This window comes from Bos javanicus, chromosome 3, assembly GCF_032452875.1.
Source record: "Bos javanicus breed banteng chromosome 3, ARS-OSU_banteng_1.0, whole genome shotgun sequence".
In the NCBI taxonomy this organism is placed as follows: Eukaryota; Metazoa; Chordata; class Mammalia; order Artiodactyla; family Bovidae; genus Bos; species Bos javanicus.
Genome location: NC_083870.1, coordinates 58,760,832 through 59,049,189, shown reverse-complemented (window position 1 = coordinate 59,049,189; position 288,358 = coordinate 58,760,832). Strand labels below are relative to the sequence as shown.

Below are 288,358 nucleotides of genomic sequence, written 5' to 3'. Positions count from 1 at the left end.
TACGTCAAGGCTGTATATTGTCACCCTGCTTATTTAACTTAAATGCAGAGTACATCATGAGAAACTCTGGGCTGGAAGAAGCACAAGCTGGAATCAAGATTGCCAGGAGAAATATCAATAACCTCAGATATGCAGATGACACCACCCTTATGGCAGAAAGTGAAGAGGAACTAAAAAGCCTCTTGATGAAAGTCAAAGAGGAGAGTGAAAAAGCTCGTTTAAAACTCAACATTCAGAAAACTAAGATCATGGCATCTGGTCCCATCACTTCATGGGAAATAGATGGGGAAACAGTGGAAACAGTGTCAGACTTTATTTTTGGGGGCTCCAAAATCACTGCAGATGTTGACTGCAGCCATGAAATTAAAGCTTACTCCTTGGAAGGAAAGTTATGACCAACCTAGATAGCATATTCAAAAGCAGAGACATTACTTTGCCAACAACTGTCCGTCTAGTCAAGGCTATGGTTTTTCCTGTAGTCATGTATGGATGTGAGAGTTGGACTGTGAAGAAGGCTGAGCGCCAAAGAATTGATGCTTTTGAACTGTGGTGTTGGAGAAGACTCTTGAGAGTCCCTTGGACTGCAAGGAGATCCAACCAGTACATTCTGAAGGAGATCAGCCCTGGGATGTCTTTGGAAGGAATGATACTAAAGCTGAAACTCCAGTACTTTGGCCACCTCATGCAAAGAGTTGACTCATTGGAAAAGACTCTGATGCTGGGAGGGATTGGGGGCAGGAGAAGAAGGGGATGACAGAGGATGAGATGGCTGGATGGTATCACTGACTCGATGGACGTGAGTCTGGGTGATGGACAGGGAGGCCTGGCATGCTGCGATTCATGGGGTCGCAAAGAGTCAGACACAGCTGAGCGACTGAGCTGAACTGAACTGAATATTCCATTGTTTGGTGAATATATATTTTTATCCTTTCCTTTCTTACACAAAAAGTAAAAAGTAGTATAGTATATATACCTTATACAACTTCCTTTTCTCAAAATTTATAGTATATCCTGGATATCTTTCCATGTCTATACAAACAGCTTCTTTACCTTACTTATTTTTCCCCACTGCATACTATTCCACTGAGTGGGTAAACCACAGTTATTTAACCAGTTCCATGTGATATTGATTTACTTCAATATTTTGCTATATTAAACAATGTTTCAATAAATATCATGTATATCCTCAGTCGTGTCCAATTCTTTGTGACCCTGTAGCCTGCCAGGTTCCTCTGTCCATGGACTTCTCCAGGCAAGAAGACTGGAGTGGGTTGCCATTTCCTTCTCCAGTACATATTATACATTATATACATATGTATATCATATTGCATATGTATTGGTATATCCACAGGATCATTTCCAGAAGTGCAATTGTAGGGTTAATCTGTAATATATTTGTAATTTCTATAGAGTTTTGCAAATTTTCTCTTCATGGATTTTGTATTACTTTACCCTATTACCTGTGTTGTATGAGCATGCTGTGCCTCTGCAGCCTTACTAACAGAGAGTGTTGTCAAGTGGAATTTTTCTAATCCAGTTGGTGAGAAAGGGCAGACACACTGAAACCATATTCACAGAAAACTAGTCAATATAATCACACTAGGACCACAGCCTTGTCTAACTCAATGAAACTAAGCCATGCCCAGGGGACAACCCAAGATGGGCAGGTCATGGTGGAGAGATCTGACAGAATGTGGTCCACTGGAGAAGGGAATGGCAAACCACTTCAGTATTCTTGCCTTGAGAACCCCATGAACAGTATGAAAAGGCAAAATGATAGGATACTGAAAGAGGAACTCCCCAGGTCAGTAGGTGCCCAATATGCTACTGGAGATCAGTGGAGAAATAACTCCAGAAAGAATGAAGGGATGGAGCCAAAGCAAAAACAATACCCAGCTGTGGATGTGACTGGTGACAGAAGCAAGGTCCGATGCTGTAAAGAGCAATATTGCATAGGAACCTGGAATGTCAGGTCCATGAATCAAGGCAAATTGGAAGTGGTCAAACAAGAGATGGCAAGAGTGAATGTCGACATTCTAGGAATCAGCGAACTCAAATGGACTGGAATGGGTGAATTTAACTCAGATGACCATTATATCTACTACTGTGGGCAGGAATCCCTCAGAAGAAATGGAGTGGCCATCATGGTCAACAAAAGAGTCTGAAATGCAGTACTTGGATGCAATCTCAAAAATGACAGAATGATCTTTGTCCAAGGCAAACCATTCAATATCACAGTAATCTAAGTCTATGCCCCAACCAGTAACGCTGAAGAAGCTGAAGTTCAACGGTTCTATGAAGACGTACAAGACCTTTTAGAACTAACACCCAAAAAAGATGTCCTTTTCATTATAAGGGACTGGAATGCAAAAGTAGGAAGTCAAGAAACACCTGGAGTAACAGGCAAATTTGGCCTTGGAATACGGAATGAAGCAGGGCAAAGACTAATAGAGTTTTGCCAAGAAAATGCACTGGTCATAGCAAACACCCTCTTCCAACAACACAAGAGAAGACTCTACACATGGACATCACCAGATGGTCAACACCGAAATCAGATTGATTATATTCTTTGCAGCCAAAGATGGAGAAGCTCTATACAGTCAACAAAAACAAGACCAGGATTTTGTAAAGTTTAAAAATAAAATAAAATTGTAGTTTGGAAAAAAAAAAATTAAAAAAAAAAAAAAAAAACAAGACCAGGAGCTGACTGTGGCTCAGATCATGAACTCCTTACTGCCAAATTCAGACTTAAATTGAAGAAAGTAGGGAAAACCACTAGACCATTCAGGTATGACCTAAATCAAATCCCTTATGATTATACAGTGGAAGTGAGAAATAGATTTAAGGGCCTAGATCTGATAGATAGAGTGCCTGCTACTACTGCTGCTAAGTCACTTCAGTCGTGTCCAACTCTGTGTGACCCCATAGATGGCAGCCCACCAGGCTTCCCCGACTGGGATTCTCCAGGCAAGAACACTGGAGTGGGTTGCCATTTCCTTCTCCAAAGCATGAAAGTGAAAAGTGAAAGTGAAGTCTCTCAGTTGTGTTTGACTCTTGGCGACCCCATGGACTGCAGCCTACCAGGCCCCTCCATCCATGGGATTTTCCAGGCAAAAGTACTGGAGTGGGGTGCCATTGCCTTCTCCGAGAGTGCCTGATGAACTATGGAATGAGGTTCGTGACATTGTACAGGAGACAGGGATCAAGACCATCCCCATGGAAAAGAAATGCAAAAAAGCAAAATGGCTGTCTGGGGAGGCCTTACAAATAGCTGTGAAAAGAAGAGAAGCTAAAAGCAAAGGAGAAAAGGAAAGATATAAGCATCTGAATGCAGAATTCCAGAGAATAGCAAGAAGAGATAAGAAAGCCTTCCTCAGTGATAAATGCAAAGAAATAGAGGAAAACACCAGGATGTGAAAGACTAGAGATCTCTTCAAGAAAATTAGAGATACCAAGGGAACATTTCATGCAAAGATGGGTTCGATAAAGGACAGAAATGGTATGGACCTAACAGAAGCAGAAGATATCAATATCAAGAAGAGGTGGCAAGAATACACAGAAGAACTGTACAAAAAAGATCTTCACGACCAAGATAATCACGATGGTGTGATCACTCACCTAGAGCCAGACATCCTGGAATGTGAAGTCAAGTGGGCCTTAGGAAGCATCACTACGAACAAAGCTAGTGGAGGTGATGAAATTCCAGTTGAGCTCTTTCAAATCCTGAAAGATGATGCTGTGAAAGTGCTGCACTCAATATGCCAGCAAATTTGGGAAACTCAGCAGTGGCCACAGGACTGGAAAAGGTCAGTTTTCATTCCGACCCCAAAGAAAGGCAATGCCAAAGAATGCTCAAACTACTGCACAATTGCACTCATCTCACATGCTAGTAAAGTAACGCTCAAAATTCTCCAAGCCAGGCTTCAGCAATATGTGAACCGTGAACTTCCTGATGTTCAAGCTGGTTTTAGAAAAGGCAGAGGAACCAGAGATCAAATTGCCAACATCCAATGGATCATGGAAAAAGCAAGAGAGTTCCAGAAAAACATCTATTTCTGCTCTATTGACTATTCCAAGGCCTTTGACTGTGTGGATCACAATAATCTGTGGAAAATTCTGAAAGAGATGGGAATACCAGACCACCTGACCTGTCTCTTGAGAAACCTGTATGCAGGTCAGGAAGCAACAGTTAGAACTGGACATGGAACAACAGACTGGTTCCAAATAGGAAAAGGAGTATGTCAAGGCTGTATATTGTCACCCTGCTTATTTAACTTCTATGCAGAGTACATCATGAGAAACATTGGGCTGGAAGAAACACAAGCTGGAATCAAGATTGCTGGGAGAAACATCAGTAACCTCAGGTATGCACATGACACCACCCTTATGGCAGAAAGTGAAGAGGAACTAAAAAGCCTCTTGATGAAAGTGAAAGTGGAGAGTGAAAAAGTTGGCTTAAAGCTCAACATTCAGAAAACGAAGATCATGGCATCCAGTCCCATCACTTCATGGGAAATAGATGGGGAAACAGTGGAAACAGTGTCAGACTTTATGTTTTCTGGGCTCCAAAATCACTACGGATGGTGACTGAAGCCATGAAATTAAAAGACGCTTACTCCTTGGAAGGAAAGGTATGACCAACCTAGATAGCATATTCAAAAGCAGAGACATTACTTTGCCAACAAAGTTTCGTCTAGTCAAGGCTATGGTTTGTCCTGTGGTCATGTATGGATGTGAGAGTTGGACTGTGAAGAAGGCTGAGTGCCGAAGAATTGATGCTTTTGAACTGTGGTGTTGGAGAAGACTCTTGAGAGTCCCTTGGACTGCAAGGAGATCCAACCAGTCCATTCTGAAGGAGATCAGCCCTGGGATTTCTTTGGAAGGAATGATGCTAAAGCTGAAACTCCAGTACTTTGGCCACCTCATGCGAAGAGTTGACTCATTGGAAAAGACTCTGATGCTGGGAGGGACTGGGGGCAGGAGGAGAAGGCGACAACAGAGGATGAGATGGCTGGATGGCATCACTGACTCGATGGACGTGAGTCTGAGTGAACTCCGGGAGTTGGTGATGGACAGGGAGGCCTGGTCTGCTGCGATTCATGGGGTCAAAAAGAGTAGGACACGACTGAGCGACTGAACTGAACTGAACAGTATTAATTTGCATTTATCTTAAAACTATCCTTTTGACTCAACAAATGTTTGAAAATTAATTTAGAAATAGACTCTATTGAAGCAGCTGACCCCATGAATAATCAATGATCAACCCTCCTTCCCCCAGCCCGTTGGACCCCGTCACCAGTGTAAACCCAAAAGAGTATTGTCATTCCACACGGTGGAGAGCAGCACCTCTTCAAGTCCAGTCCGCAAGGTTTACCAACTGTCCTCAAAAGAGATCTGTGCTCAGGTAAGTCTGAGACACTCAGACCAAGAAGGTGAAGAGCCTGCCTCACTTGCTGGCTCCTCAGAGGCTTTGTAACTGAGGTTCAGTGTCAGTCTCAATGGAGATCCTTTTTTTTTTTCAGAGCACAGGCAAGTACTTTTCTCGGAATACATTTCTTTTTTTTTTTTTTTGGAATACATTTCTTGAATGGAGAAGGTTTAGGAGGTTGGGTTATATTTATTATACCCTGTTAATGGCCAACTCTGAAAAGCAGTTTTAGTCATTTTTTAAAATAAAAAGTTTCTATTGTTTTCTTACCATCTTTTATTCTAAAAATTGAGGAAGTGAGGGTGAGGATCTCTGTTAATTTAAAGTTGCTAATACTTGGATTAACTGAGGTACAGGAATCAGAATGCGGACTTGGCGAACTTCCTTCAGGGCCAGCCCAAGGAAATGAGGACCTTAGTAAACTGCTCCTTACCAGTCCTCTCTTCCCTGGGCTGCTTTGCTCAGTCCCCCAAAGAAAATAGGCTGGCAGGAAAAGCCCTGAAAACTTATTTGCGCTGACATGCTGAGATGCTAAGAGTTACCACGGCCCAGGTGGCTCAAGGGTAAAGAATTCGTTGGAGACAATTCAGGAGACAGGAGTTCGATCCTTAGGTGGGGAAGATCCCCTGCAGGTGGGAATGGCAACCCACTCCAGTATTCTTGCCTGGAGAATCCTATGGACAGAGAAGCCTATCGGGCTATAGTCCAAGGGGTCACAGAGAGTCTGACATGCCTGAATGACTGAGCACGAATATGCACACTAAGAATTAGCTTTTCATTCAATTATTGAACAATTTATAACTTTATTGCCTTTTGCTGGGTCTCTGAATTTATCCCACAAGAAATTTAAGGCCCTTCTGGCTCTGCCTCCATCCTTAGTTGCTCAGTGCTGTGTGACTCTTGCAACCCCATGGACTGCAGCCCATGGGGCTCCTCTGTCCAGGGCTCTGCAGCAGCCCCTAATCCAGTTAGGTAGATAAACTGCCCAGCAGTGAGGGAACAATGTAAAGGTGATTAAGTGACAAGGTGAGGGTAGTATAATGTTACTTCTCCCAGGGAGCTGCTCTCTAGGGAGGCTGCTGTTTAACCCTCTGGTAAAGCTGTACTGGGAGTTCCCATTGTGGAATTTCCCCAATTCCACAAGTCACGATAAGAAGGCATTTTCTTTCTGTCCTGTTTTTGGGAGAAGGTGGTCCTTGGCACTCTGTCTTAGTTGGCTGCCTGCTGCAGTGGTGCAACCCTGCTGCTGCGGGGAATCCAACCAGCTTGGCCTGCCTGAAAGCAGAGGGTAGTTCTGTAGCTTTTGGCTCCACCTAAGGTTTTCTCTGTTAATTGCATTCAGTTCAGTTCATTTCAGTTCCGCCGTTCAGTTGTATCTGACTCTTTGCGACCCCAAGAACCGCGGCACACCAGGCCTCCCTGTCCATCACCAACTCCCAGAGTTTACCCAAACCCATGTCCATTGAGTCGGTGATGCCATCTAACCATCTCATCCTCTGTCGTTCCCTTCGCCTTCTGCCTTCAATCTTTCCCAACAGCAGGGTCTTTTCAAATGAGTCAGGTCTTTGCATCAGGTGGCCAAAGTACTGGAGTTTCAGCTTCAACATCAGTCCTTCCAATGAACACCCAGGACTGATTTCCTTTAGGATGGACTGGTTGGATCTCCTTGCAGTCCAAGGGACTCTCAAGAGTCTTCTCCAACACCACAGTTCAAAAGCATCAGCTTTCTTTATAGTCCAACTCTCATATCCATACATAACCACTGGAAAAACCATAGCCTTGACTAGATGAAACTTTGTTGACAAAGTAATGTCTCTGCTTTTTAATATGCTGTCTAGGTTGGTCATAACTTTCCTTCGAAGGAGTAAGCATCTTTTAATTTCATGGTTGCAATCACCATCTGCAGTGATTTTGGAGCCCCAGAAAATAAAGTTAGCCACTGTTTCCACTGTTTCCCCATCTATTTCCCATGAAGTGATGGGACCAGATGTCATGATTTGTTTTCTGAATGTTGAGCTTTAAGCCAACTTTTTCACTCTCCTCTTTCACTTTCATCAAGAGGCCCTTTAGTTCTTCTTCACTTTCTGCCATGAGGGTAGTGTCATCTGCATATCTGAGATTATTGATATTTCTCCCGACAATCTTGATACCACCTTGTGCTTCTTCCAGCCCAGCGTTTCTCATGATGTACTCTGCATAGAAGTTAAAAAAGCAGGGTGACAATATACAGCCTTGACATACTCCTTTTCCTATTTGGAACCAGTCTGTTCCATGTCCAGTTCTAACTGTTGCTTCCTGACCTGCATTAATATTGTCAATAATCTAGAAGTGGGGGAAAATAGCTGAATCTGCTTTATCTTTTCCCCTCAGTCCTCTTTTCACCTCCAAATTTGTCTTTAGTTCATGTGGCCACAGATTCCTTTTGCTGGAGGCAAAATAACCAGGTTCTCAGTCTGAGCACTGGTGAGTAGCTTTTTGGGACAGTCTAAAAGGAAACATGGTTTTTCAGTGCACCTAAAAAGAGGATATATTAGAAATGCCAAATTGCTACTATAAAAAGCTGGTTTCTCACAAGGGATTTAACATCCAGGACTTTCAAGGAGTTGTACAAAAGTTTGTGAAATACTTATTTAAATATGATCTCAAGAGGTTAGGAGCATTAATTCAAACTGAACTTACATATGACTCTGTATTGAGTTCTTACTCGCAAAAGTAATTCTGTAATCAAATACTACAACCAAATACTTAATTACAAAGATCTTCATCTTATGGTTATTTATAGTGGTGAAAAATATGGAAATATTTATAACAAAATAAATAAAAATAAATAACATTTAAAAAATTAGGTCTTTGAAGAATTCTTAATAGAATTGATAATGTTTAATGTTAAGTAAAATATGGGATATCCATATTATTAAGATCATGTACACATATGGATAGGAAAAAAACTCTAAGAAAATACTGTATATTAAAATGTTAACAGTGTATTTCTCTGCCAAAAGTGATTTCTATTTTATCTTTGTTTTTTCCAGATCTTCTATAATACGTATGTACCATTTTCACAATCAGAAAAAATTTTAATAAATATTACTGTTATAAAAAATTGTATCTAACATGAATGTTATGACAATGAATTAAAACAATATGACAATTATTGCTATATTTTTGGTGTAAATATTGTTCCTGCCCTTTAAAAGATTGAAAAAAAACTACTATTCCTTCATAGTAAAAAAAAAGTTTAAAAGTTTTGTTTTCTGTTCTTCTGAAACACATGGACTTTTTCTCTTACTTTTGGCACCTAAGTGAGGAAATTGAAAATCTATTCTCCAATTTACTGTTTTACATGGACAACACATTCTCAAAAGTTAGTGCAATAAAGTTGTAATTTCTCTTAGAACACTAACAGCAACAACAACAAAAATCTGTTCTCCATTATTGTTTATCACATTTTCACAAATCCCAGTTGGAAAAATTAGTTGAAATCATGGCAAATGCTAAGAAAATCTAGTCCTCCTTCAACAAATTCTCCTGGGCTTAAAAAGAAAAAAAGTTAACATTAGGCTATGTGATTTTAAAAAACCTCCAGGGCAAAAGACTAAATTAGGAACTCTAACTGGCAATCCTATTTCTTTAAAAAAACTCCAGAATCTTTTTTGTACAGTTGAAGCAGCCAGGTTTGGGGGAACCTCCTTCATGCTGTAGTGGTGACTTCCAAGTGCTTCAGTTCACAATTAAATCACTTACATCCAGACAGTCTGCAATCCCAAGTAAACTCTTCTCCCAGGTGGCAGCTTGGTGTTAGAGAAAAAAGACCTTGACAATTCACAATCACCCTACAAATGTAATGGCTTATTATCTTTCTTCACCAACTATGGAGCAGTCTAGAGAAATTAACCCTCTCATTTGTTAGCCTCAATAACAGGCTTTAACAGATCTGCAGCCTTGGATGGCTCAGATAATTGTTCTAATTAGTTTGGTATGGAGGGAGGCAGGGCCTCAAATAATTAAGCCTAAATTAAAAGAAAAAAAAAGCAAAAAGTTTATGCTTTGATGGATTTGACATATGGATTCCAGATGTTATGGAAGAAATTTTACTGTTCAGAATTTTAGGCTACTTTTTGTAGTTAAAAGAGGACTGGAGGGGAAGGCCTGAAGGCAGAATATGGGGAAAACAGAACATGTACGTATGAAATCTAGAAAAATGGTACAGATGAACCTATTTGCAGAGCAGAAATAGAGACACAGATGTAGAGAATGGACGTGTGGACATAGAAGGGGGAAGAGGGGACGAATTGGGAGAGCAGCATTGACATATATATGCACCACCATGTGTAAAATAGATGACTAGTGGGAAGCTGCTGTATAGCACAGCAGGCTCAGCCTGGTGCTCTGTGATGACCTCGAGGGCTGGCATGGGCGGGGAGAGGGGATGACAGGGAGGCTTAAGAGGAAGGGGATATATGTATACATACAGCTGATTCACTTTGTTGTAAAGCAGAAACTAATACAACATTGTAAGGCAATCATATTCCAATTAAAAAAAGAGAGAGGTTTCATTGATTCTGTGTGTGTGCGTGTGGCTGTTTCTCCAGATTGAAAACTAGCAAAAACCAGCAACAGGGTCTTAAAGTCTTCCTGGTGCGTGCGCGAGTAATTTCTGAGTTGGCTTGCCTATAGCTTTCCTGGCAGACAAGTCACCTCCTTAGTGGAAGTGAGTGTTATTTCAATGCAGTTTTTCTCAGGAATTCTAAATTTAAACTCCACAGTCAGCTGGCAAAGGTTGCTAGAATTTTGGTCCTATTTAGAAATGGAGACAGGTAATTATGCCAGGAATAGAGGTGTACTTTTACTTCAATGATATGCACCAAATCCTCCATTTCTTCTCCTTTTCCAGAAAATGGTAAACACAGGGAAAGGAACAGGAGTTCCAGATCCTGGGTACCAAAATATTACAGACGCACAGGAAATGACTTTTCAAATCCAGCCTATAACCCTCTCATTTCGTGGGCTTGCTTGTAAGCCGAGAAAAGAGTGGTAAGATCGCAGAGGAGACATTCCTAGGTTCTGAGAAGGCTGTACCGGGGGGGGCCTTCCCATGCCCTGGTGCTTTGACTCTAAACTCAAGCCATAATTTGAAATGCTAGAGAAAGGCCAATGAAATTTGAAGCAAAATTTGTGGTTTAAAGCTATCTATCTGGCTTTGCTAAAAAAAAAAAGAAAAAAGAAAAAAAGTAGACTTTGAAAAACAAGTGAAAAGCTAAAATATATTTTTGGAGCAAGAGGTGTTTATTCTCAGACCTATTACTTTAAGACTGTCAATTAAAAATACCCCAACTATGTGATAAGTGAGTGACTGTAGCTCAGATGGTAAAGAATCTGCCTGCAATGCAGGAGACCAGGTTTGATCCCAGGGTCAGGAAGATCCCCTGGAGAAGGGAATGGCAACCCACTCCAGTATTCATGTCTGGAGAATTCCATGGAGAGACCATGGGGTTGCAAAGAGTCAAACATGGCTGAGCAACTTTTATTCATTCATGTGATAAGCTACCAAATTATTGAATTATGCATCAATCCGCCTAAAACATTCATGCATTGACTTTCCTTTTACATTTATCTGATCCATCTGAAAGATGTTTCTGGTGTATTAAACAAATGCTGGGCTTCTGGTTAGTGAACTAGTTTCATTAATTTTCCAAGACTTGTATTCTGAATGCCTTCTAGGGCTAAGACATTCTTTGACTCAAATACTCACCAATCAATCTATTGACTCCAGTGCAGTGAGGAAAGGGCCTGGAGCCGGACTGCCTGCCTTCCGCAGCTCTCCCACCTTCAGCAGATCACCTAAACTCTCTGTATGTCAGTTCTCTCCCCTGAAAAGTAGGGCTAGTAATAGCACCTACCTCATCAAATTCAATGAGTTACTAATACATGGAAAACACCGGGAACAAAACCTGGCACATAATAAATACTCAGTAAATGTTGGCTATTTGTTTAGTACTGAGCATGGGGAAAAACAACATACAGGTCCAGATACAGGGATAAATAGAACAAGCTGAATAAAGGAGGGGATAATTGAACTGCTTCTTGGAGGGAAAGAGGGGGGTTTGCTAAGTAGATAGCGAAGGGCCAGGCCAAGCAGATGGTACAAGTGAAGATACAGAATGATGAAACTGAAGAGGGTATCTGGGGGACTATAAATGATTTAGTAGAGCTGGATTAAGAGAATGAGGGGAAAGAACCCTCAGTATTTGCTGACCAAACTCATGTGATGGGAAGTAAGGCAGAGGACAGATTTCTGGGTTGATGGTGATGCCATTAAGCAGAAATCAATTATAGGAGGTGGTGTGGGTTTTGACTCAGTGTATTGGGTTTTGGACATACAGTGTATGAGGGGCCTTTGAGACCCAAGCAGAAGTGTACAATTGCATGCATGAAACTGTGCAGGAAATCATTAGAGTGTTACTCATTTGGGGTAGCTATGAACTTGGCTGACATTGTCAAGAACCAGTGTAAAGAAGAGAACAATGTAGGGTACACTGGCATCTGAGAGCAGCTGGAAGAGAGGGAGCCAGAGAGAAGAAAAAAAGAGAACCAGGAGAACATGGGCCCTTAGAAGAAATCAGAGGAGTAAAAAGAGTTTCACATCAGTTAGGACGTTTTTGATTGAAAATGACACCAAACTTAAACTGGTTTAAATTCTCAAGATTTTTTGGCTCATATGACCGAAAACACAAGCCTCAAGAGGATCACCCCTAAAATTTGCTGTGTGATGCAGGGAGCTCAAGCATGGTGCTATGTGACAACCTAGATGGGTGGGATGGAGTGGGATGAGGGAGGAAGATTCAGAAGGGAGGGGACATATGTAGACCTATGGGTGATTTATGTTGGTGTATGGCAGAAACCAACACAATACTGTAAAGCAATTGTCCTCCAATTAAAAATAAATTTAAAAAAGAAAGGGTGCAGTTTCATCAAAAAAAAAAAAAAAAAGGATCATCCTTAAGCCTGGGTGAGGAATTCCTCTTACCTTCTTATCATCAACACTCTGAAGTTATATTGATATATTGAGTGCCTACTATGTGCTGGTACAGTTCTAGTTAATGAACAAAACAGACAGAATTCCTCCTCTGCACATACACATGCTTCTTGGTATCTTTTTTTTTCCTCTCATTAAAATGAAAATCAGATCAGATCAGTTAAGTCGCTCAGTCATGTCCGACTCTTTGCGACCCCATGAACTGCAGCACGCCAGGCCTCCCTGTCCATCACCATCTCCCGGAGTTCACTCAGACTCACGTCCATCGAGTCGGAGATGCCATCCAGCCATCTCATCCTCTGTCGTCCCCTTTTCTTCCTGCCCCCAATCCCTCCCAGCATCAGAGTCTTTTCCAATGAGTCAACTCTTCGCATGAGGCGGCCAAAGTACTGGAGTTTCAGCTTTAGCATCAATCTTTCCAAAGAACACTCAGGGCTGATCTCCTTTAGAATGGACTGGTGCCTTAAATTGGGAAAACTATCTGTGTGGAGGGAGATGAAGAGAAAAAATTTTAGAATATAATGCAAAGTTCAAAACACTTGCTGGAAACGTAACACCTTTTTGTAGGAATGTCTGAACTTCTATACTAAGTGATAATGGAGGGGTGAATGCAGTTCACTATGGACATAAAACTCTAAAATCCAAAATATCACAAATGATACATTTTAAAGCCCAGTGTGGATTTAAATTAGTCAAAGCTCTTATCATAGTTGCTGAGTTAAATTCAGGTACCTATGAAAATAATTACATTTTTCAAATATCTCAGTGGGTCTTTGTTTCTAACTGAATTGTATGGCAATATGTTTTATATATAGGTCATGTCTAAACCTGTATTGCTACATTTAAATTAAAAGTATATAGTTTACAATAAAAGGAGACCTCAGTCTTTATATCCAATTAAGCACTGTAAATTTCTCAAATTTCTCCAGTGCCTTAGTTCATTCAGACACTTGTCACTATTTGGACTACAGCAACCAGCCTTTCTGACTTGACTTGCATCCTACGTATCTGTCCTCTCCATGGCCGAGAGGAGCTTTCATCCAAAATGAAGATGAGTCCTTTATTCTTATAATGCCTTGCACTATAGTTACTCCATAAATTTTGCATGAAATGGGATGCAGCTTCTAGCCTGAGCTCTGAAGCTAAGTTCTGGTGCATTTATGGGTATATTGTTTCATCTTGCTGGGTCTTTCATTCTCTAATTTAGAATTTATAAAACCTACTCCATTAGGTTTTTGGCAAATAAAATACTACTATATGATTGAACTTTGTGAATTCAAAAGCACTACACAGCATTAGGGTTAAGATTAGAAGCAAGTCCAAGTTAGTATTTTAATGGCTAAAAAGAAGGGTCATTTTCCTCAGTAATGATCTTTGATTCCAGTTAGAATGTTTTTCATAAAAATCTATAAAGTTATTTATACTTTGAGTTTTAAAATACGGCCCCAAAAAGCTTAGTTCTTTTCTCAAAATTCCTTCTTTGCCCAAATGAAGTCCATGCCTGATGTAACTTAACGTACTCATCTTAAAGATGAGGAAACAATCAGAAACATTAAGTGACTTGATTTCTAAAACAGAAGCAACTTGAATAAAGGGTTTTTCTAATCTTCATGGATTTTTAGATCCTTCTCCACTGGGTGTTTGAACCAAATAGCTCCTTATCTACATTACCCACATGGACTCTTAAACATGTTCCCAGGGCATTTCTGAAGGGGAGAAAAAAGGAAAAAAAAAAAATCTACTCTCTGATGTGGTGGTAGATTTAGAGGGAAGTGAAAAGTCAATTTTCCAACCAGGAATATTTCTACAGGTGAAGCAACCCATAAGCAACCTCCTTTCCCCTTCAGTTACTTGACCGTATTTTGAAAAGAAACCTGAGATACCATAAATGGCTGAGTCAGACTGCTCTAAAATCTCAATATTTAGCCTCCTTCTTCCTAAATTCTTTCCCCTTCCTAAAACTGGTTTGTTTTTATGGTTGATATTCCATTATATATACGTACTACTTCTTTATCCATTCATTCGTTGAAGGACATCTAGGTTGCTTCCATGTCCTGGCTATTGTAAATAGTGCTGTGATGAACAGAGGTTCATGTCTTTTTGAACTATGGTTTTCTCAAGATATATGCCCAGTAGTGGGATTTCTAGGTCATATGGTAGTTTAATTCCTAGCTTTTTTTTAAAGGTATCTCCATAATATGTACATTACCATGTGTAAAATAACGTGGGAAGCTGCTGAATAACACAAGGAGCTCAGCCTTGGTGCTCTATGACACCTAGAGGATGAGATGGGGGTGGGGTGGGAGGGAGGCTAGAGAGGGAGGAGATATATGCATACTTACAGCTGATTCATGTACCGCAGAAACCAACAGAACATTGCAAAGCAATTATCCTCCAATTTAAAAAATACTAAAAAAACCTTTTTATTACAAAAACAAAACCAAAAACTGGTTTGACCTGTACTCACATAGGTCACCCTCATGGCTCAAATGGTCAAGAATCAGCCTACACTGCAGGAGACCCAGATTCTATCTCTGGGTTGGGAAGATGCCCTGGAGAAGGGAATGGGTAACCCACTCCAGTATTCTTGCCTGGAGAATTCTATGGACAGAGGAGCCTGGTGGGTTACAGTCTGTGGGGTTGCAAACAGTCAGACTCGACAGAGCAACTAACACTTTCATTTTTTTCACTTTCACATAGGTGCACATCTGCCATCAGTTGCTTAATAATCTCACAAGTGTAATAACTACTTGTCCTATAGATAAAATATTAGAACATTGGCCTCCTCCAAGAAAAGGCTGTGTTTGTTTCTCACCTCCCCCATTCTGCTACCTTCTAGATAGGAAGCTCAAGGAACCACTAAAGACTGATCTAGTGATCCTTTGTTCTCCATCACAAACTGAATAACGGAAGTTAGGAGTTGAAACAGTAAATGATAAAAAGAGGTTAAAAAGATTTTCAGACACTGGCTTGGTGGGCATTTTTCTGTAGTTTGTTTTCATGATAGTTCTTTAAACCTTTTATTTCAGTATCTTCTGAGATATCTGTTCCATCGATGCATGAATTCTGACCATAGACTTTTCCAGACTTGGGAATCACAACCTTATAATTCCCATTTGTCACATGGGACTTATGTTTTGCCAGGTGATGTCACTCCCTGGTACATGATACCATTGCCCTCCTAGTTATTCAGGCACAAAGACTTCAAGCAAAAGGACTCATGCTGTATCATTCAACTTTGGAATTCAGACAGTTATCAACCTAGAGAATGAGCAGCTGTAGAATTGGATTTTTAAGTTTAAGATACTGTGGAAGCTATCACACTCATGTCCCTTCCTCAATTCACAAAACACTGTGACTAGCATCCTTTTAACGACTTTTACAAACTTTAATCTACTTCATCTATGCTCTCAACAAATTTTATAGTTTTTTGAATGTTGGTTTTCAGTATAGAGGAAAATATTCAGACTGGGGATTTTTAAAAACTCAATAAAGTCCTATAACTCCTATCTTTTAAAAGGCATAAGAATCATGGAAAGACTGATGGAGTACATAACCTTTCCTTTTTATGTTTCAAAATGTTATAAACAACTGCACTGCATTTTGGACTGTGTAAGTCAAATCTAAGGTTATCATCTCCCTAAATACCCCTCGTTGATTTTATTATCATATGCAGAGCATTAAAATAGGAGCTGCATAAAGAAAACACATAGAAGTAGGGTTACCAGATAAAATAGAAGAGGCTGTTATATTTGAATTTCAGATAAACAAACTTATAGTATAATTATGTCCTAAATATCACATATACTAGAACATCAATTGCTTATTTAAAATTCAAATTTAACTGGTTGTGCTATAATTTCATTTGCTACATCTAGCAACTTGTAGAAGATCCTTATCTCTGGCAAGCTTACTATTTAAGAGGCAAATTAACAAAAGATCATAACATAAGGTGTATGTGATAAGTGCAGTAATATAACCAGGAGAGGAGATCTCCCCTGATTACCACAGAAGAGTACCTGGAAAATATGGCAACTGCAGTTCCTAAAAGATGACTAAATGCAGATTGCCAGATATGTGGTTTAGTGTGATTTCCAGAGTTCAAGTGTCTTGAGCTAAATCCCAAATCCACTGCTCACTAGCTGTGTAACCTTGGATAAATTAATCTCTATTATAAAATGAGGCTACTAATACCTGCTTTATTAGGCTACAGATCAGAGATAATACATGCACAAAGCACCTAGAACACGGGAGGCACTTCCAAAATGGAAACAGCCACTATGAGAAGGTCACATGGCAAAAAGGGTACTTGTCACAGATATTCAAATGTTAATGTTATGCAGTAATATCGATAAATTTATTTCCATGATCTATTTACACTGTACAAACACTGTTGAAAAGCACCCTACAAGATCACAGTACATTACAATATATTTACTTTAAAAATATACTCCTTTATAAAAGGTTCATAGAACACTGGCATGTCAACTTGGGATGAAACTCAAAGCATGTCACCAATTCTGCGGTAGCAAGAATGCTTCCAAGCATTGTCAATTACACAATCACAAGTCACCATTTCAGTTTTAAATACATATTTTTAAATAAAAAATGAATTCTACAGTGGAAAGTTCCGGCAAGAATACTCATTAGTTAATTAACATATATTTTCATGGAGATGTTGTCTCATAGTAATTTACAGTATCAACTTAATTTGCCAAAAAGACCCATTTCAACAAGTTTTGCAGTCCAAAGATTCTTGTCATTCTTGTCTATTTTTTCTTCTTTGTTGGTTCTCCCAGTTCTATTTTGCGCTTCTTAGAAGTATGCTCATCTTTTTCATCATCTTTAAATAGGAAAGGAAGAGTTTCAATCAGTAACTTTAAAAAAATATTAAACATTAAAATTTCATTGACTATAACAAAATCATCATCCTCAACTAATGTTTCTTTCAAAGTTTTCCAATAAAAAATAAAAACTTAAAGGTAGCTGACAGTAAGAAAATCAAATTTGTTCTGATAAAGCTATTCTCAATATTCTACAGTATATACATGGTGAATATTTAATACATAATCTACATGTTAAAAATGGGATATTTTCTGTTGTTTTTTACAAAAGAAGATGTCAATTTTACCATGACATTATTTAAGTGACTATCTGGTAGTCTTTCCCTTCTAATCTGCCTTCTCTCTCCCACAAACAACTCCCCTCCCTATTTCATCTCCCCATCCCCACCCCCACACTTACTTTTTGAAGTTAAAAAAGCACTCACAGGTAGATGTTTCACTGAAACTGTATTTTCAATTTTGTCCTATGTAGGTAGTTCTACTTTCTCCCCCATTCCCAGGAGAGTCAGAATATTCCAATGGCAAGACAAAAACAGGCTTCTTCCCCCCCTTCATATTATGGAGAATTGGGAGAGGGGAGGGGAGAAGAACCTCAAATTAAAACCATGTTCTCTACACTTTTCGAAAATGTTACTAGTATCTGTAGTCACAGAAGATTTCTAATAAATAAAAATATTGTAAAATCTGAAACAGTGGACCCTTTTATTCAATTAAAACAATCCAGCTACACATTTCAACAAAATACAGGGTAGCACAGAGCAGCTGTTAGTTTCCATCCTTGAACAAATGTGTGGCATTATTTTAAGAACTCCACACAGATGGAATAAAGTACACGTAGGAGATGTTATGATTTATAAAGTACAAATTTATTTTAAGCACATTACTGAATTCTTTGTACTTTATTTCTCAATCAAGAGATACTCAAAGTTCAATAACTACCCATGTGGTAGCCTATAAAAAAATGTTTTGATGCTGAAAGGGGACTTCCTATTAAAAAATCTGGGAAGCCAACTGATATAGAACACAGACTCTTTTTTTCCAACTTCCCTTTTATTATTAACAGTCAAGAGAACAATGCCAATGTCACTGTTATTACTCAACACTTCACATTTACAAAATGACTTTACAGTCATTTTTACATGTTATTTTTTGATATTCTTCTGATAAAGACTGAGGAGTTCTGTCACTACTCTTTTTTTTAATTGGATTATAGTTGACACATTAGTTTCAGGTGTACAACATAGTGATTTGATATTTTTATACATTATGAAATGATCACCACAATAAGTCTAGTTATCACCTGTCACCGTACAGAGTTATTACAGTATTATTGACTATATTGCCTATGCTGTACATTACATCCCTGTGCTTTAACTTATTTTATAGCTGGAAGTTTGTACCTCTTAATCCCACTCACATATTTCACCTGTCCCCTTAACTCCTTCCCTTCTGGCAACCACCAGTTTGTTCTCTTTATCAAGGAGTCTGCTTCTGTTTTGTTTGTTCATTTGTTTTTCGGATCACAAACTCATTATGGGAAAAATAAACTTAAAATTTTAAGCCGGGACTTTCCTGGTGGTCTAGTGGTTAAGAATCTGCCTTGCAATGCAAGGGATGTGGATCAGGGAACTAAGATCCCACCTGCCTTTGAGCAACTAAGCGCTCACATGGCAACTACTGAGCCCATGTGCCACAACTAGAGTCCAAGCGCCACAAAAAAAAGATTTTGCATGAGGCAACTAAGACCCAACTCAGCCAAACATAAATAAATTAAAACAAACAAACAACCCCCCCCCAAGCCTTCAATTCCCTTCCGATAACTACCAAATTCAGAATATTTCCTTTGTTGATATGGACAATAATTAGTATCAAAGCAGGTAATGCATCTTCAAAACCAGCCAAGGTCTTTGTTTTTTAATTGGATTTTAATTATCACCATGCCTGACTTTTGAGATTCTTTTCACTAGTAATATAAAAATTGAAATTACTTTTAAACTCTACTAGAAAATGCACTGCTAACATATTCTAAAAAGATGATCCTGAGACACTTCTGCTTTTAGTCTGTCACTGCAAATACACTTACTGAATAACAAGAAAAACAAACTACTGAGGCTAGAAAAATAACTTCCTACCAGTTGCTGAACAGAAGAGCTAATGCCATCTAGTGATATAACAAGGCAATGCCTTAGGGAAAAAAAAAGAAACTTGAAGTGTCTAATCAACTTTACTGAGTTTCTTACTCTGTGCTATATACTACAGATGCACTAGTAAGGAAGCAGTTGTTTTATATGGAATTCACATCACTTGAAGCAAACAAGTTTAAATTATTGACAGAAACTAACTTTATAAATTCTTTAAACAAATGCTGGTAAGTAGTAAGGCTCTAACGAGTTCTGAATTTTTCCCAGCTTCTTCTATCTAGAAGGAGTTAACTGGTAAAAAGACGCCAAAGGGCAGAAAATGAGAAGAAAAGTAAAATCAAAGTTATCTGATAATCTAAAAAATGAGATAATTTAAGAGTGTGGAACTTCTAATACAAGATATTTTATGAATTTTAAAAAAAGCTAAAAAAAGATGATGGGAAGTTGACTTGTTAACATGGCACAGGAGACTAAAATGGCAAAAATCACTTCTAAGAAGGAAGGTATTTATTACAAAAAAAGGATAGTTATACTCAACAACCAACATCGAAGTCAGAATTGAAGATTTCAGTATTATCTTTCAATCTCATAATCCAGCTTTAAGCTGGCTGAGCAGTGGGATCCTTTTGTGTTTTGACATTGCCAACATCCACTTCCTAGTGGAGGGCCATCCTGTGATCAAAAGGTCAGAAATTATCATGGGACTAGCAGCATTATCTGACACATATTTTCTTCTATCTGAATTTAAAAGGCAAGCTGGAAAAAAAGATAATTCTTTCTACTTGTTTGTCCTGGTATATAAGCCTAGGCTTTTCCACACAGGAACAAAGATAGACGAACACCAGCCTATTGACACCCCGGATTGAATATCAACTCTAATGGCCTTACTGCCAATTCTTCCCACAGGAGAACTACTCCTCAAGCACTCTGGCTTGGAAAACATCAAGAGACTAAACCCCAATTTAATAAAGCATCATTTCCATTTAAAAATCTGATTCCTATTCTGTCTCTTCCTACTTGTGTGAAGCTAGGCAAATTCTTTAAGCTGCAACTGTTTTCTTGTCTACAAACAGTAATAACAAATGTACTAACTCTGTACTAGGTTGCTATGAGTAATAAACTAGAAAACTTATGTAAAAGTAGTATTTTAGAGCTTGGCATTGTCTAGTTTTGTGACCTTGGACAAGTCACATAAGCTTTCGTTTTGACATTTCCCTAATGGTTTCACAGGGGTTGTAAGGATTAAACGTAATTTATGCAAAAGTGCTTTTTATTAACTATATAAAACTATTATAAAATATGAGGCTTTTTAAATGTCCACTTCATTTGGCATCTCCAAAGAGATGCCATTTACTGAAAATATGCCTTCACTAGTGATTTCTAATTCACACCAGAAGTCATGAAAGAAATGGAAAAACCAGGTAGAATCATAACTGGAGAGTAATATCTTTTATAGTAAAAAAAAAAAAAATGAAAGAGAATATACACTGCAGAGTGTATACTGCATTTAACTGTTCATCTCTTTAGGGTTAGTTAAAACTGTTTCTTTAATCTTTCTTTGACTTTCATGATCTTGATACTTTTGAAGACTCAGCTCATTCTTTTGTGGAATATCCTTCAATTTGGATATGTTTGCGTTTGACAGGAATGTCACTAACGTGATGCTGTGTTCAAGTGACACTCAGTTTTGATTTGTCCTATTACTTACGATGTTCAATCACTTGATTAAAATTGTGTCTTCCAGGCTTCTCTACAATGAAGTAACTCCAAAATAAAGTTACTGTTTTTTTCCATTTGGAATTGACAAGTATTAATTTTGTGAAAAGATACTTTAGATCTGAATAAATATCCTATTCCTTAAAAAACGCAAACAAACAAAAACTGGAGTAAGACCTTCTACCAGTTTGTTACCCTTTCTCTCACAAGAAAATTCTCTACAGTTATAAAGGAGCTAAGTAAAGTAGCACTTGTATTATGGGAAGATCAGAAATTTGTTTAAGAAAACGGCACACTCTTCCATAAAAATGACAGTCAAAAATATTTAGTCCAATAATCCATTAAATACTTAAAATGTACTACAAATGGAAATACAAACATAAATAACCCCTGGATCCTGGTATTTAAGAAACTCATTTTTATAAAGGAGACAGACTTATGAACAAACAGCACATAAAAAAAGTGGTAAGTGCCATCCATGGGAAGCCCAGGTGGCTCAGTGGGTAAAGACTCCACCTGCCAATGCAGGAGACACAGGAGACTCAGGTGGGCAAGATGCCCTGGAGAAGGGAATGGCAACTCACTCCAGGATTCCTGCCTGGGAAATCCCGTGGACAGAGCAGCCTGGCAGGCTACAGTCCATAAGGTTGCCAAGAGTTGGACATGAAAAAGAGTGGAACATGACTGAGTGACTGAGCATGCACATGCATGTAAGACAGGGTACAGAGGAACAGACATTTAACCACAGACTAAGGTGAAACATGTATGGAACATTAAAGGTATGGAACCATTACACAGCTTGGTCTATTCAGTGCTGAATTTTAAGATCTTAGGAGCAACCCCCTCTAGTACTTTCGCCTGGAAAATGCCATAGACAGAGGGGCCTGGCAGGCTACAGTGCATGGGGCTGCAAAGAGTCGGATGCAACTGAGCACATAAACTACTACAAGGGGGCCATGTGAAATGAGGGAGAGAAAAAGGCAGTCTATCACAGAGGACTGCTGCTGTGATGGGTTTTAAGCAAGTGAGGCCAGAAGGTGGAGTGGGTAAAAGTATGGAAGCAGAGATTACTGAGATTACTTATGACTCCTTTTTCCTATTCTAACTACCTAACACTTAAAATCCAAGCAAGAGATGGAATTACAATATTAGAACTAAGGCAAGACAACTAAGTCATTATCTTACTACTATTTTTAATCATTATGTATTAACGGTAAGAAATTCATTTTGTGACACTAATTTTAGCTCTAAAGCACAACTGCTTTGATATAAAGTAAAACCATCACCACTTCACAACTGTGATTACAACAAAGAGTTTATGAAGCAACTCACGTTGCTCTAACAATAAGACATCATATATCACACATAATACTGGTTGAGATATCAAAGATTTCACTTTAAATCCTGAATATTTTATGACCTTTCTCAAAAACAGAGCAAAAGATATCCAAAGACCATCATAATCAGTTTAACTCAATAGATTTAAATTTCATTCATTAAATATCTCGTTCTTTTAAAATTCATCACAGGGATCAAAAGGTATTACCACTGGAATCTGACATTCCTTACCTGATTCCACTGTCTCTTCCCCTTCTGGTAGAAGCCTAGCTTTCTTAGCATTCTGTGGGGCATCATCACCATTGTCCTCATATATGTTAGACCATTTTATTGCCATATCCAGCTCTGGAGGGGGAGGTTTCTTCTCTGTAGAGTAGGTCTCCGGAGGTGGTACATAGTGTGACTTCCATATTTTGAATTCCTTTGGAGGCTGTTAAGCAAACACATTAAGAAGCACTGTGACGAACCGAGGTTTCTATAATCGATGTGGGCACATGCAACTCCCTGCCGTTCGCTTACTATTCAGGTTGACTTTTTTTTTTTAAGGTTTAAAGACACATTTTTCCATCAAAATCACAATACTGTTAAGTGAAAAGCCAAAGGGTTCCCTGTACGAATAAAGCTAATAACTTTTAGTTACCAAAGAAGAATCCAGTCTCAGATACTACGCCAAGGCTGACCCCTTCAGGAGGCTGCAGCAGACACTGTCTTGGAGGCAGCACCGCAGGCACTTCGGCGTCAAAGGGAAGGGGTCTCGGGGAGAAGCTGCAGCAGGGGGCGGGGGAGTCACCACCGTTAGTCCTCGCCGCGCGGGGTCAGGGCACCGAGTGTGGAGGTTTGGGTCTCCTCACAAGGGGGTGGGGGCTGCGGGTCCAGTATGACACCCACCAGGCTGGGGGAAAGGGGCCCGGGCTCCCCAGGGCTGGAAGTGGGAGAGGGTGGTGCGGCATCCCGCAGGGCGTGACTGCGTGTGAGGGGCGGACAGCTGGTCCCCAAGACGGGGCTCAGGAGGAAGGGGGCGGAGGCTGGGACCAAGATCGAGAAACGGGGTCGGGGACCTCACCTCCTCTGGAGCTTTGACGACATGCCTCTCCCAGTCTATCTGTTTGTTGAGCGGATTGTAAAGAAAGGCCGGGCGAGTCACGCTCCGGAACAGCTCGTCTGGTCCAGGCAGCCGCTTCTCCGCCTTGTTCCCATAGCCGCCGGCAGACTTCGCTGTATCTTGACCCTTACGACTTGTTTCCTCCGGCTCGCTGTTATCCTCCTCGTCCGAGGAGCCTGAGCTGCTGCTGCCGTATGCGGCGAAATAGCTCAGAGGATCCTTCTCTTCCGCTGCCATGACTGCGGCACCGGTCCGCCCACGGCTCCGCCGGAAACCGGAAGTCACTCCAGGGCCCGCCCCGCAGCTGACCCCGCCCCAAGTCTCGCTGACGGGCCCGAGGTCTGCGCCCCCTGGCGGTTGCGTCGCGTTTTTGCGCCCGGCTTCGGGGACTGAGGCTGAAGGCTGGCCGCAGGTCCCTAAACAGGGAGTTCTAATGCTCATTAATGAGAGGCCTTGAAAAGGGACAGATCCTGAGACGGTAGTCTCAACCAAACTTTCAAATACAGTAAGACTTTATTAAAGGCAGAAAAGAGCTGAAAAAATTTCTTTTCACTGCCACCTTAAAGCCCTTGCCCAGTGACACCGGGATTTCTTCCTGTTTGTACAGCATCTCTTCTTCAAAATAAAATTACTCGTCCCCTCTGTCGTCATGGAAGACTTCTGTGGGTAAGTGGTCAAGCAGAATTCTCTCCTGCTTCACCTCATTCCAGCGCACTCTGAACAACTTTCTTTGTTGGAACTTCTCTTGTATTGCATCACACCACTCTGAGGGATCCTCCAAACGCTATGGCTTCTTACTGTCAGCCTCCTCCGTGCTGGCTTTGCTCTGTATGGCCCTTAAGTGTTGATGGTTCCCAACGTACTATACCATCGTTCAGCAACACCTACTAACCAGGTGTTACAGAGTTGCAAGTCAGATCAGATCAGATCAGTCGCTCAGTCGTGTCCGACTCTTTTCGACCCCATGAATCACAGCACGCCAGGCCTCCCTGTCCATCACCAACTCCAGAGTTCACTCAGACTCACGTCCATCGAGTCAGTGATGCCATCCAGCCATCTCATCCTCTGTCGTCCCCTTCTCCTCCTGCCCCCAATCCCTCCCAGCATCAGAGTCTTTTCCAATGAGTCAACTCTTCGCATGAGGTGGCCAAAGTACTGGAGTTTCAGCTTTACCATCATTCTTTCCAAAGAAATCCCAGGGCTGGAATGCTTGTGACTTCAACAGCAGGGTCTCCAAATCCAGTCTCTGCAAGGCAAGCTCTGAACCACAGCTCTCTACTTATCTCTTAAACTTTCCCTAAGGCCAGGTCTCAAACACCCATTTAAAGATCAGTAAATTGTTTTTCCATATAATTTGCTTCTACATTTGTGTCCCTCCCTTTTAGTAAATGACATAACCACCTGCTTAGCCACCAGGGAAACTAGAAATCTTTGACTTTTGGGGAACTTAGAATGATACACACATGAAGGCAATAAAGTTGGTATCAGTGTAAAGTTGGTATCAGTGGTATGCATTCACAGACCTCACATAAGGATGCCTATGTCAGACATTATTTAGCAACTATACAACAATGGTTTTTGTAGCCAAAGAATACAGATTAAAATTAACCAAGGGAAGAGATGTAAGGGATAGAATGCTGGAGCCTTCCACATGCAGAGCTTCTGGTTGTCTTCTCCCAGTGGAGGTTGTAGACAATGCTCACTTCTGCAGCAAAGATATGTGACAACCTGCACGGAGCCATCAGGGGAGCCTCACCAGAGCCTGAGTCTCCAGAGGTTTTATTGGGGATTGGTCATTCGGACATAGCCTCCAGCCCCTCCAGAAAAGTGAAAAGTGAAAGACGCTTAGTGTCCGACTCTTTGCAACCCCATGGACTATACAGTCCATGGAATTCTCTACTCCAGAATACTGAAGTGGGTAGCCTTTACTTTCTCCAGGGGATCTTTCCCAACCCAGGAATCGAACCCAAGTCTCCTGCATTGCAGGCAGATTCTTTACTAGCTGAGCCACAAAGGAAGCCCAAGAATACTGGAATGGGTTGCCATGCCCTCCTTCAGGGCATCTTCCCAACCCAGGGATCGAACCCAAAGCTCCCACATTGCAGGCGGACCCTTTACCAGCTGAGCCACCAGGGAAACCCAAGGATACTGGAGTGGGTAGCCTATCCCTTCTCCAGGGGATCTTCCTGCAGGGTAAGGGAGTTAGAGAAGGTGAGGTTCAGAAAAAGAATGAGACCTGCACTTTACAGGTACAGATCACCTTTAATGAGGCGAGAAGGGGCAGCAGTCAGATTAGTGAGCTGCAGCACTAACCCAAGAAAAGAGTAAGTGTATATAGAGGCATATATGTGGAAATCTACTGTCTTAAGGGGGCCTGTTCTTCTCCAAGGTTGTTCGGAGTAGTTATCTCTTAAAAGACTGGGGCAAGGAATTCTGGAGATCGGCCAGAGGCTGGGACCAGCTGGGAGCTGGGTGTAATCAGCCTTAAGGTCCATTTTTTTCCTTCGGGTGAGAGAGTTCTTTATTTGGCATAGGATGGTGGGGAGGACCCAGAGAAGAGTTTTAACTCCGGGCTATTTTGAGCCGTGTAACTTTCCTTCACTTCCCAACCCAGGAATCGAACAGGGGTTTCCTGCATTGCAGGCAGATTCTTTACCAGTTAAGTAAGCTACCTGGGAAGCCTATACTAGTCTCTAATACACCTTTTATTTCAGTATAGTAAAAAGAAAGAAGAAAATTCAAACTTCTCACAATGGTTTATAAATCCTTCCATATCTGCTCCTCACTATCTTACTTGATAGTGAAATCTTACTTTTCAATCCAGGCTTCTGAATTCCCTACTCATCCCTCTTACAATCCTGCCTGTACTGTCCTCACTAGCTTATTCTTGCCTCAGGCCTTCTGCACTCGATGTTCAGTCCAGTTCAGTTGCTCAGCCGTGTCCGACTCAGCGACCCCATGAACTGCAGCACACCATGCCTCCCTGTCCATCACCAACTCCTGGACTTCACCCAAGCCCATGTCCACTGAGTCGGTGATGCCATCCAACCATCTCATCCTCTGTTGTCCCCTTCTCTTCCTGCCCTCAATCTTTCCCAGCATCAGGGTCTTTTCAAATGAGTCAGCTCTTGACATCAGGTGGCCAAAGTATTAGAGTTTCAGCTTCATCATCAGTCCTTCCAAGGAACACCCGGGACTGATCTCCTTTAGGAGGGACTGGTTGGATCTCCTTGCAGTCCAAGGGACTCTCAAGAGTCTTCTCCAACACCACAGTTCAAAAGCATCAATTCTTCAGCACTCAGTTTTCTTTATAGTCCAACTCTCAGATCCATACATGACCGCTGGAAAAACCATAGCCTTGACCTTTGTTGACAAAGTAATGTCTCTGCTTTTGAATATGCTGTCTAGGTTGGTCATAACTTTCCTTCCAAGGAGTAAGCGTCTTTTAATTTCATGGCTGCAATCACCTTCTGCAGCAATCTTGAAGCCCAGAAAAATAAAGTCAGCCAGTTTCCCCATCTATTTCCCATGAAGTGATGGGACCAGATGCCATGATCTTAGCTTTCTCAATGTTGAGCTTTAAGCCAACTTTTTCACTCTCTTCTTCCACTTTGATCAGGAGGCTCTTTAGTTCTTCTTCACTTTCTGCCATAAGGGTGGTGTCATCTGCATACCTGAGGTTATTGATATTTCTCCCGGCAATCTTGATTCCAGCTTGTGCTTCTTCCAGCCCAGTGTTTCTCATGATGTACTCTGCATATAAGTTAAATAAGCAGGGTGACAATATACAGCCTTGACGTACTCCTTTTCCTATTTGGAACCAGTCTGTTCCATGTCCAGTTCTAACTGTTGCTTCCTGATGTGCATACAGGTTTCTCAAGAGGCAGGTCAGGTGGTCTGGTATTCCCATCTCTTTCAGAATTTTCCAGTTTATTGTGATCCACACAGTTTGCCTAAACTTCTCTCTAGAACTTCACACAGCTGGCCCCTTCCTTCTTATGATTTAGGCTCAGCTCAAATGTTGCCTGCTTTGAGAGGAGTTCCCTCATGCTGTTATACTCTGGCCCAAGTTACTTTTTAGCTCATACACGCCCTATTTTGTATCTGGGGCAGCTAGAATTATCTGAGTTTGCTTCTTTATTTTCTGTGTCCTCCAACTAGAATACGAGTTCTCTATGAGAACACAGAGTTGGTCTGTTTTGTTTATTGCTGTTATGTGCAGTACTTAGAATGATAGGTACCAATAAATACTGAATTAATCAATGAAAAAATACAGTTTCCACTTTTACCTGCCATCTGAGAAATGATAACGAGAGCTACAGCAAAAACTAACAAACTAACAAAATTATGCAAAGCAATTATATTCCAATGAAAAAATAGCAAATAAAAATAGAAAAAAAATTTTTTTAAAAAGAGCATGGAGTTATAGAAAGAACACTGACCTTAAAGTCAAACAGTCCTAGATTTCAATTCTAAAGAGATTGTTTCTCTGTTCAAAAAAAAGTAACAATAAAGCCTTCCTTGCAGGGTTGGTATTAGCACTGAAAACAGTAACACACATGTGGAAACACCAAGCCACCAGTATTTGGCACCCAGTAAGACTGTGGTTTCCAAACATTCTTGCACATTGGAATCACCTAGAAATTTTGACAAACTTCTGATGACTGTCTTTCACAATCCAAACATTCTGACATTCTCATTTAATTGGCAATGGGGTGTAGCCTGGCACTGGGATCTTTAAAAGCTCTTTAGGTGATTCTAAAATGGGCAGCAAAGTTTGAGAACCACCATAGGACAACTGTCTGATAATTAAGTACAATGTCAAGTTCAGAGTGAGGACTTTAGGAGCAGCGCTAAAATTACTCACAAATTGTGCTTAAATTTAGCTCTCCTTTCAGAAAACCCTCCTAAGAGTACATTTAACAATTAAAGATTGATTTGCTCCTCGGTTAGCTATAGCTATTTTTTCCCCAATAATCATTGTATAACTAAATATTGATTGTACTACTATATGATTCATCAAACAATATTTTATGTAATTATTAAGTATATATATTTTAAAACATTTTTAATATTGAAAGGAAAGCTATGACAAACCTAGAGAGTGTATTAAAAAGTAGAGACATAACTTTGCTTACAAAGGTCTGTATAGTCAAAGCTGGGGTTTTCCCAGTAGTCATGTACAGATATGAGACTTGGACCATAAAGAAAGCTGAGCACCAAAGAATTGATGCTTTCAAATTGTGGTGCTGGAGAAGACTCTTTTTATTAAGAGTCCCTTGGATAGCAGGGAGATCAAACCAGTCAAAGCTAAAGGAAATCAACCCTGAATATTCACTGGAAGGACTGATGATAAAGCTGAAGCTCCAATACTTTGGCCACCTGATGTGAAGAGAGAATTCACTGGAAAAATTCCTGATGCTGGAAAAGATTGAAGGCAAAAGGAGAAGGGGGCAGCAGAGGATGAGATGGTTAGGTATCATCACTGACTCAATGAGCATTAATGTGAGGAAACTCCAGGAGATAGTGAAGGACAGAGGAGCCTGGTGTGGGTCTCAGAGTCAGACATGACTTAGCGACGGAACATAACAATATAGGAAACAGGGGACAGGGGTGGGTATATGGGAACTCTACTTTCTGCTCAAGTTTTCCATAAGCCTAGGACTGCTCTAGAAAATAAATTCTCAATTTTTAAAATAATTTTAAAAAGTGAACTCAAAGGTGTATTTTTTTATATTAAGTGATAATGTATCTGTGAACTTTTTCATTGCTGCATTAATCAACCCAATAACCAGTTGCACTCTATCATGTCAGACTACCATTCAAATTTACATTTTTGGCAACGGCTGGTTTTCAGTGTTTAAAGGAAAAAAACTGACTTCATAGGATTCAGAAAACCCAAAAGCCTAAATTTGAAAACCCAAAAACCTTAATTTTATTGCCTACATAGTTAGTCAACAGTCTGAAAGAAAGTATTAATATAAATATAGGTGCTACAGCATATCTAAATTAAGATCTTTGATTCCAAGTAAATCTTAAACTTAAAAAAAAAGTAACTGCGTATCAAATTTTATTTTAATAAATGAAAAGCCTACTTCTGCTTTTTAAAAAGATTTCTTCAAACATAATGTCACTATTTTTTTTTTCAACTGCCAATATCTTATTATGCTATCCTGGAGGTGAAACATGTTTCTCTAAAATCCTTGGAAAATGTTTATACTATAAAAATCCCCCAGTCTTTAAAAAAATTTAAAAGCCAATATGCCAGTCTTCTTCATGATTGATAACTTCATCAGTCCATTCAGAAATGAACTTCATCTCACAACTTGAAGTAATATTTCCTATAAAAATTGGTACATATAAAAATAGTTCTAGGTATTTCGTATTGAAAAAATTGAAACTTCCAAAATACAGCACTACAACTTAAAAATGTTTATTTTCAATAGCATATTTCCATCTCTGCTTTTTCCAAGTAATGGAAATATATATGAGACAGGTGTCTGGAAATAGATAATTATAATTTAATGAAAACAATGAAAGCAGATTTATAAATTTATAAAATAAGTCATACTTTGTCATAGAACAAATGACCTGCTTGTTCCAAATAGTATTAAAAATAGAATGTAATATACACACACAAAAACCATTTTGTCCTAATTATTTCAATTGTACAGTGGTCCTCATTAAAAGGGAACAAAAAATACAGAAAAAAGTATTTTAAAAAATCTCATCAAATTATATGTAATAACTGAAGTTTATGCCAAGATTTTTCTTTAGGAATAAAAATGATAAAGCAAAGAATGTCACAATTTTAAGGAAGTAGTATTTATTAGTAAAATTAGTAAGACATGTATTTTGGCAAATTGATACCTTAGCTGGCTCAAACTCCATTAGCTATCCCTCTGAATCAAAAGGGGACTTTGTAAGTGTCTGGAAGCCAACTAAGTGGGGAAAAGATTTTTTTCTGTCTGCTGGCAGTTTTCCCAGTAGTGATAGGCTTTATTACCAAATGGAAACAGCTTAATTCTGAAAATGTACTGCTGAATGGTTGGAAAGGACTATTAGACTGTGAAACTTATTAGCGCAAACTCACAAGGAAGAAACATTCAGTCTAACATTCTATTCTCAAATAGAGAAATGTTGTCTATTAAAGTTAGTCTTAACACATGAAGAGAGTGAAAACACTAAATCTCAAACTTTTGAAATTTGAAAATACTGAAAAGTACATGATCAACATTGAATATGATCAACACTTACTTTAGCTCTCTAAAAATATGCTTCTTTTATTCTAGAAAATTCTATTTACAAAGTATGTTTATGTTGCATTTTATAAAACATGTATGAATATTAGTAAGTCATTGTAGCAATTTTATGATTCATATCCTTTCCAATATTTTTTGTCATCATTAAAAAAAAGTAAAAGGCAGTAAACTGTCATTGCCGCAAAACAGCACGTGATCGTAAGGGAAGAAACATCTCACTAGAGTTTCCTTCTTCTTCTAATTGCAGCTCTGGAGGCAAAGGAGGAGCCCCAGGGTCCCCAGGTCTCGGAAGTGTAGTTGAAGAGAAGGTGGGATTTTCAGTTCTGCCTACTTCTAGAACAGGCAAATTCAGAGAAGAATCGGTAGAAAAAAACGGGGCCGTGCTGGATTCTCCTTCTGGGTGATACATGATGGTGGATGCTCTCAGTTTCTCAGAGAAATTACTCTCATCCGAATTTGATCTAGAGAGGTTATTTGTGGCTCCATCAGGAAAAGGCTCACAGCTGCTACATTTCAGTCCTACAATACAATTATTCAGATATAAATAAGAAGTAACTAGGAAATGTGAATCCACACCCATCTTGGAACTTTTTAAAGATTATACAAATTTTAAACAGCAGTTTATAAATTGTCATAATCCATTTCACATTTTATCTGCTCCTGACAATCCTGAAGTATACTGCTATTTACATTTTTGAGACAAGTGAATAATCTCAAGGAAGCTAAATAACATGCTAAAATTCACATTTAATTTCTGTACTTATACTTAACCATTGAAGGACCTGAAAAAATAAAGTAGCTCCTAAAATTATTCATAGAATAAGAAATAGCTTTTACAACTAAAAAATATTTTTAGGCATTCTAGTATACACACACACAAAACTTTACCCAATAAAAATAAAGTTAAAACTGGATATATCCTAAAATTCTATAAGTTAAGTACTTTCAATTCCTGAATCATGGAGTATTAGAAGTGGAAGGGATTCTGGAGGGCATCCGGAATAGCCTCTCACTGTGAGAGACACTAGGAGAAGACTGAGGCCCAGAACATTGAAGTCATGCCCAACACTCCAGGATTACTTCATGCTAAGGTGACACCTAGAACCCAAGTCTCCTCTTCACATCACACAAAAAATGTTCTGATTCTCAACCTACCATTTTACTTAAAGAGCAGTGGTTGTTCTGAACAAAAAATTCTGTCATATCCAAAGGATATAGTCAACAATTAGCCTCATGGTGGAAATAAATAAAATGCATTTATCTTTCTGTTAGGCTTAGCAAATATTCAACCCAACTGTGTACAGGCACAGAAAAGTTTCTGAGTTGACAGATTTTGTATAACACCTGCAAAGTCTGTAAAGCACATCTGTATGTCATTTTTTTCCATTAGTTTTTCAACCTCACAATACAGTCAGCATTTCTGTCCCATGGAAGAGAAACTATTTTCTTAAATATGTTTCAAGGGGAAACTTCACATGTGTTCCAGCCTCAGACTTATAGACTGAGTTCTGTAAGGTAAAGTTAAATTACTTGTTTCTGTTTCCCTAGTGCTTAAGAGAGCTGGAATAGAGCTGTTATCACACTCACATTTATCTTAAGTGCTATGTAGAGAGAGACGGGGGAAAAAATGGGGGACTTGGGGGAGAGGGGAATTTGAATTGTGCAGACAATTCTATATAGCATTCCAATCAGTGAGTGTGTGCTCCAGGGTGAGGGTGAAACAAGGGGTAAGTTTGCTCCTCCCTTAATCAATATCAGTTTCATGCCTCTCTCATCTCGCCAGACTGAGTGTGATTCTAGTGTTTAAAGTCACATATAATTTATACAACATGATTCTTATCAACATAGGCCAACTATTTTATTGTATGATCAACTGGTAGAATAAAAACCACCAGAATTTATCAAAGGTAAAATGCTTTACCTATACACTGTTCTTTATTTATGATCTGCATTTTCAGGGGTTACTTTTTAACAGATTGATCTTGCATTCTATTAACTTTAGAAACAAACTCCTGTGTTTCTATGAAATACTGCGATTTCATTATGAAATTGTTTTCTATAAATATAGGGTTGCTGCTGCTGCTGCTGCTAAGTCGCTTCAGTCGTGTCCAACTCTGTGCGACCCCATAGACGGCAGCCCATCAGGCTGCCCCATCCCTGGGATTCTCCAGGCAAGAACACTGGAGTGGGTTGCCATTGCATTCTCCGAAATGTAGTGTTAATGAACAGAAATACAGAACACTGAGCGATACTTCACTTTTCCAATGTAATGAACTCAAATAAGGTTAAAAAAATGCAAATCAAATGTAATGCTGAAGCTTGAACTTTTTTTTTTTTTTGAACTTTTTAAATAAAAGCAAAAATGGTCATTTCTGGGTTTTCTGTTCTGCATTCTACTTACAAAAGCATTGTTACATTTAAATGAACTCTTGGATACCTAAGATATCTTACCTTTCAGATGCTCTAGTTTTATATTCCTAAGTTTCAGCACTTCATCTGTAATCTTCTGTATTAGGAAGTTCTGTGTTTTTTCTCGTCGAATAGATTCGACCAGGGTATCCAGTCCTTTGGGGTTTTCTTGTAAGTAGTCTAACAGTTTTCCAGCCCTTTTTCTACTTGACGTTCGGCAAGAAATTTCTTCAGTGTCTTCTCTACTGAGTATTTTTTTTGCTCGTAGATGATCAAAGTGTCTCTCAGCTATGATTTTTTCACACAGGTATACACGCAAATTTTCTAAAGCCTGAAAGAAATAAAATATGGCTTAATGTAACACCTAAGTCATACAGGCAACTGATGGTAAGTTAGGAATCTGACTGGTAAGAGAAAACATCCTGAAGTCAGGAAGCTCAGCCCTACTAAAGGCCTGCTATTAAGATGAGTGAGCAGGGTTTCCCTGGTGGCTCAGTGGTAAAGAATCTGCCTGTTAATACAGGAGACACAGGTTTGATCCCTGGTCCGGGAGGATTCCACAATCTGTGAAGCAACTAAGCCCGTGCATCACAACTCTTGAGCCTGTGCTCCAGAGCCTGGGAGCCACAACTGCTGAGCCATGTGCTGCAACTCCAGAGCCCACGCTCCCTAACAAGAGAAGCTACCACAATGAGAAGTCTGTGCACCACAACTACAGAGTAGCCCCCACCTGGGGCAACATGAAAAAAGCCTGTGCAACAATGAAGACCCAGCACAAAAATAAATAAATAAAAAATTATATACACTAAAAAAAAGATGAAGGAGGAAAGAGATAGGTGGTCTCCGAATAGATATTCCTCACTGCTTCCGTCCCGCTCTGATCTCATCTCCACAACTATAAGCCAAGATCAAACTACTGTGAGGAGGGGGCCAGTCTCTTTTAGGGATCTTGGGTCTGTGGAAATGAGAGGTATGCTGAGGGCCTTCAGAGGTAAAGATGAGAGCAGAGGTTACTGGACGTTTTCGTTTCCATTTAGTAAGGAATCTATGATTAATCAGGGCCAGAGAGGATAACTTAGGGAGAGGGCTCGTGGTTTATAACTTTCTTGTTATTAACTTTGCATCTTTCTAGAGTAAAACCCCAAAAGAGAGAGAGAGAAAGAAAAAGAGCCTAAACTAAAGGGGAACATAATGTGTCTGTCTTTGGAGTCAGTTGGCAAGATGATAATCTAACTCAGTCTTGGGAGGTAGAAAGGTATGGGAGGAAAGAAACAGTGGATGTTGAAAAAAAAAAACTAAAGAAATAAAGAAAAAGAAATCACATAAACAGGCCTACACCTGACAAGGGCTTCCCAGGTGGCACTTGTGGTAAAGAACTCGCCTGCCAATGCAGACCTAAGAGACACGGGTTTGATCCCTGGGTTTGGGAATATCTCCTGGAGGAGGGCATGGCAACTCACTCCAGTATTCTTGCCTGGAGAATCCCATGGACAGAGGAGCCTGGAGGGCTACAGTCCATAGGGTCTCAAAGAGTCAGAAAAGACTAAAGCAACTTAGCACGCATGCACACCTGACAAGTGTCTGCTGCTGCTGCTGCTAAGTCGCTTCAGTCGTGGCCGACTCTGTGTGACCCCATAGGCGGCAGCCCACCAGGCTCCCCCGTCCCTGGGATTCTCCAGGCAAGAACACTGGAGTGGGTTGCCATTTCCTTCTCCATGACAAGTGCCTAGTGAGGCTTAATTAGCCAAAAATCGATCTGGGTATCCATAAATGGTATTAATAATTTGATGTGAGCAGCTGTATTACATAGCTCCTTCATTTACTAGATATGCGATCTTGGGTAACTTAACTCCTTTGGACCTCAGTTTCCTCATCTGAGTGTAATGAGATGTGTAATATTAACATATGTAAAGTACTTGGAAAAGTGCTTGGTACATGTAAGTGATAAGTAAATGTTAGTGATGATGCCAATGATGACTAATTTGATTCGCACTGACAAAGATGAACTAAAGGCAATGGAAAATCTTTACTCCAGTATATGGTGGCAGAAAAGTAGCTTAGGTGAAGGGGTTCCTAGAGTTCTCAGTCCACTAAATTCCCACATTTATTTATTCGCACAAGACACATTTCACATATCTAAATGCCTAATATGCCAAGTGCTGACAGTGGATATGCAAAGATGAACAAGACTTAAATTCTGCATGCGAAGGGCACATAGTCCAGTTGAAGAATACATTATTAACTCAAGTTAGTAATTGTGAGATAATGGAATATGACCCAGAAAAAAAAAAAAAAAGATATAGGTCAAGTAGTGGAGAAGCATAGAAGAGGCAACTTATTCTGCCTCTAGGACCTGGGAAATTTACAGAGGCCACACCTGAGCAAGAGGCATGAAAGGTATGTAGTAGGGGAAATTATATTTCCCTGTAGCCAAAACCTCATCAAAGGCTTATAAACAAGAAGCCATAAGAAAAGTTTTACAGAGGGCTGGGGGAAGCAAAAATTGGGGTCAAACGGGACTAGTTAGACGACTGCTGCCGTATCTTACATATATTATGCTGAGTGCATGAATTTCAGCTGACAGGATGAGGAGAGAGAAAAACAGATTTAAAAGATGAACTTCTTGGAAAACCTCATGTTTCATTTCTACCTATGTTGTTGATCCCTAAATTTCGCTATGTGATGCAGACTTTCTCCCTAGACATCCCAATGGTACTTGAACTTCAACATTCCAAAACCAAATTTATCTTCTATCCTTTTCCTCTGACACTGTAAACTCACTTGGGAGTACCACCATCTATTCAACAAGCTATAAACCTTCAACCCATCCTTGACTTTTCTGTTTCCACCCACCTGACACATTCGATCACCCACCCACCAAATCTTGCTGATATTCATCTTCCTCAGCGCATACATTCAAATCATCACCAAGTCTTACCACTACTATTTAAAAAAATGTCTGGAATTCTCCTATTCCATCCATATCCACTATCTGTACCCTGATCCAAATCACCATCATCTCTCACCTCTATAAAGTCCAAGAATCTCCTCACTAGTTGCCCTCTTCTCACTTTTGCTCACCCCAGTCCATACATTAGGCAGAGGAAATTCTTCAATAAGTCTCTATTACACTTGGGAAGAAAATTCCACTTTACTACCATCTATAAGACCCTTTATAATCTGGCCCTAGCCTACCATCCTAACTTCACCTCAAGGCACTCAACAGCTTGCCTGCATTAGATCCACTGCAAATTCTATTCTGTCTGGAATGTTCTTCCCCAGTTCTGTCATATCCTTCAGGAATCAGTTTAAATATAACCTTCCCTGAACATCCTATCTCAAGTAATTTCTCCTCTTATCCTGTTATTGTCTCAGCACCTGTTCCTCTCCTTCACAGTACTTACCATAATTTGAAATTATACATTTGTTTTCAACCCTAAGAACTCACATGTTAAAAGCAATCAAGAACCAGGTACATTTTGTTCAACTCTGTATATCCTACACTTAGCAGAGTGCCGAGTAGATAATGTTTCGGATGAATGTAAAATTCATCATTATTTTGTGATTCGCAATTATCATTTTACATGTTTTCTCCTGCCCCAAGAAGCTGAGCTATTCTCAAACTAGAATTTTTCTTCGTTTTTAATTTTTAAACTGTTAGAATCAATGGCAGTATCAGCCTCACAATAGTGTGTAGTCCATATTTATGAAACTGAACTAAATTCAAAGATGAGAGAAACAACTAGATGAGGTACACACGGAGAAGTGATACAGTAAAGAAGTGGTAGCCTGAAAAAAAAAGAAAGAAATGGGAGTTTCCACGTGGATAAGTCCTCTATATCTGCAGATTCTGCACCCTCGGATTCAACCAAGAATGTATCAAAAATATTTGGGAAAAAAAAAATTTCCAGAAGTTTCAAAAAGCAAAACTTGAATTTGCTGTGTGGGTCAACTGTTTACATAGCATTTACATTATACTAGGTATTATAAGTAATCTAGAGATGATTCAGAGTATATGGGCAGATGTATGAATGTTACATGCAAATATTACACCATTTTATAAAAGGGACTTAGGTATCCATGAATTTGGTATCAGCAGTCAATCCTCCATGGATACAGAAGGAGAACTGTACACTAGTCACCAAGACAGAGAATATAGTAGAAACAGCAACTGGCTTTGGGGGAGGGATGATAAAAAATTCAATTTTAGACAAAGTGAGGAGTCTGAAGGATATAAAAGTGGATTTCCAGTAGATATTTAGAAATAAGCACTTAGAGATGAGAAGGAAGGAAGTCCAAATATGTGAATGATAATTTTAAGATAAGGTCACAAACCACTTTGAAAATATCATGAACAAAATTTCTAAGAAAAAAATGTGCCCATACTATTTTTCACAGATGTCCTGAAACCTGTTCATGATTCCCCAAGGTTATGAATTTCCGATACAGCTGTAAATTTAAGTCATGGAGATGGAAAGTATCAATGAACAGATGGGAAAAAATAAAGGCCTGGAAGCCTCCCTTCACATCTGTACAGGTTTTCTATGTATAGGTTTTTTATGTACATGTTTTCTATCTTTTCATTTGAACCTCTCACTACCTGTCTTATCAACTATAAAATGGGAAAGACAATGACCTGCCTTAGAGGTTGTTGGGAACACTGTCAACTGTGTGACACAGCAGGCGTAGCTCTTGAAGTTCATGTTTTTACTGGCACAAATCTTGAATAACACAACACTCTTTTGTTCTTTAGTAGTTATCAATATCCCAGTCTTAACTAGAATATAAAGCAGGGGTGACTTTTTTTTTTGTATCTTCCCAGGCCTAAGAACAGTACTTTCCATAAAACAAGTGCTCCACAACTATCTGTTGAAGGAGGAAACTAAGGCACACGTCCCAGTCATAACCAGTTTCCTTCTGCTAATTCATTATCAGAATTGCTCACAGTAATTCTGTAATTACTCACTGTAATTATGAGTACAGCACAATAAACCTTACAGGTGAGGGAAAAGCAAACATTTAAAACGCTGTTGTTCTGTCTAGTTCACAAAGATGATTTTGTGTAAGTACTGCAGTGGTAAGCCAGAACACAGTTCATGTTCTTGTTGTTTTTAATTTGAATACAATGTGTTTTGATGGTTCTCTGAGAAGTCTCATGTGGCAAAACAAGTTACTAAAAGCAAAGGAAAAGAGAAACAGGTCAGACCTCAATAAAGTCATTCTCTACGAATAAATACTAAGCTCTGTGCACTTCAGCATCCAAGGAGAAGAGCATAATTTAGCTACCGAGTATCTCCAACGTTTACCTGTACATTAATTCTCGACTTCTTGTATTCTCCCCCCACCCCCACCCCACTCCTTCAATTTAAATACGTGGGTGTTTCCTTAGTAGGGGAATTCCAGGTAGTGCTTTCAGCTGTCGAGCTTCCCCCAACCCCTTTTGCAAAAGTTTCACGTATTTGCTCCGCTGCTTGGGATGCTTTATCTGGTCCAGCTTTTGCTCCAGGTCGAGCCAGCAGCCAAGGCAGTCTGACTCAAGGATGAACTTGAGTCGTCGATCCCTAGCAACGCCACTCCAAAGCGCATCTGGGGTGAAATCACCAGGGGATGAGTGAAGAGTGGGCAAGAAGCTGACTGTGAAGAAACGCTCCACTAAACAAGGTTTCAGAAACCCAAGCCCTGCTTTTATTGATTTAAAACGTGGATTAACAGGTCAGCGGGGGGCAGGTCACTTCCACCAAGGTTCCTCGCATGCAAGGCTCGTCGCGGTCCTGCGGTTCTTGGACGTTCCGCTTCTCAGACCCCGGACTCCTCCTCCAATTCCGACTCGGACTACGGCGCTTTCCGAGTTTCCGCTTTCCTCGCCCGCAGTACTGCAGCCAGCCCCCGCCCGCCCCTAGCCCGCGACGGCACCTGGGCAGGGTTGTGCTACTCACGTCCTTCTTCACTTCAGTCAGGTCCTCCTCGGTGAGGGACGGCGCGGTGGGCTCCATGGCGGAGGCGGGAGATGGCGCTTCTTCCGGGTCCAGGAGCTCCGGCTGCGCCGCCCCGCCCAGGCTGCGGGCTTCGGCCTTCGAATGAAGGGGCAGAAGGGAGGCGGAGAGGGTCGGGAAGGAAAGGGCTGCCCCGTCGAGGACCGATGGACTAGTAAGTCAAACTGTGGCGCCTCCGGCAGAGCCGAGGGCGCAACAGACCTCCTTGTCCAAAAGCGGAGACCGGAGCCCGGGATCCTTCTCTCTCCGGGAGGCCCAGGAGCAGGCACCGCCCCTCGGGGGGCCACCGGGAGAGCCCGCCCAGTCTCTACAGCAGCCAATCAGAGCCAGCCTGCGGGACACCCTTGTCCCCGCCCCCTGCCGGAGCCTTTCAGGAGTGGCTCCGCCCACAGCCTCCTGAGCGTCAGCGTGTGGCAGTCGGGTGGCCTCCCCGAAGGGAATCGTTTCCGTGGGTGGGGTGCGTAGCTGCTCTGCCTTCCTGCGGTCGCCGCCTGCGTAGACAGTTCACAGGTGGAGTCGGGTCTCTGCTTGTCTGTACTTTATGGTTCCTCCCCTTTTCCCAGACCCTATCCAACGATTTTCTGTTGCTGCTTGCTCACTCGTTTTAAAACTATTTGTCAGACACTGACATGCGTGCGTACACATACACGAGACGCGTGTACACAGCCTATCAACAGTATTAAATTTATGAAAGAGAAAAACCGCCTACAGTCCCAACACTTTAACACTTAATTTAACGTCTGCAATCTTTTTGGTCACTTTATTATCAACCTGTTTCCTCATTTATTCATCCGTATAATGAAGATTTGTCTACTTCATACCTTTCACAGGGCCTCTGTGAAAATTAAATGACGTGGTATCTGTAAGATTCTTACAGGTATTGGGCACACAGCACACACCCAATTTATCATTATCTTACACTACTAAAACATGTATTGAGTCCTTACTAATATGTTGTAGGTATCTTATTCTGTAACCATTCTACCGTTATACTGGGGAGCCTGATGAACAAATCACTATTCTCAGAATGGTATTCCAGCTACTGACAGAGGTGTATATACCCAGTAAAAATCTGGGTGGATGAAAAGCTCAAAACAGAGTCCTGCACACAAGAGGGTTGTCTGGACAACATGCTAAGTAAACTAGAAATAAAGTAGATGGTACTTGAAGCTAGAGGGTAGGTAAAAATGATAAGAGGACCAAAAACAAACTTTGAAGCCCAACAATTAAGGGAAGAGGAAGGAAAGGAATCAGAAAAGAATAACATTGCCAAAGCCACACCAAGCTATATTTGATCACAACACAGGGGTTCTATTTTTAACATTAACATTATGTCACATCTTTTTCCATATTGATACATAGTATTTTTTCTGATTGCTTAATCGTCCATCTGCTTGATATAATCCAATTTACTAAACCATTTGTTCTTTCATTTCTCAAACATTTACTGAATGTTAGCTATGTGCCAAAGACTGATTGCTCTAGGTGCTGGGGAAACAGCTGTGAACGAAATAGATAACAATTCCTTTCCTCCTGGAGTTTAAATTCTAGTGTATGTTTGTTTGGTGCAAGGCAGACAGATGTTTGAAAAACATTGTGTAAATTATTTATTATGTTAGAAGATAATGAATGCTAAGAGAAAATGTAAGACAGGGCAATAGGATGAGGGTGTCTAGAGCAGTAAAATTTTAAATCAGCTGGTTAATGAAGACCTTACTGAGAAAGGGAGATTGGAATTGCTACTTCAAGGAATTGAGGGAATGAACCATGTAGACATATGGAGAAAGAATACAATGAGAAGAGGAAACAGTCGATGAAGAGGATCCAGTGTGACCGGGGAGGGGATAAGGTCCTTGTGTACCACTGTAAAAGTTTACTTTGACTTTTCTCTGAGTCATATGGGCATACTCTGAGTCAGACGGGAAGCCACTGGAGGGTTCTGCACAGAGGAGTGACATGATCCGATTTACAATTTGAAAAAGGAACACTTTCACTGTTGCCTTGAGGGACAGGAAGATGGGAGAGAGGAGACCAGATAGGGAGCTATCACCATCATCTGGCCCAGAAGATGGTGGTTCTGAATGGCGCTGGTAGCAGCAAAGGTGGTGAGAACATTTTGAAGCGGGGAAGTGATTTCATTTCCTTTTCAAAGAATCACTCTGGTGGCTGAGTAGAGAATAAATAATAGATGTATAGGGTGGATGCAGAGAGATCAGCTGGAAGCTACCAGAGTGATCCCAGCAAAGATAAGAGTGGTGTCACCAGGCTGGGAGCAGTGGTAAGTTCTTCCCCATGGTGACCTCAAGTGAGTGAAGTCGCTCAGTCGTGTCCGACTCTTTGCGACCCCTTGGACTGTAGCCTACCAGCCTCCTCCGTCCATGGGATTTTCCAGGCAAGAGTACTGGAGCGGGTTGCCATTTCCTTCTGCAGGGGATCTTCCCAACCCAGGGATTGAACCTGGGTCTCCCACATTATAGGCAGGCACTTTTACTGTCTGAGCGGCCAGGGGAGTCCTAATACGTGAACAATACATGAACCATGAACTTCTAGATGTTCAAGCTGGTTTTAGAAAAGGCAGAGGAACCAGAGATCAAATTGCCAACATACGCTGGATCATGGAAAAAGCAAGAGAGTTCCAGAAAAACATCTATTTCTGCTTTATTGGCTATGCCAAAGCCTTTGACTGTGTGGATCATAATAAACTGTGGAAAATTCTGAAAGAGGTGGGAATACGAGACCACCTGACCTGCCTCTTGAGAAATCTGTATGCAGGTCCTCAAGTTATTCTTAATTTTTCATTATTATAACAAATTTGTCCCTAAATTTTTTATCCACATATTCCCCAGGCCTTTTTTCATTTGAATTATCATTTCTTTTGCATAAGTTCTCAGGAGCAGGAGTACAGAGCCTAGTGAAATGACTATTTTCTGTCTTTTCATGCATATTTCCACAGGTCCTCTCCAAGGGATTGGTCCATCCGTGTATGGCAATAAACCATAACTGCTCTGCTGATGAAAGAGGGGACTCAGAACCTATCAAAGCAAAGGGATTTGAACGAGGCTGATTTGCTACACACATTTTCATAGGGTATTATCATTATGAGGTTGCTGTTCTTTTAAGATTTATTTATTTATTTAGGATTTTTGGCTGTGGACTTTTTTTTTTTTGACTGGGTCTTTGTTGCTGTGCACGGGCTTTCTCTAGCTGTGGTGAGCAGTGGCTATCCTCTAGTTGTGCTCGGGCTTCTTAGTGCAGTGGAGCATGGGCTTCAGTACTTTTGGAATACAGACTTAGTTGCCCTGTGGTATGTGGAATCTTCCGGGACCAGGGATCGAACTCATGTCCCCTGCCTCGACAAGTGGATTCTTAACCACTGAACCACCATGGAAATCTGAGGTTGCTGTTCTTTTGTTCTTTTTTAAACAAAATACTTCAAACACACCAAATTATAAAAAATAGCATTACAAACACCCTACATTCATTACCAAGATTTAACAAGTAGGATATTTCAGTGCATTTGCTTCTGTTATGTTTTTTTATTGCCAAATATTAGTGGCAGACTAATATTTGATTAGTTGCTGATTCTTGAGCCTTCTTTATGACCCTTACTATGCATCTGACTCTTTCCTTGTTGTTGACTACCATTTCACTTCTGACACCTCCAGCCTTCTTCCTTATTTATTCCCTTTTTCGTTTATTCAGCTAAAATGTTGTCAGAATGGAAGTCATAAAATGAGGATAAGGGGTTGGGTGGGCCTGAATGAGGAAGCCAAAAGGTTGATATTTTGTTTTTAAGGCCATATCGCAATGTTCCCAAGTCACATAGTCTATGTCAGAGCAGCCACATCTGAATGTCATGTGCCTGGTCACAGAGCTAGTTCACATCAGGCCTTGCAATTCCCGTGCCTGCTTACATTCAAGTGCATCATCCTTCTTTCATAAACAAATTACTTCCCCTTTCTCTGCTCTATTACAGGAAGAGACATAATGAGGATAGGGCACAGATTCAAGAAAATCACCCTGCCTATTCTCGACTCTGCAATACTTCTACCTTTTCCCCACCCCCTCCATCCTCACCTTGACCTCTAGACTCACCATCTGCCTCTTTTTATGAAATACAAGGCATCTGATAAATGGACTATGAAGGATACAGTCAGGGAATGACAAACATAAGACAGTATATCAGAGTGGTTAAAAATGAAGATGTTTGGCGTCTGATGGACTTAGGGTATTAGTTTCTTAGGGCTGCCTTGATAAATTACCGTACATGGGGTATAAAACAACAGAAATGTATTCTCTTGCATTTAGAGGTTAGAAACCCAAAACTGGTAGAGCCATCACAGCTCCCTCTGAAGGCCCTAGGGAAGATTAACTTTGTACCTCTCCCTAGTGTCTGGTGGCTGCTGTGGCAATCCTTGGCCTTTCTTGGCTCTGGCGCATGACTTCAGTCTCTGCCTCCGTCTTGACATGGCCTTCCCTGTTTTCTACCTATGTCTGTTTCCAAATGTCCTTTTTTTAAAGGACACTAATCATTGGGTTTAGGGCCCACTCTAACCCAGGATGAAATTATCTTAATTTGGTTACATCTGGAAAGACACTTTCCAAATAAGGTCACATTCTGAGTTTCCATTGAATGCTGGAGGAGACGCCATTCAATTCTGTACAGCTGAATTCTAAATTTGCCAGTTGTTAGCTGTATGACCTGGGAACAATCAATAAGCATTCCATAAACATAGCTGTTATAAGAAGGCAGAGGGAGGGAAGAGGAGACCATTTATCACTGAAAAGACAACATGAAAGAGATGCATTTAAACTGGGCCGGTGAAGCTTTAACTGCTGTTTAATGATTTATTCCAACACTTCCTGCCAGATACCAGGTGCCGTGAATTCTATTTCACGGTGACTCGAATTCTATTTCAAGTAATCTGTATTATAAATTTCCTGGAAATCATTGGAGGAGAAAAGTGGCACTTCTGAGCCAGACACTCCTGGTCTGAATGGCAAGGCGATATGTGGGAGAGTTTAGATGTCTTAGCACAGGGACTTTGGGAAGATTCCAGGTGGTCCTGCCCCCAGGAGTGGCTTGCAGCCTAGGAAGGAAGAACCAGGATGGTATGGAGTGGGGAGCATGGGCCTGAGCAGATCCTCTGAAGACAGTTACAAGTGCATCCCAAGATGGAGATATTGTCGGGGCTGATGAGGAAATCAGAGAAAAGGGATCATTCGCTCTGCCTTCCCCCTAGAAGACAGGTTGGTTTTGAGGATAAGGACAGGCGTTTGGTACTAGAGGCCTGCAGGTTTATGGGATAGGCTGCCTTGGATCTAGTTGAGGGGAGGCAACGTCCCGTATACCAGCAGGGAGATCTTGAGAAAAGGACTAGATCTCCTAGGAATACAATTGCCTGGGAAGAACCAATTTCTAGCAATTTATTTCATACCCATTCTGAGCCAAGCACACCACTTCTGCTGTTATAATTTTTTTAATTAATTAATTTTTTTCTTGAAGGATAATTGCTTTACAGAATTTTGTTGTTTTCTGTCAAACCTCAACATGAATCAGCCATAGGTATACACATATCCCATCCCTTTTGAACTTCCCTCCCACCTCCCTCCCCATCCAACCCCTCTAGGTTGATATAGAGCCCCTGTTTGAGTTTCCTGAGCCATACAGCAAATTCCCATTGGCTAACTATTTTACATATGGCTGCTGTTACAATTTAATCTCTATGACATTCCTTCCAGGTGGGCTTTATTACCCTTAATTTATAGGTGAGGACTCTGAGGCTTAGAAAATGTTTTGCCCAAGGCCATTCCTCTAACAAGTAGCAGAATCAGGATTACAACTCAGCTCTATCTGATAACAAGGCCAGTGTTCTCAATTACTAGCTATCAGTTCAGTTCAGTTCAGCTGCTCAGTCGTGTCTGACTCTTTGCGACCCCATGAACCGCAGCACACCACGCCTCCCTGTCCATCACCAACTCTTGGAGTTTACCCAACTCATGTCCATTGAGTCGGTAATACCATCCAACCATCTCATCCTCTGTTGTCCCCTTCTCCTCCCGCCTTCAATCTTTCTCAGCATCACGGTCTTTTCAAATGAGTCAGTTCTTCACATCACGTGGCCAAAGTATTGGAGTTTCAGCTTCAGCATCAGTCCTTCCAATGAATATTCAGGACTGATTTCCTTTAGGATGGACTGGTTGGATCTCCTTGCATTCCAAGGGACTCTCAAGAGTCTTCTCTAACACCACAGTTCAAAAGCATCAGTTCTGTGATGCTCAGCTTTCTTTATAGTCCAACTCTCACATCCATACATGGCCACTGGAAAAACCATAGCGTTGACTAGACAGACCTTTGTTGGCAAAGTTATGTCTCTGCTTTTTAATATGCTGTCTAGGTTGGTCATAACTTTCCTTCCAAGGAGTAAGCATCTGTTAATTTCATGGCTGCAATCACCATCTGCAGTGATTTTGGAGCCCCCCAAAATAAAGTCAGCCACTGTTTCCCCATCTATTTCCCATGAAGTGATGGGACCAGATGCCATGATTTGTTTTCTGAATGTTGAGCTTTAAGCCAACTTTTTCACTCTCCTCTTTCACTTTCATCAAGAGGCTCTTTAGTTCTTCACTTTCTGCCATAAGGGTGATGTCATCTGCATATCTGAGGTTATTGATATTTCTCCCGGCAATCTTGATTCCATTTTGTGCTTCATCTTGCCCAGTGTTTCTCATTATGTACTCTGCATAAAAGTTAAATAATCAGGGTGACAATATACAGCCTTGACGTACTCCTTTCCCTATCTGGAACCATTCTGTTGTTCCATGTCCAGTTCTAACTGTTGCTTCCTGACCTGCATACAGGTTTCTCAAGAGGCAGGTCAGGTGGTCTGGTATTCCCATCTCTTTCAGAATTTTCCACAGTTTATTGTGATCCACACAGTCAGAGGCTTTGGCATAGTCAATAAAGCAGAAATAGATGTTTTTCTAGAACTCTCTTGCTCTTTCGATGATCCAGCATATGTTGGCAATTTGATCTCTGGTTCCTCTGCCTTTTCTAAAACCAGCTTGAACATCAGGAAGTTCACGGTTCATGTATTGCTGAAGCCTGGCTTGGAGAATTTTGAGCATTACTTTACTAGTGTGTGAGATGAGTGCAATTGTGCGGTAGTTTGAGCATTCTTTGGCATTGCCTTTCTTTGGGACTGGAATGAAAGCTGAACTTTTCCAGTCATGTGGCCACTACTGAGTTTTCCAAATTTGCTGACATACTGAGTGCAGCACTTTCACAGCATCACCTTTTAGGATTTGAAATAGCTCAACTGGAATTCCATCACCTCCACTAGCTTTGTTCATAGTGATGCTTCCTAAGGCCCACTTGACTTCACATTCCAGGATGTGTGGTTGTAGGTGAGTGATCAAACCATCATGATTATCTGGGTCATGAAGATCATTTTTGTACAGTTCTTATTAGCTATAGACTGAACTAATAGGATATAGTGATTCTGTGGAGCTGTAAGATACTCAAACATTTCCTGGGGCAAGAGGAGAGATATAGCACATTCAGGTGTGTTCTCTGTTTCTGAGGTAGGAAAAAGAAAAGCCAGGAAACTTATCATGGGATTTTTAAGCTCTATAAATTCAAAGGAGAACACCCAAAGATTGCCTGAAAGAAAGCTCTTAGGTTCTTGATGGACCCTGAACTGCAGCCTTAAAAGAACATCCTGCCACTATGAAGGCCAAGGAATGCACCCCGTGTTCCAGGCCTAGGGATGTAACTGATGGATCAGGATTCTGAAAGGCAGCACCAATATAACTAAGGGTGGCCAAACTCAGGAATGTACCAAGAGGACTTCACAGTCTATGGTGAGTTTCTGCAAATGTACCATCCTCTGGTGAATGAAGAGATGGTAACTAAACAGCTTCATATGAGTTCAGAGGTTCATAGTTCTGTCAGTTGGTACCTCAAGGTATAGAAGGAAACTTGAGAGTGAGAATTCCTGGTCCTGCTGAAGATGCATGAGGCATTGTGTACATGCTGGCAATGCTGGAGACCAGGCACAGGTCAGTAACATGAGTTGCAGAAGGAGGAAGAAGGTGGTACTCGCAAACTGTGGGTCGGATTCAAATGCAGGTAGAATTCTGGGAAGGAACATTGATGGAGTAGCTGATGTGTGTCTAGAGTGAAGGTTGGGGTGACCACTGAGAGGTAGCATGGCCTCCCTCAAAATCAGTGAGTTCCTCCTGAGCCATAGTTAGAATCCGTGGTTTTTGGTCTGGGATCACGTAGGAGCTAAAGCCCCACTGCAGACCAGTTTTAAAGCCTGAGTAGTGGGAGGACTTTTTTTCCCCTTCTAACAGTTTCATTGATATATAATTCACATACTACATAATTCACCTAATGTATAAAGTTCAGAGCTTTTTAGTATAGTCACAGAATTGTGTTACCATCACTCAATTAATTTTAGAATATTTCTTCACTCTTAAAAGGAAATCTGTGGTCTTTAGCCTTCATCCCTACTCCTCCCATCTTTCCTAGCCCTAGGCATCTATTCACTGATTCTCTGTCTCTATAGATTTGCCTATTCTGGACATTTAATATAAATGGAATGATATAATATATGACCTTTTGTGTCTGGCTTCTTTCACTTTGCATAATGTTTCCAAGGTTCATCTATGTTGTAGCAGGAATTGGTGGTTCGTTCCTTTTTATGGCTGGATAGATATTCTACTGTATGAATATGCCACATTTTATTTATGCATTCATAAATTGGTGAACATTTGGATTATCTCCACTTTTTGGGTACTGTGAATAATGCTATTATTTTGGACATTTTTGTACAAGGTACTGTGCGAATGTATGCTTTCATTTATCCTGGGTATAGATCTAGGAGTGGAATTGCTGGGTTACATAATAACACTGTGTTTTACCTTCTGGAGGAGTACTGGCAGTTTGAAAATTTCCTAGTTGATTGTAATGAGACCATTAGACTCACAGGTGGGATGAGAACCAGTGGTGCTGACAGAATGGTGAATCACAGGACACAGGCTGACAGTTTCAGGGAGACGCTTGCAGCTTTAGGGAGACGTTTCATAATTCCTGGGGATCTTGAAGAACACTGATGTTGGTTCATAGGCGGCTTCCCAGCTCTACCCAAGATGTTAGTGACTGCTGCTGACATTCAGGGATGTATGTCTTAGCACCCTGTTCTCAGCTCTATTCAATTCTACATTTATACTAATGACTTCAATGGACAAATATCTGGAGCAGATCAGATCAGATCAGTCGCTCAGTCGTGTCCGACTCTTTGCGACCCCATGAATCGCAGCACGCCAGACCTCCCTGTCCATCACCAACTCCCAGAGTTCACTCAGACTCACGTCCATCGAGTCAGTGATGCCATCCAGCCATCTCATCCTCTGTCGTCCCCTTCTCCTCCTGCCCCCAATCCCTCCCAGCATCAGAGTCTTTTCCAATGAGTCAACTCTTCGCATGAGGTGGCCAAAGTACTGGACTTTCAGCTTTAGCATCATTCCTTCCAAAGAAATCCCAGGGCTGATCTCCTTCAGAATGGACTGGTTGGATCTCTTGGAGCAGGAGTTTTCAAACTTTTTTCTAACTGTACAACCCTTTCCTCCAATGAAATCCTCTGTAGAAACTTAAGAGGGAAAAAAAAAAAAAAAAACCCCAAACAGGTAAAAGAGGAGCTCTTCTTGGGCCCACCAGGAGTGAGCAGATTGGTAGGGTGCTGTCTGGTGACTTGTAGAAGCCTCCATTCTCACCTGCTCACCCAGGGCTTTGTAGAACATAGTTTGAACACCAGTGATTCAGAAGGTAGTTTTTCATTAAATGTGGGTAACCCAAAACTGAGATCATAAAATACTTTTAATAACAAATCCAGGATCAAGATGAACTCTTACAGAGATCAATATAAAGGGTAAACAAAACTGAAATGAATCTTCTCTGAAGTGGGTTGTATTGAGAAGTAAGAAGTTTTATTTCCTGCAAGATATTCAAACATATCCCAGACAACTTTTTTACAAGGGGATTCAAAAACCAGAAGGTGGCCTAAGTGACTTTGACAGTGCTCCCACTCTAAACTTTTGGAAGACTCTATTCATGTTGGCAGAGTTACTCTTACCAGGTCTCTGGTAGGCAGGTGAAGGGGCTTGGCCTGCAGGATAAAAAGTTGTTGTTTTTCTCTTTTATCTTTCTCCTAATTTTCCTAATCTGGCTCCACTTGGTTTTGCCTTGAAAACAGCTGACTGTGATAGCAGGGCATATTAGATCTACTGTTTTTATTGTAGAATATTTAATCTATTATTATTCAGTTAGCTTATAACTTCAATAAAGCCAGCACATTAGTTACTTTTTCAATGCTGCTCCTGGAACAGTGACTGGCCCACAGTAGGTGCTGTGGATCGAATGCGTCTCCTCCAAAATTCATATGTTGAAATCCCAACACTCAGTGTAATGGTATTAAGTGGGGCCTTTGGGAGGTGATTAGGTCATGAGGGTGGAGCCCTGTGAATGGGATGAGAGCCCTTATAAAACAGACTGCAGAGAGCTCTCTTGCTTTTTCAGCCAGGGGAAGATACAATGAAGAGTCAGCTGTCTGCCACCTGCAAGGGGGCTCTCTCCATAGATCTAGACCATGCCAGCACCCTTAGAGATCACAGATTTATAGCTGTGGAACCATGAGAAATAAAACTCTGTTGTTTACAAGCCACCCAGTCTGTGGTAATTTGTTGTATCAGCCCAAATGGACTAAGATGCTAAGTGTACAATAAACACATGTTGAATGACTGATGAGATAAAAAGCTATTCAACAGGTATAAAGGTTCAGTTATACAAAATGAATATGTTCTAGAGATCTGCTGTACAACATTGGGCTTATGGTTAACAGTACTGTATTTTACACTAAAACATTTATTAAGAGGGTAGATTTCATGTTAAGCCTTCTTACCACAATAAAGTAAAAAACACAATATTCTTAACATCTTTATATCAGCATACTTTTTCCTTTACACCCCTCAGTTTTCACCCTCCCCTCAGCAGCCACTCTCCCTTCTGTAACACTCCAGGATGCAGCTCAAGGAGACATCCGTGCTCTGTAACTCTTCTCGGCCCTAGTACCACCCACTTGCCTCAACCTATGCCTTTCCCTCCTCCATCCTGACCTCCGTCCTTGTACTTTTTGGCTGACACCTCATTCTCTGGGTTTCAGCCTTACTTTCCTTTTGCTTGCATCATTTCTTTACCACTTACTTTTCAAGTTCAGGCAAGTTTCCTAATTGCTCTGTCCCCCAAGTTTCTCATCCACTCAGGAAAAAAAAAAAGCTTAAATGTGTGAAGGGAAGAGAAATAAAGATGGAATGTTGGGAATTACTACCATAAAAAGAGTAAGAAATAGCGACATCTGATCTTAGCTTTGTTGACTGCACATAAAGTACTAAGTTTCTTGCATACACCATACAGGCAGTAAATATTAGCATCCTCATTTTATTATTCTGGGCATGTGCTATCATTATTAGCTCATCCTTTGGATCTGATGCTTGTCAGCACCTTCTTGACGATGACCTTGAATCCCCTGGGGCACAGTCAGCTTCTCCCATCCACTGTGCTGCCCTGAGGAAACTCAGGCCCAGAGCTACCACCTTAGGTGCTGGTTCCCTCTGAGCTGCACCCACATATTGTTGGCCTGTGTTTTGAGCAGAAACAAACCTCGATATTGCTAAAGACTAGTCATTGATTCTATGTTTCTGATCGGAGCATTGCCAGGCATGTCAAACTGCTGAATTGAAGATTCAACATCACAGCAGTGCTGTGCTTTAAACTTGAAAATTCCCAGACCCATCACTTGTCTGTCAAACTCCGTTTAGCTCTGTCAGCCACCTGAAATTTCTTAGACTTGCTGCTGTTTATTTCAACTTTGGGTAACTCCTACAGTAGTGAAAAGCATTCCAAACCTTTCAAAATAGGAAGACCATTTTGCTCTTCTTTCAAGAGAAAAAGAATGATTCCATTGTGTTTTTACTTTTTTTTTTCTTTGCAGAGTTAAGCAAAATACTTTAATTCTAAGTTTCCTCTTACCACCCCACTCTCCTTTTCAGTTTTGTACATTCTTTCTTCCCTTTCAACCTCACTGTGTGTCTGTGGACAGACACAAAGCTTTAAGAAAAGCCTTAGTCTAAAAGTTTGACAATGAACTTGCTCCCAGCACTGCCCCTACCCCAACAACATAAAGAACTTGTCTGTTACACATAGAGATACAGAAGAAGTCAAATACTTTTTGAAACTGCTGCCTCATATCAGGCTGCCACGCAATAAGAACACAAGTCTAAAGTACAAAGATTACATTTAACCAGTGCTCTCCTGGTGTTTCAACAAGCCCCTTCTAAAATCCAGTTCTTTTACACTTAGGAAAGCAGCAAATCCTATGACAGACCAAGAATTTATTCTATGAAGAAAATCAATAAGTCTGTCTGATCTCAATACCACAGTAAGAGAACAGAGGGTGGACATAGTCTCCTTGTTTTCCTCAAACCTCTGATACTGAAAGTGAAGTCGCTCAGTCATGTCCGACTCTTTGCGACCCCATGGACTGTAGCCAACCAGGATCCTCCATCCATGGGATTCTCCAGGCAAGAATACTGGAGTGGGTTGCTATTTCCTTGTCCACATTGTGTTTTTTCTAAGTATGATTCTGTTGACAAATGAACCTGCATCTCTCAGTGTATATATTTTCAGGGTAATATAATGCTTTGGTAAGCATATGATCAATTTCAGGTCTATTTTAGGGAAGACTGTGACAGTTGTATTTTAGAGAGTGACCCCTTGGGCAGCAGGGATTCCCAAGTACCACTAGTGGTAAAGAATCCACCGGCAATGCAGGGGATACAGGAGACAAGAGTTCGATCCCTGGGTCGGGAGGCTCCCCTGGAGAAGGAAATGGCAGCTTACTCCAGTATTCTTGCCTGGAAAATACCATGGACTGAGGAGCCTGGTGGGTTACAGTCCATAGGGTTGCAAAAGAGTCAGACACCACTGAACGACTGAGCACACACGCACCCTCGGGCCCCAGTATGGGGAGTGGGATAGAGAAGTTTTAGACTGAAGCTTGAGAGAAGAGCTGCCTGAAGGCTGAGGCCCTGAGCTCATGAGGAAGGGTGGGTTTGAGAGAATTGGTGGACCTTCTCAGACCCAGATGTGGAGCAACACCCCAACTCTATTTTCCATAAGAATCCCGATTGTGTTTGGCAGCTTGTGATACTTAGGAATTTATTGACTGCGGTTACATTAGGTGAAAATCACACACCACCACACAGTCTCCAGCCTCCAAACCCCAAGTCCTTTTCTTCTTTTCTTGCTGCTCCGAAAGGGCAGTTTGGTCTCCATTGTTCTAACATACTCTGTGATTTACTGAGGTGAATGATTTATGACATCTCCTCTGTTTTAATGTGAGCTCCAAAGGACAGAGATCTTTGTTTTATTTTCTGATGTATTCAAGGTGCTTATCCTAGTGCTTCGGAGAAGGCAATGGCACCCCACTCTAGTACTCTTGCCTGGAGAATCCTATGGACGGAGGAGCCTTGGTGGGCTGCGGTCCATGCGGTCACTAAGAGTCGGACATGACTGAGCGACTTCACTTTCACTTTTCACTTTCCTGCATTGGAGAAGGAAATGGCAACCCACTCCAGTGTTCTTGCCTGGAGAATCCCAAGGACGGGGGAGCCTGGTGGGCTGCCATCTGTGGGGTCGCACAGAGTTGGACACGACTGAAGCGACTTAGCAGCATAGTAGTGCTTGGTTTATAGTAGATACTGAGTAAATAATTATTGAACTGGAATGAACAAAGAAAAGCTGTTCGATATATTAAATGCTGTGGAAATTTCCCGTAGAATGATAACAGAGGAAAGTCCTGGTTTTAGAACAGGAGGTTACTGGGACCCTAGAGTAATTTCAGTAGAATGTGCTGTGGAAGCTAAGGTGAAATGTTGCCATTGTTGTCCACAGATTCACTTTTTAGAAAAATGTGGTTTGGGGGTAAGAAAATAAAGCCATGAGGTTAGTCTTCTGGTATGACAGTTTGTTCTTTTATTATGTTTGGCTCAAAAGTTAAAATATATTGGCCTATATTTGGTAAGGATGATTTGAGAGAAAAATACACCTGGAAATATACCCCTAGTTTCTCAAAGGATTGTTTCATTTGGCTTGAGAGAATTGGAGACAAAGTACAAATAAGCAGAAAGGAATGTTTTGTTTTCATTCGATAAATAAACAACAGAAAGTTTATTGTTAATCTACGTGGACATTTTAAGGTCAGATTTCTTCTAGGGGTATTTTAGTGCTCGCTGACATAAAATTTCTCTCTGGTCTTTGCTCCACCCCCTGACAGAGCTGTGTTATGTGCTGTGTTTTTGACAACATTTTCAGTCATGCTCTGGTTCCTAGAAGGAAGCACCTCTTCTAGGGGACTTTATGAACACTGTCAGAGTTGATCTGCAGCTTAACAGTCCATTGTTTTTGTTAGTTGCTCTTAGAGACTTAGGGAGGATTCTGTGGAGTCATCCTGACTGAGACATCTGATGGAGACTTAATTCATATGCTACTCATCTGTCATGACTTTACCACCAATGCCTACACAAATTTAAATTTCCTTTTAAATATAGATTTATGGTATCTGTACCTCCGCCCTTCCTCTGGCCTGTCCGAAGGTTCCCAGAGTCATCTTGTGGCAGAGCAGGTAGGTCCCTTGTGTTCCTCTGCCCTAGCCCCCTGATCCCTCAGCCACACTGCTTCTGGTGGCCCCTGGGAAATTGCTGCTCCACCGGGCACAGCTATCTCCATGGGTGCTGCTACTGCCATCACCACTTTGGCCTCAGGGGAGGGGACACTCTTCTGTCCTCTGATATTCAGGCTCAAAAATGAACAGCCCCTTCCCTGAGGTTGTCACAGCATAGAACACACCTTGCTGGAACTTTCAGAATGGGTTTACTCCATGCAAAAATAACAAGAGGAAAGGTAAAAATTGAGAATAACTTAAGAAATATGAGAAGTGGCTACCCTTAGAGCTTTCTACCCTTAGATGTTCCCCCGAAGCTGACTCAGAGGCACGCATCTGAGTGTAAATAGTTCACTTGGCAGATGATTTGTGTGTAGGAAGTGTTGGTGAAAGTAGAGAAGTCATTCAGGGGAGGGAAGGAAGTCTAGATTGGGTGTATCAGTAAGAAGATTGCTTCTATGGGCAGCTGGGGCACCATACCCTAAGGGACCTTTGAAAGATGGTATGGAACTGCCTGGTCAACATTGTAGTCACTAGGTGCCCAAAACTGCTGAGCATCTGAAATGTGGCTAATCACGATTGAGATTGACTCTGAATGTGAAAACACCACTGGGTTTCTCACACTTAGTACAAAAAAAAAGTAAAACATCTCATTGATGACTTTTATATTGGTTGCACTTGAGCATGATAAATTTTAGATATATGATTTCAAAAAATATATTATTAGAATTAATTTCACCTGTTTCATTTTTCTGTGAAAAGTGTAGCTACTAGGAAATGTAAAATTCCACCTGTCATTTGTATTATATTTCAATTGAACAGTACTGGTGTAGGTCATGCCTTAGAATTCCCCAACCTGAAAATTGAAGAAACTGGATATATTTACCTGCTTGCTCCAAATCATCACTGGCCAAATACTGCCCTGGAGGGTGTGTGTGGCGGGGAAGTTAACTCCCTGGAACTTCTGCTGCCACCTGCAAAGCAGTGTCCTTCTGAGCTGGAGAGAATCCCAGCGAGGTAGTTAGTAAAAAGCAGTGGGTGCCAAGGCATTTGGGAGGGCACCAACTGTGCCTGGCACACTCTCTCCTTCCTATCTTCCAAAGCAAAGCCCATCTTAACCAAAAATTCTATCTCTCCAAACAGGAAGTCTCCACTCATTTTCATCCTCAGAAGCCAGAGCTGACTCACTCCAGGGAAAAGAAGAAAGTATTTGGTCATTTTTTTCTTCTTCACTCTGCTCTAGGTCAGCTCATCCAAGAAATGATTGACGGGGGAGCTGTCATTGTTGGCAGTGAGGTCTGGTATTAAGGTCTTCCAAAGACAAAGAATGCACAGCCTAATATCAGAACGTTTCTCAAGATCTGGGTTCCTCAGCCAACTCTGCAGCAGGACATCTACAGGTAAGCCCCAGTTGTGATGGACAAAGCTACTTTTCCTGCTTTGTCCTCTGTGGAAGGTCCACATGTCTGTTCTGTAGCCTTCAAGAAGCATGGGAACAAGAACACACAACTCGACAATAACAAGTCTCATATTCTAGAACAATGCATGATTCATTCAGAGTGGGATAATATTTTAAAGAATTATTTCTGTGTTCTCACACCTGTCTCCCAATTGTCACAACCTTCCCAATTCTGGGCTCTCTGATTTTCTTCACTTGCACCCTGAGGATCTTCCTCCTAGCCCAGAAAACTAGATATGTCATCCACTGCTTTAGGAAGGTTGTCATTCTTAAACCAGAGAATGCATGTGTGTGTGCTTGGTTACATCTGACTCTTTGTTACCCTATGGACTGTAGCTCACCAGGGTCCTCTGTCTATGAGATTCTCCAGGCGAGAATACTGGAGTGGGTTGCCATGCCCTAAACCAGAAAATAAAGGAGGCAAATTTGTGGTGTTTAAGTTCAGAAGTCACTGGTGCAGGTATAAGAAAGAGCCAGATAAGTAACTGCATAATTACAAAGAGAGGTCTATCCCCCCAGACTAAAGATTGCACAGACTGGGGGATGGGGAGAGAAGAAGGACTCAAGGAGAGAGAGAGAGTGCTACCTGTGCTCCACTGGAACATGGCCCATGGCCCGTCAGCTCACATCCTAAGGACCTAGATCAGATGTCCTGTTCATCTGGCTTGCAGGCACAGTGGTGATTAATTAGATCCAAAGACAGGTACCTGTGCCCCGAGATTTTGTTCAGCTGTCTGCCCCACCCATACCATATGGGAAGCTCCTTTCCAGCAGCCTAGGACACTTAAAAGCCCTGAGATCAAAGTCTTGGTCACCTAGAGGTCTTCCTGGAGTAGTACCTGGGCAAGTAGTACCATAGGACCAGGTAGAACTGGCCCAAACCTCTCAGCAAGCCAGGACAATGTAGACACACACCTGCACTACATTTCTTAGAGTAGGAATATTTTTCCAAAGGAAACATCATCTTAGGAACTATGTCCCTGTCCACAGTTATGGCAACTACTTACATAAATGTGCAGAGCGACTTCTCTTCTTGAAGTCACCGTGTTATTGACTGCACCCTGCTCCCCAGGGTATTGAATAGGCTTCCCACAACAGAGGAGTTTGCTCAAAGGTCAATCAATTGAAAAATACGAGGCGTTCAAAAAAACCCAAGGTGTGATCTCACCTGGTGTCATCTTTTATCATATACACCTGGTCTAAAGAGCCAGAAAACTTTCTGGATGAGTCAGAAGTAGTCAGTGAGAAAAGCAGAAAGTTGTGTAAGCTGCTTTATAATTACTCATGGAAAGGTATGTCTTGGGTACATTCAGGATACACTGTTCTCTTTGGTTGAGGTGGTTGGATTCCGTGGGTACATTCCAGGAATTGTTTTCTCAGGCTTCAAGATCGAAAAAGAGGTAAGTGGAAATTTGCCCAAAGGACTTTTGTAGCATCTGGCTTCTCTAGGCCAATTTAGGGCAGTAAACCTTTGTCACTGACTCTTGATTACTGCTTTAGATCCACTAACATTAGAAACAAGTGTTTAATGCCCTAGTGACCCAGCAAATATTTCCAAGAGCAGCCTCTTCTATTTTATGCTTCCGGGGCTAGGTGGTTGTGGGTTAGTGATGGAGAAGACAAATGGAAAGTATCTGGACAATTGAAAGGAAATGACAATAAACTGCTTTGCAGATATTGTTGGGGCCTGGAGCGTGTCGTCTGTTGCCTAAGGTAAATGTCTCTTAGGGCAATGGTCCCCAACCTTTTTGGCACTGGGGACCAGTTTCGTGGAAAACAGTTTTTCCATGGACCAGAGAGGAGAGTGGTTTCATGATGATTGAAGCACACTACGCTTATTGTACACTTTATTTCTATCGTTATTACATCTCCACCTCCAATCATCAGGTATTAGATCCTGGAGGTTGGGGACCCCCATCTTAGGGTGATCCCCAGCCACAAACCCCCTCGTCTGAACCCTGAACCAACTGCCACCTCTGTACACTGTGACCCCTTCACCCTTCGCTGACTGGAAGGGGTTTGCACACTTGAGTCAAGTGGTACCCCTCAGACTCTTTGTCGTGCAAACTGGGAAATGGGCCTGAGAGCCTCCTGAGCAGCAGTATTTGGCGGCTGTGCACAGGCTGCGGTGACAGAGGAAAAGGAAGCAGATGTCCAGAGTGAAGAGGAAAGGAGGACAGTTCAGACAGCAGAGCAGCATCCCTGCAGCCCTGGGGCCCTTCCCTGCCAGGTCTGGCTCTGGGCTTCATTATGCCGCCAACTCGTGGATACCATGATGTATCTAAAGTAACCCTCACTTGGGAGGGGAGCTTGGGGGAGAAAGGATACATGTATATATATGTATGGCTGAGTCCCTCTGCTGTGCACCTGAAATTATCACAATGTTGTTAAATGGCTATATTCCAATATAAAAGAAAAAATTTAAAAAGATACATCAAAAGGATCAGACAACATGAAAAAATAAAACAATAAAATAAAATAACCCCCACCTCTGCTTAAATGCTTGTGAAATCCATTTTTGAGTTCCCCCATCAGAAGTGAAGCCTGTCCGTTCCTGAGCACAGGCAGTGTGGCTGGAACAGTCTCAGGAGCCACAGTCCTCACAGCAGTCTTCTGTATGAGACATTGCTCACTTCCCTCACCTGTTTTTCCCACTCAAGATGCCTTCTGGACCCTACAGTCTACAATGAATTGCGAGGCGCAGGTCAGCAAAGGGCAGAAGAACAGCATCCCTTTTCTCTGCGGAGGTTTCCACCAAACCACACTTTAAAGTTTATTAAACAGGGGAAAAGGTCAGGGAAGACACTCCCTTCCTTCCTGTCTCTCCTGTTTATTCATTGCATGGGAATGTTTTAGGCACTTACTCACGCCAGGCACTACATAAGAAACTAAAGCTGTAGTAGCTCCTGGAGCCTGCGTTAGAGTGCAAGGAGGCAGACAGTAAATAAACATGCGGCTAAATAATTTCAGAGAGCGGAGAGCCACGAAGTAGATAAAATAGAGTGGCTGTGCCCATGTACTGGCTCCTTTAAGAAGGGTGTCAGGGCAGAGCACTCTGAGCGGGGTATTTAGATGGACAAGGGAATGACAGGGAAGGAGCTGGCCACAGGAATTGTATGGAAACAGATTTCTAGACAGGAGTTCAGCATATTCAAGGGGATGGGGCCCCCTCCGCCCCTTCCTGACCTTCCACAATCTTTTCCTTTGTTTTCCTTTTCTTTCCTCTCCTTCCTTTCCCTTCCCTCAAATATTAACTGAGCTCCCACTACGAGAGAGGAGTTAGCTGGAACAGATCAAAAGACTAGGACAGAATATTTGCCCTGGGGAAATCCACAGGACAGGTAATGAGAAAGAGAGAGAAGCAAGTCATTAAAGCTCTGGTGGTGTGTACACTGTAGAAGGAAGAATAGAGTGTTATTGGGAAGATAATGGACGTGCAGAGGAGGCTGCAAATACCAGCCAGAAGGTTCTCTTAAACATGCTCAACAGCTGGGTCCTTCAGGGAGGAGGCTGAGCTTCTGAAGGATCAGAAAATTCATTTTCTTTCTAATGTAATGCTCTTTATCTTGGATGCCTTCAAAACAAAGTGGGAAGCTTATTGGAAAAGTCCAGCAAAGTACATGTACCGAACAATAACAGGGAAACCCAGTAGAAAGTTGAAATTGATCCCAGTTGTTGGAAAAACAGGAAAGGTGACTTTTATTTGTAGGACTAGGATGCTGACATTAACACACACACACACACACACACACACACACACACACGATGCTCAGAGAACTGAAGGCAAAGTGATGGATTGGCAGCTGTCCCTGAAAATGCGTAATCCAAGAACAAAAACTTTACAGAACAAGGGAGAAATCTTAACATCACACAGGGTCAGGGTGAACTCTCTGGTACTTATGTAACTGATGAAAGGTTTAAAGAAAGCTGTGTATTTACTTAATGGTATGACTCATTTAAATGGAACAAATCTAAAATAACACACACACACAATGACTGGATTTTCCATTTATTGTTGTTGTGGGTCCATGTGACACTTAACGACAATGAAGTCCAAAAATATGGAAACCGCCAACAGAACATGTCTATGTAAGGATGAAAGAGGAACAGGCCGTATCATGTAAAGCAGTTTAAGAGGAAATGTGCACTCCAGCCACTGTGTCCTGCGCGCCCTCAGACGACAGCTGGGGTGAGTAGGTGTGGGGTGTAAGATAAACGGAAGTGACTGCAGTGGTAGGAGGTGTGAATGCCAGCCTGCAACTTGGGTTTGCGGTAAACACCAGAAAGAGCATGGAATGGAGGAGTCTTAATCACTACATCAGATTAGAGTTGATCACAGGGTAACCAGATGTCTCTCTTGAAGGATATTGTCATTTTATAAACATTTGTGCCAAGATGACTTTAAAGGAAAAGAATAGTCCTTAGTCAGGGCTGGTCTATGGCAACATTTCTTCTGTTTGGTGAATTTGGGAAGGAACACTGGGAGTTTGGCTCAGTGCCTGACTTTTTACTCTCAGGAGCAGGCTCATCAGCTGGGAGCATGTGTTTCTTTTCACTCAGCATCCCCAGGGCAGGCTCTGCCCCTGCATCAGGAGGTTTGCTCTGGCCCAGCACTGCCTTGAAATGGTGGTTCCTAAGGCTGTTTCCATTGGCCCACAGATACAAATGAGACCATAGATAGAGGAAAGCTTGGCATGCTGCAGTCCATGGGGTGGCAGAGAATCAGACACAACTTAGCAACTGAACAACAATAGCAACAAATGAGCTCAGGCTTCTCAGGTGGCGCTGGTGGTAAAGAACCCGCCTGCCAATGCAGGAGACTTAAGAGATGGTGGTTCCCTCCCTGGATTGGGAAGATCCCCTGGAGGAGGGCCCGTCAACTCACTCCTGGAGAATACCATGGACAGAGGAACCTGGCGGGCTACAGTCCATGGGGTCGCAAAAAGTTGGACATGACTGAAACAACTTAGCACGCTTGCACAAATGAGCTCTTCCAGTCTCATCTTTCTCAATAATAAATGTGATATTTGGATATCTAACTAAATACTTGGTATTTTCTCTTATTTCTCAATACAATCAGAACTCAGGCTGGGAAACAAAACATCATTACTGAGACTTTTATAGGTTCCTGAGGGAAAATACCTCAAAGAGCCTCCAGAGTTCTTGAATTTGAGATCAGTCAGAGGCCCCCACACCTGCCAATCTAGAGAGGCAAGTATTACACATTCAGACAAAGGAAACACACTGTGATTTCTAAGGTGGCCCTCAAATCAAAAGTCACAAGAACAGACACTCTGAGTGCCAAGTGTGAACTTGTAATTGAGCCACTTTTCACATGGGCAAGTCTATGTAACATGCTTCAGGGTGAGAATTCTCTGAGAATCATGTTTCTATTCCAGCCATGCCAGGAGGTCTGCTAGGTTGTAAAAATTCCACTAATTCCCTTATGGACCAGAAATCGGAACAACAACCAGAACAACAAAAAGCCCCTCAAAACCAAAAGTGGGCTTCCCAGGCAGCTCAGTGGTAAAGAATCTGCCTGCCAAGCAGGAGAAGCGAGTTCGATCCCAGGTCAGGAAGATCCCCTGGAGAAGGAAATGGTAACACTCCAGTATGCTTGCTTAGATAATTCCACGGACAGAGGAGCCTGGTGGGCTACAGTCCATGGGGTTGCCAGACACAAGTTAGTGACTAAACAACAAGAAAACTAAAAAAAAAATCTACTCCAAATGAATAAAACAGCACTTCAACAAAAGGTATGTGACACATACAGGGCAGTTACTACACAAAAACAGAACAATAAAATCTAAGTTCTACTAAGCACTTTTAAACACATCTACTTTGATCTACTTAAACATCTCATGGTATTACTGTGGCTTCCACTTTTACAAAAGGATAAAAGGAGGAATGGAAAGGAATAGAGGGGGCCAGAGAGTGGGAAGCAGCCATCCAGATTGACCCGGCCATTTGAGGGAGATGCTGAGGGCCAGCAAGTGCAGCTCTGCTGGGCTGTGCCCTGTACAGTCATATATGATGACCTCAGAGCTATCTGCCATCTTAGAAACATCATAGAAGTGTGGGATTATGGTGCTTTATATCTCTAACCACATCAAATTTCAAATATAACTTACTCTACAGCGTGAGGCATCGATTCTCCTCAGCAAGTTGCATTGCCTAGGTCTCATGTACGGGGCCCTGAAGTCCCGCTGTGCCAGCATTAAGGCTTTTCCCCTTTGCTGCACCTGCTCACCACAGTTAGATGTTTTCCATGTAGGTCCACGTGAACCTCTCTGGGGCCAGCCCGGCCAGGGTGGAAACCTTCCATTAACTGAGCATCTCTAATGTCCCACAATGCACAGAAGATGAACATGCGTATCATTCTCTGCAATTATCTTTATGACCTATGTGGTAGATGGCTGCTGTCCTCATCCTATACATGAAATCTTTAACCTCAAAGATTCCCCTACCCAATTCAGTGCTGGCATCCAATGGCATCTGAACTCTCCATGAGGAACTGGACAAGCATAAAGATTAATGAAAGCAGTTGGCAAATGGAAAGAATTTGTGCTGAAGACAAGGATGAAATAGGTACAGAGAAAGGTGCAGACACATGGAGGATGATGTTATACTCTGATATTCCAGGCACAAAATTATGTGAATACCTGTCAATGATGGAATGAGTTTGCAGCAATTCAGTGAAGAGCCCACCTGAGAAGAAAGCTGGCCAAGAGGGGAAAAAAGAAAGAGTCTGTCTGAGAAAAAGCTGTTGAGAGGGGTGCATCACCCAGATTGGGGAACAAGGTCAGTGGCCACCCAGGAACTGGGCACGGGATAAGTTTGCTCTTGACATTGTGGTTTGGAAGGGACCAGTTTTCACAGAACGCAGATGAAATTATAGAACTATGGGAATGAGCTATTTTTAGGAGGCTGACTAACTGAGAGAACTAAGTAGCTTTTAAAAAATAACTTTTATTTTTTATTTGGGAAATAGAAAACATATAGAATTAGAAAAGTATGATGGAACTCTATGTGCCCATTGCCTGCTTCAATAATGATAACATTTGCCATTCTAGTGCCATCTATCTTGCCAGACTTTTTTTCTGCAGTATTTTAAATGCATTCTTGCCATCATATTACTTCACATGTAAATACTTCAGAATGAATTTCTATGAGAAAATATATTTTTAATATAATCACAATGCCATTATTACACGTAACAAGGAAATAATTTCTTATTGTCATTCAGTAGTCAGCCTATGTTAAATTTTAATGAATTGTCTTAAAACTCTCCTTTTATAATTGATTTGTTTGAATAAAGATCCAAACAAGATTCACATGTTGCATTTCACAGTCATGTATCATTGTGGAACTTTTCTCCTATATCCCTTGATTACTTTTTGAGCACCACTAAAATCAATAATGCCAAGGCAATCTGAGGTCGGGGTGCTTAACCTACTCAAGTTAACCATAATACTACACTAAGAAATCAAACACATGAAGAGGCTAAGGATTGTAATCAATTTAGGATGATAGACATTAAAAAAAAAGTCTAAATATTGCACCCAAACTGCTTAACTACAAATAAAGACAGGAGTGTTGCAATAGAGAAACTCAGCAGACCGCAACTTAACCAAGGGATCACTACAAACCTCTCCAGGGATAAGACATGTCAACGTGGGTGGTGCTGGTTTAGTCTGTAAGTTGTGTTTGACTCTAGAGACCCCATGGACTGTAGCCTGCCAGGCTCCTCTGTCCATGGAATTTTCCAGGCAAGAATTTTGGAGTGGGTTGCCATTTCCTTCTCCAGGGAATCTTCCTGATGCAGGGATCAAACCTGCGTCTCCTGCATTGGCAGGTGAATTCTCTTCCATGGGGCCACTAGGGAAACCCATATCAACATTATTAACCCCTTGATATGATGAGAAGACAGTATCCATTTTGCAGTATTTTGCTAAAAGCACATTACATGATTCCAGGGATGAGAAAACTTTTGACAAACTCAAATTTTACAAAACAACTGAAAGTGTCAAGTCCACCAAAGGCTGAGAAATTTGCTCCTACAGATTGCAAGAAATAAGACCTGACTAGACTAAATACGATATAGGATCCTGGATTCCTGGAACAGAAAGAGAACATTCACGGGAAAAATGATGACATTTAAATAAGGTCTGTAGTTTAGTTAATAAGATTGTACCAAAGTTAATTTTCTATTCTTGATAATTATATTGTGTTCATGTAAGATGTGAACATTAGGGGAGTGGGGTAAGGGATATAAAAAAAATTTTGTGCCCTTTTGGCAACTTTTCTTCAAGTTTAAAACTAGTTCAAAATGAAAAGTTAAAAAAAGTTTGATGCATCTATTTTTTTTTTGGCTTGAGGAAAATTTATGTAAATACCACTTTTTAGAAACTTAAATATAAAAGAGTTTCAAAAGTGGCATATTATGTCATAAATATATATCACCCTAAAAGTAATGTTGAAAGCATAAAGCATTTGTCTTTGGGATAAGCAATATTTAATAAAAATAAGAAATATTTGCAAAATATCTTCCTTGCTACATGTTTACATCAGCTACAACTGTTTCACTAAAAAATGAACATAGCTATTTCAGTGGGGAGGAAAAGGAATGTATGCTTTTTCTTCAACATATCTTAAGAATTTGATATTTAAAACATAGACATCGTTTTAAGAGGTTAAAAATAAGACCTACAAAGTTGAATGATAGAGTATATTTTTAAGACATTTATAGCCATAGTTTCTTTTCACTAGATCTGCAATTGATCTTAGTTTTGCAATTGTGGGCTCACGGTCTTACAACACATAGAACAGAAACCATGGGCAGAAGCATGTTTTTCGACCATGGAGTCTTAGGGAATTGCAAACCCGCTAATGTCTGACCTAAATCAAATCCCTTATGACTATACAGTGAAAGTAAGAAATAGATTTAAGGGACTAGATCTGATAGACAGAGTGCCTGATGAACTATGGACAGAGGTTCGTGACATTGTACAGGAGACAGGGATCAAGATCATCCCCAAGAAAAAGAAATGCAAAAAAGCAAAGTGCTGTCTGAAAGTCCTTACAAATAGCTGTGAAAAGAAGAGAAGCAAAAGGCAAAGGAGAAAAGGAAAGATATACCCATTTGAATGCAGAGTTCCAAAGAATAGCAAGGAGAGATAAGAAAGCCTTCCTCAGTGATCAATGCAAAGAAATAGAGGAAAAAACCAGGATGGGAAGACCAGAGATCTCTTCAAGAAAATTAGAGATACCAAGGGAACATTTAATGCAAAGATGGGCTCAATAAAGGACAGAAATGGTAGGGACCTAACAGAAGCAGAAGATATCAAGAAGAGGTGGCAAGAATACACAGAAGAACTGTACAAAAAAGATCTTCAGACCTGGATAACCATGATGATATGATCACTCACCCTCATCTAGAGCCAGACATCCTGGAATGTGAAGTGAAGTGGGCCTTAGGAAGCATCACTAGGAACAAAGCTAGTGAAGGTGATGAAATTCCAGTTGAGCTCTTTCAAATCCTGAAAGATGATGCTGTGAAAGTGCTGCACTCAATATGTCAGCAAATTTGGAAAACTCAGCAGTGGCCACGGGACTGGAAAAGGTCAGCTTTCATTCCAATCCCAAAGAAAGGCAATGCCAAAGAAGGTTCAAAGTACCACACAATTGCACTCATCTCACATGCTAGTAAAGTAATGCTCAAAATTCTCCAAGCCAGGCTTCAGCAATATGTGAACCGTGAACTTCCTGATGTTCAAGCTGGTTTTAGAAAAGGCAGAGGAACCAGAGATCAAATTGCCAACATCCAATGGATCATGGAAAAAGCAAGAGAGTTCCAGAAAAACATCTATTTCTGCTTTATTGACTATGCCAAAGCCTTTGACTGTGTGGATCACAATAAACTGTGGAAAATTCTGAAAGAGATGGGAATACAGACCACCTGACCTGCCTCTTGAGAAACCTGTGTATAGGTCAGGAAGCAACAGTTAGAACTGGACATGGAACAACAGACTGGTTCCAAATAGGAAAAGGAGTACATCAAGGGTGAATATTGTCACCCTGCTTATTTAACTTCTATGCAGAGTACATCATGAGAAACGCTGGGCTGGAGGAAGCACAAGCTGGAATCAAGATTGCTGGGAGAAATATCAATAACCTCAGATATGCAGATGACACCACCCTTATGGCAGAAAGTGAAGAAGAACTAAAGATCCTCTTGATGAAAGTGAAAGAGAAGAGTGAAAAAGTTGGCTTAAAGCTCAACATTCAGAAAACTAAGGTCATGGCATCCGGTCCCATCACTTCATGGCAAATAGATGGGGAAAGAGTGGAAACAGTGGCTGACTTTATTTTTCTGGGCTTTGCAGATGGTGATTGCAGCCATGAAATTAAAAGACGCTTACTCCTTGGAAGGAAAGTTATGACCAACCTAGACAGCATATTAAAAAGCAGAGACATTACTTCGCCAACAAAGGTCCATCTAGTCAAGGCTATGGTTTTTCTAGTGGTCATGTGTTGGGGGCCAGAGTGAGGTACTCCGCCCGTGACAAAGATCATGAGGAAGGAAGCTCGACATACGCAAAGGCGGGATCGAGCCTCAGGAGTCCCCCTGGAACTCCTCGAGCATCTACCCCCATGACCAGAGCCTGCCTACTTTACTACTTTGTGCTGTCACCTACACCTCTGACTTTACGGGGGGCTGTCCCCCACCACCTCTTTCGGAGAAGGAGTTGACTTAGAGCTCCAGTTAATAAAAACTCATGGGTGTGACAAGAGTGTTTTAACCTACAAACTCCTCTGAAGGTTCTCTGGCCTGCCTGACAGGCTTGTCCGGCCACATGTGATCGCTCACAGCCTCCCACCCGTGAGAGGCACGAGATGCTTTAAACCTTCTAAAAACAGGTTCCTTAGAAAAGTTAGAAAACTATTAGTATAAGTATAATGGGCTGATTAGAAATTGTATTGGTGAAGGGTTTTTCGTTTGTTGAGCCAATGTTTGTTGCTAAGTCTCCACATCCCCTGCCCTTACACACGTTAATGAGTATATAGAAGAAATAAGTATTAACCTTTGATATTAATCACGTTAGACCTTAGGCTAAGTAAATTCTTTCCTTAACTAAAACCCACTACACCCTCACCCTATAGGAATGTAACTTTATTTGGGTGGCATCTGTTTTAAGAATAATCACCCCTGGAGAAATAAGTGTCCTGGTTGACTGACCGCTGTCACAAGGAGAGGGTCATAAATTGTTAGCAGGCCCCCTGGCCATAAGATGATGTAACACCCCTAAGACCTCTGTATACATTTGTATGAAGCACCTGACTTTGATAAAAGTCAGGACTGCTGACCCCGCGTGACTTTTGCATAACATCTCAGTGTATAAAAGTAGACCATGGAAAATAAAGAATTGGGATCAGTTTCTCGAAATACTGGTCTCCCCATGTCTCTCTCTCTTTCACTCTGGGTGAGTCTCCATCTGGAGCGCGGAATCCACCATGCTTACTAATTATGCCTGGGCTTCTAAGATCCGACTGGGGAGGCCTCAGTGTCTCCTCTCCTTCAGGAGAACGGAAGGACGCCTGTGGCCTACGTAAGTGGTGCAAACTTCTTGTCTTGAAGTTTTATTGGTCTCCTGCGTAAACCAAGTCACTCAGCCTCTTTTCTCTACTGAATTTTCCTACTGAGCTATCCTCATCCTATTACTCTTTATATCTTTGATAAAATATTTAAATAAATAGGTCGCCGATGCCGTCCCTGCTTCGAATACCATAGATCAGCCGGGGCTGGACCCTGGCAGTCATGTATGGATGTGAGAGTTGGACTATAAATAAAGCTGAGCGCCGAAGAATTGATGCTTTTGAACTGTGGTGTTGGAGAAGACTCTTGAGAGTTCCCTGGACTGCAAGGAGATCCAACCAGTCCATCCTAAAGGAGATCAGTCCTGGGTGTTCATTGGAAGGACTGATGTTGAAGCTGAAACTCCAATACTTTGGCCACCTGATGCAAAGAGTTGACTCAATGGAAAAGACCCTGATTCTGGGAGGGATTGGGAGCAGGAGGAGAAGGGGACTACAGAGGATGAGATGGTTGGATGGCATCCCTGACTCAATGGACATGGGTTTGGGTGAACTCTGGGAGTTGGTGATGGACAGGGAGACCTGGAGTGCTGTGGTTCATGGGGTTGCAAAGAGTTGGACACGACTGATCGACTGAACTGAACTGAACTGAATGCTAAGAATATGAGATCCACTTCATAAAAATATAATTAATATTGTGAGTGTTTACTACATGCCAAGTATTGTGAAATATGGTTTCATTTATTTAAAAAATTTAATCCTTCCAAAACCCTATGAGAGTTACAATTTTTACCCCCATGTTACAGGTGAAGAAACAAAGATATAGTGTGATGGATGTTAACGTGCCCAAGGTTGAGCAACTAGAAAAATGGCTAAATGGAATGAAACTTAGAAAGCTACACCTTTAGGGACTTGCCTGGCAGTCCAGTAGTTAAGACTCTGTGCTTCTAATGTAGGGGGCATGAGTTTGATCTCTGGTCATGGAACTGGGATCCCACAAGCCATGTGGCATGGCCAGAGAGGGGGAAAGTGATAAAGTATGCCTTTAACCACTGCTCTGAATGGCCAACCATATCAAACCCGACTATAACTGATTTTCTCTCTCAAAGTCAGAGAACCATAAAATAACCTGCCCAAAGTTATTTTACAGATTAAGTGACACTTTCTTTTTAATGTACATGTTGGTTTCCGCAACTATGAAATCAACGATAAGTGGGTCAGCAGTTCCTCCAGAGGAAAGTCAGTGTTTTGTTTAAATGGTTCAGTGTGTCCTTCCTCTGTGCTGGCTCTCCTGATGTGCAGGCAGCACGGTCACTTTCTCTGGACATCTTGTACTTCCTGATATCACAGTGCTCGTGGTCACCATCACCACCACACAGGCTTCCTGATAAAAAGCTTTCTGACCCAGTTCTCTAACAGTGTCCTATGTATTCTGCTTCTCCTCCCATTCTATGTCTCCTTCCCTAGCCCCCAGGCCCAGGGCTGGTACCTTCCAGTCTTCCTCCTGTCAAGCTAGCCAGGGCACTCCCCACTTCCAACCTGGTCAAGGTCAGGGAGGCTCTGGGAGAGATGACCATCCCAATCTGATTTGAGTATCCACTTCCTAGCCGCAGTGTGTGCAGGGTGTCCCAGCTAGAAGGACTGCAGTGCGTTATGGTGCAGTGATGGGAGCCCTGCCACTCTGAGCAGATGAGAAGGAGGGGAATGGAGGTGCGAAAGGCAAGGCTGGCTTATGGACAGAACAGTTCTGGCAACGCCGTTCTTCTCTTGGACAGAGTTTTGCTGATTCTCTGCTTCCTTCCTCAAGTCTCTCATAAGCAGGGTGGCTGTGCTCCCCACAGTCTGCTCTCTGAGGTGGGATCTGGGGGCAAACAGGGGCTGAGATCATGAGAAGGGTGTGGGGCAGTACATAAGTTTATTGAAGGCACAGACTGTGTTGACATCTATAATCTCTATAACACCCACACTAAGTTGAGTGCTTGGTATGTGTGTGTGTGTGTGTGTGTGTGTGTGTGTGTAAGTTGCTTCAGTTGTGTCTGACTCTTTGTGATGCTATGGACCGTAGCCTGGTAGGCTCCTCTGTCCATGGTAGATCATCTTGGCCCAGGGAGTGAATCGGGGCCTCTTGTATTGCAGGCAAATTCTTTACTGTCTGAGCCACCAAGGAAGCTTGGCATATAGTGAGCCTCAGTGCAGTTTTGCTGAATGAGTGAATAGTGAAGGAAGGCAATTTTATTTAGTGTTGTTTCTTTAGCAATATTTTTCAGTTCAGCTCTTCAGGAGACCCAGTGTCAGTCTTCCAAAATCCTCGAACTTCCTGTCTCCTAAAATTTGGAAAGTAGCCCAGGGATGCCCAAAGAGGGGCATTCTGTAAAGAGACTTTGAGGTCCTTTGATTTTCAGAGGGGCAGCCAATGAAGAAATTGGCAGAGCACAGATAACCCTTGCCTTTCCCTTAGCGTGCCCAAATTTTGGTCTTTGTTGCCAGAACTGTTTCTAGTTTGGACAGTTCAAATCTACCAGTCTTAGTATTCATTCAATCAATATTCAAGTCAATATTTATTGAGCTCCTTCCATATGCCAGGCAAAGGACCAGGGTTACAGTGTGAGCAAAGCCAGGTTGTATTTCCCCAGGAATGAGCTGTGCTCTGGATCATAGCTGCTCTGGCCTTTGGGAAACATCACCTGTGTCAGCTTCAACTTGGTTCTAGATGTCTCTCTTTCAGCTCTGCGTGGATTCAGCTTACACGAATGAAACATGTAAACAACTGGGGACACATTTCAGGGCTGGTACTGGGGAGAGAAAGCAGTTGAAATGCGTACTTGAGGAAGGGCTGAAGTAGAAGCTAGGCGCCTCTGCCCATCAGAAGCCATGATTTTATCCTCCTCTTCCCCTCCCCTTCCCCCTCTCTAGCATCATTGTAACCATCATGACCTTCATTTATTGAGTTGCATCAGTGCCACATATTCTACACACATCATCTCCTCTGCGTCTACTCCAAGAGACAGGCTTTATTATCTCTATCTTCCAGCTTCAGAAACTGAGGCTCAGAGGGATAAGGATGGTTGTTAAAAGGGTTAAATGAGATAATTCACATAAAAACGTCTAGCTCAGTGCCTGGAAAACAGGAAATACTCAATAACTATATTACTTTTCATTGTTTTCACAGAGGAGGAAACAGGCTTACAGAAGACAAGCGATTTGCCAGTGTTGACTCCAGAATTTACATATTGTAGGTGCTGAGGGTGGTGATCTGGTTTGGCTGTTGGGGAGACTGTTCTGGTTAAAGTTGTGCTTGCACCAAAAGTATACTGGGCTCACTTAGCTTGTGAATAACAACAACAACAACAAAAAATTTCAAATAAGGCTCTATTAATATTTTCCATAAGACAAGAATATTTCCACTGTTCTTTTTTTTTTACAATGATGATTATGAAGGTGAAAGTGGAGAGTGAAAAAGTTGGCCTAAAGCTCAACATTCAGAAAACGAAGATCATGGCGTCCGGTCCCGTCACTTTATGAGAAATAGATGCGGAAAGAGTAGAAACAGTGTCAGACTTTATTTTGGGGGGCTCCAAAATCACTGCAGATGGTGACTGCAGCCATGAAATTAAAAGACGCTTACTCCTTGGAAGGAAAGGTATGTCCAACCTAGATAGCATATTCAAAAGCAGAGACATTACTTTGCCAACAAAGGTCCGTCTAGTCAAGGCTCTGGTTTTTCCTGTGGTCATGTAAGGATGTGAGAGTTGGACTGTGAAGAAGGCTGAGTGCCGAAGAATTGATGCTTCTGAACTGTGGTGTTGGAGAAGACTCTTAAGAGTCCCTTGGACTGCAAGGAGATCCAACCAGTCCATTCTGAAGGAGATCAGCCCTGGGATTTCTTTGGAAGGAATGATGCTAAAGCTGAAACTCCAGTACTTTGGCCACCTCATGTGAAGAGTTGACTCATTGGAAAAGACTCTGATGCTGGGAGGGATTGGGGGCAGGAGGAGAAGGGGACGACAGAGGATGAGATGGCTGGATGGCATCACTGACTCGATGGACGTGAGTCTAAGTGAACTCTGGGAGTTGGTGATGGACAGGGAGGCCTGGTGTGCTGCGATTCATGGGGTCGCAAAGAGTCGGACACGACTGAGCGACCGATCTGATCTGATCTGATGATTATGATCATCATTTGGAACAGCTTGAGGCCAGTGAGAGAATCATGGATGGCTAAATCCTTTCTAAGATACCTTTTGGCTCTGCCACTGTGGTGTTGGTGAAGACTCTTGAGAGTCCCTTGGAGTTCAAGGAGATCAGTCAATCCTAAAGGAAATCAACCCTGAATATTCATTAGAAGGACTGATGCTGAAGCTCCAAAATTTTGGCCATCTGATGTGAAGAGCTGACGTATTGGAAAAGACCCTGATGCTGGGAAACATTTAGGGCGGGAGGAGAAGTGGGCAACAAAGGACGAAGTGGTTGGCGAGCATCACCAAGTCAATGGACGTGAGTTTGAGCAAGCTCCTGGAGACAGTGAAGGACAGGGAAGACTGGCGTGCTGCAGTCAGTGGGGTCACAAAGAGTGGGACACGACTGAGTGACTGGAAAACAACTGTAATGGCCCAAGCTAGAATCTGGAAGCAGTTCCAATTCGACAGCCCACGTCTCCACCGCTACCCTGTACCCTCTGTAAGTTGGCAAAAGACGTGACTCATGGAGGGTTGATTTTCCCTGAACCGGGCCTCCTGCCAGAGGAGTTGGGGACTGGTGAGCTGGTGTGACTCTCTTCTGGGACCACCATCCCTGCTTTTCACCAGTAAAGCCAAAAAGGTAGATCTCATTTCCTGAACAGCAGAGACTTCTAGCACTTAAGATGAACCTGGACTGGGGCTTTTCACCCTTCTCCAAATTGTTTTGGAAGCCTGTCTCAGAGCATTAGAGCAAATCTCCCACCAGCTCAGCAGGCTTGCTCCATTTAATCAGAGTTTTCATACTCCACTGAAAATGCCCAAGGTGCTGTCATGGGCTCCTCACAGACAGCAGTAATTGTAGAGACTTCCTCGCTTTACTTCCGAAGGGGTCCAATAGGATTTTGAGAGTTTCTTGGTAACCATGATGATAACACAGTGATAACAAGCAAGGCTGGAATTTTACAAGCAAAGGCTTCTCAGCTCTGAAGAGAATGTCAAAGATACCAGTTTGTAAAGACTTGTTTCAGATTCTGACCAGAGGTTAAGAGTGATGTTTGGTCAGCTGCAACTGAAAAGCAAGGTCAGTCCTGCAGCTCGGGAGATGGATGGCTGGCTCTATTCTTTCACTGCCTGATGGATCCATTCCTGCACATTTACTGAGCTCCCACTGTGTGTCAAGGGGCTTCCCAGGTGGCTTAGTGGTAAAGAATCTACCTGCCAATGCAGGAGATGCAGGTTTGATTCCTGGGTTGGGAAGATCCCCTGGAGGAAGAAATGGCAATTCGCTCTAGTACTCTTGCCTGGGAAATCCCATGGACAGAAAACTGGTGGGCTACAGTCCACGGGGTCACAAAAGTTGGACACAACCGAACAATTGAGCACGCTCATACTATGTGTCAATCACCATACTAAGTCCTGGAAATGTGATGACCTGCATGGCCCCTGCCTCAGTGATCATTGTCCTCTTAAAAGACACAGCTGCGTAATCAGACAAATATTATATTTTCGTTATATTGGACCCAAATCTGTGAGCTTGTCTATTTTTATATTTTCAAACATCCTGAGGACTGACTGTATTGGATGCTGGGCGTATGAGGTTGAGAATGGCTGTTTCAGGCTTCAGTGTCTACTAAGGTAAGAATAACCTGGGCACAAACAACCGAAAAGCAGAGTGCTGACTGACCAGGGCTGTGGCCAAGAGACACGGCTGGTTTCAGGTGCCAACTTGACTGGGCCACAGGGTGCCCAGAGAGTTGGTTGAACATCATTTCTGGGTGTGTCTGTGGGAGGATTTCTGGATGAGGTTCCCATTAGAATTGGTGGAAGAGTTAGTGGTTTGCCCTCCCCAACGTGGATGGGCCTCATCCAGGCTGCTGAGGGCCTGCACAGAGTAAAAGCCCAAGTAAGAAAGAATTCTCTCCCTCTGCCTGTTGTCTCTGAGCTGGGACATTGGTCTTCTCCTGCCTTCAGACTTGGACATCATCAGTTCTCCTGGTTCTGACGCTCTTGGACAGACTGGAATGGTACCACTGGCTTCCCTGAGCCTCTAGCTTGTCAACTGCAGATCATGGACTTATCAGCCTCCATGATTGTATGAGACAATTCCTTATAGTAAATCTACCTATCTAGTACCCATCTGTCTGTATATCTATTTTCTATCTAGTATCTCTCTATCTATCTAGATAGCTATCTTCTTTCTATCTCTAGCAATAATGGGAGTACAGCCATTGAAACATCTGTTACATTGAGCAAAAATGCCCTTGTGGGCTTTCCACACTTTTGAAGGCTGAAGCAATGAGGGCTGAGTCAGACTGCACATGTGTCTGGCCCAACTTCCTTCCTGCCCTCCCTTCCATGTTCTCTGCTGCCATCCTATCCCCTTCTCCTCCTCTCCTTGTCTCCTCTCTCTCTGATTCTCCTGCCATTCTCAATTTCTTGTCGTCCCCAGCTACTACTGGATCTCATTATCTTAAGGTTCTTTCCTTTCTCTTAAAACACCTGTTACCAGGTAGGTGTCGGATGCACATATTTCACATGCAGATGTGAATAATTAATAAGAAGTAAAGTATTGCCACCTCCACCTCTACCCCAGAGTTGATTTTATTTTTCAGCAAACGAACAGATCATTAGCGGAAGAGCTGGTGCTCCATGTCAGGAAATGTGGAAATGCAGACACAGTCGTGGGTTAAAGGATGGTTGGAGGTTGGGGTGGGAGCAGAGTTAGTTTCCTGGTCGGGATGCCTCAGACCCTCCCAGATTCCAGTGTGTAAGGATCTAAAACACCTCTGCAGGGACTCTTGATTCCATTTCTGGTTTCAGGCAAGGTGGGAGAGTCCAGGCCACCGAATCTGCCCAGGCCAGGTCCACGGCCAGGTCCTAAAAAGGCTCACCTTCCCAGGGGTCACGGGTATCACGGAGGCCAGACAGTTCAGAAGCCCCACATTCTCAGCCTGACTTGCTGCAGTTCATGGGGTTGCAAAGAATCCAACACGACTTAGTGACTAAACAACCGCCTAAAGGCCTCATGAGAAAATTCAAACGACCACTTGAGGGCGCTGTGGCTCCACAATTTTCCTGCAAAAACTGCTGTCCACAAACAGGGATGTCCTCTGTTTTTGAGACTCAGCCAGGGGATGCCTCTGGGAAAGAGGATAACACACACTTAGGGGTCTACTTTAATACGGAAAGGCAGAGGTAAGAACACTTTCTACGTTCTGAAAATGCCTAATCTGTGATCACTTTGAAATGTTAATAGGGCACCTGTTTTCATTCATCAGCGAAGAATACTGTTGAAGAGCTAGGACTGAGCTGATGGTGTGAGTCCCAGAGCCACACCCACTGGCCCAGTGATTGATTCACTCTGGGCTTCAGTTTTGTCACCTGCCTCTTCAGGTACTTGTTTAGGGAAAGTTTAGGGGAAGAAGCACATAATGCTTCCTGGCACTGTGCCAGGTACATACAACTTTGGAAAAAAAGAGAAGCCATTCTCATTAAACACTAGTTAAAAGTTTTTAAAAAGATATCATGAGGGCCTCAGCTGCTTGCTAGACAAATAGGATGGGCTGGGGTCCAAGGCTGTACAGTGGGTTTAAAAAAGGAATGAGTATGTAGACAGCAAGATGGGATAGGCCAGGCGAAGCAAAGCAAATGCCACCAGAAAGGGGAACTTGATCTCTCCCTCTTTTTCTCATATAAAAATGCCGTGTTGGTGCAATGCACGTAAACTCACCTGGCCAAGAACTGGCTTCTTTCAGTATTACTTTCAAACTTGCCACTTTGAGCAAATTTCATCTCATATCCTTTTGCTTATTCAGACTGCTGTTTATTCCAGCTCAAAGAGCACAATGGTGGCCAAAATGTAATAATTTAATGTGGGGGGTTTGGGAACTTGTGAGGAGAGGAAGGCTCACCAGTTAGCCAAACTATTATACAACCTATGTGGACTCCTGGGCTGACTAACGAGGACCTTGGTATGTGTGGTAATTGCACACACGTGAATTGAGTTTTGTGAAAACATATAAAAGAAACATTATTTCCTCTTTTAAAAAGGCTGTGATGGTAAGAAGCATTTCATAAGCAATCATTATGTGGTACTCTTTCAAGCATTGGGCTCTGTCAATGAATTTTAACCACAAAAGAAAAGGAAATCTAATTGGGGGTGAAGGTAGTTTCAGGAATGGCAGCTTATGAGTTTTGTACTGACAGGTGCTAGTGAAAAGCTGATTAATCCCATTCAAGAATATAATAGGCCACATTTGTACAGCACTGCATAGGATACCAAGTACTTTTATATAAATTCTCTCATTCAATAATCCCAACCACCCTTTGAGATACAAAGATGACAGTATTATTACCGTCATTAAAAGAACAGCTTTATTGAGATTTAATTCATATACAAGCAATCCAGCCATTTAAATTGTAGAATTCAGTGGTTTTAAGCATTTTCACAGATATACACAGCCATCACCACAAATGATTTTAGAACATTTTCATTATGTCAAAAAGAAACCTCCTGTCTTTTAGTATCAGTCCCTCTTCTTCTCCCTCCCTGCCTTCCCCATCTTCCCAGCCCTCAGCAACCACTAATCTACTTCCTATGTCTGAAGATTTGCTATTCTGGAACTTCATATACATGAACTCATACTACACGGTCTTTTGTGACTGACTTCTTTCACTTAGCATGTTTTCAAGGTTCATTCATGTTGCAGCGTGTATCTGTGCTCCACTCTTTTTTGTGGTTGAATAATACTCTGTTGCGTGGAGATGACACATTTTCTTTATCCATTTGTCAATTGGTATACATTTGGGTTGCTGCTACCCTTTGGTAACTTTGAATAACTCTGCTATAAACATTCATGTACAAGTTTTTGTATGGACACATACTTTCATTTCTCTTAGGCATATATTCCTAGGAGTGGAATTACTGGTTCAAATGGCAGTTCAATGTTTAAGCCCTGAAGAACTGCCAGATTATTTTCCAAAGTGGCTGCGCTTTGTATTCCCATCAGCAATATATGAAGGTTCTGATTCTCCACATCCTTGTTAATACTTGTGATTATATGACTTCTTGCTTCTTGCCATTCTAATGGGTGTGAAGTGGTATCTCATTGTGGTTGGATTTGCACATCCCTGACGACAAATGATGTCAAACATTTTATTTTTAAATGTGTTTATCATCCATTTGTATATCTTCTCTGGAGATATGTCTTTTTAGATCCTTTGCTTATTTTAAAATTGGGTTATTTGTATTTTTTATCATTGAATAGTAAGAGTTCTTTAGATAGTCTAGATAAAGTACCTCATCAGATAGATGATCTATTGTCTCTCATTTGATTAGCTGACTTTTAATTTCTTGATAGTGTCCTTTGAAGTGCAAGTTTTCAATTTTGATAAGTCTATTTTTTTCTCCTGTTGCTTGTGTTTTTGGTGTCATGTCGAAGAATCCATTGTCAAAGCCAACATCATGAAGATTTACTCCCTTGTTTTCTTCCAAAAGTTATATATTTTTATTCTTATAATTAGGTGTTTGAGCCATTTTGAATTAATTTTTATATATGGTATAAGGGAAAGGTCTAACTTTATTCTTTTGTGTGTGGATATATAGTTGTTTCAGGAGTATTTGTTGAGAAATCTATCCCCCAACTGAATAGTTTCGACCTTCTTGTTGAAAAAGTTGACCGTAGACACATGGGTTTACTTCTTGGCTCTCAGTTCTATCCCACTGATCTTTGTCTCTGTCTTTATTCTAGTACCACGTTGTTTTGATTACTCTTAGTTTTGAACTTTGAAGGAGGTCTGAGTCCCACAAATTTATTTTTATTTTTCAGTATTGTTTTCTTCAGTTGTTTGGGGTTCCCTGAAATTCCATATGAATTTTAGAAAAAGCTTGCCAATTTCTACAAAGAAGTCAGTTAGGATTCTGATAGATATTTCATTGAATCTGTAGATAAGGGATTGACATCTTAACAATATTGTGAGTGAGTGAAAGTTGTTCAGTCGTGTCCAACTCTGCGACCCCATGGACTGTAGCCCCCAAGCTCCTTTGTCCATGGAATTCTCCAGGCAAGAATACTGGAGTGGGTTGGCATTCCTTTCTCTAGGGGATCTTCCCAACCCAGGAATCAAACTCTGGTCTCCTACACTGCAGGCCTATTCTTTACCACTTGAGCCACCAAGGAAGCCCTTAACAATATTAAGTAGTCTAACAAATAAACATGAGAGGTTTTTCCATTTACTTAGCTCTTCTTTGATTTATTTTTTTTTAATTTTATTTTTAAATTTTACAATATTGTATTGGTTCTGCATATATCGAAATGAATCCGCCACAGGCATACATGTGTTCCTTAGTAATGTATTATTATAAATGTAATTATTTTTCTTTGTTTTATTTTTGGATGCTGTTATAAATGTAATTATTTTTCTTTGTTTTATTTTTGGATTGTTTATCACATGTGTATAAATGCAATTGACTTTTAAAATATTGATCTTGTATCCTAACACCTTGATGAACTCATGTATTAGTTCTAACCATTTTTCAGTGGGTCCCTTGGGATTTTCTGTGTATAAAGTCACGCCATCATGTCAATCTCTCTGAGTAGAGAGAGTTTTCCTTCTTCCTTTCCAATCTGGATGCCTACAGTTTAGCCGACACCTCCAAGGAATCTACCAACCGCTTTTCACTACAACCTCCACTGTTTTTGAACACATCTTTAGACAACTTCTTCATGCTCTGATGCAAAAGAAGTCAGTTTTTTGATGAGAATTTGGAACTCTGTTCTACAGCGTACTTCTTTTCCTGGGCAAAGTCTCTGAGGCAATGTTCTGCAGCTGGAGTGGAGATAATGGTATGCTCCTGTCTGAGTGACCTCTTTGCTTTGGTTGCTATGTGCCAGGTAGAGGGGGACAGTAGCCTAGAGTCTTTTTGACTTGCCTCTCCTAGCTGGCATCCCACTCTGGAAGCAGAAGCAAGAGTGTTTAGGGCCCCAGTATTCTCCCTGGTGCAAGGCTCAGGGTAGAGCCTCTGTCTCATGAGTGGGGCTAGGAGAAAGAGAGGCGCCCCCATCTTCTGGCCACACTTGTCTAGAAATCAGTGTCAACAACAGGTAGTTGAGGGCAAGATGAGCAATGTTAACCTTTCACCTTTCTGGGTGCTGCAGGTCCAGAGGGCCCTGTGTTCTTGGCTCCCAGTCTGGAGTGGAGGACTATCCCACTGAGCTGGGAGGGGAGAAGGAGGGGTGCAGGTTCAAATACTACAGAGTCTCCTTGATCTTACAAAGTTTCATAGATTTTCTCGACTAAAAGTCATTTGATGTATACACTTATGATCATTTCCAGAGACTAAATATTTCTTTTAAAACTTTTTTTTTTTCCAGTTTTGGAAGGGAGCCAGCCATCTATATTCTAATGCTGTCATACTGGAAGTGAAACCCTTATTACTATTATTTAATAGATGAGGACAGTGTTCACAGATAGTGAGACTGGGGAAGTGAGGGTTAGAGGCAAAAGGAAAGTCACTGAGGATCAGAACAGTACAAATACCTAATCATAGACTTCCAGGGTGGTGAAGGATGTTGGATGCTACTTACATCAGATTTAACTGGATAGAGCAGTCCCTGCAACAGCTGTTGGATGTGGTCCTTTAGTTTCTACTTGAACACCCCCAAGAATGTGGAACTCACTACTATTAGTTTAGACTGAATAGTATCCCCACGAGCAACATAACCATGTAAAATCAAAACAGCTCGTGCCTAGCAAGGCTGACTATATGTAGAAACAAAAGGGGAAAATGCAGAAAATAGGTTCTTTGGAATTCTAAGCAACTTTATGTCACCAGCGGGTCATGGGCACACAGTGAAAAGGCAACTAGCTGTTTCTGGACACCAGGTGCCCAAGCGACTGCACTAATTTTAGAACTAACATAGTGTTTACTAAAGAGGTCCAGGACTCATGGGTCTGGAATGTGCCATTCTCTCACCCTCAGGCTGTGCAGACTCTTGTTCTACTGTTGATTCTGCTCCAACCCATTTTCTGATACCAAGAGAGAGAACCACAGAACTAGCATGTGCCTAAGGAATTTGCTAATAAATAGGATTTAAATGCCAACCTTGAGAGACCGAGATGGTGATGACTACTCTCTGAAGGGCCGAGAGCTCATTTTCATCGTGTCATTGTGCTGATCATCTTCTACTCTCCCCGGATCCTTTCTCTACCCTTCTCTGCCAGTTCTGTGCTGGCCCCTGCAAAGAGGTATCACCTTGGACCCCCACCAGCCATCCTGACATTGTGTCTAGTCGATGGGGAGCACCAGCAGGTCAGAAAGTGAGAAAGGAGAAACCTGGTCTCTGACTGAGCTGTGGCCCTTCATTCTCTCTTCCGGATCCAGCGGCATGATTTCCTGTCCTCGTCCTGCTGGGTTTAGGGTTGCTGCTCACAGCTAGTTTCTGGGCATCTCACCCACTCTCCCTTGTTTGTATGTTAAACATTCACATCTTTGAAACAGACTTTTGTTAAAAATCTCTTCATCTGATACAAATGGGGGTGAATTCTATTTCCTATCAGAAGATTCCTTGTTACCACCGTTGTTGCTGTTTGTTGCTCAGTCACTAAGTCATGTCTAACTCCTTGCAATCCCATGGACTGCAGCATGCCAGGCTTCCCTGTCCTTCACCATCTCCTGGAGATGTGCTCAACATGTGCTCAAACTCATGTTCATTGAGTCAGTGATGCCATCCGACCATCTCATCCTCTGTCATCCCTTGCCATGGTAATAATGTTCCATCTGTCTCCCTTAATTATTATTAAGCCTAGAAAGAAAGCAAGCCCCATATTGCTGTCCTAACATTAACTCCAGGGGAATCTTATATGCTCATCTGAGTCCCATGTAAACAAAATAGATGACTTTGTTCATATCCTGTCCTGGAATTTTAAGCCTCTGTTGTATCCATGGCCATGACTCTGTTTATTCCAAAGCTCTTTCCAGAGGTAGAAGAGCTAACATTTTTACACAGCTCAACTGTTGCTTGGAATCAGAACTTGTTTGGTTCCTGAACTTTTCCTGCAGTGGTGTGAAATATGCAGAGTTTGAAATATGCACTCTTGTACCTTGATGGGAGAGTGGGAAATTTCAACACATAGCACATGGTTTCTTTGCTTAATTTTGAGCAGTTGTCCTCTGAGTTCTGGCCCAAAGCCCTGTCTAGTCAATAGGCTTCCTTGTCTGTGGGCACAAACTTAAAAAAAATTATTAAAAAAAGTTTAAGCACAGGAAAAGCAAACCACCTTCAGAAGTCTGTGTTAATTCACCCAAACTCTTTCTTTGTATTCATAGCCAAATGACTAAACTTTCTATGTATAAATAGAGAGAGCTTCCCAAGACCTAGGGACCCATTGCTGCTTGTAGGCATTCATGCCACAGCCAGCCCAAGCTATATTTTACCAAGTAGTTAAGGGGCAAACTGGTTTGAATCTTTTATTTATTTATAGTGACTAACATACTTGGCACTTACACGTTCTCCCAAAAGCCTGATAACCCCCCTTATCTTGTGCTCTAAGTGGTTCAGCTTTCACTGAGTTAGAAATGAGTGTTTGGAGAGGGAAGGGAGATGAGGACCATTCCGATTTGCCAGAAGTTTCCTAAAGCAGATATATCTTTGGAGCAGCCGTGTCGGGGACCAAGGAAACCTGTAAATTCACCACAGAAGCCATCAGGCCAGCTTACAGGCATCAATGATGAAAATTCTGAGTTATTTCTGGAGTAGGTGATTGATGTGTCAAATAGAAGATGACATTTTGATGGGCTCCAGACTTCTTGTGATAGGAGTTAATGAGGATAATGATGATGATAATGATATTTACATTATACCTTTCTTCCAAAGAACCCTCTAGTCCTTTTATCTCATTTGCCTTGAAAATATCCCCTTGGAGTTGGGAGAGGAAGGTGTTATTAATCTGTTTTTCAGGAGAGAAAATAGCAAGTTAATTGCCCAGCTCTCATTTTGGTGATGAGAAGAGATATTTCAATGATGAATTATATTTGGGGAGATTAAGTTTAGAAGAACACCAGACTCAATTCCTGGTCATTGTATACAGTGCTGCCATATCATATTCCATTTGTACAACTCCTTGTCCCCAAAGTCTTCAGGAGACACTCCCAGACTGCCAAAGTGAGTGAAAGTGAAAATCGTTCAGTCGTGTCCGACTCTCTGTGACCCCATGGACTAGACAGTCCATGGAATTCTCCAGGCCAGAATACTGGAGTGGATAGCTGTTTCCTTCTCCAGGGGCTCTTCCCAACCCACGGATCGAACCCAGGTTTCTCACATTGCAGGTGGATTCTTTACCAGCTGAGCCACAAAAGAAGCCCAAGAATACAGGAGTGGGTAGCCCATCCCTTCTCCAGCAGATCTTCCTGACCCAGGACTCAAACTGGGGTCTCCTGCATTGCAGGTGGATTCTTTACCAACTGAACTATCAGGGAAGCCCGAATTCTGTCCCAGTATCCAAAGCCCTTGACACTCCAACATCCATTGCCTTACTGTGCTCTAGTATTTGTCTCATGTTTCAGCCAAACAAATCCATTTGCTGGGCTCTACCATGTGACCTGAGAACTCCATTCTCCTTGCATAATGTTTGCTACGCTTTCTGTAACTTGTTTAATGTCTGTCTTCCTACTTGGATGTAAATTCTAGGAAAGCAGGGGTGGTTACCACTGTATTGTCAGGGCCCGGCAGAGTTAATGGCACATGGTAGGTGCCTCTGAAGTGCACACCATGCTCTCCTACCTCCCAGCCTTTGCTCTTGCTATTTCCCAGGCTCCATCCTGGCTTATTGAAGCCAGAGCTGACTTTTCAAGGCCAGATTAAGCCCTCCATCTGTTCGCCCCTACTCAGGAACCACCATGGCACCATTCTTTTTGGTGATTCCCTTACCTTCTATTGTGTCACCATCATCTGGGCACTTGTGTGGTCTTCCTTTCCTGCCCCTCTCTGATTGCCAGCCCTTGAAAGACAGAAGCGGCACCCAGGAGCCTGGCATAGTGCGTGTGCGTGCGTGTTCAGTCGCTTAGTCATGTCCGACTCTGCGACCCCACGGACTGTAACCCACCAGGCTCCTCTGTCCATAGGATTCTCCAGGCAAGAATACTGGGGTGGGTTGGCCGAGTGTGGGCACTTGCTAAACAAGTGCTCACGCGTTTGTTGTTGTTGTTGTTCATTCACTAAGTTGTGTGCGACTCTTTGAGACCCCATGGACTGCAGCATGCCAGGCCACCCTGTCCCTCACTCTCTCCCAGAGTTTGCCCAAGAATGTGTCCTTTGAATTGGTGATGCCATCCAACTGTCTCATCCTCTGCCGCCCTCTCCTCCTTTGGCTCATGTGTCTAAAATGATTATTGATCAGAATTCTTCATCCAGCAAATTCTCATTTTCAGAATCTGAAGCTTGTCATGAGAGGGAATTTTTATCTTCATTCTTCTGGAAGGCTGGGAGGAAGACCAGTCAGGGAAGCCCTACTAATTCTTGCCTTAAAAAGTGCCTCCCTGGGACTTCCCTCGTGGTCCAGTGGTTAGGTCTCTGAGCTTTCAATGCGGTGGGCACGGTGTGACCCCTGGTTGAGGAACTAAGATCTCGCATCCTGCACAGTACAGCCCAAAATTAAAAGAAAATAATAATAATAAACTGTCTCCCTTTCTCTTCTGAGAGTAGCACAGAACAGTAGCACTTGGGTGGAGGGTTCCATTTCCTGTGGGGGCCCAGAGCAGTTTTGCAGGGGGTGGCAGTTGGCAGTTTTTAGCTTCATCACCCATATTAATACTCACCTAAATAATGGAGAACTAACCAACGCATCATCAACTGAGAGGTGTGACTAATTCAATGAACTCTCCAAGGGGTTTTAGTATTGGTCTGTGCTTCGGTGGGCTTTTGCATTCACCCTTCAGTTACGGTGAGAGGACTACAGATTGACCTCACCCTGCGGGTGTGTGAAAGCTTGTATGCAGAACATTTTTGATAGCCTGAAGACTAGAAATGTGGGCATGCTGAACATCTGTGATGTAACATTCCATATAAATTAGAAAGAGCTGCTGTACAACCATATCATGAAATAGGGCTGTTAAAATTGCTGATGTAGATCTATATTTATTGACATGGAGAGATGGCCACAATATATTGCCAAGTGAAGGAAGCAGGTTATGAAACAGTGTAATTATGTAAAATTATCTCATATTTATATCTGTATCTGTAAGGATATTCTCCAAAAATGTTTAAGAAATATTTATGTATTTGGCTGTGCCAGTTCTTAGCCACAGCATGCAGGATCTTCACTGTGGCGTGCAGACTCTTAGCTGGAGCATATGAGATCTAGTTCCCTGACCAGGGTTCAAACCTGAACACCCTGCATTCAGAACTCGAGTCTTAGCTCCTGGACCACTAGGAAAGTCCTTCTCCAAAATTTTAATAGTAGCTATCTGTAGATGATAAAGGAGAAGGCAATGGCACCCCACTCCAGTATTCTTGCCTGGAGAATCCCATGGACAGAGGAGCCTGGTGGGCTGCAGTCCATGAGGTCGCTAAGAGTCGGACACGACTGAATGACTTCACTTTGACTTTTCACTTTCATGCATTGGAGAAGGAAATGGCAACCCACTCCAGTATTCTTGCCTGGAGAATCCCAGGGACGGGGGAGCCTGGTGGGCTGCCATCTATGGGGTCGCACAGAGTCTGACACTACTGAAGCGACTTAGCAGCAGCAGCAGCAGTAGATGATAAAATTTGGGTTATTTTTTCCTATGTTTTATGTTTTTGGGGGGGTATGGTGTGATTTTTATTTTTGCGATGAGCAGTTATTATCTTTACAATGAGAACAATGAATCTACTTTCAGTTTGCAAAAAATTGTTGGAAATAAAAAGCCTCATTAAAAAAACCTTCAAATTTCCTTAAAAAAATGCTTAGTGTAAAATAAACAAAACAAAAACCAAACTCTTGCATGAGCATAGCAAAAACAAACTGTTCAACTGTCTCCATAACTGAGCCATATTATAATGTGCTGATGACAGTTAGGAGTAAAAGAAACCAGGGAAGCTGTTTTGAGGAGGAACACATGTGAAATCAAGGTCTCCTGACCAGGCATGGATAATATGCATACTTTTTAAGCACCAGAAGGATGAAGTATCCTTCAATTATCATTTTAATCCAAGCTTTGGATGGCAGCTGATTTACAGATATAGTATGTCTAATCCCATATCTTATAGGAAAAGAGAAAAAAAACCTTCCCATCTCTGATAGCAAGGAAATGGTGATTTCATTCACCATAGAAGTTTCTGTTGCAAAAAAGAGACACAGGCTGTTGAGCACAGTACAACTCACACTTTATTCCATCGTGATTGGTATACCTGTAGGATCAGGACAGCAAGAGACTAAAATCAGTGCAGAACTTCTCTGGACTAAAGGGCCGTGAAAGGCATTACTGGTTTTGGCACACAGAGTGGATAATCATACATGGCCTGCAACAGGATGGTCAGTAAGATAAAATGCACAATAAATCTAACACCATGTGGAAATCATTTCTGAGTTTTGTAGGATGTTAAGGAGTAAATAATTACAAAGATTAACATGCAACTCTAAATAAGTCACATTGTTCATCAGACTATTTCCCCCCTTCGGGATGAAGAGATAGCCTTAGGAATCTGTTCACAGTAGCTTGAAAGAGCAATCAATACACAGGAGAGAGATCTGCCTGCTGATTTCTGTAGCAATCTGTCACAGTTGAGAAATAATGCCGCATCATGTACTTTCTCTATATTGTCCTTAGTAAGCTGAATCTTATTGACCACGAGATTCTGACTCAACTGTTATTTACTTACATACAATTTCTAAGGTCCTTGTAATGTCAAAAAGCAGTTTCTGTTAGTTTATCCTTGTAAATCACATGGGACAAAAGAGGAACCTATATAATGGGCTAATGGGTTGTCTTTCCTCTTCAAAGATAATATTATGCTGATGAGTACACCAAGGAAAGAATATTAGTATTCTGCAAGTATTTTCGGTTTTCACATCATCATATCACAGAAAGGGCCCAAAGAAGCCAGTCTTGTAGGTGACAGAACAGTGCAGAATAAGATTCTGTAGAAGAGGCACATAGATTCTAAGTGATTTCTTGAGACAAAGAGAATGAAAGATGGAAAGACGCAAAGAAAAAGAAAAGTGAAAACAGCCTTCTGTTAGAACAAACTGTTCAAAAGAAAAACTGACCCACTTTCAATTTACTAAACATAATAGAGAACAGTTCTTTAATTTGGAATGATAGAAATAAAGATATTGAAAATCATAAGCCAATTAGCTTTACTAGTAAGCCTGAAGTGGCTCATTGCGTTCGTTTTCCCATGGTTGTTTTTGAGATGTTGAACTCTCCTGGGGAGGATTTCTGTTTTTGCCAGCATAGGGACAGATTTAACCCAAAAGGGCAGTTATAACTGCTGAGGACAATTTTTATTTATTAACTTGGCATGTGGGTAACATTCATTCTCTCTGTGGCAAAAATATATTGTTCACCCATGATGAGACAGTTGGAAATATGACAGTGATCAAGATATGTTTTAGTCATAGGATGCATGAAATTAGATATTTGTACATAATATGAATATTAAATTTAAGCAAAAAGAAAAAGAAGGAGGAGAAGGAATTTCTTCAAAGTCTGACAGAAAATCATCAAATAAAAAAAATAGTGGTTAAGGATGTCTTGTATGCTCAGAGGTTTCTTACCTCAATTCGCTCAGGGGGAGATAGAATAAATGAAGGTATTCTCTCTTGGTCACCAGACATAAAGAATGTCTGATTTCAAACCTGTAGGTGAGCAGAGCAAGACTTGAAGTAGCATTTCTTAAACTCCCCAAATCTTAAGAAGCCAAAGGCAATATAGGAAAGGTGGAAATGACTGGGAAGTTTGATAACATGCCTGGATCAGTCACCATTCCTTGGAAAGTACCATTTCCCCAGGTTGCTAAAAGGCTGATTCTTTCATGTTTAAGTAAAAGACAACTATCTCTCCCTTCGCTGCAGCATTGTTCTTTGTTAAGAGATTTGTGTCAGTTTAAGCTTGTGTAATAGGAAGGCTAGACAGGAAATAAATTTTAATTGAATTCCACAGTAAATGTTGGATATGTCAAAGTAGAATTGTCCATTGTCTATAGTTGGTTTCAAGCACCAAGCCTATCATTTCCTGAACATGCTCCAATTGGCTTGCACTAGCCCACCTACAATCACTGTTAAATGTAATGTCTCTTTTGAAAGGAATAACTCTGTAGATCAGGAAAAGTGTAGGGGTAGAAGGGTGGAAACAAGGTGAGTTACAACCGGGGGGAATGAAAGTGAGTTAAATGAAAAAAATTCAGTCTATTTCTCAAGGTCTGTAAATAGCCAGTAATGAAGCAAAAATTCATGGAATGTGACTTAAAGACTTCCTGAAGTGTGGTACCCATGGATTGTTTCCAAGCTTCTTGATCTGCGGTCCCCTAGCAACCATCTGATGCTGAATTCAGCTTCCTAGGTGTGGTGCCCTACTTCTTCTGGAATTTAGATCTCTGGGGCAAAACCCATTGGGAATTGCCTCTGTGTAGTTAAGTCTCCCCTCAACAGCTGCTCTGATTCTCGTCACACTTCTGCTAAGGTGGACCCTTTTGGGGGTGAGTGGTGTGATGGCAGAAGATGCAGCCGTGAGGCAGAGAAGACTAATGAAAGACAGAGTCCGCTTGCAGGAAGGTGTGGAGAAGGCGAGACCGGATTCTACCTAAGGTAGAATGTGAGGTGACATTGACAGAAGTAGGAAAAGAAGAAAAAAGAGGGAAGGAAAAGGAGAGGATCCCCGGACCAGGGAATTTCACAGGAGCCAGAGATGATTAATGACAAACAGAAAGAAAACCCAGTTTATCTGACTGATCAAGAAGACATTCTTCGGCATATATTGGCAACTAAATGATTTTCACACAGATAATACAAACACTAAAGCAAGTGTTTCCTTACTAGTATTAATCACATTTCAATAATTCATTAGCTCTATATTTTCTAGATTGCTTAACTCGTTGAGCAAATCCACAGTTTAGGTACCACTGTCAGGGGAGGGGGTGGGGGAGGTGCAGAACGAAGGAATGCAATTTAGAATTGTAAACCAGGGTTAGTGGCGCAGTGGCACAGGAGATTGTCAGTGAAAACGACAGGAGTGGGTACAGTTACCGGCCTTAGGAGTGCAGTACTGCCGGATGCAAGGGAGGGACTGCGACTCAGGAGTCTACTTTCTTGTTAATTAAAACCGAGCTGCAGGTGAGCAGCCCGTCCACCTTTTCCAGTTCAGAATTGCTCACGGGGATCAGCATATGGTCCTTCAGCTTTTCATAAACCTGCAGGAGGAATCAAGGAAAAGTAGAGAAGGTTCAGTTTCTGCCTCCGTTTTCCCTGGCTCCCCCCCAGCCCCACCCCACCCTCACCCCCTCTGCCTGGTATAGATAATGCATTTAGCTTGTGAGTTTAGGCTTTCCATACATGGAACCCCAAGGTATGCAAGTCACTGAGACCACACCCATGCCCACAGCGAAACCCATAAAGCGAGCAGCCTGGTTAACCACTAGCTCTCTGCTCTAACCTCAAAGCCAAAGATGTGTCAGAAATGTGGTTGTTACTAGAAAGGCCTTTATTCTGCCCTTGTCAGTGCTGGATTAAGTGATATATGAAAGTCTGTGGCCTTAATTTCAGTCTGAGTATGACTCTCTCTCCACACTTTAAAACCCTCTCAACTATAATGTTTCTTTCCTTAACAAGCTAACTAGAAACACTTGCCAAAATATGATTTAAGTGAAGGGTTTCAGGTCAAAGTGCTTTTAAATGACAGGTGTGAATTTTAGAGCATCTTTTGACATGAATAGAAAGAAAGCATGTGTCAAACCTTCAAATAAACAGTAAACAGATTTTTCTCTGATGATAAATCAAAGCATATTGTTTCAAAAAAAATCACTTGAAAATATACTGTCTAAAACCAATCCACCAGGCTTCTGTAGAGTGTACTTGGTTCCTTAAAATTCAGTACCATGGTTAATTAAGAGTGGTGGAATTAGAGCTGCGTTCCAGCCCCAATTCTGTCAACTCATGGTTTCAAGTGTGATTTCAGTCAGTTAGCATCCCCATGGGATTATTTCTCTGTAAGACTGGAATAATATTAGTGCCTGCACGGGCGGCTGTAATGGATGAACAAGGTAATGCATACAGCATGCCAGGCACAGTGCCTGGCACCGAGAAAGCCCTCTACAAACACGAATAGTGTTACTGTTTTTGGTGATAGACCCAGGGCTGAATTCAGAAGCAGTTAATGATAATCCCACTATCACATGGTTGATGTGGCTGAAGAGGTAGGTATGAACGATCCAGAGCTCCATTTCCCCAAGTAAGTTCAGTGACCAGCGTGCTTACTGATACTGCAGATTCCAGGGCGGGAGTCCAGGAACCTGTATTTTTAACAACTTTGATGCACATTAAGGTATGAGATCCAGTATTCATCTGAGAGCTGGTTAAGGCACAGTCTGGGGGGTCAGAGGTCCTCTATTTTCCTCAGATTCAAACTTTTGGCCATGAAAATTGACAAAAAAAATCTGTTTATCCTCCTCCCCTTCTCCCTTTTTAATCTGCTGAGGGAGATTCTGATTATGAGAATCAGCCTAGTAATTATACAGTACTGAATTTTTATTTTATTTTTTATTTTTTTTGCAATTTTTATTTTTTATTTTTTTAGATTCCTTTTTTAAAATTTTATTTTATTTAACTTTACAATATTGTATTGGTTTTGCCATATATCAAAATGAATTTGCCACAGGTATACATGTGTTCCCCATCCTGAACCCTCCTCCCTCCCCATAGCATCCCTCTGGGTCGTCCCAGTGCACCAGCCCCAAGCATCCAGTATCGTGCATTGAATCTGGACTGGCGACTCATTTCATATATGATATTATACATATTTCAATGCCATTCTCCCAAATCATCCCACCCTCTCCCTCTCCCACAGAGTCCAAAAGACTGTTCTACACATCAGTGTCTCTTTTGCTGTCTCGTATACAGGGTTATTGTTACCATCTTTCTAAATTCCATATATATGTCTTAGTATATTGTATTGGTGTTTTTCTTTTTGGCTTACTTCACTCTGTATAAGAGGCTCCAGTTTCATCCACCTCATTAGAACTGATTCAAATGTATTCTTTTTAATGGCTGAGTAATACTCCATTGTGTATATGTACCACAGCTTTCTTATCCATTCATCTGCTGATGGACGTCTAGGTTGCTTCTAAGTCCTGGCTATTACAAACAGTGCTGAGATGAACATTGGGGTACACGTGTCTCTGAATTTTTAAAAGGTAGCAAAACTTTTATAAAAATTTTAAACCTAAGGTACATGCATATAAAAAAAGAGAGATCAATGGCTATTAAGGCTCTTCTGTAATGCTTCGTATAGATATCTTGTTCCTTTGGGCAGAGATGATGCTGAAAAGCCTAAAAAGGATATGAACCCTTGAAGGATCGATGGATGAGCACCCTTGGATCTGTTTGGTATGATTAAATTGAAATTACTAAAGTATACAGGTAAGACTGGCAGAGTGCTCTGAAAGGCTGGGAAGACCAGTCTTTCTCTCAGACCAGGAAAGAATTCCATACCGAGGAGGCAATTCCCTGTTTGGAACACAAATGAAGGGATACTTGTAGGGCCCAGCCGGCTGGTTCTGAGTGTGTAATATTTTATATTTCTTCCTGCTCTCTCCTTTCAAGACTTTGCTGCCTAGGATGTGTATCCCCTGCTTTTCTGCAGCCCTGACAACGAGTACTCTTCTCTTTGGGTCATTCCTACTTCTCTGCCTTAAGGAATAAATGACCCTCTGATGAGGGGAAGCTTAGATTTGTCAGAAATAATGACACAGGTGACCTATGTAGGTCTCTATGCTTGATGAGCATGTGAGTGTCAGGAAGTGCATTTAATCAGATCTGGAACACAGACTCGGGAGACCCAATACTCGTTTGAAAGGCTCTGAATACCAGGCATGATCATCTCAATTACTCTGCATGTATTACTGACCAATGACACTAATGAGAGGAGCGAGCTAAATAAACTTTCCTTTGGCCCTAAATTATGTTATCCTTTGGGCTTTCCTAATGATGTGTTTAGGGGGAAAGGAAGCCCCTGTTATCTGTCACTCGATCGTGAAAAAAATCCTTAGGCAGGAAGGCTTTGAGGAGGTCTCCCCAGCTACTGTGGCAGGAAGGACGTTTTATTACCTTTGCACTCTCTGGGTACTCTTCTGGGGTTCGGTGCAGCAAGACGTGGCCTTTGCTGGGGATATTCAGGTATATGCAGTTTGCGGCCGTGTCATCAGGCACTGTGAGTTTGTCGTAGCGATGATCACTCATCTGTTGCATGATCTATAAAGAGATACAAAGCGGGCCTAAGCAGAGCGTCTTCCACATCGGCCAACAGGCGGGCAGTGTGGCAGGATAAAAGCTTGCAACCTGCACCTAAGCATGCTCCTCTGTGTTGAAGTTTGTCCATTGCCTCATCACTTAAAACCAGAATAGGAAAACCAGATGTAACTATGATTCTTTGGAAGAATTTTAAGGGTCCTTTTAAAAGTGTTTTTAAGGGTTTTAAAATGATTATTTTTTCTAGTTTTTGTTCATAAGATCTATCAGAAAAACACACAGACAAAAGGCCCCGCTGGGGTTTTGATGATATCCTTGGCTGAGTTAGCAGGACTGCTCTGGTCTATAGGGAAAAGGACTATAGCAACAATCAGAACAGTCAGTTAACTGATTAGCAATACTGCACATATTCACGCACAAACATAATTTCTTCTTCTAGGTGCATTTATTAATAAATTGAATTCACTTGTCTGTTAGCAGGTGCTATCCTTAATATAATGAGCATAAAAATCCCCTGGGGGAGGTGAACGTTAAAACCATATTCCAAGGTCTCACTCCTAGGGATTCTGGTTTGACAGATTTGAGGTGAGGAACAGAAATTTGTATTCTGAGGGGCCTCTGGGTAATTCTGAGGGAGATGGTCCCTGGACCACACTTGAAGAAAAACCGACTTAGCAAGTCTCTTCATCAAGTGATGGGTTTATTAGTACCCTAGTATAAAACAACTTAAAAATAAGACAGATGAATTCTACAAAGAATTAAAAATATTGGTATCTCATCTTTAGCGCCTCAACAAATTAAAACAAAAATGCCAATAACAAGTTCCCCTACCCTCCTACCCCACCCCATAACGCCAAAAATATCCAAACATCAAAAGTGAAAACAAGTATTATTTTGGGCTTACTCATGTAGCTTCTTTCCATTCTTTATCGTTATCTATATGTTTGAAAGAATCTGCCAAAATGTCATGCCATGAAGGTGTAACAAGATTTTTTCATTGTCTGGTTCTAATCTACATTTCCAGCTAGGTCTTCCTTTACCCCTCAATATCTGGGTGGAAAGGGACCTCATATTACTAGAACCCAGAGTTAGGTCTCTTGCATGTTCAATCACAGAGCCACTAGACAGTCAGATTTATGTTGGGAAAGAGCAGAAGAGACACCAAGCTCCCTGCAGAAACTTCATTCCCAAGAGGATGGGAAGAGTATAGATGGTAAGGTCTTCTTGACTCACCATCAGTTTAAATCATTCTCTTTTCCTAGTGGGGACTATGTCAGGGGCAGATAGAAACCAGAAGTAATATGGAATATCCTTCATAGAGAAGGAAACATCAGGAGTGGGGATGAGCTTAAGCACTATATCAAAGGCTCAGAGACGCAAAGATAAATAGGAAAATATCCAGTTTTTGAAGAGGTCACAGCCTACTGGTGGAGACTGTCCGACAAACAGACAATTTATTACAATAAGAACAAACAGAGCACCATGCTAACAGTTTTATATGTATTCTTGAATCCCCAAATTCCCATTTTACAGATCAAGAAAATGGACTTAGGTCAAAAAACTTCACCAAGCTCATGCAGGTAGATTTAAATCCAGATTTGTGCACCTTAAAACTTAATTTATTAATCATCTCACTTTGCTCTCTTTCTTAACCTCCAGAGCTGCAGCCAAATCTTTGTTCTACAAAGTACTATATCATTTATTTTTCACTTATTTGGTACTTTTTATGTATGGTAAAAACTGATCATGGTACCATTAATCATGGTACTATTTATTCTCTTTTCATGTGTAATCTTATTATGGCATGGTACAGTTTGGACTTGACTGGACATCTCTCTTGCACTTTTCAATTTAAATTGTTCCCTGAGGGGATAGACCCATAGGATGAATCACCCACCAGTAGGGTGGGCTCTTCTTTAACACCTAGACTGAGAAACCTTAGACCTATTCAATACATATGGGCTTCTCAGGTGCTGCTGCTGCTGCTTTTAAGTTGCTTCAGTCGTGTCCGACTCTGTGCAACCCCATAGATGGCAGCCCACTAGGCTCCCCTGTCCCTGGGATTCTCTAGGCAAGAACACTGGAGTGGGTTGTCATTTCCTTCTCCAAAGCATGAAAGTGAAAAGTGAAAGTGAAGTCGCTCAGTCATGTCCAAATCTTCACGACCCCATGGACTGCAGCCTACCAGGCCCCTCTGTCCGTGGGATTTTCTAGGCAAGAGTACTGGAGTGGCTTGCCATTCCCTTCTCCGCTTCCCAGGTGGCTCAGTGGTAAAGAATCTGCCTGCCAACGCAGGAGATGAAAGAGAATCTGGTTTGATCCCTGGGTTGGGAGGATCCCCTGAAGGAGGAAATGGCAATCCACTTTAGTATTCTTGCCTGGAAAATCTTATGGACAGAAGATCCTGGCAGGTTACAGTCCATGGGGTTGCAAAGAGTCAGACATGACTGAGAACAGCACAGCAGCAGCAGCCATTCAATACATGGACAATTAAGAACTATTGTAAGCAAATTATCAATATATTCAACTTAGCTCTCTTTTTGAAATGGATATGCTGCAAAATAATACGAAGAGGCTTGTTTAAGAGAAAAAAATCCAGACCCAAGTAACTCTGTTCTCCTATGAATTGCCATTTAATTATATCTTATGCAGACTTTCTTCTGGCTGCTTTCAAAACACAGTAATAGTAGCTTCCCTTTATCATTGTGTGGGAAGGGACATATTAAGACCATGAACTCTGGAATAAAACCTGGGTTTGAGTCTCAGTTCTCTCCTTTGTGAGCTATAGAAATTCAAGCTCTTTTTTTTTTCTCACTTCTTAGTTTCCTCATCTATTGTTGTTCAGATGCTCAGTTGTGTCCGACTGTTTGTGACCCCGTGTACTGCAGAGTCCTCATCTATAAAATTGGGATAATAATGGTCTTTCACACATTTCTTATGAAAGATAAATGAAGATAATGAATATAATAGGCACTGTATTAATCCCTTAATTAGCTACTAGTATGAAAGAGATGGGAATACCAGACCACCTGATCTGCCTCTTGAGAAATTTGTATGCAGGTCAGGAAGCAACAGTTAGAACTGGACATGGAACAACAGACTGGTTCTAAATAGGAAATGGAGTACATCAAGGCTGTATATTGTCACCCTGTTTATTTAACCTATATGCAGAGTACATCATGAGAAACGCTGGGCTGGAAGAAACACAAGCTGGAATCAAGATTGCCAGGAGAAATATCAATCACCTCAGATATGCAGATGACACCACCCTTATGGCAGAAAGTGAAGAGGAATTAAAAAGCCTCGTGATGAAAGTGAAAGTGGAGAGTGAAAAAGTTGGCTTAAAGCTCAACATTCAGAAAACGAAGATCATGGCATCCGGTCCCATCACTTTATGGGAAATAGATGGGGAAACAGTGGAAACAGTGTCAGACTTTATGTTTTCTGGGCTCCAAAATCACTACGGATAGTGACTGAAGCCATGAAATTAAAAGACGCTTACTCCTTGGAAGAAAAGTTATGACCAACCTAGATAGCATATTCAAAAGCAGAGACATTACTTTGCCAACAAAGGTTCATCTAGTCAAGGCTACGGTTTTTCCTGTGGTCATGTATGGATGTGAGAGTTGGACTGCGAAGAAGGCTGAGCACCGAAGAACTGATGCTTTTGAACTGTGGTGTTGGAGAAGACTCTTGAGAGTCCCTTGGACTGCAAGGAGATCCAACCAGTCCATTCTGAAGGAGATCAGCCCTGGGATTTCTTTGGAAGGAATGATGCTAAAGCTGAAACTCCAGTACTTTGGCCACCTCATGCGAAGAGTTGACTCATTGGAAAAGACTCTGATGTTGGGAGGGATTAGGCGCAGGAGGAGAAGGGGACGACAGAGGATGAGATGGCTGGATGGCATCACTGACTCGATGGATGTGGGTCTGAGTGAACTCTGGGAGTTGGTGATGGACAGGGAGGCCTGGCGTGCTGCGATTCCTGGGGTCGCAAAGAGTCGGACACGACTGAGCGACTGATCTGATCAGACAAACAGGGTTCAGGTGTCCAGTCTGCAGTCCCATCTACCATTGTAGCAAACTTTGCTCTTTAAACTCACTCTTAAGATAGTCTGTTTTGAGGTAAAGAAATCACCTATGGCTCTTAGTACAAGATGAGCTGAAAGAGAAAGAAGCATAGCAAGTCCATACCTCACAGTCCTGAGTATAACTTCAATGGTCCCACGAGCAGCCTGGCAAATTCCCCACCTCTCAGTCTGACTCATGCTGTCCGGGGGTGACTATGAAGCAGAAATATGGAATGTTGTACATTCCAGAGGAAGTGTTATCAAGGATGTTATCAGTGCTGACTTCTTGTTTAACCATGAAGGAACAAACTAGAATCTCCAAGGTTATGCCTACCTCAGAAGAGCCCAGTTTCTCTGGAGGAGCGGAGACAGAATATTTCCTTTCCTGGTGTGGTTTGTTTACCCGGCCTTCAGCTCTCACCATGCTCCCTCCTATCCACCCCACCTCACCCCCCTCAACCTTCTAGTTTGAACAATACCACCCCTGCTTCCTATGTGCTTGCCTTATTGTTCTTCAGTTAACGGTGTTTATGTGAAATTCTAATAGCTGTTTTCCCTTACTCTTTAATGTTTCTCTCTCTTCCGGGTCTTATATGTATGATTTATAACTTCTGGTGGGAACATTCCTAAAATTACTGACATAAGGTCAGTACCCAACCTAACATTGTTTGAGGATAGTTTCACTTTTTTTCATCACTATGAGAAAAGGAATTATAATGCTCTTAGTGGGGAAATACTTTAATGCTGGGAATACATAAAGTAATTCACTGATAAATTCTATTGAGAGATACTCTTAAAATAAATATCTAAATGAAACCTCTGAAGCCACCTTAGGAGAAGCTTTGCAATTAATTTGTCAAGGCCCCCTGGTTATCATTTTAAGACAGGTTTAAAAATATGCCAAAAGAAATGACTTTTAATAATAGAACAGACCCCGTTTGGAGCAGTAAGTAGTTCTGCTTAACTATGGAAGAAAAATTACAAAAGCTCTGTCAGGCATAGTCTTTCTAAATTAAAAGGATTTAGGAAGTGGTAACTATAGATAATAAACAAAAAATTACATTTCTTCCATGAAAAAGCTAAAGATACTTATTCTAAACACAAAGGGTTTCCATCTTTTGGGACAAAGAACAGGTTTTTCTTTTCCTGTTAGTGATTATTTTCTTTTTTCTTATGTGTTGTTATTGTCTGAATAAGACAGCTTACATTTATTTATAGCTGGGTTCAGGAGATGTATGTATATACAGAACGCAGGGCACTTGCCATCCAGAGGGGAATACACAGAAGAAGATTCAGGAGATTGTGTGTCTCTCTAGCATCTTTCCCCTGTTGTGCTGGAATGGCACTGTGAGGATGTGAGGATGTGCTCGCAGGGCATCACCTCGACGGGCTCAATGATGGAGCCACCATGAGGCAGAGAAAGAGGTTTTGCTTCCTCTTTGTGGATGCACGGCAGCCTTTGTTAAAAGATGAGCATCATTTCAAATATCCCGAGAATGTGGCTGTTGGGCTGTTTTGTTCTATGTCCCAACATTTTTTCCTAAAAAGGGGTGGAGGAGGTGTATTGCTCCAAGCTGTGTGTAAAGTGTTCTTTTAACCCCAGGGACTGTACTTCCTGCTTCTTGCTGCCCTGGGAGCCAGAATGAAAAGGAGAAAGCCCCTACACCGTGTACACGCTACAAGGTCCCCAGAGGCCCCGGGTTCCAGGCAACACACAGGATTTCTACAGGGCTTCGGGGCAAGATCTGAGAGGCTAAATTGCTGTTCTGAACTTCTTTTCTGACTTCTGCCATTTCCCAAAGGAGTTATTCCACTCACTATGTGTGCTGTGCTATGCTTAGATGCTCAGTCATGTCTGACTCTTTGCCACCCCATGGACTGGAGCCCGCCAAGTTCTTCTGTCCGTGGGGATTCTAGACAAGAATACTGGAGTGGGTTGCCATGCCCTGCTCAAGGGGATCTTCTCGACCCAGGAATCAAACCCAGGTCTCCCGCATTGCAGGCAGATGCTTTACCAGCTGAGCCACCAGGGCAGCCCAGGAATACTGGAGTGGGTAGCCTATTGCTTCTCCAGGGGATCTTCCCGACCCAGGAATCAAAACCGGGTCTCCTGCATTGCAGGTGTAGTTTTTACCAACTGAGCTACTCAGGACAGGATGCAACTGGCATTCCATCCAATTCCACTGTCTTCCTAGAGCTCCCCCTTCAGGCCTGGCATGATGGCAGTGGAAGGTGGGAACCTAGACAAGATGCCAAGCTAACCTGGCCATGGATTCTGCCTTCAGAAGATGATAATCTATAATGTAAGCTAGGTCAAGGGTAAACTAGAAGTAAAATGAAAGTCAGTGTCACTTGTGACACAGGCATCTCCTTAACGAAGAAGGCATGCAGCCCTGAGAGGAAATTGGCCACGTCCTGGTGGTCTGTTACACAGCTGCTCATTCGAAGGAACCCACATTGCTCCCCAGAGGGGAGCTGTCACAAAACAGAGTGGGAAATGTCTGGCTTCCAGCCCAAGATAATTTGCATGGCTAGTTGCATTAACAACTAGGCATTTCCGGCAGTTCCCAACATTTCTGGGAATTTTCTCATCCACAGGTCTGGAAGGCAATTTCATTCTCTCACTTGTTACTCATGCTTTCTTGGTACTACATCACTTATTTTGAAAAAATTCCCAGGTTATGTTGTTTTACAGAACAATGTAGGCCGCATTGGTCAAATACCGAAGCAAAGTTGTATAGAAGGTGTTTAAAGATGTTTAGGAAACAGAGCACATTCTTGGCTTGCTCATACCGGATCTTCCTATGAAGCATACATATGTATTTGTCTTAACATATCAAAGTGAAACCAACTCAATAAAACAACTCATTATAGATTCTATTGAGATATAGTATATGATGTCAAGCACACTTTTCATTGCTCCTGGATATCTAAAATAATTCATACATTTATTTACCCACCTATCCGTCAAGAGTTTATTGAGAATTTGACAATATGCCAGGCATCAAGTCCTGGCAGTCCTTTTAAGGCTCAGTCAGATAGCTATGAATGACATTCTAGAATTGATATCATGTTTTCATTTTTTAATAGTGTTTCCATGGATCAGCTCAAAATGAACACAACCCAAGTGAGGCTGCCTTTTAAACAACCTCTCTGAATTGATGGGTTGTATAGATCCTAAGAATGAAGTTACATGGTTCTTTTTAGTTAAATCTGGGCAAACCTTCAATGCCAAATATTTCCTTCCAAGCTAGCTGACATTTCCTCCATAAATTATCTCATGTTTGGAGCTGCTGCTTTTACTCAGATCATATGGGCCACATGCAAATGTGGAGGAAAGATTTCTTCTGTTATTCAAACTACAACCACAAGTCACAAAAACTATTTCTGGAAGGAATCCTTAAACACAATGGTTTCTATGGAAGGCTGGGACCCGCACCCCCTCCCCCACCCCTCCCAACTCTTATAAGACCACTCTGAACTCTGTGGAGGGCTGAGGAGCAGAGTAGGGGCAGAAGGAACAACTAGCAATTCTCTGGGTGAGTTACAGCCCTGATTTAAATTTTTGACTCAAGGGGTTGAGAGGAAAAAAATCAGACCAGAGCATCCCTTCCCAAATGCAAAGTCTGGCATTCTTCCCTCCCTTCTTCCCCCTGCCATGCTTCTCTATGACTAGCTATGTAGCAGATGCAAATCCCCCACAGTCTTATCCTTATGTCTTGAATAAGTACAGTAGACAGCTGCCTACTTGACTACTGAGGTCATGCCCTGGCTTTGCTTCACCAGATACCTACACCCTAAATTCAGCTCCCAAAATCTCATCATCAAAAATTAACTTCCCTGGGTACTGGGAACTGGATGATCTTTCAGTTTCCCTTGGGTCATTCAATAACAAGAAATAATTGAAGTGTTTATTGAGCTATCTTCTAATTATTGATGGTTCATCTATTTTCACTCCTCTCTTCAACAATTCATTTTACAGATAAGAAAGCCAAGGTTCAGACAAATTCAGTAATTTGTCCAAGGTCACACACGAAGACAGAAATCCAGGATTCAGATCCAGGTAAGTCAGCTTCCAAATGCCCACCATTTTGTGGTCACATCAATCTGCCACCTTTGCAAATTGCCCTTGAAAGATTAGACTCAGAGCTCACTAACTGACAGTCTGTGGGCTAATTTTTCCTGTAGATATAGTTTATTTGACATGCACATATTTTTAAAAGTTTGCATTTAAGTGCATTTTGGACAGAGAATGTCTGACCCCTGAAGTTGTCTGAGTTTGCTATTAGACTACAAAGGTTGGTTTCCTCAGAGATAGCTACTCTATTTTTTAAGCAGATAAAGCAAGAGAAAAGCCTTCAGGAATAGAAAAGGACAGTGGGTGAAGAGGCATTATCACCTCTAGAGCAGCAGAGGGGCAAGCTCGAAGATGAGAGATGAGAAATGGCCAAACATGCACACTTTGTAATGATGCCCATGTCCAGCGCTGTTGACTCGGACCCCACCACTGGTGGATTAATGCTTAGTCTACGTATGAGCAAGTGATTCCTGGGTTATCTCATCAGGTACCCATTTACATTTTTTTATGCAATAATTGTGATTGTTTTGCTTTGAGATATTCAAAATCCTCGACCTGGTGTGCTTGGCCATTTATGAAAGAGTTGCTTGGGGTTAGAGGAGAGTCTGTACACACGAAAGAGCATTCTTTTTTGTTTCTTTTCTGGAACAGTGTGAAGAAAATCACCTTTAGGACTTCTAATTGCTCTACAAAACTGTACTCATAGCCTGGGTACAGGCTAAAGAAACAAGTCTTTAGCATATGTTCAGTGCCCTGAGATCTTCAGCTCCAGGTGGTAGTATGCTGGTAAATGTGGGGGAAAATAAATGCCTAATATACCCATAGAAGTTTATTATAAATTTTACTATATTATAAAGGATGGGTAGCATATAATCTATAAATAATAATAAAGACTTCAGTGCTTCTGACTGTAATTTTCGTATTGCCAATTGATTCTCACAGAATGCTTCTGTTGATTTTTGCAGTTTGTGCATTTGAGGCCAAACCAATAGCTGCAACTGACAAATCAGCATAACAATTCCAAAATGGCTGCTGGGTGATATTTTGTTGACAATAGTAAGACGGATGAAACAATGTTTGGCAATGATGTAAGTGACTTCATTGCTAAAGTGCATAGTAGCTTTTGAATACTGGAAGAATATTTCCTCATTTTCCCTCAGTGTAATGGTTACACACATAATACACTTTTAAGTTTAATCTGCATAATTAAAATTTTTCCCATCAGAATTTGGGATGGACATGTACACACTACTATATTTAAAATGGATAACCAACAAGGACCTACTGTATAGCACATGGAACTCTGCTCAGTGTTATGTGCAACCTGGATGGGAGGGGGCTTTAGGGGAGAAAGGATACATGAATATGTATGGCTGAGTCCCTTCCCTGTTCTCTTGAAACTATCATATTGTTATTTGGCTATACCCCGATACTGGAGAAGGAAACAGAAGCCTGCTCCAGTATTCTTGCTTGGGAATTCCATGGGCAGAGGAGCCTGGAGGGCTATAGGCCATGGGGGTCACAAAGAGTTTGACTTGACTTAGTGACTGAGCATATTTACCCCAATATAAAATTAAAAGTTTAAAAAATTTCTCCATCAATATCTTATGTCTAGAAAATCAGTAAAATGATAAATTAAGTCCTGTTTTGTAGCTTTGCTGATTTCTGTGGTGCAAACATTCTCACCGTAGCCAATTTCAAGTTACCATTGTGATATTATTGAATATGGCATTGAGAAGGGATGTGCATGGCCACAGTGTTATATAACACTACCATATACATAAAAGATGTAAACAACTGTAAGAGCACAGCTAAGTAAAATGTAATAATATAATTAGGAAGTTATTACCTTTTTTAGAACAAAATTTATTTAATCATAAGTTTATACAATTTGATTTTTTATAACAGATGTGTTTAATAAGCACCTGTCAAAATTCCCCAAAATGTAACAGTTGGCCTGGGTAAGCTGGCTGTAGCAAACCACTGCCCTATACAAGGGGCTTCATGGTTTTCTAAGACTTGGTTCTTGAATTTCAGCATACGTTGGCCTTTCATAGAAAGTTACTTTAAGTCATCCTCCACCTTCTTTGTTAGTACCATGGATAACTTTAGTTTTAAAATTTGGCTCATGTAGCTCTTGTTTTCTCATGGCAGACAATATTTGAGGATTAGCTTTCAATGAGCTTTTGAAATACACTGAATACACTGAAATACACTGAAATACACTGATGGTATAAGGTATCATGAATACTTAAAAGGAAGGATGGCAAATTGGATTTGCTAAATAGGAGCCTAAACTCAATGAAGCTTTCAAACATACAAGAGAAGATGACTGATCGGAAATGTAAAGTCTATTGTCTACGTGTAAAGAGGAAATGAGAATTCACAGTTTACATTATTAAACTTGGCTCCAATTTAAATTATTGTTCCCCTTTTACACCATCTTTCCCTTTCATTTCCAGTTAGGTTATTTTGCTATATTCCTTCCATCTTTGTAAGCTACTTAAGAAATCAGGTGATGTATGATTACATAATTTCAAACAGTTCTTCTAAAAATAGGCTTTTAAATTATAAATGAAAATACAAGTTATAAAAATACATAACACAAGTTTCTTGTCAAATATGAAAAAAGTTCTATTGGACTTAATGCAACTGTACACATTTGTCAAAGGCCATTGAACTGTACATTTAAAGCTTGTGAATTTGATTGTATGGAAATTATATTTCACAAAAGCTGACTTTAAAAAGTTGAAACCCTCTTTCTCCCCCTCTATTCCATCATTGTCTTTTCTCTTCTCCCTTTCCTTATGGGAAATTACTATTAAGTTTGACGGAGGCCCTTCAGACTATTTTTAACACATGTACATAGTCAAAACAGAACCTGTTTATCTCCCACTGAATTTGTCAGTGAAGGATCCTGAACATCTCAGTTTCTAGGGGTCCCAAAGTCTACTTCTCAAAGGCCGGTAACAAAAACGTCTTCAGATTTCGTACTTGTGAAGGCAATTTCTGTGATTGTCTTACAATTACTAATTTTTGCCTGTAAACAGTTCCAATGTCTGTAAATAATGTTACACAAAAATTGAATAAATATTGGGATTGTATGCATGCGTGTGTGCTAGGTCGCTTCAGTCGTGTCCAGTTTTTTGGAACCCCATGGACTGTAGCCACCAGGCTTCTCTGTCCATGGGATTTCCCAGGAAAAAATACCAGAGTGGTTGCCATGCCCTCCTCCAGGAGATCTTCCCCACCCAGGTATTGAACCCTCATCTCTTATGTCTCCTGCTTTGGCAGGCGGGTTCTTTACCACTAGTGCCACCTGGGAAGCCCACCGAGATTGTATATAGCTATTTAATACCCTGCTTCTGAGGGACTCTCTTGTTGTCATGAACTACTTGATCTTCAGGAGTCATTGCAGTTGCTGAACGCATCAGGAATAAAAGCCCCTCAACTATGATATGCTCAGAAATGGAAGTTTCTGTGAAACAAGGTTCACAGATTTCACTCATGTTTTAGGATGGGTATTTTTAACCTCAGCACTGTCGACATTTTGGGCTGGATAGTTGTTTGTTTTGGGGGCTGTCCTGTGTATTACAGGAGGTTGAGCATCCTTGGCCTCTACACACTATATATCAGTGGCATCCACCCCCTTCACCCCCCACATAATAACAAAAATATCTCCAGATATTGTTGGATGTTTCCTTGAGAGAAAGGGAGGACAAAGTTGCCTCTGGTTGAAAACCATGGTTTTAAGAAGAAAGCTATCAAATCTATTCATATTTTAAAAGAAAAGCAGATACTTATGGGAGATAGGAGGAAAAATAACCAGAAAAAGAGAAATCAAACTTCCAAAGAAGTATATAGCATTTGCTCTTCTATTCTTCCTCTGAATTAATAGGATCCCTGAAAAGAAATGGATTGGTATTTAAGAAAACAGCTGTTATCCACACATATCTTGTACAAGAAACCCAAATCCCCTGTAAATGACAACCAAACCATGGCGGATGAAGAAAGCAGCCATCCCACCTCACGTACTTATGTGGGCTCTCTGTTTTACATTTCTGAAATGGGGAAGAGAAATTGTGGTTTCCTCCTGAATTTGGCCTTTGCTAGTGCACTGGAGGAGGAAGTGGCAAGCCACTCCAGTGTTCTTGCCTGGAGAATCCCAGGGACGGGGGAGCCTGCTGGGCTGCCGTCTACGGGGTTGCACAGAGTTGGACACGACCGAAGCGACTTAGCAGCAGCAGCAGCAGCAGTGTCAGACCATGAATGTTGAGAAGGTACTTTGAACACTCGGGAAAGTGATGTCATTTCATCAAGCCCACTTCTCTTTTATGGAGGTTCAGAGAGATAAAAAATTAAGTGACTTACTTAAAATCACACAAAGGTAGTGAACTGAACTGCAAAGCTAGGATTACACCCTAGTTCTCATGACTCAGTCCAGGCCTTTTCTAGTGGTCTTGGTTTGGTGGAGAGAATTTAAGTGGGACAAAGAGGAACAATCAACCTCTTACCAGCCTTCTCCTCCACTCCCAAGTTAAGGAGTCTCTCTTCCCTTTCAAGATCTAAAGTAGGTTGTCCAGTACAACCTAATTGCATTCCATGATTTGTGGAATGTCCTAGGCCAGTGGTTCTCGACTTGGGCCACACATTAGAATCATCTGGGGAACTTTAAAAAAATATATAGGTTTCTGGGCCCCAATCATAGAGATTTTTTTTTGACTTGGTCTAAAGCAGAAAAATGTCACTGTTTCTTTTTAAATCCTGCCTCCAGATGACTATAATATGGAGACAGGATTGAGAACCACTAGTCTATGCCCTCTCTATAACTTTGACCAATTTGGGGAGAGAGGTTGAGAAGGGAAAGGAGGTAGCTGATATTCACATGTTATCCCTGGCCCCACTGAATTAGATCCCTTTAGAAATACAATTATTATACAGGCGCTGTCCCTCTTTTAAACGATGTCAACATAAGCTGGGACCCCAGTCTCTCTTTGACTGCCTGGAGAAAAAGCTCTATTCACCTACAGTGATAGATTGTTCTCAAGTTTGGCAGATTGGAGTACTGCAGTGATAAAGACACTTAGAATATGAAATGCTGGTGTTCTTCAAAGGTGCGACAACTCTGCTTTGTAGTCCAGATGTCTCCTCATTCGCTCTTCTCGGCTCTTTCCCTATCTCCGCATTCCTGTTGTTTCTAACAAAGGACATTTTTGCTTTCTCTTTAGCTGTATTGTCCCCTGCTGATCCCAAGCCTTCAAGGGTCTCACCTTTTACCCCAAAGGCCTTATTGTATTTTCCTAGAGCAGTTCTCTAAGAATGCAGGGTTTAGCTCTTCCAAGGGCCTAAGGACACTGCGGTTGCTTCCCACACATCCATTCTCTGCTTTCTTAGTAGCTACCTGGGTTTTCACTTGTATATCCACACCTCCCTGTGAAGCCCACATTATCTGGGGGAAGCCAATTCCACCTCTGACTGCAGGACTGAGACTCTAGGCCAAAGGTTCCTCTCTTGGTTCACAGGACCCCTAAGTGTCCCAGGAATATTTCCATGGGGCCTTCAGGCCAAGAAAAGAGAGTGAAACACAAATCAAAACAAACAAAAAAATAAGCTCTATCATAAATAAATAAGCTTTTATTTATTAAGTAGTCAGGTCCAAACAATAGTAGAACGGTGGATGATGTCTGACAGGTGTATCTTTCTTTTTGAACATTTTCTATTTCTACCCTTGTACTCCTGTGAATTTGTTTGTGGTGCTCCACTGTGCCTGGATGCAGTCAGGAAACTGTAGCACCGGAGAAATTCACCCCCAGTTCCATTAGAGGTTCAGGGATGAACAGATGACCAGTTTGAACCAATAAGAATGGACAAGATCGAAAGAAACTTCCTTACTTTTCTGAGAGAACTGATGTCCCTCTCCCTGAATGGGGGTGAGGAGGCAAGTAGCCAGGAGCTGCTGGCAACCACCGTGCTCCCCTGAAGAGGAGCCAGCTTTATAGTGAAGCTCATCTGTAGAAGGGAAGACAGAGTCTGGTTCTTTGTCAGCATCAGTGAGCAGACCTATCAAATCTACCTTAAAGTCTACATTACTTCAGAACAACAGGGACCAATAATTCTCCTTTCACAGTTTTAGCCAGTTTGACCTGGGTTTTCTGTTCATGGCTAGTGAAGACAAACAGCTTTTATCATTGAGAACTAAATTTGGCTACGACAGAAAGTACCTGCCCCCTCTAAACAACTTTTAAAAGTTTCTTTCTCTGTCATGTGAAAGAAGTTTTGAGGTTGTAGTGCAGTGTATGGACTTGACAGTCACCACAGGCTGAGCTTCTTCTAGCTCTTGCTCTGTTATGTAGCCCTTATCCTAGTGATATGAAATAGCCTTGTGCTCCAGCCTTCACATATTTTTTTCAAGCTTCTGGGTACGGAGAAGGGCACAACTCCTTTCTTTCAAATCCAGGCTTCCTGGATATCATACCCAGCACCACTGATTTCATATCATTGGACAATGCTTTGTCTCATTGTTATACCTAGGACAAAGAAAGCTGAGGGGGGTGGACTTTGTTCCAAGTGGCAATATGTTCATTTAAAACTCAAGGTTCAATTAATAAGAAGGAAGGGTGGCATAGAAGTTGGAGAAGGCGACTAGCTGACTGTCATCAATTGGTTCAGAGAGCCATACATTTTTGTATCCCTACTGTGTAAATTTTGACCTCTGCCCCTTTAGGCAATCGACATACTGCTTGGATTGAATTGAGTTAAGGTAACCAAGTCATCTTAGGAGAGTGGATGAAGCTTCCAGAGAGGCAAAGACACATCACTGGCTCTCTGTGCAGGGCCTGGCATGGAGTAGGCGCTCAACACATTTGTTAAATGTTGAACAAATGGATGAATAATCTTTCAGCAGTGCATTTTGCCATTTCAGTAACTCTTAAAATCTTCCTAAAATCTCCTGATGCAATTTCCTGCAAGACACACTCACTCAGAGCTCAACCTTCTGGAAGCAAAGAAGAGCTTCTAGCCAGGGCTTGTGCTGCATCCTTCTGTGCAACTGATACTTGTCACTGGAACTCCAGCTTTAATCAGCGTGGGTGCTCTCTCCAGGGGCACCTTTTCAAATTCTTCCTAACAAGCTCAGGGATGGGAGCACACAACACTTCCCACCCAAGTTTCCTTCCTCTTTCCACTATTCCTACTTGAAGAATTTAGTATCCTGTTCATTGTCAAGCCACAGGACTTCAGACCTTCAGACTTTTCTATTCAAGTCTAAGAGCCTTATGTAGCCCAAGAGAATTAGAGCAATAAACACTTATTGCAGATATGTTGTATTTTAATATGTAAACATTATCAACAGAGAAAAAGGAACTAGACGGAATTCATGATATTGTTTATTCTGTAAGCATTTCACCTAAAAAGACAGTATTTTAAAGAAATTAGCTTTTCATAGGTATTTGTATTTCAAAAATCTAGTGAAGCTCTGCACATTTTTTTGTTCTTAAAATGGAAACATAAACTTTATGTTTTGAAATTTGCTACAGTGATTTTTTTAACTTTTAAAAAATTTACTTGATTTATTTTAATTGGAGGCTAATTACTTTACAATATTGTGGTGGCTTTTGCCATACATTGACATGAGTCACTCATGGGTGCATGTGTTCCCCATCCTGAACCCCGCTCCCACTTCCCTCCCCACTCCAGCCCTCTGAGTTGTCCCAGAGCACCAGCTTTGAGTGCCCTGCTTCATGCATTGAACTTGCACCGGTCATCTATTTCACATATGGTAATACACTTTTCAATGCTGTTGTCTCAAATCATTCCACCCTTGTCTTCTCCCACATAGTCCAAAAGTCTGTTCTTTACATCTGTGTCTCTTTTAATGTCTTGCATATAGGGTCGTCAGTACCATTTCTAAGTTCCATATACATGCGTTAATATCCTGTATTGGTGTTTCTCTTTCTGACTTACTTCACGCTGTATAATAGGCTCCAGTTTCATCCACCTCATTAGAACTAACTCAAATACATTCATTTTTATAGCTGAGTAATATTCCACTGCGTATATGTACCACAGCTTTCTTATCCATTCATCTGCTGATGGACATCTAGGTTGCTTCCATGTCCTGGCTATTTTAAACAGTGCTGCAATGAACACTGGGGTACACGTGTCTTTTTAAATTCTGGTTTCCTCAGTGTGTATGCCCAGCAGTGGGATTGCTGGGTCATATAGCAGTTCTATTTCCAGTTAAAGGAATCTCCACACTGTTCTCCATAGTGGCTGTACTAGTTTCTGCATGTTTTTTTTTTTTTTTTAATCACATGAGTGTTACTTCTCTGAAGTGCTATGCCAGTTGTTTTATTTTATAAGACACTGTTCTGAATGATATTAGGGGGCATTTTCTGTCCAACAACACAGTGATTTACTTTTGGCATGAATCGTCGCCCCCTGCCCTCAAATGCTGATATAGGATGTCTGGTGAACTCCAGACAGAGGCATGCTTCTCACAGCGTGGTCTACAGATTACCTGCACCCAAGTCATGCAGGGGTTCCTAGGCTCCATGCCAGGGTTGCTGCTGAATTTCTTGTGGTCAACCCAAGAAATGTGATGTGCATGTCATTATTTATTTATTTTAATTGGAGGATAATTGCTTTACAATGTTGTATTGGTTTCTACTGTACATCAGTGTGAGTCAGCTATAAGTATATATAGATTCCCTCCCTCTTGAACCTCCCCCTCAACCCCACCCCCTAGGTTGTCACAGAGTGCTGAGCTGGGCTCCGTGTGTTATATAGCGTTTTCTACCAGCTATCTACTTTACACATAGTCGTGTATATATGTCCATGCTACTCTCTCAATTCGTCCCACCCTCTCCTTCCTCCGCTGTGTCTACAAGTCTGTTCTCTATGTCTGTGTCTCTATACCTGCCCTACAAATAGGTTCAACAGAACCATTTTTCTGGATTCTATATATATGCATTAGTTTTTCTTTTTGGCCACACCATGCAGGATCTTATTTTCTCAACCAGGGATCAAACCTGGGCCCACAGCAATGAAGGCCCAAGTGGTAATACTAGACTGCCAGGGAATTCCTGTGATACACATTTCAAATGTGCACTCTGTGATTCTTGGGTATGTTAAAGTTGAAAGATCACTAACTTAGGCTTTTCAAATTAAATTAACATGAACATCACACCTAAAATGTATTATTACCACTATTGATATTACAACTACTGGTAGCTAATCTATATTGAACTCATCACTTTCCGGGGTGTAGATGTTTTGTTTTTGAAACTCTGTACCAAAAGTCCCCTCTGGATATGTGGCTACAGCTTTGAATTTGGTCCCACTCCAGAAAAAGATAAAAGGGAATGGCTTTGTTGTAAGCTATCTCCGAAGTTTTATACATCTGTAGGCAGATAGTATTTGAGAAATACCGGGTCCCCCAGTGACCATAAGTGAAAAACAGATTAAAATTGGGAGAAATAGTAACTGATTATTAAGGATAGAATACTACTGGAGTGGTTTTGTTATTCAGTAGGTCCTTGTTGGTTATCTGTTTTACATATAGTAGTAGTGTGTATATTTTAATCCCAAGCTCCTAATTTATCCCTCTCCCCCAGAATATTTACTTTTAATTTGCTTCTCTTGTATGTCACTGTTTCTAAGGACGGGCTAAATCCCAGTATTGTATCCATCTGTGTGCGTGTTTTCTCTAGAAGTTGGAGAATGATTTAGGGTTGAAATGTCATTTCTAATTTAGTGCCTAGGTTTTACCATATGCTTTATTAACCTTCAGCCAAGCAATAGGATACTCATCAACACCTAAGGCATTTAATACATGTGATGTTCACGGAGAAACAGTAACCCAAAACCCAACCATTCTCCCTCCAGCTCAACTGACACATTTCCTAATCTGTTCCACATCAAGGGTACTGGTGTTGGCTTGGTGAGAGTGTCACATAGGCCATTCTGTGATGTACGATTTCAGCCCATGAGGCACAAATCATCCTGGGTAAATTTTTTTTTTTTTGTGGTCTTTTGCCAACTCAATTCAGCCAAGAAACAATGAGACCCTGCTGGAGACAGAGGGCACACAAATGTTAAAGTGATTTTTTTCCATGTGCTTTTGAGAGTGAGTAGATAAAGATAATAAAAAATAAATGGAAAAGGGTAAAGGACAGAGACTCTAAATTCAGATGAGCCGCTGACTGCTGCCAATGGAAACTGAAATGGGAGCCAGCCCCGTTAGTGTCTTACGAGCTTAGACGTCGGCCATCTACCAGAGCTGCCGTCAGTTGGATGTGTCTTAAGTACAGCTCAGCTCTCAAAATGTGAATCTAGGTCAGAGGAATCCAGCAACACATTCGTCCACCAACTTTCTATAGTTTGTTCCTGTGTTGATGGAAAGAACTGAATTCACCATGCCAGGGAGAGTTTGAACTCTCTTCTGAGAATTCCACCAAAGGCACCCCATTTGGTAGTCTTTTCTGATGTGATTTTGTTGATCATTGTCCCCTAGGGCCTAGTACAGTGCCTGGTACAGAACAGGAGTTCTATAAGTATCTGTCCAAGTGCTGACCTGAGTCTTTTTCCTCCCCTGCTCTTTCAACTCCATCAGTTATGATGTTCTGCTACTTCTGTAAATAGAACTCACCCCCTGCAGGGTCCTCTCTGTTGTCATGGCTGCTTCTCCAGTCCAGACCCTCCTTTCCTTTATTTCTGGACTGTGTGATGCTTCCTAACCAGCTTTATTACTCCTGATCTTCCTGTTAAATCATTCTAGGTATAACATCAGACAGATCTCTCTGAAATACCACCTTTTACACCTTTGCTAAAAAATCGAGTGGCTTCCCACAGCCTGCAGATAAGAAGACTCCAATTCCTTTACTTTTGGACTAGCCCCAACTTATTTCTTAGACCTTAATTCTCTTCCTGTCCCTGCACATCATCTGTTGATTATAAAATATACATTCCCCCCGTTGTCCATCTACAGTGAACACTCATCCCCTGTGCCCGTCCGTCTGTGTTTTGCTGTTTGTTCAGGTCCACTCAGACTTTGGTTCCCTCCTCCTGTGATCACTCTGTCCTTGGAACTCCCACTACCTCTACTAGGACCCTGCATCATTTAGTAGGCATTTGCCTTATCTTACACTGACACCGTCCTGTTTCTCCAGTTCAGCTGGAGAGGCCTTGAGGGCATCCTCCTCTATGTTCCCTGTGTATGAGACTCTATCTTTCATATAGTTGCTCAATAAATTGCTGTGTGATGCTCAAGAAGCCTTAACTTTAAACTCAGCTGTAATCTCTTTTTAGGGGCTTCCCAGGGGACTGAAGCGACTTAGCAGCAGCAGGGGGAGCTAGTGGTAAAGAACCCGCCTGCCAATGCAGGAGACGAGAGACATGGGTGTGATCCCTGGGTTGAAAGATACCCTGGAGGAGGGCTTGGCAACCCACTGCAGTATTCTTACCTCCAGAATCCCATGGATAGAGGAGCCTGGTAGGCTATAGCCTATAGGGTTGCACAGAGTTGGACACGACTGAAGAGACTTCGCACACATGCAATCTCTTTTTAATTGCCTTTTCTTTCATCTGCTTTTTGAAAAGTCTTTTTTTGCAGAAGAGACAACAATAAAAGGTTTTGGAAACCTTACCTTTTTTTCTATCAGATTTTTATGTATGAATTAGGAAATGATGATGTTTGTTAGATACCCAGTTTAATAAGTTACACACTCAGTTGAAGCCTCCTCAAAGAGAGGTGGAACTAGGATGGAGTCTTCTGCAGTTTTCTATCCTCAAGCCAGCATCAGCACGTTCAGCTAAGCCTAAGTCTTCTATCACTTACTGCCACTGAAAGGACGATGTCACGATGGTCAAGAGTCTATAGTGAACCCACTTTGGAACTATCTATATCACTGAGTGCTTTCTAATTAGACGGTTGCTACTTTTTGCCATGCTTGAGACACAGTCCTTCACCTTGACTGCCTGTCATGAAATTTCCAGCAGGGAGGAATGAAGCTCTCATTCCTTGGAGAGGCTGATTGAACTTTGTTTTTTCAGGATGAGATTGCCTACTGGAGACGGGGTCACACAGGGAGAGCTGGAGGCAGAGCCAGGACAACCTGTGAATTTGGACTCTAAAGTTCTCTGCTTTGCCCTCAAATCCATTTTGGCCCTTTAGACAACTGTGCTTCTTCAGTCCAATCAACATATGATATTGTTTGTAAAGTAAGTTTTTTTCTCTAATATCAGTAATAATATGAAGTTTAGTCTTTTTTTCTCTTTGGCATAAATCTGTACATCAAGATAAGGTACTGTTGTTAGATTTTCTTTGTGTGTGTGTGTATGTGTGTTTTGGGGGAGGGGTTTGGGAAGCATGAGTCAAATGCAAATTTTCTATTCTTGGAAAATGATAACATTAGTGATTTTTGATAACTCAGAATATTTTAATAAAGAAGTTTAACATGTCAAATGGATTGAATGATGGCATTCAACGTATTACCTAGTTAGGTATTATATTAATATTTTAAGTTGTACAATGTTGAGCTCTTGGCATGAAAAGAGTAAGGAGTTTCTGCCTTTCGATCGTTTTTGATTCGGATACTTTCTCTAACTTTTAATGCTACTTGGAGGATGTTCTTTTGTACCTCTATTATAGACACAGTGATTGGCTTCCTCAGGTGCATATTATTCAGGATCATAAGTTAAGTGATTTTGTAAGTTGTAGAAATTCTTGAAGGCAGTGGCTTTCAACTTAGTCTGTGTACCAGAATCACCTGTGGAACTTCTGAAAATACAGATGCCTGGCAGAGGGCAGACTCGTGGTTGCCAAGATGGAGGGGGGCTGTGTGGGGAAGCTGGGGATTAGCATGTGCAAACTATTGTGTATTGAATGGATAAATAATAAGGTACTACTGTATGGCATAGGGAACTATATTCAATATCCTGTGATAAGCCATAATGGAAAAGACTATGAAAAGGAATGTATTCATACATATATATATATATATTCATACATATATATATATAACTGAATCATTTTGCTGTACAGCACCACTTAGCACAACACTGTAAATCAACTATACCTCAATAATAAATTTTTAAAAATTCAGAGGGCCAGACTGGATCCTAGACCTAGAACATCAGAATTTTCTGAGATAGGGTTAGGACAGTGTGTTTTCAGAAAGTTTTAAACCACACCTTTTATCAGGAACCACCAATTCAAGGTCACTCAGAGGCTTTTTCTTTCATGAGCAGGAGTCTTAGATTGAAACAACCCGTAAAAGGCCATTTGCTCAACCTCCAAACAAGATACTTGAGTTCCCCCAACGACATCCCATAGAGTCTGCTAAGTACTTTTTGATGTCCATTATATAATGGATAGAATGAACAGCCTTTTAAATGTTATTTCTTCCTTTTTTTCCTCTTTGACATTTTCTTAAAAGCTCAAGAGAAAAAAACACATTATTGTTCCCTTTCTCCTACTTGGCCAATTTTGCTTTCTTCCTGCCTTGCTTGGGACTAGTGCTGATATACAGCAAGGTTGTTTTGGTTTCCGAGCTTCAGATTATTTATTGCCCTCTCATGCCAAAGCATTTTATTTGGCCACCCCAGCCTTGTTGGCACACAGCTCTGGGAATACTGTCAGATAAGCCAACTGCTGCCAGGAAAAGGAGCATAAACAGTTGTTACAAACTCAGAGTCTATTTGGTTTTGTGTTTTAATTTCTTAATTCAGGCACGGTTGATTATTTTTTAAAAGATCATTGTCTTGTGAATCTGGTGAATACAATTGGAACAGAAAACCCAAAAATGAGACTAAATTAAACCTACGATGGATTGTCAATTTGTCCTTCACAGTAGAGACACAAAGTGGGAAATCTTGTGGCTACAGACTGTAATTCCCTGTGACAGCAACTGAAAATGCAAAGTCTTTATTTTTCCATTTCAATCATGCTGTTGATACTGGTTAGCTCTCCTTCTGTCTTTTGGTTTTTGCTATTGCTGTTCCAGTTGTCATTAAAGGAAATTCCAGGTGATTAAAAAAACATACAAAATCCAAAAACATTAAGGACTTTTTCCATTTTCATTTTTTAAATGACCACCTATAAAATAACATGGACATTTTTGGACATAAAATCAATGCTGAAGCTGAGTCAAAACGAGAGGAAATACACAGTGACCTCTATTAAATAGTTAGTCATGCAAAAGAAAAACACACTGTATTCTATGCAATTTAAATTAGCTCAGAGCAAGCAGGCCGTGTCCTCATTCAAGGAATCTTACAAATGTAATTTGTTATTTCAGGAAACATAAAAAACTTAGAGACATTTCCATCCAGATGCATTATGATCTTTTTAATTTAAAATTACAAGTCTACTGGAATTCTATGTACTATAGTTCAGCTCCATTTATATGACAAAGGCACAAAAAATGGAGTGGTGATCTCATAATTTTTTTCTTACTACATCCTTTTAGTGTTTCTATTAAAAATCTTAAACAGTAATTCATTGTGATACAAAAGAATAAAATTAGTAATAAAAGAAAGGTCACTAAACAAAACTGCAGATGCTGAAAGGAGAAAAATACCTGGTCTCCTGTGTGGGGTTAAGTTAGGAAGGTGGGGATATGCCTCTTGCCACCTGGCCAGCTTATGGCACACCCCTCAACATGTCAGTACCACAAGTCCCTGGAGCTCTGAACTTGGGGAGGGCAGCAGCTTCCTCCTCTGATTGTTTTAACTAAGTGTCGCTTTTCCCCACCTCCTTTCCCTCTCTTCTTCACTCCCTTTCTTTGTGCTTCCTTCCTTCCTTTCTCTTACTCCCAGTTGGCTGGAAGACTAAATGCTACCAAGAAGATTGGGTTAAAAATTATTACTGAGAGCCCCTCCCGATGGTGAGAATTACGATCTGTCTGCCTGTGACAGAGAGCATGTAATTAATCCAGGTTCCTGGAAAGCAAGTCGATTTTGGCACGGATATAGAAAAAGAATGGGTGAGATGTAGTGCAAATCTACTCTTTATTATGTTTTTCCTTCCCCAGCTTTACTGACATATAAAGGACTATATATATATATTTAAGGTTTACAAAGCTGGCAGGCGAGGAGAAATGGGGAGATATTGGTCAAGGGGTATATAAAGTTTGCCTTTTTCCTTATTAAAAGATATCAGATGGAAGATAAAGCAAGGATTTGAGACAGACTTAGCTACTGAAGAATTATTTCTGTAAGTTAATCACAGCCCACTTCCGATAATATATGTATTTTTACTAATCTTTAAAAATTAAAATATAACATACAAGATGGCCCTGCACACCATGACTCCCTCCCTCTTGAATTAACTGCTAATAGCATAGAGTGGTTTGATCTCTGGGCTTCCCTGGTGGCTCAGAAGGTAAAGAATCTGCCTGCAATGCAGGAGACCCAGGTTTGATTCCCTGGGTTGGAAAGATCCCCTGGAGAAGGGAATGGCTACCCACTCCAGTTTTATCTCTTGTTTAACTTTAAATGAATGAGATAAGAGAATATGTGTTATCCGGAGGTTGGCTTCTGTTGCTCAAATTACATTTGTGACTCGGAGCTCCAGCTGTGCAGCAACTGGAGTTCTCATTGTCTTTGGGAAGACAAACATTCCTCGTGGAAGAGTACTAGTGGATCTACTGCCTGAAAATAAATTAATTACTCTTATATTATTTTCTTTTATAGCTAGAAGAGCAGGATGAAGGTAGTGATTGCCCAGGGGCACGAAGGGAATGATGAAAAGTGTAGGAGAAAAAGTATAGCAAGGGCAGGTTGCTCTAAAGACTAATTTTGCTTAGATAATAGTATTTCTAGGGTAAGACCTGGTATCTAATATCTTTAGTAATTTCAAATCAACCTAATTGCCAGTACTTTGGCCACATCAATGGTAAAATATGGTAATGATAGGTCCTCCTTTTTTTCTTTCCTATATTAGATAAACTGTATTAAAAGTATATTAAATATATCCTGCATGAAATACATTCTGGGCTTTTTAGCAGAGAGTTGCTAAAGTCATCTTAGATGGATTATTTCATTTAAATAGACAATGCATACACTATTAAATCTCCTACAGCCTAGACAGGTATGATGACTATCTCCATAAGAACCCACTTCATTAACCAAGAATAGACTGCAACCCATTACAAAGTGTTTCAAATGCAGTAAGACTACCGGGAAGCCCTTGGGCTCTCAGCTTTGCATGAATATGCAAGAAGTAGTTTTAAAGACTCTGAAGGAAGCAAGTACTCAAAGAGCATGACAGATGTGGGAAGCAATCGGGTTTTCAGTGTGTAGCACAGAAAGGCACAGTTCATTCCTGTTTAAATGCTACACCCTTCAAAGTGATGCCCAAGTGGCCAGGGGCTTCTCTATGGAGACAAGACTGAGACATCAAGATTTACAAAGGAAAAACAGATATCAGGGACCAAACTCACATCTTCCCTGATACAGATCAGATACTGATAACCAGCAATAAATGGGAAGAGAGGAATAGTTGGAGAGAGGGGAGGAGAAAGAGGGAGCTTAGCTAGAACCAATCCATGGCAAAATAATTAGAAAAGGCTTTCCAATAGAAAAAGAACAGCTACGGAGTGGGCTGGGCAACTGGGGCCAGCAGAAGCTGGGTCCAGGAAGTCTGATTCTGAAACCATGAGATCCTAGTCAAAATGTCTTATTTCATCTCTTCTCAGTATTTTCACTTGTGAAGTGGAAAAAACCCCCACAATTTCATTACTTGTAAATGACATATAAGCTGTGGAAAATTCTGAAAGAGATGGGAATACCAGACCACCTGACCTGCCTCTTAAGAAACCTCTATGCAGGTCAGGAAGCAACAGTTAGAACTGGACATGGAACAACAGACTGGTTCCAAATAGGAAAAGGAGTACATCAAGGCTGTATATTGTCACTCTGCTTATTTAACTTATATGCAGAGTACATCATGAGAAACGCTGGACTGGAAGAAGCACAAGCTGGAATCAAGATTGCTGGGAGAAATATCAATAACCTCAGATATGCAGATGACACCACCCTTATGGCAGAAAGTGAAAAAGAACTAAAAAGCCTCTTGATGAAAGTGAAAGAGGAGAGTGAAAAGTTGGCTTAAAGCTCAACATTCAGAAAACTAAGATCATGGCATCTGGTCCCATCATTTCATGGCAAGTAGATGGGGAAACAGTGGAAACAATGTCAGACTTTATTTTTGGGGGCTCCCAAATCACTGTAGATGATGATTGCAGCCATGAAATTAAAAGACGCTTACTCCTTGGAAGGAAGGTTATGACCAACCTACATAGCATATTGAAAAGCAGAGGCATTACTTTGCCAACAAAGGTCCGTCTAGTCAAAGCTTATGGTTTTTCCAGTAGTCATGTATGGATATGAGAGTTGGACTGTGAAGAAAGCTGAGTGCCGAAGAATTGATGCTTTTGAACTGTGGTGTTGGGGAAGACTCTTGAGAGTCCCTTGGACTGTAAGGAGATCCAACCAGTCCATCCTAAAGGAGATCAGTCCTGGGTGTTCTTTGGAAGGACTGATGCTAAAGCTGAAACTCCAGTACTTTGGCCATCTCACGTGAACAGTTGACTCTTTGGAAAAGACTCTGATGCTGGGAGGTATTGGGGGCAGGAGAAGGGGATGACAGAGGATGAGATGGCTGGATGGCATCACCGACTTGATGGATGTGAGTTTGAGTGAACTCCGGGAGTTGGTGATGGACAGGGAGGCCTGGCGTGCTGCAGTTCATGGGGTCGCAAAGAGTTGGACACGACTGAGCGACTGAACTGAACTGAAATGACATATTTGTCTCCATCCATTTGTCTTCCTGCCTGTCTATATCAGTATTTATATGTCCAAATTAGCAGTAGGACTTACCCACCATCAATTTTATTCATTGATTTAATGCAGGTGCCTAAACTGTTCTCAAATAACCAGTTCAACTCACTAAATCCGAATTTCACCAACCCACTTATTTCTGACCCTCATGGAGACGTCATTAGTTTTCAGTTTACTTTGTACTCCTACCTTGGCTACCAGGGAAGAGGACCTTTTTGATGCTAGGAACATGGCAGGGGGGCACTGGCCAACTCCACAGGCCCATGGTTTATGAAGCATATTTTCTGATGGAAAATTCAGTCTCCAAAGAATGTCTTTCTAGTCAGAATTATTTGTAGTTTCTGACACAGAGGTTTTCAAGTATAGAGTGAACATCATTATTAACACTGACTCAAATGAACTCTAAAGGAAGGAGGACTATAAAACCCTCACAGGATGCTCTTAAAAAATGTGGTCTTAGAGGACTTGACAATGGAAAAGAAATGATTAATGGAGAAATGTGAGTGAGTGGCCAAGGCATAGAATGGAACTTGAGGCTTGGCTTTCTTTTTCCAGGTCATCAGTTGCCATTTTTTGACCACAGGGCCTTCCCTCTCCATTTAATTTTTTGCAAAAGGAGGGATGGTCCAACAGCTTTGCAGCAATACAGCCTCTTCTGCTTGGAGCCTATGGATAGCCAGCCTTCTACTTCATGGAGATAAACTCATTCTTTTGCTCACTTTTATGTCCCTACCTCTTCAGACATCATCTGCCCCACCCAGCTGTGTCCCCTGGAACCCACAAGAAAACTTTATTAGTTGGGCTAGTTTGGTCACATTTCATGAATATACTGTGCTTAGTCTTTGCTTATTTCCTGTCCCCACCTGGAACCCTCTCTCACTGAATCCCACTCTGAGAAACCCTTCAAGACCCACATCAAGCCACATTTTCTTCATAAAGTTTTCTCTGAATATCTAGGCCTCAAGGAGTTTCTTTTTATCTTCTGAATAACAATTAGGGCTATTTCATATAACTGAGTGCTAGTTAACCATATTGTTTTATCTCTTAGTTTATTACATGTTAGTTTTCTCTGGACTAAGTTAGGGACCAATTTGCGTTAGAGACCTACTGAGTTAGAGACCAATTTATTTGAGTTAGGGACCTAGTTTACCCAGAATGGCAGATGAAACTACTTTTTCTAGTTGGTCTACCCAGAGGAGGTTCTTTCTGCTAATTTACACAAAGGCATAGCATGGACAACTTCAGCCTTCTCCTTCCCTTGTAATCAATTTCAGACACGTGCAGGCCAACCCAGCTGCCATGGGAAGACATCATAGTTAGTCCCTGAGGAGAGACATAATCTTCCTAGATCTTCTGAATGACATCATTCATCAAATATTTCCTTTCAAGGCATCATTTCTTTTTTTATATGCAGAAAGTTGACACAGGCTTCCAGATGAAACAGAACAAAAGACATTCTCTAAAGGAAACATAGAAAAAGCCACTAAATTCAAAATCCAAAGTAGATTATTCAACAACAATTGTTAAAGGTCCTAGAAATATAATCAGAGATACAGTCTGGTAAAGGGAAGAAAGAAAGGCCAAGTGCACTGACTGAAAGAAGTTGCAGATAATGCAAAGCAGAAAGTCAGCAATTGGGAGGCAGAGGTTGCTTCCCAGACAAACTAAACCAAGCCCAGCCCTGACGTAGAAGAGTCAAGACCAGATAGGGCAAACAAATAAACTGTGTACCTTGGAGCTCACAGATTTCCTCTCTTTGCATAAGAGAAATTTCTGTCTTCGTTCTTTTCTTTACTTTTATTTTTTGGCCGAGCTGTGCTGCATGAAGTATCTTAGTTTTCTGCATGTGTGAGTGCTAAATTTCTTCAACCATGTTCTTTGCAACCCCATGGAATGTAGTCCGCCAGGTTCCTCTGTCCATGGGATTATCCCAGCAAGAATACTTGAATGGGTTGCTATTTCCATCTCAGGGGATCTTCCTGACCCAGGGATTGAACCCACATCTCCTGTGGCTCCTGCATTGGGAGGCAGATTCTTTTACCACTGAGTCACCTGGGAACCCCATCTTAGTTCCCTGAACAGGAATCAAACTTGTGCCTTCTGCATTGGGAACACAGAGTCTTAACCACTAGACTGTTAGGGAAATCCCTGTCTTGGTCCTTTAATAAGTCACATGTCATGCAGGACCACTTGAGAGGAAGGGACAAAAAGTAGTCCCAGCCCACCTTTTAGTATTAGCTTTGTGATCTGGGGGGAGCAACTCGATCTAGTTCTTAACTGCAAAATGGAGATAAAGTCACTTCCCTCATTCATTTATTCATTGTGTGCCAAATATTTATTTAGGGACCACCTTGGGGCAAGCATAAAGGGGCAAAATGGTGACTGAAATGGACAAGGTCTTTGCCCTTATGAAGTGTCCAGATCATCTCCCAGGGTTATTAGCTACAGAGAAGGAAGGTGCCTTTGAACTGTAAAGCACATAACGATAGAAAATCTTCACTACGAATGACGTCTACTCTCCATCCAGCTGTGTGACCCAAAGCAAGTAGTAATTTTTCTGGACTTTCCGATTCCTATCTGTGAAATGAGAAAAATGACTTTCCTAAAATTTAAGTATTCCATTGCAAATGGAGAAGTTAAAATTTTTAGGTACTTCTGAATCATGGCTTTCTAAAAGATTATTATGGCGGATTCATTTTGATATTTGGCAAAACTAATACAATTATGTAAAGTTTAAAAATAAAATAAAATTAAAAAAAAAAAAAAAAGATTATTATGAAATAGTTCAGAAGTACAAAAGGATAAGAATAACGTAACGACTCTGTGTACCAATTACCTGAGTTAAGAGATAAAACATTATAAAGAGCTCTGCTGGTAGAATGCCCTCCTTTTCCTCAGAAGAAATAACTGTGATGAGTTATTTCTTTCTAGGAAACCTGGTGTGTGAGGAAGAATGACTCATTAGTGAAGAATTCTTCTGATAGGTGTATTTTCCAGGAAGAGTACTTACTAAGTACTTACTTGGAAAAGGAAATGGCAACCTACTCTAGTATTTTTGCCTGCAAATCCCCATGGACAGAGGAGCCTGGTGGGCTACAGCCTACGGGGTTGCAAAGAGTCAGATATGACTTAGCAACTGAACAACAAGAACTTACTTACTCAGAGTAACAGTACGTACTAAGTGCTCCTGGTTCCTAATAAATGTGAGGTCATGACAGTGTAAATCAGAGAAAGCTCAAGTTCTCTCCCTGCTACCCTTGGTTGCTCTCTGTCCAATAGACAGTATTAGAAAAACCATGCGGCAGGCAGTGCCTATTGCATTTCGAAAGAGCAAAGTTTTACATTTACCTTGAGGGCCTTCTGTGCAGATTCACTGGATCCAATAGCGATTAGGTTAGGCCCAGCCATGCTGCAGAAACTCTTCAAGTGCAAAGCATCCACCACAGGGACCGTGGAGACCGCATAGTCCTATGCATATGAGAGAAAGTAGTTTGTCATAGCAGAATAACTCTAAAATCCATTCAAACCTGCTCAAAACATTCTTGCTCCCCAGGAGGCTGCTGGGGTCCCTGAACATCTGGAAGGAAAACTGGGCCTCATAGGTTTGGGTATTGCCAATTAAATGAAGACTGCTTCTAAAAAGGAAGTGCAGAGCCTCCTACCTGACTTGTGACTGCCTTAACAGAGGGGGCTACTCTAGATGGATGTGTCTGAATATCCCGTGCAGACAAGAGCCTCACATCATCCTGGGGAACAGCTTCTTGGGGATTCATCTCTTCCTTAGCAGTCTGGTGAGCCAATCTGCTCAAAATCAGTAGAGTAAAGGGACCTTGGGAGGATGTATGTGCAAGGCCCAGCACACAGTAGGCAGCCAAGTGTGGGTGATCTTTAATTCCGATCTGAAAAATTCCACATTTCATTTTAGAGACAACTGGGACTCCAGATACATTTTTTTAAGTCATCAGTTGTGCCAGGAATATCTGCCAAGTGGTCGTATGATTGATTATACACTGGGAAAAAGCAGAATGTCCATGATAACTTTATCTGTTGCTGCTGTGGGAGTCCCATGAAGTCTATTTATTAAGTCCTAGCTTCTAAAACTTCTAGCAAACATACAAACATTAGGAGTTATTTTGCAAAGCCCATGACATAAAAATATCATTATTCATGACATATTGATTCAATGGGTTTATTACTATTTATTAGGTAGTTACTCTGTGCCAGGCATAAATTATCCTTTACCTACCTTAAAAGTATCAGCCAAGATTTCCGCACCTCGTTGATTTGTCCTTTTGGAAAGGCCCACAAAAAATTCTCTGCCTATAATAAATGTCATGGAACACAGTGAGTGGGTAGCATCAGTGATGGCATGCTATTTTTCTATCTATAAATAAAGACTTCAAAGCCTCACACAGTTCTTTCCTACCGTAGAGGTCAGCTCCACTTGTACCCTGACTCCTACTTTCTTTACATAAATGATTTCAGATTATTGCCATTAGAAATAAACTCTTTCAAATTGATAGAGGCAGAAAGTATCAATGGAATGGTGGTTGTCATGGGCTGATATGGGGGAGAGGACTGAACGGAGCTAGCGAGTCAGTGTTTAATCGGTATGATGTTTCATTTTGGGAAGGCAAAACAGTGCTGGAGATGGATGGTGGTGATGGTTGCAAAACATGAATGCAGTTAATACCCCTGAACTGTGCATTTTAAAATAGTTAAATGGTAAATTTTATGTTATGTATATTTTACCACAATAAGGTAATATGGTTTTTATTTAGAAAATAACAGAATTAAACATACTAATAACCTGTAATCAGAAATTAAGTAATAGCAATAAGTTAGCAGAACTTCCTTTTTTTCGCCCAAAAGAACAATACTATACAGTCTTGATGAGTCAAATACCCTTTTTTTTTTTTTTTAAACATAGTGTTGATGTAAGGGCTGACGAAACCATCTCAGTAAAATGAGTTTAGTGCTGACTGGTCTTCAGCTCTAAGAGCTGTCTTTAAAACAACACACCTAAAAAAAAATAATAATAAAATAAAAAATAAAACAACACACCTATTTATTTCAAATTAACCCTCAAATACATCTATCTATAAAGCACTAAAGTTTCGGAGAAAGAAACTTTCTAGTTATTTGGCTTTTCTGAAATTCTACAATTTTTTTTTTCTCAGAAAGCAAAGCATCAAGTAAAAATGCTCTTATAGTTATAGGCAAAAAACCAATGACAGTAGATAGAGTTAGGCAATGCATAAACGTAGGGGTTCTTATCCTTCCTTAATCCTTTGGAAAAGAATTCTACATGAAATGTGGAAAATATATTCCAACAGAAATCAGTATATATTTTGCCCCAGAACAAGTATAAACAGTATAGTCATGTACACTTGTAGCCATGTAGAAGGAATTGCTTGATAGACTTCACACCTGTTACAACTTTAATCTTCATGGTGTCCTTATAACAGGGGTAAAAGACAGGGGTCAAATGATGTTATAATAAATTCCGATGGCTTATGGTGTTGGCAGACACAAGAATCGTTGGTGGCAAACTGACAGTGTTTTGGGTAGTGGCCCGATTGTGCTGTCCCTTGAGAAAACTCACTACATACAAATCAAAACTTAAGTAAGGGAAAGGTCCTTTGCTTGACAAAAAGTATTAATCTCTTTATTAAAAAAGTCAGTTGAAATAAAAAAGACAAATTTCCTTAATTCTCTTATGTTAAATGTAGATTTATAAATTAGATTTACACACAATTAAAAAAAAAAACAAAAAACACTTAGGGACTTTCCTGGCAATTCAGTGATTAAGACTCCATGCTTCCAATGCAGGGAACATGGGTTTGATCACTGGTTGGGGAACTAAGATCCTGATGAGGCATGGCACAGCTAAAACAAACAAAAATTACTTAAAAGAAGGAGTGAAGCAACTTGAATTTTTTAAAAAATTACTTTATTATGCAAATTTAAACACTATATGCAAATATAAACACCTCACACATTTTCCATTTAAAAATACAAAGAAAAACAAACTGCTTATGTCTTTAAAAAGTAAGCCAGACTTCTGTTTCTAGCAGTATGGCAGGCTATACCCCTTTAAATAGCCTTTCTGATAAAAACAACTGAAGTTCTGGAATCAAAATAGTAAAAAGTATTTAGGTTGTTATATGTCTCATGTCATTTTCTTCTATAACCACTCACTCTCTTTTTCTTTTCCTTCCTCATCTTATTCTTTCATGGAAGAAATCAGGTCATTTATCCTACTGACTTTCTTATATTCTGGATTTGGTTGATTGTTTCCTTGTGTATGTGTGTGTGTGTGTGTGTGCCTGTGCACACGCATGTGCAAAGTTGCTTCAGCCTTGTCCTTCTCTTTGTAACCCCATGGACTGTAGCCCACCTGGCTCTTCTGTCTATGGGATTCTCCAGGCAAGAACACTGGAGTGGGTTGCCACGCCCTCCTCCAGAGGATCTTCCCAACCCAGGGATTGAACCAACCTCTTTGCATCTCCTGCATGGCAGGGGGATTCTTTACTGTCTGAACCACCAGAGAAGCCCCTCCTTGCATACTAACATTAAATTGTTCCTTTATCCTTTGTATTTTTTGGCAAATTGATAGTCTATGTAGATACTTTATTAGATTCTTGCTCAAATTTTTTTTTGGGGGGATAGGACTACTTCAGTGGTGGGGCTATCAGTTCAGTTGCTCAGCTGTGTCCGACTCTTTGTGAGCCATGGACTGCAGCACACCAGGCTTCCCTGTCCATCACTAACTCCCAGAGCTTGCTCAAACTCATGTCCGTCGAGTCGGTGAGGCCATCCAACCATCTCACACTCTGTCATCCCCTTATCCTCCTGCCTTCGATCTTTCCCAGCATCAGGGTCTTTTCCAGTGAGTCATTTCTTCGCATCAGGTGGCCAAAGTATTGGAGCTTCAGTTTCAGCATCAGTCCCTCCAATGAATATTCAGGACTGATTTCCTTTGGGATTGACTGGTTTGATCTTTCAGTTCAAGGGACTCTCAAGAGTCTTCTCCAACACCACAGTTCAAAAGCGTCAGAGGTGGGGTTACACATCTATTGTATCACATCCCAAAGCACGTCATATCCTGACTGTCACATTTTCAGTGATGCTAGAATTGTAAGAGTGTTCATGTAGCATCAGCCTGATTCCTCCATCATAAAGCTCCCCATCAAGCTTTCATGTAAAGTTTTTGTTGTTGTTGTTTCATTCCTTTATCTGTTTTTACCCCCCTGCCTTGAAGCTTGTGGGAACTTAGTTTTCCGATCAGGGGTCAAATCCATACCCTCTGCACTGGAAGCTTGGAGTCCTAACCACTGGACTGCCGGGAAAATCCCTCATATAAAAGTTTTACATGCTTTGATGATCATTGCACAGGTCCTTTGTTTTATAAGGATCTACATTTACTGGGTAGAATTCTAAAACAAATTTTCTCAATCAATTATTTGGTCTACTTAAAGCAGAGTTCACAAAGAAAAGATAGGCTAAATGCTTTATATTTATCAATGATCACAGTAATGAATTGTTATCCCAGCAACTTATAATAATGATCAATATGTTATTATTATCCACTAATTAGCCAAAGAATAAATCATAATGGAAATGAGAAAACATTTTGAGTTGATAACAAAAATATTCATATCAAAACACAAAGGATTCAGCTAAAGCACTACTTAGAAGGTAGTACTTAAATGCTTACATTAAGAAGAAAGTTTCCAAATAAAGAGACAAGATTTCACTTTGCAATGAAAGGAAAAAAGAACAATAAAAACAAAGAAATTTGAAGAAAGGAAATAAAGGTAGAAACAGGAAGAGAAAAGGAAACATACAAGAGCAAGGGTTCAAAAAGCCAAAAGGTAGTTCTTCAAAAAGGTTAATGAAATTGACAGATCTCTGGCAAGAAAATGAAGGCCCCAAAAAACATGAATAAAAGGGGACATAGCTGTAATTGTTGCAGAACTTAGATATTAAGAAAATATGAATAACTTTATAGCCAACATTTAAAAAACTTTGATGAAATAAATAAAATCTCAGAAAACAGAACTCACCAAAATTGGCTCAGAAAAAAATCTCAATAGTCACATAATTATTACAAAAACAAAATCAGTTGAAAATCTTCCCACAAAGAAATCAAGGCCCACAGGGCCTGAATAGGTAAATTCTACCAAAGTTCAAGTAATGCACAATTAAAGTTTTACTGATTTTAGAGAATAGAAACACAGTAAAATATTCTCTAATACATTTTATATAAGGTTAACATAATTTCTAAAGCCAGACAAGGATAACAAGAAAGAAAAGTTACACGCCACAGAAACAAATCTTAAACAATTATCAGCAAACTAAATACAGTGAAGTGAAATGAAAGTTGCTCAGTCATGTGACTCTTTGTGAGCCTACAGACTATACAGTCTATGGAATTCTCCAGGCAAGAATACTGGAGTGAGTAGCCTTTCCCTTCTCCAGGGCATCTTTCCAACCCAGGGATTGAGCCCAGGTCTCCCACATTGCAGGCAGATTCTTTACCAGCTGAACCACCAGGGAAGCCCAAGAATACTGGAGTGGGTAGCCTATCCCTTCTCCAGAGGATCTTCCTGACCCACGAACTGAACCGGGGTCTCCTGTATCGCAGGTAGATTCTTTATCAACTGAGCTAACAGGAAAGCCCTAATAAAGCTAAATATAACACTGTAATAAAAAGAGGATATATCTTGATAAAGTCTGATTTCATCCCAGGGATGTAAACTTTGATCATTGATATCAGGAAATCAGTTAATATAATTAACCCCGTAAATAGATTAAAGAAGAAAATCATATAACCATTGAAATAGGATGAGAGTTTATCACCTGAAATTCTAGTTCCAGCTCTTTACTTTAAAGAAACTTATATATATACTCAGGAGATACAATAAGACTGTACATAGCAGTATTGAAGACAGTAGAGAAAAACTGAAAAGTACTCAAATATATATCAGCAGTAAAATGAATAAATACATCATGGTTCATTTTTACTATGAAATTCCATGAAGCTGTGAAAATGAATGAACTCCAGCTACATGGGATCAAGTTAGATCAAAGGCAGAAAAATCACATAAGAGTTCATATAATATAACCTTAATTATATAAAGTCATAAGAAAAGCAAAACTAAACAACGTATAATTTAGGAGTGCACATATTGAGGCAAAACTAAAAAAAGACAAGGCAGTGATTAACACAAAATTCAGGACAGGGTTCACCTCAAGCTGGGAGGAGAGAAAGTTTGGGATTGGGGCTTCTATGGTCCTGGCAATGTTCTCTTTCATAAATCAGGTGTCAGGTACTCAGGTGTTCATTATATTACTGGTATTGAATCTGTACATAAGCATTTTACAACTTTTCTTTATATGTCCCATATTTCACAAAAATAAATAAATGTAAGTAGTACCTCTACTTGATGTTGTCTGTCTAAGAGAAAAAGGATTGAAATGCTTTCTACCAGCAGCTGCTTGCCTGACTGACAGATTTCCCAGTGGAACTAGAGTTGGAAGCTGCTTTCCTTCTGTCCATTTCCTGATCAATTATTAATGAAGCTCTGAGTCACAGAAGGAAGGGGACACAGAGCACGTGGGAAGTGCTCCAGATTTTTTCTCTTACTCAACTCTGCACAATCTAAAAACTGAGTGGTGATGGCTGTACAATGTTGTGAATGTAATTAATGCCACTTGAATTATACACTGAAAGATGGTCAGAATAGCACGTTTTAGGTTAAATATATTTTACTACAATTTTAAGGACGCAAAAAAGTTGAGAAGTAGGAATAGAAGGCAGGACCACTCATTAGGTATGGATGAGAGGCCGAGCAGATAAAGATCTTAATATTACAACACTATCTCTGTTTTCAATAACATAACTTTTAAGATATTAAGCACTGAATATTATCAAAACAAAGCTTACAGATAGTGTCCAAGGCAAGCCTCATTGCTCACGACTTAATTAGAAGTTATGGGAAAAACAACAGGCTTGAGATGCTATGGAAAGACCTTTGGCAAGTGGAAGAGGTTCCTAAGCCCTGCTGTAACAATGAGAAGATTTTAGGCAATCTGTTCAGCTCAGCTGTTGAGGTAACTAAATGGCTGTGAACACAGCTTGTTTTAAATCATTCTTCAAACAGTATCTGTACCTGCTTACAACAAGTAATTCATTCTATGGCTATGTTCTGGTAAAAAAAGTTTTATTGTAATGAAGTGTGATTTACACATCTAGCTTATCACAAAAGCCCACTTTCTAAGAGAAATAGGCTGTTGTTCTGTGCTGCTAAAAAGAATGAAAAGTGCCATCAATCGGAGACACAAAGAATATTCTAAGTGGAACTTACTAGGCAGATTCAAAGAATGCCTGAGTCGGCTTGGATACAACTGGAGCTGAGAATGCAGCGTAGGCCTCTCTGAGCCCTTGCTCTGTGTTCTTAGGGCTCAAGGGGTGTGCACAACAAACCCCAGAGACAGGGCCATTGCCCATGACAGTGGCAGCACAGGTCGTGCAGGGCACAACTCCAGGGGCGGGCTCTTCACAAACCTATGAGAAAAACGGCATCCCTGAGGCTCAGTGACAGTGCCCCCACCCATAGGTATGTGACACCAAGCAAGGAACTACGCAAAGTTTCCAGGTAAAAACTCTTCCTCCTCCAGGAACATTAACGATATCAAAATGTAAGTTATATGAAACATTATTTTTATATTAAAATGAAAATGACTATATTTTTCTATACACATAGGATTTGATGTAAAATTCACATCAGCTAAAATATTAAACTTCCAAGAATCTCCAGGCTTCCAGTGGGTCACATGGGACCACATCCCCAGATCTCTGGGGACCAGCCTCTGCTGTTAGGGCTACATCTGTGAAACAGATTTTTATTCTTTGACAAGTAGGGGAAAACAAACTCTCATTATCAATTAAAAATTATTATTGATGTCTTGCTGATCAATATAGCTAGTATGACTCTGGAGACCCAGATTTTAGCACATGACTTTACAAACACAATAATAATATGATCATAAACAGCTGGAAAAGTTAAATGCTAAAATTACCATTTCTGTAGTAGTTATATTATACCCCTTATAAAAATTGATTCCTGTTAGATCAATAGTATCAGCTATTTATATTTTGTTGAGTTCTGCTATTATTCATCTGGCATTAAGTCAAGCCAATTTACACTGAAAATTATTTAAATTTATGGGCTCCAAAATCACTGCAGATGGTGACTGCAGCCATGAAATTAAAAGACGCTTACTCCTTGGAAGGAAAGTTATGTCCAACCTAGATAACATATTCAAAAGCAGAGACATTACTTTGCCAACAAAGGTCCGTCTAGTCAAGGCTATGGTTTTTCCTGTGGTCATGTATGGATGTGAGAGTTGGACTGTGAAGAAGGCTGAGCGCCGAAGAATTGATGCTTTTGAACTGTGGTGTTGGAGAAGACTCTTGAGAGTCCCTTGGACTGCAAGGAGATCCAACCAGTCCATTCTGAAGGAGATCAGCCCTGGGATTTCTTTGGAAGGACTGATGCTAAAGCTGAAACTCCAGTACTTTGGCCACCTCATGTGAAGAGTTGACTCATTGGAAAAGACTCTGATGTTGGGAGGGATTAGGCGCAGGAGGAGAAGGGGACGGCAGAGGATGAGATGGCTGGATGGCATCACTGACTCGATGGATGTGGGTCTGAGTGAACTCTGGGAGTTGGTGATGGACAGGGAGGCCTGGCGTGCTGCAATTCATGGGGTCGCAAAGAGTCGGACATGACTGAGCGACTGAACTGAACTGATCTTGCCATCTGGGAAGAAAATTATTTTTATTTTTTTTATTATTTTTTTAAATTAAATTTTATTTTATTTAACTTTACAATATTGTATTGGTTTTGCCATATATCAAAATGAATCTGCCACAGGTATACATGTGTTCCCCATCCTGAACCCTCCTCCCTCCTCCCTCCCAATACCATCCCTCTGGGTCGTCCCAGTGCACCAGCCCCAAGCATCCAGTATCATGCATCAAACCTGGACTGGCAACTCGTTTCATATATGATATTATACATATTTCAATGCCATTCTCCCAAATCATCCCACCCTCTCCCTCTCCCACAGAGTCCAAAAGACTGTTCTATACATCAATGTCTCTTTCACTGTCTCGTATACAGGGTTATTGTTACCATCTTTCTAAATTCCATATATATGCATTAGTATACTGTATTGGTGTTTTTCTTTCTGGCTTACTTCACTCTGTATTATAGGCTCCAGTTTCATCCACCTCATTAGAACTGATTTAAATGTATTCTTTTTAATGGCTGAGTAATACTCCATTGTGTATATGTACCACAGCTTTCTTATCCATTCATCTGCTGATGGACATCTAGGTTGCTTCCATGTCCTGGCTATTATAAACAGTGCTGCGATGAACATTGGGGTACACGTGTCTCTTTCAATTCTGGTTTCCTCAGTATGTACGCCCAGCAGTGGGATTGCTGGATCATAAGGCAGTTCTATTTCCAGTTTTTTAAGGAATCTCCACACTGTTCTCTGTAGTGGCTGTACTAGTTTGCATTCCCACCAACAGTGTAAGAGGGTTCCCTTTTTCCACACCCTCTCCAGCATTTATTGCTTTTAGACTTTTGGATCGCAGCCATTCTGACTGGTGTGAAATGGTACCTCATAGTGGTTTTGATTTGCATTTCTCTGATAGTGAGTGATGTTGAGCATCTTTTCATGTGTTTGTTATTTTTAAATGACAGATCTTGAATTAAGAATCTTTCAAATACAGACTGGATATACTGTCACACAATGCAAAACTATGCAACTCTTAAGCTAAAGTTGTGGAAGAACACAGTAGACACAACCTATAAAATGATATATATATCCTGGTAACATGTAAAATAAGCAACTATGTGCATACAAAAGTACTAAAGGTACTTTAATATTCAATAAAAAAGTATTCAATAATCCAGATATTGAAATGATTATCTTTGAATGAAAGGTCATTTTTTGTTTTCTTTCTTTTGTGCTTCTCTGTATTTTCCAAATTACTCTTACTTTGGTAATTAATAAAAACGTATAATTAAGCAAGGGGATATAGAAAAGGTATTAGAATTATTTTTAGATAGGAAAAAGTAAATACAACTCTACCTGTGAATAAGACATCTCCACCATCTAAGGTTGCATTTTCATCTTTCATCTCCACTATGTTGAGCTGAAGTTTTTCTAGTGCTTCTTTCATCATGTCAGCCTATTGAAAATAAAATGATTCAGATTAATATTCTTACCATTTTCTAACAAGAAAACCAGTCATCTAAAACTTCAGATCACTGAATTATGCTCCCACGTGCACACAAACACACAAGCATACGCTCGTGAAAATATAAAGTGAAAATGAAGTCTCTCAGTTGTGTCTGACTCTTTATGACCCCATGGACTGTAGCCTACCAGGCTCCTCCATCCATGGAATTTTCCAGGCAACAGTACTGGAGTGGGTTGCCATTTTCTTCTCAAGATCTTCCTGACCCAGGGATTGAACCCGGGTCTCCCGCATTGCAGCCAGATGCTTTACCATCTGAGCCACCAGAGAAGCTCATGAATATATAAGTGTAGTATATATTGAACCAGCCATGATCATTTACAAGAGGAGAAATTATCTGTTAGAAATTGTCTATTTTGTCCCCTTCTAGTCTAAAATCAAGTCAATATTAGGATCTCTCTCTTTTTTGTCTATTGGAATTGACTACTTAGAGGACATTGTTGTAAGTGTGACGACTTAGGGTACAGGAGTTGAGAAATGTGGCAGACAGAATACTTAACCCAGCTACACTTGCCAGAAAAACACAAGATTTAATTTTAAATCTTAAGTTAGTCAAGAAGAATTGCACACACAGAGTAATATGTGGAAGGAATATCAATGACAATAACCAATAACTTGAAATCTCAGCCCACTGGACTGTTGTTACTGTTTTCTATTCAAATAGTTGCTAAAATATCAGAACATCTAAGGCTTCTCTGTAAATCTGAACTGTTATTTAAATTTTAACCTAGGTCTCTACAGGTGATTAATAAATACAATAATTGTAATCAAGCCAAATAATAACAGAAAATGAATTTCAGAGACTTTCTATGAGTTCAGGGATCAGTCTAAGGAACAGAGATACTCCAGGCTGGACTAGGGAGCACTTAGAGTAAGGTTTACTTTAATACAAGAGTAAAATATAAGGCATAACAAATGCCCTTTGAAGCTCAAAATTTAAGTCCTTCCAGCAATTCAACAAAACAATTTAAGTATTTCTGAAGGTCTGTATAACTTTTAACATGGTAAAGACATACGTTGAGAAGACATGAATAGGGACTAAGGGAAAAACAAGATATCACATGACACTGGGAAAAGCAAAAGTTCTGGCAAAAGTTCTCCCAAAATACAGCATGCCCCGTACACACAGTGAATCGTCAACGAAGAGTTTGCTGCTGCTGCTGCTAAGTCGCTTCAGTCATGTCCGACTCTGTGCGACCCCATAGATGGCAGCCCACCAGGCTCCCCTGTCCCTGGGATTCTCCAGGCAAGAACACTGGAGTGGGTTGCCATTTCCTTCTCCAATGCGTGAAAGTAAAAAGTGAAAGTGAAGTTGCTTCAGTCGTGTCCGACTCTGTGCAACCCCATGGACTGCAGCCCACCAGGCTCCTCCGTCCATGGGATTTTCCAGGCAAGACTACTGGAGTGGGGTGCCATTGCCTTCTCCGAATGAAGAGTTTAGGAGACATAAATACAGCAGAGTAACTTCTAAAGTAATAAAAACATGGACATACTTTGACAGCAAGCCTGACATTCATGCAGTCAAAAAAAAAAAAAAAAAGTAAAGAAAATACAAAATAAAATAAATATATCATCTCATCTTTGTCCTGGAACTCATGTAAAAATTCCACAAACTAGAGTTACTCAGAACAATAAAAAATTATTTCCATGGATGAAATGGTCTTCATGTAACAAATACATCTAGTAATTTCTTTTAACAGCAGGTTTTCCTATGTAACAGGAAGTAGAATTGTTGCTATAGCATAAGAAAGAAGCAGACTAATATTTACCATGACTTGTTGGGCTACAGTGAACCCAGGAAAACCCACAACTGTTTTCTTCCGGCATCTGCCTCTGTGTCCATGGAAAATTCACTGAGTTTGGAGAAATCATGACAACTGAGCTACTGTTACCTTTGGTTTCTATTACGAATGCCACTGCTTCCCTTATAAGTTAACCTTTCAAAGGTTACTAGGAATTCAGCAATAACAAGTATTTTTTATCTGAAAAGTTTACATGTAATATTTTAACTCAGGAACTTTATTTAATTCTTAATTAAGAGTTTAAAGAGACAGAAGTAGGGAGGCTAATAGATACCAGTTTCAGGAATGCTGCACTTTAAAGTCCTATATCTTTCAAATTAAAGTTTTTAGAGGATAAAATGCATGTGGTTTTTTAAAAGTTAAACAGCTGCACCAACATGAAAAAACTGGCTTTTGTGTAAGGACTTAAAAAAATTCAGTCATATCTATACACACAAAGTCATTAGGATAGGCCCATACCATAAACACACCTGATACTATTACTTTCAGAGTTAAGGGTATGGACAAGTTAAAAAATGTTTTAAACATTAAGTAAACAGTTTTGAGAATTGCAGGACGATACAGCATCAGATGGGCAATGCTAACCCTAGTGAAATTTCTGGAGAAGAAAACCAGAGGTTCAACTCCATTCAGGACCACACACTCTTGGCAGAGCGGTTCCATGAAGCAGACAAACTTGACTGCAAACAAAACCCAGGGTTGCCCTGACATACGGCCCATCGCAAGCCAGTTATTCAGGTAGTTAGAACACTAAATATAATTATAGAAGTGGGAATTTTTGTGGAAAAGGTCCAAACCATGAGCCTTCAAGAAACTGCCCAGTCTATGGTTTCATGGCTGTGTTTAATGTTGACATAATTAAATTTCAAGAGGAAAAAAAAAAAAAGACCAAGCAACACCCGCCTTTCACTGAGACAGTAAACTTGCAGAGTGGAAATTAGCATTACTCAGGGTGGAGAGAAACTGTCAGAACAAACAGTATTAATTCCAAAGGTTGAGTTGAATGGGTCACTTTAGCCCATGAAATCAGGAATAAAAATGGCAAATTAGAGAAACAACCTTAATTTTTGATCCTAAAAAATTGATAAGAACTTCTTCCCTTTTCACTCGACATGCATTCTACATACAATGTTGTGTTGGTTTCTGCGTACAAGACAAACAAGCCACCATTCAGTTCAGTTCAGTCGCTCAGTCGTGTCCGACTCTGTGCGACCCCATGAACCGCAGCACCCTAGGCTTCCCTGTCCATCACCAACTCCCAGAGTTCACCCAAACGCATGTCCATTGAGTCGGCGATGCTATCCAACCATCTCGTCCTCTGTTGTCCCCTTCTCCTCCTGCCCTCAATCTTTCCCAGCATCAGGGTCTTTTCAAATGAGTCAGCTCTTCGTATCAGGTGGCCAAAGTATTGGAGTTTCAGCTTCAACATCAGTCCTTCCAATGAATATTCAGGACTGATTTCATTTATGATGGACTGGTTGGATCTCCTTGCAGTCCAAGGGACTCTCAAGAGTCTTCTCCAACACCACAGTTCAAAAGCATCAATTCTTTAGTGCTCAGCTTTCTTTATAGTCCAACTCTCACATCCATACACGACCACTGGAAAAACCGTAGGCTTGACTAGACAGACCTTTGTTGGCAAAGTAATGTCTCTGCTTTTCAATATGCTGTCTAGGTTGGTCATAACTTTCCTTCCAAGGAGTAAGCATCTTTTAATACATGTATCAACTCCCTCTTGAGTCACCCCCAACTCCCCCATCTTTTTTTTTTCAAGTTTATATTCTTGTTTCTTTTTGCCCCAACTTTTCTCCTCCCACCCTTTGTGACAGATTTCTTTCCTGGCCACAGGGGGTTCGGGCCACACTTGCTGCTTCTGATCATACAAACCACATGTCTTTCAAGAGCTGGTACTATTTGAGGTGGGGCTTCCCAGGTAGCTCAGTGGTAAACAATCTGCCTACCAATGCAGAAGACACAGGAGACACAGATTTGGTCCCTGGGTGGGGAAGATCCCATGGAAGAGGAAATGGCAACTCACTCCAGTATTCTTGCCTAGGAAATCCCATGGACAGAGGAGCTTGGTGTGCTACAGTCCATGGGGTCACAAAGAGTCAGACACGACCGAACACGCACTATTTGAGGTAACTGCCTTTTTCTTTTCTTCTTCCCTTGCTCCCTTTCTTTTCTGGAGTATAAATGTTAAAAAATGTAGAGTTCTTGGGTTACACATTCACAGTCACTCCTCACTCTTGGATTATGATCCAGGGCATAGGGTTAAAATCCCAGTTCTGCAATTTACTAGCCAGGTGACTTTAAGTTGTTTAACTTTTGAGCCTCAGTTTTCTCATCTTTAAAATGGGTGGCTAGTCATAATAGTGGCAACTTCCTAGGCTCTTCCTCAACATTAAATACATGCAAAACAGCATGTGATAATTGCTCAATAATACTAGATATGACTTTCGCTATTTTGATTAAAACCAGCCTGTGTGGACCCAGTGACAAATACTTGTATTATGAAACTGGCCTCCAAGAGAAAAGCTGTTGCTTTCTTTTACATTTGGATGAGTTTCTTGTGTTTTACCACGCTATAACAAATCCCATCTGCTTTCTAGTGAATTAAAATTAGTCTTTTCTGCAAAGCCAATGTAAAGTCAGGGCACAAACATTGAGGACACATTTACATTTAAATCAATCCAATTTGATTTCATTCCAGCTCCTGGAAGTTGCCAGGCTATGTGGTAGATTTCTTGTATAATCTCTGCTTTGAAATAGCCCTCTGGAGGTAATACACGAGGTGGGAAGTGGGCTTGTCCTGTAAGATGTTCCACAGCACTCAAAAGAGTGTCAGCCAAGATGGTACAGAATGATTACAGTTATTGAAGACATTACACTTAAAAAGGCTCGTCTAAAGAATTTCTGCTCCTTCCTGATGCCTGGTCTCCCTTTCTTACCTTTTCTGTTCTACTCTCTTCTGATTTTCTTTTATGGCTCTCACTTCTGTTCCCTCATTTGTCCTGTCATGTTCACATCATCATCCTGCCTTCTCAGTTCATTCCTTTTGGGTTCTCACGGTGATGGCAAGAAGTGAGGATCTGAATACGGGCTGTCTCATTTACTGAGCAAACCTGATGGCTCCGTGGGTAAAGAATCCACATGTAATGCAGGAGACACAGGAGATGTGGGTTCAATTCCTGGGTCAGGAATATCTCCTGGAGAAGAAATGGCAACCCACTCCAGTATTCTCACCTGGAACATCCCATGGACAGAGGAGCCTCGTGGGCTACAACCCAAAGGGTTGAAAAAAGTTGGCCACGACTAATGACAAAACACAGCACTCTATCACTTATTAGCAATATGACTTGGGATGAGTTAACGTCTCTGAGCCCAAGTTTTCTAATTGGCTAGTGGGATAATGTGTTCTCTTTAATGGTGATTATGTAAGTAACAAATTAATATACAGAAAGCACCTAGTTCAGCACCTGACACATTTGTGTGCAAAACCAGTAGTATCCTTATTATTTTACCCTAAATTAACTTAGTGCTTTGGATTCTGGCTCTCTTTCGAAAAAATAAAAATAAAACATACAATTTTCATTATGAAATAAAACATTCTGATCCTAACTCTCCTTTTCTTCTTGCAAAATTCCCCCAAACACAAAATACCAAAACAAAAAAAACTTTACACGTTTTTATTGGCAAGTTGTATTCTAGAATAGTTTGCAACACACCATAATTAGTTGCAATACTCTTTATTTAGAGGCCAGCGTTTTCCAGTTAGCCCTATCCAAAGTTGTTTGATGCATATTTTCAGCAACATCCACTGTGAATGTTTCCCACCTTCCCTTCGGATGCTGTGACTGTGCTCGTGAGGCCTGATGAACCATTCTGTGCTGTGCTCCATTAAGAACTGCACCTCTGTTTGCCAAGCCACTTTCCTTTAGCTGCCTCTGCTCAATGGGCTGCCAGATGTTCTGACTACAAACGAGGCCCTTGGCATTGGCCTGTCTGCAGCTGACAGGCCTCAGTCACCTACAGTTCTGCCCTGTGATGGGAGCAGTGCTGTCAACACTATTAATACTAGGTTTTCAGTGCCCATCCATTTAAATGTTCTGAATCCCTTTGAACTCATCATATTATGGGAACTTTAAAATTATCCTGTCATCCTGGTCTAGCTCTGAAGAACTGAATAGCAGCAACATAGTTTCGTTAGTAGTGAAATGGTTTCATTTTCTCAACTTGTCACTGACTTTGTTTTGCTGTTCAGTGTTAAGTGTGACTGCTGAGGAAGTCACTCAAGAAGCAGATGTGATGTCTTCGGCTCATCATGACACAGCAGGCTTGGAACTTGCATCAAAGCTGTACTGTATTGTCCCTGGTCACACAAAAACCTTCATGTGTCTATGCCACCTTCATGTTCATGGTTAATCAGTACATCTTCAGCCACTGTGGCCACCAGAACTAGCATATTTGGGTGATTTTGTAACAATACTTAACATCCATATTTTCTTTCACATGTATTTTCTCATGTGATCAACATTTCAACTTCAATAAACACTTAGTGGATGTCAACTTCAAAAAAAAAAAAAAAAAGCAAAATAGGTTGCAAAGATTGAAAAACCTCACAAAACTATAGTTCTTGTCCCTGGGAAGTTAGCTATCCAGTGGGGAAGATGTACCTTATGAATGTATAATGATAGAAAGATGAAATATTTGTTGTGATGCTCAGAATAACTCCAAAAGGTAGGAAGGGTACACAATGATATACCCATTTTACATGAGTAAACCGAGGCTAAGGGAGGCTGACTGACTTGAGTCAAGCTTCCTGAGCCCATGTTCATGTTCATCTGCACTGCACTGTGTGATCATGATTCTACTGAGGTCTTATCATAGAGTGCAGCTCACATTGGAACTGGAGCTCATGTCTTCTCTTTTCCAACTCTGTACATTTAAGTCTACTCTGGATTCCATGATCTCTTCACATCAGAGATGGATGACATTTCTGTATGTTAAGGCCCTAGGATGCTAAGGTGTGATGTAATAAACAATATGAACAGGATTACAAACCACGGCAGGAATGTTTGCCAAGGATGCAAGGATGGCCAGCATTTTAATTGCCACCCTTCAACTTTGGGATGCCTTAGGTTTATTCAATGGTTTATCCCTTAAATTTTCCACATGTACTAATGAAATTACTAAAGTTAACCAAAACCACCACCACCACACACACACACACACAAAAGATCAAAAAGGAGTTTAATATACTAAATGATTCAAACTTAAAAATTTCTAAATAAAAACATATTGAGATTCTCTTCTACATTCTAATTTTAGGGCAAAGCTCTTAGGAAGAATTTAGTTAGCAATGATAATAGCAAACATCCATATAGTCTTCCCCTGTGCCAGACACTCTACTAAGAACTCATATTGAATTTACCTAATCTTCCTTATCCAATGAAACAAGTGGTAACAGTGTTTCTGTTTTACAGATGAGAAAGCCAAGGCAAGGTTGTGACTTGCCTAGGGTCTTAGAGCAGCAGAGCTGAAATCTGACCTTAGAGAGCTTTACTCTAAAGTTTGTGTTCTTTGCTATACAATTTGTCACTAACAAAAAGACAGTTTAGCTAACCACTGTGCATTTAAATGAAAACTGTTAGAAGTGACTGTGAGAATCTATAATATCCATAAAAACATATTGTGCTGTGTGTGCTTATTTACTCAGTAATGTCCAACTCTTTGTAACACCATGGACTGTAGCCTGCCAGGCTTCTCTGTCCACAGGAATTCTTCAGGCAAGAATACAGGAGTGGGTTGCCATTCCCTCCTCCAGGGGATATTCCCAACCCAGGGATCAAACCTAGGTCTCCTGCATTGCAGGCAGAACATATATTCACTTAAATCTATTTGTTTAAAAAAAATGTGGACTAAGATAGTCTGGAGGAGGGCAGGGACAGAGGTACAACTTTCTAGCAATGTGAACTTTGGTTTTGATTTCTAAAGATCCTAAATTTTGCTTTCCTAAGTGTATACCAACTAAGGCTAATGAATTTGAGGAGTCATCACTTCATCCTTCCAATTTCTAGATTAGATTATGAGAAATTAGTTGCAGAAAAATCTTTAAATAGTCAATAATATATTTTAATTACAGTGAGATTACAATAGCATATGGACATGTGGATACAATTCAAACCAATTCAATTAATCTGGAGAGCTTCTGAGAAGGGTTTCTGCCACATTAGGAAGTATGGTTCAGTTCAGTTCAGTCGCTCAGTCATCTCCGACTCTGTGCGACCCCATGAATTGCAGCACGCCAGGCCTCCCTGTCCATCAGCAACTCCCGGAGTTCACTCAGACTCACGTCCATTGAGTCAGTGATGCCATCCAGCCATCTCATCCTCTGTCGTCCCCTTCTCCTCCTGCCCCCAATCCCTCCCAACATCAGAGTCTTTTCCAATGAGTCAACTCTTCACATGAGGTGGCCAAAGTACTGGAGTTTCAACTTCAGCATCATTCCTTCCAAAGAAATCCCAGGGCTCATCTCCTTCAGAATGGACTGGTTGGATCTCCTTGCAGTCCAAGGGACTCTCAAGAGTCTTCTCCAACACCACAGTTCAAAAGCATCAGTTCTTCGGCACTCAGCTTTCTTCACAGTCCAACTCTCACATCCATACACGACCACTGGAAAAACTATAGCCTTGACTAGATGGACCTTTGTTGGCAAAGCAATGTCTCTGCTTTTGAATATGCTATCTAGGTTGGTCATAACTTTCCTTCCAAGGAGTAAGCGTCTTTTAATTTCATGGCTGCAGTCACCATCTGCAGTGATTTTGGAGCCCCCCAAAATAAAGTCTGACATTGTTTCCACTGTTTCCCCATCTATTTCCCATGAAGTGGTGGGACCAGATGCCATGATCTTCGTTTTCTGAATGTTGAGCTTTAAGCCAACTTTTTCACTCTCCACTTTCACTTTCATCAAGAGGCTTTGAGTTCCTCTTCACTTTCTGCCATAAGGGTGGTGTCATCTGCATATCTGAGGTTATTGATATTTCTCTTGGCAATCTTGATTCCAGCTTGTGTTTCTTCTAGTCCAGCATTTCTCATGATGTACTCTGCATATAGGTTAAATAAGCAGGGTGACAATATACAGCCTTGACGTACTCCTTTTCCTATTTGGAACCAGTCTGTTGTTCCATGTCCAGTTCTAACTGTTGCTTCCTGACCTGCATACAGATTTCTCAAGAGGCAGGACAGGTGGTCTGGTATTCCCATCTCTTTCAGAATTTTCCACAGTTTATTATGATCCACACAGTCAAAGGCTTTGGCATAGTCAATCAAGCAGAAATAGATGTTTTTCTGGAACTCTCTTGCTTTTTCCATGATCCATTGGATGTTGGCAATTTGATCTCTGGTTCCTCTGCCTTTTCTAAAACCAGCTTGAACATCAGGAAGTTCACGGTTCACGTATTGCTGAAGCCTGGTTTGGAGAATTTTGAGCATTACTTTACTAGCGTGTGAGATGAGTGCAATTGTGTGGGAAGTATGGTAGGCTTCCCATAAAGAATTCCAAGATGGTACCCAAGATAGCCACCCCCTAATGGATATGCCATGTGTAAACCTCTCCCTTTGAGTTTTGAAAGGACTTGCAAATATGATGAGTTATCACTCCTGTGATTAAGTTACATTTCACAGCACAGGTAAAGATATTTTGCAGATGTAGTTCAGGTCCTTAATCAGTTGACTTGAGTTACTCAAAACAGAGATTATCTTGGATGGGCCAGATCTAATCAGGTGAACCCTTAAAAGAGGGTTTAAAGGTCAGAGATGGAGGAGGTCAGAAGTATGTTCTCTTACTGTTCTGAAAGAAAGCAAACAGCCATGTTGGGAACTGCCTATGCAGGGGGCTTACCAGGTGGCCTCTAGGAACTGAGAGCAACTCCCAGTTGCTAGCCAGCAAAAACTCAGGGACCTTAGTCCTACAATCCTGAGGAATTGAATTCTGTCAATAACAGAATTCTGAATTAGCCTAGAAGAAGACGTAAGCTCCAGGTGAGAATACAGTCCAGCTGACAATCTGGTATACTGTGCCCAGACCTCCAACTTATAAACACTGTGAGATAATAAATAGGTGTTCTTTTAATGCTATGTTTATGATAGCAATAGAAAACTATAGAGAGAACCCCCAAATTTTTAAAAAATGTCTTTAAAAAGGCTTTGATCTGAAGCAAAATGTTGAACTAAATGTTCATTTCCAAGTTGTTCAGAATATGATGTACTAGTTCTTAAAATGTTTGTAAGAAATTCCCAAGAAAATAATGATTTAAATAAATTTAGGATTCCAGACCCATTAGTTTCCTTAATCCATTATTTTTAAAAAAGATTTATTTATTTATTTTTGGTTGCGCTGGGTCTTCACTGCTGGGTGGAGTTTTCTCTAGCAGCGGTGAGTGGGTGCTGTTCTCTGGTTGTATGCAAGCTTCTCATTGTGGTGGCTTGTCTTGTTGTGAAGCTTGAACACAGACTTCAGTAGCTGTGGCTTGTGGCCTCAGTAGTTGGTGCTCCCCGGCTCTAGAGCACAGGCTCAGCAGTTGTGGCGCATGGACTTAATTCCTCTGTGATATGTGGGATCTTCCCGGATCAGGGATTGAACCTGTGTCTCCTGCATCAGCAGGTAAATTCTTTACCACTGTGCCATCAAGGAAGCTCTCCGTAAGCTATTATTTACTGAAATCTTATACCATTAAATTTTTAAATGAAGAAAACAAGTTGCAATTCCATTACAAATCTAATACATGTTCATAAAAATTAAAATGATAAAAGTAAATATGTAAATAGCAATACAAAGCAAAACTGTGCCTTGGGCCATTCCAATCTTATTTTGTTTCATTTGTTCAGTAAATACTGAGTGTGTGTTGTGAGCTAGACACCATGATAGACAGTGGTCAGTGGCCATCAAAAACAGGACATGATCCCTGGTATATAGTGACCTTAGGGTAATACACATTAAAGAGTTGCACATTATGACAAGGGATATTGGAGGAAACAATAGTGTGCTTTGAGAAATAAAGGGGGTACATGATTCAGTAGGTCAAGGAAGGTCACTCTGAGGAAGTAACATTTAAACTAAGGAATCAAAATCATAATAGCAATTTGTTACTGCTGGAGGGTCATCTGGAATTCTTCTTTAGAAACAGAAAGGTTTCTGGATGATCCTCAGATTATAAACAGCTCAACTTCGTCTATGAAAAATTAAGGAAAGGCTTACTGTGTTAGGAAAATGGTCAGAACTGAAAATTACTTAATACGTTAAAATCTTCAAAACTTATCAGTCAAATGAATGTCATTAGTCCTGTGATTATTCTGGGAACTCATAATATTTATAGGATGTATGTGTGTGAAAGTTTTATAACCACCTAGTTCATGTCTCTCTTACTGAACCTTTGTTATAATATTATTAAATATCCATTGCATTTTTTCCATTGATTTCTTAGATTTCTAAACTTACTCGTTTATTTCCAGTGACAAATTCTAAAAATTGACCAGGATATTTAACATCATGGTTTCCATATTTGTAAGATGAGTCCATATTTGTAAGATGAGTCCATATTTGTAAGATGAGAGGGCAGAGCTTAAGAATGAGATCATTTCCAGCTCGAGATTTCTAACAGTTGTAGTCTCAAAACAATTTTTGGCATTCATAAATGTGACTCTAACTGTAATTCAATTTACCCCCTAGAGAGTTTACTGAAAACACCCCAGATGGTTATTTATGAGTAAAGTATTCTAGTATTTAACCAAATTCAATCAGAAGCAAGAGTCTGGGGACTTCCCTGGCAGTCCAGTATTCAGGAGTCCAAGTTTCCACTGCAGGGGCAGGTTCTATCCTGGTCGGGGAATTAAGAGCTCATAATCTGTGCAGCCAAGAAGAAAGGCACAAAGCTGGGTATATGGATGCAGGGGAAAGGTAAGACTGACCCAAAAGTGGATTAAAAGATTCTAGGATAGGAACCTCAGAGGCAAATGGAAGGATTCTGCTGCAGTGGGAAAAACTGTACCTAGAAAATAAGGTGTGTGTGTGTCTTAATGCTAACTTTTGATACTTATATTTTATTATTATTTTTTTTTAGTAACCCAGAGTACTGTTTTTTACCTGCCAACAGGGAGAATAATTATACTATATAGAATAATGCCTTTCCTGTATAAAGACAGATGTCAGGCCTTGCTTTGCTGCTAACTTCTGCATGCTTGCTCATATCCATATAAAGTATAGGAGATTTCATCAGCTTTGGGTTCATTCCTACCCAATCCCCAGGATCAATCATGACCTGAAAAAGGAGGATTTAACAAGCTCCAGGTCAATGCTCTGGGATGTAGTATTAACTCTTTCTTTACGCTTTGTCCCATTTAAGACTATATCCCTAGGTACTGCTTTTTGATTCTTTTCCCTGGAGTCCTGTTCTAGTAACTTACCCAAGTCTCTTCCTATGAGTAGGGTCTTTCTATATGTTCTTTCTAAAAATCTGAGGTTTAGTTCTACAAGCCAGCACTGTAGATGGGCTTTCCAGGTGCTCGCTACATGCAAGTGATCCTTGTCATCTCTCTCCTAAACACAGAATGAGTATCATCAAGGTCTGAGAAATCTATCTCTTAACTACTCGTAACTCTGGCACTACTGCCACAGACTTAACTTTCATCATTAAGTAAAATTTATTAAGCTCTTTCTAAATCCCAGGCATTGTGGTAGGTGGTTTTACATGGATTATCACAGTTAATTATGCCACATCCCTTCAGGTATCTCCTAGTCTAAGTCAGTCATGGCAGTTCCATCCCTCTTAGCAGGGACTGGTACAAATGACCTACTTTTAGCCATGGAGGAGAAGTCTGTTGAGTTTCTGGAGACATAGAAAGAAACATAATCTCACTTCTTTCTGTATGGTCCATTGTCCTGTATGGTGCCTGGAACTGGACTGGTCTGACACCATGATATCACCTAGCATGACAGGACAGAGTGACAGAAAGAGCCTGGATCCTTGATGACATTGTGAGCTGATGAATGGACCAGTCCTGGAACCCTGGAGTTCTGATACATTAGATTCTTCATTTCCTTAATTTGATTTGAGTTTTCTCTTAGCTGCAGCTAAAAGAAACTCATTTGCTTATATAACAAAATTGATAAGTAGTAGCTAGAGTCCATAACAAGACAAAACTACTAAAACTCATTAAATTCTGATGTAGAAACAACTACTAATGGAAGATTAGTAATTTTCTCTCTCTAGGACTACGCCATGACTTGCTATTCAACAAATGACACAATATGTAAGATGATATTTTAACTGATAGTACCCAGTATTTTGGCTGATAAGCATGTTGATCAAATGTCACTTATCACATGAAGATCACTCTGCTCATAGAAAACAGAAGATTATAAATAATTTGTAAAGTGAAAAGCACCCCAGGAAGTATTACATTGCCTTAATCTGTAGATAAAACACAATTGTTATAGTTCCATATATCAGAGTTGGAAGTTACTGTCCAGCACTCTCATCTCTGAACCAGGACTTAGATCTAGAGGAATGTGAATAGGAAGGTTAGATAGGAAAACAGAAAGAAACCCAGTGGGGTCAGAGTACACAGGATAAATAAAAATAGCTCTGAAGAAAACTGGGCAAGACCCCTGTCATTATCTGGAGAGAACATGAAGACACAACAGCAAAGTTCTAGATTTTCAAAGGCCCATGCATTAAGATATCACAGCAAGACAGTTTCTGGGAAGAAGGCTGGAAACGTGTAGTTTTTAAATGAAAAGCAAAGCAGGAGCTCTGGCTGGTCTTGTTACTCTCTTGATATAATGTACTCATTCAAGTGGTCCATTTCCTTGTTGATGATAATAACACAGTACGTGTATTGAGTTTCTAAGAGCCACTGATACTCTGTCTGCAGAGAACAAATACAAATATGATTTATCACCAAATACCAAAGGGAAATAAGTGTCAGCTGCCAAAGGGCCTGCAAGATTTAGTATGTTAAAAACTAGAGAACTGACAAGTTTCTAAAATTTTAAACTAATTTTCCCAAAAGTTGAGAAGCATAAAAATTTGCTGGGCACACCATCCAAAGTAAGCACCAGACATCAAGCTTGAAGTGCCCATAATTTTCTATGAATTCAGAGAAGTTGCATGTTGTCATTTATAAAGGCAAATAGACTGAAAGTATGAGAAATATTTTGTACGTCCAGTATACACAATTCATACACTGTAGGTACTAAGCTGCCTCAGAAGCCTGCCAGCAGACCCCTGCTCCCGCCCCAGCTGCAAGCCCTGGCTGCATTAGATATGCCTTCTGTATGCTCCCATGTTCCTCGGGGCATTCTACTAACAAAAGATCTGGCCCCGATAGACCCCGATAGACCCTGGCAATATGTTCACTGAAAGAACAGCTGAACAACTTTGATAGTTATAGTAGACATGACTTCTAGAAATGTTATAACAAATTTATGCATACGTTTAAAATATCCACTTTGTTTAACCAAGGCACAGTCGCAAGGTGGGGTAACTTCTTCTAGACAACTCTCACTCTTAAAGGTAAGCAGATTCATTTTTATTTCTAAAGACCCCCAAGTGAGGACACTACCCCTTGGTCTATTTGTCACAGTAATGATTAACTCTTCTCTTTACCTTCCCCAATAAATTGATTCATTTATTGGGTCATCCAACAAGTACCTAGTCAACATTTTAAAACACATCTGGCACTATTCTAGGCCCTGGAAATACATCAGTGAAAAGATAAAATCCTTGTGTGTATTCTGGCAGGGATATGGAGGGATCGACAAGAAATAACAAACAGAAAAATATTAGGTAGAGGTAGATACTATGCAGAGATTTAATTCTCTGGGCATGATGTATAAAATAAGTGGTAGTTACTGTAGATTGGGAGGCTAAAAACACCTTTCTGAAAATGTGACATGCATACTGACATCTAAAGGACCTAAAGGACCAAAAGGGAGAAGAATGTTCCAACAAAAAGCAATGCAAAGGCCCTTAGGTGGGAGCAAGTGTGACTTGTTCAAAAAACAGAACAGAACAAAAAGACAGTCAGTGTGGGACTATGAATAGGGCAAGTATTATGAGCTGAAGTGGCTCCCTCCCAAATTCATGTGTTGAAGTCCTAACATCAGAATATGACTCTTTGAACACAGGGCCTTTAAAGAGGTAATTAAGTTAAACTGATTGGGGCTTACTAGGCTGAGCCCTAATCCAATATGACTGGCGTCCTTACATGAAGAGACAGAGGGAGGATGCGATGAAGACACAGGGAAAAGGTGGCCACTTGCTTGTCAAGGAGAAGTCAACCCTGCTCATACCATAATTTCAGACTTCTAGCCTGCAAGTTTGTGAGAAAATGTGGTGGTGGTGGTGGTGGTGGTGTAGTCACTAAGTAAGTCGTGTCTGACTCTTGTGACCCCATGGACTGTATCCCACCAGGCTCCTCTGTCCATGGGATTTCCCAGGCAAGAATACCGGAGTGGGTTGCCATTTCTTTCTGCAGGGGATCTTCCTGACCTAGGAATTGAACCTGTGTCTCCTGTATTGCAAGCAGATTCTTTACCAATAAATTTCTGTTATTTATACCACCTGGTCTATGGTACTTTGCTATGGTATCTCTAGAAAATGAATGCAGGAAGGTATTAGATATGCAGCAAGGGGATTTAGGATGGGGACAGAATGATTCAGATTTTGGTCTTGATCAACTGGGTAAATGGTGGTAGCAATTTTTATATAGAGGAAACTAGAGACCAAAGGCAAGTTTGGGAGAAAATTCAAGCTTTGTTTTCAGTTCAGTTCAGTTCAGTTCAGTTGCTCAGTCGTGTCCGACTCTTTGCGACCCCATGAATCGCAGCACGCCAGGCCTCCCTGTCCATCACCAACTCCCGGAGTTCACTCAGACTCACGTCCATCGAATCGGTGATGCCATCCAGCCATCTCATCCTCTGTCATCCCCTTTTCCTCCTGCCCCCAATCCCTCCCAGCATCAGAGTCTTTTCCAATGAGTCAACTCTTCACATGAGGTGGCCAAAGTACTGGAATTGCAGCTTTAGCATCATTCCTTCCAAAGAAATCCCAGGGCTGATCTCCTTTAGAATGGACTAGTTGGATCTCCTTGCAGTCCAAAGGACTCTCAAGAGTCTTCTCTAACACCACAGTTCAAAAGCATCAATTCTTCGGGGCTCAGGTTTCTTCACAGTCCAACTCTCATATCCATACATGACCACTGGAAAAACCATAGCTTTGTTTTGGCCATGTTGAAATTGAAATGCCTTCTAGATATTCAAATAGAGAGGACATTAATTTTAAAGTCTATTAATCTAGACTTCTGCAGAGTAGTCGGAACTGGAAATAAGACTTGAAGTCAATGACATAAAATCTAAAACTAAGGAACATGAGAACTATATCTCAAACTCCATCCTGCAGGAAATGAGGTGACAATTCCTCCTAACAACAGTATTCCAAGAAAGAGACTCCAAGAGATATTTAGATCTATTGCTGTTATAAGGTATGGTAGCTATTTGCAGCAGTAGTTAGGAAAACCTCCCTCTGGCAGCAAAGCCCTGCTTTATGCATACTCATGATTACACAGCACCAGGATTAAAGGTCTGGAAACACATAAATGGATTGCAATGAACTTTCCAGATGTAGTAGGTATGTAAAGTCTTCAAGTGCTACTTCTTCTCAATTGCCTGTCCATTTTCTTGTTAAATTCAATTTTGTGGAAGCTACACAACGTAGTAGTAGTATATGACTTTATTCATTCAGAAACTTTCAATTTTGAAATTATGATCACTTGAACAGACAAGGCAAAGTTCATTAGGCAAATAAATAGAGTATACAAGGCTATAAGAACAACAACGTTCAAACATGGTTTAGATGAGTCAGTCTACACTATATTTGCACTATAGCACCATGGGCTGAATAAATGCTACTGTGCCAATTAAAATACATTTTTATTCCCTTATTCAAGTAGGTTTACTAAAATTCTTTCTTGATTGAGAGAAACCCTTCATTAGTAGATACGCAATGATTGCTGTATGTGCTAAAAATCAGTAAGGCTGCATTTTCTTTAAAAAATACTGTACTTATTAATTGTTTTAACCAACTGAAATAAGCTTTCTTCACAATTGATGCAAGTTGGTGCTTTTTTGACTGCAGCACATTGCCCAGTGTTTGAACACAATATTCAGGATGGTTTTTGGAATGCTAGTTTTTTTTTTTTTTCCTTCTGAGTCTTGATTGTGTGTGTGTGTGTGTGTGTGTGTGTTGTGATTTCAGCCTTCATTAAAGATGGCTGTGACAGGCTCCAGCAGGGATAACAGAGGAGATACTAATTCATTCTAAGAAGAGGCCTTTGGATTCTGGGCTATAGTGTGGCAAATATTCACCCTTTATCATGTGTTCAAACATTTGCTTCTTTTGGAACCTATTTAAAGCACATAAGTGAAAAGCCATCAGCTGAGTATTTGTATGCTTATGGATATTGAGCAAAGGCTTATTTCCAACAGTAGTTGTATGAGATGGCTAGCTTCAAGAAATTGTTCTTGTTTTTGATGGTTGTCCACATTCTAACATGATGGTAATAAAAATAGTGAGTAATTTCTCTTCTCTGTTATCAAATCTGGGCATCCTTAGCTGGACTGAGACTGGAACAGTCTGATAATATTTTCCTAACAGAAACATTCCAGTCAATGTTTTACCAAGGAAAACTAATTATTGTCTAGCTAATGAGTTTTGCCTTTTCCAAATTGCTTTAGAAAAATATGGTAATCTTCTTGCCTTTACAGTTTTTCTCCCTTTCCCCCTCAAAGGTTTATTTCTGCTTCTAATTTGTCACTAAGTATTAACTAAAATAAAACATTCATTTGAGGAATAGCTACTAGTTCCTTCCATAACAGAAGGGACTTGGTTTTGAGTAATTCTCAAAGTACAATAACCTTAATACCATCTAGATTTTCTTCGTATGAGGCAAAGCATGATGAAATTATATCCTCAGAAATGTCATTGCCCCTATTTATTGTTTTTTTCCTTGAACTGGAGCTGAGCTGGCAAGGTTCCATTGTCTCTCAACTAGATTTATTATGGATCAGATGCATTCCATTTCACAACAGGAATGTGCTCATTATAAAATGTACAAAGCTTATAGTCTAACAAAGCATACACTTTGTTAGCCAAAAACCACTCTAACAGTGGGAATAGTTGTGGGAATAGTTTGTAAAGTGTTCAGATATATCTGAACTAAATTTAATATCACAGAAGCTGATGCTCAAATCTTGAAATAAATCTCTGTAAACACAGTAATGTTTATGCTTTCAAAACTAAACTGAATGCATTTTAGAATTATGCAAACATACTTCCTTAGTATTTATTACTGACATTATATAGTTAGCCAGGTTTTCTCGTTGCTTCTGTTTCTTTCCGATAGTACCTCAGAGCCTTGAAAAGTAGATTAACTCTTTCAGGTCTTCAGAGCACAGTTTAACTTATCGCCTCATCAGTGATCAGTGTTATTGAATATTTGTGCAATGAACTGAAGAGCATCCTTATAAATAACCAGGGAAAAACTAAAAGATTCTTTAAGAACAAGAAGAATGTGGATACATTTAGCAGTTAAAAGACTAGGTGAAAACTAGATTAAAACAATTTTTAGAAGTATGATTGTCAATAAAGACTTAAAAATGTGCAAAAATGAAAGAGCTAAGATTGGTGAATAATGGTTGTTGTGTCAGTAGTAGTAGAAGCTGAGGAATACTTAAACATTTAAAACTTCATCTACTACCAACAACTATAGTAACCATTGCCCATTCTGGCTCCCAAAGCAAATAGATTCAGATGCACTTTTTCTATTATTCTAAACACCTCAAATTAATGTGACTCTAGGTAAGGAAGAGTGGGCTGTTAGTAGCTATCTTGTGGGAGTCTTTTTGGCTTGGGATATCAGCCCCTGGTTCATCTGTGGCTGGTTCATCCAGGCTCTCACTTTTGGGGTCTTCTTGCTTCCCTGCGATATCCTTCCATACAGAACTTGAAGAAGACCCAGCATAGCTTTTGCTCCTGCATGACCCATTTCTAGCCCATGCAAACACTTCCACAAACTCTGGCAGTGCAATTATGACCAACACAGTAGCACTCTTTGGGTTCCTTATCTAAACAATTTGTTGCCCAGTTTCTGGCTCTCAAGATCACCTAGACTCTGGTCCATGGCATTTTCCTACCTGTAGGGAATATATATCAACTTTCTGAGGGGTCTCTTTAAAGCCTAATCTCTATAGACAAAGTGAAAAAGGTAGCACATCCCATTCCACACATTCAATGTACAAAAATTAGAAAGTACAGATTCAGTTCAGTTCAGTTCAGTTCAGTCACTCAGTCGTGTCCGACTCTTTGTGACCCCATGAACTGCAGCATGCCAGGCCTCCCTGACCATCACCAACTCCCGGAGTTCACCCAAACCCATGTCTACTGAGTCAGTGATGCCATCCAACCATCTCACCCTCTGTCGTCCCCTTCTCCTCCTGCCCTCAATCTTTCCCAGCATCAGGGTCTTTTCAGTGAGTCAGCTCTTTGCATCAGGTGGCCAAAGTATTGGAGTTTCAGCTTCAACATCAGTCCTTCCAATGAACACCCAGGACTGATCTCCTTTAGGGTGGACTGGTTGGATCTCCTTGCAGTCCAAGGGACTCTCAAGAGTCTTCTCCAACACCACAGTTCAAAAGCATCAATTCTTCGGCGCTCAGCATTCTTTATAGTCCAACTCTCTCATCCATACATGACTACTGGAAAAACCATTGGAAAAAGCCTTGACTAGATGGACCTTAGTTGGCAAAGTAATGTCTCTGCTTTTGAATATGCTGTCTAGGTTGGTCATAACTTTCGTTCAGAAGGTACAGATAAGTAAAAATTAAAACATTAAAAATCTTTTTAACCCCAAAACCGTGCATAGACATCACTGTTAATAATTTGGCAAACAAACTCCCAGAATTTCCTATTAAATATGTTTATGAGAAAAAGTTTTGCTCACCTATAAAATTATACTATAAGCACACACATCTCATATTTAAATAAAACATGGGGCATTATTATAAGGTAATTTAAAAATACATTCACACTTTAAATTTAGATTGCTTTAAAGTGGAGTTACTGAAAAACTCTCTTCTGAAAACAGTCTTTTGTTCTTAGGTAATTCCAAATATAATAAATAAAGCTCCTTGTATTGAATTTCAGACTACTTCAAAACTTAACCCTAAGCAAAGATTAAGATTTTTATGGTGGTAAGAAAATTTTCCTTTTTATACAGTTCATGGGATTCTCACAGCAACAGTCGACTCATTGGAAAAGACCCTGAGACTGGGAACTATTCAAGGCAGAAGGAGAAAAGGGTGACAGAGGATGAGATGGTAGGATGGCATCACCGAGTCAATGGATATGAACTTGGGCAAACTCCGGGAGATGGCAAACTCCGTACGTACTGCAGTCCATGGGGTTGCAGAGAGTCGGACACAATTTGGTGACTGAACAACACCAACAAAAGATAATTTGAGAGCAACTTTATAAAATTTTTAAAGAAATGCTTCAGGATCAATTAGGATATGTGCTAAAATTTGAGGATACAAAGTTATGCCACAATTTGCAGTGTAGTTCTTTGAATTAATCAGATTAATCAGATAAGAGAAATAAAAAAACATAGAAATATTTATCTGCCAAAAAATAATTTGTTCTGAGACGTCAGTAAAGATTTTCTTCTGTGACGATACAAAGCTTAAGTTTTTGAACCACATGCTCGTTCAAGAATTCCAGACTCAAAATGATTGATTATTAAATGTTGGACAAAGAGAGGTCCTCTGTTCCTTGTGGGTACATAGAACAGACCCAGAATGCACTTGGTGAATCCAATTCCTCATTATCTTGAAGACAGCTGATATCCTATGATATCTGATGAAGCTGCCAACTCCTTGTCCACTCTGACTACATGCCATGTACCCCATTTTATGACTAAACAGGATTTAAAATTCATGAAGGTTGTTGAAAGCTCAACTGTCACATTCAACTCATTCCAAAGTGTATGGGAAAAAGAGCAGAGCAGACATTTCAACTGAAGGCATTATTGTGCCTGAATAAACATATTCCATTAAATTGCTAATAAACCTACTAGATGTTGATCACATCAGCCATACAGTTGCATTCTTTTCCTTTATACCAACTCACCCAATTTCTTCTGCGCAGCATTACTGTTTCTGTGTCCTTTATTCCAAGGTTGCCGTGCATTCAAAGCACTTATTCAGTAAGTTTGTAATCCAGTTTAGTATGCTGTTAACAGAATTCTTTAAAGAAGATCATGGAAAAGGAAAATCAAACTTATTTTTGGATCAGTGACCAATTTTAAAGGAAACACATACTAAACCAGTTTAAAGGAAAAGGTCAGGATCCATGAGGTATTAAGGAAAAAGAAAAGAAAAAACATTCATTTCCACAATTTTCCGACATTCCTTAAAAATAAAAACAAGCTTAAGTATGGAATGGCAGGGCCTACTTCCCCTGTGCTAATGGTGGTGAACAGTACTGCCTTTCATAGGAAACTAGAAAGCAAAGGTTTTTCCTCAACACCAGGGAAGTTTTGGCTTCTCTTCCCTTCATTTATTCTGGGGTGCAAATTAAACCCTATAAATCTTGAGTTAGTCTCTGAAAACAAATAATAATACACAATGGATTAAATGCTCTAAAGTTTGCTTTTTATTAGCATAACTAATTAACTGTCTCTCAATTACAAATGGTATATTAAGCCACTGCTGTATTAGTGTTAAATACTGAAAATACGTGAGGTTGAATATATATCCTACAGAATTAGGCATTTTTTAAAGAACTAATACACTATGCATACTGTCTACCTGATGACTGACTTAGTTAAATAATTTATATTCTATTTAAAGATCAATTGAAAATGTATGATGGTAAAAACTAATGTTAAGGGAACAAATGCTTTAATTTTAAAATTCTTTAATCAAATAGGAAGCAATTGTTTTTGTGTATTATTTTTTATTTGGTATATCCACAAAAAAGCCTTAGAAGAAAGTACAGGTCTCCCCACACATTGGTACCAAAATGTTGTCTCTAACGAGTCAGTTTTTCAATGGGTAGAGTTGAGGTAGTATTTCTTTCCATAGAGCAACTAGTTTAAAATAACCTGCCAATGTAATCAAAATGATTTTTTCCCCCCTACCAGCAAAGTCAAGCTGAATAAAAGTAAAATCCACTTTCTGGATTATTTTATGATCATCAAAATATTTGTGTCTGTCTTTTTAGAGTGACTAAGATTAGGTGTAGTGAAAGAATTTTTCCTGCAGCTTCCCTGTGACACACCTTAGTGAGAACAGATAAAAATCAATTCTAAATCATGCACAAGCCATAGTAGAGAAGAAATAAATGTTAAAACAACAATAATATCATTCAACAAAAATAAAAATGAATAATAGTCCAATATAAAAAGCTGTGAAATCACAGTAATTTCACAACCCAATAGAAATAGCAAAACACAGTTACCTATAACAAATATTTTTTGATCATCTTATAGATGTCAAAGCTAGGTGCAGATATACATGTTGGCAAATTTCTGGACTGGAGAATTTAATGAAAAGAAGCTAGAAAGGATATATAACTCACAGAATCAAAAAAAAAAATTAAGATAAGAAGAGATCTTAGCAGTCAGACGGATCAGGGGACCAAGTCCTACTAGGTTTGGGAAACTTTATCCATTCACAAGGTCCCTTATTTATAGCATAGTGAAATGGCCTGACTCAGTAGAAATGTTTTCAAGACAAAAAATCAATGATAATGCTACTAATAAAAATTGTTTCTTAGTTTGAGAATTAATAAATATCCTATTGATTACATATATATGGACATTTAAATTGTCTTAGACTCAAGTACAGATAACCAGATTTTATCTAAAGTTTTCACATTGCCTAGGATTTCACTTTTCATGGTATCAAATGAGGAAGTATTTGCTATCTGATGAAACCAAAGACCACAGAATCAATGCGGCTTGGTGCTGGAAGACAAGGGTGAGGACTATGGTCCTATGTGACATTATGTAGGCAGTAACACTTCTTGAGGTTTTCACATAATGTAGAGTTAATGGTCCAGGTGTTTTTCAATTTTTTGAACTGATGAAAAATTGAAAATCAAAGGTATTCATAGTGTCTGGCAAATTTCCCTAAAAGGTTCTTTAATAAAGTAGAATCTCTCTCTCTCTGCCCCTGTCTGCCTCTCTCTTTCATGCACACACACACACATACACACTAACACACAAACACATACATGTGTGCATATATTTAAGCAAGATTTTTGAGTAATCTGTTTGAAGACTGGAGATTTGGCTTCCAGAGTTGATAACTTCTCTTCCTCTTCATTAATATATTTGAAGACTGCATACATAAAAAAACTGGAAAATACAAAATATAAACGGACACAGTTTTTGTATTTGATTTCTAACTTCTGATAGCTGAATATTTTGAAGACATATTTAAAGGAATACAAAACATATGGCATAAGAAGAAGGCTTTCAGCATGAATATGAGGTAGTAAAGTAGTTAGACTGATTTTTACAGGTCACTTATTGGACTCCAATGTTCTTGCCTGGAGAATCCCAGGGACAGGGGAGCCTGGTGGGCTGCCGTCTATGGGGTCGCACAGAGTCGGACATTACTGAAGTGACTTAGCATAGCATAGCATATTGGACTCCATTCTATCATGTCAAAAATCACCTGCATATTGCAATTTATAAAAAAAAAGTAAGTTAAAAATTATTTTGTTCAGTATATATGGGTGGGTGTCAGATTCTGGAAACCAGAAAGGGGTAAAAGAAGTTAATGAGGGTGAATGAACTCTCCCTTGTTAAAGGCAAAGTGTTAGAACAAGTGTAAGCTTTCAAGAAGGAGTACTTTGGTATCCTCTCTTCTCCTTAAAGGCTGCTTTCTCATAAATATGACAAATGCAAATCTTAGCTTTATGTATTTAGCATGTCCACTTTAATAAAACTTTCTAGTAACCTAAAGGGAAGAGAATTGTACCTGTTCTAGATGGATTTTCAAAAAACAATAAATTAGTACCCTGTCTATGGAGCCTGTGATTTTTAACAAGTAAAAACCTCTGGCAAATGAAACACCCTATTCTTGTAAATGACGTAAACATTCAGACCAATATTCTGTGACTTCACTAAGCCAAACATAACAGGAAAACACTCCATACAGTTATCTGAGACTGAAGAAAATTTATAGTGACAAGTAAACAGAAAAAAGCCACTAGAATAATCCACAGCTAAAATTCTAAATCAAAAAGATATTTTTTACCTTTACCATATTTAAATTTTATTTCTGCTTTCTTAACTGTGCCAAAGCCTTTGACTGTGTGTATCACAATAAACTGTGGAAAATTCTTCAAGAGATGGGAATACCAGACCACCTGACCTGCCTCTTGAGAAACCTATATGCAGGTCAGGAAGCGACAGTTAGAGCTGGACATGGAACAACAGACTGGTTCCAAATAGGAAAAGGAGTACGTCAAGGCTGTATATTGTCACCCTGCTTATTTAACTTACATGCAGAGTACATCATGAGAAATGCTGGGCTGGAAGAAGCACAAGCTGGAATCAAGATTGCTGGGAGAAATATCAATAACCTCAGATATGCAGATGACACCACCCTTAGGGCAGAAAGTGAAGAGGAACTAAAAAGCCTCTTGATGAAAGTGAAAGAGGAGAGTGAAAAAGTTGGCTTAAAGCTCAACATTCAGAAAACTAAGATCATGGCATCTGGTCCCATCACTTCATGAGAAATAGATGGGGAAACAGTGGAAACAGTGACGGACTTTATTTTTGGGGGCTCCAAAATCACTGCAGATGGTGACTGCAGCTGTAAAATTAAAAGACGCTTACTCCTTGGAAGGAAAGTTATGACCAAGCTAGATAGCATATTCAAAAGCAGAGACGTTACTTTGACAACAAAGGTCCGTCTAGTCAAGGCTATGGTTTTTCCAGTAGCCATGTATGGATGTGAGTTGGCTTGTGAAGAAAGCTGAGCGCTGAAGAATGATGCTTTTGAACTGTGGTGTTGGAGAAGACTCTTGAGAGTCCCTTGGACTGCAAGGAGATCCAACCAGTCCATTCTGAAGGAGATCAGCCCTGGGTGTTCTTTGGAAGGAATGATGCTAAAGCTGAAACTCCAGTACTTTGGCCACCTCATGCAAAGAGTTGACTCATTGGAAAAGACTCTGATGCTGGGAGGGATTGGGGGCAGGAGGAAAAGGGGACGGAGGATGGAGGATGGAGGAGGATGGAGGATGAGATGGCTCGATGGCATCACCGACTAGATGGACATGAGTTTGAGTGAACTCCAGGAGTTGGTGATGGACAGGGAGGCCTGGCGTGCTGCAATTCATGAGGTTGCAAAGAGTCGGACACGACTGAGTGACTGAACTGAACTGAACTGAATGTACTTTAAATACAAAACCTGCCTTAGGCTGGACACACAGGTATGTGTTAAATGTCATTGACTGCTCCATTGTCTGTAAATAAATTATTTCCATTATGGTTTATCTGGGGTAAATTTTGCGCTCTGCCTTAACACAATCATACAATGGTATTAATAACAGCTATAATGAAACTTATAAAGAATTACCCAATCCCTCCTTTTCACAGAAGGACAGACTGAGGTCCAATTGAATTCCCATTCAAAGTCATAAGCTGGTAATAGTTCAGAGCTGTACCTTCTGTCTCCCAGAGCAGTGGTCAGGGCATCATGTTCTTGACACTGTATGCCCATTAACAACAATGGCTGCAATAGCACCATTCAATGATGGTGCCCTTCTAAGCACTCCTCCTAGATGTTTATACTCAAACATCATAAAAATCCATGAAGTATATGCTATTTTCACCACCATTCTACAGAAAAGGAAATGGAAGCACTGAGAGCTTAAGTAACTTTTGCAAGAGTCTTCCTCCAGAGTCACAGCAGACTCTTGCTTTTAACTATTACACTATTGTTGACTCTTGTTTTCTCTCGTTCCCTTTATTCAGCACATTCTAACGGAACTTATCTTTCCTCTAACTGCTGCTGCTGCTGCTAAGTCGCTTCAGTCGTGTCCGACTCTGCACGACCCCATAGACGGCAGCCCACCAGGCTCCCCTATCCCTGGGATTCTCCAGGCAAGAACACTGGAGTGAGTTGCCATTTCCTTCTCCAATGGATCAAAGTGAAAAGTGAAAGTGAAGATGCTCAGTCATGTCCGACTCTTAGTGACCCCATGGACCACAGCCTACCAGGCTCCTCCATCCATGGGATTGTCCAGGCAAGAGTACTGGAGTGGGTTGCCATTGCCTTCTCTATCTTTCCCCTAAACTTGCTGACATTCTTACTCTCCAAGTCAGTGTCATCACTGTCCTCTTAGTCACCAAGCTTGGAACCTTAAGAGTCATCTTTGACTCCCCCCTAATTCCTCATCCTTCTCCACATTTTTGTCACTGGAAAGGCTCTTAAATCCATGTGCACTGAAATATGGCTTCATTCTTCATGTTCCATGGCCTGAACCATCACTCAGTCTCCTAACTGATCTCCTCATCATGGCCTTCTCTTCTCCAATTCATCACACACACTCTAACCAGAGTAATTTTCCTAAAACAATGGAAATCTCACCAATTAAAAAACCTAAGCTTACCTAACATTCACATTTGAAACTTCCTTTTAAATGTTTAAAGCTTTTTTAAAAATTACTCTTTGAAATCTTATACAATTGTGTGAAGTTGGTATCGTTTTCTTCGGTTTTGACCAAAGATGATGAACCAGGCCCCATGACAGTAATATGGAGTACATAATTTAAAAATGACAAGCTCTGTTATATAAAAATGTCACTTGTTTCTTATAATTGCACATATTTTCTAGAGACAGAAAACAATCCAAGTAAATACAGTCAAATCCAGTAATTTCTGAATCATTTCAAATTTAAACTCAGTTACATTCATATCCTTCCCTTTCTTCTCCACCTCTTTTTTTCTCGGTAATATTCACACAGAGCATTTACACAGAACCCTGTACTGGCTCTTTCAGGATTTACAATCATCCCACCACAGTCCTAGATTTTTGGTCACTGGCATAATTGTAGCTGAAATGGTCATACTTGCTCTGATCTCTAGTTATATTGTTCATGCTGCCTTTTGCAACCATATAATCTGATCCCAACTGTAAGATCCCTTTCACTACTGGCTTCCTCCTTTATCTCTCTTTCTCTCCCTCTCTCCTTCTGTGTCTCTCTTTTGGACTCTGTCACACACACACACACACACACACACATCTTTCTTCTCTGCTATTCATGGTGAAAGGACAGGAAACTAGGGATGACTGTATGAAATCAAGGCCGCAGGAGTACATGGGTCACACCATGGTAGCCCAGAATCCAGGATAAGATGTTAGCTATTTCTATTCTACTCAAGATTTTCCATGTTAACCCTTGGATTCCATGAAGTTTGAAGTATCTCTGAGGTTTGTCAAATGGAGCCTTTAGTTTACAATGGCAGTGGATGGTATCTTTGATAGAACCTAGAGGAGCGCTCCTCTTGATTTCTTCAATCACATCCAAGACTGGACTTGCATTCTTCTTGCTTGGGAGTAACTCCATCACTTACTTAATCTCAGTCTCCACTGAGTAAAACTCAGACAATAATATGTTTTATAAAGATCAGAGGTTATGAAACTATAACATCTAGAAAAGTGACTAGCACAAAATCTCTTATCTATAATTCTGAAATGCCAAATTTGAAAACAAAGAATCTTTTCAATTGCTGGTCAGGAACTAAGATCCCACATGCCTGCTGTGTGCTGTGGCCAAGAAAACATTTTTTTTGGTGGCAAAATCTAATCTGAGTCACTGTGAAGGTATATACAGACATACTTTATCTCTATCTAGAATGAATATAATATATAGTCATTCTATAAACATATTTAGTTTATGAATAAATAATAATATATGTATTGCTGTATATGTATTAATGTGTTTAGTTATAGGCACTATTTCAGACTTGTCTGGATATATTTTGAAATACAGAGTTTACATACCCTATTTCTTAAATCTGAAAACAATATGAATTTTTAAACACTTATGGCCTCATGAGTTTCTGAAAAGGAAATTATTAGAAAGATATTTTTTCTTTGGATATAGAATTTTAGGTTGAATTTTTTTTTTTAGCACTTTAACAAACGTCATTACATTGTTTTATGCCTGCAATGTTTCTAATGAAAATTCTGCTGTCATTCTTATCTTTGTTCTTCTATATGAGATGCATGTTTTCCTCTGATTGCTTCTAAGATTTTCTCTTCATCACTGGTTTTCAGCAATTTGATTATAATGTATCTTGGTTTGGCTTTATTTCTTCTGCTTTGTATTTATTCAGCATTTTAAGTCTGTGGGCTAATAGTTTTCATCAAACTTGAAAAGTGTTCAGCTATTATTCCTTCAAGTATTTTTTTCTGTCCTCTCCTCACCTCCAAATATTCTTTATTTTTTTAAAGTATTTTTTCCTCTCTGTGCTTCATTTTGGCAAGTTTCTATTGCAATATATTCAAGTTCCCTTTTAATCCCCATCCAGTGTGTTTTCCATTTAAGATTTTTTTCCCTGTCTTGAAATTTCATTCAAGTCTTTAAAAAATATACATGTCTTGCTGAGTTTTTCTTTATATCCTTAACCATTTTTATGAGATTTTTAAATGATAATTGTTTTAAAGTCCCTTCCTACTATTTCTACTATATCATTTACATGTCTCTTTCTATTAATTGACTTTTCTACTAAACATGGGTCATATTTTTCTGCTTCTTTGCATGACTGTTAATTTTTTATTAGATTCTTGGCACTGTAGACTTTTACATTATTGTGTGCTAGATTTTACTGTATTTCTTTGAAGAGTGTTGGACTATACAGTCCATGGTATTCTCCAGGTCAGAATACTGGAGTGGGTAGCCTTTCCCTTCTCCAGGGGATCTTCCCAACCTTGGGGCCAAACCCAGGTCTCCCTCATTGCAGGCAGGTTCTTTACCAGCTGAGCCACAAGGAAGCCCTATACATGTAGTTGAATATCTTTGAGATCATTTTGATCTTTCTGAGTATAAGTTTTAGGCTTTGTTATGGTGATTTCAGGGCAGTGTTTATTCTGGGATTGATCTCTTCTCACTGTAAGTTATGGCACTTCTGAGGTTTTACCCAATTTTGATATCTCTCCATTCTGACTGGTGGGGATATGAACTTTCTCCATTTATGTGTGCATTCTGGGAATTGTTTGGCCTACTTTCCGCTGGTTCTTCCTCCAGCCTTACATACATCCTGTTATGTATGCACAGACAAACTCTTCGCCAAAGACTAAAGGAACAGTTCTGCAGATCTCCGGAATGCTCTATGAAGCTCCCTTATTTCCAGTACTTTGTCCTGCAAATTCTACCAACTTGGCCTCCCACACTCTGATCTTTGTCCTCTCAACTTAGTGAGATCACTGAGCTCCGTTCTATTCCCCCTCCCTCTTCTGTGGCCTGGAAACTGCCTCCAGACAGTAAGCTCAGGCAACTGTAGCTCTTACTTCATCTGTTTCCCTTCCGTCAAGGATCACAGTCCTACACTTCCTGTTGTGCACTGTTTAAAAGCCATTGTTCATATAATCGGTCATTTTCTAGTTGTTTATAAGAAAAAAGGAAATTCTTGTAGGTTTTCCTGGATAGATGTAGAAAGCTCAAGCCTGTAAACTTAAACATTGTTACTCTGCTTCCCTGACAACCTCCATAACAACATTATATAATATCTTGTAACTGAAGTAACTTTTTTCTCATTAAAACAATGAAGATTCACATTTCCCCTTTTAACAAATACATGTATGATTTAGAAATTACTTCTCTAAGAATAAGTATAGTGATTATTGATGATTTTAGTGATGTTGGTGTGAGAGGCAGTAGACAGTGACTGATAAAACTCCTTTAGTGTTTATTTAAATTTTACTTAAAATGCCATGCTCTAATATAGCTGTTAACTTTAACAGAGGTTGAAAGTTAATTAAGGAGGCCATTGGGAACTATACAGCAGTCTGGTCTGGACTGTGTTTGGGAAATGGATCTGTAGCAAAGTGATTAATATGCAAATTTAATCATTATATTAAAATTAACAGAGACCAGGTAACATAATTAATAATTGCTGCTGGTTCCTTTTTTCTTCTTCTCTGCAATATCTATTTAAGCCCCTGAAAAGACAGACTTAGCATGCCAGAATACTGTTGGTGGAGTCAGAGCCATTCATACAGAGCAAAGCAGCTGGAAACAGAGAACCATAGCTACACCCAGGGAACTTTTCTAACTTGAAGCAAAAACAAATTCAGAATGGCTTCAGGAAAAAACATTCCATTTAGGCCTGGTGAAGAAAACCAGGAACATCTTAGAAGAAAATAAGGAAGTCATAAAATAGGCACTAAATTTTATCTTATAATGACCCTGTTCTTTACTAACTTGTTTTTAGGAGAGCTGTCTCATTTAAAAACACACTTCAAAAGAATATTGTCAAGTTGGAAAATGTACCAGTCTCCCCCTCAAATCATTTTGTTACTAGGAATATTCGTTTCAGCTGCAAGGAAGGCCTAACCTAAAGTCAGTTTTCTCAGCCTTGCAAGGAGGCTGTCTACAAGAATAACTGAATTCATAGACAGTGGAATCAGCCAGACCTCATTTTGAATAGAACATCAACTAGTTACCGGTTGTGTGACCCTGAGATATCACTCAACCTCTCCACTTTTGGGTTCTTATTGTTAAAGTGGAGATTACAATAATAACTGTCCCATAGGGTTGCTGTGATGATTATGTAAAATAATGCATGTAAGAGCCTTAATATAATGCCTGGCATATAGAAAACTCTCAATTTCAGCTATTGCTACTGTTAATACTATTGTTATTAAAAAAAAAAACCTGTCTCTGGAACTCTACCTTTTTAACTATGAGTTATATATAGAGAGACGGTAAATGTTACAAACTATGAGATTATAGAAATAATCTCTGATTTGTTTTGTTGTATGGCAGAATCAACACAACATTGTAATGCAATTTTCTTCCAATTAAAAAATAAAAAAGAAATAATCTGAATGACCAAATGAAAGGTAATTATATAAAAACAATTTTAACTATGTTTATTGTTTTTCCTTAAAACTGGAAACTGGAAGCATGAGGGAAAACATTTCCCCTCAACCTTGTTCCATTCCTGAGTGTGTTGTCCAGAATCAGTAGGTCCCTTAATAAAGCATAAAATTACACTTTACCTTAAAAAATCCTGACAATTAAAAAAAAAAAAAACCATAAGTATCTCCTCTTTATCTGAAAGTAACACTCAGGAAAATCCTAGGATCTATTATTTTAGGACAATCAACAACTCTTTGAAAAATGACAAGAAGAAAGTATCATCTTCACAGTGCTCTTGATGAAGCTATTTGAATCTACTTTCAATATAAAATATTTGGTTTCCTAACTGATGGATGGCTTCTTTGTTAAGGTCCCACTGGCCCAAGATTCACAAAAAGGAATTCAAACAATCCCTGAGAGACAGTGAATTGCTTAAGTTCACAAGATTGGAGATTGAACAACTTGGTTCCAATTCTTGTTCTGATAGTTGCAAGTTGATTGGGCAAATTACTTATACTCTGAGCCTCAGTTTCCTCAGTTATAAATGTTTTTATCTTGCGATGAATAAAATTATGTATGTGTGTGTGTGTGTGTGTGTGTGTATGCTTCCCAGGTGGTTCTAGTGGTAAAGAACCTACCTGCCAATGCAGGAGACATAAGAGACTTGGGTTTGATCCCTGGGTTGGGAAGATCCCCTGGAGCAGGGAATGGCAACCCACTTCAGTATTCTTGCCTGGAGAACCCCTATGAGCAGAGGAGCCTGGTAGGCTGCAGTCCATGGGGTCGTGAAGAGTCGGACACGACTGAGCGACTTCACTTTCACTTTTCACTTTCATGCATTGGAGAAGGAAATGGCAACCCACTCCAGTGTTCTTGCCTGGAGAGTCCCAGGGACGGGGGGAGCCTGGTGGGCTGCCGTCTGTGGGGTTGCACAGAGTCGGACACGACTGAAGCGACTTAGCAGCAGCAGCAGCATATATATATATAGCACTCAGCATGGCACTCTATCCACAGTAAATAGTTAATGGGTATTATTTACTTACAATCTATTAAATTCTAATATGAGTCCAGATAATCCATACAAAAAACTTAAAACACCGGCTGTGCCACTTTCATCAGTATAGACTCATTATCCACTAAACAGACATGCATAGAATGGCTGAAGCTGTGCAGGTCTGTGACCAATGCTTTAGTTACTGAGCTGAAGTCCTTTAATCATGAGGATCTGGACCAGAGACTGAGTTCTCGGGAGGGCAGTAGCTCTATTCTCATGTCCATGGCTACGTCACTACCATGGTGCCTAGCAGATAAAAGATGTTGATGAGGTTTTTATGTTTTTGACCAATGAGCAAGGAATGAATTAATGGTTATGACACATGGATAATTAAGATGAACTCCTTGACCTCAAGAAACTCATATTCTAGCTGGAGTTGAAATTAAATCCCAGAAGGGGGAATGGATGCCTGGAGGATTAGGGAGGGAATCTCAGGCAGTGGGAGAACCATGAGTAAAATACCAAAGATTTCTGTTACAGTTGTGTTAATACAGTTTACTAATACTGGCCAAAAAAAAAAAAAAAAAAATCAAACTTGACACTTTTAGAAGACTTCTCAATTTCTAACAAAAACAGAAGGATCTTTACCACTTATGATAGAAAAAAGAAATTAGTCCATTTTATATCTGAAGTCAAAGGAGGGAAAGGAACATACTGTTTCATAGTCTTCTTTGTCAAGTCAAACCCAATCCTGCCCATGTCCTTGCCCTATTTGCCAGTGATTAGGAGTGTTAATCACTACCCGCTCCTCTCTCCCATCCTGTAACTACTCAGGAAGAGACATGGGATAAATGGGGATCAGACAGCAGCTTCATCCAATGGCCAAACTGAAGAACTGGCAAGGTTCCCTACCTTCCAGTCAGAAATGAACATAGCCTGCAAGCAGGGTGAATCTAGTTAAAAACCCACTCCACCCACCTGTCTCAAGACATTCCACAAAAAAATAGCAAACAGAGGGGAGGGTGTGCTCTGTTGAGCAAAGAGAAAAAGGTGGAACCTGTTCCGTAATTTTGAAGCAAAGTGATCTGCCAATCCACTCAAAAATGTGGCTGACCAACAGGATTAGCTATTTCCTGTTATGGATCAAAGGACCAGAATGGTTCACTGCAATGGTTTCCTTTAAGGAAACATCAGGAAAAGAAATAAAGGGCCCCTGCCTACCATATTCCAAGCGTAACTTTTAATTTAGGAAAGAGAGGATGCTATATTGTTTTTAGATAAAATAGATGCTTGTTCTTCTGCTATAGATAGCAGAAAGCCAAGTGTTCTGATTTATTTCTAACTAAGAATGGCCCAATAAGATAAACTTACTAGCTGATAAAAACCAAAACAAGGTACTACAATTCAAATATCCTACAACCAAAGTTATTTTACTGTTTATTTGTCTTTTATATAATAATCTGGAGGAAATTAGATCATTTAGTTGTCTGGGTGTGCAGTTCTCAAATAGTTCATCTTGGAGACAAAGCAAGGAAACTGTATTGCCCAAATTTAATACATGTTTTATTGAGATTTTATTTTGGCCATTAGGAGTCCAGATTTAGGACCTTACATATTTTTTAGATTGCGTTTATGTCAGGCTTTTTAAAGGAACAGAACTGTGGGGTTTATAAAAGCGTTTTTTTTTTTTTTTTCTTGGTCTATATGCCTGAGTAGACCCAAAGATTTTTTTTCCTTTGGAAAAACTTGGCCTTGTTTTGCTGTATGTGAGCCACTTTTTCATAATAAAATCTTGAGCTCATTGGTACTGTTCATCAAAAACAATCAAGGAGGGCTGCCAGCAGCACAGTCTCCTCTTCTAGAAAATTCTAAAATGCACATCTGAATTAAGAGATTCCCCCCGCCCCTGTATTACTGAATCCAATGAGATGTATCTATTCTAGAAATGTAGTAGAAGATGCTATTCACATCATCACACACGGCATACATGGAGTCTGTGAGAGGAAACTCCTCTTTGAGCTTAGTAAGAACATTTTACTTATTTTCAGATCACTAACTGATCTGCCTGCATCTTCCATCCTCAGGGTTGAAACACCTGCAAGGTTCAGGTATTAACCCTAGCAGTTAGAAAGCTTAGACTACAATTCATGACCTGGACCAGTGGGTAGATCATGCATATCATTACCTGTGCTCCCTGCTCTACCCAATGGTAACTACTCATTTTCTCCCTTTATCTATATTTCCATTGATTTTAACTTCTATTTTATACATCCTTCTAGGCTATCTTATATCCCTTCTGCAGAAAAAATGAAAAATGTAACAAGCAGAGATATAATCCATGCCCACAATGTGATTAGAACAAATGGGACTTGGGACAGTGTAGGTAAATGTCTGAAGTTTCTGAAGTTTTATTTATACAATGCCAGAACATTGGGCTGCAAAGCAAACACTGCAAGTACACTAGACTGACTCTCTCTTTTATCAGAAAAGTTTGGTGCTGTGTAGAAAACGCCTTCCAGTACTTAAAAGCAGCTATGATATATACTATGTTGACACAGTCTAACAATAGGACAGAAACATTCTAGTTTCCCAAGAGTCTAGAGCTCTGAAAAGAGAAGGGAGACTACTATGAAAAGTAGAAATTCATTAAAAGTGAAATCTGCCATTATTGACCTTTTTTTTTAAAATCCAGATTCATTCACTTTCTGGGAACACAAGAGAAGGACTAAAAAATTCAGAACTACTAAAGATAGTTCTAACAGCATATATAGAATAACACAGTTAATATTTACCCTTAATGAAAAAAGGTTGCAATAAGGGTGAAATATAATTTTATTTTGAATTTTAAGATAAGCATTGTTTGAGATATTTTAAAATTTCTCATGCAACCATAGAATCAGATATTGCTGTGTATGCATTAAAAAAAAGAAGCACTAATATTACTACCTTATTTGAAAGAAGACATTTTCATAAACTGTTTTGGATCTAGTTCTGTTTTGATATGTTCTGAAAGTGTAGTCTTAAAAATTCACTTATTTCTCTCTTCCAGCCAGAGTCTAAGTGTGAAATGTTTTCCTCAATCAATCTTTCATTTAATACCAAATGAAATTACTTTCTAAATTTTTATAAACAAAATATTTTTAAAAGATGGTATGTGTGAATTTCCCACACTGTTTTAGACTTGGATTTATTTGATAATTTCTTCTGAACTTCATACTTTCAGTTACAAATACTAGAGATATAAAAGTGTTTTCTGAATTTGCTGGTAAATAAAGGTGACTTTAAGTTTCATTTCTAGACAACACAATTAACTAATAAAATTCTTCTCAGAATTCTTGTTTCTGAAATATTCCAAAAATATTAGTTAAGCCTCAACAGATACCTGGTCTCTTAAAGAAGCTGTGTACGTGCCCACAGAGAAGCGTCTGTTCCCAGTGATAAGAAGGAATCTGTGTCTTTTGGCAGAGGGCTGGGACCTTCCCTCGTGGCCTCCTAGAGTTTGAGCTGGAGACTAATGATAGCAAATTTGAGGGAATTTTTTCCTTGGACATATAAACTCTCAGATTTATCTCAGAATTATAGAAGAGAAGTGAAACAAAAAAGAACAGTTACATCCAAGAAAAACCTGAGAGCAACCGTTCAAAATGTGCAATACACACTGTCCTTAAAATGTACTTGAAGGTCCGCTTCTACAAGGGCTGCCTAAACATCCCCAAGCTCTACAATTCAGGAATCTTATTTCCATGCACACTGTCCCATAGCATTTGCAATTTTCAATTGGAACGCTCAGCCCTTTATTTTAAAGATAGTCTAAACTCAGAAACCAAAAATACTGATCTACTTTTTCAACCCCCAAGTTGCTCCTCATCAATATAACATTGACCATTTCTGAACAAACATTCTCAAAACTGGCTGTGGTTCAAGCAAGTCCTAAACATATTAAGGGGAAAATAAGGTCTTCAGAAAAGAAAAAAAGTATGACTACACTCAGCTGGAAAAAGATCTATTTTCCCCCTGATGCTCAATTGTATTTTAAATCAGTTCCGATTTTATTTCAGACCATTAATCTGTAATTTAACACAGTTCTTAAAATAAATGGATGTTTCGGTCTATTTTATGTCAAATTGTTTACTAGAAAAATCATTCAATGGGTAGAACCACAAAATATAGTTTCCCTTGTGTGATTGCTTACAAACAGATACAAGTTGTAGTCTTGGCAACATTACATTTTAAAAACGTAATTGCTGACAATAAAACACTAGTATACAAAACAATTTTTATACCTTAAATCATAACTATATTTCTCTAGCTGCTTTTAATAGGATAAGAACTCTTTCTGCAATTAGTTTTTAACAATAAATTTCCTAAATATCTTAAAGCCCACACAAAAGAACAAAAGGTTTATGGAATTTTCCTTTAAGAACTGTATTACTGCATTTCACAAATAAAGCTAATCAGAAAAATTCAGAGCAATGTTACAAGTCACAAGTATTTAAATTCAATGGCCTTCCTTTCTAGCATCCACTCCTTAGAGGATGCCACCAGGTCACAATGACCCATCACACCCGAAACTTCTCCCTATAGCACGGCAGGTGACAAACCCTGCGAGACCACGTTCTGGAAGGCCCTGCTGAGCTTCATCTGTCCTTACCAGAGCTGACTGCCATCAAACTGCCATCCAAAACAGCTTTAGGGAAGCAGTTCCTCCGCAATCTTTTCAACAGATTCTCTGTTTTAACATCCACCTGTGTTCCTGCAGAACAGTCTGACCCGGATTGAGCCATGGAGCAAATAATAACACTAACTGCAACTCCAGACAGAAAAAAATAGGAGTTAATTTTCCAGACTCTTGTGGGAATACAGAGCATGTCTGTTGAAACTCAATCCAAGAGTTCAATGATATTGTAGACTCAAGTATTTCTTTATATTCCACGTAATGGCTTTTCCGTTCTTGGTGTTTTATAACACATGACTGAGCCATGATTTAGAAAGTGAGGGACACTCTCTCTCTGTCTCTCCCACCCTCCCTCTCAAGTTGAATTATACAAAAACTATAATTGCAAAGTGAAACAGTAACAGAAATCTCCAAGAGTTGTTCCATTTGGACCCCTTATTGAACATCATCACAGTAATTTAAGTTAATCTATGCCGATTCTCTTTATTTGGGAGGAACATCATTTCTTAAGGCATGAGGCCTAAACTTCTTTCCTTTGAGTTTTGCTTTGCTTCATTTTTGCCAGGGAATGACTGACTCTACGGTCTGCCCTCGCAGAGCCTGCGTACTACGTCCTCTGTCACTTTCAGCTCTGTTTTATCTTTTCTTGGCAAGGACGGACGTGTATTTTTGCTGATACCACTGTCAAGCTACATGAGGCCTTCTATTTTTTAGGCAGGGGACACTAGATTCTCTATCAGTTCTACACAGCTGCCACTTCGTATTATTCTGAGAGCAGAGATGCTAGCAGTTCTCTTCAGCTTAATTCAACAGATAGGCCAAGTGAGTTCGATTCCATTTGATCAACGCTCTAGCATAACAAAGATTACCTAAAAGAAATAGGGGTTAAGCCATATCTAAGATTACAGAGGGAAATACTCAAACACCTAAGGAAAAAATATTGCTTTTCCCTGACATTAAAAAATTTACTGTAAAAATAATACACTTGGTTCTATAAAGAGTGGGTGTCATCAAATGTTAGTACAGACATGGAGATATTTCCTCCAAACAAACACAGGTGTTAGGAAGCTTAAGCATATAAATAGGTCATTCCTTATTTTTCTGTAAGTTTGTTTTAAAGTATTAAAAAGTAATGTTCTGAATCAACAGAATAAGGCCGTACTAAGGTGTGGCTCATTCCCTGCTCTACACTGGGCTGGAGAAATAGTTGGTTGTTGTCTAAAATGAAAGTGCCCTCAATGAAATCCTGCTTTACAGCAGTGAATAGTTAACTGAAGATGGCACATTGAACAGAGGTTTTAAAAGAAGTTAGGGTCCACGAGGAGAAGGAGAGGACCTCATTGAACGAGGGGATGCAAGAATCACAAATGTTTTGCTTCTCTGCAAGAAAGAAGGCGGAGGTACAAGACTCTTCTATGTGCTCTTATCCCAAACTGCCTAACGTGAGATGATCTCCCCAACTCATCTGAAGACAGCTCTGTTGAAATCAGAAGTAAAACAAGCACTAATGTTGCCAGCTTAAAACAAACATGGTTTGGTTCTGAGCATTAAGAGCATATTGTTATCAGCCTCCAAGAATTTTAAAGAAGCTGAGGATGGATATTTATCCAGACCCACTCTGTGCCAGGGCTAGGATGTTTCTTCATTTGAATCCAACAGGAACCTGGTGTGACATGCATTATTACATTAGAGACATGGGAAGTTGAGGCCCAAACAACTTGCTCAAGGTCACACCATTTAGAACCTGGGGCAGCCAGGAATAGAACTGAGACCTGTGTAACTTCAAAGCCCACATTCTGTCTCAAAAGTGTCATCCTTAGGAGAAATTTATGGAATCGAATTTTATCCTGAGAAACTATGGAACACTCTCAAATCCAATAACTTTTAAAAAATCTTGTTTTTAGGTTAAGATTCATTATGCTCTCTTTCTTCTTTAAAAATTTTTGTTCAAATTATCCCTTTCCTCTCATCAAAATGAAACATTAACCTCTGTAACAATTTATGGGATTCCTTATTTTACAACTTGAAATATTCAGGAAGGAGACATAGAGAACCTGACATACTTTACACATTCATAAATAGCAAGCTGAAAAAATGACATTCTATTTTTATGGTAGTTTTTAATTTTTACATTAAAAGCCATTATATCAAAGCTTTAAAATAACATGCTAAATTACAAAGACAGTCTTTATGACTCACAGAGAAGCGATAAAAATTAAAGTACATTTAATAAAAATGAAAGACAACCTTCTTCTTGAAAAACATAAGAACAAGTGTGTATTTCTTTAAAAGAGTTTAGACTTTTTTAGTTGAGTTTTTGTTTTTGGTGTCTGTGTCCACTTTTTAAAGGTTTCCATTTCCTCCACACACATATTTCTGAAGAGCTATGAACAGGAAGTTTTCTTTTGTATTTTCCCAAGTAGAAACTCCTCCAGCAGCACGTTGACTTTCCCATTGCCCCAATATTAAAGTTCTGGGCAAAGTTTTAATTACTAATTTAGAAACAATGACACATTTAAAAATTTAATACATTTTGCCCTTTTTATAGACCATGTAGAATGAAACCTCAGTGTGCTTGAAAAATCTCTTAGCAACTGAGAGCGGAGCTGGCCAACAATGGATGATTCATTGATTTAGCTTGAGTGTGCAGGAATGACTGCCAAAAGGTCTGAATAAACTCACATTGCTAGACACTATGGTAAAACGTACTCTGACCTCTTTTAAAACTCTATCAGAGCGGAAAATTAAACTTGTAGCTTTCCAGCAATTCACTGGCTCTGGAAATATGCTTGAATTATTATATCTTGTTTTTATAATGAATGATAGACTTTCTGAGATGATCAATTTCACCTAATTAGACAATAGCTGCTACTAATTGGAGATTTAATGATGGTTGCCCATTCAATTGAAACCTGAAAGGAAGTTTTTTGAAATCTGAAACTGAAAGAACTGATTGTTAGTTTTTTCTTGGTAATATTGACCCAAGGATTATGTAAGAGTACCCTTACATGGCACATTCAAACTTGGTTATGAAACAGATATTGGCATCTGTCAGAATATGCATACATATAGAGATCATACCAGAACATCCTATCTGATGTTTACATAAAATTCAAAAAGAGCTCAGTTGTTTTGTTCACATCTGTCATTTGTCTCCTCCAATATCCTTTTTAGGGGTAAGAATTATTTTCTTGCTTTAGAACTGGGAGACGATGGACATGGAATTTAAATTGCTTGCTTGAGGTCTAGCTATTCAAAGGCAGGTCCAGGTTTACAATACAGATTTGATAGTTTAAAGTTAGGTATTAGATCCATTGCACTACTTCACCAACTAAAATTTGTCAGCAGTAATAAAAATAATTTATGAAACTAAATCTCTTTCATTTTCTTTTTGAACAAAGACGTATTTCCTAATTTCTTTTGCTCTTGACAAACAGAAACAATGAACAGGAAACTTTCTGCCTGGAAAGAGCTCTGCTCTTGGCTCTTTACTTCCTTCTCCTTCTCCTTTTCTTTTCCTTCTTCCTCTCTCTTTTTCTCTTGCATCTTTTTTTTTTTTTTTTTTTTGGTAAAAGATTCAAACAATAAAGATCAATTGAAAGATCCTCCCTCTACTTGTGGTCTTTCTCTCAGAAGTAACCACTGTTATCAATTTGGAGTATTTTTTTTCATACTGCTTTTTGGATATTTACATAATTATATCAAAGCCTGTGAAACATATTAATAATTTTGATTTTTTCTCCATTTCATACATTGTCATATATTGTTATAAAAATTACTTTTTTTAAAAAGCACTTCTTGGAAATCTTTCCATATCTGTACGTAGACATCTTTTCAATCGATTGCTAAAAATCATTTCGGGCTTCCCTGGTGGCTCAGACGGTAAAGCGCCTGCCTGCAATGCGGGAGACCCGGGTTTGATTCCTGGGTCGAGAAGATCCCCTGGAGAGGGAAATGGCAATCCACTCCAGCACTCTTGCCTGGAAAATCCCATGGACGGAGGAATCTGATAGGCTACAGTCCATGGGGTCGCAAAGAGTCGGACACGACTGGGCGACTTCACTTTACTTAATTTCGTGGATGAGAGTTCTATGTATCTGATAGTAGCAGGAGCAATGAACGGGTTTGTTACACTGGAAAATGTAGACCAATTAGTAAAAACGGGTAGTAAAGTGGAAAAGATGGGAATTTTGCAAGAAAGGGGCCATACCAACTTAGGGATCACAACAGGTGTAGAGAACTTTATGGGGGCAAAACTGAATAAAAGACACATAGTCCCTGATCTCACAGAGCTAAGAGTCCAATTCTAAATAACCTCCAATTTTAACTCCTCCTCTCTGTTCCCATAGTCACTATTACTACAGACACAGTTTCTGGCATAAACTGGTGCAGGAGGCCCTAAGTAATTTCTCTGAGTTAAGTGTTTTGATCTTCTATTCTGCAGCAGTGTTGAGTTGTGTTGTGTTAGTTGCTTCAGTCGTGTCCAACTCTTTGTGACCCCATGGACTGTAGCCCACCAGGCTTCTCTGTCCATGGGATTTCCCAGACAAGAATACTGGAGTGAGTTGTCATTTACTTCTCCAGGGGATCTTCCTAACCCAGGGATGGAACGTGGGTTGCCTGCATTGCAGGCAGATTCTTTACCATCTAAGCCACCAGGGAAGCCCTATTCTACAGCAGAGGCATCCCCAAACACCAAGGTCTAAACACATTATTGCCTTGTTGTTTAGTCACTAAGTTGTGTCCAACTCTTTTGTGACTTATGGACTGTAGCCTGCCAGGCTTCTCTGTCCATGGGATTTCCCAGGCAAGAATACTGGAGTGGGTTGCCATTTCTTTCTCCAGGGGATCTTCCTAACCCAGGGATGGAACCCTTGTCTCCTGCATTGGCAGGTGGATTCTTTACAACTGAGCCACCAGGGAAGCCCCACATTACCGCCTAGTGAAACACCTTCATCATTTTCAATAAACTACAATATGGGGCAAAGCATAATCATCTGATCTTGGCATTCACAGTCCTTTCCCATTTTTTCCTGTTACTTTAAGTTCTAGTCACATTAAACTTTCTTCTGTTCTTTAGAGATTCTCTGTCAGATGTCTATGCTGTTTCACATACAGTCTAAAATATTGTTCACCTTTCCCCATCTGGAACTTCTACTTAACATTCTAGACCTAGATCAAATATTGCCTCTTTTGTGAAGGGCTACTTGATTCCTACACAGCAGGTATGTATTTTTGTGTTTCCAAAGCAGTTTGCATTCACCTCTAAAATGGCATTTCATGCTGTTCCACCATTATTTGTAATGCATATATAAGCTTTTTCAACTCTTTTTATAGGAAATGCTATTTATCAGCTAAAAACCAATTTTGAGGGTATGATGCTAAAGTATCAAATTTACGCTATCAGCCATGACTCACTGCTTCACTAGTCTTCATCCTTACTTGAGTTGTTGAGGTAAAAGTTAACCAGGCAGATCCAATGTCTATTACTGTTGTTGTTCAGTTGCTCAGTCGTTTCGGTCTCTCTGCGACCCCATGGACTGCAGCACACCAGGCTTCCCTGTCCTTCACTATCTTCCATGGTTTGCTCAAACTTGTGTCCACTGAGTTGATGATGCCATCCAACCATCTCATCCTCTGTTGCCCCCTTCTGCTCCTGTCCTCAATCTTTTCCAGCATCAGGGTCTTTTCCAATGAGTCAGCTCTTCGCATCAGGTGGCCAAAGTATTAGAACTTCAGGTTCAGCATCAGTCCCTCCAAGGAATATTCAGGTTTAATTTCCTTTAGGATTGATTGGTTTGATTGCCCTGTCCAAGGGACTGATTATAATGTCTATTATAATCATAACAATTTGCTTTATATTCATACCAACATAGATTATAGAAAGATATATCTAAGGAAATCTCCATCAAACTGAACGTTTATCTCCTTTAGAGAAAAGGAAAAATGAAATTAACATTTGATTATTTTTAGGTTTGGATACTATTATTTAGTTTAGAATGCACAATCTGAATATATTCTTAAAGATAATATTGCAGTCGTTGGCATGACCTAGTCTCAAGAATACTTTGATTCTCAATTTCACTTACCTTTATTTCATAAATAATTAAATCTTTGCTTCTTTGGTGGATCATCAAAGCAAATAAAGCAATGAAAAGATAACCTTTTGCTTCAGGTGCAACAGTCTTGGGGAATATGGACCAATAAGGAGAAGCATTCTGATGAAGCAGGAAGATGCCATAAAAGTATAGAGTCAGTGTAGACAGTACTGTTCATCCATGGGTCTGAGATAATGCATTGAGATCCAACTCTATCCAATTATATTCTTCATAGGTTCTCCTATTGAATGCCTGGCAGGGACCCAGACCAGCCAGTCTTGGTCTAGCCCACAAGTTAACACATGGTCCCCCAGACCACTGCAGGGCATGTGAAAATATTCAGGCATTGTCCATGAAACAGACCAACAACAGTTAGACAGAGAAGGAGTAGTCCAAGAAATAGTAATAAATTGTTATGAATTGTTCGAATTAAATATTCACATAGTTTTATAGAATTATTGCCTAAAGAAAGGTAGGCTTGAGTTTTTTGTCTTTTGGTTTTTTAGGGCATGGTTTTTAGAACAGTTATCTTCACAAAGTTGGTAGAGGAACTAGAAGAATTTGAAATTAAACATCTGGAACAATTCCAATGAGTAGCTTAGAATAAGATTAAAAAAAAAAAAACCTACAAGGATTAATGTTAAGTAGGATAAAGAAAAGACTTCATATAGCTGGAGAAACAACTAGAACAAGAACAGATCTGCAGAAAGTAAGAGGCTCCTTCTCCTGACATATTAAATGCTGACCCCGATGGGGGACTGATGCTGTGTTGATTATCACTGTGTGCTGTCACTGTGTCTTTCAATTCTGGATTCCAGCCCTTAGCAAAATGGCTGCTCAGTACATCTGTCTAGGTCCAGATGCCAGGACAGCAGATGATTAATTCTACTGAGTCCAAATAAAAAGACTGTGAAAAAGACATCTGCAGTTCTGCGAGTTGCCACGATGACAACTACTGAGCCATTTGAGGGTACATGCTATATTTCACAATCATTCTGAGGCTCCCCATGGAGACTGCTGCTGAGGATTTCTTGGAAGTATTTTGATCATGCTGGCTTCTGCCCTTAAAGAAGAAATCTTAAGAAACTGGGAAAGATTAGCTGAGACCTCTGCCTCAGCAGCATAGAGGCTAGTTAACAACTAGAAAAGAAATTAGAAATGGATAAAAGCAGGACTTCTACCTCACCTAGGCCTGGAGGAATTTTTTGCACTGATATCATGATCGCTTCTTCTAAATGACCCTGCCAATATAGGATGTACTTGTAGATTTTAAGTGGGAGAGGCATTAGACTGATTTTAAATTCCTACATGTACCTGTATGCAGGTCAAGAAGCAACAGTTAGAACTGGACATGGAACAACAGACTGGTTCCAAATAGGAAAAGGAGTACATCAAGGCTGTATATTGTCACCCTGCTTATTTGACTTATATGCAAAGTACATCACGAGAAATGCTTGACTGGATGAAGCACAAACTGGAATCAAGATTGCCAGGAGAAATATCAATAGCCTCAAATATGCAGGTGACACCACCCTTATGGCAGAAAGTGAAGAAGAACTAAAGAGCTCTTGATGAAAGTGAAAGAGGAGAGTGGAAAAGTTGGCTTAAAGCTCAACATTCAGAAAACTAAGATCATGGTATCCAGTCCCATCACTTCATGGCAAATAGATGGGGAAACAGTGGAAACAATGTCAGACTTTATTTTTGGGGGCTCCAAAATCACTGCAGATGGTGACTGCAGCCATGAAATTAAAATAGACTCTTGATCCTTGGAAGGAAAGTTATGACCAACCTAGATAGCATATTAAAAAGCAGAGACATTACTCTGCCAACAAAGGTCTGTCTAGTCAAAGCTATGGTTTTTCCAGTAGTCGTGTATGGATATGAGAGTTGGACTATAAAGAAAGCTGAGGATCACAGAACTGATGCTTTTGAACTGTGGTGTTGGAGAAGACTCTTGAGAGTCCCTTGGACTGCAAGGAGATCCAACCAGTCCATCCTAAAGGAAATCAGTGCTGAGTATTCATTGTAAGGATTGATGCTGAAGCTGAAATTCCAATATTTTGGCCACTTGATGTGAAGAACCAACTCATTTGAAAAGACCCTGATGCTGGGAAAGATTGAAGGCAGGAGGAGAAGGGGACGACAGAGGATGAAATGGTTGGATGGCATCACCGACTCAATGGACATGAGTTTGAGTAAACTCTGTGAGTTGGTGATGAATAGGGAAGCCTGAAGTGCTGCAGTCCATGGAGTCACAAAGAGTCAGACACAACTGAGTGACTGAACTGAACTGAACATGTACCAAATTCCAGGCATAATGCCAGTGGTAGGAAATAGAATATACTTTTAAAAAATTAATTTTAAACATTTTGTTTTAAGGCCTGAGATAATCTCTCATTTACCATAAATTGTCTTTAAAATTCAACTCTATCTGACATCAAGAAATTACTGAGTGTAGAGTCTACTATACCATGATAGATGCTTTCATGCTGTTTGTCAAATAATAGAGTAAAAATAACCAATAAATAACCAGTAAAAATAACAACAAAAAAAATAACCAATCAGCTCTCGGAACACACTGAATTTTTACCTTTTAAGATCTTCTACCAATTGTTTCTTCCCTTAACAAATCATAATATCCCCTTCATTCAAGGCACAACTGCTCTACTATGACTAGAGTCTCTTGGTCATTATGACCTCTGTGTATTTGCTTAGTCATTTCTCCCATCTAAAAAGTCTTCCCTTCTTCTTCACTATCAATTGATGGGTTATAGCTCAAAAGTACCTCTTTGGTTCTTTCCTAATCCTACATCTTCCTGCCCTCATTTGGGAAATCTGTTGATGAGCCCCGTGCCATCAGGGGGAAGGAGATGAGGTGGATTGAAAGCAGGAAGTTGGTTCCATAGGGAATGATGAAACCTCTCAAGAAGAAAACCAAATAGTGACTATGTATAAAATAATCTGAGGAAAATTTACTTTGTTAATGGATTCTGGAAGGTACAGTTTGAGTAAAATGTAAAATAAGTTCATTGTTGTGAATACTTTGGTAGAAGAATTAATAGCTATTCTTAAAAATATATAATGTTATATAATAAAACCCACAGGTCATCTTGCTACATGATTATTACCATTACTGAGCTACAAATTTTTGTTGGACCCAAGGAAATTCAGCACCCTTTAAGAAACTGGTCTGAATCTCTGATAACCAGGAAATAAAGGAAATTTACTTATAGTCTGACCATATAAGGACACTGGATCCAAGTTCTGTGAACCTGTGCTTTTGCACATGTTTTTTGCAGCTGCTGTTACAGTTCAGAGCCAACACTGAGCTTTGAAAGTTTGGATTCCTGTGTGTTGTGATAATCAGCTGGGGGTTGGAAACGCCTTAAAAAATCTAATGCTCTGGCACTTTAACAAGGCTTCTGAAAAAACAATTTAACATCTGGAATCAAGTATTCCGTGGAAGTCCAAGACCAACAGAGTAAAGAACATTTCTTTCAGTAACAGTTAAAATGTGGCACTTTCCTCTCCTTCATCAAATGAATGGGTTTATTTTATAATGATTGTGAGATGGTTTATAATAAACATGGAATAGAAGCAAGGTGTAGAAAACTGGATGTTCTAGATATTTACAGGTGAAAATCTCTCCCAAATATGTTTCTTTACTCCTTCTTATCATTTTCTCTTTTAACACTCTTTTTTGGAAAAGAAATAAGTATCCAAATCAAGCCTCCTTCCTTTAGCCCTTCTGAGTGACTGCTGAATGAGGATGAGTAAAGAGCCTATAGACTTCATCTTCACATTTCCCACATGGTTTAGAAGAAGGCAAAGGCAATGATAGTGTATGTGCATGTCATAAGTCTCTGCACAGCCGGGTGACTCAGATCAAATGTCTACTGAATGTTTACGAATTCTCTACAGAGTTTAGACATTGTTTAAAACAACATATTAAAATGTGTTCTCTACTAAAATAATAATAGAGGGTATCTAGTGATTGTTTAACATGTGTTAGGCACTGTGCATTTAACTTCCAAAATAATTTTTATCCTTCTGCTTTTCATGATGAGTGGTACAATGGAACTGACACAGAAAGAGACAACTACAACAATGAAACAGAAGGGAGAACCCAGAAACAGACCCAACATATACACAGGATCATGACTCGTGACCAAGAGGGCACTGTAGGTTAGCAGGTAAAGGAGACACCATTCAGTAACGATGCCAGAAGAGTGAGTTCTCCATACGGGGAATAAAATAAAAAGAAAGAAATTGGATCTTTTCCTCTTACAATATATAAGAATATATTTCAAATAGAAGTAAAATCTTAATTAGAAACATTAAAGCTTTAAAAAGACAATACAAAAAGGAGATATGACCACATTAAAATTAAGAGGTTCCCTTCATCAAAAAATACCATAGAGTACAAGCCACAAATTTGGAAGTTATATTTGTAAAACATATAGCCAACAAAGGATTTTCTGGAACTTATAAAGAACTCCTTTGAAAAAGGAAAATAACTCAATAGAAAAATGGCCAATGGACAGGTACAGATATTTCAAAGAAGTGGAAGAGACCCAAACAGTGCCTAGCAAATGGGAAGTGCTCAAGCAGTATTCATGGAGTAAATGAAAACACAAATGGCTCATAAACATATAAAAAGACATCCAATCACTGGCAATCAGGGAAACAAAAATCACAATGGGATAGCATTTCATACTCACTATGCTGGAAAGAACTAAAATCAAATAATATCAAGTGTTGGAGGGAACGTGATGCAATGGGCACTTTGTTCAACTGCTGTGGGAACATAAACAGGAACAACCACTTTGGGAAACATTTTGGCATTACTTGGTACAGATGAAAATATATATACCTTACGACCCAGATCTATTCTGAGGTATGTACCCTAGAGGATCTCTTGCACATGCAATCCAGAAGACATGTTTAAGACTATTAATTGCAAGATTTTCTCATAACAGCAAGAAACTAGAACTAACTTAAATGTAAATCAGCAGGAAAATAGGTGAACAAATTGAATGTACTTATTTTTACTCTGGACTACAACACACAGTAATGTTAAGCGTAGAAGTCACACAAAAATATAAAGTATGATTCTATTTATAAGAAGATGTGGTACATATATATTATGGAATATCACTTAGCCATAAGAAGGAATGAAACTGGGTCATTCGTAGAGATGTGGATAAACCTAGAGTCTGTCATACAGAGTGAAGAAAGTCAGAAAGAGAAAAAAAAATATTAACACACATATTGAAACCTGCAATGGTACTGATGAGCCTATTGGCAGGGCAGAAACAGAGAATGGACTTGTGGACATGGTGGGGTGGAAGGGGAGGGTGGGATGAATTGAGAGAGTAGCACTGACATGTTGCCGTACACTACCATCCGTAAAATAGCTAGCTAGTGGGAAGCTGCTGTACAGCGCAGGGAGTTCAGCTGGGTGCTCTGTAATGAACTAGAGGGATGGGATGGGGGTGGGGGAGTGGGAGAGAGGTTCAAGCGGGAGGGGATGTATGTATACACAGCTGATTCACTTCAACTGTACAGAAACCAACACAACATTGTAAAGCAAGTATACTCCAGTAAAAGAGATAAAATAATGTAGTTTAAAATGAAGAAAAGATTAATTGAAAGGGGAAAAAAAAAAGATGCATTTTTGCACAAAAAATAAAGCTAAAAACCAGACAAAACTACACATTGCATTATTTCAGAGGAAAAAAAATACATAGATGATTAAATTATGGGGGAAAAAAACAAGGAAATAAGTTAACATCAAATTCAGATGAGTAGTTACCCCTATGGGAAGACTATGAGTGAGGAAGGGTATTCATGGGTCTTCTAAGTTTTGATTGCTTAATCTGTGTAATAAATACACAAGTGTTCATTTTATTATTTTTCTTTAAGCTGTTTAGTTATGTTTTATAACACTCTTCTGAATGTATAATAAATTTTTCAATAATTAAAAAATATCATATGTGAGCTACATTTTTAAATAAATCAAATTCTACCTGCATCCTACCATAGTTATTATCTACTTATATAAATTATATACTGAAAGCCTTAGTAAAGCAACTAAAATAATTCCCTAATTTATCTATGTTGATATTCATACTTTTGGGTTTGCTTATATTAGAACATATTAGCATAAAATTTTCTTCAAGGTAAGAAGAAACAATAGATCTTTTCTGAAATTTTTACTTTAACGAAGTCACTCATGGTGGTCTTTTGTGACTATAATCTTGGTTTCCTTTTGCAAATAGTATCTGATTAGTTTGATTATCCACAGAGAAATGCTCGTGAAGTTAATAACACATTCCCAAAAGATATTTATTTCCAAAACAAGTATTTCTAGTTTCTAAAAAAAGAGTTTAGAAAGGTGCGGTCGGATCTGGAGTGAATCTGATTACTGGCCTGGGATTTTGAATTATGGTTCTCTGTGTAGCTTTTACTGGGTAGTGCTCTACTGGATTTTATCTTCTAGAAGACAATTTTTGTGGACGAAACCCACCAACTGCAAAGTGATAGAATTGCCAGGTGAAAAAAAAAATCTGATTTTCGTGAAGGGACTCTTGGCACTTGGAGATGAAATCCGAGGCCTCAAAGCCAAGCTGGCTGGGCTGGATGGCAGTGTGGAGCACAGAGAGCCTGCAGCCAGGAGCTGGCTCCAGCCAAGGACAGCTGTCTCCTGGCGGGGCTGGGTCAGTCCTCTGCTGGGTGAGTGAGAGGGAGGACAGGGAAGCCAGCCTGTGGGTCGAGCCCCACTCACAGAGAGGCAAGTGGGCTCAATATACTTGCATTCTAGGAATTTTGGTCCCCACCCCTACCATCCTAGCAATTTCATTTCCAGCATCACCTCCCCCAGAACTTCCAAACATTGGCAGGTTCCCTTCTCAGCGCTGGGCTCCTATACACTCCCACAACTTGGTTGACCAAGGACTCTGATCATATTTTCTGGGAATTTAAGCAAACAGGGTCCTCTTAAGAAAAACAAATTTAGACTGTGAATCCCACCCATTTCATTCCAGGAAAATCTTAAAGCCTTAAAATATTCCCCTTTACCAACCTTCATATACATAACTTCCTTATGATCAGCATGTTATTCCTGTAGAATTATTCAACACAAAAAGAGTGAAACCATCTCAGACTGTCATCTATATGCGCTAATGGCATCGATCCAACTTATTTGCACTACAAAAGCCTTATCTCTCATGAACTGAAGAACAAATTTAGGCAATCAACTGCAATGTGTTGATTTGCAAAATTGCAAAAGACTCCAATTTGACAACTAAAACCCAAAATTCATTAGATTCTTTAAAAGATGGTCTTAAACAATGTCTTAGAAATTTGCCTATTAAGTATATTTACACACCACATACCATTCTACTAATAATTACTAATAATGGCTGCTTTGCGGAAAGACTGTAGGAAATGGTGGGAGAAGATAAGCTTTCAAAGTGTTTGATTAGGATGGGCATAATGACCAAATCTACTGAGCTCTTTGAAAACACTAGCAGAAGAGGCTGAAACAGCAGCTTCATCTGTTTGAACCTCCTTTGTTATTAAACTTGCTGCTGCTGCAGACAGATAAGATCCAAGACCAAACACAAAAACATACATTTGATTCTGCAAGAGGCTTATCTCAGCAATTGGACAGTCTGTTCAAGAAATTGGCCCGAGTTAGGCATTTTCCCTTGTTGCCCTAACAATTCAGAGTCTCCCTTCAGTGTGGAAAAAAAAGTACAAACATGAAAGGTTAATTTCTCTTCTCTCCCATTAAAACAAGACCAATAAACCTCAGTAAAACAAGAAATTTATGAAGTTCCTAAAAATTTTCTTTTATATGGTTTTCATAACATAATTTGACACATCTGGGGGTTATAACTTATAGGAACAGAAAGAGATCACTAATTTGGTCTGAAATGGAGAAACTTTATGATCTCAAATCTGGTGGAATACAATTTATGGACCAAATCCCAGAAAAGATCTCACATTTCATGGAGATTTAATATTTCATTTACATATTTCAGTTAAATATGTTTCAGAGCAGTCAACGAAAGTTTTCACCTTTCACATTCTCATTTGAACAAGCTGAAAAAATGTAGAATTTCTTCAGCTGGTGGAAAAACTCTTCTTGATGTTCAGAAATGTGTCACTGAAACTTTAAACACAGTTCCCACTTTCTCTGGCTTTTCTGGCCCATTTGGGCTGTTTTCTAGTTCAGGAGGTTGAAACGCTAAGACCGCCATTTGGGCCAGGCTGTGGTTCCTATCCAATGACCGAGGTCAAAGGTGGTCAAGTGTGGAGTGTGGACGGGCCAGGACAGGAGAAGTAGTCACGTCTCCCCAGCTTGGCTCCATGTCCCTCTCCACTCATATGTGGTTGGGTTGATGCCTGCTTAACAAGAAAGTGTCTTTCATATGTCTGTCTAAAAAAGGTTTGTTACTGACTCAGCCCAACTTTTCCTTCCTGAGAAAACCAGTCAAGTAGAATCTGTAATAAACTGATGGCAAATTTCTCAAGGAAAACATAAGTTGATGTGTGGCAATTCATTTTTCTTAGGAAAAAGCCACTAAAGTTGGAGAAGTATTGCAGCCTTGCACAACTCCTGGGGAGATCATTCACACTGAATTTTATACCAGTGCTGTTTTCTGGAGTTGTGCAATGTACTGACCCTTAGGACAGCAGCGGTGAGAAAGTCTGGGTAATCTTTTTAAAAAATAAACTTCGTTTTTAGATCAATTTTAGGTTTACAGAAAAATTGTGAAGCTAATCCAGGCAGCCCTCATAGAGCCCACAACCAGTTTCCTGTATAATTGACATACCTTAGCATGGTACCTTTGCTCCCATACGTTGGTACCTTGTTAAGGAACCAATACTGATATAGCTTTATCAACTAAAGTCCATACTTTATTCAGACTGCCTTAGTTTTAGCCTAAGTCCTTTTTCTGTTCAGGATATTACACTGCATTTAGTTATCACATCATCCTAGGCTTCTCTTGGTGGTAGCAAGTTTTCAGATTTTCCTTGTTTGTGATGACTTTGAGAGTTTTGAGGACTCCTGGTCAGGTATTTCATAGAATGTCCCCTGGTTTGAATGTGCCCAATATTTTCCTCATGATTAGACTGGGGGAGGATGATTTTGGGGGAGGAAGACCACAGAGGTAAAGCTCCTTTTTCATCACGTTGTATCAAGAGCACATACTGCCAACATGACATCACTTTTGACAGTGATCTTGATCACCTGGCTGAGACAGTTTTTAGTAGGTTTTTTAGCAGGTTTATCCCATGTAAAGTTACTTTTTTCTCCCTTTTCTACCTTTGGGACGAAGTCACCATGTGCAGTCTACACTTAAGATGTAGGGAGTTTTGCTCCAATATCCTAGAGGGCAGAGTATCTACATACATTATTTGTAATTCTTCTGCATAGAAGATTGCTTTTTCTCCCATGAGTATTCATTTATTCAATAATTCATTTGTATCAGTATGAACTCAAGTATATTTATTTTATACTTTGGATTATAATCCAATAACATTTTATTCACTTTGTTGTTCCATCTTTAGCTCATATTGGCTCCTATATCCCTTTGCCATGCTCCACCACTGCATGTTTTTATTTTTATATTTTTGTTGCACTGGGACTTTACTGCAGTGTGTGGGCTTCTCTAGTTGTGGCACATGGGACCTTAGTTTTCTGACTGGGGATTGAACCCCGTATCCCCTGCATTGGAGGGCAGATTCTTAACCACTGGACCACCAGGGAAGTCTGGTATGTGTGTTTTTAAGTATTTCCTAACTTTCTGGCACTACAAGATGATCCAGGTTCACTGTGTACATTTCTTGATCCAGTCCTAAAATCAGCTATTTCTAATAAGGAGTTCTGGTTCTTTTTATTGGAGGATGATATTAGAAACCAAGATCTGGGTGCTAGGAAGGATCACTGATGCTGGGGTGTTGCTACTGTAGGCCCTCTCAGTTGACAGAGCAAGAACTATATTTCCATATATCAAACCATACACACATATCTACAAACATTTCTATATGTAACCATCTGTATTTATATTAAGTTAAACATGGATTCATACCAGTGTCTCCAACTCTAATCTGTTACTGTAGGGATCATTCTAGCTTTTCTTATCTGCAAACTCTGCTCCAACAGTGAGACACTTAGCTTCTACCATCTGCCATCCATTTACTTAATCGTTCGATTCCAGCGTATGTGTACAGCAATAATCCTGGTATCTCCAAAGGAAAAAAAATGTCAACTGTTGTACAGTGCTTATATACTTTTCTTTTGCTTTTAATCTTAGAGATGCCACTCATCCCCAAAGTTATTTATTAGGTCAGCAGCTCTTTACCCACCCACTTCAGTGAGGTGGTTTCATACCTTATGATATGGATCAATTGGTTTTAAAAATCATATTCTGCTTTCCATCCTGGTTTCCCAACATCCCCAATTTTTTTTTTTTTCTTTTCTTTTCTTAAGTCTGAATACACTGAAGTTTAGGATTCTCAGGTAGCACAGTGGTAAAGAATCCACCTGCCAATGCAGGAGATGCAAGAAACGTGGGTTCAATCTCTGGGTCAGGAAGATCCCCTGGAGTAGGAAATGGCAATCCACGCTAGTATTCTTGCCTGGAAAATTCCATGAATGGAGGAGCCTAGTGGGCTACAGTCTATGGGGTTCCAAAGAGTTAGACACAGCTGAGCACACGGGCATGCATGCGTGCACACTGAAGTTCACTCTTTGTGTTGTAATGTTCTATGGGTTTTGACAAGTGTATGGTGTCACGTATTCAAAATAACTATCAAACAGAATAGATTCGCTGCCCCACAAAATCCCCTGTGCTTTATATATTTAACTCTCCTCCTTTTTCCTTGAATCCCTGGCACTCACTTATCTTTTCACCGTCACTATGGTTTCGCCTTTTCCAGAACATCATATTATTGGAATAATACAGTATGTAGCTTTTTTAGTCTGGCTTCTTTCACTTACCAGTATGCATTAAGATTGATCCACGTCTTAATACAGCAATGTAAAGCAATTATACTCCAACAACAAAAAAAGATTCATCCATGTCTTTTCATGGCTTTATTCCTCATTTCTTATTGATGATTAACGTTCCTTTATATGGATGTACCACATACAGATCTATTAACCTATATTTGCTTCCAGTTTGCTTCCTTCTTTCCTTTTTTTTTCTCTCCTTTTTTGGTGCTGTTGTAAATGATATATATTTTTTTAATTTCAAATTGTTTGTTATTGGTATATAGGCAAGCAATTAACTTTTGTGTATTAACACTGTGTCCTGAGAACTTTTTATGCTCTTCTAATTCCCAGAAGTTTTTTGTTTTTTTCTTGGTCAATTCTTTTGGATTTTCTTTTTGTGTTTAGACAATTATGTCACCTGCAACTAAAGGACACTTTCGTTTTATTCTTCCAAATCTTTATATATTTATTTCATTTTCTTGTCTTACTGCACTATCTAGGACTTTCAGTACAATGTTGAGAGCAATGGTTAGAGAGAACGTCTTTGTTATCAAGTGTTCCTGATCTTGGTGGGAAACTATTCAGGTTGTTCCTATCAAGAATGTATTAGCTGAGGGCTTTTTTTTTGTTTGCTATTTCGTAGATGTTCTTTATTAAATTGAGGAAGTTCTTCTCTATTCCTAATTTTTGTTGACTTTTTTAAAAATCGTGAATGAGTGTTGGATTTTGTCAAATGTTTATCTTCATTATTAATGTTTTCTTCTTTAGCCTTTACATGTGGTAGATTACACTGAACAACTTTCAAATGCTGAATCAGCCTTGAAACCTGACATAAGTGCCATTCAGTCATGGCATATAATTATTTTTATACACAGTTGGATTCAGTTTGTTAATATTTTATTGAGAATGTTTATATCTATATTAATAAGAGATATTGGCCATGTGTAGTTTTCCTTTCTTGTAATGTCTTTATCTGATTTTGGTATTAGGGTAATAGTAGCCTCAGAGAATGAGTTAGGAAGTACTTCAACTTCTATTTTCTGTAAGAGCTTAGGAGAATGTGTCATTTCTTTCTTAAATGTTGAAGAGAATTCACCAATGAAACCAATCAAGGTTGGTGTTTTGGAAGGTTATTAATTACTTTGGGACAAGATGGGAAAGAGATGGGGGGACTAGAGAGACTAGGGTATGATGTGGATGGTACAGCCTGACATACTTATGTTTTTCTGTACAAACATGAACTAAGAAGATATCTGTCAATACATGATATAAGAACAGATTTAAGCAGGAAAAGGAAGACCTTTGTAGATGCAGATACAGTCTAGTGAGCATGACTTCTAAAAATCCATGTCTTTTTTTTCCTTTCCTTATCCAGTATCTCTGCTTTCTCAAATGTGTAAATGGGTACCATTATCTCCCTCCTCTTTAATTCACATGGGTATAAAAAACAAAAAGCAATATTTTGAGTTCCTAAAGGGCTTAACATAGGCATATATATATCACCTCTTTAAAGGAAAATTTTAAACTCTGAGATGCTAAATTTAAATTCTTTTTCTATATTTTCCCAATTTTCTCCAGTGATTATGTATTAATTAGATTTATAATAGAAAAAAATTGCAAAGTAAAGAGGAATCCACCTTTGGCTTTCCTTTTTAGTTTATCAGTGTAAAAGAAGCAAGTGTAAACACACAGCATATAGGTAAGGATTGCATCAGCTATGTACACAATAATGAAAATTATCACAGTCATCCAGTCTATTGTCACAAGCTACTTGTAGGAGAGAAAGTACTTTTCACTGAAACATTTACTTATGCTCTGCTAAGCAGCTTTTACCATTTCACTTACTGAGATCATACAGTATTGTTTTTAAATTAAACATTGCTTTACAGTTCATTTCCAGGTGAGCTGTCATGTTGTATTAACTGCTGGATGAAGTCAGGCTTTATAGTTCACACTGCAATTCTTTCATGTTGAAACCAAAAACCTCACTTCAAGACTGTATGTTTTAGATTTTTACTTTTCAAAGGCAAGCCATTGTTTCTTTTCTTATCTTACTTTTCTTTCTAGATTTTCACTGGTTCATCTTCACAAGCCAACAAATTTCTGATAACCCAGTTTTTCTTTAATATTTTATTTTGACTGACATGAATTTGCATCCTTCCCCACTGCACCAGCTACATCAACTTTCTATGGGTATTCACTCCATCTCTCAGACAGTTGTATTTCTGTGATGAATAAATTAAAGCTAGGGCTCCCGTCTATGGGGTCGCGCAGAGTTGGACACGACTGAAGCGACGCAGCAGCAGCAGCCGCAGCAGCAGCAGACTTTTCTAGTTTGTAACGAGTGCCTTGGTCAACACAAACATAAAACATTACACATTTGATTAGAGAATGCATTCTCAAGTAGAAGTACCAGAATGCTCAGTTAAACAACTGTTTTTCAATCTTGACTATCTCAATACATAAGGCTTATATATTAATATCAAGTCTGGGATTCTATATCAATTAAATGTTCCTTTGCAAGAACTTAAATCCAAGGACAAGAAAAGTTACTATGTTTTTTCAAAGTAGTTTAAAACTTCCCTTCAAAGCATAAGCATACTTTGGTTGGTGGACTGTTTTAATACAAGGATAGCTTGTGGTCTTAAAGAATTTTGGATTAGGCTATCTACATTTAAATCCTGCATCCATCCTGAATTATCTGACTAATCTTGTTTAAGGGAAGTTACCTAATTATCCTGTCCCTCAGTTTTTCTATCTGAAATACAGAGATTCATTCATTTAAAACATTTAGAAACTTTCATTCATTCAAAAAAATAAAAAATATTTATTGTGTGAGACTCTATTCTATGCTGGGATATGTATGTGTGTGCTCAGTTGCTCAGTCGTGTCCAACTCTTTGTGACCACATGGACTATATAGCCTGCTATGCTGGGGATATAGCAGTGAACAAAGGAGATAAAAATCCTGTCCTAGTGGATCTTACATTATATTAAACACTAGTAGGAATAATTTTAGTACCTCCTTCATAGGATTGTTATGTGAATTAAATTAATTACACATGAGACTTAGTGTCAGGCACACAGTGAGAACTCATTAAATGTTAGCCATATCATTATCCAACATTTAATTTTCATAAAAAGCTTTCCTTTTATATTTTATCCATTCCTTGGAACCCAGAAACAATAGATTTAAATTTGGCATTCTATGTGACATCACTGAGCCTCAATTTCCTTGTCTGTAAAATGGTGATATTTGCCCTCTCCAGTCCATGTAGTATTGGTAGAAAAATGGAATAATTCATATGAAAGTGATTTTTAAACCAAGTGCTACAGGATTAAAAATGTCAGTATGTGGCATCTGGCGTAAGTCCTTGCACTCAGAAGTCCCTTAAACCATGTTTACTGAATTAAATATTAATTTACTGCATAAGCAATTGTGTGGCCACTGTTCAGGCAGTCTTGAAAATGCTTGAGACTCAAGACACAAGCTTTATAAGTAGGGTAACCAGCTACTAGCTTACCCAAACAACTAATTTGTTACTGACATTCAGTAAATTATCTGAATTCTCAAAGGTGTCAAGAAACATTACATTTTCTTTGCACACCCACTTGAATTAAAACTTCTAAATATCCTTATTATCTTGTGGGTGATCTTAACTCAAGTTATTTATTTTATAGGTGAAGCATGTAAGGCTCAGAGAAGTTAAGTAACTTGTTCAGGATCACAGCGAGTTAGCATTAGCTCCATTTTCCATTTCATAATTTAACCAAAGACAGTGTTGGTGCTGACATATAAAATATAACACAGGCCTCCGATTCCCACTTAAACCCTGCTCGATTCTGCAGTCTGTAAGGGGTTCATCATTCTAGTAGTTCTGTTTTTGTTTCTTGGTTTTGTTTTTTCCAATGTAAGAGACAATGAAGAACAAGTTTAGAGAAGAGAGCATCCTGGATTATGGCATGTCAGCAAATCTGTTTGTTTTCTTGAACTTTTTATGTGAAGTTTCAGATTTCTAGCCATCAAGGAGCCTGCTCAGAAGAAACAAGCTAGTTTTGGAACTTTTATTTGGGGTTTTATTCCAGCTGGTTTGTATGGTAACTTGGATTTAAGCAAGGCTTTTACAGCTGTGAGATCTCTATATAGAAATAGCATGTGCAAAATGCTTGTGTCTTGCCAGTCCCTGCAGAGCCAGCTCAGAGGACAGGCCAGAATAGTCATCTATCTTCTTACATGATCGTTAAAGTGGGTGTGTTCACATGACTGTTGTAAACTGCTCTTGAAAAACAAACAAATAAACATAGTGAAAATATCTTGTTTCTCTCTAAGGATGTGACACTTGGAAGAGTAGAAAAAGCGGAAGAGTCAGAAGAGGTCACAACAGGAGTTAATGATATTTGAGCATATTTTTTTCTTTTTGCATCCTTCCCACCTCATAAACATTAATGTGTTTCCTAACGAACTGTCCTCCCAAATATCCTAGGCGAAGGAGTGAGTAGAAAGACTCTGGTCTTTCAGGTGTCAAATATCTCTTCCAACACTGAGATCTGAACATGAGGGAGAGAATAATCCAAGCTACTGAGCCCAACCCTTACGTTCGTGGCACCATTCCGTATCATGGTCTCACAAGTTACGGAAAGTAATAGATTGCTGTGGCAGTCAGGTGTTAACTAGCTGGGTCTCAGTTAACTGCCACTAAATTGTCTATTCATATTCAGAACCCAAGTGGTGTCACCCAAGATCCTTTAAGTTACCCATCTGCCTTTCCAGACTTCTTAGAGTCAGGGCTTGGGAGAAGGATATGATTGCATGTGCAGAGGCTTACTTGGAGACAAATGCTACTTAAGAAGGGGAAGGTTGTTGCCAGGTCAGTGAACAGATATCTGAGAAGGCAGTGGGAATGGCCTGTTCCCCACCGACTTCCTGCAGTAGACTCAAGAGTTAACTCCAGACAACATCAACAACCAGCAGCTTGCTGTTTAATCCTGCCTGCCTGGATAGCAAAGAAAGCAGTGCTTTATGCAGGATGATCAAGCATTTTAGCTCTGCTGGGCTACAATTTTCTAGTAAAGGCTTCTTCTATTGAGTATGTATGATAAAATCCAAGCATCTGTGGCCATGTGGCTAGAAAGAGCAACACAGGAAAGTGAAACGGGCAAAGAGGGCTACCACGGAAGTCCAAAGCTGTAAAGAAGACTGGAAACCTAGGGAGGGCTGTGGGGACAGGAGACTTTTGAGTCCCAGTGCAAATGGCTAGGATAGGTCTCTAGGGCCTGGGGAAATGCCTTACCTTCCCTGTCAGAGAGCAAGAAGATGCAAGTTCCAGGGCCCGAAGTGAACTACATAACGCTGTTCCTTAAGCTAGAATCCTCCTTGTGCGTCTGTCAACCAGGAAACATTTTCTCTCTCTCCTTCTCTTCTTATTTTTCTTTTTAAGATGAAACTTTATGATAGTGTTTAAAAACACTTAGACATATCCTCCCCTGTGCTATAGCACATTTGATCCTCTTGGGCAACTCTTGATCTGATACTAGGTGAGCAGCACCTACAGCCTGACAAAGCTGATGCTTGGAGGCATAAGAAACCTTCCTTACATACACTTATTTACAGCCTCATAAATTGAGAAGAGTCCAACTAGGTGATGTGGGTGGTCTCAAGGTGCCTTTCCATTTCTCACATAAGGTTGCTCTCGGAATCAATCCAAGAGGCAGGATCCTCAAAGGATGATATACTTTCTCCCAACCTCAGGCATTGAACCTGTGCTAACATCCCAGCGGGTGCGACCTACGTTAATTAAAACATGATAAGCTTTATAGTTAAAAATGTTGGTCATCCCTAGGCATAATCGGAGAAGGTGATGGCACCCCACTCCAGTACTCTTGCCTGGAAAATCCCATGGACGGAGGGGCCTGGTAGGCTGCAGTCCATGGGGTCGCAAAGAGTCAGATATGACTGAGCGACTTCACTTTCACTTTTCACTTTCATGCAGTGGAGAAGGAAATGGCAACCCACTCCAGTGTTCTTGCCTGGAGAATCCCAGGGACGGGGGAGCCTGATGGGCTGCCATCTATGGGGTCGCACAGAGTTGGACACAACTGAAGCGACTTAGTGGTAGCAGCAGCAGGCATAATAAATGGCATTCTGAAAGATCCTCAGGAAATGAGCTTGACTTTGCAGTTAGAAAGTTTTAAAAGGACTGTGTGAGCTATTTCTCCATTTTTAAGGTTCATCTCCTTCTACATCCTTTCCTAGACTGTGAACTCCCTGGGGGCAGTGGTCTTGCCCTGTTTGGTGGTCCTGGAGCATGAACGGGTGAACAAAGGGTCAAGATGGCAAGTTGGAGCATCACCACCCAGGAAACTTTTTGAGGGTATTGACTCTTCATCTCCCATTTTTCGATCTACATGGACTAACACAGTGCATGGTATAAAGAAGGCTCTCAGATAAATCTTTGCTAAATTAACAAGAAGACTCCCCCATATCTCTCCAAAGTTATGAAACTGAGTCATCTAATCAACATTAGAACTCAGAGATAATGCAAAATCTGATGTTATATATGCTTCTAAATATAGTCATTTCTGTGGATTATTCATGGCCAATTTCTATTCCCAGTGGATTCCACACTGCCTGGAATGATGAAAGAATACTACATCCCTTAATGGCGCAATTGAATTGTACTCAGGAAATGTGGTTATTTTAATATTATTGTAAACCAAACATAATTAAGAATGTGAATCTTCCCAGGAAAATATCACATGACATACTCCAGAAACAAATATAAATGAATTTCAGTTTACTTGATGATTTGGTTTTTCTATTCCACCTTCCATTAGTTAATTCAAATGTTTAGTAACTAAGGCTTCTAAAAAACCAACAAAATTTATCCCTTTTTGCTCTGGTATTTTAGCATCTTGAAGGCATGGTGTGGTGAAAATAAATTAGGGGCATGAACTGATCAGGACTTGGACTGACTCCCCAAAACCAAAACCAATAAAACAAAACAACACTCCAGACCTTATAATTCTCCATTTAGATTTGGCTTAAACTTATAGGTTCGGAGAAGATCACTTCAAACCATGGAATCCACTCTATGACATTCTATATTGCATGATACGAATCCATGTAAAAAACTTGTTTGGAGCCAAGCTGTGTGAAAGTCGTTCAGTTGTGTCCGACTCTTTGTGATCTCATGGACTGTAGCTCACCAAGCTCCTCTGTCCATGGAATTCTCCAGGCCAGAATACTGGAGTGGGTAGACGTTCCTTCCTCCAGGGTATCTTCCCAACCCAGGGATCGAACCCAGGTCACCTGCATTGCAGGCAGATTCTTTACCTTCTGAGCCATCAGGGGCCAGGCTGTGTGTGTGTATATATATATATATATATACACATATATTGGAGAAGGCAATGGCACCCCACTCCAGTACTCTTGCCTGGAAAATCCCATGGACAGAGGAGCCTGGTGGGCTGCGGTCCATGGCGTTGCTAAGAGTTGGACACGACTGAGCGACTTCACTTTTACTTTTCACTTTCATGCATTGGAGAAGGAAATGGAAACCCACTCCATTGTTCTTACCTGGAGACTCCCAGGGACAGGGGAGCCTGGTGGGCTGCCGTCTATGGGGTCTAATAGAGTTGGACACATACTAAGTCACACAGAGTGACTTAGCAGCAGCAGCAGCAGCATACACACATATATGTATATATATATGTATGTATACATATATACATACACACACACACAAATATACAGTGCTCAATTTTTTTGTACTTTTGTTTTTAAGGTCCTTTATGTTCCCGGAGAATCTCTTGGACAGAGGAACCTGGCGGGCTACAAATTATAGGATTTCAAAAGTCGGACACAACTGAAAGCAACTTAGCATGCATGCTAAGTTACGAGAATTTTTGTGGCAAGTCTGAGATGCCAAGAAGAATTGTAATTAGGAGGTAAAACATCAAGGACCTGGCAAGGGACCTAAGCTGGCAGACCCAGAAGAAGGGAGTGGCAGGGCAGCAGTGTAGGGTTTGAGCTTGTCCTGGCGGGGAGGGAGAGGGTTTTCCTATTCACCTCTGCATATGAAATCTATCTCCCCTCAATGATTTCCGGAAAACGCATCAAGTATTGGGTTGACATGTATAGAGATTTCCATCCTCAACACTAAACAACAATGACAACTGTAACAATGCAAAAAATCTAGCATGCAATCTGAGAACATCATTAGAATTTTCTAAAGAAGGTTAGTTGATACACAAAATTGTAAGGAATTTCACAGGTATTATTGTTAATTCATTAACAGTACTGAATAATATACATAACAACAAAGAAATATACATATACAAATATTCAACAATATACATAAAACTTGTATCAAATTATTATTTTTTATTTAGAAATAATTGATATACTAGTTTCAGGATTTCAACATAATGATTTGATATTTGTATATTGTGAAATGATCACCACAATAAGTTTAATTAACATTCATCACCAAACATTGTTATAAAAATTTTTCTTGTGATGATAACTTTTAAGATTCACTTTCTTCATACTAAAATCTTAAGCTGGAAAAAAATGAGCATATTAAAAAAAAAAAACCCTAAAGCTTCCATATATGTACCATCCTTTTATAAGAAAATCTTTAAAATCATCCATATTCTTTCATAAAAACAACGTCAACAAGCTAATAACTATGTAATACAACATAGATATATTATTTATAACCCAAACTATGCTAATTATAAAGAGAAATGCTAGGAAAGCTTTAAATTTGAGGGAAAATAAATATTTTGTGATTTCTTATTTAATTTAAAATCCATGTATAATATGTTCAATGCTCTTGATATTTGATGAAAAAAAACACATATAAACCTCAGATAATTTTTTTTTTTCACTTATTTAGCTCAAATGTAGGATTCAAAGAAAACAATTCAGCATTTTTGTATACCATATTTTTTATTAATTAAAAATCAATGGATGATATTAAGGTGTAAAAAGTAGTGAAAGTGATTTATTTTTCCCATTGTTATTCCTTTCCCTGTTTTACAGTTACACTACTCCCCTCGTCCCCATCCTAAAAACACAAAAATCACTTCTTTCTCTTTTTCTTTATGGTTCATTACTTTTTAGTTTTTATATTTAACATTTTGATCCATCTATCATTTATTTTGATATGTCACATGAGACTTTAAATTTTTTTTTTTTTGCAATTTTTTATTGAAATATGGACTTCCCTCACAACTCAGTTGGTAAAGAATCTGCCTGCAATGCAGGAGACCTGGGTTTGATTCCTGGGTTGGGAAGATCCCCTGGAGAAGGAAATGGCAATCCACTCCAGTATTCCTGCCTGGAAAATCCCATGGACAGAGGATCCTGGTGGGCTACAGTTCATGGAGTCACAAGAGTCGGACACAACTTAGCCACTAAACCACCACCACAACTGAAATATAAGGGTTTCCCTGGTGGTTCAGTGGTAAAGAATCTGCTTGCAATGCAGGAGATGCAGGAGAGGTGTGTTTGAACCCTGGATCAGGAAGATCCCCTGGAGGAGGGCTTGGCAACCCACTCCAGTATTCTTGCCTGGAGAATCCCATGGACAGAGAAGCCTGGTGGGCTACAGTCCACGGGGTTGCAAAGAGTAGGACACAACTGAGCGACTGACCACACATGCACTCACTGAAACACAATTGCTTTAATGTTGTGTTAGTTCTGCTGTACAATGTTATGAACCAGTCATGTGTATACATATATCCCCTCCCTCTTGAGCTTCTTCCCCACCCCCCATCCCATCCCACTAGGTCATCACAGAACACCAAGCTGACTTCCTGTGCTATACAGCAGTTTCCCACTAGCTATCTATCTGAAACTATTTGCAGAGCAGGAATGGAGGTGGAGACATAGAGAACAGGCTTGTGGACACAATGGGAGAGGAGTGGGGCATGAATTGAGACAGTGGCATTGACACCTTAATTTTTAAAAATGATTGATCAATTGCCCAGCTCCACTGCTTTGTGATGCCTCCTAACACATTTGCTAATTCTTACATATAATCAAGTCTAGATCCTAGACTACCTATGTTTCATTAATTTTTATGTCTACTCTTTGAAACAATACCCTTTGCATTATTGTTGTACAATGCTATGTTTCAACACCTTATAATGAAGGAAATTCTCCAACCAAATATAATCCCCACTTCTTGAAAAGTATTCTCGGTTACTTTTGCTCACATTCTTGGATCTATATGAGCTTTCACTCATTTGTCAAAGCAAAAAAATCCTGCTGGCATTTGATTGGATATATAATATTAAAAAAACCTCATACTGTATTGTGATATTTAGTAATTATTCAGAAACACATCATTTTACTTTTTGTTATTTTATATATCAGTAAAGTTTTATAATTTTCCTTATATGGGTTCTGAGATTTTTTAATAAAAGTTTTTCTCAGGCATTTTAGGTTTACATAAGTTTTAAAATATTTACTAATAGGTTATTGACATTATATGAAATAATAATTGATCTTTCTTCCTGATTTGCCTATTAGTTCTAATAGTTCTCTGTTTGATTGCCTTGGGATTTCTAATCAGACAGTTTAAGAAGGCAAATAATCATGATTTTAGTCTCTTCCTTTCCAATAATTATTAACTAATTCAGCGCAATCTAAAGAGCATCTCCTACACAAGGAACAATACTAGACAATAGGAAAACAAATATGAATAATACACACAAAAATTCCCACTTTGGTGGAACTTACATTCTTGTGGGGGATAAAAACAACAAATAAACATAATAAATATAGCATGTGAAAAGGTGATACATCCAATGGAAAAGCAGAGTAGAATAAGGGAGACAAGGAAGGCAAGAAGTAGAAGGTTTCACAATTTTAAATAAGGTAGTATGTGTAGACCTCTCTGAGGAAAGGCTTGATGAAAGTGAGGAAATGAGCCATGCATATATCTGAAAGAGGAGTGTTCAAGGCAAACAGAACATGCAGTGCAAAGCCTTAAGGAGGAGTGTTTTGGGCCATGGTTAGATGGAAGTGAGCATAGCACATATGATGGTGCTAGGCCACTTATTTATGTTTCATATTTTATTGCATTGGCCAGGAATTGAAGAACAATATTAAATAAAGGTGAAAATGGGCCTCCTTAATTTGTGACAGTTTTTAATAAGAATACCTTTATGCTTTAATTTGATCATTGATTTAAAAAATTATGTCAATTCACCATTTAACAGAATAGCAAATCATATGATTATCTCAAAGCTGAAGAAAAGTCATATGAAAATATGTAATATCCTTCATGAAATTCAGAAAAACTTTCAGGAAACTCGGAGTAGAAAGAAACTTTCTCAATCTAAGCATCTATTAAAAACTTACAACTAACATCACATTTAATGGCAAAACACTAAATGTTTTTCCCCTAAAGATTAAAGATTCCCCTAAAGATTAAAGATTAGAAATAGGCTAGGATGTTAATTCTCATAACCTCTTTCAATGTTGCATTAAAGGTTTTAGAGCAATAAGTCGAAAGAGAAAAACAAAGGAAGGGAGGAAAAGATATATTGTTCAGAAAAGAAGTAAAACTACGTTTTGTTTTTTTTTTTTTTTTTCAGGTGACTTGAGCATGTGCATAGAAAATCCAATAAAATCCACAAAATATTAATAGAACTAATGAGTAAATTTAGCAAGGTTGCAGATATACACTCACTACACACAATTTAAAAAATTGTTTTTCTATATACTAGCAATAAACAATTGGAACATAAATTTTAAGAAATAATACCATTTATAATAGCACCAAAAAGATCAACTAGTTAAGGAAACTACAAATTTACAAAACATTGCAGGAGGACAGTAAAGAAGACTAAATACATACTGGGTCTTTTTCGTATAATTCAATACTGTTAAGATGTCATTTCGCCAAAAATTAATCTACAGATTCAACATAATAGATAAACACAATGGGTAACACAAGGTTATACTGAACAAAAGAGGCCAAATATATATACTGAAGCAATGCTGTCCTCTTTCCCTTGCCAGAGCAGTGTCAGAGGAAGCTAGTTAAAAGGTTTAAATAAAATCCACAGTCTGCAACACTTAAAATGTTCAGATTTCAATTGAAAAGTCATACATTATCTCAAGGACAAGGAAAACCACAATTAGAATTTTAAAAAGAATCAACAGATACCAATACTAATTGACAGAGATATTAGAATTATATGACAAAAAATTTAAAGCAGTCATCATAAATACTTCGATGAGCAATTACACAATGCTGGAAACAAATGGAATAAGAGAAATTTGTAGCAAAGAAATAAAGGTATGAAGAGGAACCAAATGAACCTATGAGATTACAACAAAATTCTAACATTCATGTCATCAGAATCCAGATAGAGAGGAGAAAGAGGGTAAGGCTGATAATGTACTCAAAGAAATAATGGCTGAAACTTCCCCAAGTTGGCAAAAGATGTAAACCTACAGATTCAAGAAGCCAAACAAATTCTGAAAATAAACTCAAAGAAATCCACACCAAGACACATGATGGTCAAACTTCTGAAAACCAAAAACAAACAAAAATAACAGAAGCAGCAAGAAAACAACAACTTGTATATAGAAGGAAAACAATTCAAAGAGGAGTGGATTTTCACCAGACACTATGAAGATTAGAGCACGAGGTCACAAAGAGTTGGACATGACGGAGCGACTGAACTGAACTGATGAAGGCTAGAAGAATGTAGCACAGTTTTCAAATAACACTCCCCCTCCAAAAAATAAGAATCGTCAGTCCAATGATTGTTGGATCATCAATCCAATCCTATATCAATGAAAATATTCTTCATAAATGATGGGAAATTCAAGACATTCTCAGATTAATGAAAACTATGAGAATTTGACACTGGCAGGCTTACCCTTAAAAATGGCTAAAGAAAGTTCTCTTAACAGACAGGAAAACTAAAAGAAGAAATCTTAGAACATTAGGAAAAAAGAGCAACAGGCAGTAAAAATATAAATAATTCAATGCCAGTTTCCTCTTGAGTTTTCTAAATAATGCTTCACATTTGAAACAAAAATTATAAGACTGTCTGATGTGATTCCAAATGTAGGTGTAGGAAATATTCAAGACAATTAGAAATGAAAGAAGGTAAAGGGAAGTAAAGGAAGGTAAGATTTTGATACTTCACTCAAACTGATAAAATGTCTCAAACTGATAAGTTATGTATATGCAATATATCTAATAAGTAAGTAAGTAAGTAAGTGAAGTCACTCAGTCATGTCCGACTCTTTGCGACCCCATGGACTGTAGCCTGGCTTCTTCATCCATGGGATTCTCCAGGCAAGAATACTGGAGTGGGTTACCATTTCCTTCACTAAATAAGCTGTACAAAGAGATATACTCTTAAAATTCTAAAAATTGTTCAAATAATCCACAGGAAGGTTAGAAGAATAAAGCAGAGATATGAAAATAGAATATACAGAAAACAAAAATGGCTGACTTAGCTCTTTGCTGTTCAGTTACTCAGTTGTGTTCGACTCTTTGTGACCCCATGGACTGCAGCACACCAGGCTTCCCTGTCCTTCATCACCTCCCAGAACTTGCTCAAACTCATGTCCATTGAGTTGGTGATGCCCTCCAACCATCTCATCCTCTGTCATCCCCTTCTCCTGCCTTCAATCTTTCCCAGCATCAAGGTGTTTTCCAATGAGTCAGTTCTTTGCATCAGATGGCCAAAGTATTGGAGTTTCAGCTTCAGCATCAGTCCTTCCAATGAATATTCAGGACTAATTTCCTTTAGGATGGACTGGTTTGATCTCCTTGCAGTTCAAGGGACTCTCAAGAGTCTTCTCCAACACCACAGTTCAAAAGCATCAATTCTCTGGGGCTCAGCCTTCTTTACGGTCCAACTGTTACATCCACACATGACTACTGGAAAAACCATAGCTTTGACTATATGGATCTTTGTTGGCAAAGTAATGTCTCTGCTTTTTAATATTCTGTCTAGGTTTGTCATAGCTTTTCTGCCAAAGAGCAAGCATCTTTTAATTTCATGACTACAGTCACCATCTGTAGTGATGTTGGACTTAGCTCTAAAATATCAATAATTACATTAACCACAAGTGATCTAAATACATCAGTTAAAATTCAGAAATTGAAGTGGTTAAAAAAATCTAACAGAATTTTATGTTTTCAACAAAAAAACTCATGTCAAACATAATGACATAGGTAGATAGGAAATAAGATGATAGAAAATGTAGTATGGAAACCTTAGTCAAAACAAAACAGGAGTAGTTATATTAATGTCAGATAGACTTCAGAGCAATGACAGCTACCAGAGAGCACAAGAGACATTACAAAATGCTAAAAGGGACAATCCACTCAGAAGACTCAGCAATCCTAGCAATCCTAAATAATTAAGCACCAACCCATAGAGCTGTAAAACACTTGAAGAAAAATTATAAAGAGAAAGCGACCTTGGGGAAATTAACAAGATGGAGCCATTCAGGGTCCTGCCCAAGCTCTCGCAGACCCTCTTGGCCCCATGTTCTGTAAACAATGACTTTGCATAGTTATGTAACAGCTGAGATCACTTATAGCACAGCACATGCACGTCTGGAGGTACTTGCTTGGTCATGGGCTACTTTGTGAGGCACGCCTGTATGAGCTTCACCATGAAGGCCCTGGCTGCTGCTGCACTGGGGCTACATTGGAGCAGCCTCATGATTATGTTATATGAGGTTAGGTTATGGCTATGTTATGGTTATGTTATGTCTACTGCTATGGCTGCTGCATCAACCAGGAGAGAGGCTCTATTATGGCTGCTGTGCCAGCCAGGAGAGAAGAAATGTGTCTGCAGTTCCTTCGGCTCCTCCCATCTTCTTCCAGCCTCTTAGCTTGTGCCTTGTCTACCCTGGGTTCAGCAAACAGTGTGAACAGGAAGATAATCAGCGCTGTGAGGAGGACCAGCAATACAACAGGCATAGTCAGCAGGATGAACAGCAATACGCTGACAAATCAACAAATATGACTGGAGATTTAAACTCCCTTCTTTTCAGTGACTGGTAGAACAAGTACATATAAAACCAGGATGGACGCAGAAGAACTCAAAAATACCATCAACCAACAGCATTCGACTGATATTTATAGAACATCCAACAACAGCAAAATACACATTCTTTTCAAGTGCCCATGTAACATATACTAGAACACGTTTAACTCAGTATATCCTGGGCCATAAAACAAACCTCATCAATTGAAAAGAAATCTTGAAATTATTCAGTGTTCTCTGACCACAATGAAATCAAATCTGAAATTAATAATAGAACGGTAACAGGAAAAGCTTCAAATACCTGGACACCAAACAACATACTTCTGAGTAGTCACTGAGTTAAAGGGAAGTCTCAGGGAAATGGAAAAATACAGAGAAATGAATGAAAATAAAAATATCAAAACTTTTAGAACACAGCTAAAGTAGTGCTAAGAAGGAAAATTATAGCATTAAAAAGCTTAGATTGAAAAAGAGGAAAAGTTACAAATAAATAATCTAAGCTTTCACCTCAAGAACACAGAATAAGAGCAAAAGCCCCATGAGATCAAAGCAAATAGAAGGAAGAAAATAATAAAGATTAAAACAGAAATTAATGACATTGAAACAGAAAAAGCAATAGAGAAAATTAATGTTTCAAGAAGCTGGTTCTTTGAAAAGATCAATAAAATTGACAATCCTCTAGTAAGACTGACCAAAAAAGAGAAAAGACACAGATTACCAATATCAAGAATGAAATGGGGGATATTACTACAGACCCTGAAGACATATAGGGAATAATAAGGGAATACTACAAGCAACTATACACTCATAAATTTAACAACATAGATTGAAACAGTCAATCCCTTGGAGAACACAGACTACCACAACTCACACAAGATGAAATTGATTATCTGAGTAGTCTTATAACTATTAAGAAAATTCAACTGATAATTTTAAAACTTCAAAACAAAACTCTCCTGACTCAGATGGTTTCCCTGGAAAGTTCTGCCAAAAATTAGAAGAAGATTTAACACCAATTTTATACAATCTCTTCCAGAAAAAGAAGATGGTGAAACATTTTTCAATTCATTTTTTTTTTTCAATTTATTTTATTAAGCTAGGATTATCCTAGTACCAAAATCAGACAAAGACAGCACACATACATATGTGTACACACGCATACACACAGAAAACTACAGACCTATATCCCTCATAAACAGAGACACAAACATCCACAGCTGGTATTACCAAATAGAACTCAGAAATAGATGAAAAGAATTGTATACTATAATCAAGTTGGCTGGTTCAATATGTTAAGAATAAACACAATCTACCATAAAACAGGTTTAAAAAGAAAAATCATACTAATGATTGAATCATACTATTGATACTAATCTATCAATAGATTCAGAAAAGCACTAAAAAATCAACACTCATGATAAAAAACACTCAAAAACATAAGAATAGAGGAGAACTTTTTCAACTTGGTATACATTATCTATAAAAATCTTACAGATAATTTTAAACTTAGTGGTGACAGACTAAACTCTCTTAGATCAGGAACAAGCAAGGATATTTACTGTCACCACTCACTCTTATTCACCATAGTATTATATAAGTTTTCAAAGTTTTCATTTTTCTGTGACAAATGTAAATAAGCACGTACATATCTGAAAGTAATAAAAATATCTTTAAAAATAAATGAATGCTCATCTCAGATGACACCATTTATGGTAAGTCCTCCTAGACCTACCTACTTTAGACAAGTGTGCTCAGTGTTTCTCTTAGTTACAGCTCTTATCACTGTTATAGTTGTCTGTTTATTCTTCTTCCCACCTTCAGTCCTAATAGACTATGGTGCAATGCCTAGCATATTGACCTCATATAGAACTTTTATCATAAGAGTTGGCTAGGTGACAACACAAGCTGAAGTTAAAAAGGGAATTGTCATCAGACCCTCACTATCATGAACTTTTGTAGGGCAAACACATCTCATTGCCACTGATTTTTAGAGTCAGTTGATGAGGCTCTGAATCCTGATTTTCACTGTTTGAATGCGGGTACCAATCTGGGAGTCTCTGCTCCATCATTTCTTTCTTCAGCCACTTCTGTGAGAGTTGGAAGAAGCACACTGTACCCTCCAGATTCCCAGTTTTTAAAGGTACTTCTTGCTTAGCATTATTTCTTTTACTAGCTGCTGCTGCTGCTAAGTCACTTCAGTCGTGTCCTACTCTGTGCGACCCCATAGATGGCAGCCCACCAGGTTCCCCCGTCCCTGGGATTCTCCAGGCAAGAACACTGGAGTGGGTTGCCATTTCCTTCTCCAATGCACGAAAGTGAGAAGTGAAAGTGAAGTCGCTCAGTCGTGTCCTACACAGTGCAGTGGGAAGCAGACTGGGTCCTTCCTTGCTTCACAGTCTGAATCCAAGGCTGACTATCAATTCCAATGCTTCCCATGAGTTCAATTCAATTATAAAAAGATATACATTATGTGGCAACAAAATGTCACTGAGTCCTATGAGGCTTATTTGTCTCTCATGCAAATAGAAACTCTGCAAACTCTCAGAATTTTATTTGGATTCTCTTCTTACTATACATGTTATCTCAGTGCATGAGAAAAAGGATTTATTTATAGCAATATCACTGGAAAGAAAGCGCATCCTTTAGCAACTGGGAGCTGTCTGCATCATGATTAGCTAGTGGGAGGTGGTAAAAGAATGGAGAATTAGTAATTATTAATAGTTGTAGTAGAGTATACTAGGCTAACAGCAAGGGTTGGGGAGTCAGAAAGTCTAGTTTAGAATCAAGTTTTCAACATGTATTAGTAGGTAATCTTGGGCAAATTATTTAATCTCTTGGGGGCTTACTTTTGGGGCTTGTCAAATGTGGATATTAACATCTACCTCAGAGGATTTCATGAGATTAAAAAAACTCAAGATCCTGTCACATAGTAAATACTCACTAAATAGCCACAGTGATAATGACAGTCACTTGTTTCTGAACTCAGCCTTAAAGTATCGGGCATTGCAGTAACATACCAGGATCCCTGGTACAAGGTGTTGCATCCTCCTGAATAGCAAAGATTGGAGACAGCCACCTTTGGAAATAGAATTCAATAGCCTAAGAACCACTGCTCATATATAATGAAGTGATTAAGAATCAAGAATTAAGTCAAAGCCCAAAGGGCCATGTCGCCCCTCCTCAAATCAAGTGCCATATTTTAAAATCAGAAAATGGACTTCAGTAGTGCCTTCACAGATCACTATATAATTCATAAGATGATAAAAACAAGGTACAGAATCACGGGCCCTCACAACATAAATCCTACAGGTTATTTCAGCTTTGAGAACACAATGAAAATATGTTTGGGGAATACAACAGAAGAAATTTCTGACAACTATAGTTGTCCCTCTGTATCGGTGGGTTCTGCATTTGCAGATTCAATTAACTGCAAATCAAAAAAAATTTTTTTAATTCCAGAAAGTTTCAAAAAGCAAACCCTGAATTTGCTGTGAACCAGCAATTATTTATATACCAGAGTGGGTAGCCATTCCCCTCTCCAGGGTATCTTCCTGACCTAGGGATCAAACCAGGGTCACCTGCATTGCAGGCAGATTCTCTACCATCTGAGTCACTAGGGAAGCCCATTTATATAATACTTACATTGTATTTATAACTATTTTCATAGCATTTACATTGTATTAGGTATTATAAGTAATCTAGAGATGATGTGAAGTACAAGGGAGGATGCACATAAGTAGGTTATATACAAATTCTATTCGATTTTATATAATGAACTTAGAGTACCCATGGACTTTAGTATTTCGAGGGATCCCTCAAGGATACCAAGGGACAACTGTACAATAATTTCTTTTACTAGTAAAAAAAAAAAGGTAATCCCTATTATTCTCCAAAGCTCTAAGAAGTTTTTAGTACTTTTATTTCCTAAAAATGAATTTTCACAAACTTGAACAAAATACACAGCAAGATTTATGAAAATCCTGAGGTACCATATTTTATTTTCTAGCATATCAAAGGAGCCAAAGAAGAAAAATCCTGCTCTGTCCCTGTAACCACTGTTTTCTTCCTAGAAAGGCAAACCCACCTCTTTTCTGTGCCATCAAAGAAATGGCTTGCCATATGAAAGCTATCACAGTAATCCAAGTCTATGCCCCAACCAGTAACGCTGAAGAAGCTGAAGTTGAACGGTTCTACGAAGACCTACAAGACCTTTTAGAACTAACATCCAAAAAAATGTCCTTTTCGTCGTAGGGGACTGGAATTCAAAAGTAGGAAGTCAAGAAACACCTGGAGTAACAGGCAAATTTGGCCTTGGAATACGGAATGAAGCAGGGCAAAGACTAATAGAGTTTTGCCAAGAAAATGCACTGGTCATAACAAACACCCTCTTCCAATAACACAAGAGAAGACTCTATACATGGACATCACCAGATGGTCAACACCGAAACCAGACTGATTATATTCTTTGCAGCCAAAGATGGAGAAGCTCTATACAGTCAGCAAAAACAAGACCAGGAGCTGACTATGGCTCAGATCATGAACTCCTTATTGCCAAATTCAGACTTAAATTGAAGAAAGTAGGGAAAACCACTAGACCATTCAGGTATGACCTAAATCAAATCCCTTATGATTATACAGTGGAAGTGAGAAATAGATTTAAGGGCCTAGATCTGATAGATAGAGTGCCTGAGGTACTACGAACGGAGGTTCGTGACACTGTACAGGAGACAGGGATCAAGACCATCCCCATGGAAAAGAAATGCAGAAAAGCAAAATGGCTGTCTGGGGAGGCCTTACAAATAGCTGTGAAAAGAAGAGAAGCGAAAAGCAAAGGAGAAAAGGAAAGATATAAGCATCTGAATGCAGAGTTCCAAAGAAGAGCAAGAAGAGATAAGAAAGCCTTCCTCAGTGATCAATGCAAAGAAATAGAGGAAAACAACAGAATGGGAAAGACTAGAGATCTCTTTAAGAGAATTAGAGATACCAAGGGAACATTTCATGCAAAGATGGGCTCAATAAAGGACAGAAATGGTAGGGACCTAACAGAAGCAGAAGATATTAAGAAGAGATGGCAAGAATACACAGAAGAACTGTACAAAAAAGATCTTCACGACCCAGTTAATCACGGTGGTGTGATCACTGACCTAGAGCCAGACGTCCTGGAACGTGAAGTCAAGTGGGCCTTAGAAAGCATCACTACGAACAAAGCTAGTGGAGGTGATAGAATTCCAGTCGAGCTATTTCAAATGCTGAAAGATGATGCTGTGAAAGTGCTGCACTCAATATGCCAGCAAATTTGGACAACTCAGCAGTGGTCACTGGACTGCAAAAGGTCAGTTTTCATTCCAATCCCAAAGAAAGGCAATGCCAAAGAATGCTCAAACCACTGCACAATTGCACTCATCTCACACGCTAGTAAAGTAATGCTCAAAATTCTCCAAGCCAGGCTTCAGCAATATGTGAACCGTGAACTTCCTGATGTTCAAGCTGGTTTTAGAAAAGGCAGAGGAACCAGAGACCAAATTGCCAACATCCGCTAGATCATCGAAAAAGCAAGAGAGTTCCAGAAAAACATCTATTTCTGCTTTATTGACTAGGCCAAAGCCTTTGACTGTGTGGATCACAATAAACTGTGGAAAATTCTGAAAGAGATGGGAATATCAGACCACCTGATCCACCTCTTCAGAAATTTGTATGCAGGTCAGGAAGCAACAGTTGGAACTGGACATGGAACAACAGACTGGTTCCAAATAGGAAAAGGCTGTATATTGTCACCCTGCTTATTTAACTTATGTGCAGAGTACATCATGAGAAACGCTGGACTGGAAGAAGCACAAGCTGGAATCAAGATTGCCGGGAGGAATATCAGTAACCTCAGATATGCAGATGACACCACCCTTATGGCAGAAAGTGAAGAGGAACTCAAAAGCCTCTTGATGAAAGTGTAAGTGGAGAGTGAAAAAGTTGGCTTAAAGCTCAACATTCAGAAAACGAAGATCATGGCATCCAGTCTCACCACTTCATGGGAAATAGATGGGGAAACAGTGGAAACAGTGGCAGGCTTTATTTTTTTGGGCTCCAAAATCACTGCAGATGGTGACTGCAGCCATGAAATTAAAAGACGCTTACTCCTTGGAAGGAAAGTTATGCCCAGCCTTGATAACATATTCAAAAGCAGAAACATTACTTTGCCAACAAAAGTTCGTCTAGTCAAGGCTATGGTTTTTCCTGTGGTCATGTATGGATGTGAGAGCTGGATTGTGAAGAAGGCTGAGCACCGAAGAATTGATGCTTTTGAACTGTGGTGTTGGAGACGACTCTTGAGAGTCCCTTGGACTGCAAGGAGATCCAACCAGTCCATTCTGCAGGAGATCAGCCCTGGGATTTCTTTGGAAGGAATGATGCTAAAGCTGAAACTCCAGTACTTTGGCCACCTCATGCGAAGAGTTGACTCATTGGAAAAGACTCTGATGCTGGGAGGGATTGGGGGCAGGAGGAGAAGGGGACGACAGAGGATGAGATGGCTGGATGGCATCACTCACTCAACGGACGTGAGTCTCAGTGAACTCCGGGAGTTGGTGATGGACAGGGAGGCCTGGCGCGCTGCGATTCATGGGTCGCAAAGAGTTGGACACGACTGAGCAACTGAACTGAACTGAGCTTCCATTTATGCCACTCATCTTGATTTAATATTTCAGAGAACAGAAGCGTGTGATATACTAAAGTGCACAATGAAGGTTTTGGTAGAAATATCCTGGGAAAGCTGTGGGTTATCATTAATGCAAAAGATGACAAAGCAATAACGTATATCTCATGAAAATGTGTGCAATGACAACACTGGTGCACCGTGAGCCTTGGTCAGAGTTGGCTCGGGTACTAGGTGTGCTGAAGCTGCCAGAGCTCTGCTGGCTGCATTGGTAATGGCGCCTAGCATCTCTAGGCTTCACTGTCCTGGGTGAATTAATCATCTAGATGAGTATTAATGGTGGAGGTAAGAAGGGGTGTAGAGTAGGGGAGCTGGAAATTTCTGAGTTTGGGAAAGCAGAGAAGTTTCACAGAGACACTTGGCCATTACCAGTGAGAAGAGAGGCCTTGGAAGAGGCGAGGGCCACAACTGGGAAGTGATGGATGTTGCTGATAACTCATACTTCTTTCACATTTCTGCCCAGGGCCAGCCCTATTGCCTCAAGTTGAGACAGCAGAAAAGCAACTCATGGTACCAAGAGTCATGGTACCACAGTGTTTTAAAACAAATTCACATAATCTTTGACATTCTTCCAAGAAATGGTAAAAACTAATTCCCCTTCCTTTGAATATGTGTATGCTTTATTGGCGGAGAAGGCGATGGCACCCCACTCCAGTACTCTTGCCTGGAAAATCCCATGGATGGAGGAGCCTGGTAGGCTGCAGTCCATGGGGTCGCTAAGAGTCGGACACGACTGAGCAACTTCACTTTCACTTTTCACTTTCATGCATTGGAGAAGGAAATGGCAACCCACTCCAGTGTTCTTGCCTGGAGAATCCCAGGGATGGGGGAGCCTGGTGGGCTGCAGTCTATGGGGTCACACAGAGTCAGACATGACTGAAGTGACTTAGCAGCAGCATGCTTTATTGGCTTGCTTCTAGTCAAAAAAACTTGTGATGATGCAAGATTTCTAAGACTAGGTCGAAAAGGCAATGGAGTATCCACTTGGTATGTATGTGCTTTCTTGCTCCCTCGCTCTCTCCTGAAACCCTCTCCCTTTCTTACTATGCCTCTGTTTCCTGAGTACTCTGAGCTAACATGTAGGAAGCCTGACAACTCTGATGCCACCATACTGGAGAAAAGTGAACGTGAAAGTCATTCAGTCGTGTCTGACTTTTTGCAACCCCATGGACTATACAGTCCATGGAATTTTCCAGGTCAGAATACTGGAGTGGGTAGAGTGTTCCCTTTCCCAGGAGATCTTCCCAACCCAGGGACTGAACCCAGGTCTCCCACATTCCATGGAATTCTCCAGGCCAGAATACTAGAGTAGGTAGATGTTCCCTTTTCCAGGGGATCTTCCCAACTCAGGGACTAAAGCCAGGGCTCCCACATTGCAGGTGGATTCTTTACCAGCTGAGCCACCACGGAAGTCCACCATACTGGAGAGACCACTGGCAAATCCACATAAAGTGGGAGAGAGAGGCCTGTGAAGCCTTAGCTGTAACAGCCCCCAGTTGTTTCTTTCCCACATCACTTACCAGAAATGTAAATATTCTGCTCCTCTTTGAGTCACCCCAGCTGACACCAAGCAAAGCAGGGATAACTAACTCCACTAAGTCCTGCCCAAATTGCAAATTCATAAGCAAATTAAATTCTGTCATTGCTTTAGGCCACTAAGTTTTGGGATAATTTGTTAGGCAGCATTAAATAACCAGAACAAAAATCACAATGATAATAGGGAAGATCTATTTTCAAAGGGTCCTTAGTTTTCAAGGTATGATATGGATGCCCAGAGAGCTCTGTTTAGCAGACTAGGGTATGTCAAATAAAGCTTCTTAGGAAAAACTAGTGGTGAAGGTGTAATAAAAATTCTATAACATGATGATAATTAATATGATGTGCTCTGCTGTCCCCCATCCCCAGGGCCTTGCCAACAGCCATGTGAGGATCCAGGCTCAAGCCTTCTTGGCCCATGCAGACAGGCATGCAGGGACTCAGCCCCACTCACCAGCACAACAACAGCAGCCCCATGTACCCATGGGTCACACAGCCAACCACACAGGAAGGCTACACTGTCCTGCAATGGGCCTGCCACCACCACGTGAGGCGTGGCTTCACAGCCAACCCAGCCAGGGCCAGCCCCACCTACCAGTGCACCCTCAGTAGTCTGCCCTACTATAACAGAAGGCTGTAAACAGTCCAAACAGGGAGCACTCCTAGAGCATATAGAGCTCTGGTGATCAGAGGGGAGTGTGCTGCTGGGATCCATAGGATGTTTCCTATGTAAGGTTACTTTTCCAAGATTGGAAAACCCAACTGACCCATCTAATACATAGAAATAAAGAGAATTCAGCAAAAATGTTCCAAATGAGGGAACAAGATAAACACCTCAGAAGAAGAACTAAACAAAGCAGAGATAGCAATCTAACTGATAAAAAGTTCAAAGTAATGATCATAAGGATGCTCAACAAACTTGAGAGAAGAATCGGTGAACACAGTGAGAATTTGAATTAAGACTTAGAAAATATAAACAATAAATGCTGGAGAGGGTGTGGAGAAAAGGGAACCTTCTTGTATTGTTGGTAGGAATGTAAATTGATATAGCCACTATGGAGAACAGTATGGAGATTCCTTAAAAAACTAGGAATAAAACTATCATATGACCCAACAATCACACTACTGGGTATATACCCTGAGGAAACCATAATTGAAAAAGATACACATACCCCAATGTTAGGCTTCCCTGATAGCTCAGTTGATAGAGAATCCACCTGCAATGCAGAAGACCCCAGTTGGATTCCTGGGCTGGGAAGATCCACTGGAGAAGGGATAGGCTACCAACTCCAGTATTCTTGGGCTTCCCTGGTGGCTCAGTTGGTAAAGAATCTGCCTGCAATGAGGGAGACCTGGGTTCAGTCCCTGGTTTGGGAAGATCCCCTGGAGAAGGGAAAGGCTACCCACTTCAGTATTCTGGCCTGGAGAATTCCATGAACTGTATAATTCATGGGGTCACAAAAAGTCGAATACAACTGAGTGACTTTCACCCCAATGTTCACTGCAGCACTATTTACATCTTTCTTTTACTCCACTAACAGAAACTTTGTTTTTTAAAGAGTTCCATTAGAAAATTAATAGAGAATCTCTGATCCTGCTTATAGAATCGGTTAGTCCATCCTACTGAACCCTTTCTGGGTATGGACTTGGTGTTAAGCACAAGTGTATATTATAAATAATGTAGGCCTTCCTACAAACCTTGAAGTTCATCATTAACCCTAGCATAGAGCCTGTAGACCCAAGGGCTGCCTCAGGCCAAACAACTACCAGGGAGGAAGTGCAACCCCACCCACCAGTAGATAATTGTATTAAAGCTTTACTGAGTAAGGCCTTGCACACCAGAATAAGACCCGGTTTTTCCCATGGCCAGTCCCTCCCATTAAAAAGCTTACACAAGCCTCTTAGCCTCAGCCATCAGAGGGCAGACAGAAGAAGCAAAAAGCAGCACAGTCTCAGAGAAGCTAAAACAAAAACCATGTTACAGAAAGTTAATCACCACGGAAAAGCAGAAAGTTATGTCCCAGAGGAAGGGACAAGATAAAACCCCAGAAAAACAACTAAATGGAGATACACAACCTTCCAGAAAAAGAATTCAGAATAACGATAGTGAAGATGATACTGGATCTTAGGAAAAGAATGGAGGTAAAGATTGAGAAGATGCAAGAAATGTTTACCAAAGACCTAGAAGAACTAAAGAACAAACAAACAGAGATGAATAATACACTAGAAGGAATCCATAGCAAAATTACTGAGGCAACTATTAACAAACATAAAGGGAGAAATTTGCAGTAATACAGTAACAGAAGGGGACTTTAACAACCCAGCCACATCAAAAGCTTTTACACAGTGAAGGAGACTATCAACAAAATGAAAACAGCCTCCTGAATGGGAGAAGATGATATATTGCAATTGATATATATAATAAAGGGTTAATATCCAAAATATACAAAGAACCCATACAATTCAACATCAAAACAAACAATTTGATTCAAAAAACAGGCAGAAGACCTGCACAGACATTTTTCCAAAAAAGAAACAGCCAACAGGCCCATGAAAAGATGCTCAAGGTTACTCACTAATCATCAAGAAAATGAAAATCAAAACCACAATGAGATACTAACTCACACCTGTCAGAATGGCTATCATCAAAAGACAAAAAAATAACAAGTGTTGTTGACAGTGTGGAGAAAAGGGAACTCTTGAGCACCGTTCGTGGGATTGCTAGTGGTACTATAGAAAACAGTATGGATTTTCCTCAAAAAATTAAAAATAGAATGTCATGTGACCAGCAATTTCACTTCTAGGTATTTACCTGAATAAAACAAAAATACTAATAAAAAAAGTAATATGCACACCAGTATTCACTGAAATATTATTTATAATAGCCAATATATAGAAGCAGTTTAAGTGTCCATTGATAGATGAATGTATAAAGATGATATGATACATATACATATATATATAATCATAATGGATTAGACATATAAGAAAGAAATCTTGCCATATGCAATAACATGGATAGATTTAGAAAGTATTGTACTAAGTGAAGTAAGTCAGATAGAGAAAGACAAATACCATATGATCTTGCTTGTATGGGGAATCTAAAAATAAATAAACAAAACAAAATGAATACCAGTTCATAGATACAGAGGGCAAATGGATGGTTGCCAGAGGGGAGGGGTATGTGTGGTACAGCTGAAATAGGTGAATGAGATTAAGAGGTACAAACATCTAGTTATAAAATAAGTCACAAGGATATAATATGTAGCATAAGGAACATGGTCAATAGTATTGCAATAACTTTGTGTAGGGACAGATGGTTACTAGACTTATTGCTGTGATCAATTCATAATGTATGCAAATGTCAAATCACTATGCAGGATACCTGAAACTAACCTGATACTGTACATCAACTATATTTCAATTAAAAATGAGGATGGTTTTGGACTCAGGATAGTCTAAATATGAATCTTAAAACTCTAGTATTTACTAAGTCTGTGATCCTAGTCAAATTACTTCACTTATCTGAATTTAAATTTGTCCATCTGGAAGACTGTGATAATACTATCACTGTGATAAGATTGTGATAATTCATACAGCTGTTGGAAAAAGTAAGTGAGCTGATAGTAAATGCTTAATGGTGATTATTATTATCATTAATTAATGGTAACCATTATTATTGTCATTTTTTCAGTTTTCCCATTGTTGCATTCTACCATAACTAGCAGTGGAGAAATACTAATGTTTCAGCTTATGTTAGTTACCAAAGCATTCTTCTATACAGACAATTTGCCAATTAGTTAAGAATTTCTCAGTGTATCCTTTACATTCCCAGCATTGTGCTAAACCTGTGGCACTATAGAGCAGTGGCAACTATAGAGCAGTGGAGACTATCATCCTGGGAAATCAACAATCTAAACACCCAAAACTGGGATGACATGTTGAACAAGTGTCTTCAGCTTCCCAGGCATGTGCTGAAATTCTGATCTCCAAGTCTTTCTGTGAAAGGGCCATGGTGCTGTGGAAAAGGCTTTTTCACTATCTCTGGCTGCTATAAGAGTTCTGCATGTTATACACATCATGAGTATATAGCAGTCAATAGTCCTCTGTCCATGGAATTCTCCAGGCAAGAACACTGGTGTGGGTAGTCATTCCCTTCTCCAGGAAATTTCCTGACCCAGGGATGGAACCTGGGTCTCCTGCATTGCAAGCAGATTCCTTACCATCTGAGCCCCCAGGGAAGTCCCTCCACGGTCAGTGGCTGCTACAAAGAGTTCTGAATGTTATACATATCATGAATATTTATCAATCAATGCATTATATTGGGTTGGCCAAAAAGTTCATTCAAGTTCTTCTATAACATCTTCCAGAAAAACCCAAATGAACATTTGGGCCAATCTAATACATTAACTCTTCTCTATTCTCTAATATCTAATATTAATATCATATAATGAGTGTTTCTGAAACTATCTTCCTTTTAAAGTAATTTTAATTGTTTAGCTACTATATACTAAAAAGTGCTTTCCATGTAAGATTTAGAAACAGCTCAACATACAGTTCAACCAAATTTGTTGAGTGACTTATTAGGACATAGGTACAATCTAATGAAAACTATTAAACTGAAATTAAACCTAGTAGAGCATCCTAGGATCTGAAGAGGATATAAAATAATTCCTTGGTAATGAATGAAGTTTGATGACTAATTTTCCTATTTTAAGAGCTATTAATAACTTTTCAAAGAATGATTAGAAACAGTTCACCATAAACTAATGACTACAGCATTTTAAATGAATGTATTCTAAAACAGTTCAGGGAGCAGTCTTTGATATAATGTCTCATAGCTCGCCATAGAGGCATTTACACTTTTCTGAAAGAAATGTAGAGTTTTGATTGAAGCCCTGGGTGATTATCCAAGTCAAAGTAAGCCAAAAGTTATAAATTTGCCTAGCTCATTAAGATTCTGTCTTTCTAGTATTTTCCACAGTAATGAATACTGAATATCTGATGTTTACGAGCATTAATGAAAGTCGCTGAGTTGTGTCCAACTCTTTGCAACCCCATCGACTAGTCCATGGAATTCTCCAGGCCAGAATACTGGAGTGGGTAGCCCTCCCCTTCTCCAGGGGATCTTTCCAATCCAGGGATCGAATCCAGGTATCCCACATTGCAGGCGGATTCTTTACCAACTGAGCTATCAGGGAAGCCCAAGCAACCTAAAAAGAAACACAAAATACTGGGGTATGACTTAGGCATTTAAAAATTTTTACTATAACTTTTTCATAACTAAGAGTAGGCTTTTTCTTTAAGGCAAAGTCCAAGTTTTTTTTTTTTTTTTTGGATCCCTGAGTCAGACCATCAATCCTCTTTATAGTTCCAAACAACTCTATCCTCTTTTGCTATTAGACATACTCCTCTCCAACTTCCCAATATCCCTCTGAAACTGGTGCACAATAATCAAACTACATTGTAAGCTTACAGGGGTCTAACCAGAGGTGAGTAGCTGGAAAGAACACTATATATGATTCTATGAATTGTGCCCTGAAACTTGGCGGTCGATTCTCATGTAACACTCTCAATAATTCTTGTCTTTAAAGGAGTTGGAGAATGTTATGAAAAACTATGCAAGCTGTAACTTTTCATAGGTCAGAAATACCCAGAAGCTTTGGTTTTTAATGTAACTTCCTTAGATAAAAACCAGTTTTCCTTTTCCAATCCGGGAAGTGAATGTCTGTAATACAACATAAATTACACAGTTTCTGATTTTACTGTCTAGACACCATCAGCCCCCTTAACACTACCTTCTCTGTCAAAAGTCTGGGCAGGGCCCAAAAACAACTGATGTCCAACTAAGCTTGGAAATATATATTCCTTCCAACTAAAGCTGGCAGGACTCTTGTGAGCATATTTGAAGCCGACAAAAAGCAGGATTGGAAAATAAAAAATGGTTAAAAAGGTGGGGGGGGTGGTGGCGAATACAAAACCCTTTCACAAATTAACAAGGCTCAATGGCATCAACTTGAATGGCTTGTCCCCACCTTAACTTCCAAATAAGGTAGTGTATCAGCCTTGCAGATAAATGCAGATATTTTTATAGCCTCATCATCCTTAGAGGCTCCACTGTCTGACAGATACAGATAATAAGAGAATTAAGTACGTGCTCAAGAGGACAGCAACACTCACCTGGGTTTTTACAGCTCCTCTTCTCTGAGCTCAGAGTAATCCTTCAGCACAAGATGAGAATACAGAGAAAAGAGACAAGCAATCAGTGGCTTGTTAAGGATGGAGAGTTACAGAATCATATGAAGATTGGAGACCCACTGCCTTTCTCAGATCACTCAACTGCTTTCCTCTGAGCCAGCTGAGGAAATGCTACATTAACCTAATAACAGTAATAGAAATAAAAGTAACGGCAGCTTTCATTCTTTGAGTGACTACTGTATGCTAGGTATTATATTAGATGTTTCCTGTTTATTATTCTCATAACAGCATAGCTTTCAACTCTATGATATGTTTGCTGCAGAGCCACAGAAGAAAGATCTATCTTGGAGCATGCACATCTAAGGAAGATTATTTAATGAATTTCCAAATGGTGATTTTGAGGAAATCTTGCTTATATATAGCACTTTAACATTACAAAGACTTTCCACATTTGTTTTTCATTTCATCTTCACAAAAGCCTTGAGTAATAAGAATCCTTTTTTTCTATTTTGCATAGGAGGAAACCAAAGCTCAGGGAGACTGTGACCATATCTGTGACTTGAACAGAAGTGTCCTGACTCCAACTCTTCCTGCTTCACCAAAATTGCCCCCTACAAGAGTGGGCCCTGATAATATTGTGAATGCTAAACATATTACATGCAGTTGACTCCAATCAATTAACATTCACTAGTTCCAGAAAAACATCTATTTCTGCTTTATTGACTATGCCAAAGCCTTTGACTGTGTGGATCACAATAAACTGTGGAAAATTCTGAAAGAGATGGAAATACCAGACCACCCGACCTGCCTCTTGAGAAACCTGTATGCAGGTCAGGAAGCAACAGTTAGAACTGGACATGGAACAACAGACTGGTTCCAAATAGGAAAAGGAGAACATCAAGGCTGTATATTGTCACCCTGCTTATTTAACTTATATGCAGAGTACATCATGAGAAACGCTGGGCTGGAGGAAGCACAAGCTGGAATCAATACTGCCAGGTGAAATATCAATAACCTCAGGTAAGCAGATGACACCACCCTTATGGCAGAAAGTGAAGAGGAATTCAAAAGCCTCTTGATGAAAGTGAAAGAGGAGAGTGAAGAAGTTGGCTTAAAGCTCAACATTCAGAAAACTAAGATCATGGCTTCTGGTCCCATCACTTCATGGCAAATAGATGGGGAAACAGTGGAAACAGTGGCTGACTTTATTTTTCTGGGCTCCAAAATCACTGCAGATGGTGATTGCAACCATGAAATTAAAAGACGTTTACTCCTTGGAAGGAAAGTTATGACCAACCTAGACAGCATATTAAAAAACAGAGACATTACTTTGTCTGTGAGAGTTGGACTATAAAGAAAGCTGAGCGCCAAAGAATTGATGCTTTTGAACTGTGGTGTTGGGGAAGACTCTTGAGAGTCCCTTGGACTGCAAGGAGATCCAACCAGTCCATCCTAAAGGAGATCAGTCCTGGGTGTTCATTGGATTGATGTTGAAGCTGAAACTCCAATACTTTGGCCACCTGATGCGAAGAGCTGACTCATTTGAAAAGACCCTGATGCTGGGAAAGATTGAGGGCGGGAGGAGAAGGGGACGACAGAGAATGAGATGGTTGGATGGCATCACTGACTTAATGGACATGGGTTTGGGTGGACTCCAAGAGTTGGTGATGGACAGGGAGGCCTGGTGTGCTGGAGTTCATGGGGTTGCAAAGAGTTGGACACGACTGAGCAACTGAACTGAACTGAACACCTGTAGTGCATCACTCACTGATCTCAGTACTGGAAGCTCAGAAGTGAAACAGCCACAGGTGATGCAGGAAAGGAGTTCACAGATTAGTGAGGGAGACCTTCATGTAATTAAGTAATTGCAATACAGAGCAGTTTGTACTAACTACACAGGGGACACATAACTCTAGCATCACGTGAAGGATAGAGGCATCTGAGATAGGGTTAACAGGATGAATTCAAGAGTTCAACAGGCAGGCCCTTCTTTAACTTTCAATGAAGAAGGGTAAAAGACTAACTTATGCAATGGAAGAACTGTGCCCAAGGCCAAATATTTAGGAACACTGACATAGGTTGCTTTTGCAGGCCAGATCATAGGACAACAAATTAGGAGGGATGGTTAATGTTAGAAGCAAAGGCAGATACATAAAAAATAAAGAGGTCCTTCTCTTTTCCCTAAAGGTTATGTGCTCGGTGAAAATGACACATAATGTTTTAAAGCCAGATGAATTTATCCCAACAGTTAAATGTCATCTGCAACTCTGACCATTTGCTAGAATGGTAAACTAAAATATTTCAGCCCAGTAAAAATATCTGCAACATGCTATGTTTGCTTTCTGGAGCATCTCTAATTGGGGCTGGTTAGAAGTTGAAATACTCCCGGTGAGCTGTACTGCCCAGGAGATTGCTCATGAACTTGTCTACTGGAGTGCTTTTGGGAAGACAGGAGCTAAATGTCAGCCTGACTCAGCAGTTCATCTCCATCCCAGGCTCACTTTTGACCTACCCTTTGGCAATATCACTTCAAAGACATGAAGGTGAAATTCCCATATTCTGAGGCCCAATATCCCAAATCCTCTCTTTCGTGCTCTTGTGTCCCTTATTGTAACCCTAACTCCCTCTCTCTTCCTCCTCCTCAAACCTCCCATCACCACCCCTAATCATCTGGAGAGGCAGCACATTTCTAGGTGGAAATTGAGGATCTCATTTCCAGTCAGTATTTCCCCCATTCTTCTCCTTGTCTCTTCCCATTTGCCCATTTTCTTCTCAGAACCCATTCTCCTGTAGGTTTTTATGTCAATTTTTATGTGTGGGCAGGAGAGAAGCATCCTCACTGAACAGACATAGTAGGGGGCCACCTTCAACAGAAGAGAAAAGAAGGTCATCATCATAGAATTTCAAAACTCAAAAAGAAAAAAGGTCAAGATGGTGGTGTTGCCCAGAGTATTTTTCTTCCCCTCAACAGTTCAGTGTTCAGATTCACCTCTTAGCAGGAGGAAACCAGCTCTACATGAGACACCATCACTGCCCATCTATACGCAGGACTCTGCCCTGTCCACAGACTCTGCTGCTTTGTAGGAACCTACTCTGGCCTTTGACCCTGAAGCACAGCTAACAGAACCAATATTAGGCACCCGACATAAACCCAGTTTATCCTTAGGCTGGAGAAGGAACTGGCAACCCATTCTAGTATTCTTGCCTGGAGAATCCAATGGAGAAAGAAGCCTGGCAGGCTGTAGTCCATGGGGTCACGAAGAATAGGATGTAACTGAGCATCCCTAAGCTAGTCAACCACCTATGACTTGGCTGCCTGGCTCAAAAAATTAGTATGAGAATCCCCATGTGGAAATTTAAAATTGAGAAACTGCTCAGTCTGATTGATATGAGGTAAATGCTGAACCACAGGGAAATGAAGTTGTGAGAAAATAACAGAATGAAGTAGATCCACAGAGACAAGAGTGAGCTTGAGGGAAAAGAGTGACTCCCTGTTCTGAGTGATTTTGTGGTTTCAATTTGAGTAAGTACAACGCACCAATTTTCCTCCTCCTGTTTCTTGCAGTAGCCATGGATAGGTCTCTGTTGTTTGCAAAAGCCCTAAAACAACCAGAATACAATGCAAAAATCATTGACCCAGTAACTGATTGCTAGTTTTAGCCGGGAGATACATTTGATAACTCCCCATCAAGTTCTAAAACTTACCAAAGATTCAAATTGAGTTACCAGAAACTGTAAGATTAGTCAGTCTGAATTATGCAAAATGTTAACCAAAAGTTACAGTGGCCTTTACTCTCTGAATTTCCTCATCCACAGGCTAATCCTCAATGAAAACACAGGAAAGATCTCTCCTCTCTGAAACTATCCTCTTCCTTCACATTCAATTATCCAAACAAGCCAGCTGTGCCTCTGCATTCATCACTTATTCTAATTAACCCAAGAAAGCCATGGAGGCCTTGTACAGTGCTGTGTGCTCAACAGTAAATACCAGCCAATTATGATCAGGAGTCGGCATCTTCATCACCATTTCTGGTGAGAACATCAAGGTCTATTAGTTTCAAGTTGTGATTCTGGATCACCAGTCAGAATTCATGTTTTCATCACTGCTAATTCTGTTCTTTAATTCTCTCAAGCACTTCTGTTCTAAAAGATAAAGAATGGCAGGAACTTTTAAGAGTGCAAGATCCTGAGAAGCTGGTTTACTTTCTACAAAGGTTTCCTTCCCCTCTTCCCATCACCCATCTTTGTTTACAAGTAAATGCCTCTCTATTGCTTTCCTTCAGCGCAAAATTCACATGAAAAACATCTACATAAATGAGTGGTGTCAGAATCTGAAGAAATGTGCTGGGTATCAATAGCAGCTTTAAGTTCCCGCTATGGTTCAGGACACTCCAGTGACTCAAATGACCTTTCTGTTCAAGGATTTGCATCACTTCCTTTGTTCTAGCTTTGCACTATATGGAATTACAATAATGTGAGTAATTCTTCTTCTCCAAAAAAGAAACAACACTACAAAACACAGGAAATCTATGAAAACATTTTTGACAATTGAGATAATCACATTTTAACCTGTTCAATGAAATACAGTTAACATTACTTTTCTACCAGAAAATGCCTGTTAACTAAATTGTACTAAAGCTACTTTAGCGATAATTCAAAGAATAAATTGACTTATTAAACTGAGCCAGAAAAGTGGCATTTAATTGATAACTAATTACTATAGGAGGTGAGGAGGGAAAAGAAAAATTAAATATATGCTAACTTAGGGAAGTTATCTTACTCCAAAATTCTTCATGAGTGCTTAGTCACTTCAGTCATGTCTGACTCTTTGCGACGCTATGAACTGTAGCCCACCAGGCTCTACTGTCCATGGGATTCTCCAGGCAAGAATACTGGAGGGTTGCCATGCCCTCCTCCAGGGGATATTTCTAACCCAGGAATCGAATCTGTCTCTTATGTATCCTGCATTGGCAGGTGGTTCTTTACCAATAGCGCCACCCGGAAAGCCCAAACTTCTTAAAATGCACCTAATAAATACTTTAAGACATACAAGCATGTATTGGATCTGATGTCCAGTCAGCAAAATGGTCCACCAGGGCAAGACCAGCGACCAGGGATAGTTCCAACTCCAGGCAGAAAGAAGAAGAATCACAGTGGGACCAGAGGCTCCAGCAAAAGGGATCGGGTTGATGGGCTCACCCCAGCATAAAGCAGGCTGGTGTTTGCCCTGAAGGCTGGAACAAGGTCGTACCTAAGGTCTTGGCATGTTTCAAGGATTCTCTCACACAAGAGCTAGAGTTCAGTCTTGCAGTCTTTAGTGAGGGATCCAGGCAGAAAATCAGCAAAGGGGGTCAAGATATAAATCAGTTATATCTGAAACCAGGGCATAACCTCAGCATATGAAATGAGCAAAGGTCATGACAGAGAAGGCCAACAGCAGAAATGATGAGGCTGACCCACTAACCTACTGACCAAAGGGTCCTTAAATCCCCGCTAATAGCAAGACTGCTCCACGAGCTTGGAACAGGTCCAAGACAGCTGGTAAGAATGATAGACTTAAATTTCTGAGTCACAATTGCTGTTGTTTATTGTGAAAGGATTAACTGAGAGAAGGTGGGTCACACTGGAAGGAGTCTATGAACCTGAAAACTAGACCTGTCACATGGAGAGACATGTTTGGTAGTGAAAGTTCAGGCAGGTGGGTGGAATCTCTGGAAAGATGGTGGCAGGAACCAGTGGGAGATAAGGTTGAGAGGTATGAGGATGTGTGATGGGTTAGAGATAGACAGACCACAGGGTCCATGAGTCAGAACTGGTCAGAGGCAGGTCCCTAGGGGGCTGGATTACAGGGGCAGGACTCTAGTCCTCTACAGAGGGGAGAGGGGATATCCAGAAGAATAAAATCAAGAGCTGTACAAACAGGAGCACTGGCATGGGTAGCAGTGGTCCCAAGAGCAAGACTGAAGAGGCAGGGAGGGTAAGGAGCCAAGAGTTTATTCAAGCAAAGGTTCAGTATCTTAATTATGGGGTTAAGAGATGCTGAGACCCAAAGCCAAGCATGTCATCCTACCCTCCCTCCTCTAAAATACAGGGAGAACAATGTCTGGGCATACTTCTATGTGCATCCCTGTTACCTCAATCAAAATGTAGGTGCAGAGGAATTCAGCAAATTGTAGTTCACTTGTACTGAAGCTTGTATTATTGTATTGTTGACCTGGGGTCTGTGTTACCAACTGAGACACACAGAGTTAGGGTAACAATTATTTCCAGAATAGTGATAATCTGTGTCCCTATCTTTCACATATTTTTCACATATTTTCCCCTTCAAATCAGCTCTGGGAGGACTGAACAAGTCTGTGGGTGAATAGATGGAATTAACCCTTGTTTGTTATCCCAAAGAGCCGGCGGGGGGGGGGGGGTCCTTCCTTGAGCTGGACCATTCCCAGGATCCCTGTTCAGACTCTTACTAAGCATGCCTCTTGCACATACAAGTTAAGGTCAAAGTTCTCCAAGGGCTGCTTAATTATTTGGTGAGGAACTCTGCCAACAAATATCAAGCCCAGACTAAATGCGTGGCTGGAGACAATGGCCAGCTTATCTGTGATTCTGCTAGGTGGGAAAAGTTTTCGGGCTAGTCTCATAGATGAAGGATAGAGGGATGGGCAGCTGCTGAGTTGAAACTTGTCTTCAGAAAGGAAGCCTTTGTCTCTCATTCTTCTTGAATCTCACTAATGGATGGGGTACCACCACCTGGTAGCATCAAACCTGTGGCTGTGCTAGTTGTATCAACAAAGTCTCACTAAGTTATGTCTCTTTGTGACCCCATGGACTATAGCACACCAGGCCTATCTGTCCCTCACCATCTCCTGGAGTTTGCCCAAGTTCATGTCCATTGCATCAGTGATGCTACCCAACCATCTCATCCTCTGTTGTCCTCTTCTCCTTTTTGCCTTCGACCTTTCCCAGCATCAGGGTCTTTTCCAATGAGTTGTCAGCTCTTTGCATCAGATAGCCAAAGTATTAGAGCTTCAGCTTCAGCATCAGTCCTTCCAATGAGTATTCAGGGTTGATTTTCTTTAGGATTGACTGGTTTGATCTCCTTGCTGTCCAAGGGACTCTGGAGAGTCTGCTCCAGCATCACAATTTGAAAGCATCAATTCTTCAGCGTTCAGCCTTCTTTATGGTCTGGCTCTCACATCCATACATGACTACTGGAAAAACCATAGCTTCGACTAGATGGACCTTTGTCAGCAAAGACATGTCTCTGCTTTTTAATATGCTGTCTAGGTTTGTCACAGCCTTCCTTCCAAGAAGTAAGCGTCTTCTAATATGGGGCAAAAAGCCAGATACACTCCATGCCACTACTGTAGATTCTGCTGTCTCAAGCAGACTGGGATCCAGAGAGTTGGTCCTAAGGCTTCTGCAGAAGACATTGGGACCAGGGACCCATCTCCAGGTCAGGCAGGCTATGACCCCAGGTTCTGGAGTTAGAGTTCAGAGGTAGCCACTACCTAATACCTACAGCCATGATCCTTTCAGAGTGTTTTCACTCATTTCATTTAAATTTCAGCACAACAGAGGGTTACTGACAGCAGCATAACCCCAGTTTACAGGGAGGAGTCCTGCGTCCACAGCAGTTGTCCTCTAGCCCCCAGCTGCACAGCTTTTAAGCAGAGAGGTTTGAAGACTTCTAGTCTAGGTCCTGCTTAATACCAACCTACCACTTTACTGCCTGGGGAAGGGTCTCTGGTAATACCATATTCAGCCAGTTATTTATCATTTGATCAACAAACATTTATTGCCTACCATTTAATAAGAGGTATTCTAAGAAATAATATTCAGGCCCTTTTCAGCTGAGGTCTCCTATGAACTTTTTATAACCTTATGAGGAAAGTCATCCTTTACCTTTTTCCAGTTTTTGGAAAACATTTTAATTTAAAATTTATTTTTTATTATCTTGATTGCAGTATAGTTGATTTACAATGTTTCATGTGTACAGCAAAGTGATTCAGTTATACGTGTATATATATATACATATATATATATACACATATATATATATAAAAGTTCTTTTTCAGATTCTTTTCCATTATAGGCTGTTACAAGATATTGAATATAGTTTCCTGTGCTATACAGTAGGTGCTTACCACTGTTTATAGGTACACATATATTTGTGATTATTTATTTTATGTTTTTCTCCCCATTTAGACTGCAGGTTCCATCAGGGTAGGTTTCATATTTATTCACTTTATCTGTTTTATATATAGCAGGCACTTAATATTAATTGCTTGTTGAACAAACAAAAGCCATGTTACACCTTACAGATGACAAACTATACCCAAACTATATTTACTTTACTTATATATATAACTATATATATAACTATATATATATATATGTAAAACTATACTTATGTGCCCAAGTTTACCTTGCTAACGAGTAGATCTTTAAGTTGCCTGGAGCTTTCTAAGGGTAGCCTCTTTTTATCAAGGCCTCTCCCAAAGGGTTGTCAGAGCATCGTGGTCACAGTGACATAGGTCAAATCTATTCAGTCAGAGACATCATCAAGAACAAGCTAGTCATCTCTAGTTCCTAAATAATAATGTTACTACTACCATTCCCTGATAGTTTAGTTGGTAAAGAATCCATCTGCAACGCAGGAGACCCTGGTTTGATTCCTGGGTTGGAAAGATCCTCTGGAGAAGGGATAGGCTACCCACTCCAGTATTCTTGGGCTTCCCTTGTGGCTCAGCTGGTAAAGAATCTGCCTGCAATGCAGGAGACCTGGGTTTGATCCCTGGGTTGGGAAGACCCCCTGGAGAAGTCAAAGGCTACCCACTCCAGTATTCTGGCCTGGAGAATTCCATGGACTGTATAGTCCTTGGGGTCGCAAAGAGTCAGACACAACTGAGCAACTTTCACTTTCACTACCGTTATGTACACTCTATCCCTCATCATAACAATGTTACCAGTGGAATCACATATGTCAAGGCCATCACAATGTTCAGCACACTTCAATCTTCAACAACCTTGGGCAGCAGAAAAAAGATATTTTACTGGAAATTGAAAGTTGTGAATTGCCCAAGATGACGTAACTGCAAAGAGGAACCAAAACTCAACTCCAGGTGGAATTTCACCTTGCAACATAAGAATTTTAGAAGTTCTTAAAAATGGAAAAGATATTAAATGTATAAAGACGTTAGAAATGTGAATTCAGGAACTTCCCTGGCAGTCCAGTGGTTATGACTTTGTCTTCCAATGGAGGGGGTGTGGGTTTGATCCCTGGTTGGGAAGCTAAGATCTCACATGCCTTAACGCAAAAATAAAAACATATAATAGAAGGAATATTGTAAACAAGTTGAAAAAGACTTTAAAAACAGTTTACTTCCACAGGTTTCCCAAGTGGTTCAGTGGTAAGGAATCCACCTGCCAATGCAGGAGACATGGATTCAATCCCTGATCTGGGAGGATCTCACATGCTTCAGAGCAACAACGCCCATGTGCCACAACCATTGAGCCTGTGCTCTAGAGCCTGTGAGCCACAGCTACTGAAACCCTCATGTCCTAGAGCCCCGTGCTGCACAAGAGAAGCCACTGCAATGGGAAGCCCATGTCCCACAGCTAGGGAGTAACCCCCACTTGCCACAACTAAGAAAAGCCCCAGCAGCAACGAAGACCCAACAGCCAAAAAATAAATAAATAAATAAAAATGTAAAAAAAAAAGGACAATGCTATGAAAAGGAAAAATAAAGAGATGGGACTGCTTTAAAAGAAAAAAAAAAAAAGAGAGGTCCATATCCAAAAAAAAAAAAAAAAAAGAAATGTGAATTCAAATCTAAACACCCATATGCAACCAGTTCAAATGGCAAGCTTAACGGCAGAGATTCTTGAAATACTCATTCAGAAGATCAGAAGGATGAAGAGGACTTATACAAAGAATATTATTTTTGTTTCAGTTGAAAATGACGACTCACTCCAAAGTGAGGCAGAAAAAAGGCCAGGTCCCATACTGTTGTTTAGTCACTAAGTTGTGTCCAACTCTTTGCGACCCCATGGACAGGAGTCCACCAGCCTCCTCTGTCCATGGCATTTTCAGGCAAGAATACTGGAGTGGGTTGCCATCATACCTGCCTTTTTGGTAGCACAAGCTTTAGTGGACTGGCCCAGCCACAACTGAGGTTCAAGCTCAAGAGATGTTTCTAATGTTACTTTCCCAACCTCCTAGCAGATTTCAGACAGAGTCAGCACAGGGGACCAAAATACAAGAGCTCTGAATCCCAACTCCAGGCACAGTCTCAATGTCTGGGTAGGCCCCAGGTAGCAAGGCCACAGTCAAAGGGACAGAGGTCTCCAGTTTCCAGGGAGAGAAAGTAGCAAGACATAAGTGCAGCCTCAATCCGTAGGGGCTTGAATGACTGCTCTCTAGAAAGATGGAAGGCAGGCAACCACAGAAAGGAAAGGGACTGATCAATCACTGATAGAACTCCTCCTGCATGGTACTGCTAGGCACTTTAACATGTAAACAGATCAAATCAACATAACAAACTTATAGTGTGATCAAAACTACACCAGTTTTTATAGATGATGAAACTGAAGGCTCAACTTGCTCAAGGCCACACAGCTAATAAGCAATGGAACCACAATTTGAATCCATAGCTGTCCTCTTCCACCCCTCAAGGCACTGGGAAAGGAGAAGGCACAGCTCAAGGAATGTCACAGGAGGTGGTCTGCCTCTTGAGTCAGTTTTAATGCATGTGTCTCTACATGCCAGGCTCCGTGTGCCAGGTGATCATGCTGGGATGAAGATGACTGATATACCTACAAGTAGGCACCTCAAGTGATAATGGATTTGGAGAGTGGGGCAAGCTAAAGGTGCAGTTGTGCAGATCAGTGGGGAACAAGGAGCAGTAGGATCAGCAGAAATGAGGTGGGTGTCAAGAAAACATGCAAATGCACAGGGCTCTAATGTGGCCCCTTCAATAAGAGGGGTGTTTTCTGAATACCTGCCATCCTAGGCTATAATAGCACACCATCATACTTTGGTTTACAAATGAACATATCACGTTTAAATGTATAGAAACACTCTATAGCATTTATGTGAGGGAGTCCTTGATATCTAAAAATGCTTATTCACTGACAGAAGCCCAGACTTTAGAACTATTTTTTCATCATATTTCCAATGTTTGCTTTTCTTCTCTTCCTCTCCATCTCACGTACTCTGCTACATTTAGATGAGTGGCCTTACCTTCCGATTAGGTAATGAAAGGAGTGCCTGAGACCAAGCTGCCCATTTGCTCAATGAGCCAAGTGCCTTTGACACAGGCCAAAACTCTATAGTTGCTACAAACAGTGAAGAATGTCAACAAAAACTAGAATGATAGTATCTTTTTCATGTTGGTGTCCTAGATAAGTAGATTTCAATGACAATGATCCACAGTAAGAAATACACTTTACACTGGAATCCACAACACACAAAGGAACATGCATATGTGCACGTGTGAGAAAAGAAGACAAAAGTTACATGAAACAATACCTGCCTGTGTTACGCGCACACTCTGACATTTCTATCAGAAATATTAATTCTACTTCATTGCAAAAAACAAAGAGGGTAATGATACACTAAGTTGACTTTATGATGCCCTTATGAGTTGAGACTTGTAATTTGACATCACTATCAAGGTCCAGGAAATGAGAACAAATCCATGGTGTTACAGAAACTCCCCAACTAGAGAAGGGTAGGAAAGGTCCAGGAACTGCATAAGCTCTTTCTCTTCTGTTGACAGTTCCAGAAAACAGTAAAACCAAGAGGAAAGAAGGTGATCATGGACTTGGAAAAGCCCAGTGAAAAAGTAGAATTAAAAAAATATTTCTCCTGGCTAGTGATTCACCAAAATAAAGTGACTCACACACACAGAACACAGAAGTCGCTCAGTCGTGTCCGACTCTTTGCGACCCCATGGATTGTAGCCCATCAGGCTCCTCAGTCCATGGGATTTTCCAGGCATGAATACTGGAGTGGGTTGCCATTTCCTTCTCCAAAAGTGACTCAAGATTCCCTCTAATCATTTTTTTTTCTAAAGGGAATTGAATGGTCTTTTTTCTAAAAAAATAAAAAATAAAAAAAGTATTATTTATTTATATGTTTACTTATTTATTTTTGGCTGCACTGGGTCTTTGTTGCTATGCATGGGCTTTCTCTAGTAGTGGCCAACCGGGGGACTCTAGTTGTGGCGAGCAGTGTGTGGGCTTCTCATTGAGGTGGCTTTTCTTGTTGCGGAGCATGGGCTCAGGAGCATGGGCTCAGTAGTTGTGACCCACCGGTTTAATTGCCTCTTGGCATGTGGGATCCTCCCAGATCCCAGGGATCAAACCCGTGTCCCCTGCATTGGTAGGCAGATTCTTAACCATTGGTCCACCATAGAAGTCCTTTCCTCTAATCATTTTTGATGCCCCACATTACTACGAAGTATTATTTACAGAGAAGGCATTGTTAGAAAACTGATTTTATCCAAACCTGACTCAGAATGTGTTAATTTATCCAAACCTGATTCAGAATGAGTGTGGGGCTGTGTGTGTTTGTGTGTATGTGTTTTAAACAGGCCAAGGGACAGTAGCTGTTACATTTTTGGAATTTCCAGTCATTAGGCTGACTTCAGGGCAGGCGAGGGAATGTGTTTCATTCAGGCAACGTGTATCGAATCATAATTGAGCCCTTAGCCAGCTGAGGCCAGTAGGCTGTATCTTGTATATTTTTCTGCCTTTACTTTCCAGAAAATGTTGTAACTTAAATCCCTATCATTCCTCCCCCTCACCAAGAAGCTTCTCTCTGGGGTCCAGTTTAGCAGCAATATTAATCCTCAGTTTCTTTCAAACCACTCAGAGGCTTCAGTTATCCAGTTGAGTGCTCACAAAGAAAAATGCAGACATGAACATGACAATCACACTATCCATTTTTCTTCATGTAATTATAGTTCCAAGACGTACATTTCTAAGCCCTTTCCCTACAAACACACAATTTCTCCAGTCACAGCCACAAACTGTTTGCCTCTATCATTAGTGTCTCTTAGCAAAATATTCAAAGCACTCCTTTTCGGGGATGGGGTGGAGGGGACAAAAGAGCATGTGTGAGGGAGCACACTTCACTCTGAGTACTAGGCTGCTCAGCTGTGAAAAGGGGGTTACCACGAGAAAAAAAAAAAACCTGACACATTTTCCCCTGTAGTTACAGACTAACTCATTACTCACCAGTCAAATGCACTTTCTCAGAATGAACCACAACCTATACATTGGTCAAAGCGTCTCCTATTTAGTGGACACCGTCAACAACAAATACTGCTGAAATGAATTACTTGGGGAAGAAAACTAAATTTCCTCTGGGCATTCTTTCATAAAAGCTGGATTTCTACCCATTTAGTATGGCAGAAGTGGGAAAAAATGGTGAAAGCAGTGATTTTCAAGGTCCCTGTAGGCCTTCCGGCAGTGGTCTGAGAATGATTTGAACTAACATTATGACTGTTTTAGCACATTCTGGGGCTCTTTGAACAACAACAACAAAAACGCTGTTCTGAGTTTCAGTTTTCTTTCCAAGAGTACCCACAGCCAAATCCTGACCCTGGACCCTGAGGCCTCCTGGGGTCCACGAAGATCTCAGCTTCCACCTGGGTGCTACAGGCGGGAAGATGCAGGAGCACAACCTCTCCTAACGCGAGGGACTAGTATGCTGCCTGCTAATCAACTCTCCCAAAGTGAAAAAGATGCAAGTTCAGATGGGAGCTATTCTTTCTCGTCTTAGTCATTGTAACTATCCCTGGTTTAGTATGTCATCAAAGAAGGGGAGGTAGAATCAGCTCCCAGCAAAGAGTCAAGTAAACAGTCTTCTTCCTCCTTATGTTCCCTGATTATGATTTCTGTTGTTGATGTTGGATGGACAGGAATACAAACAGCCAGGACACCGTCCCGGTAAGGATTCAACCCAAGCAAGTGGAAATCAGTGTGCTTCGATATGTATAGAGAAGCATTTGGGATTCTGGCCATGATTCCCAGAACCCAGAGACCAAAAGACATGACCCTCTAGAATTTCTATAAAAGGCTGAGTGGTACAATCTGGTTGAAAGGTGATATAGTGGGTTATTTTATACTTTTTTTCTTAGCATGACTCAGAGTAAGAAACATATTTTATGTTCCTAATTAATATACACATGAACACGAATGTATAAAGTGAAAGGTTTCATGAAAAAATATTGACCCTAGGTTGCCATGTACTCTGACATTTTCTACTGATTCTATTATAAGAAAAATAAAAGAGCTGGACATGACCCACTAAATTGATTTCATGACCCCATGATAGTAGATGGATAGCAGCAATTTGAAGACACACAACACACTGTACTAAGAGCCTTGTCTTGAAGCTGTGCTCTGTTCAGAGTTAAACTGCTTATATATTTGGAGGAGCTTGGGGAAGCTTGGAGACTAAGGGAAGACTACAGCTTTAGAGATGCTTAGTAACAGAGTGACAGGGAAAAGTGAAGAATTCAGTGCCATTTTAAATTGTGGTCACTCCCTCTCCCAACAGTGCATTTTTTGGAGAAAGGGGGTCCAGAAAGCCAGGACCCTTGATAAAGGACTAAGATGGCACACAGGAGAATATGAAAGCAAGAGCAAAAATGGTTCGAGTGCCTCAAAATAAAGAACTAAACTTCTCCACATAAAACTCTTGAATTGGAAAATACATCTATATGATAAATATGAGTGAAGTCAAGCTATAGTTATTCTCTTTCCCTGTAAAATGGAAGTTCCCTTTTGATGAAAAAAAATTAAGATTAAAATAGATGTATTTTTCTTCTATTTTTATCTTGTAACTGCACCAAGGTTATTTAACTAACTTCAATTTTTTGGAATCATTTCAGGCTAAAAATGTCTAAGTTTATCACAAGCATATTTCCAAGTTAAAAAAAAAATTATGTCAATATCTTACTTATGTCAACAGTCTTAATTTTTACACAGCTTATTATAGAAGGGCTACATCTATCTTGCTTTTTTGGTGTTTACTTAGAAAAATAACTGTATGCATTTTTTGGAAGACAAAAGGTAAAATCTGAAAAATGAAACTCAAATTTCACCACCAAATGGAAATTAGTACATATGCATGGGGGGTTTATAAGAAAGAAGTGCTATGGGCAAGTCAAGACTTTTAGTTATAAGAGAAAACACACCTCATAGGACATACCTTGTGTCCAATTCTCTCCATTTTTGGGGAGCCACTGATTCACATTCACCACAGAAACATCAGCTGGTAGACACAGATGACAGTGATGTGTGATGAGAGAAATCATGTGGAATGATTTCTAGGAATCTTATGATCTTTCAGCGGCTTTTATTTGAAGTTTTCTGTGGGAAACATTTCTTATCAAATGTGCCATATAAAAGGTGGGATAAGCAGAGATTTTGACATAGAGTTAGAAAATTCAACTTCATCTCAACTTCATCTCTTAATGGGTTATCATTAGCAAGGCATGGGTTTAAATGATTGGTTAATTGAGTAGAACAAGTTTAATGTTTTCAGTTGAAAGAAATCCAATATGTTTATTCATCAAACCCCAATCCCATCTCACAAATATAAATTATTATAATCTCCCCATCCCCCATCCCTTCTCCACCCTCTACTTTCCACCCTAATACACTCTGAGTTCCAAAAGGAAAGTGTAGCATCTCCAAGCTGGAAAGAATATTAGATCTTATTATCACTACAAAAATCAAAACCAGCGTGCCCCAACACCTAGGACAGTGTTGTGTTCTGACTCTGCTGTTGTCTGTAGCTTCTACAGAATTCAACCTATGATTATAAATGCATGCTCAGTTTTGGGTACAGTTGATTTATATTAGTGTGAGATTCAGTGGTGTCTACTGCCAAGATGGAAAGATTTGTGAATAAAAACACATTTCAACAGCAAAGAGGAAAGCGTTCTCTCTTACCTGCCATTGACACGGGTAATATTATATACCTATATGTGGCAGATGCCAGGTCTGCTTTACACATCCTGATGTGCGAATTGTGGGCCAAAGGGGAAAAAGCACAACTTAGCCAAATGACATTCTAGCAACCTCAAGAAATGAATCTCAGATTTGGAGTGGACTTTAGTCAGTAAGACTATATAGTTCCCAAACTGTGCTATTCAGGAATCCTGGAAGGAATGCCAGACCCTGATGGAGAACAAGGCAGAAGAAAAGATGGGAGTACAAGTTAGAAATGCAGTGTGTCAGACAGCCAAATCTCTCTGGGCCCCAAACAGGAAACATGATTAAGGAGTAGTTCTCCTGGGGAACTTGGAACTGGGAATCAAAATTTTAGATCTGAGGGGGCACAGGCAGGCTTTTCTCAATCCTGCATCCTTTTCAACATTCGTGAAACTAATTTTCACGGTGCCATCACCCTCATCCTATCCCATAGTGCTGTCTCTGAAGACTGCCTCTCTCTGCCTTCCTCTGGTTGCTGCTAACTCAGTAATCACGTCTGAGAAGCCCTGGTATGGGTCAGACCCACCTCCTGGACGTTCCTTAGCACCAGACGGAGCTCTGCCATAAAACCCTATTCTCCAAGTGTCTGCCACTGCTCTGCCTCCCTAGCTGGACTGTGAGGTCCTTGTAGGCAACAGTGGTATCTAATTAACCTACATCTCCACAGCATCAAACACTGAGTCTGGTGTGTAGGAGACAGTTGTTGAATGCACAAACATACACGAGTGATCCAACTATTATGCCTTCAGCTTCAAAATCACAGTCATTTTTAACACAATCACGGCACCCATCATTACTGCTATAAATAAATAACAAAATTTCAATATTTATTTTTTTAACTTTTTTTTTTACACTGGAGTATAGCCACTTAACAATGTTGAGATAGCTTCAGATGCTCAGCAGAGTGACTCATACATATAGTATCCATTCTCCCCTAGTCTTCCCTTCCATCCAGGCTGCCAGATAACATTGAACAGAGTTCTCTGTGCCATTTAGAAGCATTTTATCCATTTTAAATATAGCAGTGTGTCTGTGTTTATCTCAAACTCCCTAACTATCCCTTCCCCTGACTCTTCCTGGTAAACGTAAGTTTGTTCTTTAAGTCTGTGAGTCTGTTTCTGAAGAAAACTTCTGAAAGTTTTCCATGGAAAACTTCAATATTTCTTAAACAAAATAAGGACAGAGAACTCAAGGCAAACACATTTTTAATGAAGTCAAAGATTTACTTACACATATTCAAGTCAAGCAAAATACTGATGTACTTACTCATCTCTATCAGAACAACTTATACCATAAGCCCATCTAGCTATGAAAGCAGGCTAAAAGTTGTATTCCCTTTAATTTGCTATGTTAAACTAATTCAGGTTTGTCCCCGTTGATTTGTTGGGCAAAATTAAACCCACCCTGTACTAATTCGTACTTCTGTCTTCATGGTCTGCTGTGCTCATTTCTCTGGTCATACAAACACGATGAACCTACAGTCCAGTGATCTATTCTTTCTATGTGACTCTACCCCTTCATCAGCGCTCAGTTTTAGTAAGACAATGTACATTATTACATTGTTTGATGATGACAAAGTAAACTAGGATGGTGTTACATGCACACATTTTAAAAGGGGATTTGTTGTTTGAGATTACTCTGTCCATTTGGATGAGAAGTGCCTGTTTATGAAATGTGCCTGAGGACTCTGACAGATTTAATGCCTAATATCAGTGTAGGGAAAGCAGTGAAAGCCAACTTCAAAGGTCAGGGGAGCATTCTGATGGAACATCAGGGATTTCGCTACAGTAAATAAAGATTCATCTACTTCATGGGGTAAACAATGCACTGCAGTCCTATAAGGTGTAAATGAAACCTTTTCTCACTAAGATTTCAGTGATTTTACCTTCAATTATGGTACCTCTTGATTAGGAGAATGAACTCTACCAAGTGTCCAGATCTCCAGTCAGGAAGCTGGGCTTTCTGATGTGGTTACAGATTTTAACAGCAAATGCTGTCAAGTAAATAATAACCATCACTCATTTTCTAAACACACATCTCCAAATTTAGATTGAGTTTCATGAATCATTTATTTATGATGCAAAGATAGTAGAAGGTAAATCTGTTCAAAAGTCTTAAGTAGATTTTTCTGTGTTGTGGTTTACATTAATGAACTAGATACCTAATTTTAAAGAAATCTGAGCTCAGTAAGAATTCAAAAACATGCAAAAGCAATTTCACAGCATATCTGAATTATAAGGGATCCATCCCTGCCTTCTTAGTTTTATGATTCTAAGGATCTCTGCAGAAAGCTCATTTTCAGCTAATAGTATCTAATAGAAGTCACTCCCTACTCATCATTACATTTTTTCTTTTCAAGGCTTTCAAGATCAACTGCAGGGGAGTAGATTACATTATTAGATGCATCCAAGTTTCCAAGAAACAGTTCAATTTCCAAAAGCTTATTGCCAAGGCCACGTAAAAGAGTCTGAAAAGAAACACCCTGAAAGGCAGCAGTTGTTCTAACCAGTTTGAGGTGACAATTTATCAAGAACCGTTAATCTGCTGCCATGTGAGGCGCCTCTAGTTCATTCACTTTCCAGCTTGGTAAGAGTCTGGGTAATTTCTAATTATGGCTTAGGGCAGTTTTCTCACCTGAAGTTAAACAGAAGTTTGAGGAAATGTGTGCATTTCAAAAAGCAATCAAGCAGTCTGCTGGTAAATAAGGCACAATTATTCATGAACTGTGCCCAGGCAATTTGGGGATTTCATATAAATGAATTATTTTTTTTAACTAAAATGAAAAAAAAAACTTAGTTTTTTAGGAGGGAGGGAGGTAAAATGATTCACTTAGTTAATGTCCAAGTTATATTGTACATCGTTAGTGTATAAAATGAAACTCAGGTAGCAGTTTTATTGATTTAATGATCCATTAAACTCAACAACTGGCAACAAGCCCTTCAAGCAAAAATGATCATACTTTCATGAGAAGTTCAATTCTGCCACTAATTAGCTGTGTGTGACTTTGGATCAGTTACTTAACCTTGGTTACCCAAGACTCAGTCCCCTTATCTTTTAAATAGAGCTAATATTAAAAATAATTCTGAGGCTTCCCTGTTGGCTCAGTGGTAAAGAATCTGCCTCCCACTGCAGGAGACACAGGTTCGATCCTTGGGTGGGGAAGAACCGCTGGAGAAGGAAATAGCAACCCACTCCAGTACCCTGTCCTGGGAAATCCCACAGACAGAGGAGCCTGGTGAGCTACAGACTATGGGGTTGCAAAGAGTCAGACATGACTTAGTAACTAAACAACAAAAATAATAACATTATCCTTTTATTATTCACACACACACACACACAACTTGGTTGGTTATTAGACACGATCTTAATGCTCACCTTGCCTTTGGAAATAATATAATTATGCTTTTTCCTAACCAAATAAGAAGCCAGGACCAAAATGCTGCTGCTGCTAAGTCGCTTCAGTTGTGTCCAACTCTGTGGACCCCATAGACGGCAGCCCACCAGGCTCTCCCGTCCCTGGGATTCTCCAGGCAAGAATACTGGAGTGGGCTGCCATTTCCTTCTCCAATGCATCAAAGTGAAAAGTGAAAGTGAATTCGTTATGTCGTGTCCGACTCCTAGCGACTCCATGGACTGCAGCCTACTAGGCTCCTCCGTCCATGGGATTTTCCAGGCAAGAGTACTGGAGTGGGTTGCCATTGCCTTCTCCCAGGACCAAAATATGTAGATGCAAATAGCTAACTGCCCTAATAGAACAGAAATTACCATGCAAATATGTATTGCTTACCTTTTCCATTTACACCTTCCTGTCCACCACCCCTGACTCCACCCCCACCCCCCACCCCTGGCCTTCATGTCTATTTCTACATTGGAGATTTATTACCTTGTGCTAAATAGATGGGGAAACAGTGGAAAGTGTCAGACTTTATTTTGGGGGCTCCAAAATCACTGCAGATGGTGACTGCAGCCATGAAATTAAAAGACGCTTACTCCTTGGAAGGAAAGTTATGACCAACCTAGACAGCATATTCAAAAGCAGAGACATTACTTTGCCAACAAAGGTACGTCTAGTCAAGGCTATGGTTTTTCCAGTGGTCATGTATGGATGTGAGAGTTGGACTGCGAAGAAAGCTGAGTGCTGAAGAATTGATGCTTTTGAACTGTGGTGTTGGAGAAGACTCTTGAGAGTCCCTTGGACTGCAAGGAGATCCAACCAGTCAATTCTAAAGGAGATCAGCCCTGGGTGTTCTTTGGAAGGAATGATGCTAAAGCTGAAACTCCAATACTTTGGCCACCTCATGTGAAGAGTTGACTCATTAGAAAAGACCCTGATGCTGGGAGGAATTGGGGGCAGGAGAAGAAGGGGACGACAGAGGATGAGATGGCTGGATGGCATTACCGACTCGATGGACATGAGTTTAAGTAAACTCCGGGAGTTGGTGATGGACAGGGAGGCCTGGCGCGCTGCAATTCATGGGGTCACAAAGAGTTGGACACGACTGAGCAACTGAACTGAACTGAACTGAAGCATTGCCTTCTTCCTAAAGAGGTCCCCAACAATGCAAAGGCTCTACGTAGGGATAACTAAAGCCATTATTACTTTGTGAGAATGAGTTTGCTTGGCTTTTTTCCTAGACAGAATACTTTATATATTAATACTTAGTACCTGGGAAAATATAAAATGGCTCTGAGAGAGGGCTGAAAGGGCAAAGGATATATTTCACAATTTTCCTTGAATAAATTTTGTCAGTTAATCATTTACTAAGTACTAAAAACCTTCTGGAAAAAAATTTACAGAAAATGGCATTAGTATTTGCCTCAGGAAGAGAAGTGGGTGGTAAGGTACAAGGGTCAGGTGAGGGGGAAAGAGTTACCTTTACTATGTTGCCTTTTGTGCCTTTTGAATTTGGTACTACAGGCAAGTATAATAGAGATTTTTATTTTTTAAAAAATCCAGTCATCACACCCTGTCACTTGCTTTATTTCAGCATTTAGATATTTGTTTACTCAACTTTTGATATTTATAATCGACCTTTTCCCCCTCTGAAATGTAATCTGGATTCATTTAAAATATGACTAGCTTTTCAAGGCTAATTTATTTGTCTTCAAAGTATTCAACATATGAAGGCATTCATATTCCTGAAGACATGGAGTTATAAGACAAGTAATATTATTTGCTGATTTTCTCTATATACAGTTTTCTTCACTAAAACTTACGCTTGCTGCAGACATGGTCTGTGTTTTACTAATCTTTGGAGGCCCCTTTAGGGCAAATACTGAGTGTGCACAGAAGGGTTACTTTCTTGAGTTTGGTTCTCAGTCCTTTTTTCCAAGGAAGAAAAGTCATTAAATATAACATGATGTTTTGATTAAAAAGAAACTTCTCAGCATTTTAATAAAAACAAAACAACAACAAGAGACAAAGGCATTAAAAGAGAGAGGAAGAGAAAAACAGTTACAAATCACCCAGAGTTGCAATGAAACTTTTGGGACTCTACTGACTGGAAATGCTTAAAAAACACCAAATATGCCATAATAAGGGAGAACAAAGGTTGACTTAAAATCATAGACACATTTTTTTTTTCAACAAAATATTTGCCACATATACAAGGTCCAGGGGATAACATGTTGAACAATGCAGATATGATTCTTGCCTCACAGCTTTCATAATAGTGGGGGGGCAACAGAAAGATACACAGACAATTATCATATGTTACAATAAATATAACAGGGCATACAGAGGTGTTCATAAAAGGAGAACCAATCCTATGCTTGAGAAAGTGAGATCAACATCACAACACTTGGAACTAGACCTTTCAGTTTAGTTCAGTTCAGTCGCTCAGTCATGTCCAACTCTTTGCGACCCCATGAACTGCAGCACGCCAGGCCTCCCTGTCCATCACCAACTCCCAGAGTTCACCCAAACTCATGTCCATCGAGTCGATGATGTCATCCAGCCATCTCATCCTCTGTTGTCCCCTTCTTCTCCTGCCCCCAATTCCTCCCAGCATCAGGGTCTTTTCTAATGAGTCAACTCTTCGCATGAGGTGGCCAAAGTATTGGAGTTTCAGCTTTAGCATCAGTCCTTCCAAAGAACACCCAGGGCTGATCTCCTTTAGAATTGACTGGTTGGATCTCCTTGCAGTCCAAGGGACTCTCAAGAGTCTTCTCCAACACCACAGTTCAAAAGCATCAATTCTTCAGCACTCAGCTTTCTTCGCAGTCCAACTCTCACATCCATACATGACCACTGGAAAAACCATAGCCTTGACTAGACGAACCTTTGTTGGCAAAGTAATGTCTCTGCTTTTGAATATGCTATCTAGGTTGGTCATAACTTTCCTTCCAAAGAGTAAGTGTCTTTTAATTTCATGGCTATAATCACCATCTGCAGCAATTTTGGAGCTCCCAAAGATAAAGTCAGCCACTGTTTCCCCATCTATTTGCCATGAAGTGATAGGACCGGATGCCATGATCTTAGTTTTCTGAATGTTGAGCTTTAAGCTAACTTTTCCACTCTGTTCTTTCACTTTCATCAAGAGGCTCTTTAGTTCGTCATTTTCTGCCATAAGGGTGGTGTCATCTCCATATCCGAGGTTATTGATATTTCTCCTGGCAGTCTTCATTCCAGCTTGTGCTTCTTCCAGCCCAGCATTTCTCATGATTCACTCTGCATATAAGTTAAATAAGCAGGGTGACAATATACAGCCTTGACATACTCCTTTTCCTATTTGGAACCAGTCTGTTGTTCCATTTCCAGTTCTAACTGTTGCTTCCTGACCTGAATATAGGTTTCTTAAGAGGCAGGTCAGGTGGTCTGGTATTCCCATCTCTTTCAGAATCTTCCACAGTTTATTGTGATCCACACAGTCAAAGGCTTTGGCATAGTCAATAAAGCAGAAATAGATGGTTTTCTGGAACTCTCTTGCTTTTCTGATGATACAGCAGATGTTTGCAATTTGATCTCTGGTTCCTCTGCCATTTCTAAAACCAGCTTGAACATCTGGAAGTTCACGGTTCACGAATTGCTGAAGCCTGGCTTGGAGAATTTTAAGCATCACTTTACTAGTGTGTGAGATGAGTGCAATTGTGCGGTAGTTTGAACATTCTTTGGCATTGCCTTTCTTTGGGATTGGAATGAAAACTGACCTTTTCCAGTCCTGTGGCCACTGCTGAGTTTCCCAAATTTGCTGGCATATTGAGTGCAGCACTTTCACTGCATCATCTTTCAGGATTTGAAATAGCTCAACTGGAATTCCATCACCTCCACTAGCTTTGTTCATAGTGACACTTTCTAAGGTCCACTTAACTTCACATTCCAGGCTCTAGGTGAGTGATCACATCATCGTGATGATCTGGGTCATGAAGATCTTTATTGTACAGTTCTTCTGTGTATTCTTGCCATCTCTTCTTCATATCTTCTGCTTCTGTTAGGTCCCTATCATTTCTGTCCTTTATTGAGCCCATCTTTGCATGAAATGTTCCCTTAGTATCTCTAATTTTCTTGAAGAGATCTCTAGTCTTTCCCATTCTATTGTTTTCCTCTATTTCTTTGCATTGATTGCTGAGGAAGGCTTTCTTATCTCTCCTTGCTATTCTTTGGAACTCTGCATTCAAATGGGAATATATTTCCTTTTCTCCTTTGCTTTTCACTTCCCTTCTTTTCACAGCTATTTGTAAGGCCTCCCCAGACAGCCATTTTACTTTTTTGCATTTCTTTCTCTTGGGGATGGTCTTGATTCCTGTCTCCTGTACAATGGCACGAACCTCATTCCATAGTTCATCAGGCACTCTATCTATCAGATCTAGTCCCTTAAAGCTATTTCTCACTTCCACTGTATAGTCATAAGGGATTTGATTTAGGTCATATCTGAATGGTCTAGTGGTTTTCCCTACTTTTTTCAATTTAAGTCTGAATTTGGCAATAAGGAGTTCATGATCTGAGCCACAGTCAGCTCCCGGTCTTGTTTTTGATGACTGTATAGAGCTTCTCCATCTTTGGCTGCAAAGAATATAATCAGTCTGATTTCGGTGTTGACCATTGGTGATGTCCATGCATAGAGTCTTCTCTTATGTTGTTGGAAGAGGGTGTTTGCTATGACCAGTGCGTTCTCTTGGCAAAAGTCTATTAGCCTTTGCCCTGCTTCATTCTGTACTCCAAGGCCAAATTTGCCTGTTACTCCAGGAGTTTCTTGACTTCCTACTTTTGCATTCCAGTTCCCTATAATGAAAAGGACATCTTTTTTGGATGTTAGTTCTAAGAGATCTTGTAGGTCTTCATAGAACTGTTCAATTTCAGCTTCTCCAGCATTACTGGTCGGGGCATAGACTTGGATTACCATGATATTGAATGGTTCACCTTCGAAACAAACAGAGATCATTCTGTCGTTTTTGAGATTGCATCCAACTACTGCATTTTAGACTCTTTTCTTGACTATGATGGCTACTTCATTTCTTATAAGGGATTACTGCCCACAGCAATAGATATAATGGTCATCTGAGTTAAATTTACCCATTCCAGTCCATCTTAGTTCGCTGATTCCTAGAATGTCGATGTTCACTCTTGCCATCTCCGGTTTGATCACTTCCAATTTGCCTTGATTCATGGACCTAACATTCCAGGTTCCTGTGCAATACTGCTCTTTACAGCATCAAATCTTGCTTCTATCAGCAGTCCCATCCAGAACTGGGTGTTGTTTTTGCTTTGGCTCCATCCCTTCATTCTTTCTGGAGTTATTGCTCCACTGATCTCCAGTAGCATATTGTGCACCTACTGACCTGGGGAGTTAATCTTTTAGTATCCTATCTTTTTGCCTTTTCAAACTGTTCATGGGGTTCTCAAGGCAAGAATACTGAAGTGGTTTGCCCTGGGCAATTTATTTAATCTCACCCAGACTCAGTGTCATCAACTTTTAAACACAAATAATGATAACAATGAGCTCAAAGAGTTGATGTGAACATTCATTGAAATGCATGTCATAAATCCAGCACAATGTCTGGCAAATGGCAAGCACCCAGTAACAATTAGCTAATAATATTAATGGTAACAGTAAGCTGAGAACTGACGCATGAGTAGGAAAAGCCAGATAAAATGCAGGAGAGGAAGGAGGAAGAGTGTCCTGGGTGAAGGAGAAATGTATGCCCATAAAAGCAATAGTATAGTGAGTCAGAAAAAGAACCTGGCTTGAGCCAAGGGTTGAGAGGCATGTGGGGTGGGGTCAGAGATGCAGCTAAAGCTGAAAAGGCAAGCAGAGCCCAGCTCAATGGGTTTATCAAGCTCAGTGGAGGCCCTTCTAGAATTTTAACCAGAAGAGGAACAGGATCAGATTTGAGTTTTAGAAAGACCAACTTGGCGGAAAATGGAATGAGTAGTAAGAGACAGGAAACAAGGAGATCGGTGTTAATAATTTTTTTTTGAATAGTGTTAATAATTTTAAAATAATGCATTGGCTGTTGTGTAATTTCAGTTAGGGAGATTAGTGTTACATGAAATATTTATATATAATAATTCAAGAGGGCCTTAAAATAATTATTATCAGCTTATTGATATTAGCTAATTGTTGAGCTGTTAGCTGTTGAGTTGCTAAGTCATGTCCAACTCTTTTGTGACTCCATGGACTGTAGCCTCCTGTAGGGTCCTCTGTCCGTGGAATTTTCCAGGCGATAATTCTGGAGTGGCTTGCATGTTCTTTCTCAAGGAGATCTTCCTGACCCAGGGATCGAACCATGTCTCTTGCTTGGCAGGTGGATTTTTAAACACTGAGCCACCTGGGAAGCTAACTAGTATTTTATTAATTCATTTGTTCATTCACTCAGCAAGCATTTATTAACTTCAATGTAGGCAGCAAACTATGAGAGATTTCAAAGAAATCTCTGAAGCACCCCACCCAACATGACTGCCTGAATTCCTTTCTCTGATTGGAAGGTCTGTTACCCTGGGGATCTGATCAGAGCCAATGGCAAAGGTGATGTGGGGAGGGACCACACACCAGCAGAAAACTCAACCTGGGAGGCAGTGCTACGGAGCAGATTAGGATGGAACCTGAGGCATGAAGACAACTCCCCTTCACCCTGGGATGGGGAAATGTCACTATAACTGCATCAGTGTACAGTAGACTTCTTATTGCTCAAGGAGCAAATCTTCCATGACCCACTGGGCAGTGAATAAAAACACTTCATGAAATGTCCTGCCCTCTATATTTCAGATGGATTAACAAATTTATTACCAAAATTCTATGAAATAGGTATGATTATGTCCACTTTACAGGTGAGAAAACTGAGGCAAGAGATAGTCCCCAAGGTCACAGGATTACATTCAGTCTGATGTTCTTACAGTCTGATGTTCAACCTATTACACTTACAGTCTGATGTTCAAGCTATTACACTATGTGGCCTCTGGCAGTGGGCCACGTACAAGATACAAGAGTGAGGTCTTTTTTAAATGTATGCCTCAAAATCTGATGGGGAGACAGATCACTACCCACTTTAGCATCAGGAAGGCCAAAATTTGAAAGGTTTTATTATAGGAATAAAATGAAATAGATGATTAAATATATTCACAGTCTCTTAACAGGAAATTGGACCAGCCTCAACAAATGAGTACCATTTTGAAAGGGTTTTTAAAATCTACCTTACTCTTTTAAACAAACCACAGTTTTGCCATATGGCCTAGGACACATCAGAAAGTGTTCAAATGTGGTTACGTGCTTATCAGTTTAAAACGGAGCAGGTCATCTCACAGACTCAAAGATGGAGAGGCATGGCAAAGGAGATAAAAGAGCTAAGAGAATGCGACCTGTTACTCTTGGTTTTCTGCTAAGGCGGGGTGGGGAAGGAAAAAAAAGCTGATAATCTCAGTGAGAAATAAACCAAATATGCTTTTTCTCTCAGATCAAGCAAAGTTCTATCATCCACTTGCGTAGGGAAGCAGGTGGAGAATAAGCACATTTTTAACTATGAGCTCTGTGAGACATTTCCAACGTGAATCAAATAAAGACAAAACAGGGGGGAAAACAATCCCTAACCCTCCATATAAGAAAGAAACTAGCAGCTTCTTGCAATGCCACTTGATGCCAATAGCAACCGAGAGTCTTGAGCCCCAGCTCTTAGCAGGCAATGAGAAGAATCCCAGGCCAGATGGCATTTAAAAATCCAATCTCACTCTATTTGTCTCTCCCCACTAACCTACCTTGTGTTTAAAGCAATCACTGCCATTTTCACAAACTGCAATATTTTAAAGTAGTCACCATCCTTTGAGAACACAAAAAGCTCTAATTACTATGAGTTTTAAAGTAGAGAGAATAAAAATTATGGAATTTGTGAAACCATTTCCAATTAAACATACACACACATACACACACCCAACACCCTACACTGAATACAGCTTTTCCAACCCAGACACCACAGCTCAGCAAGCCAGTCTTACATTCATTCACTTGTTAGTCCCTTTCTGCGGGACTCTCTCCACTGAAAAGTAACTTGGGACGCCGTAGATCTATGAGAACCGACATCCCGTTCCTTCGTCTGGACAGCCCTGATCCCAGCTCTTGGCAGGACTTGTGGGTTCAGGGTCACCAACCCGCCCTCAGAGCCCTTCGCCCAGCCTCCACCCGCCCGCCTGGAAAGGCACCTCTCCCTGCCCCCAGCTCCCTGGGAAACGGGCAGAGTTGCACTGTCTTTACTGCTTTTTAATCTTTACAAATAAAAATGCTGTGAGATGGATTCCCCACCCCACCCACCTGCCCGAGTCTGCACGACCACACTCAGTCGGGTCCTCTCCAAGGCATTCAAGCTGCGCCGGCAGCCGGGAGGCGTGAACAATGAACTTCTCTTTCGCACACACACCCTCTCCCCTAAATGGGAAGTTCTGAACTAGCCCGGGGGCCAGTTCCGCGATTTCCCCGGCAAGTCGGTCGCGCTCGGTAGGTAAGGGCCGGGCGAGCATCCCGGGCCGCACCCCTCGCTTCTCCGGGCGGGCAGTTACCTCCTTCCTCCGGCTCGGCGCCCCGGGGCGGGTGATCAGGGCCGTCTCCTCGCACACCACGGCCACGTCCTCCACGAACACGCAGTCTGGGAGGCTCTCGTCGGCGGGCAGCTGCACCACCTGCAGCCCCAGCTTACTGCCCAGCACGCCCACGTAGAGCTGGTGCTGCCGCTCAGCGCGGGCGAAATCCACCTCGTCGCCCTTGGTGCGCCTCAGCGCCTGTTGGGCGAGGGACTCGGGCAGCGCCCGTACCACGACATGGGTGGCCCGGCCAAAGGTGGCTGGGTGGCCGAGAGAAGCCATGGCTCGGGGTGGCGGCGCGGGGCGCGGCGGTAGGGTCTTGTGCGGGCAGCGCTCGCCGAGTCTGCGAGCGCCCGGCGGCTCCCCTTGGCAGCCGGCGAATGTGGTGCAGCGGGAGCCCTGCTCGCGCCCGGAGCCCTGCCCGCGCGACTGAGCATGCCCAGAGCTCCGGGCGCCTGCCCGCGCGCAGCCCGCGCGCCCACTCGGCGCTCCCGGGTTTGCAGGCGGCCCAGGCGGGAGTTGTAGTGGCGACCGTCGCACGAAGTCGGGGTGAAGGCGGCGGCCGAGGAAGCGGGGAGTTCGAGAGGTGTGCGCTGGTGGGTGCTGGGTGGGGGAACCTCGGCCAAAAGGCGCGGTACCTGAACCTGACATTACCTGTATCTCGCCGCAGGTGCACCCCTCACATTTGGAGAGCCGCTGTGGTCTGCGCAGAGCGACTGGAAGGGGTTGCTTGGTGGTCGGGAAGCCAAGGATGGGATGATTCCTTTCTGGATAGATACTTTGACCTCTCTCTCTAGTCTGCTGTTCCTAGGTTTCCCGGCATGTGGTCCTGCCCCCAACCCCAACCTCCCCCTCCAGTTCCCAGGATGAGAATCTGTCTTTGTACCCAAGTCCATGTTACCTTGGGGCTTGTCAGATGGCTCGGTGGTAAAGAATCCATCTGCCAATGCAGCAGACACAGGTTCAGTCTCTAGGTCTGGAAGATCCCCTGGATAATGGCAACCCACTAAAGTATTCTACACACTCCAGTATTCTTGTCCTGATAATCCCATGGACAGAGGAGCCTGGTAGACTACAGTCCATGGGGTCCCAAAGAGTTAGACACTACTGAGCACGCATGCATGCCATGTTACCTTGACTTTCTCGGCAAATGACCCCCTCAGCCCCGCCAGACTCAAGATTGTGAAAAGGATCTTATTTCTTCCTCTCTGTAAGGACAAGAAACACAGAGAGAAATAGACATACAGAAACTCACAGTGTTTCAAAGACAGTCGGTTCTTATGAACAGAGTGGGTGCGCGCCTGCTCAGTTCCATCAGTTCCATCCAACTCTTTGGACCCCAAGAACTGTAGCCCACCAAACTCCTCTGTCCATGGGATTCTCCAGGCAAGAATACTGGAGTGGGTTGCCATGATCTCCTCCAGGCGATCTTCCCAACCCAGAGATCGAATCAGTGTCTCCTGAGTCTCCTGCATTACAGGTGGATTCTTTACAGAGTCATGGGCAAAGTGCTATGAACACTGTGATTATGTGTGATTCTGGAGTTTTTGCCTTCAGAATAGGGAGGAAAAGACCAAGTATGTTTTCATCAGCCATAGATGAGTGCTCACCTTGAGCAGTTTCAGATGTGGAGCATCACAACTCTTTTGTCTTTGGGAAAGAAGGTTTCCAAATTCCTCCCTTGCCTTCCCCTCAGGCCTGTTCAGACTCTGAAATTCTCATATTTATTAAATGTTTCTTTTCTCATACCCCTTGGGAGTTCCTTTTCCTTCATAATGGTACTAGGCTTCTATTTTCCCATCTCACACATTACAGATAAAATAATCCATGGGATCTGCTTTTTTTGAGGGGAAGATCCACTTCAGGTTGTAACTCCAAAATCATCTCAGTTAATAATCTTATTTCCTCAAATTCTGTAGCACATTTCTAATTTAAAGATTAATTAGATCATAGAACATTAGATTTGAATGGGATCTTAGAATCACTTTCATTTAACTCCCTACCCAATGTTCTGGAATTCCAGCTAAAACATCTATGACAGTCACCAGTTCTTTACTTGAACATTCTAAACTCACTTACAAAGTGTATTCTACTTTCAGAGTTATCACAAGCAAAGCATTTTTATTTGGGGCTTATATACCCCTGGTCCCAGTTGTGCCTTCTGCCATTACCTAACATGCAAGTGTTCTTTCACAAGGCAGCATTCATACATCCCAAGACAGTTCTGCTCTCCTTGCTACCTGACACCCCCTCCCACTCGCTGTCCTAACCCACTCCGGGCCTTGAGGCTAACCCACCAAAAAAGAACTAGTGACTGGTTTCTAAATCTCTTCAATATTCTGGTTATCTTCCTTTTGGTTCATATCAGTTTGCCAGTATCCCTTTTAAATCATAGTATCTAGAGTAGAAACAATTCTTCCTGTGTGGCCTGACTCTCACAGACTGTAGTAGGACCCTTATTCCAGGTGCTAGGCTTCTATTAACACTGCCTAAGCCCCTGGAAGCAGAAACAACAACCCACTCCAGTATTCTTGCCTGGGAAGTCCCATGGACAGAGGACCTGGTGGGCCACAGTCCATGAGGTTGCAGAGTCGGACACAATGTAGCAACTAAGCATGCAAACATGCAGTGTAGGTTTCAAGGAGATACCTAGCTAGCTAAGGATCCTGGAACAGTTGTCTCAGTTAAGCACAGAGGAGATGTGATCTGCCTTCTCTCCCCTCTCTCTCTCAAGGATGACTTGAATTTACCCAGATGACACGGCATTTCTCAGCTCTGAAAGTGACTGGTTTTAAGTGAAGGACAGCTCCAACCCTGATGCTGGGAAGTGGGACCAAAAGTAACACAACAAGCCTTTGAGGCCTACTGGGTTCTACTTCTGAGGCAAAACTCTCAGGGGACCCATGCTGTTGGCATCAAATTAGTGTCCAGAAATTACTTGATGGTGTCCTCCGCAGGGGATTCTCACCAGTGCTACCGGTGAAAGTTACCTCATGTGCTGAGCTTGCCCAGGCTAAAATATGGGACTTGGTTCCCCTCTTTACTTAACACTGAGGTTTCATGTACCTACATTGGTCCCCACCTAGCAAGCTTAATTCATGCCCATGCCTTGTTAAAGCCTGAATACTTTGCCATGAAGTGCCCTGAGCCTAATTACAAACAAAGTCCCATGTATCCACTCTGGGCCCATGTCAACCCAGCAGCCAATTAAAACCTGAAAGATTTTTCCTATAAATTGACATTAGCCACATGTTCCATACTGAAATTGGGCCTCTTTTTTTTTTTTATCTAATTTTGCAGTTACCCCTAGTAAATGTTATCTGCTTCATTCCAACTTGCCTCATTTTGATTCTGTCATCCTGTGCATTATTTATTACCTCTAGCTTTGTATCATCTGAAATTTGATAAGCATGCCTTCTGTCTTCTCTAAGCAGTTGTCAAAAAGTGTTGGGATGTGTGTGTTGGTGAAAAGAATAATAAAGACAAACTCCAGTAAATTACATTTACATGCCTTCCTGCTTGAGTGATGAAGGACTATTTTTGGGAACATGGACTTTATTGAGTCTAATATATATATATAAATTCATTTTCCTCAGAGATATTTATTGAGAATTCTCAAGGCACACTACCATGTTATATACTTCAGAGACATACAGGCAGCTTTAAAGCATGATCCTTGACCTTGAAGAGCTTACTGGGAAAACAAGACATCCAAAATAAGAGCTATGCTAAGAGTACATGAGAGTTACTATCAACAAAGTGGTATAGGAAGTTAAGCAAAAAAGAAAGCACTGTGGCCAGTAGGAGTGAAGGAGAGCTGCTTGAAGATGAGTGGTCTTGGTTTAGGCCTTGAATAATTTTTTGGATGTGAATATTTGCAAGAATAGAATAAGAATCCCAAGGAAAAGTATGTGCAAAAGCCAAATGCATGTTCAAGGAACAACAGATCAGCTCAAATCATGTATGCATTGGTTAAGATAACTCCAGCTGCTGTAACAAAATGACCCCAACACATATGGTGGAACCAAGTCGATAGTGTATCTCTTGTTCCCTTAAGAGCTAACACAGATGTTCTTGATTGGTTCCTGACTCTTCTCCAAACAACATACGGGGGGTCCGGCCTTCTTGCATTTTGTGGCTCCAACACTTTCAAATATAGCATCCAAGTTCAGTATGCTCATCTTCCTCAAGCTGAAAGAAAATTATAAGATGCAGTATCAGATGTAAGAGGCTTGATGGGCCAGGCCAGGAAGTGATACCCATCACCTCTGCTCGCTTTCCTCTGGCTGGAACTCAGTCATACAGCTACAGTGACCAAAGGGAAGAGCTGGGGAATAGTCTTCTATGAGCCCAGAAAGGAGAGGAAACAGGTTAGGGAAATAGCTAGCTGGTTTGTGCCCCAGAGTACAATGGGGAAAATGGAGAATAAAGGTAGAAAGGTTTAAGCTTTCATCGCTTGAGCAGTGGAGAGACATATGGTGTGGAGACTGAGTGTAGCTTCCGAAGCCAAACCTTGTGGGTGGAAGCTTGGCTCTGCTATTTTCTTATTGTATGCTCTTAGTTATGTTACTTAAAAGCTCTTTGCCTCCTTTTCTTCCTCATTTATGAAACTGGAAACAATGAACCCATTATCATAGGATTATTAGGAAGGTTAAAATTAATAACATAAATGTCTTAGTAAAGTGCCAGAAATGGTATCTAGCACCTAGTAGGTGTTCCTTAAATATTATCCATTAACAGGTTTGGGGGAGTTTGTTATTGCTTTGGGTTTTTAAAATTTTATTAGATTATAGTTGATTTATAATGTTGTATTAGTTTTAGGAGTATAGCAAAGTGATTCAGCTATACATATACATATATTCATCCTTTTTCAGATTCTTTTCTCATATAGGTCATCATGGAATATTGAGTAGAGTTCTCTGTGCTATACAGTAACACTGACAGGTTTTGAACAGAAGGCTTTGAACATGATTTCCTACCAATGGCCAAATCACATACTCACATCCCTTGAATTATCAGAGTCATATAGCTATCCTAATGCTTTCCAGCAGAACCCTTGACCTTCCTAGACTGATAGATCAAATCTCACTCACAAGTGTAATCATAGATTCAATACACATTTTTGAATCTTTGCTACATACCAGGTACAGGAGATATAATTGTGAATTACATTATGGAGCTTATGGTCAAATTGCTCCTTTTTCTCTTCCACAAATTTCAAGATCTTTGTAACTAATTCCCTGTTTAAATTCTATTTGGAATACCTAGAACTGTTTATTTGCTCCTGGCTGGACACTGACTGATACAGAGGCAATTTTTCTTTTCCATTGATAATATATCAATCAATCAAAAGATCTACATTTGAAGTCAAATTTAGATAGCAATTATTTCAGGATTAAAATAGACATTCATGCCTTATTTCTTTATTACCCCATCTTCAGCAGATATAATATTTGCTTTCATTGGGGAATGGGTGTTTGAGGGTAGGGGTTGGAATCCTTAAAGAGAATGAAGGCTCAGTGGTGTCCTCATCCATCCCAAATACTGGGAATACTAGATCAAGTAAATACCACAAATCTGCATTCTGACACTAAGTCCTGAGTGTTTCCAGATAAGAATCATTAAGCTTGACGCAAAGAGTTTTACTGCGGAGGAAACTGCTGCAGATTTCCTTTGACGTACAGTCAGTAAGTTCTGTTTGGTCGAACGGCCAGGCAGCATTTTATAGACAAGGAGATGATTCCAGGGTTCTGGTTCCTAAAGTTAAGATTCGTAGCCCCTAATCTTTGCTTCAGAGAAGGCAATGGCACCCCACTCCAGTAGTCTTTCCTGGAAAATCCCATGGACGGAGGAGCCTGGTAGGCTGCAGTCCATGCGATCGCTAGGAGTCGGACACGACTGAGCGACTTCACCTTCACTTTTCACTTTCATACATTGGAGAAGGAAATGACAAGCCACTCCAGTGTTCTTGCCTGGAGAATCCCAGGGACTGGGGAGCCTGGTGGGCTGCCGTCTATGGGGTCGCACAGAATCGGACACGACTGAAGCGACTTAGCAGCAGCAGTAGCAGCAGCAATCTTGGCTTCTTCAACTTTCATCTGGGAATTCATTCTTTAAACAAATATTTGCCAAACACCTACAATGTGTATGGAAGAGAAATAAAAGCAGTGAAAAGGGCATAATAAATCTGACTTTGACTCCTGCCCTTCCTGCATCTTAGCTGTGTAGTCTTGGTGTGCCCAAGACTCAGGCTTCACTATTTTCTGTCTTGCTCTAAACCAAGGGGACTGCCCTTCATGGACCATATCATCTGGTATCCCATTATTGTTGACTCTGGCCAATGAGAAGCTCTTACAGGAGACGGGAGGACAAGAGGAAACAGAAATCAACATATTTATTCTTCGTACTCCCTTCCTGCTTTTCATGGTTCTAACAACAACCCTTTTATAACCATAGCTTCTGTCTGGTGGTCCCTCATTTTGGTGATTCTAGCTCCTGGCTGGGTTCTTATAACCTCATGTAACTACTTAAATGAAAGTAGTAAACAGCATATTTTAAAGTTCTCTTTTAGTACACAACATTATGAATATTAAAGAAAAAGAGGATGTGAAGAAAAGGCAATTCAGCATTTTCAGAAAGAGCATTTGGCAATATTCAGTGCATGAGGCTGTGCTTGGGGCTGTCCACCCTCTCCAACATCTCAAAGTATTTTTTGGCACTGTGAATGTTGGTCAGTGTAGTTGTAGAAGGGATCAAGGGACCAACACAGCCATGACGTAACGTTTGATGTAAGGATATTGATGAAAGCAGCAAAGGGAGAGTTCCTAACTTCTGTGCTCTGGAAAGAAGTAGCCAGTTGACTCCAACTCAGCTTGAACTGGAGAAGGCAATGGCACCCCACTCCAGTACTCTTGGCTGGAAAATCCCATGGACAGAGGAGCCTGGTAGGCTGCAGTCCGTGGGGTCGCTAAGAGTCAGACACGACTGAGCAACTTCACTTTCACTTTTCACTTTCATGCATTGGAGAAGGAAATGGCAACCCACTCCAGTATTCTTGCCTGGAGAATCCCAGGGACGGGGAGCCTGGTGGGCTGCCGTCTATGGGGTTGCACAGAGTCAGACACGACTGAAGTGACTTAGCAGTAGCAGTAATAGATTTATGGGGAAGAAATAGATTTGTAGTTTCTCTGGTGGCTCAGACCATAAAGAATCTGCCTGCAATGCAGAAGACCTGGGTTTGATCCCTGGGTTGGGAAGATCTAGAGAGGGGAATGGCAACCTACTCCATTATTTTTGCCTGGAGAATTCCACGGACAGAGAAACATGGTGGGCTACAGTCTATGGGGTCGCAAAGAGTCAGACATGACTGAATGACTAACACTTTCACTTCATTTCTAAATACATGTTTGTGGAAAAGAAATAGATTAGGCTCTGATAAGCCCCCTTGATTTCCTTATGAAATCAAATTGCCTCATTTGCTTATGAAGAGCAATGTCCTGTGGGCTCTCTCTGTATCAACCTACAATTGTTTGAATGTAGGATTAGATCACATATGTCCTGGGAATTCTCCTTCCAGTTTTCCTCTTTTGCATCAGTGATACTGCTCTCTGCTGGCTTCTTTTCCCTAGTGCTCCGTCTCTCTATAGCTGTCTCCCGCTGCTTCTGTTTCACTGCTTTTAAATGTTGACTAAGTCTCTAGTTTCAGTCTCCTTTCCTCTTCTTCCAGCTTTAAATGCTCCCTCTTCTGGGTAGACTAATCTAGGCCCATGACTTCAAATGTCACCTCAATTTCATCAGTGCCTAAACTGTCATTGCTGGTTCCACACTCTCTCCTGAGCTTCAGAGCTGCCTGGAATTCATCCCTGTTTTTCAGTTCAGTTAAGTACAGTTGCTCAGTCCTGTCCGACTATTTGTGACCTAATGGATTGCAACATGCCAGGCCTCCCTATCCATCACCAACTCCCGGAGTCTACTCAAACTCATGTCCATTGAGTCGGTGATGCCATTCAACCATCTCATCCTCTGTCGTCCCCTTCTCCTCCCACCTTCAGTCTTTCCCAGCATCAGGGTCTTTTCTAATGAGTCAGTTCTTTGCATCAGGGGGCCAAAGTATTGGAGTTTCAGCTTCAGCATCAGTGCTTCCAATGAATATTCAGGACCGATTTCCTTTAGGATGGACTGGTTGTATCTCCTTGCTGTCCAAGGGATCTCAAGAATCTTCTCCAACACCACAGTTCAAAAGTATCAATTCTTTGGCGCTCAGCTTTCTTTATAGTCCAACTCTCATATCCATACATGACTACTGGAAAAATTATAGCTTTGATTAGATGGACCTTTGTTGGCAAAGTAATATTTCTGCTTTTTAATATGCTGTCTAGGTGGTCATAACTTTTCTTGAAAGGAGCAAGTGTCTTTTAATCTCGTGGCTGCAGTCACCAACTGCAGAGATTTTGGAGCCCCCCAAAATAAAGTCTCTCACTGTTTCCATTGTTTCCCCATCTATTTGCCATGAAGTGATGGGACCAGATCTTAGGTTTCTATGATCTTAGGTTTCTGAATGTTGAATTTTAAGCCAACTTTTTCACTCTCCTCTTTCACTTTCATCAAGAGCCTCTTTAGTTCTTCTTCACTTTCTGCCATAAGAATGGTGTCATCTGCGTATCTGAGGTTATTGATATTTCTCCTGGCAATCTTGATTCCAGCTTGTGCTTCATCCAGTCCAGCATTTCTCATGATGTATTCTGCATATAAGTTAAATAAACAGGGTGACAATATACAGCCTTGATGTACTCCTTTCCAATTTGCAATCAGTCTGTTGTTCCATGTCCAGTTCTAACTGTTGCTTCTTGACCTGCATACAGATTTCTCAAGAGGCAGGTCAGGTCATCCATTATTCCCATCTCTTTCAGAATTCTCCATAGATCCACACAGCCAAAGGCTTTGGCATAGTCAATAAAGCAGAAATAGAGGTTTTTCTGGAACTCTCTTGTTTTTTTGATGATCCAGTGGATGTTGGCAATTTGATCTCTGGTTCCTCTGCCTTTTCTAAAACCAGCTTGAACATCAGGAAGTTCACGGTTCACATATTGCTGAAGGCTGGCTTGGAGAATTTTGAGCATTGCTTTACTAGCGTGTGAAATGAGTGCAATTGTGCAGTAGTTTGAACATTCTTTGGCATTGCCTTTCTTTGGGATTGGAATGAAAACTGACCTTTTCCAGTCCTGTGGCCACTGCTGAGTTTTCCAAATTTGCTGGCATATTGAGTGCAGCACTTTCTTTTTTAATTTTATATATATTTTTTACTTTACAATATTGTGTTGGTTTTGCCATACATCAACATGCATCCACCACAGGTGTACACGTGTTCCCAATCCTGAACCCTCCTCCCACCTCCCTCCCCATACCATCCCTCTGAGTCATCCCAGTGCATCAGCCCCAAGCTTCCTGTATCCTGCATCGAACCTAGACTGGCGATTCATTTCTTATATGATATTATACATGTTTTAATGCCATTCTCCCAAATCATCCCCCCACTCCCTCTCCCACAGAGTCATCTTTTAGGATTTGAAATAGCTCAACTGAAATTCTATCACCTCCACTAGCTTTGTTCATAAGCAAGTGCTAATGCTTAGAAAGTTAATGCTTCCTAAGGCCCACTTGACTTCACATTCCAGGATGTTTGGCTTTAGGTGAGTGATCACATCATGATGATTATCTGGGTCATAAAGATCTTTTTATATAGTTCTTCTGTGTATTCTTGCCACCTCTTAATATCCTCTGCTTCTGTCAGTTCCATACCATTTCTGTCCTTTATTGTGCCCATCTTTGCATGAAATGTTCCCTTGGTATCTCTCATTTTCTTGAAGAAATCTCTAGTCTTTCCCATTCTACTGTTTTCCTCTATTTCTTTGCACTGATCACTGAGGAAGGCTTTCTTATCTCTCCTTGCTATTCTTTTGAACTCTGCATTCAAATGGGTATATCTTTCCTTTTCTCCTTTGCTTTTCACTTCTCTTCTTTTCTCAACTATTTGTAAGGCCTTGTCAGACAACCATTTTGCATTTTTGCATTTCTTTTTCTTAGGAATGGTGTTGATCCCTGTCTCCTGTACAACTTCATGAACCTCCGTCCATAGTTCATCAGGCACTCTGTCTATAAGATCTAGGCCCTTAAATCTATTTCTCACTTCCACTGTATAATCATAAGGGATTTGATTTAAGTCATACCTGAATGGTCTAGTGGTTTTCCCTACTTTCTTCAATTTAAGTCTGAATTTGGCAATAAGGAGTTCATGATCTGAGCCACAGTCAGCTCCCAGTCTTGTTTTTGCTGACTGTATAGAGCTTCTCCATCTTTGGCTGCAAAGAATATAGTCAGTCTGATTTCGGTGTTGACCATTGGTGATGTCCATGTGTAGAGTCTTCTCTTATGTTGTTGGAAGAGGGTGTTTGCTATGACCATCGCGTTCTCTTGGCAAAACTCTGTTAGCCTTTGCCCTGCTTCATTCCTTATTCCAAGGCCAAATTTTCCTGTTACTCCAGGTGTTTCTTGACTTCCTACTTTTGCATTCCAGTCCCCTATAATGAAAAGGACATCTTTTTTGGGTGTTAGTTCTAAGAGGTCTTGTAGGTCTTCATAGAACCATTCAACTCCAGCTTCTTCAGCATTACTGGTCAGGACATAGACTTGGATTACTGTGATATTGAATGATTTGCCTTGGAAACAAACAGAGATCATTCTGTCATTTTTGGGATCGCATCCAAGTACTGCATTTCAGACTCTTTTGTTGACTATGATGGCTACTCCATTTCTTCTAAGGGATTCTTGCCCACAGTAGTAGATATAATGATCATTTGAGTTAAATTCACCCATTCCAATCCATTTTAGTTTGCTGATTCCTAAAATGTTACTCTTGCTATCTCCTGTTTGACCACTTCAAATTTGCCTTGATTCATGGACCTAACATTCCAGGTTCCTATGCAATATTGTTCTTTACAGCATCAGACTTTACTTCCATCACCAATCACATCCACAACTGGGTGTTGTTTTTACTTTGGCTTGTTTCTTCATTCTTTCTGGAGTTACTTCTCCACTAATCTCCATATTTTTAGTCCCACCTTTTTAAAGTCTCACCTTAACTCCCACGTAAACATGCCCAGAACCGAGTTTCTTGTGTTCCGTCCAGACTGCTCCTTTCCCCCTTCCATTCTCTTTTTCATCCTCACAATTGTTGCTCAAGCTAGTAATCTGAAGTTCACTGCTTATATATTGTTGAAGCCTGGCTTGGAGAACTTTGAGCATTACTTTACTAGCATGTGAGATGAGTGCAATTGTATGGTAGTTTGAGCATTTTGTGGCATTGCCTTTCCTTGGGATTGCAATGAAAACTGACCTTTTCCAGGTCTGAGGCTTATCCTTGGCTTCACTTCCTTCTTTGTCTCCAAATTGAATCAATCAATTCTGAGAGATCAGTCTCCTTAAAACGGCTCAAATCCATCCATGTCTCTCCATTCACTCTGCCACCACCAAGTCCAGAATATAATCATTGGTCTCCTGGATTCTCACACGGTCCTCCTATCCAGAGTGGTCTTTCTAAAATACAAATCTGACCATGCTACTCTCTTGCCTAAATCCTCCAGTGCCTCCCCTGTACCCTCAGAATGAAGTTCAAATGCCTTACCGTGGGCCACAAGACCACCTTCCCCATTCTCATTCTGGTCACTTTCTCATTTTTCTCCTACATGGGCCTCTGGACATCATATTGTATCCCTTGTAATGTGCTTGACCCCATTCCTGCTTGAGCAACTCTTAGTCCTTCTTTAAGACTCAGCGAAGGCATTAACTTCCAAGAAGCCTTCTCCCTCTCCCCTGTCCCAGTCCAGATGTGACCCACCTATATTCTTGCTTTCACTCCCGTTATGCAATGCCATGTTACTTGCCAGTCTAAGGAGCTCTTGGCAGACACACACATCTTTTTTATTGCTGAATCTTCAATTCAGTGGCTTAATTAAAGCAATGAATGGCATTTACTTCTCCCTACTTGCGTCAGTTCACCTTCATAATAATGGGTTTCTGTTCTTACAAAATAAGATTATACCAGGACCCCTTTCAGTTTCCAGAGTCTCTGATTCTATTGCTCCAATGCCTGTTAATTGCTGCAGGATAGTAGAGAGTTTGTGGTTTGGGTTTGAATCCTGGCTCTGTCACAGCTGTGTGATCTTGCACAATTTGCTTAACCTTTCTGAGCCTCAGAGCCTCATATGTAAAACAGGAATAGTAATACCAATCCAAGATTGGTATGAAAAGGATTAAAGAAAATTAACTTGAATGACAGGTGAAATATATTCTCTTCATTCTTCCCCCTGGGAAGACAGTCAGTATACAAATAGCCCTTTTTAAAAATCCTGGCTCCACCCCTTGTGTGTGTGTGTGTGTTAGTCCCTCAGTCATGTCTGACTCTTTGTGATTCCATGGACTATAGCCCCACTAGGCTCCTCTGTCCATGGAATTCTCCAGGCAGGAATACTGGAGTGGTTTGCCATTTCCTTCTCTGGCTCCACCCCTTATTCCTATACAATTCTGGTCAATCAATTTTATATACAGAGCTTTGATTTTTTCTTTTGTAAAAATAAAATGATACCAACCTTATGGTGTTGTAGAGGTTAATGAGATGATCCATGTAAAGCTTTGTAGCATATAGATAGAATAAGCACTCAGCAAACGTTATTGGCTTTTCTGATGATGATGATAAAAAAAAAAAAAAACCAATAAGGAGGATAAGAAGAAGCAAAGCCTGACAACAGCTGTCTTTCAGTGGAAGTTACTCCTTTTTCTCCTTCCCATTCGATTCATGGTTAGGTAAATCTTTGTTTTCTCATTCTAAGGTCAAATTCTATTACAACGTAGTTGTTACCCAGCTTTCCCTGATGAATGGGAATCTTCTGGTATTGAATATTAGTGAAAATTTAATACATTTTAAATAATTTAGGTCATTTATATTTCATTTGCTTGATAATGTACAGATACAACTCTTAGAAATATAGGTCATGTAAACAACAGTGTCAAATTATTTCCTATACATTATGACTTGCATAAATGGAGAGTTTGCAAGCCTCTAGTGGTTTTACAGAGAGAGCCTCACCATCCCTGTTGTCTGAATTCTTACTTCTCAGGTGGTTGCTACATATGTCCTTATTTCACCCTTCACCTATTTTCTCCTCTGTATCATCTTTTCTCAGCTCCTCCGTGTCATGAATTTACTTTTCTCACTCTTCATTCCAGTTATTTAGTGCTGCCTAACAAACCACCCCCGGAGAAGGCAATGGCACCCCACTCCAGTACTCTTGCCTGGAAAATCCCATGGACCGAAGAGCCTGGTGGGCTGCAGTCCATGGGGTCTCTGAGGGTCGGACACGACTGAGCGACTTCACTTTCACTTTTCACTTTCATGCATTGGAGAAGGAAATGGCAACCCACTCGAGTACTCTTGCCTGGAAAATCCCATGGACAGCAGAGCCTGGTGGGCTGCCATCTATGGGGTCGCACAGAGTCGGACACGACTGAAGCGACTTAGCGGTGGCAGCAGCAGCAGCAGCAGCAACAAACCACCCCCAAACTTAGTGACTGGAAACAGTCTTTTTATTTTGCCAATGATTTTTAGATAAGGAATTTGAGAAGGGCTTATGCAAGTGGTTCATCTTTGATCCTTGTGGATTTCGTTGGGGTAGTCAGAGCTAGAGGGTCAAAGATGGCTCCCTCACTCACATCTCTGCTGCCCCCATGTTCCTTGGCTTCTGCTCTCCATGGGATGAATTTCTTTCTCCAGGACCTCGCCATGTGGCTTGGGTTACTCACAGCATGGTGGTCTCAATGTGGTCTCACTTCTCAATTAGCTGTTGATTTCCTAGAGGTGGTAAGTGCATGCTGCCAGGCCACTTAAAGGCTATACACAGGAGTAGTATAGCATCATGCCTGCCATTCTATATTGGTCAAAGCAGTTACAGACCTATCCAGATTCAGAAAGGAAATAGGCACCACTTCTCAATGAAAGGGAATGCCCATCATTAATCAGCTGCATTCTTATTCTCCAGTTCTGTTACTATTCTGGTATAGTATTTATATAACTTTTTCAGATAATTTGCCTTCCATTTCATAAAGTTTCTAACTTTCCCTGAATTACAGTCAGGGTCCATATTATAGATTTACACAGCTAGCTCTATTTAGTGACTAGTGCTAGGCACTAGTATTGTCTTATAGGGAAGATGGTTATTTATCAAACACCACATAGTTAAATACAAACTAAGTGCTATAAAGGAAAAGGACTGGACACCTGGGGCATGTATAATATCAGAAGTCTCATCTGTCCAGGGTATCAGGGGAGGTTTCCTGAGGTGGTGACTTTTGAGCTGAGACTTTGAAGTCTGGGTAGGTATTAATTAGGATTGGAGAGAACATTTCAAACTACGGGAACACATGAGCAAAGACAAAGAGTGAGAAGAGGCTCATCAATGAATTTGGTAAAGTTGCAAGACACAAAATTAATACACAGAACTCTCTTGCATTCGTATATACTAATAATGAAAGATCAGAAAGAGAGATTAGGAAACAATCCCATTTATCACCACATCAAAACAAAACAAAACAAAACAAAACACCTAGGAATAAACCTACCTCAGTCAGTTCAGTCGCTCAGTCGTGTCCGACTCTTTGTGACCCCATGAACTGCAGCACGTCAGGCCTCCCTGTCCAACACCAACTCCCGGAGTCCACCCAAACCCATGTCCATTGAGTCGGTGATGCCATCCAACCATCTCATCCTCTGTCGTCCCCTTCTCCTCCTGCCCTCAATTTTTCCCAGCATCAGGGTCTTTTCAAATGAGTCAGCTCTTCGTATCAGGTGGCCAAAGTATTGGAGTTTCAGCTTCAACATCAGTCCTTCCAATGAATATTCAGGACTGATCTCCTTTAGGATGGACTGGGTGGATCTCCTTGCAGTCCAAGGGACTCTCAAGAGTCTTCTCCAACACCACAGTTCAAAAGCATCAATTCTTCGGCACTCAGGTTTCTTTATAGTCCAACTCTCACATCCATCCATGGCTACTGGAAAAACCATTGCCTCGATGAGACGGACTTTTGTTGACAAAGTAATGTCTCTGCTTTTCAATATGCTGTCTAGGTTGGTCATAACTTTCCTTCCAGGGAGCAAGCATCTTTTCATCTCATGGCTGCAATCACAATCTGCAGTGATTTTGGAGCCCTGAAAAATAAAGTCAGCCACTGTTTCCACTGTTCCCCATCTAAAGTCCCATGAAGTGATGGGACTGGATGCCATGATCTTAGTTTTCTGAATGCTGAGCTTTAAGCCAACTTTTTCACTGTCCTCTTTCACCTTCATCAAGAGGCTCTTTAGTTCTTCTTCACTTTCTGCCCTAAGAGTGGTGTCATCTGCATATCTGAGGTTATTGATATTTCTCCCAGAAATCTTGATTCCAGCCTGTGCTTCATCCAGCCCAAAGTTTCTCATGATGTACTCTGCATATAAGTTAAATAAGCAGGGTGACAATATACAGCCTTGACGTTCTCCTTTTCCTATTTGGAACCAGTCTTTTGTTCCATGTCCAGGTCTAACTGTTGCTTCCTGACCTGCATACAGGTTTCTCAAGAGGAAGATCAGGTGGTCTGGTATTCCCATCTCTTTCAGAATTTTCCATGGTTTATTGTGATCCACACAGTCAAAGGCTTTGGCATGGTGAAACTTACCTAAGGAGGCAAAAAACCTGTACTCAGAAAACTAGAAGATGAATTTGGAATTGACATATGTATACTGTTGATATTATATATAAAATAGATAACTAATAAGAACCTACTATATAGCACAGAAAACTACTCAGTGCTCGGAGGTGACATAAATGGGAAAGAAATCCAAAAAAGAGAGGATATATGTATACAGATAGCTGATTCACTTTGCTGTACAGTAGAAACAAACACAACATTGCAAAGTAATTGTACTCCAATAAAAGCAAAATAAAATGGGCTATGAAAAAAATGCCCATCTCACAAGAGTTGTTAGAGTATTAAGTAAAAGAATAGGTATGAATAGTTTTTTTTCTAAATTATTAGAGTGTGTTTCTATTTTAAGTTATTGTTTTGTATGTTAAAATCATTCTGAATGATAGTGAGAAAAAAGACTAACTCATGCAGATTATCCAATTCTTTGGAAATAATACATGATTCATACTACTATCTCCATTAGTCTCATTATATAAAAATAATTCTATATATGTATACATACAACTCTTATGTGAAAGCTAGAAGAAAATGGTAGGTTGTATTCATACAGGCCGCATATGTATCTACTTACTAAATTTTCCAGAGAATTTATTTAAACATCCCAGCAGATCAGTATATGCATCAGTATAAAATGATGCACAGATTATCTATAAGTTACTAGTCTAGCATATTTTGTTTTTAGACCCCAGTACATGGGCTTCAATTTTCTTTTCAGTTCTTAAATTTTTTTAATGTATTTTTTATATTTGAAAAAAATTAATTAACTATACCATCTGCCAATTCAAAAGTGGGGAAAAATGAGAAAAGACTTTGAAGAAAGACCTTTTCAAAAATATAGGAAGAAGTAAAAAGCAAGAAGACTATCTCAGAAAGCTATTTTTCTTGTGGGAATTCTGTGATAATTATATCATCTTAGGAGGAAAGGGGACAAGAGTACTACATAGAAAAATCAGAATTGTACTTTTATGGAAGCCTCGTGTGTTCCCACGAAATAAGACCATAACATACAACTTGAAAAAGAAGGTAAAAAGATGTCAACTCTAATTTGCCTTTTACCAAGAACTTTCTGACATTATAATTAACTATAGGAATTATCTTTTCAGTTATACTTTTCCTTTTGTAACCTTGTTAATGTTTCTTGAGCTTAATAATATTGTCTGCCTTACTGCAATATCATTCTGATTCTCATTGGAAATGGTCATCACTGGTAAGGTGCAGATAAGGAGAAGAGGTTGGACACTGTCAGGAAAGACTGATAAATGTCAACTGAGGAAGAATGAACTGTTAACATTTTGGGGAATAGTCCTTAGGACTTCATATCATATAAGTCTACAATATTACATTCTATATAAGTTTATATTACTTTATAGTATGTATTCTAAGGAATAAATAAAAGAATGAGAAAAAAAGACTAACTCATGCAAAGATTATCTAACTCCTTAGAAATAATGTATGATTCATACTACTATCTCCAGGGTGAAAATAATTCACCCTTTAAAAGGAATTCTATTTTCATTGCCCTTTGAAAGTTTAAAGATAATTTTTACTTTAATTTGTTTTGCTTTTAAAAGACTCATGGTTTGTTATAGCCTAAGAGGTAGTAACTGAAAAAGCAAAAAGAAATCACTTTTCCTCTCTTGTTTATCTTTCATAAAAAAAGGAAGAAAATTAAATGCTTAATTAAATCAAATGAATTAACTGAAAACTGACCAGTTTTTGCACCACTGATTGCTTATTGAATATTACAACAGTGTTCAAACAGTCTGAACATGGAATAGGCCTGGCCATGAACCAAAATATGCAGTTTAGTTGTACATGGTATGGGAATAGGCATTCTGGAGGTGGAGCCCACGTGGGTATCATCAAAACAGCAGAGTGCTAAATATTGCTAGTTCACTTTGCTAGGCTTTGTTTTCATCCCTTCAGGGTGAAAATGGTGCTTCCAGCTCCCATCTGCTTGGCCCTGCTTGGGAGAGAGTCCTGTGGGCTGCCCTAATCACATTTCCTGGAAGAGTTCACAAAGATCTGATTTGGAAATTTCCAGAAACGACTACGTCCATCTTAACACATACTGGAATCTAAGAAGATAATATGTACTTGTCACATTGTTCTAAAGCAGACATTCAATTACATTCAAAGAACACATGTCTGCTCTCACAGGGACAACTATGAGCAATTAACAGAGAAAACAGACTACATAACAGACTTCAAAATCTCTAATCAACACAGAAGTTCCTCAATGCTCCCCCTCCCCACTGCTCACACAGCCAGCCACCCCTCTCCCTATGCAGCATCTCCCAGCCTAGGTTTAAATTGCTCCCTCTACAACCCAGATGTATTCACAATGGAGCTCATTCTTCCAGATTCTCCCTAAGCATCTAATTAAACCTAATAAACCTATTTGTGCTACAATTTTAGTAGATGAAAATAACTTTAATCAATTCAGTACCTTTCACTGAGTGACTTTGTGCTAAGCACTGTGGTTAACAATATGCTTTAGAAACAGTTTCTCTATTCATTTAAAAAATCGGGAAAAATTGGGAAGCCCTACAATAAGGGAGCAGTTAAATAAATCATGTTACATCCATACCTGTGGGGTACTCTGTAGCCACTCAGAAGAATGCTTTCGATGGGTGTCAACCAAACTTACTGTGGTAATCACTTGACAATATTTACACTTTAAACCTATACACTGCAGTATGTCAGTTATATCAATAAAATTTTAAAAAGGAAAACAATGCTTTGGTATGACCTCAGTTTTAGTTTTTAAATTCGCACAGAAGGGACTTCCCCGGCAGCCCAGTAGTTGGGAGTCCACCAGTTAAGGCAGGGACGAGTGTTCGGTTCCTGGTCAGGGAACTAAGATCCAACGTGCCACGGGCAACAAAGCCTTGCACCTCAACTAGAGAGAAGCCCACATGCCACAAGGAAGATCCTATATGACACAACTAAGACCCAACCCAGCCAAAAATTAATGTTTTTTTTAAAAAAATATGCATAAGAAAGACAATAAAATATAATAGTAACTTTGCCTATCTTTAAGAAGAGGGATTATATATGATTTTTATTTTCTTCAAACTTCTACGCACTTTACAATTTTCTTCAAGAAGCATATAGTGTGTTATAATCAGAAAATAAACAATATACAGTTTAACCAGAGACAATAAACTACTCTCTGCAAGAGTTATTGGTTTAGTCCAGATGATACTAGATCAAAAAGTATTATATGTATATTATATATATTATGGGCTTCCCTGGTGGCTCAGCTGGTAAAGAATCTGCCTGCAATGCAGGAGACCTGGGTTCAATCCCTGGCTTGGGACGATGGCCTGGAGAAGGGAAAGGCTACCCACTCCAGCATTCTTGCCTGGAGAATGCCATGGACTGTATAGTCCATGGGGTCTCAAAGAGTCAGACAGGACTGAGTCACTTTCACTTTCATATATGTTATGGTAAGTGTTATAATTTTGTACAAGGTGTTATGAGAACATCTAACTACCCATATATGTGACAGAATATTTAATATGAAACTTCACTCATTGATTTTATAAATGTATTTACTACTGTAAGGAGATGTATAGTTCACAATGCCTTATCAGAAATCTTTGGCGCCAAATATGTTTCAGAACTTAGACCTTTTTGGACTGTAGAAATCATGTGGTAAGTATATGTTTTTGCAAAGAACCTCTAATGGGCCTGGGGCAGCTCCTTATGATCCAACATATTAACATTTCCATTTACTTAGATGGGACCACTAGAATAAGTACTACACTGTTTCTCATCAGTTTAGGTCACCAAATTTGTTACTGAAAAGTCTTCCTTTCTACCTCCTTTGGATTTCTGAATTGCAGATAAAGGATTATGGACCTGGATGAGAAAGGTGGGGACTCAGGACCACAGCCTGCACAAGGTGTATCATTATCTCTTTCTCAGCCCCTAGTTCATCAAGTCTAACACGTATTCTCATCATAGGAGCCATAAACATGATTTCTATTCACATTCAGTTCAGTTCAGTCACTCAGTCATGTCCGACTCTTTGTGACCCCATGAATTGCAGCATGCCAGGCCTCCTTGTCCATCACCAACTACCAGAGTTCACCCAAACTCATGTACATTGAGTTGGTGATGCCATCCAGACATCTCATCCTCTGTTGTCCCCTACCTCTCCTGCCCTCAATCCCTCCCAGCATCAGGGTCTTTTCCAATGAGTCAACTCTTCGCATGAGGTGGCCAAAGTACTGGAGTTTCAGCCTCAGCATCAGTCCTTCCAATGAACACCCAGGACTGGTCTCCTTTAGGATGGATTGGTTGGATCTCCTTGCAGTCCAAAGGACTCTCAAGAGTCTTCTCCAACACCACAGTTCAAAAGCATCAATTCTTCGGCGCTCAGCTTTCTTCACAGTCCAACTCTCACAACCATTCATGACCACTGTAAAAACCATAGCCTTGACTAGACGTACCTTTGTTGGCAAAGTAATGTCTCTGCTTTTGAATATGCTATCTAGGTTGGTCATAACTTTCCTTCCAAGGAGTAAGCATCTTTTAATTTCATGGTGCAATACCATCTGCAGTGATTTTGAAGCCCCCAAAAAACAAAGTCTGACACTGTTTCCACTGATTCCCCACCTATTTCCCATGAAGTGATGGGACCAGATGCCATATTCTTAGTTTTCTAAATGTTGAGCTTTAAGCCAACTTTTTCACTCTCCTCTTTCACTTTCATCAAGAGGCTTTTTAGTTCCTCTTCAGTTTCTGCCATAAGGATGGTGTCATCTGCATATCTGAGGTAATTGATATTTCTCCCGGCAATCTTGATTCCAGCCTGTGCTTCCTCCAACCCAGCGTTTCTTATGATGTACTCTGCATAGAAGTTAAAAAAGCAGGGTGACAATATACAGGCTTGACGTACTCCTTTTCCTATTTGGAACCAGTCTGTTGTTCCATGTCCAAGCTAACTGTTGCTTCCTGACCTGCACACAGGTTTCTCAAGAGGCAGGTCAGGTGGTCTGGTATTCCCATCTCTTTCAGAATTTTCCACGGTTTATTGTGATCCACACAGTCAAAGGCTTTGGCACAGTCAATAAGGCAGAAATAGAGGTTTTTCTGGAACTCTTACTTTTTCGATGATCCAGCGGATGTTGGCAATTTGATCTCTGGTTCCTCTGCCTTTTCTAAAACCAACTAGAACATCAGGAAGTTCACAGTTCACATATTGCTGAAGCCTGGCTTGGAGAATTTTGAGCATTACTTTACTAGCGTGTGAGATGAGTGCAATTGTGCGGTAGCTAGAGCATTCTTTGGCATTGGCTTTCTTTGGGATTGGAATGAAAACTGACCTTTTACAGTCCTGTGGCCACTGCTGAGTTTACCAAATTTGCTGGCATATTGAGTGTCGTACTTTCACAGCATCATCTTTCAGGATTTGGGACAGCTCAACTGGAATTCTATCACCTCCACTAGCTTTGTTCGTAGTGATGCTTTCTAAGGCCCACTTGACTTCACATTCCAGGATGTCTGGCTCTAGGTGAGTGACCAACCATCGTGATTATCTGGGTCATGAAGATCTTTTTTGTACAGTTCTTCTGTGTGTTCTTGACACCTCTTCTTAATAACTTCTGCTTCTATTAGGCTCATACCATTTCTGTCCTTTATCGAGCCCATCTTTGCATGAAATGTTCCCTTGGTATCTCTAATTTTCTTTAAGAGATCCCTAGTCTTTTCCATTCTGTTATTTTCCTCTATTTCCTTGCATTGATTGCTGAGGAAAGCTTTCTTCTCTCTCCTTGCTATTCTTTGGAACTCTGCATTCAAATGGGAGTGTCTTTCCTTTTCTCCTTTGCTTTTTACTTCTCTTGTTTTCTCAACTATTTGTAAGGCCTCCTCAGACAGCCATTTTCCTTTTTTTGCATTTCTTTTCCATGGGGATGGTCTTGATCCCTGTCTCTTGCACAATGTCATGAACCTCCATCTATAGTTCATCAGGTACTTTGTCTATCAGATCTAGTCCCTTAAATCTATTTCTCACTTCCACTGTATAATCATAAGGGATTTGATTTAGGTCATACCTGAATGGTCTAGAGGTTTTCCCTACTTTCTTCAATTTAAGTCTGAATTTGGCAATAAGGAGGTCATGATCTGAGCCACAGTCAGCTCCCGGTTTTGTTTTTGCTGACTGTATAGAGCTTCTCCATCTTTGGCTGCAAAGAGCATAATCAATCTGATTTCGGTGTTGACCATCTGGTGATGTCCATGTGTAGAGTCTTCTCTTGTGTTGTTGGAAGAGGGTGTTTGCTCTAATTTTCTTGAAGAGAAACAGTTTGAACCGTGAACTTCCAAATGTTCAAGCTGGTTTTAGAAAAGGCAGAGGAACCAGAGATCAAATTGCCAACATCTACTGGATCATCGAAAAAACAAAAGAGTTCCAGAAAAACATCTATTTCTGCTTTATTGACTATGCCAAAGCCTTTGACTGTGTGGATCACAATAAACTGTGGAGAATTCTTCAAGAGATGGGAATACCAGACCACCTGACCTGTCTCTTGAGAAACCTGTGTGCAGGTCAGGAAGCAACAGTTAGCTTGGACATGGAACAACAGACTGGTTCCAAATAGGAAAAAGAGTATGTCAAGGCTCTATATTGTCACCCTGCTTATGACCAGTGCATTCTCTTGGCAAAACTCTATTAGCCTTTGCCCTGCTTCATTCTGTATTCCAAGGCCAAATTTGCCTGTTACTCCAGGTATTTCTTGATTTCCTACTTTTGCATTCCAGCCCCCTATAATGAAAAGGACATCTTTTTTGGGTGTTAGTTCTAAGAGGTCTTGTAGGTCTTCATAGAACCATTCAACTTCAGATTCTTCAGTGTTACTGGTTGAGGCATAGGCTTGGATCACCGTGATATTTAATGGTTTGCTTTGGAAATGAACAGAGATCATTCTGTTGTTTTTGAGATTTCATCCAAGTACTGCATTTCAGACTCTTTTGTTGACCATGAGAAATGGCTACTCCATTTCTTCTAAGGGATTCCTGCCCACCATTGTAGATACAATGGTCATCTGAGTTAAATTCACCCATCCCAGTCCATTTAGTCCACTGATTCCTAGAATTTCGACATTTACTCTTGCCATCTCCTGTTTGACCACTTCCAATTTGCCTTGATTCATGGACCTAACATTCCAGGTTCCTATGCAATATTGCTCTTTACAGCATCGGACCTTGCTTCTATCACCAGTCACATCCACAACTGGGTATTGTTCTTGCTTTGGCTCCATCCCTTCATTCTTTCTGGAGTTATTGCTCCACTGATCTCCTGTAGCATATTGGGCACCTACTGACCTGGGGAGTTCCTCTTTCAGTATCCTATCATTTTGCCTTTTCATACTGTTCATGGGGTTCTCAAGGCAAGAATACTGAAGTGGTTTATTCACATTAGAGCATATGATAGTATTTGATCTTAGATATAAACCCCAGGAGTGAAAATATTCTAATTGTGTGCCTTGAAGACACATGTGCTTAAAGGGCCTCAGTTGTTTTAAGGGAGAAAAAAAATGTTATCATAAACATACCTTATAAACATTTAAAAGCATTAAGAAATACGTAGGTCTTCTAAGTAATATTAGTAGAGCTGGCAAAAATGCATTTCTGAATACTTTTAAAAGGTCATCTCCTAGCCTAACATTTCCCAATCACTTTTGGGCGAATTCAGGCAGCTAAGTGACCAAAAGGCTATGGTTTCAGCCCTTAAGTCTAAAACTGCTGAGTTATTAGACAGTTTTGAAGAAACTTCTTTATTATATAGACATACATAAGACATATATAAGACACATATTTAATATATAGGTAGACATAATGGGGGAGTTTATTCAATCTCTGTGATATAACGTGTGCAGCGTCTGAGCTAATATTGCATGCAACTAAGGACAAGTAGCAATTTCCATGAAGTGACAGATAAGCGGTTTTAGGGGGGAAAAGTGCCAAGGATGATTCATTTGAAATCAACCTTGACGGTTTTCCTGCTGACGAGGCTGACAGGACGGAGGGCTAGACCTGAGGTTAAATCCTTCAGTTCTAGGAAACTGCTCTGTCTTTAGAGCTTGCTCCCCCAAGCTCTGCTAGTCCAACAAGACTTCCACAGTCAGACTAACCATACAGAACTTTTGACAGAAGGAGGAATTTTTCCTTAGTTCTACAAACCATGCAGTCAAATGAATGCTGATTTATTAATGCAGTTTGACCATCAAACACTAAATTCCACAATAATCCCTCAAAATTATGATTTACATCATTACTACTTTCTCTTTGACTAACCTTACTACTAGAACTACCAGTATGTGTAAAACTGATTGATTTGACCTCCTATATGAGAGTCCCTTGGACTGCAAGGAGATCCAGCCAGTCCATTCTGAAGGAGATCAGCCCTGGGATTTCTTTGGAAGGAATGATGCTAAAGCTGAAACTCCAGTACTTTGGCCACCTCATGCGAAGAGTTGACTCATTGGAAAAGACTCTGATGCTGGGAGGGATTGGGGTCAGGAGGAGAAGGGGACGCCAGAGGATGAGATGGCTGGATGGCATCACTGACTCGATAGACGTGAGTCTGAGTGAACTCCGGGAGTTGGTGATGGACAGGGAGGCCTGGCGTGCTGTGATTCATGGGGTCGCAAAGAGTCGGACACGACTGAGCTACTGATCTGATCTGATCTGATCTGATACCTTTTCAGACTCTGGCTGGAGACAAGAGCAGAAACATGGCCCAAGGGCAAAAGCAGGTAAGCAACTTAAGAGACATATGTACTTTATGAGTCATTGCTGCTGCTGCTGCTAAGTCGCTTCAGTCGTGTCCGACTCTGTGCGACCCCAGAGACGGCAGCCCACCAGGCTCCCCGTCCCTGGGATTCTCCAGGCAAGAACAATGGAGTGGGTTGCCATTTCCTTCTCCAATGCATGAAAGTGAAAAGTGAAAGTGAAGTCGCTCAGTCGTGTCCGACTCTTCACGACCCCATAGACTGCAGCCCATCAGGCTTTTCCGTCTGTGGGATTTTCCAGGCAAGAGTATTGGAGTGGGTTGCCATTGCCTTCTCCTTATGAGTCATTGGAAGTTGGCAATTTTGAACATTTTCATTACCGCTTTCACATAATACTAAACTCTTCTTAGCAACTGATATAGGCTGCTATGTGCTATGAATAGCACAACCAGAGTTTCAATGAGCTTTTTTTTTCATGTTAAATTCACATTTATCAGCCTACTATAGATTCCCATCTTCATAATCATCACACTGAAAAATTACTAAACGTTTAATATCATATAATGCTAATGTAAGCACCATAAAAATAAATTAAGGACACTTGGGTCTTATTTCTGGGACCTTACAATTTTGAACAGAGGATGATGACAAACAAAGAAAAACATATAAGCTATACAAAAACAACTGCATGAATTAAATAGGTAAAACATTATATTGAGAACGAACAAGAAACAGCCTAGGGAGGTTTTTAGCTGATGAGTGAAGAGGCAATTATAGAAGCAACCCACAGGGAACTGATCCTTAAAAGGGCCTAATTATTTAATTAAGACACTCTTTCCTGGAGGGGGGCAAATCCAGAGATTTTTCAGACTTGGTAACTGCAAAATAACTAAAATTCTGGGGTGGGAGAAATATTTCAGAACTTTTCTTTCTACCTCCAAAACTTATAATAAATGGCATTAGAACTAAGATCCAGTAAATATTGTTAAAGTTTTGCCTTCAACCACATGTCACTAAGAGCCAGCAGGCTATTGATATTGAGAAAAGTGTCAGGATTATGTTCAAAAGTATGTTGAACTCAGGCTTATGACAGTGCCCCTTACTATAGAAAATGTTTTGTTTTGATATTTTTTAGGGGAATACAAGTAACGCTTTTTAATGAAAAAAAAAAAACAACAACAACAACCTCTAAAGAGTGTATACATTATTACATGAATTATAGTGACATTATTTTATATTTTTGCAAAATAGAGGATAGTTGAATTCTCCTATCTCCTGCATTCAATCTAATGCAAATCTAGTTTCTTTTTTAAAAAAATTAATTAATTTTACTTTATAATATTGTATTGGTTTTGCCATACATTGACTTGAATCCACCATGAATATACATGTGTTCCCCATCCTGAACCCCCCTCCCACCTCCCTCCGCATACCATCCCTCTGGGTCATCCCAGTGCACCAGCCCTGAGCACCCTGTATCATGCATCAAACCTGGACTGGCGATTAGTTTCACATATGATATTTTACATGTTTCAATGCCATTCTCCCATATTATCCCACCCTCGCCCTCTCCTACAGAGTCCAAAAGACTATTCAATACCTCTGTGTCTCTTTTGCTGTCTCGCATACAGGGTTATCATTACCTTCTTTCTAAATTCCATATATATGCATTAGTATACAAATCTAGTTTCTTAAAATAACAATTGTGTATATTAAACATGATATTAAATAATATCATGTTTTGATGATACCTAAATGCAGTGAAATGATTACTACAATAAAGCTAATCAATGTATCCATCTCCTAACATATTCAGCAGTTTTTGTGTGTTTGGTGAAGGCACCTGAAGTTGACTCTCCCAGCAAATTTCCAGTATACAATATAGTGTTACTAACTAAAGTCATCATGCTACACATTAGGATCTCAAGATACTATAGAAAATGAATACTATGTATTAGATATGTCAATGGACACAGCATCAGTAGGACAATTAAAGTCAATGAACTCTGAGAACAAATTATTATGAGGCCATATTTATATAAGCATGTCTTAATATGGAAAAGTTTAAGCATTTATTTTTATCTACTCTGTTTAGGGTAAACTGAATTAAGAAAAGAAAATGAGCCTAATTCTAAAATCTGTCTCTGGTAGATTACTGACACAGCTGAAACTCTCCAAAATCAGCCTCTTTAGTTTGGAAAGTGAATTCTTTCAGCTAGAAAAAATAATGATTTGTTTTCTGCAAATTTCACATTTTAAAAGGGTGTCTTTGAGAAAGACATGTGAGAAAGATATCTAACTACAAAACAGTGGGGATTACCCCGGTGCCACTCTGGCTCTCTGGCAAGCAAATGTAGATCTGAGGTTCTAGCTGAACTCTCACTTCCACAAAGCGATGTCTATAGATATGTAACTTACCTTACCACAAAGCATAAGAAATGTGGTTTTCTGGAGATAAGGATGAAAATCCACTGGATTGAGAGCAGTCATCTTGCTTTAAAATGTGAGAAATAAAATGCACTTAAACAGAGGGGATCCTCATAGAAATGCCTTAGTTTGGAGATGCAGTTTTCAAACCACACACCAAAAAAATCTACAAAATTAAACACACTCCAAAATATCAAAAGATTCATGGAGAAGGGTCCTTACAGAATTCAGCTCTTATGAATCAATCAGGGGCTCAATAACACACTTACAGTGCAGAGTTAGAAACCTCCTGCGAAGCACTTCCCCTAAGCATTGAATGGGATTTTATTAGAGAGTACTGTGATATTTTTGTCTTTAACATTTCAGCCAGGCTGTATATTTACTCATTCATTCAACCATCAAGTGCCTAATGGATATCAGCATTGTGGATTCAAAACAAATATGCTATGGCTCCTGCTGAACGTCTTGAATCTAATAGGAAGGAATAATCATGTAGAAAATCTCAATGGGGTTCAATTAATATAGGATGATATCAGGAAAAACACTATCTCTATTTGGGGGAGCTTCATCACAAGTATGGAGAAAGCAATGGCACCCCACTCCAGTACTCTTGCCTGGAGAATCCCATGGATGGAGGAGCCTGGTGGGCTGCAGTCCATGGGGTTGCTGAGAGTCGGACACGACTGAGTGACTTCACTTTCACTTTTCATTTTCATGCGTTGGAGAAGGAAATGACAACCCACTCCAGTGTTCTTGCCTGGAGAGTCCCAGAGACAGGGGAGCCTGGTGGGCTGCCGTCTATGGGGTCGTACAGAGTCAGACACGAATGAAGCCACTTAGCAGCAGCAGCATCATAAGTAACAAATAGAAGGTGGTCCAAGCAATGGAAATGGCATTTACAAAGGCACAGAGACAGAGAAAAAGCACTTTGGATGGCACACAACTCAAAATGAGTCTATGGGTGTAGAGAGTCAGGTGAAGGCTAGATGACCAATGAAGAAGAAATCTATGATTAGACATTAAATAGAAATTAAAAGATCTCTTTGGGGTGTGTGTGTGCCAAGTTGCTTCAGTCATGTCTGACTCTGTGCAACCCTATGGACTGTAGTCCACCAGGCTCCTCTGTCCATGGGATTCTCCAGGCAAGAATACTGGAGTGGGTTGCCATGCCCTCTTCCAGGGGATCTTCCCATCCCAGGAATTGAACCTGGGTCTCCTACAACTCCTGCATTGCAGGCAGATTCTTTACCACTGAACCACCAGGGAAGCCCCTCTTTAGGGTGGTATGCTATAATGTCTCTAGAACAATAGTTGGCCAGAGTAAGTTGTGGGAAAATTTACATCTTTGTCCATGGAAGAGATTGGGTCCTCTTCTCAGTGGTTGTATGAATGGGTCTTCTGGGTCCTCTTCTCAGTGGTTGTATGCTTGAATCCTGGGTCCTCTCCTCAGTGGTTGTATGCTTGAATATGGATTACCCACTGAGGGAAGTTGAAGGAGGAGGTATTACTCTCAGAGACATTCTGGGCATTACTGAGAGAATACTTGAGAACCTGTTGCCATCATCTTTCAATCAAATGCATGCATGTGGGGCACTTCAAGCTCTACTGGGATTAACCAATGCAGATCCAAGAAAGGGGCAGTAGATGATAAGAGCTATCTATATCATCATGAGGATTACTAAAGAACTGACTAGGAAAGCAATTTAATACCATTAATAGTTCAAATTCCTTCATGTTCTTCAAATTGTGCCTGCATCAAATGTCAACTTCTGCTATAATTATTCTGCTAATCAAAAATCTTCTTTCAATATGAACAGTATTTTCCTTATTTCAATATAATCTTGTTTTCCCAAATAAAATGTTTTTGTTATTATTTTTAATAAGTTTCATTTATTTAATTTCTTGAAGTGGTAACATATTCACATACTTTGAGCATCAAAAGTATAAAATGATGTACACCCATGTCTCTTTTCCAACCCAATCTTCTATCTGCCAAATTCCTAACCCCCTAAAATAACTAACCAATATTATTAGTTTCTCATTTACTTCCCAGGATTTTATAAATGTATGTAGAAGCCAACACAAGTATAGATTATTTTCCCTTCTTTTTTTTACTTCAAGAGTACACTATTTTGGCACCTCTTTCTCCCCACTTAAAAATAAATCTTGGCAACTACATTAGTCAGTTCAGGTTCTCATACACTGGATGGCTTAAATAGCAGACATTTATTTTCTCACAGTTCTGGAGGCTGGAAATAATAGATCAGGATGCCTGTATGGTCAGGCTCTGTAGAGAACTCTTTTCCTGGTTTGCAGACAGCCGTTTTTTCCCTGTGTCCTCACATGGCAAAGAAAGCCAGCAAGCTCTCTGGTGTCTCTTATTATAAGACCATAAGGGTAGCAATCCCACCATGAGGGCACCACCTGCACAACCTCATCTAAACCTAATTACCTCCAAAAGGCCCTATAAGCAAATACCATCACACTAGGTGGTCAACATATGAACTTCGGGGAGACCCAAATAATTCAGTCCACACAAAGACCTTTCCATATAAGACATAAGGAGCTTTCCTATTCTTTTTTTACAGCTCCACAGTATGCTGTTGTTACATCATACATCGTTAAGGTTGGAACTAGGAACAGTGAAGCTATCTTTAATCATTCTTAGCTAACAGCCATGGCAGAAATAAAGTTAGAGATTGATAGGTGATGGTTCTGATGAGGGTCCACACAGGCTGGAATAATTATATACCGATGATTGCTGGAAAAGTATCAAAACACAAGCAATATGTTTAATACACATTCATTAGTCCATCATTGGATCCTCAGAATCTCAGCTTTCTAAATCAAATATGTTACAAATGTTGTTCTAATAAGGTATTTATTTGAAGACACAAATTATAGTTTTTATTTTTTTATTGAAGGATAATTGCTTTACAGAATTTTGTTTTCTGTCAAACCTCAACATGAATCAGCCACATGTATACACATATCCCCTCCCTTTTGAACCTCCCTCCCATATCCTTCCCCATCCCACCCCTCTAGGTTGATACAGAGCCCCTGTTTGAGTTTCCTGAGCCATACAGCTAATTCCCGTTGGCTATCTATTTTACATAGGGTAATGTAAGTTTCCATGTTACTCTTTCCAAACATCTCACCCTCTTCTCCCCTCTCCCCATCTCCACAAGTCTATTCTCTATGTCTGTTTCTCCATTGCTGCCCAGTAAATAATTTCTTCAGTACCATTTTTCTATATATGCACTGCTGCTGCTGCTAAGTTGCTTCAGTCTTGTCCGACTCTGTGCGACCCCATAGACGGCAGCCCACCAGCTCCCCCGTCCCTGGGATTCTCCAGGCAAGAACACTGGAGTGGGTTGCCATTTCCTTCTCCAATGCATGAAAGTGAAAAGTGAAAGCAGGAAGTCACTTGGTCGTGTCCGACTCTCAGTGACCCCTTGGACTGCAGCCTACCAGGCTCCTCCGTCCATGGGATTTCCCAGGCAAGAGTACTGGAGTGGGGTGCCATTGCACTAGAATATGATATTTATCTTTATCTTTCTGACTTATTTCACTCTGTATAATAGGTTCTAAGTTCATCCACCTCATTAGGACTGACTCAAATGTGTTCCTTTTTAAGACTGAGTAATATTCCATTGTGTATATATACCACAACTTCTTTATCCATTCATCTGCCGATAGACATCTAGGTTGCTTCCATGTTCTAGCTATTGTAAATAGTGGTGCAATGAACAGTGGGATACGTGTGTCTTTTTCAATTTTGGTTTCCTCAGGGTGTATGCCTAGGACTGGGATTGCTGGGTCATATGGTGGTTTTATTCCTAGTTTTTAAAGGAATATCCATACTGTCTTCCACAGTGGCTGTATCAATTCACATTCCCACCAACGGTGCAAGAGTGTTCCCTTTTTTCCACAGCCTCTCCAGCATTTATTGTTTGTAAACTTTTTGATGATGGCCATTCTGACTGGTGTGAGGTGATATCTCATTATGGTTTTGATTTGCATGTCTCTAATAATGAGCAGTGTTGAGCACCTTTTCATGTGTTTGCTAGCCATCTGTATGTCTTCTATGAAGAAATGTCTGTTTAGGTCTTTTTCCCACTTTTTGATTTGGTTGTTTGTTTTTCTGGCATTGAGTTGTATGAGTTCTTTATGTATTTTGGAAATTAATCCTTTGTCAGTTGTTTCATTTGCTATTATTTTCTCCCATTCTGAGGGTTGTCTTTTCACTTTGCTTATAGTTTCCTTTGCTGTGCAAAAGCTTTTAAGTTTAATCAGGTCCCACTTGTTTACTTTTGTTTTTATTTCCATTACTCTAGGAGGTGGGTCACAGAGGATCTTGCTTTGATTTATGTCATCAAGTGTTCTGCCTATGTTTTCCTCTAAGAGTTTTATAGTTTCTGGTCTTAACATTTAGGTCTTTAATCCATTTTGAGTTTATCTTTGTGTATGGTGTTAGGAAGTGTTCTAACTTCATTCTTTTACATGTAGCTGTCCAGTTTTCCCAGCACCATTTATTGAAGAGGCTGTCTTTGCCCCATTGTATATTCTTGCCTCCTTTGTTAAAAATAAGGTACCCATAATTGCATCGGAGAAGGCAATGGCACCCCACTCCAGTACTCTTGCCTGGAAAATCCCATGGATGGAGGACCTTAGTAGGCTTCAGTCCATGGGGTCGCTGAGAGTCGGACATGACTGAGCGACTTCACTTTCACTTTTCACTTTCATGCACTGGAGAAGGAAATGGCAACCCACTCCAGTGTTCTTGCCTGGAGAATCCCAGGGACGGGGGAACCTGGTGGGCTGCCAGACGTCTATGGGGTTGCACAGAGTCGGACACGACTGAAGCAACTTAGCAGCAGCAGCAGCATAGGTGCATGGGTTTATTTCTGGGCTTTCTATCTTGTCCCATTGGTTTATAATTCTGTTTTTGTGCCAATGCCATACTATCTTGATGACTGTAGGTTTGTAGTGTAATGTGAATTCAGGAAGGTTGATTCCTTGGCTCCATTTTTTATTTTTAAGATTACTTGGCTATTTGGGGTCTTTTGTGCTTCCATATGAATTTTGAAATTTTTGGTTCTAGTTCTGTGAAAAATGCCATTGGTAATTTGATAGGGATTGCATTCAATCTGTAGACTGCACTTGATAGTATAGTCATTTTCACAATATTGATTCTTCCTACCCAGGAATATAGAATATCTCTTGATCCATTTATGTCATCTTTGATTTGTTTCATCAGTGTCTTATAATTTTCTGTATACAGCTATTTTGTCTCCTTAGGTAAGTTTATCCCTAGATAATTATGTTTTGCAATGGTGAATGGGATTGATTTCTTATTTGTCTGACATTTCATTGTTAGTATATAGAAATGCAAGTGATTTCTGTGTATTGATTTTGTATACCACAACTTTGCTAAATTCACTGACTAGCTCTAGTAATTTTCTGATACTACCTTTAGGGTTTTCTATGTACAGTATCATGTCATCTGCAAACAGTGAGAGCTTTACTTCTTCTTTTCCAATCTGGATTCCTTTTATTTCTTTTTCTTCTCTGATTGCTGTAGCTAGAACTTCCAGAACTATGTTGAATAATAGTGGTAAAAGAGGACACCCTTGTCTTGTTCCTGATCTTAGGGGAATGCTTTCAGTTTTTCTCCATTGAGAATAATGTATGCCATAGGCTTATAATATATGGCCTTTACTATGTTGAGGTTTCCCTAGTGTTAGATGGTAAAGCATCTGCCTGCAATATGGGAGACCTGGGTTTGGTCTCTTAGTCAGAAAGATCCCCTGGAGAAGGAAATGGCAACCCACTCCAGTACTCTTGCCTGGAAAATCTCATGGATAGAGGAGCCTGGTAGGTTACAGTCCATGGGGTCGCAGAGAGTTGGACATGACTGAGCGACTTCACTTTTCACTTTATGTTGACATAGATTCCTTCTATGTCTATTTTTTGAAGAGTTTCAATCATAAATGGGTGCTGAACTTTATCAAAGGCTTTCACTACATCTGTTGAGATTATCATATGGTTTTTATCTTTCAATTTGTTAATATGGTGTATCACATTGATTGATTTGTGTATATTGAAGAATCCTTGCATCTCTGGAATAAACCCAACTTGATCATGGTGTATGAGCTTTTTGATGTGTTGCTGAATTCTATTTGTTAAAATTTTGTTGAGGATTTTTGCATCTATGTTCATCAGTGATATTGGCCTGCAGTTTTCTTTTTTTGTGTGTTCTTTTTCTGGTTTCGGTATCAGGGTGATGGTGGCCTCATCGAATGAGTTTGGAAATGTTCCTTCCTCTGCAGTTTTTTGAAGAGTTTTAGAAGGATAGGCATTAGCTCTTCTCTAAATGTTTGACAGAATTCTCGGGTGAAGCCATCTGGTCCTGGGCTTTTGTTTTATGGGAGATTTTTGATCACAGCTTCAATTTCAGTGCTTGTAATTGGGTTGTTCATAATTTCTATTTCTTCTTGGTTCAATCTTGGAAGATTGAACTGTTCTAAGAATCTGTCCATTTCTTTCAGGTTATCCATTTTATTGCCATATAGCTGTTTATAATAGTCTCTTATAATCCTTTGTATTTCTGCATTATCTGTTGTAACCTCTCCTTTTTCATTTCTAATTTTGTTGATTTGATTCTTCTCTCTTTTTTTCTTGATGAGTCTGGCTAAAGGTTTGTCAATTTTGTTTATCTTCTCAAAGAACCAGCTTTTAGTTTTATTAATCTTTACTATTGTTTCTTTCATTTCTTTTTCATTTATTTCTGCTTGGATATTTATGATTTCTTTCCTTCTACCAATTTTTTTTCTCCTTTTTTCAGTTGTTTTAGGTGTAAAGTTAGGTTGTCTATTCAATGTTTTTCTTGCTTCTTGAGGTAGGATTGTATTGCTATAAACTTCCCTCTTAGAACTGCTTTTGTGGCATCCCATAGGTTTTGAGTTGTCATGTTTTCGTTGTCATTTGTTTCTAAATTTTTTTGATTTCCCTTTTGATTTCTTCAGTAACCTGTTGGTTATTTAGAAATGTGTTGTTTAATCTCCGTGTGTTTGTGTTTCTTACAGTTTTTTTGTTGTTGTTGTTTGTAATTGATATCCAGTCTCACAGCATTGTGGTTGGAGAAGATGTTTGATATGATTTCAATTTTCTTAAATTTACTGAGGTTTGATTTGTGACCCAAAATGTGGTCTATCTTGGAGAATGTTCCATGTGCACTTGAGAAGAAGGTGTATTCTTCTGCATTTGGATGGAATGTCCTGAAGATATCAGTGAGATCCATCTCATCTAATGTATCATTTAAGACTTGTGTTAAATGATACATTTAACTTATTAATTTAACTTATTAATAACTTATTAATTTCTGTTTTGATGCTCTGTCCATTGGTGTGAGTGAGGTTTTAAAGTCTCCTACTATTATTGTGTTACTGTCAATTTCTCCTTTTATGTCTGTTAGTGTTTGTCTTATGTATTGAGGTGCTCCTATGTTGGGTGCATAGATATTTACAATTGTTATGTCCTCCTCTTGGATTGATCCCTTGATCATTATGTAGAGTCCTTCCTTATCTCTTGTAATATTATTTATTTTAAGGCCTATGTTGTCTGATATGAAGATTGCTACTCCAGCTTTATTTTGCTTCCCATTTGCATAGAATGTATTTTTCCATCTTCTCACTTTCTGTCTACATGTGTCTTTAGGTCTGAAGTGGGTTTCTTGTAGACAGTATATATATGGGTCTTGTTTTTGTATCTATGCAGCCAGTCTGTGTCTTTTGGTTGGAGCATTTAATCTGTTTACATTTAAAGGAATTATATATGTTCCTATTGCCATTTTTTTAATTGTTTGGGGTTGATTTTGTCGATCTTTTTCTTCTCTTGTATTTTTTGACTATATAAGTCCCTTTAACATTTGTTATAAAGCTGGTTTGGTGGTACTGAATTCTCTTAACTTCTGTTTGTCTGAAAAGCTTTTTATTTCTGCATCAATTCTGAATGAGATCCTTGCTGGGTAAAGTAATCTTCGTTATAGATTTTTCCCTTTCAGTACTTTAACTATATCCTGCCATTCCCTTCTGGCCTGCAAAATTTCTGCTGAAAGTTTTTTTACATTTTGTTTTCAAGGTTTATTTTATCATCTTTACTATCATTATTCTGAATTCTTTTTCAGGTAGTTTGCCTATTTCCTCTTCATTTATTTGGATTTCTGTGTTTCTCATTTGTTCTTTCATTTGTGTAGTATTTTTCCACCTTTTCATTATTTTTTTTAAATGTATTGTGTTTGAGGTCTCCTTTTCCTAGGCTTCAAGGTTGAATTCTTTCTTCCTTTTGGTTTCTGACCTCCTAAGTTTGGTCCAGTGGTTTGTGTAAGCTTAGTATAGGGTGAGATTTGTGCTGAGTTTTTTTGTTTGTTTGTTTCTTTTTCCTCAGATGAGGCATCCTACACAGGGTGCTACTGGTGATTGGGTGATGCCAGATCTTGTATTCAAGTGATTTTCTTTGTGTGCGTTCCCATTATTTGATACTCCCTAGGGTTAGTTCTCTGGTAGTCTAGGGTCTTGGAGTCAGTGCTCCCACTCTGAAGGCTCAGGGCTTGATCGCTGGTCAGGAATGAAGATTCCACAAGTAGTTGTTATGGCATTAAGTGAGATTAAAACAAATACCCCCAAATGAGAAACCAATGAGGAACCCCAGACAAATGGCAGTTACAAAATCAGGCAAATGATAATTAAAATAATGGAATATATACATATACACCCATAAGCAAAGTCAAAACAGTCCAACAAAAATAGTAGATTGACCTGATGAACAAAGAAAATCATAAATTATATTTACCAGTTTAGAACAAAACTAACTAAAGCACAAACTAGAAAACAAAACTAAAGCAAAGTGTTAAGTGGGAAATAAAGCAATGAAAACAAAACTAACAAATACGTTGAGAGGAAAGGAAAGAAAGAAAAGAAAGAATAGATATGCAAAGCTAAATAGAGGTAGATGAAGAAGATTTATATACATTAAAGATTAACTTCAAGGGGAAAAGAACAGTAGGAAAGGCAAACAAAGGAATAAAAAATATAATAGGTTTATAAGATTAAAATTTAAAAAAGAGAAAAGAAGAAAAAAAGAAAAACTCCACAGAACTGCAAAAGCCCAACATAGAGGCAGAAGTTAATAACAATAATAAAAAATGTGACTGAAAAAAAAAAGTTCAAAAGCTTAATTAGATTTCATAGTGCCAATAAAATCGACGACTACAACAGAGGGGGAAAAAAGGACCCCCCCCAAAAAAATCCAAAACAATCTATAGAACAAGTCAAAACGTAAGAATAATAAATGTTTTTCTTGAGTCACTGCTGTCCGAGCCCTTTTCCCTTGCTGGGAGTTACAGTCCACCTCACATCCCTAGGGTGCCCTCCAACACTGTGCTGATCTCTGAATCTACAGTGCGGCCTGTTCAAACTCTAATCTGGTCCTACGCTTGTGTGTTCTTGCCTCCAATGTCCACAGCTATCAGAACTAGTGCGTTTTCTTTTATGGGAGCTCTCAATCTCCGTTTATATATTTTATAGACATGGAGTCTGCCTAGTTGATCATGTGGATTTAATCTGCAGCCTGTACAGCTGATGGGAAGGTTTTGGGTCTTCTTCCTTAGCCACACTGCCCCTGGGTTTCAATTGTGATTCTATTTCCACCTCTGCATGTGGGTCATCCCCTGGGGTTTGCTCCTGATGCTGCCCTGGAGGACTTGGGTTTGCCCCTGTGAGGGTCAGGTGTGGAGGTGGTGCATCTGCTTGAGTCGCAGGGGTTCTGGCAGCACCAGGTACTCAGGGGAGTTGGTGGCTAGGGTGCCAGGAAATATAGTGCTCCAGAAGGGTATGGCAACCAGTATTGGCCAATACACTCCAGTATTCCTGTCTGGAGAACCCCTCTCCCTGACAGAGAAGCCTGGCAGGCCACAGTCTATAGGATCGCAAAGAGTTGGACATGATCAAAGCAACCCTGCGTGTATAGATGCAAGACTTCTTTTGCCTGTGGCAGCTCTGCCCCAGTGAGAGTTGAGTGTGAAGGTGGCACAGCTGCTTGGTTTGCAGGGACCCTGACGGCACCAAGTGTGCAGGGACATGGACTGCCTCCGCCGCAGGAGTTATGGCCCTATCGGAGTCTTTTTTGAGCCTCTTGTAGCTGGTGATCAGAAGGCCTCTTTGGCCAGTCTTTCTCCATAACTCTGCCCATTCAGGCACTTAGAGGGCTCCCTTGCCTGGGGCCCTTCTCTGTTGTTTGGTGCATCGGGCACATAGAGGGGCCCCCTGGCTGGGGTCCTATTCTGTAGTTCAGTGCATCAGGCCTTTGATGGGCCTGCCTCTCTATTGTTCAGCTGCCGATGCTGGTGTGTAGGAAGAGAGACACTATGGTGATGGCTCCACTCCTTATGTGTGACTCAGCAGTATCACCTTGCTTCCATGGCTGCCCAGCTTTCCTCCACAGGCATTTCCCGCCACAATCTCCTCCTTCACATCCCCTCTATCCATCTCTCCGCAGTCAACAGCAGCCCTTGCTCTGTGATTGCTCCCTAAACTCCAGCTCCCAGCTGATGTGCCTTCCAGGGGGACCTGAGTCCCTGTCCAGGGTATGTATGGCTGCAGCAAGGACTGTCTGACTCTCATTCCATTTAGGCTGCCACAGGTCAGCTGTTTCACTCTCAGCCTTAAATGCTTCTCCTCTGACTCAGACAATTGTCCTGATGTGGGGATCAGACCCCTGCTTCGGTTCCCCCACCTGCTGAGGGCAGGTCCAGTCCTACTAACACTCTTGTTTTTTCCCTCTAGTTCCTTCATCCTACCGAGTTTTGTGTGGCTCTATATATTCTTTTCTGCTGGTCAGGTACTCCTGTCCGCTCTCAGCTGGTGTTCTGCATGCACTTCTGTGTCTGACCGTATATTCCTGATGTATCGTGGAGAGAGATGTACTCCACGTCCACCTACTCCTCCGCCATCTTGTTCTCCCTCCTCCCCCGAAGATGCAAATTACATTAGTAAAACATACAGCTATGAAATATTTTTTGGTATGTCATTGCTTACAAATAATAATCAGCAAACACCTGACTGTTGCTTATTAGACATGTTATATAGGCCATTCTTAGCACATTCATGTATATGGAGTTTAAGAGAAGGGTTCTTGTGTAGAAGAAGATTTAGTGATCTTTAAAACTGAGTTCAAATAGTTATTCTTCTCAGAAATGGGAAAGAATCAAGAATGAGGAAGAGAGAAAAAGTATGGTCACAAAATACTTCTGGACAACCTCACCAAAACCAAAATAATAGACCTTGTGCTACTTTATCAGCCTGAGCTTTACTGCCTGAAGGAAGAGAAGGCAGAGGGGAGAGACAGAGTGAAAGTAGATGGATAGAACAATGTGTCCTTAAAATATAGCTTAAATCGGATTCGGGGATAACGGGGAGAGAGCAGCCAAAATCAAACCAAGCTCTAAGTCCAAATGACTGGGTAGAAATGTAATACTGTTAGCTGAGATAGGGTAGAAGATAACTTAGGATGGGGTAAGAGTTTATTTTAGTATACATTATAGTTGGGGACTGGTGAGATACATAGGTTAAAGTTATAAGCAGGCATCCAATAAAGAAGTTGAGGTGAAGAGAGATCTGGGAGCTTTTTTGAGAATTATTTATGAGAGAGAGGAGGCATAGGGAGAATGAGCAAGGACAGAATGATGGAGACCACTCACATTCAGAGACACAAGGAAAAAGATGATCACTAAAATATGAGTGGTCATAAAAAAACAGATTAGTGGTTGCCTAAGGCTGGGAGGGATGCGTGATTGGACAGGGTGGCTAAGGAATGTAGAGTTTCTTTTCAGAGGTGATGAAAATGTTTTAAAATTGACTGTGGTGATTATTGCACAATTCAGTGTAAATTGAATATAAAAAGCCATTGAATTGTACACTTTGGATGAGTGAATTGCATATCCATAAAGTTTTCAAAATTTTAAAAAATATATTATTGGTCAGAAAGAGATAAAGTAAACCAAGGCGGTGAGGTGGTAGAATCAAGAGGAGGGCAAAGTCAACTGTTCCATGTGCTAGAAGAAAGATAATGCAATGATATGAACCCAAGGACAGTATGCTAGGAGAATGAAGTCAGATTTTAAGATACTAAGTAATGAGCTGAACAATGAAAAATTAAAGTTAAGAAATACTTTATACTGACTTTTTAGATGGTTGTGGAGTGAAGGAAAGATAGGATAACAGTGATATTCCATCATATTTACATTCCACTTTAGGGCAACCGTATACTGCCACCTACATTATCCTTTTTGATGGTATCTCAAGGAGATAGTCTTATAGGTAGATAAGTGGGGGGAGATGCATCAGAGGAATAACTGGAAATACAGATAGACATTGAAGAAATGGATGGAGTTAGTTTTCTATGGTAGTGAAAGAGAGAAGAATTTAGTGCTGGGAAAGGGTAGGTATTTTTAAAATTAATTCTATTTTATTTTAATGTAATTATATCCCCATCCATACAGGTCACAAAACTAAATACCTAGGAGTCATCATAGACATCTTCTTTATTTCTGATCTCTTATGTCCGATGACTGTGCTATGCTTAGTCACTCAGTCGTGTCTGACTCATGACCTCCTCCAGGAGATCATCCCAACCCAGGGATCAAACCCAGGTCTCCTGCACTGCAGGTGGATTCTTTACCAGCTGAGCCACCAGGGAAGCCCAAGAATACTGGAGTGGGTAAAGCCTGTCCCTTCTCCAGGGCGTCTTCCCAACCCAGGAATCAAACCAGGGTCTCCCGCTTTGCAGGCAGATTCTTTACTAGCTGAGCCACCAGGGAAGCCCAAGAATACTGGAGTGGGTAAAGCCTGTCCCTTCTCCAGGGCGTCTTCCCAACCCAGGAATCAAACCAGGGTCTCCTGCTTTGCAGGCAGATTCTTTACTAGCTGAGCTACCAGGGAAGCCCCTAACTGGATTAGAGTTGCTTTCAAATGTTGTATTAGTTTCTTCTATACAGCAAAGTGAATAGTCACATGTATATGTATATCCTCTCTTCCTTGGATTTCCTTCCCAATTAGGTCACCACAGAGCATTGAGTAGAGTTCTCTGTGCTATACAGTAGGTTCTCATTAGTTATGGTGGCTCAGACAGTAAATAATCTGCCTGCCATGTGGGAGACCTGGGTTCGATCCCTGGCTCAGGAAGATTCCCCTGGAGAAGGCAATGGCCATCTACTCCAGCATTCTTGCTGGGAAATTCCATGGACAGAGGAGCCTGGTGGGCTACAGTCCATGGGGTCGCAAAGAGTTGGACATGACTGAGTGACTAACATTTTATACATAGTATAAAATATAACACTTCATACATATACACATCCATAGTGATATATGCCAATCCCAATCTCCTAATCTCACCCCCCTCACCCCCTTGGAGGACACCTTTAATTTTGAAAAGAAAGAAGATAAGGTGAGTTGGTGAAAATATTTTTGAGGTAAAAATAAGGGAGATTCATGACTCAAGACCTGAAAATAATCAAGGTAACCTTGAATCAAGGGCCCAGCTGATAAGAGAAATGTGAAACAAGTACGGAAATGATGATGATGTTGGCATAAAGTCAAAACACTGACTCTCTACTAAGTCACTAGCTCTCCAGATCTCTTATATAATACAATAGTCCTCCCACTAATGCAGTGGTGAGTGGATATTGAAAGTACTGGAATCAAGAGCCAACAGTCTTAAACGACCTGGCAAAAGCATTAGGAGAAGCTCATCCACTATAAATTCAATTCACAAATCTGCTTTCAGCTCCCACGCCCAGTCCACTCTATAGGAAGCAAAATGTTAAGTAAATTGTTAGAATAATGCATTCCCACAGGACATGACATCCTAAAGTTTTTAAAACAACAGAAATGTCACCTTCAACCACCCTCTTTAGAGGCTCTGCTTTTTCTAAGATAGTACTCACGTGTTTATAACTTTCTTCATTAAAAGGTATGTATACTAAGAAATAAATTCAAGTTTTTACTCTATGAGCCAACATCCTGAGAGAGGAAAATATGATAGGCTTTCTTTCTTGGATACAAAGTTCACGTGACACGTCCACTCAGGCCCTGTGGTATCTTAGCCAGACATCCAGAGATTCTAGCATTTTGGTTCTAGTGACTTAGTAGAGAGTCAGTGTTTTGACTTTATGCCAGTTGGTAGAACCAACTCTACCACTAAAATACTAATTATTCTATTACCTCTTACAGAAGGTAAAGGTTACTCTCTCGGCATGCTTGATGCATCTCTTTCCACAGGAATCAAATTCGAATGAACTGGAATTTCATTTCATTAGAAATTCAATTCAACCAATCATATTACCTCATCTTCCTGGTTGTAACTGGTTTGAGGAAAAGTATGTGACTTAAGTTGGTCCCATGCAAATTATGCTTGAAATTTTTTTCAGATTGGAGCCAAAAAGGAAGAAACCTTCTTTCTTTGCTGATGGAAGAGCTGCTTAGATGAGAAGAGATCAAGGTTGCTAGGAGCCATGACCCCCATGGCATGGAGAAAGCCATCTGCAAAGAATACCAGACAAACTAGTTAGAAATAGAGAGGGAATCCTGAAAATGTTCTTGCCACAGAATCCAGACATCACCAGAACCTTCAGAATGTTCACTACATCCTGTGTTTGGGTTATACCAGCCTTTTGGAAGGGCAAGTTAGGGTTCAGTCATTGGCAAACCAAAGTGGTCCAACTTGTGCAAAGGATATCTTATACTTACAGTGTGTTCAATAAATACATACTGATTACCTGGTTGCTTTGATGTCAGTGTTCTTTCTGTACTTTTTGCTTCTGCACTTTCTTTGTGTCCTACGACTTCATTCTCAATAAGGTTTGATCAAAAGCAAGCCTCCAATTTCCTAGTAATAACTGCGTACCATAGCCCCCAACCTTGACCAAAGTCATTTAATATGTCTGTGCTTCAGTTTCTTGATTTGTAAAGTATGGCAAATAATAACAGCAGCTACTTGTTTAGCCATCTACCGTATTTCAGGTACTGGCCTAATGCTTAACATATATTATTCTAATTTTTACAGCAATTTTCTAACACATTCATAATGATCCCCATTTAATAGATGAGGATGCTGGGATGCAATGAGTTTAAATGAGTTAACCAAGGTCATACAGTTTGAGCGACATAATTCTGATTCACACCCAGGTTTGTCTGAGCCTGTGCTCTTTCCAATGTCCCATGATGCCCTGCTTATTCAAAAAGCTTGTGTGCATAATAAGATAATGCAGGTAAAGTTGAAAATGGTAAAAATCATTCTCCAATTGACAACAAAAATGTGGAAGTGGACCTAAATATTAACAAGGAAGATTTAGGTTAAGGAGAACATTCTAACTACCTCATTATGGCATAGGAAGAATAATTGAAAAAGTGCTGAATCTCATATATATGAGAAACTTTATGAAGAGAGAAAGTGCAGCCACGATTCTGTTCCATGTCTGAAGCCTCAGTAAAACTCAGAAGGATATAAGTAGGGAAGCTTTGCTAAGCATGGGAGAACTGAAGTTCTTCTCATTTTTGCCATTGAACCATTAATACCTAAGACTTGGCATTTCCTCTGTGGTCCTATTAATGCAGTATGCTTATACGATATGAAGATTTTGACTTGCAGATCCAAATGATAATATCAGCAGTGTTTGAAAGGATCAAACATATAGTAATGCTGTATATGTATCATTAAAATATATACAAATCCTATTTTGATCTATGATCACTATCTTGTCTTAATTCTCAAATTTAGCTCACTTTAATCATGTACCTCATCATTTGTCTTTTAATGACAGCTTAAATTGAGAGTTTTAAGTGGCTCAGCAAAACATAATGCAAATGGGGGGGCGGATAATTCCAGTTTATTAGTGTTATACATATTGAGGAAAACCTATTATTTTTTTCCCTCTAGATTCAGAAAGAAAAAATAAACCATTTATTTCTTGGTATTCTGCTGCCATAGGTAGGTTCACTTATCTTTTAACCTATATTGTATGACTGTTGTACAAGTGTAGGTCCTATGGAGTTGCACATTAATCTTTACCAGTAAAATAAGCATCACAGGGTTAATACCAGTTTGGCTGAAAGAATTATGCAGTAGAATTATTTATAAGGGAAAGTGGTGACTTAGTTTAATTTATTCAATATTTTTCTTTTGAAGCATCTCATTACTTTTAAAATCATTTCATAATCCTTTATACATGAGCCAATGAAATATTTTGAGCTCTAAAGAAAAGCGTGAAGTCTATATGATAAATCTGAACAACAAAAGCACTTGTAACTTGTTTTGTAAGTTTCATGCCTTATTTTCCATTTTTGACACCGAAAAGTGCATTTTCTGTCAACTGTGAGCAAATTTCCCTTTTGCCTTTAATGAAAATAGTGCATTAAGTAGCCAACTGCTGCAGAATTCCAGAGCAAGTTAGCTAAAGGTGGATCACATTGGACTACCACTCAAAGAAACAAGATGCATAGCAGATGGAAGTCACACATGTGGCTTTAGGGAGAGCACACCTGTGCCAGATGCATGCCACTTTTCAGTAGCTGCCAAATATGCCTTTAATTAAGAACATCTCTAATTTTTTTCTTCAGATCAAGCCAGCATTTGGGGGCGGGATCAGGGCAGGGGACTCTGGGGTGCAAATATCTGGTGAAACCCACCAGAGAAGAAGCCTTCGTTTGTCAAAGTGACACGAATAACTTTAGTTGAAACATGTTTGTGTATATATATATGTGTGTGTATTGCCTTTGTTTAGTAGCATGGTTATTAGCTAAAATAATTGTCCAAAAAATTGCTCTGTCAGTCTCACTTTGATGTAAACACAGTGCGGTCTACACATCTAATACGACCTTTGTGCCCAACCGTGTTCGCAGGTGATCTTTGTACTCTGTGTGCAGCAGTATTTGGTTTGCATTTAAAGTGAAAATAATGGCTGTTATTTTTCTGGCATTACTAAGATAAACCGAAAAATAATAAAGAAAAATGCCTTACAAAAAAAAAAGAAGGAAAAGACTCAGTCTATGCATTGAATGACATTTTGTAGTAAAACTCTGATGCTCTTCAAGCTGTAATGACTACTCCAAACAACTTCAAGGAAACCACATTATAAATACCTATTTTATGTCCATTTTCTTCATTAGCTGTGAGTACTTTGGGAACAGAAATTGTGTCCTACTCATCTTTTTATCTCTAGAATCTAACATAGCTGAAATATGGCATAGGTTACATTATCATCTTCATAGGTCCTTGGAACTTTAGTTTTCATAGACTTCTTCCATTAAAAAACATATTAAAAATTGTATTTTATTACCATGTTGTTACAAAGGTAAATATATTAGCATTACATATTTTAATATTTTTTTAACCTAAAAGTTAATTTTTATTTGCACAGCTAATTTGCACAGCTCCCTAAAAGTATTGTGGCCTCCAGGCACTATGCCTATCTTGCCTGTATGTATTAAATATAATTTTGTTAAATTAATGAAATGAATAAATAATTTTAAATTAACACCTACCTGATAGCATGATTCTTAGAGCTTCTATAATGGAGTAATGCCCGGCTTAAAATAGTTTTCAAAACAACTAATTAATAAAATCATCACAAAGTACTAACATTCATTTAATCTGAAGCCAACTATTGAAATGTACCTCTGCAAACAAAATTAAAACCCAAGAGCAGTGCAGAAGCCTGTCAAAGTGGCAAAATAAATATTTTAAAATAATAACAGAGGTTGCTGTAATTCTGAACAAATAGAGCCCACCTCTTAAAACAGTGAAAAGTAAATAGTTTCTTTTTGAAATTCTGACATTCCAAGAGAGTCAGTTCATAAGGTGGATACTTTAAAAAATGTGGGCTTATACTTGGAGCCGCATGGTTATTGACTATAATTTAGTTAAACGTGTGCCCAGAACTCTGGCCCTGCTGCCTTTCACAACATTGCTTTTGGAACTCAGCACTTCTCCACTGTTGTTTCCAGAGACATCTTTTTTATATAGAAAATTGACTGATGAAATCTTAGGCATGAATAAATGCTAATGTATATAATAAATTAAAATGCTGTCATTGTATAAGAAAGGTTTATTGGCTAACTGTGCTATTCCTTCTAGTAATTCAAAACCTAGTGTTTAATTTACAGAATGAAATGGGGAAATCAATTATTCAGTTCGTAGTATGGCAAAACTGGTTTTCAAAATAATGTTTTGGGAGGCAACCAGGCTGATTTCTCCACAACTTAAAATGTAGGGTCAAATCTGAACAGTTTTTTCCCACTTCAAAATGTATTGAGCAATGTTCAAACTATGAGGAAGCATTTTTGGATTGCTTGGACAACGTTGTGTGCAAATTAGTACCTGGATAATAATTCAGATTCACCCTTCCAAAAAGGATATCATACATATAAAGTGGAGCTAGTATTTATGGGATGGACATTTACCAGAATAGCTCTTAAAGGCTACATTATAAAAGTGCATTAAAGTTGCCTAAATTAATTAACCATTGAAACTGAAATGCATTCAGCTAATGGATTCTGCCTTCCCAGAAAGTGCCCTCTTTTAATAATAAAAAAGCAGAAAAACATGTTTTTTCCTTCTCTTTTTCATAACATCTAGCCTCCTGAGTAACAGCGGGAGGAAGAAGGGGACTGCCCAGACATGGCCTGGGCCATCAAGAGAGAGAGGTGGTCCAGAGATCAGACACTCTTGCATCTCCTCTCCAAGGGCAAATGGGCCGTCTCAGCAGCTGCCATATCCTTCTGCCCTTAGAAACAGAAAACCCTGCTAGAGTTTCAAACTTACCTCCTGAATCGCATTACCAAACTGGCAGCCTTGCCAGATCCCTGTCAATGCCTGTTATATGTGAAGGTGGTGAAGGCTTTGAGGGGCTTGTGAACAGGAAAGGGTATTTGTGTTTGGGAGGGGGCACCACCTGGCTTAGCTACCTGCCATCCACTGGGTGGTTCTGGAGATGAAACGAATACAACAGAGGAGGAGGACACCCAAGATTACTTGGTCCATCTCATGCTAGCAGGGAGAATCCCTGTGCATGGTTGAACTCATAAGGGGTCTTGTATTGAGTGTGCTAGTTATCCCAAGGCACATACTGCAGAGTTCCAAAGATCGAGGTTGTGGACTCAACTCACAGTTATTCAGGCAGCCTTTCAGCCAAACAAGCCCTGTATTTTCCCACATTCCCCAAACGACATCCTCCTCTGGTCATCTTATTGCTGGTGAGCCATTCCAGCAGAGGGCAGGCAGGGGAAAGGAGAGGAGCCATATATTACAGCGTGTGTCTAGAGTGTTCTGAACAAGTTAAGACAAATTTTCTGGATTACTAAGAACAACAAAGGTCTTTCTGTCCAAATATTTTTTCTCCTGTCTGTCTGTATAAGGTGTTGCCAGTTTTGGGGAGCCCCTCTCTCAAGGAATTCACAGTCTGGTGTGGGAAGGCAAAAGAAAGACACGGAATAGTGAAAGAGCCAGGCTCAAAAGTCATCCCAAGTAAATTCATGAGTTTCAAGAGAAGGAAGAGAGTCTTTGGGTACAGCATTTATAGATTAAAAGTATAAATATCAATAAACAAAGAGTACAGAGTAGTGAGAGTCAGTGTTTGGGCAAATGTAATTGTTGAAAAATACGCTGAACAGGTTTGGATGATAGTCTCACAGGGAAGATGTATATAGGCATCCCACTAGAATTTGGTTTAGGTAGGACAGATCTCATGGGATCTCATCTTAGTACCAGGCCTTTGTGGTCATCAGCGAGTGTTAAGGGACTGGAAGATTCAGGATTGGTTGGCATTCCAGGAGGAAAAAGTCTATATCTTTCCATATCATTCATTAATGTCTGTGTGACAATGTCGTGGGCAACTCACTGTGGGGAGATCTTCATCAGATAAACAGGGCTGCAAAATTCATAGCCAAGGAATGTGGGCTGGAGAGGCACTCCCATCCCCAGCTGCTACC

General features: G+C 40.2%; 3 protein-coding genes and 2 long non-coding RNA genes across 7 annotated transcripts; 1 reads left to right on the top strand and 4 right to left on the bottom strand.

Annotated features, from left to right (window-relative positions):
- Window positions 1-16,643: 16,643 nt before the first annotated feature.
- Window positions 16,644-24,299, bottom strand: C3H1orf52 (chromosome 3 C1orf52 homolog). Of its 3 annotated transcripts, none has more exons than XR_009735383.1 (4): window positions 23,567-24,299; window positions 22,735-22,933; window positions 17,709-17,857; window positions 17,219-17,307 (listed from the first exon to the last, which is right to left on the bottom strand). XR_009735383.1 is itself a non-coding variant. In XM_061411398.1 (3 exons), the coding sequence occupies exons 1-3, from the start codon at window positions 24,044-24,046 to the stop codon at window positions 17,234-17,236; spliced, it is 753 nt and encodes a 250-aa protein (XP_061267382.1). In that variant the 5' UTR covers window positions 24,047-24,265; the 3' UTR covers window positions 16,644-17,233. The 3 variants fall into 3 exon arrangements, 1 of the variants encoding a protein (XP_061267382.1); XR_009735384.1 differs by having other exon boundaries at window positions 17,220-17,307; window positions 17,734-17,857; XM_061411398.1 differs by lacking the exon at window positions 17,709-17,857 and having other exon boundaries at window positions 16,644-17,307; window positions 23,567-24,265.
- Window positions 24,300-30,014: 5,715 nt separating this feature from the next.
- BCL10 (BCL10 immune signaling adaptor) lies at window positions 30,015-39,560 on the bottom strand. Its single transcript, XM_061411399.1, has 3 exons — window positions 39,213-39,560; window positions 33,319-33,607; window positions 30,015-31,386 (listed from the first exon to the last, which is right to left on the bottom strand). Exons 1-3 carry the CDS (start codon window positions 39,267-39,269, stop codon window positions 31,040-31,042), a joined length of 693 nt encoding a protein of 230 aa, XP_061267383.1. The 5' UTR covers window positions 39,270-39,560; the 3' UTR covers window positions 30,015-31,039.
- Window positions 39,561-84,628: 45,068 nt separating this feature from the next.
- On the bottom strand, window positions 84,629-241,782 carry DDAH1 (dimethylarginine dimethylaminohydrolase 1). The gene is made up of 6 exons (XM_061411418.1): window positions 241,336-241,782; window positions 129,887-129,986; window positions 120,957-121,030; window positions 120,059-120,178; window positions 90,581-90,724; window positions 84,629-87,669 (listed from the first exon to the last, which is right to left on the bottom strand). Exons 1-6 carry the CDS (start codon window positions 241,636-241,638, stop codon window positions 87,553-87,555), a joined length of 858 nt encoding a protein of 285 aa, XP_061267402.1. The 5' UTR covers window positions 241,639-241,782; the 3' UTR covers window positions 84,629-87,552.
- Window positions 141,678-151,065, top strand: LOC133244370 (uncharacterized). Its single transcript, XR_009735387.1, has 2 exons — window positions 141,678-141,815; window positions 150,194-151,065. It is a non-coding gene; the product is annotated as an uncharacterized LOC133244370 (long non-coding RNA).
- On the bottom strand, window positions 196,229-203,558 carry LOC133244371 (uncharacterized). The gene is made up of 2 exons (XR_009735388.1): window positions 200,072-203,558; window positions 196,229-200,005 (listed from the first exon to the last, which is right to left on the bottom strand). It is a non-coding gene; the product is annotated as an uncharacterized LOC133244371 (long non-coding RNA).
- Window positions 241,783-288,358: the final 46,576 nt, after the last annotated feature.

Coding starts and splice junctions, on each gene's coding strand:
- C3H1orf52 (XM_061411398.1), bottom strand. CDS start 24,046: ATGAGCATTAGAACTCCCTGTTTAGGGACCTGCGGCCAGCCTTCAGCC. Junction 22,934..23,566: donor TCGTCAAAGCTCCAGAGGAG/GTGAGGTCCCCG, acceptor TTTGCTTAACAG/CCTCCAAAGGAATTCAAAAT. Junction 17,308..22,734: donor GGAAGAGACAGTGGAATCAG/GTAAGGAATGTC, acceptor TCCTATTTAAAG/ATGATGAAAAAGATGAGCAT.
- BCL10 (XM_061411399.1), bottom strand. CDS start 39,269: ATGGAGCCCACCGCGCCGTCCCTCACCGAGGAGGACCTGACTGAAGTG. Junction 33,608..39,212: donor TGACTGAAGTGAAGAAGGAC/GTGAGTAGCACA, acceptor TATTTCTTTCAG/GCTTTAGAAAATTTGCGTGT. Junction 31,387..33,318: donor AAAACTAGAGCATCTGAAAG/GTAAGATATCTT, acceptor ATTGTATTGTAG/GACTGAAATGTAGCAGCTGT.
- DDAH1 (XM_061411418.1), bottom strand. CDS start 241,638: ATGGCTTCTCTCGGCCACCCAGCCACCTTTGGCCGGGCCACCCATGTC. Junction 120,179..120,956: donor TCTTGGCTGATACTTTTAAG/GTAGGTAAAGGA, acceptor TCATATGCATAG/GACTATGCGGTCTCCACGGT. Junction 87,670..90,580: donor AGTACCCAGAGAGTGCAAAG/GTAATAAAACGT, acceptor TTCCTCCTGCAG/GTTTATGAAAAGCTGAAGGA.